This window comes from Haliotis cracherodii, unplaced genomic scaffold, assembly GCF_022045235.1.
Source record: "Haliotis cracherodii isolate W230 unplaced genomic scaffold, xgHalCrac1.p SCAF_14, whole genome shotgun sequence".
Classification (NCBI taxonomy): domain Eukaryota; kingdom Metazoa; phylum Mollusca; class Gastropoda; order Lepetellida; family Haliotidae; genus Haliotis; species Haliotis cracherodii.
In genome coordinates this window covers 20,515,956-20,804,313 of record NW_027266269.1, presented here as the reverse complement: position 1 = coordinate 20,804,313, position 288,358 = coordinate 20,515,956, and the positions used below count along the sequence as shown (strand labels likewise).

At 39.7% G+C, this 288,358-nt stretch overlaps 8 protein-coding genes and 2 pseudogenes across 9 annotated transcripts in view; 1 reads left to right on the top strand and 9 right to left on the bottom strand.

The window, feature by feature from the left end:
• Positions 1-33,172: 33,172 nt before the first annotated feature.
• LOC139460278 (uncharacterized) lies at positions 33,173-35,997 on the bottom strand (annotated as a pseudogene).
• An 18,658-nt stretch (positions 35,998-54,655) lies between these two features.
• Positions 54,656-78,215, bottom strand: LOC139461075 (uncharacterized). 2 transcript variants are annotated; one of them, XM_071242589.1, is made up of 2 exons: positions 78,058-78,215; positions 54,656-57,930 (listed from the first exon to the last, which is right to left on the bottom strand). In XM_071242589.1, exons 1-2 carry the CDS (start codon positions 78,071-78,073, stop codon positions 56,513-56,515), a joined length of 1,434 nt encoding a protein of 477 aa, XP_071098690.1. In that variant the 5' UTR covers positions 78,074-78,215; the 3' UTR covers positions 54,656-56,512. The 2 variants fall into 2 exon arrangements, with proteins under 2 accessions (XP_071098690.1, XP_071098689.1); XM_071242588.1 differs by lacking the exon at positions 78,058-78,215 and adding an exon at positions 59,115-59,309.
• A 25,907-nt stretch (positions 78,216-104,122) lies between these two features.
• On the top strand, positions 104,123-105,411 carry LOC139460277 (circumsporozoite protein-like). Its single transcript, XM_071241780.1, has 2 exons — positions 104,123-104,808; positions 105,288-105,411. The coding sequence occupies exons 1-2, from the start codon at positions 104,123-104,125 to the stop codon at positions 105,409-105,411; spliced, it is 810 nt and encodes a 269-aa protein (XP_071097881.1).
• A 12,477-nt stretch (positions 105,412-117,888) lies between these two features.
• LOC139460276 (receptor-type tyrosine-protein phosphatase U-like) lies at positions 117,889-122,439 on the bottom strand. The gene is made up of 9 exons (XM_071241779.1): positions 122,404-122,439; positions 122,099-122,245; positions 121,458-121,557; positions 120,788-120,861; positions 120,494-120,616; positions 119,817-119,939; positions 118,723-118,859; positions 118,462-118,597; positions 117,889-117,960 (listed from the first exon to the last, which is right to left on the bottom strand). The coding sequence occupies exons 1-9, from the start codon at positions 122,437-122,439 to the stop codon at positions 117,889-117,891; spliced, it is 948 nt and encodes a 315-aa protein (XP_071097880.1).
• Positions 122,440-124,998: 2,559 nt separating this feature from the next.
• Positions 124,999-128,016, bottom strand: LOC139460274 (uncharacterized). Its single transcript, XM_071241778.1, has 6 exons — positions 127,898-128,016; positions 127,528-127,651; positions 127,015-127,073; positions 126,465-126,661; positions 125,684-125,771; positions 124,999-125,051 (listed from the first exon to the last, which is right to left on the bottom strand). Exons 3-6 carry the CDS (start codon positions 127,061-127,063, stop codon positions 124,999-125,001), a joined length of 387 nt encoding a protein of 128 aa, XP_071097879.1. The 5' UTR covers positions 127,064-127,073; positions 127,528-127,651; positions 127,898-128,016.
• A 4,768-nt stretch (positions 128,017-132,784) lies between these two features.
• Positions 132,785-157,607, bottom strand: LOC139460273 (uncharacterized). The gene is made up of 6 exons (XM_071241777.1): positions 157,573-157,607; positions 136,030-136,106; positions 135,376-135,474; positions 134,272-134,490; positions 133,499-133,663; positions 132,785-132,960 (listed from the first exon to the last, which is right to left on the bottom strand). Exons 2-6 carry the CDS (start codon positions 136,079-136,081, stop codon positions 132,785-132,787), a joined length of 711 nt encoding a protein of 236 aa, XP_071097878.1. The 5' UTR covers positions 136,082-136,106; positions 157,573-157,607.
• A 2,675-nt stretch (positions 157,608-160,282) lies between these two features.
• On the bottom strand, positions 160,283-185,929 carry LOC139460272 (uncharacterized; the record flags this gene model as incomplete). Its single annotated transcript, XM_071241776.1, has 12 exons — positions 160,283-160,660; positions 160,803-160,881; positions 161,411-161,575; positions 161,719-161,856; positions 162,872-163,006; positions 166,402-166,536; positions 166,771-166,908; positions 167,431-167,595; positions 168,041-168,259; positions 169,171-169,269; positions 174,086-174,162; positions 185,781-185,929. Coding segments are annotated over 12 exons (1,662 nt in total), but the record flags the coding sequence as incomplete, so codon positions are not given.
• Positions 185,930-189,024: 3,095 nt separating this feature from the next.
• On the bottom strand, positions 189,025-220,104 carry LOC139460271 (laminin subunit alpha-5-like). The gene is made up of 13 exons (XM_071241775.1): positions 220,070-220,104; positions 204,869-204,945; positions 204,514-204,612; positions 203,689-203,910; positions 202,559-202,738; positions 202,040-202,177; positions 201,554-201,691; positions 200,959-201,093; positions 198,883-199,017; positions 192,534-192,671; positions 192,226-192,390; positions 191,610-191,688; positions 189,025-191,450 (listed from the first exon to the last, which is right to left on the bottom strand). The coding sequence occupies exons 1-13, from the start codon at positions 220,102-220,104 to the stop codon at positions 191,288-191,290; spliced, it is 1,704 nt and encodes a 567-aa protein (XP_071097876.1). The 3' UTR covers positions 189,025-191,287.
• A 4,029-nt stretch (positions 220,105-224,133) lies between these two features.
• On the bottom strand, positions 224,134-279,656 carry LOC139460270 (uncharacterized; annotated as a pseudogene).
• Positions 279,657-287,288: 7,632 nt separating this feature from the next.
• The window catches only part of LOC139461071 (receptor-type tyrosine-protein phosphatase alpha-like), a 20,177-nt gene continuing 19,107 nt past the window's right edge, over positions 287,289-288,358 (bottom strand). Inside the window, exons 29-31 of the mRNA XM_071242587.1 lie at positions 288,179-288,315; positions 287,929-288,064; positions 287,289-287,416 (exon numbers count right to left, since the gene is read on the bottom strand). Coding sequence (XP_071098688.1) covers positions 287,345-287,416; positions 287,929-288,064; positions 288,179-288,315 — 345 coding nt within the window. The 3' untranslated portion in view covers positions 287,289-287,344. The remainder of the gene's footprint in view (positions 287,417-287,928; positions 288,065-288,178; positions 288,316-288,358) is intronic.

Below are 288,358 nucleotides of genomic sequence, written 5' to 3'. Positions count from 1 at the left end.
TCATGTTCGCCAGTACGAAAAGATGTCTAGAGTCAGCGAGTGAGTATGGTTTTACACCGCTTAAAAAATAATTGCTAGAGTGTACAGTGGGGTTTCCGTGGTTAGCTATTACTCAACAATATGAATGTCTGATTGGATTCGGCGCGAAAGAACCATACACATACGTGGATTGTTGCTCATAATATCAATCACTGGGTTATCTTGTCCAAACGCGATTATTTTAGGCCGTCGTCATACTACTGGGATATTGCTGATGGGGCTTTATAAACAAATAAACAAACAAATAAACCAGACTTACCAGAGCCTTATGTGTATTGTTCATGCACAGTCATTGTGACCATCTGATCCATATTCTGAAACGTTTGCACCGGAACCCGGACAGTCTCCATGATACTGACCGGTGGGTTGATTTGAATAAATTCAACAATGGCGTTCAGTATTCCAGATATGATAATTACCCCAATGCGCCAGCGTCATGCGTCGTCTAAAATAACTGAGGACGATGGTCATAACGCGAAATAACGCGAGAGTACTCCAGACAACGAGATTTGGCTGCGTTAAAAAATCCCATTCGTCACCACTCGCCCCTTTCCGTAACCTGCACCGCTGTACGGCTTGTCCCGGAATAACACGAGTTGGTCACGAATACAAAAATCCGCGCACGAAACAAAGAGAGGAGAGCCGGAAACCATGACGTAACTCTTTTGTAATGTCGTAAATGTGGTAAACTTTGGTAACTTTGTTGTGCTGGGAGTATTTTTGCTCCATGGTGCGTATTTTGACGTATGCCTCGAGATGTGCGTCTTTGATGATTTAATCCCACCAACAGACACCATCACGACATGTGAAAAATACGACTTGTATCCGAACTCTATTTCCCTTTTCATGTAGGTTCTGGTTTAAGGTCACGTCAAATTATCGACTCTACCTGCCAGGATCTCCTCTTTGAAAGTTCTTTTTAAAAAGTGTGATGTCAGTTTTTGGAAAAGGTCAGAGCTGGATTGTGTCAAACACGTGTGTATGGGTGCGTGCATGTTGGAGTGAGTTCCTGTGGGACGTTAAACAAGGGACACTAATGCATGATGGGATTGGCACGTGGTTTGTTACCAGCTCTTCATTCGTGTCAAACTATATTGGTCTAGTGGTAGAGCGTCCGCCGGGGGAGCGGAAGGTCCGTGGTTCGATCTCCGACCACATCATCAAAAACCAGGGGCGGTCGGGTAGCCTGGTGGTTTAAGCGTTCGCTCGTCACGCAGAAGACCCGGGTTCGATTCCCGACATGGGTACAATGTGTGAAGCCCATTTCTGGTGTCCCCCCGCCGTGATATTGCTGGAATGTTGCTAAAAGCGGCGTAAAAGCATACTCACTCACTCACTCATCAAAAGCCGTTAAAAGATGGTACTTGTTGTTACCCTGCCTGGCGTTCGGCAGTAACGGGCTAAGACAAGGACTGGTACATGGTCGGCTCGGAGTCAATAGACAGCGTCTGTATGGGGTATCCATGTTAAACTGCGGCGTGGTATCTCACTTGACTAGCACTATAATACCGGCATTAGTCCGGACTAGTTCGCGAGCACGTCGCGATAAAACGTTAAACCCTGTTTCAAATTCCCTCTTTACTAATGACAAAGCGGTTCCACTGTTATACGGGACGCAAATAAACATGGAGACATGTGTTCACCTATTCATAACAAACTGCTCTGATAATGTTAATTTTGTCGAGAGCAACTTTTACATCACAAACAATCTTCACGTTTTCCTTTATTTGTTTTCTTTCGATGCTGGGGGCCAATGAGTGCTGTGTTTAGCGTCGTTCAGTCGAAGCCACGACCAATTGGCCAAAGCCTTAGTCCGAACTAGTACGCACGCACGTCGCGTTAAACCCTCAAATTTCAAATTACTTCTTCACTAATGAAGAGGGCACAGGAGGCCAAGTCGTCTAAGGCGCCGCGATTCGCTGTGCAGAGTTGCGTCCCCTGGACACGCCAGAAACCTATGATTGTGGGTTCGAATCCCGGTTGGCCCCGATTATGTTTCTAGGTTTGTCAGCACCATACCCGTGCTCGTGGGTTTCACCGAAGTGGTAAACGTCTGAGACCTGCATCACTTCGAGCTTTCCTCCCACATTAAGCTGACACGCCATGATATAACTGGAATACTGTTAAAAGCGGCGTTAAACCCAACTCACTCACTCACTCTTTACTAATGACAAACCAGTTGGGCTGGCACTGTAACATTGGCATCAGTCCGGATTAGTACAATCACACACACACGCACACGCGCACGCGCACAGAGGTGCATGCACGTCGCTATATGAGTGCAAAAATTTTGAACGCAACGTTAAACCCCATTTCACCTCACCTCGAGTCAAACTGACGCATTACCAACTGGACTAAGTCATTGTCTCTCCAATTGTGTTATATTTCAAGCCAATGTACCGCATTCTTGGTCTAGTGGATAGAGCGTCTGTCCGGAGAGCGGTGGTTTGATCCCTGGCCGCGTCATACTAATAGACGTTAGAAGACGTTATCCTGACTGGCGCTCTGCGGTAGGGGATAAAACAAGGACTGTTCCGCTCATTATTGTGTATGTGTTAGGCGTGTCCATGTTAAGCTGCACTACTGCTGTCTGGACAAGCAACAACACACATGATGGCACGTCTCTAGATATGTGAACTCATCTTCAACGGGACGTTAAACACCCACTACACTGTGTCTGAATGGGGTATCCATGTTAAACTGTGGCATGGTATCCCAGTGTACTGATGCACCATAAAAGACATTCGACACGCACACGCACACGCACACGCGCAGACGCGCGCGAAATGAGCTTCCAATGTTTCCATGTTTGGAAACTGAACTGAACCCGGTCCATTGTCGTGACGAGCAAACACGTTAATCATGAGACTACCCCACCACAGCTCCGGAACACCCGTGAAGATCCGGGTTAGTATAAGTCTTTAGCAACCCATGCATAAGCGTAAGAGGCGACTAAGGGGATCGGGTGATCAGGCTTGCTGACTTGGTTGATGCATGTCATTGTTTCCCAATTGCGTGTATTGATGCTCATGATCTCAATCACTGGATTGTCTGGTCAAGACTCTATTATTTACAGACCGCCGTCATATAGTTGGAATATTGCTGAGTGCGGCGTTAAACAACAAACAAATAAACAAACATCACCGGAAGTCCGGGGAGATGCATCTTCCCGAAGCAAGGGAGTTAACTGTCTTTAAAAGTCCAGTTTCCACCCCTGCCGATCTAGGCTGGAATTCCTGGGCTCGATGGTAGCGCCATCAGTGGCTATTACGAGTCATGTCCCTTCTAAGCCTCTCTTATGGTCCAATCAGGTTCCACCTCTCGTATCACTTGCATTTGTATCATACAAAATTGCGGGACCCAGTCAAGACGGTCTGATCGATAATCAAGTTCTATTGTGTGATAAAACGGGTCTTACATCACGAAGTGCATCAACTTGCGTGTGCACCTTGATTAAAAACATGAAAAGATTTGGAAAATATTTGTTGACAACGAGTTGGTGATGTACATGTTTTGCAAATCCTGCAATCGACGGAAATCTGCACGACAGTTTACTGACCGGATTTCGATTTCGTTGCTCGATTTTGATTGGACTATGCATAGACTCGTTAGTCCAGCCAAAATGTAACTCCATGATACCAGCCTAGTTCGGCAAGGGTGGAAACTGGACTTTTATAGTCAGTTAACTCTCTTGCCTCGGGTGTCCGGGGAGAAGAGGTTCCCAGACTCTCATGCTTGCTTGACGTACGCGACCGGTTCTCAGGGTCTGTGGTCTGGAGGTATGCGTTCCATCATGCCCCGAACGGAAAGAATCAATGCTTTCAGTAACTGTTTTTCCCAATCCTAACTTGATTATCTACACGCCAATGTGTAAAGCTCACAATTGTTGGATGGGGCGTTAACAACGCTCACACACGCATGGCGCTATTAAGCTGAACGTCAATCCATTCATTGATGTGTATTTTTCAGTACTATGCTAGTTTTTAAACAAGGAAGCAAACAACTGTTCCTTCTTTTGCAATTGAATTTTGTTTCGAACGGTAACATAGGTGCAAATAATCCCCAATAAAGAAACACAGATGCTGCTGCTACTGCTGAATGTCACTGGTTTATAAGATGATGGACATTTAATAAATGACGCGTGTTTACAAGAAAACACTGTAATTTATTTGTGATCGCATCATATCAAGGTTTACCGAGATGTCCAATGAGTGAGTGAGTGAAATTTGTTTAACGCACAGTCAGCAGTATTCCAGCTATATCGCGGTGACAGTGGGAGTTTCGGTCGTGGGAGTTGCGACCGTCTGAGTGTGACGACTGTAGTAAGTCTATGTTAAAGTATGGGAGTTGCGATCATCTTAGCACTACGACTGTAGTAAGTCTATGTTAAAGTATGGGAGTTGCGATCGTCTGAGTGCGACGACTGTAGTAAGTCTATGTTAAAGTATGGGAGTTGCGATCGTCTGAGTGCAACGACTATCGTAAGCCTATGTAAAGTATGGGAGTTGCGATCGTCTGAGTGCGACGACTGTCGTAAGTCAATGTTAAAGTATGTGAGTTACGATCGTCTTAGCGCTACGACTGTAGTTAGTCTATGTTAAAGTATGTGAGTTACGATCGTCTTAGCGCTACGACTGTCGTAAGTCAATGTTAAAGTATGGGAGTTACGATCGTCTGAGTGCGACGACTGTCGTATGTCTATGTTAAAGTATGTGAGTTACGATCGTCTTAGCGCTACGACTGTCGTAAGTCAATGTTAAAGTATGGGAGTTACGATCGTCTGAGTGCAACGACTGTAGTTAGTCTATGTTAAAGTATGTGAGTTACGATCGTCTGAGTGCAACGACTATCGTAAGTCTATGTTAAAGTATGGGAGTTACGATCGTCTTAGCGCTACAAACGGTTTGTGGATTGGGGCCAAGGGCTAGTTGTGTGAGAAGTAACAGTTTCTAAAAATTGGAATTTGTAACTACACTTACGACTGAAATTTAGACACGCCTAGAAATCTAGTCCGCCTTATATCGGAAACAGTCGAATGTTGGCGAACATTGCAAAATAGATATACTTTTTATTTGTAGGAAAATCGTACAGAAAAAAACAATAGTTTTACCTTCAGGATAGCTGCTGCCGTCTGGTTTTTGCGTTACCATCTGACCAGGGATGTAAGGAAACTAGTTACAACATGGAGTCCCTGTAGTGCTGACCGAGATGACCTGTACGACCGAGGCGTGCCGAATGTCAAGCCGAGACTCTCATACTGTGAGTACATGTAGGTACACCTCACCACACAATCAATACTAACTCATCGATCTGCCAAGAAAAAAGTTCCAACATGGATTCTTCGGAGTGCTGACCGAGATAACCTGTAGGACCGAGGCGTGCCGAATGTCTAGCCGAGATTCTGCGAGTACATGTACGCACACCTTACCACATGATCAAGAATAACTCATTGATCTGCCACAAAAATCAATCAAGTATAATCAGGACAGTTTACCCCCCAAAACTGACTGCACAACACCATGATAATAATCTCATGTTTTGACTCGAGAGAACCGACGGCTCGGTAGAACGTAACGCCCATGCATTGCGAGTGTAGGTAGTCATTACGCATGCGTAAAACATGACTCACTTGACTAATAAGCTAACACAAGCGTTGTTACCAAGGGACAAGAGCAAACAGAAACGGCTCTATCTATTACATAACTTGGCACCTACAGAGATCACAGCAATCCTCGAAATTTGAAGGGTGGTTCGTAGCATACACGAGAACACAGGGAGGGTCATATTTGAGACGCATCTTGCAAGCTCTCCTCTGGAATTTAACAAAACGTAAGTTGGGCACGTTCTTGTGGGTAGGGAGTAGGGGATGAGAGAGAGCACGTTCTTGTGGGTGGGGAGTTGGGGTTGAACGAGGGAGGCGGGGAAATATCGACGTATCTTGGTCGTAAGACGGATATAATCTGTGTCTTCGTGGGGATGTTTTATTTGGGTTTAAATTCCTCAACGCGCACCTGCTCTGTGTCTGAAATAGTTAATGGACGCTTAAAAAGTTTTTGAAACTTTCCAGACTCCCTTAAGAAATCTCTTTTGACACAAGCAGATTTGATTTTCAACCAGGGCAGGCACTCTGAAAACTTCGTGACTTGATTTGTAACAATCAAAATGTCGCAGGCTACTATTATATACATATTATCAGCATGATGTGATTTGGCATATGGATTTCTGGACTTAATTTCAAACTAACAGTTATGTCTTTTGGGCGTCACGCTAAACAGAACATAACCTCATAGCATTATTATTTTGGAATCTTGCAAGTCGTTCCAATTGTTTAATGTTTTCATTATTTGCAAAGAGTCACATAAGAACGGGGCGTCATATGAACACATATTATCGTCATTTATCATCCAAAACTGGCTCCCACAGGAGATATCGCTTGGATTAGATCAAGCGATATCTAAACTGTAGATATCGCTGCAATGAAATTACATCACAATGCTTTGCAGACCATTGTAACGTAACTGGTGACCATGACGTCACAATCAAATGACATCACAAATGGCTCTGCTACTGAGGCAGTACTTTTTACACTGAAGACACTGCTAATTACTGTCTACAAACTGAAAAAGTTGGAAGAATGATGTTGGATGATAAATAAAATCTCACCCTCGTGTTTTTTGATATAAAATATGTCAACACTCGTTGATAAAAGTGGAAAAGTCCTCGGCAAGCCTCGGGATTTTTTCCACTTTTATCAACTCGTGTTGATATATTTGATATCAAAAGACACTCGGGTGAGATTCTCTATATGTCCATGACCTCATCCGATGTTCATGACGTCACAAACGCCTATGTGACGTCGTCCAAAAATAGGGCAGTGGATTTGAAATACCCCACTCAGACACAGTATACTGACCCCAAGCGGACTAGTTCTTGTTTTATTCCCTTCATGCTGAGCGAATAAAACAAGAACTGGTCAGCTTGGGGTCAGTATACTGTGTCTGAGGGTTTTTATTCCCTTCATGCTGAGCGCGACTATGCCTGTCGTTAGAGGCGACTTACGGGATCGGATGGTCAGGCTCGCTGACTTGGTTGATGCATGTCTTCCCAACTGCGTGGATCGATGCTCATGATATCAATCACTTGAATTTCTGGTCCAGACACGATTTATTTACAGACCGCCGTCATATAGCTGGAATATTGCTGAGTGTGGCGTAAAACAACAAACCAACCAAGGCAGGGTAACAACAAGTACCATATTTTAACGTCCTTTGGTATGACGCGCACTGGATCGAACCCCTAGCTTCTGATCTCCGGGCAGGCGCCCTATCCACAGGACAACAGAGGCGGTCTACAACGCGATAAAACAAGACAGGGTCGCAAAGAAGGTCTGCGAAGGATGGCGGACAACTCTATCACGCTGATGAGAGGGAATATTTATCTTGAAATTGCCACGATGACTTATCCCCTGCTGTGGCGCTTGGCGATATCATCTTGTTGATAGTCGCCGAACACGGCTAGGGCGATACAAGGGCACCCGGATGCTGGGAGTTGAAAGAGAAAATATGGCCAAATCATCCAGCTCTGGGAGTGAAAACAATACTCGGACGAACATAATGAAATACCACAGCATTAAATATTCCGTTTTCAACACGGCTGAATTAACTTGTCCACAATCTTTGCTCGTTTTTAAATCTGATCCGTAGAGCGATGCCTCGTGTTGCAGAGAGTTTCATATTCATGGATTTCGTTTCGTGTGCTCCCGTGGATGTAACGTGTCAAAAGTTACGGTACGTTCGATGTGACCCAAACTGAACAAACATCTCGCTCTGCAGCTAAAACGTGGCGAGGGACCATCTCATAAGCTGCACTGTCAATATAACGATGATCAATGAGGACAGAAGTGAAATTGTAGTTTTTCTCGAGCAACAGTATTCCGAAATTGCCGTCCTTTTGTAATTACATCACAATCCATTTTCGAGCCGCTTATCAAGCCTGGCGTGATTGATGTTGGTCCTAAACTCCACGTTATTTCCAGGAATCAGTCTCAGAGGTTAGGGTGTGTTTAACATGGATCCAACCCTGTTCCGCCTATCTAACGGAGTAGGATAAAAAGTCGGAATGGGTATGGATCAATTGAAACGAAATTTCTTGAATGAGGCTGTTGAGTTCGATTTCAGCTATACTGGAACTGGAAATCGCAGATTCCTTGGTTTTATAAACGATGTTGACCTGTCTGTTAAATTACTGGAGTGGCGCACTGGCAAGGAAGTTAGGACAATTCCCAAATGCTATCAGGAAAGTTTTTCTTGTCCGTAAATATAGAACGGTTTTCCTTCAACTGCATCTGTTTCGCGAAACGCACGTGGAGCGCACAACGTTCGAGAGTTATAGCTGTTTGCAATTTTAATCTCACTGACTGCATAAAACATCGCCTGCACCGCCTGGTTAAACATAGGGCTGCGAGTGAGTGGGGTTTTATGTCGCTTTTAACAATAGGCTAGCATCGTAAATATTGAAAGTGGGACGCACGGCACCAAGAATTGGCTTCTCCGTTGAACCTGTGTGGGGAATCGAATCCAGGTCTTCGGCTTGGCAAGTTAACGCTTTCACCCCCAGACTGCATCACCGCCCCTTTTTCTCCATGCTTACCCATGTCCGTGGTTTCAACACTACGGTAAATGTCTAACACCTGCATTAATATAGGCTTTTCTTCTGGCACACTGTGATAAAACAGGAGTGTTATTATTGTTTGTTTGTTTGTTTAACGCTGCACTCAGCATTCCAGCTATATGACGGCGGGGGGGGGGGGGGGGGGGGGGGGGGGTGTGTGGGGTGTAAATCCAGCGTACTCGGAAATCGTTGGTATGGAAAGATCCTCCTGGCGAGTCCGACGATTCCGTGTTGGTCTTTTGTGGACTTGGCACGGGTCGATGTCCCATATGGGTTATTTGTGCAAGTCTTCTTTGCCTCATTTCCCCTACCTTAATAACCCAGTCACTCAGTCCTCTGTTGGGGATTCAGTAGACAGAACCCAGTCTATACGAATGACCTCGGCTGATCTCAGTCGATGGTATTAACCTCCTTATCGTCACATCATTTGACCTCTTATGTTACACAGTGTTAGGGCCAAATTGAAAGCTAATGACCTACAATCTGTATATTGATTGTTCCATGGATACTAGTTGCATCATGGACCCATACAGATCCGGCTTAGAATAGGTCTTCAGCAACCCATGCTTGTTTCCAGTAAAGATCCGGCTTGGAATAGGTCTTCAGCAACCCATGCTTGTTTACAGTAAAGATCCGGGTTAGAATTGGTCTTCAGCAACCCATGCTTGTTTCCGGTAAAGATCCGGCTTGGAATAGATCTTCAGCAACCCTTAGCTTGTTTCCAGTAAAGATAAGGGTTAGAATTGGTCTTTAGCAACCCATGCTTGTTTCTAGTAAAGATCCGGGTTGGAATAGGTCTTCAGCAACCCTTAGCTTGTTTCCAGTTAAGATCAGGGTTGGAATAGGTATTGAGCAACCCATGCTTGTTTCCAGTAAAGATCAGGCTTGGAATAGGTCTTAAGCAACCCTTAGCTTGTTTCCAGTAAAGATCCGGGTTAGAATTGGTCTTTAGCAACCCATGCTTGTTTCCAGTAAATATCCGGCTTGGAATAGGTCTTCAGCAACCCATGCTTGTTTCCAGTAAAGATCCGGGTTGGAATAGGACTTCAGCAACCCATGCTTGTTTCCAGTAAAGATCCGGCTTGGATTAGGTCTTCAGCAACCCATGCTTGTTTCCAGTAAATATCCTGGTTGGAATAGGTCTTCAGCAACCCTTGCTTGTTTCCAGTAAAGATCCTGGTTGGAATAGGTCTTCAGCAACCCATGCTTGTTTCCAGTAAAGATCCTGGTTAGAATAGGTCTTCAGCAACCCATGCTTGTTTCCAGCAAAGATCCGGGTTAGAATTGGTCTTCAGCAACCCATGCTTGTTTCCAGTAAAGATCCGGCTTGGAATAGGTCTTCAGCAACCCATGCTTGTTTCCAGTAAAGATCCGGGTTAGAATTGGTCTTCAGCAACCCATGCTTGTTTCCAGTAAATATCCGGCTTGGAATAGGTCTTCAGCAACCCATGCTTTTTTCCAGTAAAGATTCGGGTTAGAATAGGTCTTCAGCAACCCATGCTTGTTTCCAGTAAATATCCTGGTTGGAATAGGTCTTCAGCAACCCATGCTTGTTTCCAGTAAAGATCCTGGTTGGAATAGGTCTTCAGCAATCCAAAGGGGCGACTAACGGGTTCGGGTGATCAGGCTTGCTGACTTGGTCGGCGCATTTCATCGTATCCCAATTATGTAGACCGATGCCCATGATGTCAATCACTTGATTGTCTGGTCCAGACTCGGTTAGACCGACGTCATATAGCTGGAATATTGCCGAGGGCAGCGTCAACAATAAAAGGCACAAAACAAAGCTAAAAGTGGCGTAAAACCATTTTTACTAACTCACTCACTCGCGGGCTTCACCAAAGCGGTAAACGTCTGAAACCTGCATCACTTCGGGCTTTCCCCCCAACATCAAGCTGACACGTCGTGATATAACTGGAATGATGTTCAAAACGTTGTTCACTCACTCACACACACCAACCTTTTAGGAGGTTTTAACCATGGTGATCTACAATGTATTTGTAAATGAAACAGTTGAACACCATTTCATGAAAGAAATATCAAAATAACAGGCCCATTGGACTGTTGGCGACAAGAAAGTAAAAACGCCGACACCACGCTGTAAAACCAGAGCTTAAAAAGAATCTTTTTCAAAGTCCAATATTAAGATATACTCCCACATACGCATATTGCATAACGTTTCACGCCACACTTCACTTCATGATTTATAACTTTTAAAATGTCAAGTACTTTTTTAATCTCCTCGTCAAATTTTAGTGATTCGCACCGCCTCACGTCGTCAAGGCGATAGGCTAGATTAGAGTATAACTCTCAACCCGGGTTGTCTCGACATTGGAATAAAGTAGCTTATTCATCCCGGATATCTGTGTGGCACACGGAGCTCCAAACAACAGATATAGACAGTGATAAAACAGGGCTGAGTGGAAAAGATTTGTCAAGTTTATGGCTTTCAACAACAGTGCAAAGATGTAAACAACGGCTTGTTTGGATTTTTTGTGGGATTATGACACTGTAGACGTTTAGCGGAACACGAAAATGCTCTTGTGGAAGTTTTGAAGGCTTTCCAGTGATATACGGTTAGAGCTGGATTAAACGCCGAACAAACTGCCGGGCAAATAAAAGTTTACACTTGAAAATTCGATCTGACCAAAAAATTCAAAACGTTACTATAATCATGGCGGCCCATAGCGGCTAATTACCCTGGAGCCGTGACTTATCTATGTCTGGATTACCGAATTGCAATTTCTTTGAGATGCTAATACCCATTGAATTGTACATTTACTGTCTGCCATCCTGAACGAGCTGTGCAACCATGGCACTGATTAATTAATGTTACTTATATTATGACATTTGTAGCCTACATCGATTATTCCCTTGGCCGTTTCGGTTACCACGTCCATGTCCAGAGCAACGTCATTGTCTTTTCGTCTGTCGACCCGTGAAGATCCGGGGTAGAATAGATCTTCAGCAACCCATGCTTGCCGTAAAAGGCGACTATGCTTGAGGTCCGGCTCGCTGACTTGCTTGATGCATGTCATCGTATCCCAATTGCATGGATCGATGCACATGATGTCAATCACTGGATTGTCTGGTCCGGACTCGATTACTTATAAACCGCCGTCATTTACCTGGATCTTTCCTCACTGTGGCGTTAAACAACCAACCAGAAAACAAACAAACAACCTCTTCGTCTGTACATTGTTGTCCATTGATATATATGTGTTTACATCTATACTGTTTCGTGAGCCTGGTATTCTGAGTGCTGGCGTACGGTCGATCTTCGAGCAGGATGTGCCGCTCGTAGGTAGCGCCCTGAGGTTGAGCTGGAGCTACGCTCACCATTCGTGACCAACTCGTGTTATTCCGGGACAAGCCGAATAGCGACTCGTGCCCCTCTCGTGGCAATTTTTGCGACCGGGTTCCGTCTTAGCGCAAACGGGCATACCTATAACCATTGTCAATTCGTTGCTAATGGTTCACATATATTTCACCATATATTATATATATTTCAGATGCAATTTAAAGCGCATCGGGACGTGCGGAATTATACAGTATGATTGAACACAGTTAACAGTGTCTTGGGTATATTTTTAGATGCAAGGCATGTAAAATCAAAAATTATTTCTGAAGGATTCTTTGACGAAGTACTTGAAATCATACGCGCATTCTGAATGTTTTGTCGTATTTTCGCACATAACATTCATCGATAGGGGGACGAGTCTTCTTGCAGGTTACGGAAAGGGGCGAGTGGTGACGAATGCTGCGCTCACCTCATGTATGTCTGGGCTGGAGAGTCCGCTCACCGTTGCGTTTGTGTTGTCAGAGCAGGTATTCCGCTCACTGTGTATTTGTTGTTTATTTATTGTTTGTCTTATGTGTTGTGCATTAAACGTTCTGGGACAGTGATGCTGATGTTTTCCTCAAGAGCTAATCCACCCCAACCCCCTCCCCCCGTCAATGTGCGCTTTGGCACTATCAGTGAGTGAGTGAGTTGGGTTTAACGCCGCTTTTATCAGTATTCCAGTCATATCGCGGCGTGTCAGCTTAATGTGGGAGGAAAGCCCGACGTGATGCAGGCCTCAGACGTTTACCACTTCGGTGAAACCCACGAGCACGGGTATGGTGCTGACAAACCTAGAAACATAACTGGGGCGAATCGGGATTCGAACCCGCAATCATAGGTTTCTGGCGTGCCCAAGGGGCGCAACTCTGCACAGCGATTCGCGACGCCTTAGACGACTGGGCCACCCGTGCCCCCTTGGCACTATCAAATACATCGAATAACCATTTCTTATTTGTTTCAACTTTATCCAACAACATCAAGCATTAGCGTACCTTATTTTGCCCGGTACTTTAGTAGTTCAGTTACATGGCGGCATCACCTCTCGTGGTGGTGTAACTACAGGCACAATTAATAATGTCAGTTTCGGATTTGATTTGCGTTGATATCAATCTCATTAAAATCAGACCTTAGTTTTCGCTAGCGCGAAAGGTCGGTCTGACGTGACCCGAAATGGGATGTCCTCAGATCTTAGTTTAGCGGTAGCGAGAACTAATATCTGATTTTAATAAGATTGCGTTGATATAGGCGAGATATCGGCAGTGCGTTGCAGAAACCAGATGATTGAAAATAGCCTGGGGGATGTTATTCCCAATGTCAACCTAAGATTGGTCCAACTGAGCTAGCGTTCCCGGCTGGGTCTGGTCCTGGTCCTGTCGTAGGTGTCGTTTCATCTCGTCTCAGGCATGTTCTTAGGGGGAGAGGTCTGGAGATACAGAAGGCAATGGCAGTTCAGCAATGTTATCCTGCCCCAAGAAGCCGTTACAACACGTGCAACATGTGGGTGGGCATAATCCTGCTGTAACGTGACGTTACTGTTCCTGCATTTCCACAAAGGATAGACCATGATCTCGAACGACGTCGTCCTGGTAGCGTACGCCATTCAAATTGCTATTAACAATGATGCGTCGTGTTCTCCCATGAGTTGTGATGCCACCCCATGCCATTACATTCCGCCCCCAAACTGTCGACGCTGAGAAGCGCAAGCGTCGCTACCCCTGGACGCCTGCAGACCATTGTGCGACCATCAGAGCTGTCCAGGTGAAACCTGGACTCATCTGTTAACAGTATACTGTCCCAGTCTCGTCTTCTGAACATGACCACGCCAAGCTCGACGTATCTACAATGCGTTTAAGCAAAATTGGGAGTATCGCTGGACGTCGGGATCGGTTGTTGTGCTCCCTCTACCGGTTGTATACGGTTCCGCATATACTTGGTCTCAACCCAGGACTTGTCTGACCTGTTATTGTGAAAGTATCGATTCTATAGATGCACCAACCGAATACGGTTGTCTTTTTGACATGACGTCACACCTGGACGGCGGTCCGTTTCAAGTCATAAGTGATGCCCTGCTATAGATAACGTTTCCAAAGAGATAATATCGTGTTTCGGTGAACATTAAAATGTCTGGCAACTTTATTTGCGCCATTCCGGTTTGCAGCATACCCACGGGGCGTAGACGTTGGCCTACAGCAAGCCGTGACATTGCGTTATCGTTGTTTACGGTTAAACAAAAGTGTTATTATGAGCACGTTATAGCCAAACAAGAATTGTGTGCCTTTCACATTAAAACACGACCCGTGAAGATTCCGGGGTAGAAAAGGTCTTCAGCAACCCATGCTTGCCGTAAAAGGCGACTATGCTTGTTGTAACAGGCGACTAACGGGATCGGGTGGTCAGGCTCGCTGACTTGGTTGATGCATGTCATCGATCCCAATTGCGTGGATCGATGCTCATGATATTAATCACTGGATTGTCTGGCCCACACTCGATTATTTACAGACCGCCGTCATATAGCTGGACTAGTGCTGAGTGCGGCGTTAAACAAGAAACCAACCACCCAACTCAGACAAACACGCACACATCCAATTGTGCGCCGTACACTAACAGGCACGGGAAACTGATTAAACCCGACCTTAAAGTCGAGGAAATGTATGTATTGAAAGATGCACTATTTAGTTTCAGAATAAATTTATTTTTATTTAACTTTATATGAATCACAGTTGCTTTTTTGCGATGGTATATGACCCGCCTCGAACCAAAAGTGACTTTACATTAAGGAGAATGACGACTCCAGACGGCAAAATAAAAGTGTTATCAAAGTCCAATGTACACATGTACTTCCAGATAAGCATATTGCATACCGCGTCACGCCACACTTCACTTCTTCATTACAACTTTTAAAAATTCAACAACTTTTTCAATCCTCTTCGTGAAAATTGAGTGATTCGCACCGCTGTGTAGGGTCAAGGGCGATAAGCTAGATTACAGTGTAACTCTACGTCAGGGTCGTCTTGAGATTGGAATGAACCAGCACTTTCATCCAAGATATCCAAGGTTACACTGAACTCCCTGCAGCGGATACTCGAACAAAGCTTGCATGCTGTCGAGTTGTTGATTTGCTCACATTCTCTACGACTGATTCATATGAATGTGACGATATATTAATTACTTTCTCATATAACTCAGACCCGTGATGATCCGGGGTAGAATAGGTCTTCAGCAACCCATGCTTGCCGCAAAAGGTGACTATGCTTGTCGCAAGGGGCGACTAACGGGATCGGGTAGTCAGGCTCGCTGACTTGGTTGATGCATGTCATCGATCCCAATTGCGTGGATCGATGCTCATGATGTCAATCACTGGATTGTCTGGTCCAGACTCGATGATTATACAGACCCCCGTCATATAGCTGGAATATTGCTGAGTGCGGCGTTAAACAACAAAGAAAGAAAGAAAGAAGATCCGGAGTAGAATAGGTCTTCAGCAACCCATGCTTGCCGTAAAAGGTGACTATGCTTGTCGTAAAAGGCGACTGACGGGATCGGGTAGTCAGGCTTGCTGACTTGGTTGATGCATGTCATCGATCCCAATTGCGTGGATCGATGCTCATGATGTCAATCACTGGATTTTCTGGTCCAGACTCGATGATTATACAGACCCCCGTCATATAGCTGGAATATTGCTGAGTGCGGCGTAAGCAACAAAGAAAGAAAGAAAGAAGATCCGGAGTAGAATAGGTCTTCAGCAACCCATGCTTGCCGTAAAGGTGACTATGCTTGTCGTAAAAGGCGACTAACGGGATCGGGTGGTCATGCTCGCTGACTTGGTTGATTCATGTCATCGTATCCCGACTCAACTGTTCATCTGCCCCGGGCTCGAATAAAGTCTGCAGACAGTCGAGTTATTGATCTGGTCACATTTTCGACCATTGGATGATTGTGACGATGTATATATTTAATTGTAACACAAAATATAACGTACTGTGTCCTGAGATTGTTTTTTCAACTTGACTGAAAAACAATGACCTCCAAGGTTTGTTTCGGGAAACAGTTTGCAGACTGTCGAGTTTTTGAAGAGGTGTCCCAATTCAGTCGCTAATAGAAGCCACACTTTCTCGCTTGTATAAAGAGCATGCTGTAAGGGCACGCTGCGTCGCTATTTACTGTTACGAATGCGTGCAAACAAACACCCCATCGCTAACCAGGTACCGAAACGATCTGAACCACTCCTCGCGGTTCACGGAAAGGGCCGAGCGGTGACGACTCACAACGGGAAGGCGATATACTTGAATACTCCCAAACACACCGACATTTCATGTACGCTGTTGTGAGCGCCTTGTAAAGGGTTTACAGGTAATTGTCCAACATGTGTGAGCCACGCTTTATGAACTCGTTTCGCTTCGCTTCGTGAATTTGAAAAATATAATTGATCTACTTCACACAGTTGAGATGACAATGCATAATATGAAGGCGGGACTTTCAATAAACATATATATAAACGTACATGCAATTTGTTCGGATACAACGTTTTAAGGACCATTTGAATTCAACAGTTTGTGAACACAAGACAGTAATTGAGGTTTATTTTGAGCTTGAAACGTTTAAGTGGTTCCGCTGTGGGACTGTGATTGTCTGATTTGATGCGCTGTTTACAACCAGGTGTTTAATTATTTCAGAAGGTTATCAGGACAGGCTTCATTCGTGATAGGCGAATATATTTTCGAGGCGTTGCAATATTTTTTACGATTTTCTTTCAAAACCTCTTCTCGATGTTTCACAAGGGAATGTATCAAAACTTAAATTTTGTGATAATCACTTAATTTCACTCAGTCCTATAATTTATATAGTTATTTTTAACTCGTGTTTTATAGCGATCAAAGCAGGTGATTATTTTTTCTATGTATCGGTTAACCCTGCGTTTATTTAGGACAGGCGTCTATTCAAGGCATGCGTTTATTTAAGAGTTTACGGTAAACGACACTCTGAAAACGGCAAACGTCAGGCTTTATCTTGACAAACTCAAAATATCTTTTATTTATTTTAATTTCCTCAGGATACAAATGAGATTAGAATTAAGATTACACAGCTTTGTTTCCTGTTTCCCGTCACGTCCTACTCCTGCCCACGAAGCACGTGTTTTTACCGGAGTTTAGTTCACGATACGACCGGAAAAGTCAAAACGTACAGTCATTCTAGTATGTTTGATTTGTGTTAGGACTTCAGGGTTATAAAAGCAGGACAAGTCTCCATATCGCATTTGCTAAAAAAACCTTCAAACAGAATCAAATCACATATTTGGGGGTTCTTACAGGATTGTAGTGGGTTCTAATCTCATACATATCAACAGTGAGTGAGTGAGTTGGGTTTAACGCTTTTAACAATATTCCAGTTATATCACGGCGTGTCAGCTTAATGTTGGAGGAAAGCCCGAAGTGATGCAGGTCTCACACGTTTACGACGGTGGTGAGACCGACAGGCACGGGTATGGTGCTGACAAACCTAGAAACATAGTTGGGGCCAACCAGGATTCGAACCCACTATCATAATTTCTGGGACGCAACTCTATACCCGCGAATTGCGGCGCCTAAGCCGAATGGGCCACCCGTGTCCGCAGACCCTGTAACACAATACTTTGGCAAGTCTAGATTTGAGTGGGTGCGTGAGTGCGTGAGTGAGTGAGTAAGTCTAGAAATGTCTACCACAGTAGGAATCCGCTGGAGTATTAAGAAAAAACCGTCCGACGGTTTTGAGACGGTCCCATCTGTAACTCGCTGCTTACTGTGTCAGGTTAGGATTGAGCGGTGTTGTCAAACACTGGAGGTTTGTCCACAAAGTGACAGGTCACTCCCGTTCTCACCATCTTTCCAAGGCAAGGAAGTCAACTTAAATACTAAAGTCCAGTTTCCATCCCTTCCGAGCTAGGCTGGAATTTCGTGGCTCAACCGTAGCGCCACCAGTGGCTACTACGAGTTATTTCCCTTTTATTGACTAATCACAAGCTCCTTCCCAGCGCGTGACACCTTCGTTACACTCTCGGTAACATCGCTGCCACAAGTGTGGGCGCGGCCATTACAAGAATCTTGAAATTTGCCCTCTAACCCCATATTAGTAACGCTCATACTTTGGTTATGTTTTTTGAGAATGCCACCATACTCATTTTGGTTTGAAAAGGTTTACGACTGACCATGTTTTCCAGATGAATTTACTTTGTTGTTTTAATAATCAGATTGGTTCGAGATTGCAGAGTAACGGAAAATCAACCAACTTCTCCCTTACATTCTTAATATGTCAATTAAAGATGATAGTTTTAATGAAATAGAAATTCAAATTGACAAAGAAAGTAATTTATCAGCGGTAAGTGTATTCGGTGTCACGACAGTCGTCACTTGTTTGTAAACATAACGGTCATTCGGTTGCGAGTTCAACTCCAAGTATGGTTGGGGGCCATATATCACAGTGGGGAGTTTTGACTGGTGACAGCGATAGTATAGAGAGCTCCGCGAACAGACTATCGCTGTGAGGAGCTTGGACCAATCAGATTCCACCTCTCATATCGCTTTCATTGCTCCAAACAAAATGGCGGCGCACCATCAAGACGATCTAATTGGTATATTGTAATAAAACGGGTCTTACCTTGAGAATAGCATCAAATCATCTAGGCCTTGTGATTAAAAACATTGGAAACAATCTGTCGACGCCCAGTTGACGGTACACATGTTTGCAAATCTTGCAATCGACCGACATTTTGTTTACGAACCGGATGTCGATTTCGTTACCCAATTTGGATTGGACTATGCTTAGACTCGTTAGTCCAGCCAAAATATAACTAAAACTAAAAAACTAAAACTAAACTAAAAAATTCCAATTTCCTTTCGGCAATGGTGGAAACGGAACTTTCATGGTCAGTTAGCTCCCTTGCCTCGGTAAGACGGCTCTCCCAGATCTTCAATAGTGGCGCTAAGATCGCTTTGTGGAGCGGAAACTCAAATACCAGCACTGCAACTACATCTATGCATGATGCTATTGTTGTTCAAATGCTCAAAAGGTTTGGAGGTGAGACTTGAGTATTGCCCCGAGATCGAACATGATTGGTGCCTTCAGTTTGAGTGAGTGAGTGAGTATTGTTTTACGCCGCTTTTAGCAATATTCCAGCAATATCACGGCGGGGGACACCAGAAATGGGCTTCACAAATTGTACCCATGTCGAGAATCGAACCCGGGTCTTCGGCGTGACGAGCGAACGCTTTAACCACTAGGCTACCCGACCGCCTGTCTTGAGTTTGACATCAATGGAGTGGAGTTGAGACAAGAATAAATTCTTTAGAAGAGATTTGAGTGGGATCTGGAGATACGACTTGAGCAGGGTCTGGAGTTGAGAGGTGAGTATAGTATAGTGCTGGCACACTGAGATACCATGCCGCAGTTTAACATGAATACCCCACACAGACACAGTATACTGACTTTGTTTTTTTAATCCCCTTAATGCCGAGCGCCAGAGAGGGTAACAAGTACCATCTTTAACGTCTTTCAGTATGACGCGGCCGGGGATCGAACCACCGACCTTCCGCTCTCCGGGCGGACGCTCTACCACTAGGCCATGAAGGCGGTCCCCGGAAGCGGTCCCCGGAGTTGAGACTTAAGTGTGGTCCGGAATTGAGACTAGAGTGCAGAGGAGTTGAGTATTGAGTTAGGTCTGCAGCTGAGACTTGAGTTGCGACTAGAGTGACGTTTAGAGTTGAGTCTGAAGTTGTATCTTGTTTGTAAATCAAAGTGGGAAGAACATATATATATGTTTCAGTTAAACTGCCAAAACCACTCTCCTCCATTACACCAGCCATGTAGATATACTGTGCCGGTGACTTGGTGTATCATATCCACGCCCGCCCTGACCCAAGACAACGATGAGCTTTAATCAAGAAAATGCTACTGAGAGAATAGATACATATTTATCAGGTGATCCCAAATTTTTACCATATTTGACAAAATATGTTTGTTTAGTTTTCCAAACGCACATAACAATTATTCCTTGATTACAATGCTACATTTAGTTAACGTTACATACTGCAAACATATTTTTAAAGATTGATTGATTGAGTGAGTATGGTTTTACGCCGCTTTTCGAATATTGATAGATTTAAGTTTTTGGCAATATTGATAGATTGAAGTTTTGAGACATTCCCGACTATTTCCACATTTGAATTTCTCCACAGGTGGATGAAAATGTGACTATCTGTGGTTGTTACTCCAAAACGCAGTGTGGGATGCCATGGAGACGATCGTGTTTTTCAGAAATATAATTATGCAAGATCCTTTTGAAGCCTTCCCTCTTTTAATACCCACAGAAATAACCAAGTTCATAAAAATCGTATGTGCACTAGTGCAAATATCACTTCACGCGCACCATTGTATTGTTGACGTCATTCGAAGCCTATTGTGGCGTAAGGTCGGAATGACGTCACACCAGAAACGACGTCACAGCTGAAGATCGTTGACAATCGACAATGGTGGTTTTCTTAGACGGTGGTCGTGATCAGTGCATTTATCTATAGGGGATCTCAGAAGTATTAAGATATGATATAAGGGTAACGCTATTTTTCAGGGCATTATCATTTGCAGAAGCCCGAGGTCTTCCACTAACTGCCCGACGAAGGAGGGCAGTTGAAAAGACCGAGGGCTTCTGCAAATGATAATGCCCTGAAAAATAGTGTTACCGTTATTACAGCTAAAATGGTTGGAATTTGTTATCAAATATAAAGAAACAACAATGTCGATTTTGAAACATTTACTGCAATCAACACGAATGTCACTGACCCACTTTTACAAATATGGAAACGTCATAGAACCAGATGACGTCACTATTGAACGTTACGTCACCTATCCCTATCCTATGACGTCACCTAACAACGGGCGCGATAATGGCCGTCGTCAAGTAATATGAGGGCATTATCAAGTTACAGTGGCCCGCTCATTTCTGATAACATGCGGGCGTTTTTATGATAATTCTATCCATTTTAGCTATAATAGGTAATAAAGACATTATTACACGAACATTTGTGTCATACTGATTTTACGACACGAGTGTTAGAATACACTTAATTACAAAAATACAGTTAATACACTTAGTGGCATAAGCCAAAACTCTCCCTGTCAGCATCCCCCCTCTCACTGAATCTGATACTCTTTAGCCATGATCTTATCAGTTGTTACCCTGCTCCAGTGAAGCAGGTATGGGCAAGCTGGTCCAAGTTTGTTTACTTTAGGGCACTGATGGCATGGGCCAGCTTGACACTCAAGGATTGAAACATAACACTCCAAGACAAAACAGTGAAACTAAAGTGACCAAATGAACTCTTTGAAAAAAAGGAATATGGTATGTCCCGAGCGAGAGCGTTCTTCAAATACAGCAAATAGTGGTTTTCTAGGACAGCAATGGCGATCAGTGCATTTTTCTAAAAGGGAGCTCAAAAGGAGAAGAGTTAGTGAGTATGGTTTTACGCCGCTTTTAGCAATATTACAGCAATATCACGGCGGGGGACACCAGAAATGGGCTTCACACATTGTACCCATGTCTGGAATCGAACCCGGGACTTCGGCGTGACGAGCGAACTCTTCAACCACTAGGCTACCCGACAGCCCCTAAAAGGAGAAGACATAATGGGTAATAAAGAAATGGATAATAAAGAAATGATTTCACTCGCATGTGTGTCATTCTGATCTTACGAAACTCGTGTAAAAATCCAAGTACTACCCTCGCTCTCGCTCTGGAGATACTAGAATTCTGACACGCATTTCGTAAAAAACACGTGTCCGTATTATAACTGTTGTGTATGTATTATGTTATTTGTCCGACCCGCACATTGGAGGAACATCAAATCTTCAGTACATAACAAAATCGCAGTTGGCTCAATCACTGTTTAATGTGGAACTGGCACTGCCTCACACAGCTGCCCAGGTTACAACAACATAATGACGTCACACCTAAAGTGACGTCACTGCACGTGCGCATTGGCGCACTTACAATGTAAACATACCTAACATGCACAACATTTCTCCCCCTTAAAAGAAATTACTTTCTACTTCTCTAACCAATACATTTACAATATTCAGAACACAGTACTATGAGCTATTTTCTAAAGTTATAATTTAACAATGTTACAACTTTCAACCATAAATGATAAACTCATATATATATATATATATAATATCTGCTACACATTGCTGAATACTTTATTCTACATTGTGTTCTCACAGGGTTAGTCTATCGGGAGGTTTTCTCACTCTTTCTGAACGTCTCACGGTTTGTTTTGCCGGTACATTTGCAATTGTCACCTCACTGTCTTCACACTGGCGTTCATCACATTGCTGTGATGCACTAGGTATTCCTATAGGGTCGCCTTTGTTGACCCTGATACTTTCTACAGTCCCTGCACTACAGTCACTTTGAACAATCATGTTCTCGTTACCATGGTTACTAGTTGCATCTCTACACCTCAATTGATCAATATGACGCTTGACAGTTCTATTGCCAATGTCAACATCATAATGTCTTTCACCACATTTTGTCATCACCTTGCCAGCCGTCCATTTGTCTTCTTTGTTGTACTCACGCACCCACACCTTATCATTGTCATTTAGCTGTCTTGTGTCGCCAGGTTGACACAATGAAGAAGACTGTTTTGTAGCAACAACATCAGCATGATTAGGCTTGATTAAGTCAAGTCTACATCTTAGTTCTCTTCCAAGAAAAAGTTTTGCTGGAGTTTCTTGAGTTGTGCAATGGGGACTAGAACGATAGGCTAGCAGAAACCTATCAATCTTCTTCTGTAATGTTGCATCATCCCCTCTAGTTGATTTCATAGCTTGTTTGAAGGATTGAACAGCTCTCTCAGCCAGTCCGTTAGTAGCAGGATGATATGGAGCAGATAAAATGTGTTTTACACCATTACTTCTCAAGAATGTTTCAAACTCATTTGACACAAATTGTGGACCATTATCTGTAACAACTTGCAGTGGTAATCCATATTTCGCGAACAAACCTCTCATCACTTTCACTGTCGCATCAGCAGTAGTTGAATTCATAACAATCACCTCTAACCATTTGGAATGAGAATCTACAACAATCAGGTACATGTGACCCATGAAAGGACCAGCAAAGTCCAAATGAATGCGACACCATGGTTTTGATGGCCATGACCAATGATGAACAGGAGCTTTTGTTGGATCATTTTGAACATTCTGGCATGTAATACACATTCTTGCAGTACTTTCAATATCAGCATCTACTCCAGGCCACCACACATAACTTCTAGCAACTGATTTCATTTTCACCATTCCAAAATGACCACCATGTAACTCATTTAGAACACCGTTTCTGAGTTTAGAAGGAATCACTACTCTCATTCCCCATACAATGCATCCTAATTGAATTGAAAGCTCATATCTTCTTGAGTGAAATGGTTTCATTATTTTGTTCTCACTGTGATCTTTATCCCAACCATTCATCACTGCCATGTACACTTGTGAAAGAACAGGATCTCGCCTTGTCTCATTTCTCACATCACCTGCTGTAATAGGCAGATGTTCAAACTGACTTGCATAGAACAATTCTACATCATCACTCACACATTTCGTAGTATCAGGTAGAGGTAAACGAGACAACACATCAGCATTTGCATTGGCAGAGGAAGATTTGTACAGAATTTTGTAATCATATGCACTGAGAATCAATGCCCATCTCTGTAGACGAGCAGCAACTAATGATGGTACTGACCGTCCCTCACCAAACAGGGCAGTGAGAGGTCGATGATCTGTCACGAGAGTGAAATGCCTACCATACACATACTGATGAAATCTTTTCACACCAAATATAATCGCTAGGGCTTCTCTGTCAATTTGTGAATATCCCTTTTCAGCCTTGTTCAGTGTTCTTGAAGCAAATGCAATCGGTCGTTCAGTACCATCACTCATCACATGAGACAACACAGCACCCACGCCATAGGAGGATGCATCACATGCCAATGTTATTGGCAACAATGGATCATAATGACACAACACATCGGAACTTGCAATTTTTGCTTTAGACATTTTGAAAGATTTCTCACATTCAATTGACCATAGCCATTTCTTGTCTTTCTGCAACAGTTCGTTTAACGGGTGAACGATTGTAGAAAGGTTCTGGATGAATCTGCCATAGTAGTTGACTCCACCAAGAAAGGAACGTAGTTGTGTCACATTTTCAGGTCTTGGAGCACTGATGATAGCTTTCACCTTATCTTCTGAAGTATGAAGTCCTTCTTTGTCAATAACATGACCGAGATACTTGACTGAGTCTACAAAGAATTTACACTTACTTTGTTTTACTCTCAAGCCAAATTGTTGTAATCTTGACAAAACTGCATCTAAGTTCTGTAAGTGTTCTTCATCATTTGAACCGGTCACTAGAATATCATCTTGATGACATAATACTTTCTGCAAACCTTGAAGAATTTGGTCCATTGTAGCTTGAAAAATTGCAGGAGCTGAAGCAATGCCGAAAGCAAGTCTTGTGTACCTGTAGAGTCCTTTTGGAGTATTGATGGTGAGTAGTTTCTGTGAGTCTTCATCCACCTCCATTTGTTGATAAGCATGAGCAAGATCAATCTTTGAGAATTTCTGACCTCCGGCAAGTTGAGCGAACATGTCTTCAATCTTGTTTTGTGGATACTGGTTCACATTTAAAGCTGGGTTTACAGTAGATTTGAAATCGCCACAAATTCTGACAGATTTGTCAGGTTTGACCACTGGAACTATTGGTGTAGCCCACTCAGAATGTTCTACTTTGATAATCACGCCATTTTTCTCCATTCTTGAAATTTCTTCACTCACTCTATCATGAAGTGCATAAGGAACAGGCCTAGCTTTCATGTATTTAGGAGACATGCCATCTTTCACTTCTAAATGGGCTTTGATTCCATTAATTGTACCCAGTCCATCAGAAAATACATCACAGTATTTCACAAACATTTCACTGAGTTGATCTTCATTTGACATTTTGTGACACGTGTTGACATTATTTCCTAATGATTTCCAGTCAATATTTACGTATGGTAACCACGCCCTTCCCAGTAACGGAGGACCTTTTCCCTGCACGACATGTAGTGGTAACTGGTTGACTCTTTCACCGTCACGAACGTCAACATGTATGATACCAAGATTTGTGACAAGCTCACCTGTGTATGTTTTCATTGGGATTGGCGATTCTTGTAAGCTGCATTCTGAAAAGTTCTGTCTGTAAACGCCTTCAGTAATGATAGAACTTCTTGAGCCAGTATCTAACTCCATCTTAAGATCACGTCCATTTACATTCACTGTCACCCATATGACATCTGCAGCACCGTGAATAGCGAGCAAATGATTTAGACAGTCACCTAAATCATCTAGAATGTCATCTTCATATTCATGGGTTGAACAAAGTTCTTCATTGATAGCATTTACACGAAAAGTTTGACGCCTACCGTTTCTGTTTACATTGCTGGAGCTAGCACTTCCTGTTTGACGAAACCCGGATGTTGAACTTTGACCTGACCTTTGACTCCATTTCTTCGCTTTGCATACCTCCTGAATATGGCCTTTCTTTTGACAGAATGAGCAAACTGTATCTTTGAAATTACAAGTATCAGCTAAATGCGAAGGCTTTCCACATCTATAGCAATAACGTTCATACCTTGCATTAGATCTTCTGTTGTTGAAAGAAAACACCTCTGACTGTGATTGTTCCTTCGGTAATCCGTTGCGGCACAATTCTTCTGAATCTTTCGCAGCTAATTCCATTGAATTTGCAATTGAAACTGCACGTTCTAGTGTCAATTCTAATTCTGCAAGCAATTTCCTTTGAACATTTACACTTTTCAGTCCAAGAACTAGTTGATCTCTTAAACGTTCATTCAGTGTAGCGCCGAAGTCACAAAATCTAGCCAGTCCTTTCAAAACAACAACATATTGTGAAACAGTTTCGTTTTCGGTCTGCATTTTCTTGTGAAATCTGTATCTTTCAGCAATAACACTTGGTCTAGGCATAAAATGATCACGTAAAACAGTGAATAATTGTTCCAAAGTACGTGTACGAGGCAAATCAGGAGAAACCAACGATTTGAGAACATTGTAAGTTTTTGCACCAATCATGGAAAGAAACCCGGAAACTCTTCGTTCATTTGGAATGTCATTAGCATCGAAATATAAACTCACTCTTTCAGAATATGACATCCAATCTTCTAAACTTTCATCGAACTGTCCAACATCTCCAATGACGCCTGCCATTATGGAAAAGCACTGACTGTATTCACGTATAGAAAGTTTTATCCTCGTCGCCACTGTTGTGTATGTATTATGTTATTTGTCCGACCCGCACATTGGAGGAACATCAAATCTTCAGTACATAACAAAATCGCAGTTGGCTCAATCACTGTTTAATGTGGAACTGGCACTGCCTCACACAGCTGCCCAGGTTACAACAACATAATGCGCATTGGCGCACTTACAATGTAAACATACCTAACATGCACAACAATAACCATTACCGCAATGCCAGAATGTCTAAAAACACAAACAGAAGTGCTCTGGCACTTTTGAAGCCATCCTTCTTGAATAACCCCGACGAAGCTGTATGCAATAAGAATTGATTAGCATACTTCATAACTTGCGAAGAAGCACATGTCTATAATTATGCATATATACTTTTGAAACAACCACCGAAAATTATTCCCATCTTTGCAACTTGTGAGAAAGCACATGTGTAATCATACGTATTTTCTTTTGAAACGACCCCCACAATCAGAAACACAATGACGTGTATATTCGCGTCCGTAGACTAAGATTTGACAGAGAGGTTATTCACCGTACCGATCTTATAAACAACAGAGGGAACAGCACTCGGCTCCCTTCGTTTGGTCATTCGGAACAACGCGGACATGTTTATTCATCATCACCTCGGGGCAGTTGCCGTGATTCCATCGAGAGTCAGATCATGAATACAGAGTAATATACCCAGCGGAATAGCGTACTGCAGAATTTAACACGACCTTTTAACACCACATCTAACTATTGTAAGCTTGTGTACTCGATTTCAAATCTAAATCTTCATCTGCGATTCAATGAATAATTGGCGTTCGCTACCAAGTTCAGCATTAACCAGATACACGTTCAATGAATAATGCGTATATTTGAATGTCTACGCTCTTAAATGTAGATGAAGAATCTAAAATACATGTAACTACATTGAAGCCTGCATGTCCCATGAACTGGTTCTCGGCGTTCGTTAAACTTGCTTCATTGTGCCGAATGTAGGAGGTTACGGAAATATGCTAGTTGTGAATAATTGGTTTGAATCATTCGTGACCAATTCGTGTTATTCCGGGACAAGCCGAATTTTCTTGCAGGTGACGGAAAGGGGCGAGTGGTGACGAATGGGTTTGAATGGGAACTGGGGTTGCGAGTTCCGAACGTGGTTTAGCTGATGTATGGAGGCAAACGGTCCTCCGAAATAGTGAGTGAGTATGTTTTTACGCCGTTATCAGCAATATTCCGGCAATACAACACCGGGAATGGGCTTCACACATTGTACCCATGTGGGTAATCGAAACCGGGTCTCTGGCGTTACAAGCAAACGCTTTAACCACAAGGCTTCCCCGCCACAAATATTAGTTGTTTTCAGAACTACGAGTGTTACTGGATATTCGGGGTAAAGTAATGGCGAGGTTGGATAAGGGCTATTTGTGGCCTACTGGAAGTTCCAAATGTCCAGGCTCACATGTCTGACAACTAGCCTTTTTCTTTGTTACTGTTGCAAGGTTTGAACTTTTAACATGACAAAGGACATAGGTATGACAAACTGACACACAAACTGACACACAAGTTATATATATATATATATATATATATATATATATATATATATATATATATATATATATATATATATATATATATATTATAGATATTTAGATATTGTATCTAAAGCGTAGGAAATACTAGATGCACAGTAAGGTTGGAGAGCAGGATCCGGCGTTCTGACCAGTATAATACAGTGGACATTCCCCCCACCCCCCACCCCCATCGATGCTCATGATGCAAATCCCTGGATTGTCTGGGCCAGACTCAATTATATTCTTCATCTGTTAATCACACTGTCAACATACTCAGACCTGTTGACGCTTGTTGACATTATGTTCATTTTCGACAACCTATATCCCTGGTGACCCTTCAGTAATGACCCTGAGTATAGACGTAACCAACTTGTTTGTCCTATTCTTGCATCTTCAACTGTTAAACAAGAACATTACACGATCTCATAGTGAAACACCACAGGACATTCCGAGTTCAAAGCGAAACGGGCCCTGTCATCACCCCGCGAATTTACGTCTTTTCTTCACAATCGAATAGCGCCGGGTCAAGCTCCGAACATGGTCACGGTTCACTGGCTGACAGTGCCGGGAGCCGTATCTCTTAACCCGGGTAGTTTCAATGCGAGGGACGACAAAAGGGAGGTAATTCACACCATGACTCATTACACCCCTTTATAAAAAGATCAGGTAGCATAGAATATTGCAGAGAATAAGGAGAGTTACAAAATATGGGACATTGTGTTCCGTAATGTGCCTCAGGCCAGGTTTCATTTCATGGCAGACCTGAGCATTCTTCACACTGAATATTTTAGTCTCGGGTTTGACTTAGTCTCAAAGGCTGTGACTCGGAGGTAGACACATTATCATTTTTTCTCCATTGTAGCGTATAGAAAGACATCAGCTCAAATACAGCGTGAATCTCGTCGCAGATAATATTTCAAGTTCTTGTCTCGGTGTTGAATAAAGGATTGGGTAGACTTATACACCCCCCCGCAATCCGTACATACCGAGGTCCACAGTGTGTTTGTATGTACGTACATGGTGGTGTATGGTTGTATACTCAACTGTGAGGATGTTGGTATATTATATAGTTATATATCATTATTTTAAACATCATCATTATAATCAGCAATAATGTTATCATCATCATCAGCAAAGTCATCATCGTCGTCGTCGACGTCATTATCAATATCATCATCATCGTCATTAATCCCGTCAAGGAATATCTATCTATCTATCTATCGAGTGAGTGAGTGAGTGAGTGAGTGAGTGAGTGAGGATTCGAACCCACTATCATAGTTTCTGGGACGCAACTCTACACCCGCGAATTGCGGCGCCTTAGACGACTGGGCCACCCGTGTCCGCAGACCCTGTAACACAGTACTTTGGCAAGTCTAGATTTGAGTGAGTGAGTGAGTGAGTGAGGTTTTACGCCGCTTTTATTCCCGCAATAATACGGCGGAGGACACCAGAAATGGGCTTCACACATTGTACCCATTTGGGGAATCGAACCCGGGTCTTCGGCGTGACGAGCGAACGCTTTAACCACTAGGCTACCCCACCGCCCCATCTATCTATCTATCTATCTATCTATCGTGTGTGTGTGAACTGGAAAATTCCCATATGTGTATGTTTACTGGATGTCCTCATCTCTGTTTTTATGTGTGTATTGGATGTCCTTGAATGCATATGTATTAGATGTCCTTGTGTGTATTGGATGTGTCGCTTATATGTGTATTAGTTGTCCTCGTTTATGTGTGTATTGAATGGCCTCGAATGTGTGTGCGAATTTAATATCCTCGTTTGTGTGTGTGTATTGAATGTCATCGTTTATGTGTGTATTGAATGTCCTCGATTATGTGTTTGTGTTGAATGTCCTCTAATATGTGTGCGTATTGAATGTCCTTGTTTATGTGTTTGTAATGCATGTCGTTTATGTGTGTGCATTGAATGTCGTTTATGTGCGTGCATTGAATGTCGTTTATGTGTTTGCATTGAATATCGTTTATGCGTGTGTATGGAATGACCTCGATTGGTTATGTGTGTGTATTGAATGTCCTCGTTTATGTGTGTGTATTGAAAGTCCTCGTTTATGTGTGTGTATTGAATGTCCTCGTTAATGTGTGTGTATTGAATGTCCTCGTGTGTGGGCACTGAATATCATCATTTGTGTGTATATTTGTAGCCATCATTTATATTTGTGAATTGGATGTCCCGTTTGGATGTGTGGAATGGATCTTCATTAACTTTGTATGTCTGTTTTTGATACCCTCGTTTGTACGTGTTCATCATTAAAGAGCTAAAACAAGGACTGGTCGGCTCGGAGTGTGTCAGTGGGGTATTCATGTTAAACTGCGGCATCTTATCTCAGTGGGCTAGCACAGTAAATCCACCATTCGTCCGAACCAGTACATGCAGTGCAAGCGCAATAATCGTGAACGAGACGTTAAGCCCCATTTTACCTTACAAGTCTTTTGTCAACATCACAATATGAACATGCTACAGTTCACACCCATGATTTGACATTGAAGGCTTGCACACGTCACCTTCCATATGATGGATACACAATAGAAACATCATTTGTTATGTCATTGAAACAGTTTAGATGGGTTGTTTTGAATTTATTTACGAGTGAGTGAGTGAATTTAGTTTTACGCCGCTTTTAGCAATATTCCAGCAATATCACGGCGGGAGACACCAGAAATGGACTTCACACATTGTACCCATGCGGGGAATCGGGCACGGGCCCCTCGGCGTGACGAGCAAACGCTTTAACCACTAGGCTACCCCACCGCCCCGAAAATATTTACGAAAGGGACACGCGTCTTACATCAGTCACTGGATTGACAGTCCAGACTCGATTATTCACAGACCGCCGTCACAAAGCTTGAACATTGCTGAGTGCGGCGTTAAACAACAAACAAACATGGCTAAGAATGCCTTTCGTTTCCCCGTCCTGTTTTGTTTTCATTGTATACCCTGTTGAGTACATGGGAAAGGCCTGTTTATCCATATATCACAATTAATGACAACCACATCATTGCTGGCAAAAAACAGGCACGTGTCCGTTAAGATAAACATATACACAGAATCTGCATGTATACTCCGTGCGCCTCCTGCTGTTTATGCACGTGTCTTTCATAGGGGAAATCATAATAAATGAAACGCACGGTTTGCACGTGCAGTACATGAAAAACCGTTTACCGACGGACCATCGTTACTTGTCCAAACAGACCTTGAGAATTCCGGGTAAGAGTATAGGTCCCAAACAATCTGTGCTTGTCGTGAGAGTCGGAGTCCATGAACCAAATACTTTTCCCGTTCCGCCCAGCCCTTCTGTGATGCAAAAACTCGAAATGAAGCAAGTCTAGATTTTCCTCAGGTTCTAAATCTCCCATCTCACTGGGGCCCCTTTTCAATTTAAATAGAATTATTTGTTTCTATCAAAATTATATATGTTCGGAGACGAAGCATTAGTCTAAGAATCAGCGGTCAGGTTCGCTGACTTGGTTGTTTGCACGCCATCGTTTCGCAATTGCGTTGATCTATACTCATGATATCTATCACTGGATTGTCTGGTCAAGATTATTTACAGACTGCTGTAATAACACATTACAGCTGGACCACTGCCTAATTCTGTGTAATAGTATTGGGTTAAACAACAAACGATCAATCAATTGTCCAAACGCACTCGCTAAATGCACTTCTCATGAATAACTTTACAGCGTAAGTATAGGCAAATTTACCATGCTTTGTTTCGTGTTTCGTGTTTCGTCCGGTTCCCGACCGCACTCTGGAAAGAGCATCAAAACATGCAATCTACGCAATTTTGCGTTTGATTTAGTTTGTGAAAAATTGTCGGAATACTAGTATCAGATTGGTTTCGTTTGCCATTGGACGCGAAAAAACGATCAACTGCAGATGTCTACTTGAAGATTTTCTGAGATACTGAGATTTCATTAGCTTCCACTGGAATAAAAGACTGAAAAACACCGTTTTTTCTGAAGGTTTTTCCTTGTGTTGATTCTGGGTAAGAATGGGATCCCCAGCAACCTATGCTGGTCAAAAAGAGACCGCTTAATGGTTCGGGTGGTCAGGTGCGATGAGTTGGTTGATCGCGCGTCATCGTACCCCGACTGCGTTTGTCGTTGCTCACAATATCGATCACTTGATTGTCTCGATTATATACAGGCTGCTGTCACACATCTCGAATGATGTTGAATGCGGCGTAAAACAAAAATATATTTAAAGAAACGCACATAAAATCCTCCTGATTGTACTTCGATCAGTGGACAGCCATCCATGGGGTTGTTTGTGTAGGAAACATTTCTCTTCAGAAGCCTTTTACAGGGCCATTTGTTTTTTCTGTTTTTTTTCGATACTATCTTGAAATGTCAAGATACTAAATTGGAATTTCAAGAAACTAAATTGAAATTTCAGGATACTATCTTGAAATTTCAAAATACTAAGTTGGTGGAATACTGCAGTGATCTAGACTTGCCAAACATTATAGACTTCCATGGGCTGTATTTGATATATATTTGTATCAGGGTCTGTAAGACAGACTACATAAAAGGTGACTATGCTTGTCGTAAGAGGCGACTAACGACTAACGGGATCGGGTGGTCAGGCTCGCTGACTTGGTTCATGCATATCATCGTATCCCAATTATAAATTGCATGAATCGATGCTCATGATTTAAATCACTGGATTGTCTGGTCGGGACTCGTTTATTTACAGACCGCCGTCATATAGCTGGAATATTGCTGAGTGTGGCGTTAAACAACAAACAAACAAGTTAATTAAGTCTTTTGTAAGAAATGTAATGTAATTTAAGGACTGTGTGACAGACATGTTGCTGTACATGTTCATCTTCATGCTATTTATTAGTCTCTCTGAACCTGTAATGCTATACCTCCAAATAAAGCAAGTCCAGACATCTGAATCTCAATATCCCATATTACGGGGCCCTTTTTCATTTTTTGCTGTGATTATTCTGTAAAAATTGGAAAGTTTTGAGAGAATAGTCTAGCTCTTCTTTAGCACTTAAGAAATATTGGAATAGCAGAAATGAAGTCATATGACACTACACATTGTTTTCACACAAATATTTATCCACTATTCATACATCATAATATTCATGAATACAACAACTTGTGTATCTGTTATTGTCCTGAAATCTATTTAAATTACTCATTTAATTCATTAAATCCATCTTCATTTTGTCATACATAATACTTCCTCCTCACTGAAAAAATTTAACACCTGCAAAATCAATTGTGACCAATTTGATCTCCTTCAAGGAATGTGGCAATCGTCCAGCTACCGTTGAAATACAAGACAATGGCGCGCATCTTACATTTGATAATGCCAATTTCATGGATGATGAATTCTGGACTTTTGGTTTGCTGCAATCTGGCTTAACCAAGGCTTGGCAGTTCGATTGCTTGTAACCCTTCTTGACAATTTTAGATCTCCTTTCTTCTCCCTTTCAGATTTTCCTAGAGTGTGACACTTTCTGGTTATTCTCCTCATGGTCACGCCTTTGCATTTTGACAGTCTTGTGACAAGAGCTTTTGGTCCTTTCACATTGTCAATGTTTGGTTTATCTGCCTCTGTCATACCAAAAAGATTGTCTTTACAAATGAACTTCTTGACAAGAAATTCTCCAGCACTTTTCGTGACATCATCAAGTATTTCTGATGACAGTGCTGTTTTTGGATTCGTGTAGGCATTGAAAGGAACATCAGACTTTTCCAAAGAAAGTGCACCACAACGCAAAATAACCTCTGTTACAGGTATTATATGATTAATGTCACATTCAGAAAATTTCCACTGAATGTCTTTTTGATCCATGTCCTGACTTTGTTGTTGACGTCTTTTCTGTTCATCGTCATGTGTCTGATTGAAGGAATCAATCAATGCCATTCGACAAGAGGCCGACTCTATACTGGATCCTGCTCGCAAACCTTTGATTGCATCTTTGTGGTCCCTCTCTCACAGGCAAAGTTTACATTACTGTTTCCAATGTGTTGAATATAATGTTTCCTTCATTCTCTGATGAAATGGACCAGCATTGTAATGCTCTGCAAGCAGTCTTGTGCAGAATGGTGCATACGAGCTGGCGCCATTGACAAATGAGAAGACAAGTGATGATTTCACTGCAATTGGGCAATTCGGCGGATATTTGCTGTTGCAGTATCTATATGGTCAGCTGTTACCAATTTGGACCATTCACTTCTGTCCATGTCTCTCATAACCATCAGTAGTTCAATGAGACCAGCATTCTTGTATGCAGTGAAAAGGGTATTCACCTTTGATTTTCTAAGATGCAATAATGGGAACTCTGGCAAAAATTGCTTGTATTTCCCTTTTTCCTGAAGAAGTTTTAATAAATTCATGCCAATTTTGTTATCCGGTCCAAAAAGAATTCTACCACAGCTGTCATCGCTTGAATATATTCCAAGTTTGATCAGGATGTCATCCAAAATGTCACAAAGTTTGTTGATATCGTCATCTCTGCCTGATTAAGGAGGTGGGTGTCTTGTCAAAAGTGCTGCTGGTGTATATTTGTGGAAACCAAACATAGTTGTGATTTCATTTTCATATTCATGATTTGATTCTCTTTGTTTCTTGTCGTCAGAATACATGCTGAGGTCATCAAATGATTTTTTCCAAAGCAGAAGCTTCAAAACTAAAGGCAATGTCCTCAAGATCATCTGGAAAACCACCAGGTGCTTGAATTAAGGTTGCTTCCTGCAAGATCTCTTCCAATGTTTCAGTTCCATCAGATCACTGGTTGCAGGCAACTGAAAGAAAAAAACATATTGTAGTAGATGTACATTTCTAAATTAAAAATAAATAAATTTCATCAATGATTATTTACTCCATTTATAAATAAATGCTAAATATATTACGTTCTCTGGTTGAGAGATGGATTGACACACACCAGCGGATGTTCTGTACTTGAGTGCATGCTGTTTGATGAATGTATTGTAGTAGCATGTATCAGTCAGTGCTCTGGTTATAGAGAACAAATTGTTTATGCTTCTATAGTTCATCAAAAGTTCATCTGTTGTACTCTGTTGCAACACACCGATGTGACGTCGGTTCAGAGTGTTGAGAAGAACGTCATAGCAACTTCTCTCTATCAGGTGATTTAAAACAGCTATCTTTATTGATGAAAACTGCAAACAACACCTGGACATCAAGTGGCACATCAAGGAACCATTCTTCTTTGATATCAAAGTTTGATGATGACAGAGGATTTGGTAGCTTGAAGTCAAAGCATGATGTACACCTGGTAACATCTCCATAGTCTTCAGTACTGCTGTCATTGTCATGAAAAAGATCTTCACTACGAAGGATGTATTCGTTCAATCGTTGAAGCAGTATGTCATCATGAAGTGTAAACCGTGCAATAGTCCCATTCTCAGGCTGGTATTTGTCGAAGGTGTCTGGTTTAAACCATTTGATCAAATGACATTTCAATCCATGTGCGTTATTTAATGTTGAAAGTATCAGCTGTATAATTCCTGATTTCAACTGCAGTTCCGCGTCACTGTCACAAAGTTCCATGTAAACATCAACACAAGTATTGGTGTCCTGGCACTGACATTGTACACATAGGATACAGCTGACAACTCTTAGAAACACATGTTCAACTGCTGACACCAACTGTTCTTCAATTACAGTTGCTTGGTGGTACTTTGTACCTACAAGTTCAATGCCGTCATTTACTGAGAATGACACTTGTCTCAGACGTCTGTGACGTATATAGAGAATCTCACCCGAGTGTCTTTTGATATCAAATATATCAACACGAGTTGATAAAAGTGGAAAAATTCCGAGGCTTGCCGAGGATTTTTGCCACTTTTTTCAACGAGTGTTGATATATTTGATATCAAAAGACACGAGGGTGAGATTTTATTTATCATCCAACATCATTCTTTCAACTTTTTCAACTTTTTCAATTTGTAGACAGTAATTAGCCATGTCTTGATTGTAAAAAGTACTGAAAACAGCTTCAGTAGCAGAGCCATTTGTGATGTCATTTGATTGTGACGTCATGGTAACCAGTGACGTCACAATGGTCTGTAAACCATTGTGATGTAATTTCATTTCAGCTTGATCTCATCCAAGCGATATCTCCTGTTGGAGCCAGTTTTGGATGATAAAGTATTTTGTGCACCCTTCAGTAAATTGTCACTAATGCGTTTAAGAACTTCAAACGATTCCAAGAACTCCCATCGTTTTATAATGCTGTCCTCAAAGTTTACTGTTTCATATCGTACATCTTTCATAAAATGATATTCAAACAGACATATTAATTCCCAATCTTTTTCGGAAAAATGTTGTTGATATTCCTTTTGGAGAAAAATGAGTTCAGATTGATCTAAACTGAACTAAGCTGAATTAGAAAAGTATTTCCTAATGTGAGAGTGTGTAGGTTTTGAATATAGCTCATGAATTGTCCTTGTCTTGTCTTTCCGAAATATGTTTTTATGAACGTTCTCTGCTAAATCTTTACAGCTGTTGAAATCATCTCAGTGACAGAATATATATTTCAAAGCAGAGAAAGTACTTCCATGAGTCACAGATCCATTACTGTTTTTTCTTGTTCTGTTTGGATGTGTACTTATCTGAATCAGGACATTATACTTCTTTATTTCTTTTATTCGATCATTTGATGATTGTTTTGTTTCGCAAATAGGAAAGGAAATCTTCTACCGTTATCCAGTTATTTTTATTTTCATCTGTTATGTAATGAAAGGTTCCTTCCATTCCACATGAACATCTGAAATTGAATAGATTAGAACATATGAAATCCTACGCTATTTGCGTTACCAACATGCACAGAAGATATATATGTTTGCATGTGTCAATATAAGAACATGTTGGTATCTGTTAATTGTGAACCTTAACCTACCAAAATGGTAATCTTAATTATCAAACCGTAGAATCTGTACAAACTCTATCTATTCGATATTCATTTACATAAAGTATCTACACATAAATGTGTCTGCTGTAACTATGATTCAGTATTGTTAACAAGTATCTTTTCAAACGCTAGCCATTCGATATTCATTAACATAAATGTGTCTGCTGTAACTATGATTCAGTATTGTTAACAAGTATCTTTTCAAACGCTAGCCATTCGATATTCATTAACATAAATGTGTCTGCTGTAACTATGATTCAGTATTGTTAACAAGTATCTTTTCAAACGCTAGCCATTCGATAATCATTAACATAAATATGTCTCCTGTAACTATAATTCAGTATTGTTAACAAGTATCTTTTCAAACGCTAGTCATTCGATACTTTAACATAAATGTGTCTGCTGTAACTATGATTCAGTATTGTTAACAAATATGTTTTCAAACGTTAGCCATTCGATATTCATTAGCATAAATGTGTCTGCTGTAACTATGATTCAGTATTGTTAACAAATATGTTTTCAAACGCTAGCCATTCGATAGTCATTAGCATAAATGTGTCTGCTGTAGCTATGATTCAGTATCGTTAACAAATATGTTTTCAAACGCTTGCCATTCGATATTCATTAACATAAAATGCCTACACAAAAATGTGCCTGATGTCACTATTATTCAGTATTGTTAACAAGTATCTTTTCAAACGCTAGCCATTCGATAATCATTAACATAAATATGTCTCCTGTAACTATAATTCAGTATTGTTAACAAGTATCTTTTCAAACGCTAGTCATTCGATACTTTAACATAAATGTGTCTGCTGTAACTATGATTCAGTATTGTTAACAAATATGTTTTCAAACGCTAGCCATTCGATAGTCATTAGCATAAATGTGTCTGCTGTAGCTATGATTCAGTATTGTTAACAAATATGTTTTCAAACGCTTGCCATTCGATATTCATTAACATAAAATGCCTACACAAAAATGTGCCTGATGTCACTATTATTCAGTATTGTTAACAAGTATCTTTACAAACCCTAGCTATTCGATATTCATTCACTTAATATTCTTTACATAAACGCGTATGCTATATCCTTGGTAATCAAAACAATCACTATGACTTAGTGTATAATATTGTAAGAAAGACGTTGACTTACCTTTGTCCGCTGGACAGTTATTTTTCAGTGTTTAAAACTTCATTCGGAGAAAATGCTGTACAAAATACACCGCGAGCACACATACACAGAGATGCAACAAAGAGATCAGTCAGCCTCCGTGGGTGACACATGCAACGCAGTTCAGTTCTGCTCTGTCCAACCCTTCCCAAATAAATTCCATTAACCGCCCCCCCCCCCCCCCCCCCCCCCATCTCTGCCTCCCACTAAACTCCCCCCCCCACTCAAATCCCCATCCCCACTCCAATTCAATTACAACCCAGATGTGGTCATTCTAAAAACAAAGTCACAGAGGTATCAACAAGTGGATAATACAAGCAAAGATAAGGCCTCCCGGTGACAGGTTTATGACCACTAGCAGAGATCTTCAGAACGCTCAAGGCGAGCGGTTCTCGGACCATTGTTCCCTGGACAATGACTATGCATGACGATACACGTGAGCAGAAAGGGAATTCCCTCGACTGTAATATTGACATTCCGTAGTAATAAAAGTTGTCCGCCTCGGTGGGCGTGGCTAAGATTTTAATTTTTTTTTTACATTCATTTGGAAATGAATGCAATAACACGTGACCAGTTCAGTTAATCAGAATGCAGGAATTTCAATAAACACAAGAATAATTTAATTAACAGTTTACTTATACAATTATGTTTCCGTGCACAAATAAAACATTCTCTATTAATTATTTATGAATTATATAAACGTAACCGGGAGTGTAACTCCAAGACACAGCTAGGACCTCGGACTGTCCACTGGGGGATTAGTGAGTGAGTGAATATGGTTTTACGCCGCTTTTAGCAATATTCCAGCAATATCACGACGGGGGACACCAGAAATGGGCTTCACACATTGTACCCATGTCGGGAATCGAACCCGGGTCCTCGGCGTGACGCCCGAACGCTTTAACCACTAGGCTACCCGACCGCCCCATTGGGGGATTAGGATTAAACACAACTCAGATGGGGATCGGGTGGTCAAAGCCGCTGTCTTGGTGTATTGCATGTCATCGTATCCCAGGTGCTCAGATCGATGCTCATGATGTCAATCACTGGATTGTCTGGTCCAGACTCGATTATTTACAGACAGACGTCATATAGTTGGAAAATTGCTCAGTGCGGCGTTAAACAACAAACAACCGACCAAACGTTTGTGCCTGACACACACGCTCGTTTACATCCAAAACAAAATACAATAATGTTATTTTTAAAGATCCACTACTACTACTTACTAACTCATGTAAACAGTTTCAGCATGGGGTATACGTTTACCAAATCAGAAAACACATCGCAATTACCACATACCAAAGCCTTTGGAAATAATCAGCGGTCTATTAGCGGAAGGATTTGGGTGTACTCAGACCACATCAAGTATCTCTACGTGTTGTATTACTACGCAAGTGCTGTCCGATTTAACACGAGCGTACCGGAACAAACCGAGAGGATCCGAGTGCGCAATGTTCTGTATTGACCTCGCACGAGTCTTGACAGAAGCTGTTGTAGCTATTTCCCACGCCACAACACGACGAGTTACCCTGGCGTCAATCTTGACACATGCCACACTTGATTATAGATTACATCAAAGCTATTCACCAACTTGTCCTCGTTAGCCGATATTCATCTCGGAATTTGCATTTCCCATTTTTCGCGAGCTGAACTTAACCTATAAATTGATCTTTTAAGACTTTTAAAATTTGAAAGTTGCTTCAAAATATATTTTTCAACAAGAGAGTGCGTGTATGGTGTCATATTGAAACTTTGGAAATTAGGTTTATGGCATAGTTAAAGAGAACAAAAACACACACCCCTTTCCCCTCCAACCCCACACCGACCCCCATTAAATGAGACCTTTAGTCCGGAAACAACCCTAAACCTGACAGTTTAAGTCTGGAAACAACACTAAACCAGACAGCTTTAGTCTAGAAACAACACTAAAACAGACAGCTTTAGTCTGGAAACAACACCAAACCAGATAGCTTTAGTCTGGAAACAACACTAAATTAGACAGCTTTAGTCTAGACACAACACTAAACCAGACAGCTTAAGTCCCGAGACAACACTAAACCATAGAGCTTTAGTCCGGAAACAATACTAAACCAGACAGCTTTAGTCCGGAAACAATACTAAACCTGACAGCTTTAGTCTAGAAACAACACTAAACCAGACAGCTTTAGTCCCGAGACATCACTAAACCAGAGAGCTTTACTCCGGAAACAACACTAAACCAAACAGCTTTAGTCCGGAAACAACACTAAACCAGACAGCTTTAGTCCGGAAACATCACGAAACCGGGCATTGTTATTTCAGAAACACCTCTAAGCCAGACAAGTGAAACCGAAGTTTAACCTTGATAAAGAAACGTTTTTTGTGTTACATTGAAGGGACCGTAACGTATTCTTTCTGTCTGTTTTTACAGGGTTGCTCTGCGAGTACATGTTTATTGAATGCTGGCCCTACCGTGGTCTGTTTAGCGAATTGGCAGCTGTGCTTTTATCTGTTTATTAAATGGGCGATATGTCAAAATTTGTTTATTGAATGAGTTGCTGTGTTGGTATTTGTATATCAAATGACTGACCTGCTAATATGATGTTGACTTTATATTTAGAAGCACTGGTATCTGATGAAACACATTTATTCAATAAATTATTCTGCTAGCCCTTTTTTTGGTGGGTTCCTCTGCCGGTGTCTGTTTATAAGATGGACTGTTCTGCTTGTATGTGTTTGTTGAATGGCTGATCTACTAAAGTATGTATATTTTGATTGGTTGCTCAGCTGGTGACTGTTTGTCGAAGGGATTTCTCTGCTGATACCTGTTTATTAAATCGGCTGTCCCATTTGACGATAATTTGACATCTCTTTATAATGCCACAGGAAACTTTAAAATAGAAGGTATTTTACGGACGCTTCAATGCCTTAAATAGGCACTGCCACGTCAGTGTCTGGTGTCACATGCATATATCACTCCCATGTATGTATCACGTCAACGTATAAATATATATATATATATATATAACGTCCATGTATGTATCACGTCAACGTATATATCACTCCTATGTATATATCACGTCAACGTATACAAATGCACAAAAATTAAGCGCCACCATATTCATGGGGGGTCGGGTAGCCTGGTGGTTAAAGCGTTCGCTCGTCACGCTGAAGACCCTGGTTTGCTGGAATATTGCTAAAAGCGGCGTAAAATCAAACTCACTCACTCACTCACTCACGTGTGGGAATCAGAAACACGAAATATGATGATGTATGACTGAATTAGGCTTCCATAGTTTCATGAAGCCAAATCTGTCCAGATACCACAAGGATACCTACCCTATAAATAGTGAAATTCAAGTTTCAGACACGTGGTTGCATTTTGCTCCTGTGTGAGATTCCCCTTCCAATAGAGGTTGAAAATCAGCCATGGTGAGGAGATAGTTAACGAACGCTGAAAGATGGCAAGTGATAGGCATGAAAAATGCTGGCATGTCATGCAGGGCCATTGCAAGACAAATGGGTCGTCATCACAGTGTTATCACTCGTTTGATTGTCAAACATGGTCAAACCAATGATGTCAATGACAGGCATAGCTCTGGTAGGCCAAGAAAGACCTCTAACAGAGAGGATAGACGTCTTTTCAGGATAGTCAGACGAAATCCATTTGCCACTTCAACAGATTTAAGACTGCAGTGGATTACCCATCAGAGACTCTCGACGATGACCGTAAGGCGTCGCCTCAGAGCGGCTGGTTAAACGTCCTCAACTGACTGAGAGGCACATGCGGAATCGTCTGATATGGTGTCGTGCCCGTAGTCGATGGAACTTGGCCAACTGGAGAAGGATTCATTGGTCTGACGATTGTCGAATGCTGCTACGAACTGTTGATGGTCGAATACGTGTTTGGACGCAACGTAACACTCGTTTTGCACCAAGGAACATCCAGAAGACCTTAACATGTGGCGGGGGGTCTGTCATGATATGGGGTTGTGTTTCCTTCGCCTGAAAACTTCCGCTGGTGACAATTCGTGGAAACCTGAATGGCCAACAATACCAAGATGCCGTTCTTCGTCCAGTGGTAGTCCCTCCTTTTGACAACCATCCTCTTCAGACAGGACCTGTTTACATGGACGACAATGCTAGACCACACAGATCTCGGGCAGTTTTGGCTTATTTGCGTCAAGAAGCTATTGCAACTCTTCCTTGGCCGGCCTGTAGTCCGGATCTTAATCCGATTGAGTATCTCTGGGACATTCTTGGCCGGAAAATCAGACATGGTGATCCCCCAGTTCAAAATCTCGCTGGACTTGAAGCCGCACTTCATTAAGAATGGATCCGTTTGCCTCAGGGAAGCATTCAACGACTTGTAATGAGTATGAGGCGTAGGGTTGAAGCTGTGGGCAATGTCCGTGGATCATACACACGTCACTGACGTTTCTGTCTTGCAATAGACTCTGCACTACCTAGGGTGTCTATGTGACACCTGATATGGTCTGCTGATATCATTACAGTTTCATGACAAAAAAAGTTTTTCAATGTTTTCTAATCCTTCAATATCTGGTCTTTGGTAAAATTTCTTTCTGCTCATACTCTTTTGGAACACTAGATAAACTTGCTTTGGGACAACTTTTGCATCACATGAGTTTTACATATACGGCTTATAACAATCGTACATCTCGTCATAATAGTCATCATTGAGTGCCAAAAGTAACAGCTCACAAATATGGTAGGTGGCGCTTAACTTTTCTGCATGTATATATATAACGTCCATGTATGTATCACGTCAACGTATATATCACGCCCATGTATATATCTCGTCAACGTATATACCACGTCCATGTATATATCACGTCAACGTATATATAACGTTCATGTATATATCACGTCAATGTATATATAACGTTCATGTATATATCACGTCAACGTATATATCACGTCCATGTACATATCTCGTCAACCTATATATAACGTCCATGTACATATCACGTCAACGTATATATCACGTCCATGTACATATCTCGTCAACGTATATACCACGTCCATGTATATATCACGTCAACGTATATATCACGTCCATGTATATATCACGTCAACCTATGTATAACGTTCATGTATATATCACGTCAACGTATATATCACGTCCATAGAGGTTACATAGTGTTTATTCCTAATACAGGATATTTACCATCCCCAAACACACAAGCGTGATAACCTCTTTATCATATAATGCCATTCTTTAATTCTGTGCTTTGAAATCGCTTTCCCTCTCTCACAAACATTACCGAAACATTGCGAGTTTTCCTTGAATGCGCGCATTAATATTTATTACGTCACAGGGTAAGTGATGTGTCAGTCGGACAATGACAGTAGCCAATATAGTTCCAACTGAAATCTGTTCCTTATATAGTGGCAACATATACGCAAAACAACAGTTGTTTTTAATTGCCTTTCGTGGCAACCTATCGGTCTGCCCGCTAGAATAACTGCCCTTTGTCAAAGGGAAGCTACTCTAGCCCTAGTCTATGAGACGTCACGGCCACGGTCAGACGTTGTTGACAGTCGGTCTGTCCTGTCATAATGTTAAGAAATGTAGTCAGATGTACACACAGCGACAAAACGAAACAAGGTAACAATTCAAACATATTTCGGCAAAATCCAACTATTTTGATTTGAGGAGAAGGTTTCAAGCCGAGGTCTAGTGTAAGGGGAACGCTATTTTTCAGGGCATTATATCAAATTTGCAAGTTGCTTCAAAATATATTTTTCGACAAGAGAGTGTATGATGTCATGTTGAAACTTTGGAAATTAGGTTTATGGCATAGTTAAAGAGAACAAAAACACACACCCCTTTCCTCTCCAACACCACACCGACCCCCATGTCGGGCAGTTAATGAAAGACCTCGGGCTTCTGCAAATGACAATGCCCTGGAAAATAGCGTTACCGTTATTATAGCTAAAATGGATGGAATTTGTTATCAAATAAATAGAAACAACAATATCGGTTTTGAAACATTTACTGCAATCAACACGAATGTCACTGATCCACTTTTACAAATATGGAAACGTCATAGAACAAACCAGATGACGTCACTATTGAACGTGACGTCACCTATCATTATCCTATGACGTCACCTAACAACGGACATGATAATGGCCCGTCGTCAAGCAATATGAGGGCATTATCAAGTTACAGTGGCCCGCTCATTTCTGATAACATGCGGGCGGTTTAATGATAATTCTATCCATTTTAGCTATAATACTCTACAAGCACAGATATGGCTACTGATCCCGCTTGGCTAGGCCTCGTGCCCTCGCAAAATTATTTCGAAATTTATATCTCCAAAACTTATAAAATGCCTTAGCTTCGTCACAGATAGACACTGATTTTCAGTATATTAGACTGTTTTTTGATAATGATAGCAATTATCCCTGTAGTTTATGCAGATTCCCGATGGTTAATTCTGACTTGATCGCCGAATGACGCGGGCGACGCCATGTTTGTTTATAAACAGTGAAAGTAGTCCTACTTGACCTTTGATATTTGCATCTCTATCCGCATATGACCCCAACGGATATCTTTTTTATCCGTTGACTTTATCCTGCCTAGAAACCAACCCATTCTATGATAAATGTAAATATCACGTCAATCTCTATATCACGTGCATGTATATATCACGTCAATCTCTATATCACGTCCATGTATATATTACGTCACCCGTGCACCCTTTCGAGTTGATTTGATTGGTTCAACTGCGTCATATGGCCCTGTGACGCAGGGGTAGCATTATGCAGATGGATGTTACAATGAATGCTCGTTCCACCCGTGACGAACAGGTCTGGTTGTTGATGAAATATAGTGATAGCTAAACAGGCAGATTTTCTTTTCGTGGACCGATTGTCTTTAAATGTAATGTTATGTATGACTGTTTAATAATCTCATACCAACTTTGACTGGAGTAGGTCCAATAGTTTTTCAGATATTGTAGTAAACGTCGGTACCTTAAATTATCTTCCAGACTATTTATACCCATCTTCCCGAGGTAAGAGAGTTAACTGACTTTAAAAGTCCAGTTTCCACCCTTGCCGAACTAGGCTGGAATTCCTGGGCTCGATCGTAGCGCCACCAGTGGCTATTACGAGTTATGACCTTTCCATGCCTCTCCTATTGACCAATCAGATTCAACCTCTCGTATCACTTGCATTTGCTTCAAACAAAACGGTGGCACCCAGTCAAGACGATCTGATAGATAATCAAGATCTATATTGTGATAAAACGAGTCTTACATCGCGAAGTGAATCAAATCACGTGAGCACCTTGATTAAAAGCATGAAAAGATTTAGAAAATATCTGTTGACAACGAGTTAGCGGTGCACATGCTTTGCAAATCCTGCAGTCGACCGAAATCTGCACGACACTTTACGAACCGGATTTCGATTTCGGTGCGCGATTTTGATTGGACTATGCATAGACTCGTTAGTCCAGCCAAAATGTAACTCCATAATACCAGCCTAGTTCGGCAAGGGTGGAAACTTGACTTTTATAGTCAGCTAAATCTCTTGCCTCGGGAAGATGATTTATACCTGCCTATCCAGTGACCAAGACCTAGTGAATAATATCTGAGTGGCATGTAGAATTGATACACTTCAGAGATAGAATTTATGTCTGTCTTCTAAGCGAGGGAATTTATGTCAACTTTTTCAGTATGACTTCAACGTTCCGGGGTATATGCTTACTTCTTTATCAGGTGTAAGAGACCCGTGAAGATCCGGGGTAGAATAGGTCTTCAGCAACCCATGCTTGCCCAAATAGGCGACTATGCTTGTCGTAAGAGGCGACTAACGGGATCGGGTGGACAGACTCGCTGACTTTGTTGATGCATGTCATCGTATCCCAATGGCATGGATCTATGTTCATGGTGTCAATCACTGTCTGGTCCGGACTCGATTATTTACAGTCCGCCGTCATATAGCTGGAATATTGCTGAGTGCGGCGTTAAACAAGAAACAGTCAGTCAGGTGAAAGAGGTGCAGTTGGCATAGATAAATTCCTTCTCTCATTCACCCAGACGTTAGTGTTCCCTGAGAAATAGTCATGATAAACAAATGTCCGGATTAACGAGTCATAAACACCTGGTAATGTCCCTTTGCTTGGTTATATGTTTCAGTCAAATAACTGAACTGTTTAAAGTGACTGAGCGAATCAGTAATTTTACAAATTGTTTGACTCTAGACATATACATGTTCCCCAAGTATATCGCCAGGAATGCGTGGCGTCCGGACAGATGAGTGAGTGAGTGAGTGAGTATGGTTTTACGCCGCTTTTAGCAATATTCCAGCAATATCACGGCGGGGGACACCAGAAATGGGCTTCATACATTGTACCCATGTCGGGAATCGAACCCGGGTCTTCGGCGTGACGAGCCAACGCTTTAACCACTAGGCTACCCGACCGTCCCTCCAGACAGATGAGGTTTTACATCACACTCCAGTGCAGTTCGGAGAAACTGTCTCTGTCTTGTTTATTTGTTGTTTAACACCGCACTCAGCAATACTGTAGCTGTCTGTTAATGATATAGTCTGGACCAGACAATCGAGTGATTGACATCAGGAGCATCGATCTATGCAGTTAGGATACGGTGACATGCGAGCCTGACCACCCGATCCGGTTAGTCACCCACGATAAGCATAGGTTGCTGAAGACAAATTCTAACCCGAATCTTCGCGGTTTTCTCTAGAAGAATCTTGTTTTGCAATAAAACTGTCAGCATGTCAGTGAGGTGTGTTCCTCACTCACTGCCCTGCTTCACACAAGCAGTATCACAGAACTATAAAATGGCTGGATAAGAGGAACTTATTTTTGCATTTCTCTGTGTTCCCTCGGAAAATCAAAATAGCCAGTCACTAACTAACTATTAACACACATATTAACGGTGCATTTTAATTACTTAATTAATTAATGGACATTTTCTGCTTACATTAATGAAACGGATGTCAAATTTTAAACATACACTCAAGATTATACCGTTCTAAATACATATTACACCTACCGCCCTAATACAAAACACACGTTCCAAGATAGAGCACCCTTGCTACAAAATTCTCACGTATCCCTTTTGTACCAAATGCCCTGTGCATATGTGTGGATGTTGTTAACTGTGCATTACCGTGTTTATCTTGTACTTAGTGTTATAATTATGATCATACCGGCGCACCAGACTGCCTGTCCGTCAGTGGAAACACCGCACATGCTCTGGATAGTGTGGGATGGACCATTAGTTATTCAGGGTGGATGGGGTGCTCGTGGGTTTCACCGAACTGGTAAAGGTCAAAGACCTGTATCACTGTTCATCACTTCGGGCTTTTCTCCCACATCAAACTGGCACGATGTGATATAACTGGAATACTGTTCAAAGCGGCGTTAAACCCAACTCACTCACTCACGCAATAAAAGCCGCCGAACATATTTACAGCATTTCTAGACCACCTCCGTGGTCTTGTGGTAGAGCTTCTGCCCGGAGAGCGGAAGGTCCGGGGCCGCTTCATACCAAAAGACGTTAGAAGATGGTACTTATTGTTACCCTGTCTGGCGCTCGGCATTAAGGGGCTAAAACAAGGACTGGTCGGCTCGGAGCCAGTATACTGAGTGGGGTATTCATGTTAAACTGCGGCATGGTATCTCAGTGAGCTAGCACTATAAATCGGCATCAGTCCGGACTAGGACTTAACCTCACCTCCAGCATTCCTAGAGAATAATTAAATTGTTTTCAAAAACCTGTGGGCAAAGTTGTTAGTTTCCTGTATTTCCTCCCGTAAAATCTCCCAGGCCCCTCAGATTATCAGGTGGGCCGTCACTAAGTGAAGCTGGTTCATGTGAAGCTCATGTATAATAAAACACGTGAAAAAGTGCACGAACTGTAGTTCTATATTGAACGCAAACCTGCTAATAAACGAGGCTCGGATATATTCGGCTCTTAATGTTTGAGTTGTGGATTTCAACTTGATTTATCGTTATGAGGAAGTGAGAACGGTTTTACGCCGCTTTTAGCAATATTCCAGCAATAACACGGCGGGCAACACCAAAAATGTGCTTCACACATTGTACCCATGTGGGGAATCAAACCCTGGGCTTCGGCGTGACGAGCGAACTCCTAACCACTAGGCTACCCGACCGCCCGATGTATTCTTATGCTACATCATTGTTGGTATTTCGGGTCACAGTCCTCCGACGTTGTGGGTCGCTGCTCTTACTATCAACCTCTGGTACGTACGTCTGAGAAATACATACAACCTTCAAGCTACCGTCATACAGCCAGTATGTTACTGACCCCTGAAGATCCGGGGTAGAATAGGTCTTCAGCAACCTATGCTTGCCGTTAAAGGGGGCTATGCTTGTCGTAAGAGGTGACTAACGGGATCGGGTGGTCAGGCTCGCTGACTTGGTTGATGCATGTCATCGATCCCAATTGCGTGGATCGATGCTCATGATATTAATCACTGGATTGTCTGGTCCAGACTCGATTATTTACAGACCGCTGTCATATAGCTGGAATATTGCTGCGTGCGGCGTAAAACAACCAACCAACTACAGTCAAGTCTCGTTAATCCGACATCGTTGGTTGCACATGATTGTGTCGGATTAACGAGTATGTCGGATTAACGAAATTAAGTGATTTGTGATCGACCAGATGTGTCGTTTGGTGTTCGGAGGTGCTCAGCTTTACTAATAGGTAAAGTTGCATACCTTACTTGAGCCAGGATCCGCTGTTAATGTGTTGGAATTCCAGATTTGCACGATCTCGATCCTTGGTCTTTCTGCGCTTTATCTACGAATATGCTCGCGGGTTTTATCAAAGTGGTATACTGCTTCGACCGACACCATGTTGGGTGTTTTCACAACAGCACCTTTCAAAGCGGCGTTAAACCGAACTCATTCACTCTCTCATTCTCCACAGTCCCGTGAAGATTCCGGGTTATAACTGGTCTTCCCATGCTTGTCGTAAGAGGCGACTGACGGGATCGGGTGGTTAGATTCACTGACTTGGTTGATGCATGTCATCGTATCCCTATTATGAAGATCGATTTTCATGACGTCAATCACTGGATTGGCTGGTCCAGACTCGATTATTAACAGACCGCCGTCATATAGCTGAAATATTGCTGAGTGCACGGGGCGTGGGGCGTGGGGCTTGGGGCGTGGGGGATACCAAAGGATGAGTACGTCATCACCCGGCCGTTATCACTTTCCTGCATCCGCGGTGTCACCCCCGCCGCGTTATTCTCGTTAAACAAACAAAAATAGTCCGCAGTTATCAGAAATAATATACTATATTTATTTTGCATTGATAAAAACAAGAGTGATATGTGCCGAACACACAGGACGATAACACAGATGTTCAGGTTTAAATTCATGTCTAAAACATTAACACACTTACTAAAAGTACGTTAGCATTTTGAGACGCTCCCTAAACATTTGGCATTCACTGATAATAACAGTGAACTGATCGTCATGAGCACATATACATCTTTTATTCAAAACCATATGTATTTCAGCACAAACATATTTAAATGCACGCTAACATTTGGAGACGCTCCCTAAACATTTGGCATTCACTGATAATAACAGTGAACTGATCGTCATGAGCACATATACATCTTTTATTAAAAACCATACGTGTTTCAGTACAAACATATTTAAATGCACGCTAACATTTTGAGACGCTCCCTAAACATTTGGCATTCACTGATAATAACAGTGAACTGATCGTCAAGAGCACATATACATCTTTTATTCAAAACCATACGTGTTTCAGTACAAACATATTTAAATGCACGCTAACATTTTGAGACGCTCCCTAAACATTTGGCATTCACTGATAATAACAGTGAACTGATCGTCATGAGCACATATACATCTTTTATTCAAAACCATACGTGTTTCAGTACAAACATATTTAAATGCACGCTAACATTTTGAGACGCTCCCTAAACATTTGGCATTCACTGATAATAACAGTGAACTGATCGTCATGAGCACATATACATCTTTTATTCAAAACCATACGTGTTTCAGTACAAACATATTTAAATGCACGCTAACATTTTGAGACGCTCCCTAAACATTTGGCATTCACTGATAATAACAGTGAACTGATCGTCATGAGCACATATACATCTTTTATTCAAAACCATACGTGTTTCAGTACAAACATATTTAAATGCACGCTAACATTTTGAGACGCTCCCTAAACATTTGGCATTCACTGATAATAACAGTGAACTGATCGTCAAGAGCATATATACATCTTTTATTCAAAACCATACGTGTTTCAGTACAAACATATTTAAATGCACGCTAACATTTTGAGACGCTCCCTAAACATTTGGCATTCACTGATAATAACAGTGAACTGATCGTCAAGAGCACATATACATCTTTTATTCAAAACCATATATATTTCAGCACAGACATATTTAAATGCACGCTAACATTTTGAGACGCTCCCCAAACATATGGCACATGCTGACGTGAACTGGTGAAGAAATGTTGAAAGTAATATAACAAAATGAAACTAAAAGCAAATATACATCTGAGAGATGCACTTTATATATACACTTTACATCTTCACAATGGTTAGTGAGTGAGCTGGGTTTAGCGCCGCTTTCAACAATATTTCAGTTATAACACGGCGGGTGACATTGCTGTAGGAATAAAGCCTGAGGTGATACAGGTCTTTGACGTTAACCACTTTGGTGAAACCCACGCGTAAGGGTGTGGTGCTGACAAACCGAGAAATATCTTCAGGGCGAACTGGGATTCGAACCCACAATAATCACGTCTAAGGGACGCAACTCTACACATCAACGATTGCTATAGAACAAACTTCAATCCAGCAGGCACTGGTTACCCCGGGCACTACTTATAACGTCCAGACCTGGACTAAAAAAGGAGCACTGAGTGTCGTTATACAAAGCGATATTAGAGCTTAAGCGATCGTAACTGCCATACTCGGTCGTTAATGACCTGTGAAGATTCCGGGGTAGAATAGGTCTTCAGCAACCCATGCTTGCCGTAAAAGGTGACTATGCTTGTCGTAAAAGGCGACTAACGGGATCGGGTGGTCAGGCTCGCTGACTTGGTTGATGCATGTCATCGATCCCAATTGCGTGGATCGATGCTCGATTATTTACAGACCGCCGTCATATAGCTGAAATATTGCTGAGTGCGGCGTTAAACAACAACAAACAACAAACAACAACTGCCATACCTTAACATAGACTTACAGCAGTCTTAAGACTGAGGTTGTTTTGTGCAACGGCACCAGGGACTCCGTTTAATGTAAAATGACTTCATCCTGACACCCCTCTGAATGATACAGTCCAATCCTCGCATCAGACGCCTTTTTTTAACAAAGCCAGCACATGCATGACTGGGCGGAAATGAGTTTTGGTGGAGCGTTTTAAAAAACACACCAGAACATGTGTTTTTTATGAAAATAAGTTTACGAAAATGTCTATATGTAATCACGACTGTGACCGGCCCGATGCTCGGTGGTTAAATAAAAATACTCCACGCCCAATCCTGCTGTTATTTCTTTACCCATTATTGAAATGTAGCTTTCGCAGCCAATATTTACATACCCCTGAATATATATTTTTCGAATGTTCCTGCATAAATATCCTATGTTGCATACAAATAAACAAGGAAACCACTAAAATATCTTTAGAGGAAAAGAGGTTTATATTTATGTTATTGGGTGATGTGAGGAGAAACTGGGTTTGACGTAGCGTTTAAGATCATTTCACTTATATGCGTGTATGTGTGTGTGTGTGTGTGTGTGTGTGAGAGAGAGAGAGCGAGAGAGAGAGAGAGCGAGAGAGAGAGAGAGAGAGAGAGAGAGAGAGAGAGCGAGAGAGAGAGAGAGGGAGAGCGAGAGAGAGAGAGAGAGAGAGAGAGAGAGAGAGAGAGAGAGAGAGAGAGAGAGAGAGAGAGAGATGAAACCCAAATAAGCATTACATTTCCAATTCACCATGTATCAGAGAACATTTTTTGGGACAGTGTCCATCTAATGCACACGCAAGCTTCCATAATAATCAGGGGTTCAAATTGCATCCGTTGGGGAACCTATCCGGTTTAGTCACATCACAATGGATGCCACGTTTCGCGATTACATTGAGAGAGAGGGAGAGAGAGAGAGAGAGAGAGGGAGGGAAGGAGAGAGAGAGAGAAAGAGAGAGAGAGAGAGAGTGAGAGAGAGAGAGAGAGAGAGAGGGAGAGAGAGAGAGAGAGGCAATTCTAACTCACAACTCATTTTTTTCAGGACATCAAGTATATACAGTTAATGGTTTACTTAAGAGTAAAGTCACGATATGGCTGCAATATTGCCGATGTGACTTTAAATATAACTCACTCACTCACTTAAGTGTAAAACATGAGGACAAATTATTTTTCCAGCGTTTCGAGAACATGTTTAAAACTTTAAAAACAAATCCATCACAGCGACGCAGTTTGAATGTAATATAAATGGGGTAAAACTGAATTTTCCAAACATGTCCTTGAAGTCTAAAATTCCGTGTTGATGTCATTTTTGGGGGAAGGCGTATGTGCATGAATGAAACCATTTCCTATCAGCTGTCGTGTTTCCATGGCAACCGTCACGTTCTATGCAAGAACTCACAATCTTGGCCAATTCGGTGCTATCAAAAAATAACTAATCGGTCTGTGATGACAGATTTACGCTCCAAATGATTAGGACATTGAGTATTTACAGTGGGCAACATCTTAAACATATGATCTTGAATCCCGATTATTTCCAGGGCTCCTATAAGCAATCCCCCATGAGAGAGGTATGGCCAAAGAAGTTGATTAAAGAATAATAATAAAAAATTATTGTAATTTATCGAACGTCATGATATAAGGATCTCTCCTAGTTCAAATACATTACGTTTGCCTCCGCGGTGTAGTGGATAGTTCATCAGCTTGATGAGCGGAAGTTCGGGGTTCGAACCCTGGCCGAGTCATACCAAAATACTTAATGTTCCCCTGCGTAGCGCTCGGCATAGGTGATAAAATAAGGACTGGTCGGCTCGGAGGCAGCGTACTGTGTCTGAGTAGGGTATTCCTGTTAAACTGCGGCATGGTGACTCAGTGGGCTAGCACTATAAAACCGGGATTAGTCGGGGCTAGTTAAAGCAGCCACACGCACGCACGCACACACACGCACACACGCACATACGCACACACACGCACGCACGCACGCGCAACACTGGACGTTAAACCCCATTTGACCTAAAATGCAGGCGTTCAACCTTTTACGACCAATGTTGATATATTTGATATCAAAAGACACGGGGTAGAGATTCTATTCATCGTCCAATTGCATTTTCAATCACTAAGTACGAAAACATGTATTAATTTGATGACCACGTTGACCCTTCTGACCTTCTTGAAATTATGAAGGCGCATCACCTCGCAAAGAAATATCAAATGCGCTTTTAATTTGACACTATTACGGCCTAGATATCTTATGTAGCGGATTTGCTAGAATCCACTACCTGAATATTGCCTTTACATGTGTTTTTTAAAATTCAGAATATAAAATGAACGAACTGACTTTCTTTTGTTGAAATTGTAAATTGGTTAATGGTCAGGAGTTTATGCTGTCGCGAAATACCCTAAAATAGAATGACAAGTGACTTGAACATTTAAACCTTTAGCTAACGCATGTGCCAATCAAAGAATCAGAGGTCAGGCAACACCATCTCCAAGGAGATATTGTTTGAGCTCACACAAGCAATATCTCCTGTGGGGGCAGGTTTTGATTGTATGTGTCATTATACACAGCTACAAAATCACTATGTCAATCATACTATCAATCATGCATCTTTGGATACAGTCAATCAGACCAAGTTGGTATAAATCCCTAAGACGTGAGAAGGGAGTGAGTTTGGTTTAACGCCGGTTTGAACATTATTCCAGTTACATCACGCCGTGTCAGGTTAATGTGGGAGGTGACCCGAAGTGATGCAGGACGTTTGCCATGGTTACGGGTTCAAAATCCATGATCAGCGAATCCTGGCACATTTAATGGACGCAACTCACTCAATGACTGATGCATGGGCCCCCTCGACTGTATTGAACATTCAAAATATTTTAACAGCATAACATGTTCGTTGTTTGTTCTTCGGATTCTTGGACAATTTTATTTCTTCGTTTCAAATGACAACTTTTACTTTTGGATTATTGCTTTTGTAACAGATATAAATATCACATAAACTGCTTAGAGACCACATATTTGATATCACTGATTTACCCCCCTCCCCCCATCCCAAAATCCGAAAAAGAATTGAAATAAAGTTGCCATGAGGCGAGTCCGAAGAACACGTGTCTATACTGGCCTAATATGAAATGTGTTGAACGACATGTCAAAAGATACCACTTCATATATATACAAATCATACAGTCATGTCAGCATAACGATACATTCATGCAAAAGGGTAATAAGGGGGCCGACCATTTGATAATAATAATAATATATCTCGAAAAATCTAAGAAAAATGTCCGCAGATTTAGAAAAAAGCCCCCCCCCCCCCCCACCCCACCCCCCCGAAAAAACAAAAAATAACATCGAAACAAAATCAAAACAAAAACAAAAAACATACTAGTTGTTTAAATTTCCTTTCCGATATAAATTGAAAATTATTAAATGGTCGGTCCCTGCGCATCAACAGTTTTACGTTTTGGTTGTTATGCTTTCCTGTATCAACAAGGATGTCTTGATGAACAACACTTAATGCACTGTTCTTGTCTATCGGAGCAATGTGAGAACATACGCATTTGGACATCAAACATTTGGTTAATGGCTTTGCATGAAGATGACGGAATAAGTATGAAAGGGAAGACCGTATTCTCGGACTGAATACTGAGTTCTGTCTAGTTGAGACAGTTCCTGAGAGTTAGAATGGTGCAGTGTATAGCAGACTTGCGACTTCCATAGTTGAGAGGATCCAATGTTTTTGTTCCACTTCATTTCAGCTTTATCACGCCTGTAAATAGTCACGTCAACAACAGGCAAACCATTGTCAACCTGCTCACGCCATTGAGCTAAATGGTCCATCAATATTGTTACAATGTAAAACGTGTTGCTAAACAACGTCAAAGTCAGGGTAAAACACGTTGTCGTAATGAGCTGGAGTTGTCTCCCCTTTGGACCGCAATCCACTTGGTTGTATTTCCTCAGTTTAACAAACACAACTAGCACACGTCATAAATTTACACTGTCTTGTAATGAAAATCATTTGCTGGAGACCAATCGTACCACCATACATCGTCAATGACGTCACGCTGTGAATTGAATTCCTCATACTCAGAACTGGTCTTTGTATAGCAAAATGTTTCATTATCGTAGTATAACCGTGTATATTCATATCATGATTCCATACCGATTTCCATCCATTACATGGAACAGTGTATCCTTTCAATGTACTGTTGACATCCATTACATCGGAAAGTGTTTGGGCCTTTGCAAGACTATCAGCCAAATTCTGATTTTAAGTCTTAAGTGTAAGTTCTTTGGCCTTTTCCACACTCGGTTTAAAGAAGGATTCGCTCCACTGCCAAGTGTCTAATTCGTCTCTAAGTCTAGACGTTGTATTGTGCCAAAATGAATTTTTGTGTAATTCTGGTATTAATTACGAAAATAATAATCACAAAGGTTGGCATACACGCAAAATGTGTATTCAATGACTCGGATAAAACGTTGTAGGTCTGCAAATTACTCGGGCGTAGTCCCCCATGAACGAAATATGAAGTCACGGTCTTTGGCAAGACGTTCCTTGAAGCAGAATCTGGACAATGACACTGGTATAACGATAACGAAGATATGATAGTTTCAGCCTTGTTCTATTTGTATTTTAACTTGATTGGATTTCCTGTATTGACTGTTCCACTGCTGCCGGTGATAAAGGTTTGACGCGGCATACCACGCGGTGGTCCTTTCTCTATATTGTCCTCCAGGCAGATGGATGAACACACTTTGAGCAATGTTGATAAATGAGGGCCAACATAAACCCCATGAGATCTATTTATGACCAAATCGACAATTGTAGTATCCATGGAATTGTCTGCTCTTTATTGGAAGCGATATATTTATCCCATGTTGCAATGCGGGCCACTAAACACAATGCTTTATCTTTGTTCGTCGATATGGCTGGACAAATGGGAGTTATCTGCCCTTATTTGAAAGCGATATATATCCCATGTTGCACTGCTGGACACTGAACACAATGGTTGATCTTTATGTATCAATATGGCTGGACAAATTGAGTTATCTGCCCTTAATCGGAAGCGATGTATGTTCCACGTTGCACTTCCAGTCACTCAAACTCAAGGGTCCCTATGGCAGGGCAAATGGAGTTATCTGCCCTTATTCGGAAGCAATATATGTCCGATGTTGATTGCCCAGTGAGCACTATAACAGAACCTAACGGGTATTTATGGCAGGGAAAATGGAGTTATCTGCCCGTCATTAAATATGAACAAGTCTTTACTGGTCCCTCTCATATAAGAGGCGAACATGCTGAAGCCGCTCTGGCTGAGGACGAGGACGTCGCATTTACTCAGTATTTGCTGTTCGAGTAACGCAGTCTCGAATCCATCACAAGCATCGCGGTCATCGCGCTGACGATCAATATGGCGGATCTTCCCCTCAACAGTCAAAAGTTTGTTTCCAAACTCTCGTCGCGCCATATCTCGCACCCTCTCGGCGTCCGTCGCTATAAAATATATGGTTTCTTTTTCGTATCCGCGAAGGAATTTCCACAGTTTTCTCACACTTTGTATAGAATTCACATTTGACTGATCTCCAGGAATGGTTGGATTTCGCCCAATACGGACATGCGCACAGACAAGCTTACTATGAGGCGTCTGGTTGATTTGTTCAAATGCTTTGTCAAGTTTAACTTTCATACTGCCGAAAGGTTTAAACAGTAAATTCCAAACATGACCAAATACCTTTGACTTCGACCCTGACCTTGCCCATACCGGAAGTAACTTTTTGTACTTGGGATGCTGGATTATTGGTCTGGTAAAGTCCATATTATCCCTCAAGAATACAACATCTTCCAGATGGTTCTCGTTGAAGTCCCCTTCCACGAGGCTTTTTTTGAGTTCACCATCATCCATTGCGTTTATATGGTCTGAAAACGGGAGCCTTAAGACACTCTCGCTCACTGTCCAGTTAATTTTATTTGGGGCGAAGAAGTTGTCCAATTCACAGGGGGATAACATTCTGATGCCGTACCTCCGCCGTGTCACCAACGCTAAGAGGAACACCCCCATAATCCCCCTTTGTCGATCCCCCAATCCCCCACAAGTCGTTTTGCGATCACACAAGTACACCAGGTACTTCCTCTTATTTGGCAGTGGAAGATCAGGAAGAGGTTCCAGGAAGCTGTCTGTATCGGCTTCCTTCTCCAAACTAAGTTGAGCAATTCGTCTATGAATCTTGGCCTTGATAGGTTGGAGTATCATGTTTTCTTCACTGATTTCTGACTCTTTGGCACTGGTTGTTCCTGCCATTTCGGACAAATTCAGGTTTTTGATCCAACCGAATTCTGAAACAATGGGTTCCTTTGCTGTGGATGGCTGAACGAATGCTTCGGGTGACGTGACCTTGACCTGTGGGTCATACATATATCCCCCTCGTGCCTGCCCAAACATTGTCTTATTGGTCCGCTGAATGATGACATCATATAGATGTTGGGGGCTACTTTGTCCAGGCCAAGTCCTGAAGGTCAAGGACGTCGGTGCTGTAGCCTCGTTCCCAACTGTGTAAATGTAGACTGCAACCAGGATGGCTAGTAGGGTAAAGAGTCCGAACACCGCCTTATAACGAGAGATCCACTCCATGCCTGAAAAAGAGGAAAATATGTTTAAGGATCGATCATTTTAAATTCAGAGTTAATTGTTTTTATTTTCTAACGATAATAATATAAAAAGTAAACATTGCTCGCCGTACTTGCTGAATTACCTGGAACAAAATGTGTTTGTTTGGATCCTATCTGGAAAGAGAATCGTATGACTTGAAGCAGTGAGACGAGGCTCATAAATTAAAGTCGGTAGCTTTATAAAAATCCAATTTGAAATATTCTTTTTGGTTTCCGCTCGCCATTCGTCATAATTTTGAAGTTTTTCATACAAATTTTCATCATGTTTTAAGCAAGAATTGCTTATTGGATGGTGATGTATTTGATACGGGTATCACCGTTCAACTTATGTTTTGGACCTTAAGTTTGCAGCGTATCGGCGACTGTTGTCAGCCTAGTAACGTTTTGTATAGCTGGAATATTGCTGAGTGCAGCATTATACAACAAACAAACAATCACTAACGTTTTGATAACGTTTTTGTAAGTTTTCAAACGTACACTACGCCTAGTTCGCTCTGTGGAACGGGTTCCTGGTCGTGATTTTTGTTTTTGTTTGTTTGCTTGTTTGTAATTTTTTGGTCAAATCCAGTTTTCAAACGTACACTACGCCTAGTTCGCTCTGTGGAACGGGTTCCTGGTCGTGATTTTTGTTTTTGTTTGTTTGCTTGGTTGTTTGTTTGTTTGTTGATTAACGCCGCACTTAGCAATATTCCAGTTATATGACGGCCATCTGTAAATAATCGAGTTTGGACCACACAATCCCGTGATTGATGTTATGAGCACTGATCCACACAATTGGGATGACATGCATCAACCAAGTCAGCGAGCATGCAGGACCAAACAAACAAATAAAAAAAGCAACTTTGTCACTTTGTTAGATAACGTGCTATTTGACAAGAAAAAACAAATATCACATAAAAAGTTAGGGATCATGAATATTTTTGGGGATATTGTTATGAAATTATATGCTCAATCTTCATTACAAAAAAATATACCAAAACATATTCATGATCTCTAACATTTTTTGTTCAGTAAATATTTAGTTTACAAAGAATGGCCGATCCTTTGTATCCAGAGTCGAATATCGATGACCAACTCTTGCTGGAATAAAAGCAACACATGATGCGTAGGTGAGAAATAGTATATTCATAAAGTACATCTGCACTTACCTTTCATTCTAAAGAAAGAGAGACTGAACCAGAACACGGACAACACAATAGCGTGAAGCTGTAGAAGAAACGTCATCTCCTCCACGTGTGACGTCACCGGTCACTAGGCAACAAAGTATTCTTGTTTATGACGTCATGGATTACAATGCCCTTTTATCGGTCACTATACGATATAAGCACTTGGTAAGGATATGAAAAGACATGTACAAAAGCAAGAACATCCGACTGTGCCAGAAAACGTGTAACCTGTTTTGGCGAGAAGCCAACATACAGCCAACGAACACTGCCATCAAATTAGGTCGCCTCTTGATTAAAAAGAAGCGAATATGACAAACCCTCAGGAACGATACAGTTGATATATTTCTCCTTTAGGAAAGATAAGAATCATTGAACATTGCTATCAAGCTCCAAATCTCTCAGCTGCCATGTGCTCTTACGAGTTTAAGCAAGAACCTGCTAATTATCTCAAGAATCCGACTTCAGCACGTTTCAACCATTCAGAGACATAAATCAAGAAGACAACTTTGATATTATCTAACCAGAACAAAACAATATGTGGAAAAAAACCAAATAGAAATATCGTGTTTTAGCGTCAACTAATGTTAATCGTCTGAACAACTTTCTAAACCTCAGTTGACGTATGAGGAAGCTGCAGAGGGGGAGATAGGAGGAGCGCCGTTACAAAGGGGCGTGACCACGGTACAAGAGGAATGGGCGTCAGTACAAGAGTGCGTGGTTGCAGTAGGGAAGGACTGGGCGTCAGTACAGGAGTGCGTGGTTGCAGTAGGGACGGACTGGGCGTCAGTACAGGAGTGCGTGGTTGCAGTAAGGAAGGACTGGGCGTCAGTACAAGAGTGCGTGGTTGCAGTAAGGAAGGACTGGGCGTCAGTACAGGGGTGCGTGGTTGCAGTAAGGAAGGACTTCGCGTCAGCAGCAGGGCTTCGCATCCTGACAGCCTGAGTGAGTGAGTGAGTGAGTGAGTATGGTTTTACTCCGCTTTTAGCAATATTCCAGCAATATCACGGCGGGGGACACAGGAAATAGGCCTCACACATTGTACCCATGTGGGGAATCAAACCTGGGTCTTCGGCGTGACGAGCAAACGCTTTAACTACTAAGGTACACGACCGTTCCGTGACAAGTATAGAATGCCACACACACACAAATAAATTAAAAAATGGCAATTACTAGGGAGAACCTATCCAATTATACAGTATCCTTTTCCACGTCAAACAATATTTTGGCATGTGCTTCAAAGATGGGAACAAGTTTCATGTGTTGGAAACATTTCACCCACGCGCCATGTGTGTCAAAACATGTAGATTTAGCACCTAATCCAGGGAGAGAGCGTCGGTAGCACTATCTCGTGCAATACAGTGAGTGAGTGAGTTAGGTTTGACGCCGGTTTGAACACTATTATGGTTATATCACGGCGTGTCAACGTGATGCGGGTGGACAGCTCGAAGTGATGCAGGTCTCAGACATAACCGTTACGGTAAAACACGCGGGCACAGGTATGGTTCCGACAAACCCACACACATCGACAAACCCACACACATAATCAGGGCGACCGCGGATTCGAACCCACTCTCTTTATGTTGCACCTAAGGGAAGCAACCATGCACAGCAAATTGTGGCAACTGGGCAATGTGATACCGATATTGAGAAGATAGCAATACATTGTACCCATGTAGGGAATCGAGCCCGGGCATTCGGCGTGTAAGCGAACGCTTTAACCACTTGGCTATCCAATCGTACCCTTACGACAATAATTGAAAATTTGAAATTGGGACTGTTCTTCGCCCGAAAACAAGACAATTACGGTGCTTGATTGCTGTGCTGATACAGCAATTGCGAAAACTTGTAATAAAATCGAATCTTAATAACGATAGCAATAATGATTCAATTAATGTCGGTGATGCAATATCAGAACACGTCATCATCAAAGAATATATATAATAAAATATTTTGTTAAACTGCATATGTATACACGTGCCCATACAACGCCATGGAAATGTGAACACAAAGAGGACATATTTTGATAAATCCAATAAAACACATTACACTTTTTGTCAAATGTTATCAACCACGAATATCCACAAGAAACTTAATGTCATTTTTGGGTAAGAACCCCTCAAATTCCAAGGCAAGTTATGTTGCCATAAACACTTAAAAACTCCAAGTAAACAAAATTCCATAGGTTGTTATAAACAAGGAAAATGTAATGCTATATTTTGGTAAAATACTTTTGGTAATACTATAACATGTAAAAAGATCTAAGGAAGCTTGGATATCACATTTTGGCAGAAATTCCAAGAACACTTAAACGACATAGGTTAGTGAACGCACTAAATGGGAACATAATTCCAAATTTTGATATTAACACGTCCAGTTCCAAAGAAATCTTTTCACCATATTATGGCTGAAACAATTCCAAATTCCAAGGACACATAAACACCATGTATTGGAATAAAACGTAAAACTCCACGGAAACATAATTCCATATTTTGGTAAAAAATACAATTCCAAGGAAAGGTAGTTACCATATTTTGGCACAAATACATTATAATCCAAGAACACCTGAACACAATATATTGGAATAATCCGTGTAAAACTACACGGAAACATAATTCCATCTTTTGGTATAAACACATAAAGATACCAGGAATCCAAGAACACACAAATAATAAATACCGATACAACACATAATACTCCACGGAAACATAAATCCATCTTTTGGAATAAACACTTACAATTCCAAGGAAACGTTATTACCATATTTTGGCACAAATTCGTTAAAATACAAGAACACCTAAACACCATATATTGGAATATGACGTAAAACTCCGCGGAAACGCAATTCCATCTTTTGGTATAAACCCGTAAAGATACAAGGAATCCAAGAACACACATATACCATATACTGATATAACACTTAAAACTCCGCGGAAACACAATTCCAACTTTTGGTATAAACCCGTAAAGATAGAAGGAATCCAAGAACACACATATACATATACTGATATAACACTTAAAACTCCGCGGAAACATAATTCCATCTTTTGGTATAAACCCGTAAAGATACAAGGAATCCAAGAACACACCTATACCATATACTGATATAACACTTAAAACTCCGCGGAAACATATATCATATTTTGGTATAAACCCGTAAAGATCCAAGGAAACTTTAAGTACCAGTATTTGGTTATATGACTTTGTACACACTGGTCATCCTTGTGAAAAATGCCTCATCCTTTTGACTTCATCCTGAACAACCATATGGCGTACCACCTGTGGAACAAGTCTGGCAATATTTCAGTTCCTTAACTACCAACATATCAGGAACCATTTTCGTACAAGTGGAACAAGTCTGGCAATATTTCCAGTCCCTTAACTACCAACATATCCGGAACCATTTCAGCCTATATCTCAGGGTGAGCATAGCCAGATAAACTGCCCTCCCCCGCCCCACATTCCTCCCTTAACCCCAAGTACTTACTCTCAGACTGGCACCACAGACAGCCAACTATTCCTTCCAATCAGCACAACAGTGCCAGAAATGTTGAGATTTTTTTTCAGTTGCTGATTTCGGCGTTTCTAATGAACTCGCTCTCCCAGTAAGACTTTTGTTGTTTTAAAGTAAAGATAAACCGTTTTGTTGTGGGAGTAGCAGGGTCGGGTCGACTTTAAACATCTATTTCATCCCTGAGGTATAGCTGACGCTGTTCTTCACTGATAACGCTTAACTATTAACTTATCGGCGAGACCGGTTGGGTTCAGAGGAAGAATATTTTCCGTCAAATTCGTCAACTGAGGAGAATATAAGAGTTACATCTGATTGTAGATCTTTCAGCCTTATTAATATTTATATTTGTAGGATGTAGGATGTAAGTTTAAACTTGCTTATGGAAATACTATGTGATCTACTAAAATATGAAACGTCAATGCCAGAAAATAACCAGTCTCGATTATCCGCCGGAACAGATTCCATTTGGTGTAACAGGCAAAATAGCGGTGCAAAGTATATGAATGGATCAATGAAATCAGTGATGACACCAGGTGTTCTCGAAAAGGGAAAGTATTTCCTGCCCTGCCGGTAGCAACCGACGGGTATTGTGGTGGATAACAGTTTTGGTTACCTCCTCTACTGACGGTTATCCCTTGTCTCACTTGCGTGTCCCGAAACACTGTCTCTAGGAATGCTGGACCTGGTTTGCACCGATACAAATAGTTTGTTGTGGTAGGAGACGAAGGGTGACTAGACAACCCAGTGATTGGTATTATGAACAACGCCCCACGTCCTCGGGGTATGGATGGCAAACAATCGCGGTCCGGATTCAACAACTAACATATCCTTTCATCATCATCGTATGATGTAAAGATTCTTATTCCCCACTTTACTATTAATACGTACTGGTCATACAGTATACATTCTAGTACTAGTATACATTCCATGGGGTGAACAATGAACAAGCAGCTAACCAAGGAAGGATCGAACATGCATCATCATCATCATCATCATCATCATCATCATCATCATCATCATCATCACCACCACCACCACCACCACATCATCATCATCATCATCACCACCACCACCACCACCACATCATCACCATCACCACCACCACCATCATCATCACTGCCACCATCACAACCACCTTCGTGATCATCACCGCCACCACCACAACCACCACCATCATCACCATCACCATCATCGTAGACGAAAATATTCACATTCCTCACAAAACGTTCACTAAATAAATACATGTAGTACTATAAATTTGTACAAACACTTCTACGGGTGAACAACCACATCACATCGGTTAATCCAAGAGGGATCCATCAATCCACACTGAAGACGCCGTCAGTAACATCTCATACAACGTCCTTGATTACGACCATCCACGTTGGAAACATAACATTTAACACAAGATGTGTACTTCCGCAACTTCATCTAACACACGTACATCTCCACGAACCATGGTACGACCCAAGCGCTATCTTATCCGAGGTATTACGAATGCTCCTTACGCGAACAGTTACATGGCTGCAGTACCCCAAGCGGAACAACCGTTCAAGATACAAACATTGCTCTGTAAATTACAACCACATAATAACAAGTGCAAGTAAGCAAACATATTTGCGCCACGCACGCTCTGTGTAAAATGTGTCTAGTTTGCACAATTATCTGACATATTTCAGGAGCGACACATTGAAAAATCCCTGCTTTTCAGCTGCTGGTCTAAGAAAAACACAATTTTACTTGTAACGATCACTGGGTATGTTGACCTATCTGCTCAGTATCAGACTCGTGATCAAGTACATATAACGTAATTAACATTTCATCGCCCGGTAATAAAACACTTAACGATTCCAGATAACGTGAAGTGGATAAGAATGCGTTCAGCATGTTAAACAGCTCTGATAGCATCCCTACCAACAAAACCAGCGAATGGCTACTTCATCGTTGTATTGCGCACAACCTTGCTTTGTCTCCTGATTTTATTTCTCTTTTGGGTGGAGAGTTCCTTTCAAAAGAATGCACATTCGTCACCACTCGCCCCTTTCCGTAACCTGCAAGAAGACTCGTCCCCCTACCGATGAATGTTATGTGCGAAAATACGACAAACCAATCAGAATGCGCGTTTGATTTCAAGTTGTTCATCAAAGAATCCCTCAGAAATATTTTTTGATTTTACATATGTCTTGCATCTAAAATATATACCCAAGACACAGTTAAATGTGTTCAATCATTCTGTATAATTCCGCATGTCCAGATGTGCTTTACATTGCATCTGAAATATATATAATATATGGGGAGATATATGGGAACCATTACACAAGGAGTTAACAATTGTTTTAGGTATACCCGTTTGCGCTCAGACGGAACCCGGTCGCAAAAATGGCCATGTGAGGGGCACGAGTCGCTATTCGGCTTGTCCCGGAATAACACGAGTTGGTCACGAATGAAGTATGCACGGACTTTGTGTTTAAATTTAGATCGGATGATGTCATGCAATGAATAGTTTGCTCTGTGATCGTTAAAGTGTTAAACAAGACAATGAATATTCTATTTTCGCGATGACCTATTGCCATTACTGGTTTTCAGTGACCCATTCATACAATTTTCGCCGCTATTTCGCCTTTTACGCCCGAATGGAATTCGAGTCTCTTTCGGCAGATAACGGAGGCTGATTATTCTCTGCCGTTGACGTTTTATGTGCATGCTTTGGAAAAGAATCTTTTCCAGGATTTCAGAATGTAGTTCTCCTGTATCCCTACGCCTGTAAACAAGGCGTAGTTAGATAATAGTTAGCGGGCTGCACGGCTACTGACGGTTCCCTTTTGAAAAATCTTAATGAGTCATGCTTAACACCACCTTGAACAGTATTTCTATTGTATTTTGAAAGCACAAACTCGAGCATGTCTTAAACGATAATCATTTCGGTGAGACCCACAATATATCCTGTTGTGCAGCATTGTAGTGGTTGCGAATAACGGATTTGAACCTACGCTGAGCGGATCCTGACACGGATGAGGGGCACAACTCTACACAGTTGGACACCACTGACATACATGGTTTACGAGCTCATATAAATGCTGATATCGGACGTAACACGTACAAAGTTCACCTCCTTAAGTCCTTAAAAGCACGAAGATCAGACTATTAAGATAGAAAATATCCTGAGTTTAAGCAGAACCATAGTATACCGTGATAGTTATGTCCTTGATACACCGAGGTCGCCTCCTTGGTCTAGTGGATTGAGCGTCTGTCCGGAGAGCGGAAGGTCGGTAGTTCAATTCAAGGTAATACCAAAAGACGTGAAGATATGATACTTATTGTTACCCTGCTTGGCGCTTGGTATTAAAAGGTTAAAATATTGGTCGGCTCGGAGTCGGGATTCCATGTTAAGCCCTACTGAAAGGTATCTCGCTATAGTGCATTAATCTTGAAAGCGGCGATGAAGCCTCATTTCTCAGGGCACATGTGTATCCAACCTATACTTGCACAAGCTCCTAAGCCAAAAATTATTAGTTTAAATCCAATTTCTAGATTATATAAATAATAAGAACAAGTTGCCCCTATAAGAGATTGGCGTTTTTGTACTATCCGCTTATCTAGACTCGCTTATTATAAGGATAGAATTACTATACACCCATGGACTAGTCATTCACTACAGCCTTGGAGCAAGGCTAGTATCCAACCCATTATCTGCATATACAAATGGCTGACACTTGTCTCGGGCATCGACTGGTCGTGTACCGATGCGGAGGATATTGTAGGGTGATGCTGGCGCATGTTTACATCTTGCTTCAGATGCTGTGTGTATCTTGAAGGAGGTTCATGACGCTTCCTTAAAACATGTAGTTGCAAAACATTCTTCTAAGGTATTGTTTCAACCATGTGTTTATGTCTCGGGAACCACATGAGAGGGTATTGGGCTAGCCTCGTGGTTTCTCGATATACAGAGTTGCGTCACTTAGGTTTTCTGCGATCCTAGGTTAGGATCTATTTTTTAGAATCATGTCGGTGCTCTTGAGTTATATTTTTTTATAGGGTCCTTCGGGTAGCCTAGTGGTTAAAGCGTTCGCTCGTCACGCCGAAGACCCGGGTTCGATTCCCGACATGGGTACAATGTGTGAAGCCCATTTCCGCCGCCGTGATATTGCTGGAATATTGCTTAAGGCGGCGTAAAACCATACTCACTCACTCACTCACTATTTTTTTTATAAAATATATATATAATGCATATTATGCATAATGCACCAAATCCACAAACTAATGCAAGCTTAAAGCGCGACGTTATTACCAGTAGACACGGGAATCTGTATATTTCGAGTCTGAACCAGACAATCCAGTGAGTGACATAATGAACATTGATCTACGCAAATGGGATACGATGACATGCCTCAACCAAGTCAATTGAGCCTGTCCACCCGATCCCGTTAGTCGCCTCTTACGACAAGCATTGTCGCCTCTCACATCAAGCATAGTCGCCTCTCATGACAAGCATAGTCGCCTCTTACGACAAGCATAGTCGCCGCTTATGACAAGCATAGTCGCCTCTTTTGACAAGCATAGTCGCCTCTTATGACAAGCATAGTCGCCTCTCATGACATGGGTTGCTGAATACCAAGCATATATCCAACATACCCCATGTAAGTCTTTAATTAGTTGGCCAGTCCATATTACCGCAGCCTGAAAACGAACAGAGTCTCTCGGCTACGTTTTATAATATTTTATTCAGAAGATTTAACAATTGTTTGTCTGTAAACTATTTTCATTTAAGAGACTAGATGCGAGTCTAGAACTGTATGCTCCATGCATTAACAACATACAAGTGACGTGCACACAGCTCATGTTCGTGGTATGCTGACGTTCCCAGTCGCTGGGATTCATAAACGTTGCTGGTCGGCCCACCTTAACTGTCTGTGTTGAGTGTAGAGACGATAACACTTGGCAGACAGACACTTAGCATGCTATTTTGAGTATGACCCTGTATTATAAAGCACGGGGCAAACTGTAACGGATAAATTGCTTTACAGCGTTTTTGAAATAAATGCTTATATTTATGTTCGTAATGATATTAACTGACTGTGACTTTTCGTTTTGATCAGTGAAAATGTCCTTTTCACGCGTAGTTCTAAAAAAATTAAAACGGCACATTTTGTTTAAATTTGCATTTTCGTAATACGGTCGCTGTATGATTGTTGAACGTTAAATGAATTCATCTAATGGAATGTGTTAATAAACAGTGAAATGGGATGTTCTTTTTATAAATCTTTATTAGCGTCCATAGCAATACAAATACACACCTTGTGATGAGTATCCTAATTTCGTGAGGGAATCAAACACGTGTAAATTTTGCTTTTGATTATGTTAAAGCGGAACACGTTAGGTCCTCCTACCTGTGTTTGGCGTGCCAGAATCCTATAGACAGCATCGGTATAAATCTTATATTCCCCTTATTATGTTTCTCAGTTTGTCAGCACCATGTCCGTGCTCGTGGGTACCAACAAAATGGTAAACGTCTGAGACCTGCTTCCCTCCCACATGCAACCTGAGACAGGAACTAAACTCACCATCCGCCTAAGCTATGCTCCCAATATCACTACAAATACCATAAAATCCAAAGTCTTTTGCAAAAATTATCTCCAATTTCATTCACAAAATGTTCAGGCAAAGAAAATCTGCATCTCCTCTAACAATTCAATCATATCAATATTTGTATTATGTTGTGTATGTCAATGTTTTTAATTAATCATGTTCATGTTTTTGTACCCTGCCCCCCCGTGGGTGTTTATGTACAATACATCTTCTTCTTCTTCAGTCTGACACTAGAACACTGTTCAAAACCGAGCACAACCCATCTAATTCACTCTCTCAAGAATCTGGCCAACATGCCGTATCACATGCGACATATCTGCTTTGGAATTCTTTACGAATGAGAGATCTATACAACATATATACCAGGCTGGATGTTGCAGGCCAGCTGACACTACCCGCAAAATGAATCACATCAGAATATTTGAAAATATTGAAATTTTGCGAATTGACTTTATAAATTGGAACAGTAAAAATAGTGCGATTGTATGTGTTAAATTGTTTCAACCCTCCCCCGACATATTCTTCCAGTACACGGAAAGGGCCCAATGGCGAGAGTACAGGACGGAAACAACGAAGCTATTGGCAGAGCCCCCCCCCCCCCCCCCCCCCCCCCCCTCCCCCCACCTCTCTCTCTCCTCCCCAACACATCCTCTCTCTAAATAATTTTACTACCTACAAATACTACATTTAATTTTTAAAAGGGGGTGGGGGAGGCCCTCTGGGTCCGCCTATGCACACACACTGACATCACACACACACACATGCACAGTAACACACACACGCACACACACACGCACACCAACCATAACACAGAGAATCTAAAATGGTCCTTCCCGTACCCGCAACACGTACACTCACTACCAGCGTTATCCTTGAAGGGTTAATTGTCCCCAGGGGCAATAGAGTTGGTTAATTACCACAACCTGCTAATGCATGTTGACATGACCTGGCAGCTGCGCAACAAACACAGATTCCATGGCGCCCTTGGCACCGCTGCCAACTGTGCAGAACGGCAGCCATAATAAAACACTTTTGGAGGTGAACATGAATGAACTTGTAAGTTGCATGTTTTGGCTGTATATATATACATGTATATTCAATTCATCCTTTTTCTGCTACTGATTTGGGATATACAATGTATTGAATAAAAATATTATGTGTTATATAATAGAGTCATGTATGCCTCGGCAGAATGTGGGTAGGGGAGTTAACTCTGGTCAGGGGATGAGATATCCGGAAACTCGTTTATCCGGACAATATTTGAGAAAACGCAAGTGTATGGATAAGCGAGGTTTGACTGAAGGTGAGGTGAGATGAAATGAGATGGACTTATATAGCGACGTGCATGCGCGCGTGCGTGCGTGTGTGTGTGTGTGTGTGTGTGTGTGTGTGAGTGTGTAGCTGCATGTACTATTCCAGACTGATGACGATTTATAGTGCTAGCCCCTTGAGATACCATGCCACAGTTTAACATGAATACCCAACCCAGACACAGTTACTGACTCCGAGCCGACCAGTCCTTGTTTTAGCCCCTCAAAGCCGAGCGCCAACCAGGGTAACAACAAGTACCATATTTTAACGTCTTTTGGTATGACGCAGCCGCAGATCGAACCGCGAACTTTGCGCTCTCCGGGCGGAGGCTCTACCACTAGACCACGGAGGCGGTCCGTTTTGACTGTAAAGAAACCGTACATAGAAATTCCAGCTACAGCTAAAAAACGAGATATTTTTATATATTAAACTGTGAGCCTGAATTTATGTGGCATGCATTTTCTTCTTTTTTAGAACACTCTGAAGCATAATTTTCTTATCGGAGCGGAATGACATGTTCAGGCGGGGAAATTTGAAGATATATAACATGTTTAGTCTTCACAGTAATTTAGGACCGTCGGGAAATTAGACGCACAAAATTATACCAATGTTGACAACAGTTCAGTGGAAACGTCACGCTCGACATCACATCCGGGTCTCACAGAGACGTTTCTTGGTTCTGCGTCTACGTGCTCTCACATAACTGCCGCGTGCAATACCGTGAAATCACCGCCACTTACAGGTTTGATGGACGATGTTCACTGAAATATATACTGCCGAGCAAAAGAAAGTATACACCCATGTTTCATGGTGGCTACAAATTAACCAAACAAGAAATATTCGATGGTGATGTATTTGATCCAGTTATCATTCCATTAAATTTGCTGTCGTTTGGCGACTGTTTTCAGCCGGGTCATTTTTGATAACGTTTGTAAAAACATTAAACTACTTTTAGAACAAACTTAAAGGGACCACTAAGTTTAGTTGGTTATAACCATAGTTTGTTTTTAGAATATATACAGCATATATACAGCAAACGGCCGGGGCCAAAAAGCCAGTTCGTTATATCCGCCAGTTCGTTATAAGCGTGTTCGTTATAAACGTAGTTTACTGTACTTGGTTAAATCCAGTTACAGTGTATAATCCATTGGACGAGAGGTCGGTCACAAGGCCGCGAAACTGAAGTTCATAAGTGTATGAACGACACATTTATGATTGTGTGTTCTTTAACGCCGCACATAGCAAACCTCCGGCTCGATGATGGCGGTCTATAAATAATCGAGTCTGGACCAGACAAACCGGTGATTGATATCTTGAGCATCGATGAGGGATTTATACGTGGTAGCTGGGACTTATTTTCACAGACGAAAAGCTTTTTGTCCATTTCTCCAAGATATTTATTTTTTATTCAGTTCAGGTTTTTTTTATAATCCATCTGGTCCAGCAAGAATTATTTCTTTTTTTGAAAAATCTGTGGGGAAATGATTTATTTAAATATTTTCGGGAACAAAGGGATTTCGAATTACTTCCCCTTAGATCCCACGCTCCAACTTTTCCCTACATTCCTACTCGTAAACGACAAATCGGAATGATTGAGTTCTCATACCGCATCTGTTCCCCTCAACATGATAAATAGGATTGATAATCAACTTGGTCATTTCAGCTTTTTGAATGACAGTCACAGTCAGACATAATCTTAACCCCCTTTTTGTCTGCAATGGTTGGTTAGGAAAATCTCCCTTACAGAACAGATTTCTCGTGTTCATAGCATGAAATCTACGCGCTGTACCACACAAACACGCAAACCAGATGTCGACACTGCAGAATTGGCACCTGTGCTTTGGATAACAAAAACGCATGCAAGATGGTTTGTTTATTATATTTTCCGGACGCGTCATGGTTAATTAATGTCGTTTTTTTCACAGCGTTATATCTGGTGTATTTTAACAGCAAACCTCGTTACTCGCTTGGACAGCGGATGAGTACGGCGCAACGGTGAGGTGAGATTGGGTGAGGTGGGGTGCGTTGAGGATTTGGTGCGGCGAGGTGGGGTGAGTTGAGATCGGATAGGGGTGAGTTGAGATCGGATAGGGGTGAGTTGAGATCGGATAGGGGTGAGTTGAGGTTGGATTGGGGGTGATGTGAGGTGAGATTGGGTAAAGTGAGGTTGGAGGGGGTTGTGGTAAGGTGAGATTGGGTAAAGTGAGGTTGGAGGGGGTTGAGGCAAGGTGATAGTTTCTCCCCAGTAACATATGCTTGTGCTGTAGGACTAACGTGTATCGGCTGCACATGTTAGGTAACGTGGGCCGTGACTCATGATATCGACCACTGGTTTGTCAGGTCCCGATTCGGTTATTTATAGGACGCCGTGTTACAGCTGCACAATCCTGACTGCGGCGTTAAACAACATTCTTACACTTTCACCATTCCTTGTAAGCACGCTGATCAACTTTCAACCTCCTCAGGGAGTCATTCGAAAAATTACCAAACCAACACTCCTCTCCTCAGGGAGTCCAGCTGTTACTGCTTAACATAACGAGAGAGCAAGTCATGCCTCCACCCACAGCTCACGTCAAATCTCTGTTCTCGATCTCAACAATTAGTATCGAAGAAACACCAAACCATCACAACTCTCCCCGGGGAGTTCAGCTGGACACATTAACACGGCGGAACCTTTAACCGGCGTTCCAAACAAATCACCATACGGCCCAGACCGCATTCCGCTTGAAGCACCTCGTGATGCAACACAGCCCTCAAGAACGAATACCAACACGCTAATCTCTCCCTGGACTTCATGGGGAGAGTGGCTGTGTAGTCCCTCAAGAGCTTAACATGCCGACATAAGTACCCCCTCAGGTATCGGGATATGTAATTAAATACCCAGGTGTGTTAGATACAGGAACAGACACGGGAAGACTGGGGTCTGCATAGCCTTGCTCCAAGGCTGTACTGAAAGATAAGTCCATAGATGTGTAGTAATTCTATCCTCCTAATAGGAAAGTCTAGATGAGTGGACTCTAGTCTCTTATGGGACCACTTGTTCTTATTATTGACATATTCTAGAAATTAGGATTTAAACTTATAATTATTGCCTTAGAGACGTGTGCAAGTCTAGGATCAGCAGTGTACGGCGTGTATCGGAGAAAAGTGCCATGTTGTCTTTCACAGAGGAATTGTTTGTTGTTTAACGTCGCACCCCACACCAAACCAGCCATATGACGGCGGCCTGTAATTAAATTGCCTGGCAAATGAAAGTATACACTTGCAAATTTGAATTTGGCAAAACAAATTACAAACGTTATCGAAACGTCACCAGGTGGGCAAACAGTCTCCGATACACTGTAAACTTAAGGTCCACAACACAACTACGATACCCGTATCAAATGCATCACCATCGAAAAAACATTTTTTGTTCGTTTTCGTTCTAGCCACCATGAATCGTGGGTGTATAATTTCTTTTGCCCGGCAGTTAAATTAAATCTGGCCAGACAATCCAGAGAAGGATCAACTTCCAACGCCGTCATCATTCAGATTAAAATCCACAAAGTCACTAACCTGGGCATACATTGCCTTGGGGTTTAACGTAGGAACAGTTTTCAAGTTTATAACGGTTAACGTATGATGGAGTCCATATCGTCACCGGCCAATTAGCAGTCATGGGAAGTTTGATAAAACCCCAGTTTGTCTACAAACTCGCATTTTATTATGGACATAACTCCATCAGAAATATAGTATCCTCATAAAAGACACATGGTCTCATTTCCACACATGGCACTGGTCACAACGTCTGGAAGTAAACTTGCAATGATCACCAGACCGTGGAATATGCATGTAGTCCTCTTCAGGATAACACTGCTTATATAATACTGTAACCGTATTATTGTGAAGATCATCATCATCATCATCATCATCATCATCATCATCATCATCAATATTATTATTATTACCCACAGGGGCGGTCGGGTAGCCTAGTGATTAAAGCGTTCGCTCGTCACGCCGAAGACCCGGGTTCGATTCCCGATATGGGTACAATGCATGAAGCCCATTTCTGGTGTCCCCCACCGTGATATTGCTGGAATATTGCTAAAAGCGGCGTAAAACCATACTCACTCACCCTCGCTCATTATTATTCCATAAATGTTTAGTATTTACCATTAACCAGATCATGGTACAATGTACTTGGATACTTTTATACATGTTTTAATGTACATACGATGTCTCATAAGCCTGTAAAGGCTGGGTGCAACACCAATGATAATTGATTTTTCTGTTTTTATGCAGTATGTATATGTTATTTGCACGTGACATCTTAATACAATATTCTCTCTCTCTCTCATGTTAAACTGCGACATCATATCTCAGTGGGCGAACACTATAAAACTATATTAGTGCGGACTCGTACATGCAGTCACACAAGCACGTCGCTATTTAAGTAAAATAATCTTGAAACGCGACGTTGAACTCAATTTACCCTCACCAACAGTAGACAAGGTAGTGTACGGTATTTACCTAATTACGACCAACCTGTTAATTACGGTAACTGACCTAGAAAAGCGGACAATTTTTAAAACTATTTTGCAAATTCCCTAACTAAACCACATCAACGGCATTGTAATACGATAACTGCACTTGGATGTTTTCATTATAATATTTATCATATACGTATGCCCATATCTTTCAATCTGCTATATATCATATTCAGACATTTTTATAAATGAACCTTCTTCAGCGACGTAACAGTATCATATATCAAAGGAAATTAAAACAGTTATCAAATAACATACAAACCACGAGCTTGCTGTGTCTAACACGTCGTATTACGCGAAGTAGGGCAAGTGCTAATGACTTCATTTCCAAAACTAATTCAACGCGTGAGAAATTCAACAACCGGAGGACGAGGACCGGGTGAGTGAGTGAGTTGAGTTTAACGCCGCTTTGGACTTTATTTCAGTTATATCACGGAGTGTCGGCCTCATATGTGTGAGGAAACCCCGTAGTGAATCAGGTCTTAGACGTTCTCTATTATGGTGAAAGCCACGAGCAGGGGCATGGAGCCCATTGTGGGGCTAAAACAAGGACTGGTCGGCTCGGAGTCAGTATACTGTGTCTATGTGGGGTATTCATGTTAAACTGCGGCATGGTATCTCAGTGAGCTAGCACTATACATCGGTATGAGTCCGGACTAGTACAAACATCGCACGCACGCACGCACGCACGTCGCTACATAAGTGCAACAATCTTGAAAGCTACGTTAAACCCCATTTCACCACACCTCATCCCAGAATGCAGTTTACGCGATATGCAAACTCCCCTCGTGTGACAAAACAACACGGCAAAAGAAAGTCTCCACCCATATTTGATGGTGAAACAAAATGAAACAAACAGGAAATGACTGATTAGCATTCGCGAGTTAACTTTTATATATAATTTGATATACATTGCCACTCCATGCTATATTTGTTAATTTGTTGAAGAAATGTTTTAGACGTTGCCATGGAACTGACTGGTTTTATCCCCATGAACACATATACTTCACTGGTTTAAAGAATAACTTTGATACAATATTTTAGACCTCATGGACACATTAACACGGGTAGGGAATACTTATTTCGTTCTACGTTATTGGCTCTTTTCCGATTATTTACAGACCGCCGTTATATAGCTGGAGTATTGCTGAATGCGGCGTTAAACAACAAACAAACAGACAAACATAATTTGCCGCGATTTGATATTTCACGTTACGAATAAGCTGTGTTAGCTATTTCTCAACAGTCCTCTTATCGAAAATTTGCAAATCAATTACACGTTTTCTGTGAAATGTTTTTATTTCTCTTGTGAATTGTTATTATACGTTATCGTTTTTGTATGCCGAAATCTGGAATACAATGTAGTAAATTTGGGGGACAGTTATTGGGCATAGGTATTCCCTACTCTCATAAACTATACCATAAGTCATGGATAGTTTACCGATGCGTGTCATCAAGACATCATGGCGTATAACATGTCCACCTCTAGTTGAAGCTCAGCCTGTTTTACCAAAGACAACCATTATGACTACACACCTAGTTCAAAGTATAGCTCACTTTTCCGATGAGTGTCAATTTAACCCATGGACACACAAACTACACAATAGGTAAATGTAGACAGCTCACTTTACCGATGGCAGACAATTTTCCCAATGAGTACACAAACTACAGCACCAGTGAAAAGTATATAGCTCACTTTACCGATGGAAGACATTTTTCCCAATGAACACACAAACTATACCACTAGTTAAATGTATTAAGCTCACTTTACCGATGGCAGACAATTTCCCCAATGAGTACTCACACTATACCACTAGTTAAAAGTATATAGCTCACTTTACCCACGGCAGACTCTTTTCCCAATGAACACACAGACTACACTACTAGTTAAAACTATATCTCACTTTACCGATGGCAGACAATTTTCCCAATGAGTACACACACTATACCACTAGTTAAAAGTATATAGCTCACTTTACCCACGGCAGACACTTTTCCCAATGAACACACAGACTACACTACTAGTTAAAACTATATCTCACTTTACCGATGGCAGACAATTTTCCCAATGACCACACAAACTAAACCACTAGTTAAAAGTACAGCTCACTTTACCGATGACAGACAATTTTCACAATGAACACACAAACACAGCACTAGTTAAAAGCATAGTTCTCTTTGTCAATGACAATCGTATTTCACAAAGTACAGTTCACGTCATCAAAGACAGACAGTTTGACTTCATGAAACAGGTGCCCTTTGATAATTGGCAAGTCCTCATACACAAACTTTACTTAGCTCCAACCCTACGAAAGGAATGATCTCTCACTCGTCCCCACAACCTGATTACACGTTCAAAAACACTTTCTTTCTGCAGCTAGACATTCTTTCGAACAGCTACAGCAACTCACTGCTCAAATTGCCCGGCATGCCTTAGCTTACTTTCGTCTGAGAAAATCAGCGACGCATATCGTTTTCGCATATGCGTTTGGCACATGTCTTGCACAAATATGTAGAGGTAACTATTGAGCGAGCAACACTTGTTTGTATGCAGAGGTTATGTCTAAGAAACCGTTTAGGTGGAGACTGCGTTAGTCACACTAGTAGGCATGGTATGCTTTAATTTCCCGGGAAAATGTGATTATTAGCAGACAATACAACTGAAATAAATGATATTCGTACAAGCAGAAATATTACATATTTTGAAATTCTCGTTACTTTGAGTGAGTGAGTGAGTATGGTTTTACGCCGCTTTTAGCAATATTCCAGCAATATCACGACGGGGGACACCAGAAATGGGCTTCACACATTGTACCCATGTCGGGAATCGAACCCGGGTCTTCGGCGTGACGAGCGAACGCTTTAACCACCAGGCTACCCGACCGCCCCTCGTTACTTTGAAGGTACAAGACAATAACGATAAGTTGAATTATATGACGTATAATATGATTTAAGTATAAACACTAATATAAAAATAACTTAAAATATAAAAGTGGAAAAACTCGAACATTTGTTTGTTTGTTGTTTAACGCCGCACTATTGACGGCGGTTTGTAAATATTCGAGTCTGGACCAGATAATCCAGTGATTGACATCATGAGCATCGAGCCACACAATTGGGATACGATAATTTCTGATCATATAGTAACATATAAAAATGAAATATGATTTAAAAATAATACAATTATGTTGAAAAAAGGCCAAAGTATGACAAATAGATTAAATAAACATATCCATAAAAAGATACGACAAATGTAATAAATGCTTAATTGATGAATAAAATGTGTCTTAAGCTGAACATTCTTTGATGTGTAAACAAATTAACTCTCCTAAAAATACCTAATTACGCCAAGTGTAGACAGTTATATACAACGTAAAGATTACTCGCAACACGCGCGCTCGTAAAGCTCATAAGCGCTCTTGAATGATAAGGTGAAACACCATATACAAATAGAGACAGACTTACGAGAACTGGCTCCCAGAATATATCACCACATCCACATCACCGAGTTTGCTAAAACTTAGATAAAAGTTATCTTAATAACGACATGAAAAACACAGACTCCCTGATCAGATTCCGGAGAGTGGGGGCTTACTATCACACACTGACAAAGCACATTGTAATCCATCGACCTCAAACTACACTGATGACGTGCCTGGTAATCTTCCTTGAAACAATTTGCAGAATTCTCAGGAGCACTCCAAAAGGCGGTGCTTGTATTGTACATCACATGCCTGTCTCAATAGAAATAAATTCAAATTTCGTAATGCCCTCGACACACGACTTTAGACCACCTCGAAGACTATGAGAAAGTGTTAGAACTCTCAAAGCGTGTTGTCTAAAAAAATAGTTCATGTCAAGTCGTGGCACGCATTCTCGTAAACCTTAACTCAAGTATTTTTTCACGCGAAGGCTGACAAAAAGTAGAAACTCACGCTGCTTTTTAGGGGTTGTCGACATGGGGAATATAAACTATTTCCGTGCAACTCACCTCGTTTTAAGAACATATTGTTTCAACCAATAGTTCCTAACGTACATGTAGGTCCTGTTCCAGTGACGCAAGGAGTTCCCAACTCTCGCGATCCTTCCTCCAATTCCACACATCGACATGAAGGTTTATGAAGAGTTGATTACAGACAACAAACGCCATTGACGACAACACAGTAGTACTGGCCCTAGCGAGGGATGCTGCGCGTTATACATGATACATCGCTTGAGACATTGATGAAGAATCCAGAGCATCACCATTAACCCTACCGTTCTGGCGTCGTGTGTACGTGTGTTAGACACAGCGGAGGATGTCGTCGTGTTGGAGATTTGGGGAGCTCGGTGTCTGTTTTCAGGGAATGTTTGGTAATTTGGAACTCGTTTGCCCAAATCTCTCCTTCATTTACACAATAAAGACCTGATAAGTTTGGGAAAAAAAGTTCTAATAATCCTACATGTAATTTAGAACATGCCGTGTGAAACATGTTTCTTCAGAACAGCCAATACTGTTTGGTTTTGTCTTGCAATACTATCTCAACTGCCGGGCAAAAGAAAGTATGTACCCATGTTTGATTGTGGCTAAAACCACAAGAAATAGTTTGCCGATGGGGATTTATTTGAGAGGGTATCAAAGTTGTGTTTTGGACGTTGCTGTGGCTGTTTTCACAGGCTAGTGAAGTATTAATAACTTTTGAAATTTGTTGGCCAAATTTAATTTTAAGTGTATACTTTCTTTTCCCGGCAGTTTAGTTTTTATACCTTTTATTTGTAAACGTTGTCCTGATTATTTACCACTGTTTACTTGTCTGCCGACTGAGAAAGAGTGAGTAAGTATAGTTTTACGCCGCTTATAGCAACATCACGTCGAGGGACACCAGCAATTGACTTCACACATGGTGGGAATCGAACCTGGGTCTTCGGAGTGACGAGCGAACGGTTTAACTACTAGGCTACCCCCTTGCCCTCATTGGCAAAGAAAGTTCAGTGTGAAAATTGCCATGTGAGGAAAAACTAGTTTCTCTAATGCTGTGATAGAGAAGCTCTCGAAGCTGTTTTGTCAAATATTTTCAGCCTGGAGGACCTTTGAATACTGTTTTATTTATCATTCATATCCCTGGACTCTATTATGCCATTACAGTTTGGTGAGCAGAAACTTATTAATGTGACTATATGATTATACATGTATATTTATTATAACAAGAACCATGTTCATAATTACCATAAAAATGTTATTTCCTAAGTGGGTTCAGTTTCGGAAATCCATTTCCGACTTCTTTTCCTGTAGTTATGTACTGGTACTTTTTGCAAAACGGCTTACACATTTCACTTATATACAATTGAGTCAATTGGGTTTATCGCCGTATTGAACTTAATTTCTGTTACATCAAGGCGGATTAACTGAATATATGCGAGAAAAGCCGTAACAGACGCATGCGATAGAATTTACCAGTTTGGTGAAACCCACCATCACGAGTACTGGCAGATCAAGTGTCATAATCGGAGGAACTCTGGCATTTTAACCATTGATTCTGGCAGCAAAGGGCCGCAACTCTGCGGGGACCGTATGCCACTTGGCCGCCCTCGTTCCTATGAGACACGGATATTACAACGGTAAGGGTTAATGTGGAATATGGGTGATAATGAACCACAGCTTGGTGAGTTATGACACGTTACCAAAATGGATTGGCGTAAAAAGACCATTTAGCCAGCCTAGTTTAGATAGAATACACCATTCCCCGTTCAGTGGTTTAAATAAACACAGGTATGTAAGGTCAAGATATTCATAAACCTATCAGTGTCGACATAAAGCGGTAATTTACCTGGGGACTGCTTGACGGAATAGGTTCTCAGCATCCCTTGCCTTTGTCTTTAGAGCCAATTGGTTGGTTTGTTTGTTGTGTAACGCCACACCCAGCAATATTCCAGCTATATGACGGCGGTCTGTACATAATCGAGTCTGAACCAGAAGATCCAGTGATTGACATCATGAGCATCGTTCTACGCAAATGGGATACGATGACGTGCATCAACCAAGTCAGCGAGCCTGACCACCCGATCCCGTTAGTCGCCTCTTACGACAAACATAGTCGCCTTTTACGGCAAGCATGCATGGGTTGCTGAAGAACTATTCTACCCAGGATCTTCACGGGTCTAGAGCCAATTGATGACGATGGGGTAATACCGTGTGTATGTAGGCCTTGCAGTCCAGACACGTCGATGCCAAGTAAAACACTTGCACACAGACTACCATGTAGGGTATGAAATCATTTCTTGCCCACTAAATATGTTTAAGAAAGATTTTCCATTTCTAATGCCGATTTCATTGTAGCGAGCTAGACTTGCCTATTTCATAACGTTAACGAAATTATGGGATTTTTGCTTGAAACTATTTGATCCATTGGTCAGGCTCAATGGCTTGGATGATTGTCATCGTTTGTTTATTTGTTGTTTAACGCCGCACTCAGCAAACGTCCTGATTGCCGTGTACAAGCAATCTTAACGCAAAGGTGATCGTTACTCCCATACCTAAACATAGACTTACGACAGTCGTACTTCAATAGGTGGTTTTGTATAACGACACCCATATGTATATCGGCTGTCTGTAAGTAATCGAGTCTCGATCAGACGATCCAGCGATTGACATCACGAGCATCGCAATTGGGATACGATGACATGCATCAACCAAGTCAGCGAGCCTGACCACCCGATCCGGTTAGTCGCCTCTTACGACACGCATAGTCGCCTCTTACGACAAGCATGGGTTGCTGAAGACCTATTACCCCCAATCGTTATGGGGAGGAATGTCACCGTGACCTGAGTGCATCGGGCATTGCTCTTGCCGTCAATCACTGGTTTGCTTGGCCAGATACGATGATGTACAGGCTGACGTGATAAAGCTGGACTAGTACCCAGTCGTTTATTCTCTATTAAGCCGTAGGGCCATGGCTTATATTCTGTGAACTATCGTGTTGTGCTACAGCATTAGCTTTTGGTTGTATTTTCGTATTATCAACATGGTGAACATCTGCTTGTTAATTTGTTTCCTAACAGCATGCTCAGATCAGTTACGCCCTTGTAAAAGAACTGTAATGGTGGCTCTAAGCGTCAATGTCATTAACATACCACTAATGTTTCGAGAAACACGAGACTTTCAGCACATTTTATGTCAAGGATGGTCCGTGGGATTCCACGTTGACCTGGGAACATGGGTGGCCCAGGCTGAGGTGCAGTAACTCGCTTTGCAGAGTTGCGTCCCCTCGGCGTACCAGAAACCTATGATCATGGGTTCGAATCCATGTTATCTCTGATTATGTTTCTATGTTTCTCAGGACCATGTCCGTGCTCGTGGTTTTCACCTGGATCACTTCGAGCGTTCCCCCAACGCACGATATAACTGAAATACTGTTTAAAGCGGTGAAGTTTCAGTGTTTTTGAATTGCCGAGGACATAATAACCCAAATTCCGTTTAATGTTCTTTATACATGCACGTGGATCGAATGGTCGCAATGGTTTTAAATTCATCCCGTGACCTATTTTCCTTTTTTCGTTTTAATACATTGTGGAGTTAAAGTATCAATATCTTTCGTATATTATTTGTTGATTAATACATATGAAAAAAACCCAATTTGATGTTCTCATATAACCAAATGAAGCGACAAAACCGTTTCCATATCCAATAGAAATCTCTGCATAAAGTATGTCACGCAATGTAACGCGTAAAGATACGGCAAATTTGTCTTTAGCAACCCTTGTCGTTAGAGGCGACAAATGGGATTGAGTGGTCAGGCTCGCTGACTTGGTTGATACATATCATCGTATCTCAATTGCGTAGGTCGATGCTCATGATGTCAATCACTGGATTGTGTGGTAGGGACTCGATTATTTACAGACCGACGTCATTTAGCTGGCTTTGCTGAGTGCGGCGTTAAACAACTAACATACAAATAACCAAACTGGATATCTTTGACAGAACAATGTAAGTAGATTTCTAAGATAGATAACCTGTCCGGTAAAACAATCCCAGTTTTTCTACATCATTGAATATAAACGTTGTTCGGATTTTTGAAGGAAGGGTTATCATTCCTTGACTTAACAAAATATCAAACAACCTTGTTATCGCCACAAGATTAAAACTGTTTTTCTTATGAAACATAAAAATATGCGCAGAAAACGGTTTATTTTTCATAAACAGCTGCTTGAGAAGTTGTTTGTTCAATCAGAACGTAACCACTTGAACGCAGATGCAGCGCAATTCATAATGTGAAAAACTTCAGACGGACATTTAACCAATATCCAGATATATTTTAACATGACTACCATATGGTGCCTGTTTGGGAACCATCTGATATACGCAAAGTGTGTTTTAATGAATGGAACGTGGTATTGGCATTACAAAACGAACACTCAGATTTGTGAAAGCTGGAATTGCCTTCTCAGACAGGAAGCCCGAAACGACACGTCGACCCCGTCTTCGACCTGCTTGACGAGTATTTAACAAGCTTAGGTTACGCATGCGCAGAAGACCGTGTTCCTTAATTACGTACGTTTGATGTGGGTGTTTGATTTGGGTTTTTCCATAATGAGGTCGGGCTTCCGTTTGACTCAGTGACGAAAAAGCAATTTGTTTGTTGTTTAACGCCGCAATCAGCAATATTCCAGCTATATGACGGCGGTCTGTAAATAATCGAGTCTGGACCAGACAGTGATTAATATCATGAGCATCGATCAACACAATTGGGATCGATGACAAGCATCAACCAAGTCAACGAGCCTGACCACCCGATCCCCTCAGTCGCCTCTATGTTTGTTGACATACGCGTTTAATCGATCACAGCGTCTGCCCGGAGAGCCCAAGGCCGTGGTGAGATGTCGCGTCATACAAAAAACCTTAACAGATGGTACTTGTTGTTACCCTGTCTGGTGGTCGGCATTAAGGGGCTAAAACAAGGACTGGTCGGCTCGGAATCAGTATCATGTACCCGAGTGGGGTATCCATGTTAAACTGCGAATTGGTATCTCAGTGGGCTACCACTATGATTCCGGCATTAGTCCGGACGTGCGCGCGCACACGTACACGTCGCTATATAAGTGCAATCATCTTCAAGCTGACGTTAAACCCCATTTGACCTCACCTCACCTAACATAAGACTTTACAAAAGTTGGTAGAGCTAAGTTGGCCTACATGTACCAACACTGCTTTCAGCAACCAACTGGTTTTTTTGTAAATCAATCTGATCTGTCAGTTTCAGAAATGTCACTGAGATCTTCAAGTAACGTAACGCTAGCCCTCTGACGATTAAAAAACTCTACACTGCATTCCTGAAAGTCCTAGCTTGAAACTTCAGAATGGGAGGTTTCCAAACCTCTATCGGAAACCAGGTTAATTTGAAAGGCGAAACTCATTAAACAAAATCACAGCCACTGATGTATTGTTGGGTGCCTGGTCCGACAGTCGGTAGTCGCGGAAGGCTTTGGAATGAATACCCACGAAAACAGGTGACACGAACACATGCGAGTGGGGTGAAAACTATTCATCATTGGAACAGTGATCTTATGGGAGGTCTTACCAAAACAAGCTACACTTTTATTTTAGGTTAATTGATGTTTGTTTAGTGGGGATGGCAATTAGTTGAAGGAAATGAGCAGTGCTGTTTACGAAAACGTACATCGTATCAATTATCGTCCAAAGTCTGCTATATTTCGTTCCCCCTGTAGAGCAACTGCCCGGAGAGCGGAAGTTCTTTGTTTAGATCCCCAGCTGCGTCATACCAAAATAGGGTTAAAAAATGGTACTTGTTGTTACTCTGCCTGGCGTTCGGGATTAAAGACTTGTCGGCTTGGAGTCGGTAACTGTGTCTGGGTGGGGAATTCATTTTAAACTGTGACATGGTATATCACTGGGATCGCACTATAAAACTTGCATACATCTAGACAAGTACAAGCAGCCACTCACACATGCACGTCGCAATATAAGTGCAATAATCTTGACTGCGACGTTAAACCTAATTTCACCTCACCTAAGCTCTAGTTGCATTGAATTTTCGAAAGTTTATTTTTATTTTTATCGGCTGCACCTTGAACCACGGACAAAAAAAACATTCGAGTATCGGAATGGTGCTGTCAGACCATTGATCTAGGTTCGAGAGCACGACTATCAAATCCTGACACGACCAAGGGACGAAACCCTGCACAACGCCTCGTGTCTCACTGTCCTTGGCGAAAGGTAATCTGATTTTGGATTCTGGTCTCATTGAACATTGAAATTGTTTTACCAGGCTTACAACATTGACGACCTCAGTAAAGCTTTCAAAAATTTGTATGGTCTGGCATCAGTGACAAAATAATGTAGGAAGCAATTCCCTATTCCTTGTACCATGTGTTTGTTCAGGTGAATACTTGACATGCCTTTGAGAGAAGGTGAGTATACAACGCTTATTAAAACTCACAGAAGTAGAAATATTGGATTAATTAACACATAGTCCATGAAATCTTTGATTACACGATAAGTTTTCTCCTGTAAAATTAGAACAATAAATTTTCGTGATGCTGATTTCATGATTCAAATAAAACTATTTTCTACAAAATGGCTACGGCACTGAAGCTGGCTAGAGTTGCTTCTATATTAATCTAGATTGGTTATCGTTTTCATTACATATATAGATGAAAAGATGACTATGGACATATTATTAGTATACTACTGAAATTAATATTTTTGGCTTTGACTCCGCGGAGAGTCTGCACGGCGAATATCTTCACAGTCTACACTGCCCATCATTGATTCTCTTTCATCATAGATATGCTGGTTGTGAAAACTGAAAACATCCCCGAGGTGGAGAAACCTTCTGCTGATACTGCCATGCATGGTGCAGTATGTCTCCTGTCAGATTAAACAGAAATAGGACTAGACATGCCCAAAGTGATGAAAAACCGTTTGATAATATTCACTCACTCACCTACAATAATGTGGCCAATATTTACAAGACTCTGGAATCGTCGTCTCATCTTATGATTTTGCATGTAACTTATCTAAACATAACACTTTTCTTTAATGGAATAATTATACCAGTACACAACGAAGCTGAAAAATAACCTGTACTCTATTAAATACAGGTTCTATGTATGGTACAAAATTATCCTGTGCAGCAATAAAAACAATCTGGGATGACATAATCACTACCCGAGGATATATCACAATTCACTTCTGGCTTTAAATATTTCCTCCTTATTAATTAAAGAGTCTAATGTATCTATAGTTATGTCTGCACTATGACTGTATGCATCAGTTCCGCTCGCAAAGACACCATCGCCGTCATTTTCATTCAAACCATGTTCAGTAGTGTCAAATAATTTTTTAAAATGAGCAAACCACTTTTCATTCGTGATTTTTCATTGGTTATTAATGTAAACCTAAACTTTGAGTTGTTTTAAATCTTTAGGCATCATACATGCTAGATACTAATTTATCTTTCATAATTACGGAGTATAGACGTTATTTATCACGTAATATAGTGGTAGATATATATTCCGAGTTTTGATGTACAGTTGTAATGAAACATTACTCTTGCAACGTTTAAAACATTCAAGCAGTTTGTCTCTTTCCATCATGAAATGATATTCCTTGTCCTACTAAAGGACATCACAAGTTCAGTTTTAAAAAGTCTGAATAGCTCATGTCATTGAAGAACAATATTCTGAGAAATAAAGAACTTTTTAAAAATGGTTTTGGTTGATGAAACCGGTTCATGTCAAATAGCTGTATTCCAGGCTCATTTTATTTGTTTGTTCTAGACATTGGAACTGATTTTAATCATTTGCTTGCTTGCTTGGTTTAACGCCGCACACATAATATCATGAGCATCAATCCACACAATTGGGATACGATGACATGGATCAACCAAGTCAGCGAGCCTGACCACCCGATCCCCTTAGTCGCCTTTTACGACAAGCATAGTCGCCTTTTACGGCAAGCATAGTCGCCTTTTACGGCAAGCATAGGTTGCTGAAGACATATTCTACCCCGGAATCTTCATGGGGATAATTATTTGCTTTACAGTTTGTCCAAATCAGAACATTAAGGTTTATTTTTCTAAAAGTGATCCCCTAAATGTTTTGCCAGACCGTGAAGACATAACAAAATGTTTGGGTATGATAAGTCAGATAGGTATTTGCCTTTTTCAAAAAAATGATTGACCCACTTCGACATTTAATTAATGAATGAACAGATTGTGGAAAGATAACTGATTCTCCAATATTATATTATATTTTAGTTTTGGGGTGATAGTTTTGGTGGTGGATCCATAGACCAAGCAATGAAATAAATCTCTTACATATGTTGGCTGCTAGATAAAATTTTAAAAATGGTAATATCTGAAAAAGTAAACGATATAAACATTATCGAGATATTGTAAATATGCTAAACATTGTTGAGGATATTTCAATCATTTGATTTAAAGATTGAAATCATATTACACTGTCATAATTTCAACATTTCCAAACCGAGTATCTTCCCTCAACATGTCATCAAGAGACTTGAACATCTACATGTATGCTGTCGTATATATGACCATTCTTAGATAATTAATAAACAATGTAATATTATTAGTTATAGTGCCTTTAGTTGACGTATACAGTGTCAAAATAGACAAATTGGGGCGAGGTGTCAGATTGGTCAATCTCACTTTGAGGCATAATAATCACATATGCCCAGCATTCAAGATTGTTAATATACTAAATGTATACTTTTATTTTTATTTTTGCAACTTTTTGATAACAATACTTTGGATAGTTTTGTTTTGTCATGAATATTATCAAATAATATAGTTTTATGCATGAAATTTATTTTGATGTCATAAATGACACATCACATATTTTAACCTCTTATGAGCTGATACTTAATGATTATTTTATTCTTTGTTTTGTCTTATTCCATTTGCATAATTAATGAAAGTAGATTATTTTGGTTTTAAAAACGACTTTTTTTTCAATATATATCTGATCAAGATATTTTAATACAATTCAGGATAATCAGTATCCTCCCTCTGGTTATTTATTCCCTGTCATCCTATGATTAGCTCAGGGTGTTCACAAGTTGTTTGGTATCACCTCTAATATTTCTTCTATTTCATGTGATATTTTTATAAAACAAATATTTTCAGTTATATTTTTACCAATTATTTAACATTCTACAGGTTTTTACTTTTCGGTTAAGTTTGAAGGAAAAATAAGGTTCATCAGTACAAACTGAATAGAGTAATTATCCTATCTGGATTTGTATTTTGAAACACGAGTTATGTTACTATTTCATATCAGAAAACGTGTCTTTTGTCTACTGGAAACGATAGTGCATGGTGCAGCAAACACAACTACTCTTGAACTTATCATTGCCATACTCGTATATTGCAAAGGTGCACGGTGCACGGTGCACGGTGCACGGTAGTCCTGCACCATGAACGTGGAATATATTTATTTTATTAAAAAAGCACAAAAATACAAAAGCAAGTCTAGCCAGCTCAAGCTAGCTCTATTCCTGAAATCAGCATAGGGAATTTCTTTTTATTTTAAGAGTCAAGAAGGATATTGTGTAATATAAGATTTCAGAGACTAAATGTTTGTCTAGGTGCACGGAAGTGTTTTATGTTGAACCATACATGTTTATGCAGTTGATTTACCATTCGTAAAGTCCATCACATTGTTTTATCATGGCGCCCTATGTACACTCGCACTTCAATCTTTGTACGCTAATGCGTATTTCGAAAAGCACATTTGGACCCACTTGCGAATTTCAGTGCATCACAAGCACATATTGGTTGAGCCCCCACATTAAATATACAACAATCTTAAGGTTGAAATGGAATTCCCATCACATCATGTTTGCCGATCAACTGATGCAGTCCAAGCCTCGTTTTCGATCCACGATGGCGAAAGTGTGAAAAGGTCAGACTCAGCGTTCTGATTTGTGCTTTACTTTGTTTACGGAATATACTTTTCAAACCGATATAATTGTTGGTTAAACATTACTGTTATGGGAATGGTCGGGGGTTAATGTAACAAAATAGAATGAAGCAACATAATGCTTGGCGTAGTGTTTTCCATTTTGTTTTACTTTCCATCCCATATGTTCCCACAAATAAATAAATAAATAAATAAATAAATAAATAAATAAATAAATATATAAATAAATAAATAAATAACAATGATATAAACACACACTATACATCTTCCGGAAATATGTTGAATGTAATCGGCGCCTCCGTAATCCAAGTAATAAAAATAATAAAATATAAGAACATGTGTTTAAACTGTTATGAGAAATATATGGCAAATGTGACTGACAATACTTACTTGATGATATTTGTAGGCGTTTGTGACGTAAGCGTGGCGTCATTCTCCCGACGTCATCTTGGAGTATCATGCGTCTTCTGTCTCTCTGTCACCATCCTGAGAAAGAAGATAAACAATGAATAAACCTAAAGAAAATAAAAATGAATACTAAGTTATACAGTAAAAAAGTCAAAAGCCAGGATAAGGCAGTGGTTGCCCACCTGTCCAAGACGATGATTTAAATTAATCACTGGACGCGATTTATAATCTTTGGATTGCCGTTACAATATCCGTAACCGTGTCTTGGACCAAAGTGGCAAACCACTACGAATTGCGCCCCTTAGTTCTACCAGGATCCACTTATCGTTGGTTTGTGTCACAGGTTATTAAGATTATCAGAACAATTACCTTGCTCGTGGCTTTAACCAAACCTAAACAGTTAGTGTGTAGTTGCGTCTCTCAGGCGAAGCACAATCCGAATTTCTCTCTCATTATATAATGGCCCTTGGTGTGTTAGTACCAAATACATTGTCGTGGATTTCACCAAAGTAAAATATCCAACACCAGCATCACGAGAAGCTGTCTTCGCACATTAAGCACACGTCGTGATGAAAGAAATGCGTATCAAGGCGGTGTTAACACAAATAACAAATATTCGTAGTGGAGGTATACGTTTAATTGGTACTTGTAGTTACCCTGCACACACACACACACACACTGACACACACACACACACACACACACACACACACACACACACACACACACACACACACACACACACACACACACACACACACACACACACACACACACACACACACACACACACACACACAATCGCATCGCAGTATAAGTGCAATACTCTTGACCGCGACTAAGACCCCATTTAAACTAATTTCACCCCAAGGACGAGGCAATTAACAGATGACAAATTCCTCGACCAAAACAGATGCAAATGTTACCTACCGGCAAATGTTACCCGATCCTATTCGAAGCTCAACTGTGGCAATACAAACAGGCCACGTGTGGAGTGAAAACACTGCGCCGTTTAAACAAGTCGTCTCAACCCGAGACATACCAAACAGAAAAAAGAAACCAAAGTCCCATGGTTGTTGAAGATTCTTTTGTCAAGTCAGATTGTTGGTAAATGGAGTTTATTGGAGGCACAACAACAAAAGAAACACCCAAGACAACAACGTGTAACTCTCTCACGCTCAAGTCCAGCTTTTATTCTTGTTTATCTGAAATAAAACTTCAGCAGAAAATTACACTTGCTATTTTCACGTCATCGGAATAGCAGGGATCTGTTGGAATGCTTCATCGCGAGATCACTCATTGTTTGAACGACGTCGGGCGTGACCAACCTTGACCTACATTTGTAATTTTCTATGGCGTCGGTATTTGGTTACTGTTTATTTTACTTTACGCCGATCATTACAGTAGAGTTTAATTCTGACAATGAATTATGATCTTACTGCATATTAAACAGTTGTATCCATTCGGATCAGAAGTTCAACACAGAGCCGTGACCTTTCGTCATGCCAGATCGGTTGGTCGTGTGTTCGAATCCAAATAATGAACCTTTGCCTGTCAGCCTCACACCCGTACACTTGAGTGTCTGCATGCGTGCGTGCGTGCGTGCGTGCGTGCGTGCGTGCGTGCGTGCGTGCATGAGTGAGTGAGTGAGTGCATGAGTGAGTGAGTGAGTTTAACTGTATTTCAGTTACATAGTTTCAGGTAGGTGTGGAACGAAAGCCTGATGCAGGTCTAAGACCTTTGCATTTTTTGTGAAACCATTCGTTTCTGACTGGCCTAAAGGCAGCAACTAGACACAAAGACCTGCTGCAATATAAACGACTGGGCCACATCAACCCAACATTACTTTGGGGTCCTATGGTACACTGACGTTTAATATTACAGTACACTACTCATTCACAACGAAATATTTCCTTTCTACATTTCGTTAGTGAGTGAGTTGGGTTTAACGCCGCTTTGAACAATATTCTTGTTATTTCACGGCGTGTCAGCTTGATGTGGGAGGAAAGCCCATAGTGAAGCAGGTCTAAGACGTTTACCACTTTGGTGAAACCCACGAATACGTGGTATGGCGCTGACAAATCTAGAAACATAATCGGGGCGAACCGGGATTGGAACCCACGACCACAGGCAACTCTGCCACAGCGAATCGCGGCGCCTTAGACGACTGGGCCACCCGTGACCCCTATATTTCGTAATGTAAAGTCGATACTTGCATCATATTCTTCACAATAAGGTTTGTCCCACATATTTACGGTAAGAAACGAATCGGAAGAAATCTGTCCATACACCTACGTAATATGTGATGCCTCATCTACAACACCTCCGTGCGGAACCGGGTTAGAACTTGTCTTCAGCAACCCATTCTTGTCGTAAGGGGCTACAAACGGGATCGTGTGGTCTGACTCGCTAACTTGGTTGATGCATGTCATTGTATACTAATTGAGCAGATCGATTCTCGCCGTTAATTGTCTTGTCCAGACTCGATTATTTACAGACCGCCGTCATGTATCTGGAATATTGCAGAGTCCGGTGTCAAACAGACAAGCAAACAAACAAGCAAACAAACAAACAAACAATCAAACAAGAGACGGCGTAGGGCAATGGTAGGCCCATTGGTGAGAGTGTTCGGTTATCCAACAAATCTAACTCGCCCCTAAAACAAATCAGAGACCCGTTTGCTCATTCATGTCTTTCCGAAACCAGCGTCCTGGAACACGAGTGGCCACAAAGGTGCTTTTAGTCTGGGAAGGAGCTGCAGGGCTGACGTGTCAAATGAACTCCTCACACAGTCGATATATCAAGTTCAGGCTATCACCTCCTTGAAGATAAGTTCCGTGCAGAACCCGCTTGTGATAACGTCCAAATCATGCCGGTAGGTTGAGTGTCGTTGGCCACGGATCTCAGTACCGTATTAATCCCTTGAGCAGACCTCATGGCGAGTAGACCGCCTCCGTGTACCCTTGCCCCAGGGCTGTACTGAATGACAAGTCCATGGGTGTATAGTAATTCTATCATTATAATAGGCAAGTCTAGAAAAGCGGACAGTACGTACGCCAGTCTCTTATAGGGACAACTTGTTCTTATTATTCATATAATCTAGAGTGAGTGAGTGAGTGTTTTTACGCCGCTTTAAGCAATATTCAAGCAATATCACGACGGGGGACACCAGTAATGGGCTTCAAACATTGTACCCATGTCGGGAATCGAACCCAGGTCTTCGGCGTGACGAGCGAACGCTTTAATCACTAGGCTACCCGACCGCCACAATATAATCTAGAAATTACGATTTAAACTAATAATCTTACAGACTTGTGCAAGTCTAGCCTCCGTTGGGTAGCCTATCGGATCGAGCGTCTGTCTGGAGAGCGGAAGGTCGGTGGTCGAATCAGTAGTACAGGATCCGCTAGTCTGTCTTTTACGCCCAATGTAATTTGTTTCGGCGGATGATCGAGACGGGTGGCGATTTATTATCCTCCGATAAAGGTTTTGCATGGAGCACCTGTGATTCAGAACAAGCATCAGGCGTCCCTGCCAGGATCCGCTTATCATGGGTTCGAATCCAAGATTGTCCCACACATGATCATTGTTGTCTCAGAACATTCACCGTACTTATGGATTCACAAAAAGACCTGCACTCCAAGGTAATCACTTTCGTTCTTCGGCCCATGAAGATCCGGGGTAGAATAGGTCTTCAGCAACCCATGCTTGCCGTAAAAGGCGACTATGCTTGTGGTAAGAGGCGACTAACGGGATCGGGTAGTCAGGCTCGCTGACTTTGTTGATGTTGATCGATCCCAATTGCGTAGGTCGATGCTCATGTTGTCAATCACTGGATTGTCTGGTCCAGACTCGATTATTTACAGACCGCCGTCATATAGCTGGAATATTGCTCAGTGCAAACCAACCAACAAACAAACAAACTTACGTTCTTCATCAGTGGGACCACAACACTTGTATTTCTGATGTAAAATACAACTACCTAGAGGATAACGTAAAGCAATGGCCAGGCGTCATCCTCACTAACCATCAGCTATCATCCGAGGGCTATATCGCAACTCAAACAAAGCATTTTAACTTCAACTTCCCGCCATATCACCCGTGAAGATCCGGGTCAGAATACGTCTTCAGGAACCCATGCTTGCCGTAAAAGGCGACTTTGCTTGTCGTAAGAGGCCACTAATGGGATCGGGTGGTCAGACTCGCTGACTTAACGTATCCCAATTGTGTAGATCGATGCTGGTGATATCAAAACACTGGATTTTCTGGTGCAGAAAATAGACCCCCAAATCCCGCCTACCAGGAGGTTGATTCCCGAATGCCCTCTAAATAGAACCCCGAATCCCGCGTACCAGCCGGTTGAGTCCCGAATACCCTCTAAATAGACCCCCGAATCCCGCGTACCAGGAGGTTGAGTCCCGAATACCCTCTAACAAGACCACCGAATCCCGCGGACCAGGAGGTTGGGTCCCCAATACCCTCTAGCCCTCTGAATCCCGCGTACCAGGAGGTCGGCTCCTGAATACCCTCTAAATAGACCCCCGAACCCCCCGTACCAGGTGGTTGGGTACCGAATACCCTCTAAATAGACCCCCGAATCCTGCGTACCAGGAGGTTGGCTTCCGAATACCCTCTAGCCCTCTGAATCCCGCGTACCAGGAGGTTGGGTACCGAATACCCTCTAAATAGACCCCCGAATCCCGCGTACCAGGAGGTTGGGTCCCGAATACCCTCTAAATTGATCCCCGAATCCCACGTACCAGGGGGTTGGCAGCGTCATAACGTTACCTTTCTTGCATATTCCTTTTCCAGAAACCATATACCGAGAGACGCGTCGAGGGGCTAGTTGGAGACCGATCACTGCATCATCTCGAGGCAAGGGAGTTAGTTAATTGACCATAAAGGTCGTTTTATTACAATATAGTTCCTTATTATCGATCAGATCGTCTTGACTGTGAGCCGCCATTTTGTTTGAAGTAAATGCAAGTGATATGAGACGTGGAGTCTGATTGGTCCATAGGAGGGACATAGAAGGGAACTCGTAATAGCCACTGGTGGCACTTCGATCGAGTCACGAAATTCCAACCTAGTTCGGCAAGGTGGAAACTGGGCTGTAGCAGTCAATTAACGCCCTTGCCTCGGAAAGATTGATCACTGCAGCGGGAGACCAAGCGGAACTTATACGCGAGACGTGTCAATGATAATCTTCTGTTGAGACCTGGCCCTCGGTATATGGTCTCTGCAGATATTTAATAAAACAAACATCCTGCCTCCATTCTCATCCCATCCCCTGCTCTCGCATCCTACACCAATCGCCTCGCCATCTCCAGAAAATAGGAGAAATCAAGGTGTCCTTTAGGTTTATTTAACCTTAAACATCACATTTTAGCGTGGACTGCAGGTTAGTCAACCATTTAAGTAAAAACATCCCAACTCTCTCACTGTTCAATAGTTTGCGGAACAAACCCTGAAACAAATATACCTAATAAATATCGCATGCAAGTCTATGATATCTAGCAAGTCTAGATTACTGCCGTTTCAGACTGAAAGTGAAGAGTCTCTTGGTTCCTTTTCATATATTAAATAAATTAAACAACTTTTTAATATGTAAAATATTTTCCTTTAAGAGACTTTATGTAAGTCTAACTGTTCAATTAATTGTAGAGATGTCGCTGTTTGTGAAGCACCCGAGGCGTTGTTCATGTCAACGATAACAGGCGCTCTCGAAGCTCAGACCAACTTTCCACATCGCAATCGCCTTTCCCTTACAACAATGACAAATTAAGAACGGAAGCGTTAAAATCTTCTTGTTTTTCCAGATGCAGCCTGTTGACGGGTTCTGTTACTCTAGACTTGATGTTAGGAAAAGTTGTGAGGAAAGCAGCACACGAATGTTAGGATAATGAAACATAAATATAGCACAACTAACCACAGGAAGAAAAGCGGAACCGACGCAGCTATGAGCTGATTCTCAGAGATACGACACGAGAACACAAACTGCAGACCCAGCAATAAACGCCAGAAGACGATGTAGCATTAAAGCATGCCTAGTGGGGAGGTGGGGTAGCCTAGTGGCTAATTATAAAGCCTTGCTTCACTACGCCGAAGTTCGGGTTCGAATCCCGACATGGATTCAATGTGTTAAGGTATTATGCGGGGATATTGCGGGAATATTTTTGAAAGAGGCGTAAAATGAGAGTTAGGTTCACAGGGTGATTGAGAGGTTTACAGGTAAAGTGAGTGAGGTTTACTTAGTGTGTAAGTGAGGTTTACAGGGTTAGTGAGTGAGATTTACAGGGTAAGTGAGTGAGGTGTATGAGGTGAGTGAGTGAGGTTTACAGGGTTAATGAGTGAAGTTTATGAGGTGAGTGAGTTAGGTTTATAGGGTTAGTGGGTGAGATTTACAGTTTTAATGAGTGAGGTTTATGAGGTGAGTGAGTGAGGTTGACAGGTTTGGTGAATGAGGTTTACAGGGTTGGTGAGTGAGGTTTACAAGGGTCGTGAGTGAGGTTTACAGGGTTAATGAGCGAGGTTTATAAGGGGTGTGGGTGTGGTTCACAGGGTTAGTGAGTGAGGTTTACATGCCGCGTCAGTGAGGTTCACAGGGTTAGTGAGTGAGGTTTACATGCCGCGTCAGTGAGGTTTACAGGGTTAGTGAGTGAGGTTTACAAGGGTCGTGAGTGAGGTTCACAGGGCTAATGAGCGAGGTTTATATGGGGTGTGCGTGAGGTTCACAGGGTTAGTGAGTGAGGTTTACATAGTTTGTGAGCGAGGTTTTACAGGATGATTCATGTGTACAGGCTTAGTGAGTGAGGTTTACAAGGTGAGTGAGTGGTTTACAAGGTGTGCGAGTGTGTTTACAGGACGGGTGATTGTATAAAGTTTACAGAGTAATTGATAGACTTACACAAGGCTCTAGGGCAATAATTATTAGTGTAAATAATAAGTTCTAGATTACATAAATAATTTGAACAAGTTGTCCCTATAAGAAACTGGTGTCCTTAAACTGTCCACATATCTAGACTTGCCTATTAGGAGGATTGAATTATTACACATCCATGGACTTTTCAGTACAGCCTTAGGGCAAGGCTAGGTAATTGAGTTCACAGGGCGTGTGAGTGAGCGAGTGAGTGAGTGAGGTTTAACGCCGCTTTTAACAGTATTACAGATATATCACGGCGTGTCAGCTTATTATGGGAGGAAAGCCCGAAGTGATGCAGGTCTCAGACGTTTACCACTTCGATGAAACCCACGAGGAAGGTGATCATCGTTTGTCATGGAACCCCTAATGGTAACATAGCGACAGGAAGGTGATCATCGTTTGTCATGGAACCCCTAATGGTAACATAGCGACAGGAAGGTGATCATCGTTTGTCGTGGAACCCCTAATGGTAACATAGCGACAGGAAGGTGATCATCGTTTGTCATGGAACCCCTAATGGTAACATAGCGATACAGGGGTATCATCACATTTATAGCTTCAATACCACAATGTTTATTTGAAGAAATCTGAATTACAGATGTCAGGACTGCGTATAAATACACAGTTTGACAAATTTCCAAAATATATTCATATTTCGCTATTAACGGCGGAATTGCGGAAATCAAATGTCAGGCATCCATATGATTCAAACACCGACCTTTGAATAGGGACATATTGCTCGGTGTGTTGACTCGTGAAAGAAATTGAAACTAGAGCGTTCGAACATTGTAACGTAATGTATCCATACTTCATCTCTATAGTGTAACGAGATGTATCTATACTTAATCTCTACAGTGTAACGTGATGTATCCATACTTCATCTCTACAGTGTAACGTAATGTATGCATACTTCATCTCTACAGTTAAACGTGATGTATCCTTACTTCATCTCTATAGTGTAACGTGATATATCCATACTTCATCTCTACAGTGTAACGTAATGTAAGCATACTTCATCTCTACAGTTAAACGTGATGTATCCATACTTCATCTCTACAGTGTAACGTGATATATCCATACTTCATCTCTATAGTGTAACGTGATGTATCCATACTTCATCGCCACAGTGTAACGTAATGTATGCATACTTCATCTCTACAGTTTAACCTGATGTATTCATACTTCATCTCTATAGTGTAACGTGATATATATCCATACTTCATCTCTTCAGTGTAACGTGATGGATTCATACTTCATCTCTACAGTGTAACGTGATATATCCATACTTCATCTCTACAGTGTAACATGATGTAGCCATACTTCATCTCTACAGTGTAACGTGATGTATTCATACTTCATCTATATAGTGTAACTTGATGTATCCATACTTCATCTCTACAGTGTAACGTGATGCATCCATACTTCATCTCTACAGTGTAACGTGATATATCCATACTTCATCTCTACAGTGTAACGTGATGCATCCATACTTCATCTCTACAGTGTAACGTGATGTATCCATACTTCATGTCTATAGTGTAATGTGATGTAGCCATACTTCATCTCTACAGTGTAACGTAATGTATCCATACTTCATCTCTACAGTGTAACGTGATGTATCCATACTTCATGTCTATAGTGTAACGTGATATATTCATACTTCATCTCTACAGTGTAACGTAATGTACGCATACTTCATCTCTACAGTGAAACGTGATGTATCCATACTTCATCTCTACACTTTAACGTGATATAGCCATACTTCATCTCTACAGTGTAACGAGATGTATCCATACTTCATCTCTACAGTGTAATGTGATGTAGCCATACTTCATCTCTACAGTGTAACGTGATGTATCCATACTTCATCTCTACAGTGTAACGTAATGTACGCATACTTCATCTCTACAGTGTAACGTGATGTATCCATACTTCATCTCTACAGTTTAACGTGATGTATGCATACTTCATCTCCATAGTGTAACGTGATGTATCCATACTTCATGTCTACAGTGTAACGTGATGTATCCATACTTCATGTCTACAGGGGGCGGTCGGGTAGCCTAGTGGTTAAAGCGTTTGCTCGTCACACTGAAGACCCGGATTCGATTCCCGACATGGGTACACTGTGTGAAGCCTATTTCTCTTGTCCCCCACCGTGATATTGCTGGAATATTGCTAAAAGCGCCGTAAAATCAAACTCACTCACTCACTCACTCATGTCTACAGTGTAACGAAATGTATGCATACTTCATCTCTACAGTGTAAAGTGATGTATCCATACTTCATCTCTACAGTGTAACGTAATGTATCCATGCTTCATCTCTACATTGTAACGTGATGGAGCCTTACTTCATCTCTACAGTGTAACGTGATGTATCCATACTTCATCTCTACAGTGTAACGTGATGTATCCATACTTCATCTCTACAGCCTAACATGATGTATCCATACTTCATCTCTACAGTGTAACGTGATGTATCCATACTTCATCTCTAGAGTGTAACGTGATGTATCCATACTTCATCTCTACAGTGTAACGTGATGTATCCATACTTCATCTCTAGAGTGTAATGTGATGTAGCCATACTTCATCTCTACAGTGTAACGTGATGTAGCCATGCTTCATCTCTACAGTGTAACGTGATATATTCATACTTCATCTCTATAGTGTAACGTGATGTAGCCATGCTTCATCGCCACAGTGTAACGTGATGTATCCATACTTCGTCTCTATAGTGTAACGTGATGTATCCATACTTCATGTCTATAGTGTAACGTGATGTATCCATACTTCATCGCCACAGTGTAACGTGATGTATCCATACTTCATCTCTACAGTGTAACGTGATGCAGCCATACTTCATCTCTACAGTGTAATGTGATGTAGCCATACTTCATCTCTACAGTGTAACGTAATGTATCCATACTTCATCTCTACAGTGTAACGTGATGTATCCATACTTCATCGCCACAGTGTAATGTGATGTATCCATACCTCATCTCTACAGTGTAACGTGATGTAGCCATACTTCATCTCTACAGTGTAATGTGATGTAGCCATACTTCATCTCTACAGTTTAACGTAATGTATCCATACTTCATCTCTACAGTGTAACGTGATGTATCCATACTTCATCTCTACAGTGTAACGTGATGTATCCATACTTCATCGCCACAGTGTAACGTGATGTATCCATACTTCATCTCTACAGTGTAACGTGATGTAGCCATACTTCGTCCCTACAGTGTAATGTGAAGTATCCATACTTCATGTCTATAGTGTAACGTGATGTATCCATACTTCATCGCCACAGTGTAACGTGATGTATCCATACTTCATCTCTACAGTGTAACGTGATGTATCCATACTTCATCTCTACAGTGTAATGTGATGTATCCATACTTCATCTCTACAGTGTAACGTGATGTACCCATGCTTCATCTCTACAGTGGAATGTGATGTAGCCATACTTCATCTCTACAGTGTAACGTGATGTATCCATACTTCATCTCTACAGTGTAACGTGATGTATCCATACTTCATCTCTACAGTGTAACGTGATGTATCCATACTTCATCTCCATAGTGTAACGTGATGTATCCATACTTCATCTCTACAGTGTAACGTGATGTATCCATACTTCGTCTCTACAGTTTAACGTGATGTATCCATACTTCATGTCTACAGGGGGCGGTCGGGTAGCCTAGTGGTTAAAGCGTTTGCTCGTCACACCGAAGACCCAGATTCGATTCCCGACATGGGTACACTGTGTGAAGCCTATTTCTCTTGTCCCCCACCGTGATATTGCTGGAATATTGCTAAAAGCGCCGTTAAATCAAACTCACTCACTCACTCACTCATGTCTACAGTGTAACGAAATGTATGCATACTTCATCTGTACAGTGTAACGTGATGGAGCCATACTTCATCTCTACAGTGTAACGTAATGTATCCATGCTTCATCTCTACATTGTAACGTGATGTATCCATACTTCATCTCTACAGTGTAATGTGCTGTATCCATACTTCATCTATACGGTGTAACGTGATGTAGCCGTGCTTCATCTCTATAGTGTAACGTGATATATTCATACTTCATCTCTATAGTGTAACGTTATGTATGCATACTTCATCGCCACAGTGTAACGTGATGTATCCATACTTCATCTCTATAGTGTAACGTGATGTATCCATACTTCATGTCTATAGTGTAACGTGATGTATCCATACTTCATCGCCACAGTGTAACGTGATGTATCCATACTTCATCTCTACAGTGTAACGTGATGTAGCCATACTTCATCTCTACAGTTTAACGTGATGTATCCATACTTCATCTCTACAGTGTAACGTGATGTATCCATACTTCATCTCTACAGTGTAACGTGATGTATCCATACTTCATCTCTACAGTGTAACGTGATGTATCCATGCTTCATCTCTACAGTGTAACGTGATGTAGCCATACTTCATCTCTAGAGTGTAATGTGATGTATCCATACTTCATCTCTACAGTGTAACGTGATGTATCCATACTTCATCTCTACAGTGTAACGAGATGCATCCATACTTCATCTCTACAGTGTAACGTGATGTATCCATACTTCATCTCTTCAGTGTAACGTAATGTATCCATACTTCATCTCTACAGTGTAACGTGATGTATCCATACTTCATCTCTACAGTGTAACGTGATATATCCATACTTCATCTCTATAGTGTAACGTGATGTATCCATACTTCATCGCCACAGTGTAACGTAATGTATGCATACTTCATCTCTACAGTTTAACGTGATGTATTCATACTTCATCTCTATAGTGTAACGTGATGGATTCATACTTCATCTCTACAGTGTAACGTGATGCATCCATACTTCATCTATACAGTGTAACGTAATGTATCCATACTTCATCTCTACAGTGTAATGTGATGTAGCCATACTTCATCTCTACAGTGTAACGAGATGTATCCATACTTCATCTCTACAGTGTAACGTGATGTAGCCTTGCTTCATGTCTACAGTGTAACGAGATGTATCCATACTTCATCTCTTCAGTGTAACGAGATGTATCCATTCTTCATCTCTTCAGTGTAACGAGATGTATCCATACTTCATCTCTATAGTGTAACGAGATGTATCCATACTTCATCTCTACAGTGTAACGAGATGTATCCATACTTCATCTCTACGGTGTAACGAGATGTATCAATACTTCATCTCTACAGTGTAACGTGATGTATCCATACTGCTGCTGCTGCTACTATTGCTACTACTACTACTACTTCTACTACAACTATTTTAAAGCGCAAAATCCATATCACTGAGGGACATGCTGGATACTTCTTCTCAACAGTTTAACATAATGAATCCACACATCTGTACAGTGAACAGTGTTGTGTAGAACGCATTTATCTTATCTGACATCTAACGGGATGTGCCTTTTTTGATGTTAACCAAAACTACACACATATCTATCCCAGTCCTTTAAATACCGTTACACGAACACATGATTTAGTAAGCGTTTAGCCACCCACTTCTCCCCTGAATTCCGAAGACCATGTATTTATTTCACCCTCATTTCTCCAAATGACAAAATTCGAAAACATTGTTTTAAATGTTGAATCGTTGGAATTATTCGTGCGTCCCGCGTACCACACTGAAGAGTCCTGAATCCCCTCTAAATAGACCCCCCGAATCCCGCGTACCGCACTGAAGAGGCCTGAATCTCCTCTAAATAGACCCCCGACTCCTGCGTCCCCGAAGTGGGGCAGGCAGCCGGCGAGGAGACAGTTATGACATATAGAATAATTTTTAAACAGTTCACACAACCAGAGGATGAGCACGCTTGTCTCTGTTATGACATTCTTCCGGCCACTCACACTCTTGTTATACAGGAATGCGGGCAGGTTAGTCAGCGTACTGGCCTGTAGGACTCTCTCGCATCTTTTGTAAAATCAGATCTGTGATGTGTATGTGTCGGGGCTGGGGTTGGGGCTTGGGGTGGGGGATGGGGTTGGGGTTGGGGGATGGGGGCGGGGTTTGGGTAGTTTGGCGTTGTGTGTGTATGTGTGTATGTTTGTTTGTTTGTTTGTGTGTCTGTATGTTTGTGTGTGTGTGTTTGTGTGTGTCCATTGTGTTGTGGTGGTTATGTTGTGTTGTGTTGTGTTGTGTTATGTTGTGTTGTGTTGTTGAGTGGTGTGGCGTTGTATTGTTCTGATATGAAGCTTATAATGGTGTGGCGTTTGAATAGGATTGGCGTGATATCACATATGATATTGTTATGAAATTAATAGGGACAGGATGGTCGTAAACAAAACATGGAATGAAACGCATAATTGTTACAACTTTCACACAAATCACTGAAAACAATAAACAAATAAAACCGCCGTCCAGCTGTATGTTAAAACTACAGCCATGAATTGTAAATATGGACTAGCAACAAAAGCCGCTTTACGTCAGCTTCATGAACCAACATTCACTCAACTGGAACCTGGTGTAAACACACAGATCAACCCTTCCCACGAAGAAAGGAACGACCACAATACAAACATATACTCACACGCACGGCAGCGCAACGTCCTCACGGCCACAGGTTTAAGAACACCCATGATGCCCGTCGATCGCCAGTGTTATCCTTTACAAATCCCATACCATGTTTTTAAAGACTCTCAGACCTGTTGAGGAATACTCCATGATTTCGACACTGTAGCTGTCGTTATTGGGAACATATCCAGCTGTGTTCGTCAAGCAACCTTTGGACTCCACAGACGGTGCCTCATTGCTTTCAGGGTGAAACAGAGATGCGATTATTGCGATTGTAATTAGATGCGACAGTTGCGCCAACGCTCGGTTGCCTCGTTATAACGCGGACATCGTAGAGGGCGTGTTTTGGTTTCGGTGCTGGCTTGACGAAGTTGTTATGTTATATCTGTAAATGACAGTTTGGTGTGTTAAATCGTGATTATCCAGAAATGTGAAGATAAAAGTTTAAAAGAAAATGAAATTTAGTTTTTTTGTATTCTGCGAATAGTTTTCTAAATATCTTTTCTGTGTCTGCTGTGGTTTGATCACCTTGCCGCGTCATACCAAAATATAGTCAAATTTGGTATTTGTTGTTACCCTGCCAGATCCTCGGCACTAAGGGGGGTAAACGCGGATTGGTCGGTTCGGAGTCATAATACTGTGTCTGAGTCGGGTAATTACGGTAAAGTGGTATCTCAGCGAGCTAGCACTATGGTAGACTAAAATCTAGTCTCTGAAATGAACATATCGTACATAAAAACAGTTGTTCAGTTATCTTAATAAAAATATAATAAAAAGGAGCCCAGTGACTCTCTTCATTTTCAGATACTGATACTGGAGTGATCTAGACTTGCCAAACACTATAGACTTGCATGGGCTGTATTTGATATAAATTTTTTATCAGGGTCTGTAAGACAGACTAGCACTATGGAACCGGAATAACATCCGGACTAGTCATATGCTTCCACTCCTTTTTTCATGATTAGGAGAGTGGCTCCTTCTTCTCCAACACAAAGGAAAACAGGAGCAACAACTCAGTGTGTTGTGGCCTCACGAGAAGGTTGTCTGCTAACAAAACCACACACATGGTTGATCTTCTCAAACATATTTGCTCCTTCCCCAGATAACACCAGTCATCAGGCGCCCATTAGCCGGGATTCACTTCATCAGGGAAACAACGTGCCCTCTTCGAAGTCGGACCTCGGGTATATTAACCATAGCGGGCGGTGCTTACTGACCCTCAAGACCGACCACGAGTGTCGTGTTAGGTTAGCTTAGGTTACTCCCCTCTAGCCTACTGACTGTGATCGGTCACATCTCTTCAGGACCGCCTCCGTGGTCTAGTGGTAGAGTGCCGCCCGGACGGAAGGTCCGGGGTTCGATCCCCGGCCGCGTCATACCAATAAACGTTAAAAGATGGTACTTGTTGCTACCCTGTCTTGCGCTCGGCATAAAGGGGCTAAAACAAGAACTGGTCGGCTCGGAGTCAGTATTCTGTGTCTGAGTGGGGTATTCATGTTAAACTGCGGCATGGTATCTCAGTGAGCTAGCACTATAAATCGGCATCAGTCCACACACACACGTGCATTTATTGTGCAATAATCTTGGACGCGACGTTATATTAAATTTCACCTCCCCTCACCTATCTCTTCAGCTTGTCATCACAGTGTCTCCTGGAATGCTGGACCCGTCTAGCATCGGTTTTTGGTATGGGATTCAAATGGGGGTTGAATGGAGATTAAGATAATCAACTTAAAGACTTCTTGCATCGTATTGTTTCCTAAATAATCAAACGGGAACACAATAGTCTGTATCTATGGAGGCATGATCTATATCCATACACCTGATTAGAGAAGTACACATTGGTTTTATAAGTGACAATGTTACATATAGTCTATAGTTAGTATTAAGCATGCGATTAAGAATTCAAATTTTTGGTTTTTAAGTTGTAATTCATTCACATAGTCATCAAACTTGCTTGATGGTAGCAAAAACCCAGAACGGGACCAGCAGTTGACACTATATTAAGGAGTGACGTTCCTGGAGTTGACAGGGCTAATTGATACACAGAAACAAGGGCCCCCCTGCCTCATGATAAAACCAATAACACCAGCTGGCTACAGATGTTGGAAAGTTAGATCGTGGTCAACCTTTAATATAAGATAGGAAGATCACTACATTTTCGGCCGAAATTGAATCGCTAAAACGCGTGCAAGCGATATCGACAGATATATCATCGACGTCACGACAGGGGGCGCATGCAGGCATCACGACGGGAGATCAAGGCACTCCACGACGGGGGCGTCAGGAACATTACGACGGGAGACGCCGGCAACATTACGACAGGATACATCGGCGACATTACGACGGGAGACGCCGACAACATTGCGACGGGAGACATCGGCGACATTATGACGGGAGACGCCGGCAACATTACGACGAGAGACATCGGCGACATTACGACAGGAGACATCAGCGATATTACGACGGGAAACGCCGGCAACATTACGACGGGAGACATCGGCGACATTACGACGGGAGACGCCGACAACATTGCGACGGGAAACGCCGGCAACATTATGACGGGAGACGCCGGCAACATTACGACGGGAGACAACGGCGACATTACGACGGGAGACGCCGACAACATTACGACGGGAGACGCCGGCAACATTACGACGGGAGACAACGGCGACATTACGACGGGAAACGCCGACAACATTACGAGGGGAGACGCCGGCAACATTACGAGGGGAGACGCCGGCAACATTACGACGGGAGATATCGGCGACATTACGACGGGAGACGCCGACAACATTGCGACGGGAGACGCCGGCAACATTTCGACGGAAGACATCGGCGACATTACGACAGGAGACGCCGGCAACATAACGACGGGAGACGCCGGCAACGTTACGACAGCAGACGCCAGCAACATTACATTGTTTGTTTGTTGTTTAACGCCGCAATATTCCAGCTATGTGACGGCTGTCTGTAAATAATCGAGACTGGACCAGACAATCAAGTGATGACATCGGGAGAAACTGACTACATTACGACGGAAAATGCCGGCAACATTACGACAGGAGACGCCGGAAACAGTACGAAGACTGACGCCAAAAGCATCACGACAGTAAGGCCGACAACATTTCGACGGGAGACGCCAAAAGCATCACGACAGTAAGGCCGACAACATTGCGACTGGAAACGCCAACAGCTTCACTAAGGGAGACCCCGACAACGTTACGACGGGAGACGACAACAGCATCACAAGAGACGCCATCAGTATTGCGATGGGAGAGGCCGTCAAAATTACGACAGAACGGAAATCACATTAGAAATACATGAAGAGATAGAGTCACGGCGAGTTACAGCCCACAGACAGTGAGTCTATTATTGATTTACTAGAACAACTTTTTCTAGCCTCTGGAACGATGATGATGATGATGATGATGATGATGATGATGATGATGGTGAAAGTTTTCTGTCCTTTTTACTTGGCGGCTTTCCAACAGAAAGTTCTTTGACTATTGAACTTCTGGACTAAAATAATGCCCCTTGTATGTAAAACTGTTAAAAGGTGGAAAAACCTCTTCAGTAATTTTATATGACAACGATGTGAAACTGCCTGTACATACAATATATCCCCTGTTATATATATTTGTAAAATACCGTAATATATATTATCAATGTATCTTCATAAACCTGGGGGAAATAAGGATGATATATCTATCTATTAGACTAACACTTAGCCAATGAAAACATGTCTTTCCTTCGAAAGAACCTTTCCTCTTCTGCTGTGGAATCAAGCAAACAAGACTTGGTTAGTTTGATCGAGACTTGCCTAGGCTTTGAGTAAAAAGGAAATACCTAAAAAATATAAATTTCACGGTCATAGTGCAGGACTATCTATCTATTATTAAAAACACAGGTGGACATGAAGAGATAGTGTCACGGCGTTGTACAACCCACGGACAGTCAACAGTCATCCGATATCCGTCATAAGTCGGCATCCGTTCGTTAACAGACAATTACAGACAAAGATGTAGAGTTAATTATCCTATTTCTGTCGGCTGAGATCAAAGAAGGACCTCTTCCTAAAGACGCATTACAAACCGCCGCGTGTGATTTACAATCAAGCGTGAAGACTCTAAACGTGAGCATAACATGAGATATTTTGGCAGCTGTAATCTGTTAATGAGGATGCTGATACACATGAGCATACTTCCCAGACTGATTTAATCAACCTTTAAACCAAGTCATAAAGCCTCCCAAATAGTCTGTCTCCCAGGTCCTTGAGAAAAACAAATAAAAAAGGAGTCCAACTCAAGTCTAGAATGATTTGGCCTGTCAAGATTGCCTCAGCTCTGAACTTAAGGATTGTTCTGGGCTACATTTGAATTTTTGCTTTTTGTTGTTTTGTACATATATATTTTAAAATAAGATAACATTTGCTTCATGTTTCAGCTAAGATAAAGATAAGATATTAGATAAGTCTGCATCTGCCATGTAAATCTGTGCAAACATCACAATCAGATATCGTTATCTTCCAAATATTCACAGATGAACGTTGTCAATATATTTAAGACTAAAAGTCTTACACATGGAATGGGTTGTATCGCCTGTATTTCCATTTCTTTCATGTTTTAATGTATATATGTCATGCATACATACACTTTTCTTATCTCCGCGCCATATAAATGTTCCATTTCTTAACCTGGTCCCAAGTGGGCGTCTTTGTACAATCCAAATCTTTGATTCTTCTTGATTCTCGATGGACATTTCTAGTAGATATGAAAAAGTGAAAAGCAAACCTCGCGACCCGCAATTATCAAAACCCAAATAACCCAATAAATTGAGTGGTATATAAAAAGGTAAAAGACATTATCTCCTCACAATGTAACTGATATTTTTCATGACTACTTGAGTGACGTCATTCATAGCTTCAAAGGTAATTGGCAGTTGGTGTTTGCCTCCTCCCTGAGTACCGCGTTATATCGAGGGTGCGCGGTGGTGCCGATCATGACCCGTGTGTTCCCGCATCATCAGGGAATTAACATGGTAAACACAGACAGCGTATGGAATGTATTTCTATCTCTTGCTCTCCCCAGCTGGGACCATATCTTCTCAGCAGGGGAGTGACCCACCCTTGTATCGCAGCTTTCCTACACTAGGTGGCGCTGTTGTGATGAAACCGATACTACTACCGTAATGCATCTGGGAAGTACAGACTTAGATGAATGTCGTTTAATATACAATCACCCGAATTAAACTGACCAATGTTGTTGGAATATATTCCAGTATTTCCTCATCAGTTGTGAGTGAGTGAATTAGTGAATGTAGGTGTGTGTATTCTTTGTTTGTTGTTTAACGTCGCACTCAGCAATATTCCAGCTACATGACGGCGGTCTGTAAATAATCGAGTCTGGACCAGACAATCCAGTGATGAACATCATGGGCATCGATCGCATTGCGGCGTGAGTTGAGCTGAGTTGAGTTGAGTTGAGGTGAGCTGAGTTGAGGTGAGTTGAGGTGAGGTTTACATAGACTAACGTCGCTTTCAAGGCTATTGCACTATCGTCTTACATGCACGTGTTTTCGCCTACTTGTACTGGTCCGGACTTCATCAGTCAATCAATCAATCCATACTTTATGCAGTATGAAGGCCACAGGCCTATATACAATTAACAATTGACAAGTATGGTACAATATTGATTGATTGTTGTTTAACGCCGCACTCAGCAATATTCCAGCTATCGTAGTATGGTACAATATATATGAGTACTAAATACATTTTTATTTCACAAGCATGATAAATAAACAGGCATCATGTATTGTGTTATTACATGCACATTTACGTTAGTGATACAAGTAAATATTTCATTCTAATAGAATCAAAAGCAGCACGTATAATTAAAACAATGTGATTCACCATCCACTCTTTGTCACCTACCTTCATTATAACTCCACCGTAATAGTCTACCTCTAAACTTCACCTTTATTGCACTAATTGTATAAAGATACTTTATATTATCTATAAAGGTTATAAACAGGACAACAATATACACATTAAATTGGACTTGACCCCCAAATTACCAAAATTATCAAATGTTACTAGGCTGAAAAGTCGCCGAAAAACTGCAAGGTTCGAAACACAACTACATACCCGCATAAAGTGCATTACAATCGAATAACCATTTCTTGTTTATTTCAATTTTAGCCAGGGCGTGTATACTTTATTTTGTCCGCCAGTTTATTATGAACTGTTGTTAATAGATATCCAACTTGGATTAAATATATTAATAGCACAATCCTTCAACAGTCCTATTAAGCATGTTTTATCTCCAACTGTTTGTGACAGCCAAGCAATACAAAAACAGTGAGAAAACAGTTGTTATCTAATATGTGAGGTACAATCTTTATACCCTGTATTGTCTCTATATTAACACGTTGCACGTTCTTTTGGGAGGCGCTCTTCGTGGATAGGTAATATTTTACACCTTTACCAAACAAACAAAAAAGTGAATTGATATACTCTGGATATTGGTTATATTTGCCCAAAACAAAAGCAAATCAGTAATATGAGCTTACACAGGAAGGTCAGGTGAAATGGGTTATTGAAGTTATAAAGCCACGTGTGTGTGTGTGCGTGTGTGTGTGTGTGTGTGTGTGTGTGCATTTGTCTGGTTACACTGGTTACACACATTATGCCAGCCCACTGACTTACCATGCCGCAGTTACACTTGAAATACCGACTAAGACAGTATACTTACTCCGAGCCGACTAAAGTACTCACACGGGGGCGGTCGGGTAGCCTAGTGGTTAAAGCGTTCGCTCGTCACGCCGAAGACCCGGGTTCGATTCCGGACATGGGTACAATGTGTGAAGTCCATTTCTGGTGTCCCCTGCGTGATATTGCTGGAATATTGCTAAAAGCGGCGTAAAACCATACTCACTCACTCACTAATTTAGTCCTTGTTTTAGCCCCTCAATGCAAGGCAGGGTAACAACAAATACCATGACGCTACCGTGAATCGAACCATCGACTTTCCGAACCGACAATCTATCCACTAGCCAACGGAGGCTACAAGTGAAGACGGATCCTAGTTAGTTATAAGTGACAAGTACCATATCTTCACGTCTTTTGGAATGGAGCGGCCAGGGATTTGAATCACCGATCTTCCCAGACGAACTGGTAATAAGGTCAAAGCGTTGTAATTACATTTGTGTCGAAGTTGAAGGGACGAGTTAAGTACCACGAGTTATCCGAGGTTCGACACCACCGAAAAGAATAAGCAGGGACCAAGCTTTTACTTCGAGACAAACGCAAGTTTGACACAACAGTGTTTGACTGTATATACTTAGAGAAAGTATGTGTGAAATTGGTTGCTTGCTTGGTTGGTTTGTTGTTTAACCCCGCACTCAACAATATTTCAGCTATATGACGGCGGTCTGTAAATATTCGAGTCTTGACCCGACAATCCAGTGATTAATATCATGAGCATCGATCCACGCAATTGGGATACGGTGACCTGCATCAACCAAGTCAACGAGCCTGACCACCCGATCCTGCAGTTTTTGTAACTTCTTTGCATCATACAATTATGAAAAAACAAATGTGTATTGGGGAAGACTAAACTCAAACCTGCCAGGGTTCGTTTGACTACTGCTCAAAGTGGCGTTGGACCCCACTCCCTCACTCACTCCTCCTCTCGATCAGTTGAAGTTTGTGCGCAGTTGAAACTGATGTTGTTCATCATGCAGATGATTATGCATCATTATTTGATTCCTTGTATACTGAACGTCACTGCGAATACAGCTCATGGCACTGTTGGTTTTAATAATAGTTGCGGGGCACGGGTGCCAGTCGTCTAAGGCGCCGCAATTCGCTGTGAAGAGTTGCGTCCCTTGGGCACACCAGAAACCTATGATCTGGGTTCGAATCTCGGTTCGCCCCGATTATGCTTCTCGGTTTGTCAGCACCATACCCGTGCTCGTGGGTTTCACCGAAGTGGTAAACGTCTAAGACCTGCATCCCTTCGGGCTTTCCTCCCACATTAAGCTGACACGCCGCGATATAACTGGAATAATGTTAAAAGCGGTGTTAAACCCAACTCACTCACTCACTAGTAATAGTTGCGAGTCAGTTACGAAAATGTTATATAAGGGAGATAACTCCATTATCTGCCAGGGAACGGCATTGAGGGAGCGTTCATAAAATGAACGATCATGGCTACACACAATCAAATGTTTTCCTGTAGACTTCTACAATAACGTTATGTACAGGATGGCTTTGTAGCTACAATGAAATCACAATATTTTGCTGCCTTAGCCAGTTCCATTTTCAACTAAGCACACCAACCCCCGTTCCTCAGCAAATGTACTTGAACATATCTGTGGCCACCTTCAGCATAAGTCATCATGTTAAAAGGGACAACACTACATCTGGAAAACATGGTCAGTTTTTATTACTAGAAGGATGTACTCCACTAAAGCGGCTGGCCGGACAACTGATTCTGGTTTCGTGTAGTAGAACCCAATAACACTCGTATTTTAACACTGAATATTGTTTCGAGAGTGATGCTGACGGTACAAATACCATCGTCTTCGTCGTCAAAGGCGCCGCAATTCGCTGCGCAGAGATATGTCTCATTGGCTCGCCAGAAACCTAGGATCGTGGGTTCGAATCCCGGTTCGCCCTGATTATGTTTCTAGGTTTGTCAGCCCCATACCCGTGCCTTTGGGTTTCACCAAAGTGGTAAACGTCTAAGACCTGCATCAGGTCGGACTTTCTTCCCATACTAAGCTGACACGCTGTGATATAACTGGAATACTGTTAAAACGCCACTCTCTCATTACTGGGACACGAGAATAACATAGTGTTATTTAATTATTATGTTAAATTTTGTCTAGGGGGTTCGAAAAAAGCAACCTATGGAGAAGGTTTTGACTGACCCTGACTGTGTTGGTCATTGTTCCTGATTTGAGTTCGTCATGGTGAATGAGTGTGGTTTAATGCCGCTTTTAACAATATTCCAGCAATATAAGGGCGGAGGACTCCAAACATGTGCTTCATATGTCATACATGTAGGTGTGACATTTACACCCTTTTCTATAAATATTCCCTCAGTAACAGGTTTGACTTCAGTAGAAGTTCATAGTTTATTATATTGGTTTGGAATAGTTGTGAGACAGGGTTATGTAAGGGGAGATCACTCCCATCTTACTTCCTGTATAGACCATGTGCTCACAGGACCTAGTGTAGATGGAGTCACTCACACACGGAGCCCTTAAGTTTCAAGGAAATGTCGGAGAAAATAGGAGAAGATTTCGCCATGCCTTGGAGTTGCCGATCCATACGAGAAGACAGTTGAGTATTAATCCTCTTTCTTCCTCACAATTGCTCGAGAAGAAGCAGGAGAAATTTATAAATCCATGGAATGGGAAAATGTAGGGGATGACATGAAAATAAAAAAAAGATTAAGAACTTCTAAAAGTATTGTGTACCGAAGAAGAATGATATTGTTTTTCCACGTGTAACCGGAAAGCGGACAGAACGTTGGCAGCATATCACTGATTCGAGACAAAAATTTGGTTGGTTGTTTTTTTGTTTTACGCCGCACTCAGCAATATATGACGGCGGTCTGTAAATAATCGAGTCTGGACCAGACAATCCAGTGATTAATATCATGAGCATCGATCCACGCAATTGGGATCGATTACGTCAGCGATCCTGACCTCCCGATCCCGTTAGTCGCCTTTTACGATAAGCATAGTCACCATTTACGGCAAGGATGGGTTGCTGAAGACTTATTCTACCCCGGAATCTTCACAGGTCCGATTATTTACAGACCGCCGTCATATAGCTGGGATATTGCTGAGTGTGGCGTTAAACAATAAACCAATTGCAACCAGTAGACAACTGAAATTAACAACCGTACTTACGTTCACATAATTCACAATCCAGGTTTTACTTGGTGTATTCCTCAATGATTCAACATTCCTGTTTTTATCTCCTGGAATGCTCAAATCCCATTTTTAACCCTTGCTGGGAAAACAGCAATGTTCCACATTATTACCAAGGTCAAAACTAGAAACCAAATTCAATAAACATATATTTATAGTCTATCCGAAAAGATGACATAGTGTATAATTGCCTTAAATTAAGGAAATGTAAAATTTAAATTTTATGTAAATTTAATCTCCTCATGTATATTATGTCGGATCGGAAATATCTCAGGCGACAGATATATGCAACAAAATAAATTTTGTTTCAATATCATACTCCGGTCTGAAAAGAATGGATTCTTAGCCTGACAAATCAGCGATTGATATCGTCCCACCACCTCGGTCTGAGTACAATGTCACACCTTCAACCTTCATTTTGTCGCCCCTTAGGCAGCTGTATTAATACAAACATGGAATACTGAGGACCTATTCTGAACCGGAATCGAAACGGGAATGGATATATTAAACAGGCATTGTAACTAATTACGACTTACATCTTCATCGATTCGCTGTATATAGCTATATATGATAACGATCACCATTTTCTATATAACCCGTGAAGATCCGGGGTAGAATAGATCTTCAGCAACCCATACTTGCCGTTAAAGGCGACTATATGCTTGTCGTAAAAGGCGACTATATGCTTGTCGTAAAAGGCGACTAACGGGATCGGGTGGTCAGGCTCGCTGACTTTGTTGATGCATTGCGTGGATCGATGTTCATGATGTCAATCACTGGATTGTCTGGTCCAGACTCGATTATTTTACAGACCGCCGTCATGTAAACCAACCAATCAACTCTCTCTCAATGTCAAAACGTTTCAGAGAGCCAAGTATCATATGAAATGTAGTTGTTACTACGTCTATTGAACATAATATAGTACAACAGCGTTAAATATACATCTGTATAATAGTTCATGGCAACATATGGAGATCGAAAACCGAACGAATATGGTTGCTATCAATTTCATTGTATTTTTTGCCTTGGTGTACATTAGCTACACCTATCTCACCTTAATAAATCAATAAAGGATGACCAACTCACTGACAACGTATTGTAATAGCTTTTGACAATCGACAAGCTTATCACCACATCACCGAGGACCACAAATACCCCGTTATAGCGCGCGACAAGAGACTGTTTTTCATTAGAAGGGACTCGGACATATTTATCGGAAAAAGACGAATTGATTCTTTTGTGGAAATATTAAAAATACAATCGTGACAGCTGTTTCCGTGGCAATAGATGTGAAATAAATCGTTAGAACACTCACCGTCACAGGACCCGTGAAGATCCGGGGTAGAAGAACGTCGTCAGCAACCAATCCTTGCTGTAAAAGGCGACTAACGGGATCGAGAAGTCAGGCTCGCTGACTTGATTGATGCATGTCAGCGAGCCTGACTTCCCGATCCTGGTCCAGACTCGTTTATTTACAGACCGCCGTCACATAGCTGGAATAGTGCGGCGTTAAACAACCAACCAACTCACCGTCACACAATTTGATTACAAGGAGACATAATTTTCTCCACAAATGCCTCCGTATCGGCTGCTGTAGAATAGTGGCCATTTCTACACAACTTGTAGTGACGTCACATGAACACGAATTTTCGGATTATTTACAGTTGACGACTAATGCTATTAATCACTGGATTGTCTGGTCCAGACTCGATTATTTACAGACGGCCGTCCTGTAGCTGGAATATTGCTGAGTGTGGCGTTAAACAACAAACCAACTACAGTTTATGATCATGATCAGCACGTACATCCTTATTCTTCTTGGTGACACGGACAGAAAAAACAGATCATGTCGGCGAAGAAAGGAGACGTCACAACAGATGTTAGAAGCACCCTGTGTTCACAATTCCCAGACATTCACTGTCCCCACTTAGTGAACTCAACATGTGGACATCGCCTCAGTTCATCTCGTTGAAACTTTCCGCATACGCAACACTTGATAGATTCAGAATATGACTAATCGTCGCCTTGGATAAAGAGCTTATCAATCCAAGATGGTCCAGGTTGTTGGGTTGTTTGGTTTGTTGTTTTACGACGTACTCAGCAATAGTCCAGCTATATGACGGCGGTCTGTAAATAATCGAGTCTGGACCAGACTTTTGTTAACTGGTTGATGCAAGTCGTGTTTTGAGAAGAAATATCTAGATCAGTGATTGCTTGTTCACCAGTGTTCTTATGGATAGAATTTCTGGCTTGGATTTCTTGATGGTAACAACAGGTAGATGATCTTCAAAATAATTGTTATCTGATGGCTGTTCAATGATGTCAGGATCTGGAAGGACACGTGTAACTGACGCTTCTGATACTTTTTTTTAACTGATGATTGACAAACGTAGATGGCTTCATTTCCTGAAAGCACTTTGCGGACAGAAAAATCTGGTTTGCCTTACAATCCAAGGAACAGACGCTATATCTGTTAACTGTTCCAGAATTTGACCGCTGCCACTTCCCGCATTCAGAACTGAAAATCTTGGTGGAAGGCCCAAAGCACTTAACATCAATCGGCTGGCGAACATAGCTTGTGATGTGAGACCCGTGGCCGTCATATAGCAGCAGAGTTTTCTTGTCACTTCCGACTTTGGCATACTTCAGAAAAAGCCTGTATTGGACACTCCTGTCTCGATAACAGTTCAACATGTTCCAACTGTCGATACAGCTAAGAGATCATCGCACATGCATGAACCAGGGAAAATGAAAAAAAGTGGAATCTTCAGACACAATGCATTGTCGCATCCCAAAACAGTGACTGTAGAGGATTTCAATTGGAACAACGTCTGTAGATCCACCGATTTGCGATGGATAATGTGCGCGATTAATTCCGTGACACGTGAAGATCAGGGATAGAATAGGTCTTCAGCAACCCATGCTTGCCGTAAAAGGAGACTATTCTTGTCGTAAGAGGCAAGTAACGGGATCAGCTGTTAAGGCTCGCTGACTTAGTTGATGCATGTCATTGATGCCTATTGCATGGATCGAGGTTCATGATATCAATCACTGGATTGTCTGGTCCAGACTCGATTATTTACAGACCGCCGTCACATACCTGGAATATTGCTGAGTGCGGCGTTAAACAACAAACCAACCAACCAGTCCAGATTTGAAGAATTCATTATGCGACGATGTCGTATTGGCCACAACAGATGGTGTGATCCTCCATTTTGTATCCCTTGTGATAAGAGAATCACGGTAAAGCATCTATCTCATTAAAATCAGATCTTAGTTCTCGCTATCGCTAATCAAAGACCTGAGGATATCCCATTAAGTGTCACATCAGAACGACCTTTCATCCAACCAATCAGAGCGTCCCTTCCCAAATCATGAAAGTGACAGTCGGAATGTGTTTTCTAATCATGCAACCACGAAATATTTAACCTGGGGGTATTCCGAACGACAGTTGCGGGTTTTATGATTATATCTATACAATCTAGGCCGTCTATAAGCCATTCAAGAAGATTCTTCTTATCAGTTTTAATTTTCTTTTAAAGAAAATACGTCGAAATATGTTTCGAAGTGTAGTTGCCATTGTGTAGTCGGTCAAAATTCGCTAAAGGTCGTTCTGACGTGACCCGTAATGGGATGTCCAAGATGTTTAGCGGTAGCGACATTTGAAAAATTGGTAGATTAAATTTGCAAACTGAGATTGTTAGTGGCTGTATTCTTGAAGGGGGTTAAAGTACTGTAAAATTATTGTCCCACTGAAAGAGTACGTAAGTTCCACATCATTCAAAGTACATTTGGGTCTACCCCATTTTTGATCGTAGTATATTTGTTCGTTTTAATTGATAACCACAATTGAGTATAATCACCAGCGGAGGAAGTCATGGTGTAAATCCTGCTGGGGAGCCGTGAAGGAAGCAGAAATATTATAAGTCCCCACGGCCCCAGTATGGTGGCCTAACATTGGTTGCTTAATTGCGATCTCTAGCTCGTTTTTATCACGTTTTGTTGTATATATTATTATCGTTTTATCGTCACATACTAGTTTTAAATATGTCTCAGATACGCCGACGTCAACCACAAACCCAGACGTTGCAGCTGTTGGCCGAGTGGGCTACCATTTCCCAGGATGTGATTCGCATACTCGTCTCTTCCATTTGCAGGAGCTGCCAGGCCGCTATCGATTCCAACGTGGAACATAAGCGTTATTGATGGACTTTTCCTATGTCTTAACTTATTTCCGATAAGTGAGATGACTACAATCCCCAAGTGTTCTCTCCACGACATTATGGTTCAAATCTGGCTTTTTCTGAAGGGTATGTTGTGGTATCTGGAGTAAGAGATTTACCACAAAACGGACAAGTTTCATGTCATGAAATCCTTTCCTTACATAGCAAGGAACAATAACACAATGACAAATGAAATGATCATTTAATTAAATAGCACAACTAAAAGCTGATACATTGTTCACAATATAAAGATGAACGTGTCTATTTGCTTAAATGCGCATAACTGTATAAAGAGAAAATAACAACTTGTAACGAACACTTTTGCTGTGAAACAATGAAAGAAAAAGGAAGTGTAGTTACGACAGAATAATGTTACTATTGGAAACAACATGCTTTACGAATATATGTTTGATTAATTGTATGTGTGGTTTATGACATGTTACATGTGCTTAGGGTGTACGATAACAACTTTATGAATCTAGCCATGTGTATACACAATATTTGTCAGACATTAGAACAACGACCAGTTACTACTGTCAGCACAAACACTCTGTACGTCCGACGTGGAACTTAATCAATAGATATCTAACTTGTCTGAAAACGAATCAATTGCCATTCAGAATGCAAAATATGCCAATGAATTTGATTATCAATTTTCAGACATATTGGATAAAGACCATCGCATCTTTTCCATTTGTAATTTCGATTCTCAGTTAATGGGATAAATAAAATTGATGTGAGATAACATGACACTGCTCTCTTTTTATGTTGGTGTCTCTTACATACTGTGATACCAGAATTGCATGGGTTAATTTATGTTTGATAACATTGTCAGCCAAGCGCATTCTAGAAACGTTTACGTTTTATGTCTTGTGGGAGAGCATCCACCCGGCGATCGGAAGGTCCGGCCGCTTCATACCAAAAGACATTATAAGATGGTACTTGTTATTACCCTGCCTGGCGCGCGGCATTATGGGCTAATACAAGGACTCGTCGCCTCGGAGTCGGGATACTGTGTCTGCGTGGGGTATCCATGTTAAACTGCAGCATGGTATCTTAGTGGGATAGCACTGATAAAATCGACCTTAGTCTTGACTAGTACAAGCAGCCACATACACACACGTGCATGCACGTCGCTATATAAGTAGAATAATCCCTATATAGCGACGTTAAACTCCATTTAACCTCACCTCACCTGTAATGATTATACCAAAAATTGACATGTGCATTTAGGATGCAGTGTGTTCCTTTATAAAATGCCTGTGATGTGAATTGTTGAATAACATATCTGTGTTGGGCGTGCCAAATAGTTAAACATAAGACCCCGTAGTTGACAACTTGGCTGTGTCATACTTTCTTATATTACATGCAAAAGTTTCTTACATTACATGTATTCAGTTACATTATTCCATTTTGTTTTTCCGTGTTGTTTGACCCAGGCAACATCGGTAACGTGGTTGATTGCGTGTCATAGTGCCCTGATATCTCGGATCATTGCTTGTGTCTATTGTTAATGGTTTGCCTGGTTCAGATTCAGACTTGTACAGGCCCTAGGGATATATCGTGAATATTGCTAAGAGGCGTTAAATTACATTGATCCCCTTCACTGTAATTGAGTGATCAGGAAATACTACACCCATCTGAAATATGTCCGTGTCTGTCTGCAGGTGCATGATGAAGATGTATATTATAACAGTTGCACAGCTGAGAACACATGCATTACTGTAATCATGTCAATAATACAAATATACTGAGATAAAGAACTGACTTAATAGCACCTGAGACATAAAAAGTCTCCCAAGACTAAGATTAAGATCCATGTTGACCCACCCGGGTTACATGTTTGCGTAGACACTGGAAGCCCTGTGGTATTCCTTCACCATGTCATAACAGAACTTGTACTGATCCTAAAACAACAGAATATAACAACTAGAGATAATACATGTTGGCGTCTGCTGATCCAGAAGTGATCGTGAACTGAACATATAACGTATATATATACTTTAATTAATTTAATACGGCGCGTAACACCGACGCTATCCTATCCCTTGCAAATGTTGGGGAATGAAATAAGAGCTCTGAAATTAGCAACGAGCTCATGTTATGCATTTCATACTGATAGATTTGTTCACTGCAGTTTGAATACACAGGCTGTAAATATGACTACAGGCAAGAATAGAGTACTGCATTCTCACACTATAGTTCAAATCAATTTGGTACTGTTTTAATGACGAAATATGTGAAAGGATTTTTCTTAATCATAAGTGTTTTTTTTAACGCAAACTAACATAAGAAGACAATAGGTTTCGTCAGTAAATCAGAATAACTGTGACAACAACGTTCTGTTTCTGTGAGGTCACAATGGGTGTTAGATATAGTACAAGGGTAGAGCAGTATTCAGTACTCACATACGACTGGATGAACTGGGGTCTGATACACTGAAGTTCCCGGATGGTCAGGTAAATGTCCACTTCCTTGTCCAGTCTGAGTTTGCTGATTATGTTGAGGATGCTGCAGAACACTCCACACAGTCGGGCACCGTCGCTGTAACGAGACCAGGGGGATAGGATGGAACAAACAGTATTGTTTTCTTGTCTTGAACTATCCTTACAAATTATGTTGCATATTCATCTTTTGTAAGAACTATTTTGAACAGAAACTCTACTCACGGACAATGCACAAGTGTCTTGTGTTCTTCGGAAGTACCCTTAGTGTCGATCTCATTCACGAACTCCAGCATAGCTTCTGTGCTCCCAGGGATGCGGGATTTCAACTTGTACACTGTGATCAGGCGACTTGAATCGATCTGGAAACCATACACATTACAGTGAAATTGATATTGTTTTAAGTAGCATTCTCGTGGCATCAGTCTTTACGTCTGATCAAAAGTGTGATACAATGCGCACGATGTAAAGTGATAGATTGTAATACATGTATACACCCCTATCCCAGACACCTACTTTAGTACAAACAAACAACTTTAATGGAAATTGGGTAGTCATGCTCTACAAATCTGCAGCTTTGTGTCATTTTTATTGGGTTTGGTGTGTTGATCCAATTTCATTATAATCAGATAGATCTTAGATCTCGCTTCCGCTAAACAAAGATATGAGGACATCTCATTAAGGGTCACGACAGGAAGATCTTTTATCCGACCAATCAGAGCGTCGCCTACCAGATCATGAAAAAGACAGTTGGAATCCGATTTCTGATCATGCATGCTCCAAAGATTTAACACATGGTATTCCAAACGACAATCACAGGTTTTGCTACTGAATCTAGACAATCTAGGTCATCTACTTGCCATTCTAGAATGTTCGTTTGTTGCGTTTTCTAATTTTAAATCGAGAATTTTCAAAACGTAGCCGCCAGTTTGAAACTAAAGCCACAAAGCAAGAGAAAGCTGCCTTTCAGATTGGCTAATATCGTCTCTTGTCAGTCATCCCATTGGTCAGTCAAAATTCGCGAAAGGTTGGTCTGATGTGACCCTTTACTTCAGCAGAAGCAAAAACTAAGATCTGATTGAATGAGATTGGACCAACACACCATGCCCGACATGAGTGACACCAATCACCAAATTCATAGAGCTTGGCTACCCTATCTGATTTAAATGTCTGAGACAGACTCGATTATCTGCAGTACACCGTGACATTGCTAGAATATTGTTGACTACATTCACTCACAGACTTCCTGACACCAAAATAAATATTATGGGCTTTCATATGACACAATATGATTTGTCGACTGGTGAATGAGGTCGCACCTCTTCATTCAGTGTTACTGTTATTTGAACGATGGAAAAGATGTCTCTTGTAGTGTCCTCTGTGCTGTGTGTGACTCGGAAAGGTCCCATCTCCAACACTTGATCCATCATGGGATAAAGTCTCTGAAAGGATAACTATGAGATGAATGCGAAAATAAACGCATTTGAGATTGTTATTAACTCAAATAAGACATATATGAAGTTCCCAATGATCACCTGAAATTTCGTTACCAAAGAAAACCTACACACATATCAAAACTGAAGATGTTATAAGAAACCACACTATTTATTTAATTCATCAATGACAACTTATATTGTGTATGAAGCACGTGTTGATAGCATTACATGCCCCATATTTGAAGTTAGTAAAACTAAATAGTATAGTATAGGCTACGTTTGTTTACTTCAAATAAACATATTCTGAATAAGGGAAAAAAACCAGGGAGCGTTGGATGGTACATTAATCAAAAATGATCTGAAGTGTTCGCAAACTACTGACCGCGCATTTTATTAGGCTTTCTGCAAGGGTGTTGTTAGGCTCTCATGCCATTTGCAGCAGTGTCTGTTGACTACTTCTTCTTCTGCAGTGTAGTGTGACGAGCTGATGCCCATGTTTGATGTCACAACTGAACACTATGTTTACAAAAGCGGAGTAAATCCTTGTGTGCGATACCAACCTTATCGTCTTCGAGACAGACAATGGTGAAACAGTCGTGTTCATACACCAGCCTCCAAAAGTCAACAACAGTCGGTGTCACTGGTGTCTGGGTTGCCATAATACCTTGGGCACGTGTGGCAGACTGGAGTCAAAACAAATCAGACAACTATCATCGTTATCATGCATGGAACAAACAGTGGCAAAGGAATTTAACATTAATATGAATAATGAAACAGATCCCTGCAGATAAACACTATTACCATGTGATATTTCATGACTTCTACTGATGCAAAGAAGACAGCAGTGAACTTACTGGAAGCACTACTGCGTTGATGTAGTCATTATGGCCTGGCACGGGAGTGGAAAGATAGGGTCGTACATTGTTCGCTGAAAGAATAATGCGATTGTTATTTCATAAAGAAGATTAGGTTAGTAATCTTGGGTGTTCCCTAAACTGAACACCGATGTTGGTAGTATATATCAGACTATCTAAACATAGATTACGACGCAAGAACGAACATATATACTCATGTCTCTCTCGTTAAAATGGAGACGTCTTAGTCAGTTTAATCTTGGTCCTCGTGCTTTGAGGATGGAGTTAGTCTTACCTAGAGTGTAATAATGTTATATTCATCTGACGCAGTCACAGTGATTAGGCAGTGTGTATTTTGTGTCAAAAATTGGAATTGCATATCTTTGTTTGTTATTTCTAAACATTAATAATCCTGTATGACGATTGCACGTACAATCTTGTGGATTCAAATTTTGAACAAGGTGCGTGTTATTTAGAAATAATATTAACTAATAGTACGTACAAATATCTTAATGTCAATGTGGGTGGATGGAATGCCCGCTGACCAACACAAGTTCCAATTCGTCCTTATGACAGGACTTTGATCCTTCGAACAGATTGCAGAAGGGACAGAATGTTAACATCGACTCGTTGACTCATACACGTAGACGTATTTTGATACTGACTTCACCTGGTACAATGTCTTGATTCCTGTTTTTGCTTCTGTTCTCCGGTAGTTGAGCTGCAGACACTGCATCATCATCTACGTCCTGCTGCATCGCTTTGAGTGACTGCGGAAACAAGCAATGTAAGGTACGGTGTGTTCATCTTTGATGACTAATTAATATGGGAGAAAACATATATATACAGTATACATGTAATCGAAGACATTTAATATAAACATATATATATAGTGATTTAAGAAGCTGAAGCACCAGGATTAGCTTTAATAGTACTGACATTATTAGACAGCAGGGTATTCATTGCATCGGCTTACCTTGACTACATCACATAGAATCACATAACATCACTGTTGTAACATGATGTTGTTAGTCTCTGTGTACCAAAACATGACATAAATAAATAAAAGTTTAAATCCTTCAGTCATTTCCGTCATCACATTCAAGCTGGTTAGATTATTTACGCAAATGTTGCTGGTCCAGTCAAAACAGTTAGTGAGAGAGTATGTTTTACACCACTTTTACCAAGAGTCCAGCAATATCACAGAACCGTGACGTGTGAGCATTTTATCCACTTTGCAAAGCCACCTTCCAAAAACATAATAACGAAGCATTGTTTTTGTGTAGCTATTTCGTGGCCCATTAGTTGTACCTGATACTGCCTGCTCATCTCCGCCTCTTCATATCTGGTATATGTCAAACCACTTCCAATTGTTTTCTCAAATTCAGCAGAGGTATAAAAAGTGCCCCTGCTCCCAAGAGCTTCAAGGAGAACATCATGAACAAAGCGGTACTGTTCCTGGAAACATGCAAAAAGTGTTTATAAAAAATGTCGTCATTAGAATGTAGTCTCTTTTAATGTGAGTTATGTGGTTATCATATATAACTGAAAAAGTAACATAATTGTCATAATGCTACCAAACAATCATGTTTAGCCTTTTTAAAGTTTGGACTTACCACAGTCTGCACCATGTTCATCCTAGCCTCTCTCATCTTGGACACACACGAGAACACGTTCACTTTGTTCAGAGACTCGGCTTCGTGAAAGAGGTTGTCGAGCGCAATGAACGTCCCCGTACGTCCAACGCCAGCGCTGAAGCCATAAAAAAATACGTTGCCAGCAAGTCAGATATGCAGGTGAGTCATTTGGAGATCAGATAAACAGTAGGTGATATGGAGATAAATTACCAGGGAATTATATATGAAGGTCGAGTACTCGGAGATCGCAAATACGGTGATGATAAGGTATTCACATATTAGAGAAACGTCTTAACCAACCCCTATCCTCCATTTCTCATTACGTTCTTGCAGATACGTTTCCCAAGTTTACATGGCAATAATGCAGTAATACGATATTATTATAGTACAGGAAACTGAGGCACAGTATATTGTAGAAAAAAATGAAAATGCCTACACACATCCCATCTTATATTAAGCATGGTTTGATATGAATCCTGCAGTTTTGCTGTCAAAATAAGGGAAAATCTTTAAAATGAGGATTACATGATATAGGTAAAAAGAATATGTAAAAGTGAAAGGATCAGTGTATCCGACTGTATATCACTGGGTATGCTGTATATGCTGAGTATACATATGAAGGTACGATAAAGGGTCTTTAGACATCCTCTGGAAACGAGTATCACTGTGCAGGTCTTCAAACGGTGCCACTTGAATGGGTAGAGGTATTTTGTTTCTATTTGAAAGCGAAATCGTATTTTGGAAATGTCACAGGCAACATACCTGCAGTGAACTACAACAGGTCCGGTAATGTCCTCCTCTGATGACGTCAGACTCCTGTACTGCTTCCAGAAGCCGACCAGAGCCGGCGCTGAAGGAACATCGTGGTCAGGCCAGGACGTGAAGTGAAGCTGTGTCACTGTCCTCTTGACAGAGGGCTAGAAATAGCATCTCAAATGAAACAGATCTACAGGTCTCATATGGGATGGGGGCGGTCGGGTAGCCTAGTGGTTAAAGCGTTCGCTCGTCATGCCGAAGGCCCGGGTTCGATTCCCGACATGGGTACAATGTGTGAAGCCCATTACTGGTGTACCTCGGCGTGATATTGCTGGAGTATTGCTAAAAGCGGCATAAAACCATACTCACTCATTCACTCACTCATATGGAACAGAGGAAGTGTCAATTCTGATAACAACATATTGCACAACTCCGATTTCCTTAAATTAACTATTTTGAAGTACAAATAATGGTAATGATGAAAGCGACAAATCCCTTTTTAATAGCCACAAGAAATATCCTAGATGGTTAACAGTGACTGTCTCATAACCGTTTCATTCTACCGGGTACCCATTCACAGATAGGTAAACAGAGGAATATTTCGAACAAAGTAACATGCCCCAGGAGATGTGCAACCTATGTACAACATGTGCTTCAGTATCGCGCAGGACCAAAAGACCTACATTCGTAGAATGGTGAACACTGTATCTTCTGATGGTAAAGTCCGCCCTGACTGTGGCCAACAGTGGCTTGATGACAATGCGACCACACATCTTCTGTTCGTTCTCGTCAGGCCAGTATTGTTCACACTTTTTCTGTAAAAAGTGGATGGTTATGTGCATCCTTGACTTAGACTAACTGCAAAATGTAATGTTTTAACACTTAATATGTAGGTAATATAATTAATATCTGAAAAGGTCAATAATGCACCTCTGATTCTAATTTTAGACGGCTCCCAAAAACCTATCAGTTATATCAAGGTTGCTCGAGGGAAGGCAAATACATAAAGACGTTTGTTACCAAAGATTATTACAAGATGATTGTGTTCAAGTAAACTCTTTACTCTTTAGTTCAGCTTACCCTGTTTAGTTCCATGACTCTAGTTAGCATGATGATGATCGATACGTTTTCCTGCCACAGCATCCTCCAGAAATCGTTCACAGTTACAGGGTTTGGTCCTGGAATATAATAACCATGACATGACCATTTTTGAAATAGTGTGTGTGCATGATTATTGAAGAGAGGTATGACTCTGGCATTGGTAGTGTGAATTCCGAGTCAGAAGAGGCCGACGGGTGGAGTTTCGGGTTGGCGTAATAAGTGATTAACGGGATCGGGTAGGGATCCCAATTGTGCGGATCGGTGCTCATGATATCAATCATTGGATTATCTGATCCAGATTCGATCATTTAAAGACCGCTGTCATATAGCTGGAATATTGTTGAGTGTGGCGTTTAACAACAAACAAATAAACAAACAAATATAGGAGGTCATCCAAAATCATGTTTGTAAATAGAACCGTTCACAGATGCACTTTGTAGGATTGCAATGAAGGAAATGATACAGTAATAGTGGTCTATAAATGTTTAATAATAACGTTCAAGACATATACCTTGTGCAGCAATGAACACACTGGATTCGGAGAAGCCCTGAAACAAACACACGTATTGTACAGTGACAGATGACAAACACATTATACAAAATTACTTTTCGCTCACTCTTTTATTTGCAAGGGGCAGTTTTGAATGATATACATACAGGATTAGCTAACCCTTTGATTAAGTGTGGCTTACAGTTATGTAGCTGGCGTGGATATAGTCAGTCCCATGTGGCATCACCATCTGGCATCAGAACAACGCGACTGTCGTCATCTGTTCAAAAGAGAAATAAGGATATGTTTTCATTTCAGAGGAAACACTTAATGGAGATACTATTTAGAATTCACACCATTAAGGAAATTGAATTATAAATTTATATTATAGAGCAAAGATAACACGTTCAAAACAATGCTTCCTTACCCCTGCATGAGACAAATATGAATATTAGTCAGTGTATATCTTCTTCCAATCATTTATATATCACATCAAACGTATTATCTGATATCCTGAAACTTTCATTTACACATGACTGTGACATTCATCTATGTAGTTGGTCATATATAGTGAAAATATAAAAAAATACTGATCTGGAAAAGGAATGTTCTGCAATCATTATTAACAGGACTACAATGTTCAGCATGCCAAGGCGATAATTTGATAATTGTATGATTCAGATTTCAGCGTGAAAGTGGCATGTGATGTGTGAACAATTCATATGGAACCAGACTTAATGTATGAAATGGAGCCAGCCATTATTATTTCAAATGGGGTTCAAATCCTATTTAAGTTTTGTTTTTATTAACCAGCAAACACAATTACACGTCATTAGAAAACAATACCACAAAACGTACATGTACGCCAATAATAGGCTGTTATATATACACTATTATTTTTCTAAAACTCACATGGAAATAGTTCCAAGAAACGGTTCCTCTTTTTATTTTCAGGTTTTCTCCCTTCGACATGAGCTCCGTTTGTTCCGTAACGTAGTAGCTGAAAATATAAAACGCCAATGCCGAAACAGATTCCATTTGGAATACATGGCAAAATAGCTGTGGAACCTTTGTGAATGGACAACTGAAAATCAGCGATAACACCAGGTGTTCGCGAAAAGGGTAGGCATGTCCAGCCCTACCGGTAGCACCAGCCATTCTCACAAAAGTAAGTATTTATTAGCTGACGCCGCAGAGCAGTACTCTTGCTGTAAACAAACCATACAATCGAGTGATCGATGGACCAGAAAATCCAGTGACACGGCAGTGCATTTACTGATTTTGTTTCTAGTAAACTAGTAAAAACAATTTATTAATTTTAAATTACGTCTTTGTACAAGCGAAGGGATTATGCTGCGTAATTACAAGTAAATAACCCCGTTTAAGAACTAGATCGTTTTGCAAGTGTATTCATATTGATTGTATATGGACTGCGTCACAAAGAAAGCATGGAGGTAACCCATAGGGGCACGATTTAGACTGGCCAAACAGTTAGGGATACACATACTTTTGTTTCCTCTGTTGCATGAAGTCAACATGGAAACAAACGAAGCACCAATATTATAGATACCCACATGCCCGAATAACGCCATGATAACGCAACGCTTTTGCGAAACGAATGAAAATGTGCTTTTAAAGAGGTATGTCTTAATTTTAGATTACTTTTGTATTTATCAATTTAACCACGCCCTACCTTGTACTCGTGTTCGAATCCCACGCCCGTCACTCTGTCCCTGACGTACTGCTTGAGTCTGTCAAGGGACACAGGAGCTGGGACGACGTTGTAGTATGGCTCCGAGTTCTCGTACACGTTGTCTGCAGGAGGCTTTGGTTTCTTAGCAGGCTTCTCAGGTGGCGCAGGTTTACCTGCAGCAGGAGCGTCCTTCTCACCTTAAACAAGAGCAATCAGATATTATTGCAACATCTTGTTCTTTTGTTTCAGGTAAATGCCCTTAAAAAGATATGCTACTAAATAGGGTGTCTGATGTATTGACTATGTACGTGTACTTATATCCTAGGTGTCATGGTTGTATTGAAAATGTGTACATGTCAACACACGCGACACGACGTTGTCACTCTTAAATCGTAATTATTTCTATCACATTCCTGATATAGACAGAGATAAAGCATAGCATGCTCATCAGTGCGAGCAAATTGTGGTTCCTCATTTGCTATAAAAAAGGGACAAATTCTAAAACGAGAATAATAGTTCATCACCGTAGTACTAACATGATAGGACACACCTTTTACTTTACCGAGAGAAATTGTATTTTCTTCTTGTTGAGACTTCATATTACGTCTTCTGGAACATAAACCATCCTCTGTTTTAATGTATATGTACATGGTAGTACAATTAATGGTAGTTTCCGTAGAACTAATACTCATTGCATACACGTCTTTAGAAGTGTGGTACAATTTCGCAATGCCAAACAACTTTTATAATGTTTATCACTGTCATAGTGTGTTCCGTTGTGTATATTCAAGTAAAACCTTCCATATATGCTTCAGTGGTTGTGTGACTGAATATTGCTTGACGTTAAAGTGAGCAATATTCCGGCTATACGTCACGATCTGTTAAACACTGAGTCTGGCAAGCGCGTGACTGAAGTCAAGATGTTCGGATTCATGCCTATCCAAATTGTATGGTGCCTTAGGTACTTGGGACCTACTCTGTCGTGGATTAAACCAATAGGTAAGAGACTCATCTTTCATGAATATAAGATGTCATAAAACGATATTATAAGTATGACACATACCTCTTGATGACGACCAACAGGACTACGAGGATCACTGCCACTAGTATAGCTACTGCCGCTCCACTCACTGCCCCAACGGTAGAACTGGATATGGAATCGTCGCCCTTTTGAGAGCTTGTAGACACTATAATATCAAAAAGTCAAAAACAAGTTCCATGCTTTGGTTCATGAGTGAGTTATTAAGGTGTTACGTGCGATTAAGTTTCATTTCAGGGTAGACTATGAAAGATATTGGCACTAATCAAAGATGTATTGATATTCCAAAACAATTTCTAACGGTCGCAAATAAATAATATCAAATGTCTTTAATAACGTCTAGAATAAAGGAGAGGGGAAATTGTTAAATACCTAAAGCTGTTGATCTACTCACGCTTGCAGGAATCACCCTTGTAACCTTTTTCGCACCCAAGTATGCATGAGCCATTGGAGGGCTGACACGTCCCATTAAGACAATTGCCACAGGGATATTGGCAGTTTTCTCCATAGGTGTTGTTGACACACTCTATATCCATGAAAATGTGAAGGCTGATTTTGTATGAAACTGTTAGGGAATTAGTCTTACGTCATACTATCATTCAGTATTCCTGTTCGTTTACTGGCTGACGCTGGTACAATTATGTATGTATAAATTGCTTATTGATTGTGCAAGGTATTCTTAAAAATATTTGAAGTCAATCCTCATACATGACCTGCAAGATTTGGTCGTAACCCTTCTTAGAGAGAGCTTTACATTTCGAATTCACCATGTGTAACGGAGCAATTTTGGAAGATCCCCCCCCCCCCCATTCCACACACACACACACACACACACACACACACCCTCTCCTTAATTGGCCATGGCTTATCTTGTTGACATAATGGAGCTTCATAGCCAGGCTGACATCCTTTAGTGCACTCTCCATCTTGTGAGTTGCAATTGCCTCCCTTGCATTGACCACAAGCAGTACAGTTGGAACCATAATAGCCATCAGCACATTCTGAAAGCAGATGCTGAGACAGGCTTAATGACGCACATTCTGACAGCAGAAGCGTGAGAGGCTTAATGACGCAAATTCTGAAAGTAGATGTAGTGAGAGGCTTAATGACGCACATTCTGAAAGAAGATGTTGTGAGAGGCCAAATGACGCACATTCTGAAAGAAGATGTTGTGAGAGGCCAAATGACGAACATTCTGAAAGAAGATGTTGTGAGTGGTTTAATGACTCGCATTCTGAAAGTAGATGTTGTGAGAGGCTTAATGACGCACATTCTGAAAGAACATATTGTAAGAGGTTAATGGCGCACATTCTGAAAGTAGATGTAGTTACAGGTTTAAAGACGCACATTCTGAAAGTAGTTGTTGTGAGAGGCTTAATGACGCACATTCTGAAAGCAGATGTTGTGAGATCTTTAATGCCGCCCATTCTGAAAGAACATATTGTGAGAGGCTTAATGACGCACATTCTGAAAGTAGATGTTGTGAGAGGCTTAATGACGCACATTCTGAAAGTAGATGTTGTGAGAGGCTTAAAGACACACATTCTGAAGCAGATGTTGTGAGAGGCTTAATGACGCACATTCTAAAGGCGGGATATTGTGAGGGCCTTAATGACACACTTTCTGAAAGTAGAGGTTGTGAGAGGCTTAATGACGCACATTCTGAAAGCAGATATTGACAAAGGCTTAATGACCTACATTCCGAAAGCTGATGTTGTGAGAGGCTTAATGACGCACATTCTAAAGGCGGGATATTGTGAGGGCCTTAATGACACACTTTCTGAAACCAGATGTTCTGAGAGAATTAATGATGCAGATCACGATAATGAAACATTCAATGTCAGTCAGCAGGCAGTTATTTTTAATTCAAATAATATACAATTTTGTGTGGAATTAATTCCATATCTACTAAAGTGTGATTAAGATTATCTGCATGACTATTGGTATTAAGCAGGATCTCAGGTATTTGGTCTATTACAATCGGCATTGAGCAATATCCCTGAGAACCCACTGATTTTCACTGGTCCATTCGTATAACTTTCACAGCTATTTTGCCATTGACGCTAAATGGAATCTGTTTCGGCGGACAATAAAGAATGGTTATTCTTTTCCACTGACGCTTTAGATTTGTTTGTTACACTATCGTGGCTTTTTTGTGAAACGTATCTGGTCTTTGACAGTCGTTAACACAATAGAAACGTATATATGGTGTGGCTAGAAAGCATGATTTTGCACTTAATAAATTGTGTCATTACTCAAATATAAGTGACAATACTTTTGCCATAATAATGAGAAATCGCTGTAATAATGAGAAATCGCTGTCCATTATTTCATAGCATGTGCACATGAAGCTCTACATATAACGTTTCATACCATCCGCTAAAATCACCATCAAGGAAGGCTTCAGGATGAAGTTCAGTGCTGCTGTGTAGGATAGATTGATGGATGATCGAATTTTTCTTTATTTAAGCTCCAAACATGTATTCTTATTTTCCATTTTAGTGTCCGTACAACATGATAAGAAACATAATTTGAATTTGTTTAGTTTCTTCAAAGTTTCGTTGTTGCCTAATCGAAGTTGACGTGAGTGAAGTGTCGTAAAATATCAAACAACGCTTGCTCAAGATGGTTTTGTTCCAAAATAATAATTATAAAGATATGTAACTTTCAAGTTATAATAATAGACTTAATTAGGCTTTATTTGCATTTTTCAGCCTTTTTACCACTCTACCACACCACTAAATCATGATTATCAAGCCACCAACAGAATAAAAGTGATTGCGGTTATAGCTGGCTGTGCCTTTTTGTTTATGGAACAACTGGTCACAGTACAACTACTTTTTAACATATTCACTCCAGATGAAATAAACTATGTTACCTGTGTTGCACAGTGGAGGTTCATATCCAGGTTGACACCCATTACCGCATGTCCCATACTGATCACTACAAGCAGCGTTGTTCAGACAGTTGCCACATCTTGTACACGGGTTTCCATAATAACCAGGAACACAAGCTGTATCAGGATACGACTTTTTCAGTAAAACATCATCTCAACAATGTTTCTAAATATACTGTAATGAGCCGGTAAGGCAATTATGGTGTACATACATTTCTTTGATTTAAGATCAAACCTAGATTCTATACAAACCGATATACAACATATTGAGAGACACATTGCATGAATTACGTATTGACTGGCGCTCAAACTATACGGATTGTATACAATTGTGCAGTGAACATATTTGTGGTGTACACATATGGAAAATTACGTGTCTTTTACGTGTCTTTTACGTGTCTTTTATCACAGTGTAGCTGTGACATTGGTGTCTGTAATCAAAATGTGAGTTGTATATCCCTTGACACAGTGGCCTCTGATATCCAGTTTGACACCCAGCACCAAATCTCCCATATGCCATGTTACAAGAAACGTTGTTCCGACATTGGCCACATTGTGATGTACACTTGGACCAATATAAACCAGGCACACATGCTCTACGGAGATAGGAGAAAGTTAACATGCGGTTAATGTTAGAAATAGGTATGTTCATCCTACTGGTTATAAATGCAGGGAATGGTAAACTCACACACATCGATTAGGGTCATTTACATAAATCGCAATCTAGACTTATCATATGTTAAGACTATGGTAGCTTTTAAACATTCAGGTAATGTTATAACTATGAAAAAAACCCATGACATACACACAATATGTTGGGACATTTACAGAACTTCAATTTCAGAACAACCACATATCATGTAAAGAGAGAAAGAGTATGAAACCCAGCATGACATTTCCAATCCACCATGCGTCAAAGAACATTTTTGGATAGTGTCAACCTCTTGCACACACATGCATCCATAATAATCAGGGGAACAGATTAAATCCGAATGGGACCTAGCCAGTTTAGTCACATCACCTTGGGTCCCACGAGGGGTAACTTTGGGATATCCAGACTGTATGTTTATTGTTTAAATTCATGTCACACTGTCTATACCTTCCACGTTTTGTACGTGATTACTATTCGCCCAAAAAACTAACTCGAGGAAACCTACTCTCTCTACTTACGAAAATATATGTAATTCCGCTCAAAGGACATCACTTCCATTCTTGTGATAAAGAAGGTTTGTCAAAAGACATGACCACGCAGTGCAATTATAAATTAGAAACTAGAAAGGAAAGTTTATGTTTATATGATCTTCCAATGACACCATTTCACGTTTGGGTGTATGCAATGCGACTCTCTATCTCGTTTAGCAGCGACCAAATAAACTTACACATATGTAATAGTTGATGAAATGACATTGTTTTAGAGATCATCTCGATCGTGTTTTACATGAGACCAAACAATAAAGATTGATATCTATAAAAAATAAACACTGACGGATCTTCTAACATTATAGTAAGTATGACGCTAGCCTAAACACCACAGCTTATACCCATAACCTAACAGAAGACACCTGGCATTTCAAAAGCAGTTAATAGAAGCGATAACATTCATTTCCACAATCATTACAAATTTCAGCTAAAAGCAGAGTCCATTGTATTATACCGACTATATATAACATAACGTCTCACTTTTACACACAGAGGGACTGTAACCCTGTTGACATCCTTGTGTGCAGGTTCCATCATCCTTCTTACAGTCCGACGATCCACTACACTGACCACAAGTGGAGGAACAGTTGACCCCATAATGATGTTGGCCACAATCTGTACGGATGGATAGATATAAATACGTCTAAATCAGATCAGAGAACATACCTACTTTTATGTTACAATTCATAATCGCTGCCTTTAAGAAGGAAAACGTGTATTGATGACTACATTTGCATAAGCCATTAAATACGAAATTTATGTTTTTAACGATAACCTAGTGTAGAATTCACTATGGTGGCATCAGTTGGCACTGCTTGTGAATGGATTTCTTTTCATCAGACTGTTACAGACAAACAATTGGTACAAATAGACTTTTGTCAAACCTTGCTGGCATCCTGGATCTTGTTTCCCAGCAGCACACCCACTACTACAGTGGCCAGTCTCCTTGTTACACGCTTCAGAGGCAGATAGGCACTGACACTGCTTGTTACAGTCAGAGCCAAACCAACCATCGTTGCATTCTACAATACATACTAAACATATAAGGACATTAAATAATTAATTTCTTAATTTCTTCTTAAGTTCCTAACACCAACAAAACTTTCTGAGTGTATAAACACATATTTGCTCAATACAAATTAATTTAGAATTACGTTGATATAAGTCTTTAAGTGAGAAAATCTACTAGGTGGATGATTTCCTAATTTCACATTCTGTCATATCTAGCTGACACCCAGGCCCTTGTTTCCCGACAGCACATCCATTGCTACAGATGCCAGTCTCCTTGTCACATATTTCAGTTCTATCCTGACACTGACACTGCTTGTCACAGGCATCTCCAAACCATCCATCGCTGCATTCTTCAAGTATACATACTATGAGATGCAAATCAGAGAATACCTAATGAATCTGATCCAATAAATGTTTGTCATTTGGGACCCATGTAGAACAAGTATATCCTGATTATTTACTCCAACTAATACACTTTATACATCAGTGCTGTTTGGGCTGCATGTACACAGACGCTTGGGCCGTGGACTTTTGGACCAATAGTTGAAAGTGAAAAGAGCCCTTTGGGCAAACTGTTCACTACAGACGCCCATATGCTTGTCCTGGAAGCCGCGTATCTGGCTGTGCTTTGAAACAGATGGGGGTGTTGTGACATAACTTTATCGGGATAAATGGAACGGTTCCTTCGCCTCGCCTTTTGTCCTTTTATATCCGGATACAATATTGTCTTAAAACCTCTATCTATTACTTAGAATATTAACATTTAAAGACAGTTCTTATTATTATTATCTTATGTTCTTGTTTTTATTCTGATGTGATTATTCAATGCTATAAAATAATAATATGTATGGTTAATAAGTAAAATGACATGTCACCATGATAACTCACGGAAGATCTGCACTTCACATAATGTCAGTATATTTCCACTTATGTTTACAAATGAACCACTCAAAGCTTTGCCACAGTCTATATTTACAACAGTCTGATGTCCAGACAATGTGTAACACAGCTGGTCACCCACTTTCACCTGAAGGCCCACGTTGCGTTCAGTCACTGTGAACAACAAACATTATGTGATGATACAAGATGTGTATAGGTATAATGTGTAACCCCGATTGGGTCCTGGCGGTATGTGTAGTGACATTAATGAATGTTGGAATTTATACTTTTGATGTTGATAATTGTAAATGTTATGAATTTCGAACTATGGTGTCTGAAAAAGTTGAATTTAGAAAAACAAACTCAATTTGTAGAGCAATGTGAGTAATATTGTGATGTGATATATTTTCAAGACATCCCTTGGGTAACATATGAATTGACTTTATATCAAATGTATGTATATAGTTTGTGGCATCAGGCTGTATTGCTTGATGCATGTCATCACATCCGAGTTGCGAAGATCGATGCTCATGATGTCAATTAATGGAATTGTCTGGTCGACACAAGACTATTTAAAGACTGTCGCCATATATCTGGAGTATTGCTTAGTAGGGCGTTTAACAACAAGCAATGAAATCTCTTAAGAAAGCGACCAATTGTGTAATATTCGGGGATGGGGGCTTAGGATCCTGCCACGCCTAAAGGACCAAACGAACGGTACACGGATGCCTCCCTTTCATGGAAGGGATATATACTATAGTAAGTAGTCAAATGTCACTCACCGCTATCACGAAGATAAATTCTCATCCGTCTAATCTCCAAAGTGGTAGTGAAATTTACACCCCACTCTGCTCCACTGGACGTCGTGTCGTCTGTGTGCGTACAACTTTCATCCTCAAACCTTTGGTCAGTATTGCCATCGACAGCCTTGTCTGGAGAAGCGTAATCATATCCTTGCAATATGCTGCTCTGCCATGTCGGCTTTCCAAGTGCTATGTTGCCTTTAACGGAATATATAAAATAACAAAACACAGTCGACCTCAGCACTATCAATCTAGCAAAACTGACCCTTAGAATGCCGAACACATTAAACGATTCAACTGAGTTTAGTTTATTAAAAAGTATAGCTCAAAATGAAAACGAAGACAATGTACTGTTTAACATCGTCTGACTAAATAAGAACTAAGCATACAAATACCTATGCGTGACTGGTTTGTTACTGTACTGTCAGTTTCACAACGTGCATTTTCTGCAAACTGATACTTCGACATTTGTTGATTTCTCGTGTTTAAACCAGTTCTAGGACATCTAACTTTGACTGGCAAGATGTTGACCACCCGACCTACATATATCTAATTACAATGTTTGAACATTCACAAGTAATTAGGTGCAGGTAGTTGTGTGTTATTTGGATATTCAACAATATGAGGTGCCTATAAATTACTAGTTTGTTGCATGCACAAATTGTATACTTACATGTACAGTACATTTTTTGGATTGTTTTGTTTGTTTGTTGTTAAACGCCGCACACAGCAAAACTGAAGCTGTATGACGACGGTCTGCAAATAATCGGATCTGGACCAGACAATCAAGTGATTGACATCAAGAGAATCGATCCACGCTTTTTGGATACGATGATATGTCAACCACAAAATCAATGAGCCTGACCACCTAATGCCGTAAGTCGCCTCTTACGACAAGCATAGTCGTGTATACATGTACATAAATATTATCTCATATTTTTATTTGAGTAATATATATTTCCAAAATATCCCATAACAAAATAATTGCATATGTTAAGTTGTTGTAATAAAGTCACATTTTTCATAACTGGATGGCTGCATACAGCTTTCCCAATCATAACATATATATGGTACTTTACTCACGCTTTTGGCAGTAACTCCCAAACCAGCCTGTTTGGCACGATGTTCCTGTGCAAGGTGAACCACGGAAATTCGTGCATTCATTCTGACAGTGACAATCCTCTGTAGCAACAAATAGAATGACTGCAATTATCTAATATCTGAGCATATCTCTTGTTTAACTTTTCCCTAAAATCTCCTTTTTGTACACCTGTGTTATAGTTATACAGCAACATACACTCCTTACCTGGACACGGTATCATAATTTCGTGAATTCTTTAACAACACAATGCATGTTTTCTTTACCATCAAGTTACGTCAATTTCATGTATGTAACTTAACATTAATATAAGACTGTATTCACTATGTCTTAGGACCGGAATTCCATTGAAAAGTACACACTGTAAAGATGGGTCCTAAGAGAGAATGTTTGAGTGAGGGACGTTTGAGTGAACAGTGTTACTTCGTGACGGAGTATAATCGGGTACAAAGCAGGCAAACTAATGCCTGACAGCATGACAGTGACCCAAGCCACCTGGCCACCAGCCAAGTCCCGTAGCTTCCACGATGCCCCTTTGTTGGCTCGTGCGACAAGTATAAGGAACTTTAGACCAAGCCTGATTGGGAATCCCCACAGTGCCCATGCCTTAGAAGTTTGGTAATAAGATAGGGACCTACCTTGTGAGGAGTCCGGCAATGAGACAAGCAGTAGAACAAATGCCAGAAACATCGTCCATGTGTTTGTCCGATGAATTCTGAAAACAAATTCAGCCAAATTTGGCCAAACAAAACCACTTTACACGTAAACAGCAGGTTGATCTACATTTAACTGTTGGTGCAACTTTGAGATTGCAGGTTAACATAAAAAATGAATTGGCCAAATCCTACGTTGTAAGATTGTAAGCCTGTAGTTTATTACTATTACTATAGGGCATTACTATTGTTAACGTCAGTTTGCTGCAATGCATCTATCCATGCATGGATGCATTTTATGCTCAGACTAACTTGAGCTGTCACATAAATAAATTCTTTTCTCAAATGTCCCCTGTAGACAAATATCTACAAAGTCATTTTACTTTTTTATACTTTTCTTTTGTATAGTTGCCTACATCAGCGACTGCTTCCACTGGATGGTGAAGGTTGTTTCTCTGTTCCATCATGATGTGAAACAGACAAGAGTTGATAAGAGAAAATACCGAAGATACCGATGTCAAGGTAAGCTTTTTACATACACATCCCGTTTAGGTTTTTCAGTTCATCGATCAATATACACTCCTTCCTCTTGGTTTATAAAATTATTGAAGCAACCTGTATGTGCATTTACGTTTGTGAGCTAATGATGCTTGAACATTTTGCACAAGTGAATATTTTTGTCCACTTTGTGAAAGAAATCAACGCAGTTTTTGGTCCAATCAATCTTCCTAAAGTATCAGCTCTCTGTGCCTTATGGTTTATGAGAAAACGATGATTAAATAAGTTCAACTTTTAATCTCATTGCGGCCCCCTACAAAATATCACTGTTTCAGATTCCTAAACATTGTATACATAATTGTAATGTTGTCAAGGATGGTAAAACAGGTTTGAGAAAATGTAGGGGCAAGGTCTATACAAACCTGTGTCAGAAGGAACTAAAATGTACATATTGTATACTGGTAAACGTTTATCTTACTTCATTGTCAGGGTATCGACGGTTCTCATAAACACCAATTCTTGTTGAATAAATACGCTACGCTGGCTGGAAACAACTGTACTCACCTTTGTGTCTTGTCAAAACTAACACGTGCTGTTCACTTACAGACACCTCAGTCCACTGTTTAACTGTTATACTTAGTTAACGTTATATATGTTATTGAAACACTATCTAACATTATGTACCATCATTTGATAAAAAATATATTTTAAATCTTACACGGATTAAGACTAAAGTACACTTTCCCATATGCTGAATATATTTTCATCAATAAAGGTGATTAAAGGGAGTTTGCGGTACACATATAAAACTCTCTGAAGTGGCTCATTCGCTTAGCCTCCAGAATATCTTAAACCACCCTAAAAACATTTGACGTTTAACTTCAAACACTCATCCCCCATGAATATGAACCATGAACTATGTGACATCCAACAAATCAGCTAACCTCGCTGCTCACACCTATTTCGCAGTAATATTTCATATTATTAATAGTTCAAGGGTCATTTTACAAGGATATTGCAGAATTCGGAATGTCGGTGTTTGACATTGAATAAAACATTTCAGTCGCGTGTCTACGTGTATGATTCTGTAAATAAACCCGCTCGCCTGTCACCAGCGAAAGGCGTTGTCAGTGAGTGGAGTATGTTGTCATCGTGAATGTTTTATGTTCGTTTGAACATAGTGAATTAGAACATAAAATGGGATACGTTGACATGCAAGTCACTGAGCAAGACCAACTGAGTCGCTTCTTATGAAAAGTAGGGGTTGCTGAAGACCACTCTAACCCGGAACTTCACAGGGCTAGTATGTACACAGTAACCATGCCAAACAACATTTGCTTCACAAGACATGTTACCTCAAAATAATATGAATGTTTAATTTGTTCTTGTCCATAGCTGTCTGAGATATTACTGTGCGGCGCTATAGTTTCTCTCACAAACAAACGCATACACATAATGTATAAGCTGGTTTCAGAGGAAAACTGACATAAATATCATGAGACTTACCCCTAGCTTGCTACGATCAGACCTGGGAGGACCGCTCTTGTAACAAGGAAGAATATTGAATGACTACATCAGTGTGGAAAAAGGTAACAATGCATGTTCTAGCGCATATAGTCACTGTATGGTGTAAATACTGCTACTGTGTTGTAAACTTTCACATACACAGAAATAGTTTATTCAGGTGTCACACGATACATTGACATTGATATATAATGTCAAAGTAATGCCCATCCATAAGGTTTTTGAGACACAATAAAACAATAAATTCATGTGTGTATAAACGATAAGAAGGATGCTGTTCGAATCATGTACCAAACATAATTATACATGATAATATTAACAAAATGTTCATGAATTTAACATTGTTTACGTTTATACATCTTATGAAGTGTGCTTGTTTATATGACTTGTACATTTTTGTGGGCAAATTCTATCTAGAAGAGGGGTTGGTGGTTTGTTAAAACGTCCAGCTTCTGTGGCAAGATGTAAAGATCTGCATCAAAACAAAGCTAAAAGTCGACGGTGGTCCCTATATTTTACATTAAGAACATAGGATTCAACAACATATTTCGCCTCAATTTGCCTGTTGGTTCTAAACTTATCAATAGAAACTCTGGTAATACTTTGTAGCTTGTGTGAAGGCCAGAGCTTCTGTTATAAACTGAATTACACATAATCATCATAAGAGTAGTTTTGTTTAGTAGCTTCAATGATGTATACCTCATACAGCCGATAGAGAGAAATACATCACAAAAATAATTACACCCAAAACAAGAAGGAAACAACACTTATACAATAACTCTAGTTATAAACTCTTCTTTGAAATGTGTGTTTTCATGGACAATACATCAAGTCATCTTCGCGAGTAAGCTAAGTAACAGCCGGTGTATAAAGTTTGAACTAATTTCCGTAGATTTAAACATTTTTTTGTTTTTCTTTCATTCAGTGTCCCATTCTTTACATGTTCATCGTCACATCTTGAATTAAACATTTTCTTCCAACAGTTAGACACTCATGTAAAGTGGCATGGTTCTTCATAACACAAGGGACGGCCGAGTAGCCTAGTGGTTTAAGCGTTTGTTCGTCAAGCTGAAGACCCGGGTTCGGGTTCGATTCCTCACATGGGTACAATGAATGAAGCCTATTTCTATTGTCCCCCACCGTGAAACGGCTGGAAACAACATAAAACCACACACACGCACTTATACACAATGAAAAGCATGTATGTACGAGAAATGTATGTCATTGATATGTGACCATGTGAATGCAACAGCTATATTTGTTTTTGCAGATAAAATGAGTTAATTTAAAATGTTCTTCCCTCCCATCTTTAGTTTCCTGGATCTTCATAACACTAACATATGTATGTTTAAAGCTGTCAGTTCCAGTTGATGACGGAAACACCGTGCGATAAGCTTCTGTTCTGGGTGGTAGGTAAATTGACATGTTTATGTGTGTTTAATACTCACGTCGATAACGCTTATTCTACTTCCTCATCAACGTTTTTACTTCCAAAATATACGACTTAAAAACTAACCTTTGTAAAACAACTAATTCCGTTTTTAAAACTCATTCTTTCCATTACCATTTGAAACGCAACGTGAAAGCCGACCTCACTAACATCTATGTGTTCATTTGGATGCTGTAATGTATAGTTAAACAATGTTGTAATTGTATTGCATTGTTTCTGTTAAGATTCAGTAGAAGTTCAGAACATTGTACTTCAACAAAAAGTAGTTGTCAGGAATGTAAGCAGTGGAGTGGAAGTTACTTTATTTAGATGCTTTTCAGGGTCAAGAGTCGTCTGGAATTTTCTAGAACAGCTATATGCTAATTCAGCATGGTATGAGACTATAGACACCGTCAGTGTGCCAGAAACCAATGATCGTGGGTTCCAATCCCAGATTCGCCCTGATTATGTCAACACAATACCCTCGCTCGTGTGCAAAAGTGGTAATCTCTAAAACCTACATCAATTCGGTTTCCTCACCTATTAAGATGGCATGCCATGATAAACTTAAATCTGTTCAATGCGGCAAAAAATAAACTCATTCACCCTAAGGTTACAAAAACCTGCCGAGGTACGTCCCTCAGGCGTTCAGGGATCCAAAGATCGTGGTTTCGAATGAAAGGAGCAAATCCGAGGAAAATGTAATACTAGCATTTTAGCAAGGAAGAGATATATACAATGTTATCTGACTTTGTCCTATTCATATTTGGAATGATAAGCCTAAAATGCATTTGAATGAACTATGCATGTAGTAATGTGCAACTGAAGTAGGAAGGTGGATACTTGAAATCCTGTCACAATGTTATCAACAGGTCCACACGTATTGTGCAAATGATGTGAGAGGGGCTTCAACTGGAAAGCTATATCTGGCTATACAAAAAAAAAACGCTATTCAGGACAGCAGTGACAGCTAAACTAGCTGTCACCATTCACGCAGCTAACACGACATGCAAATTGAACCAGGCACCTACACTACAGTAGCAAAGCGTACATTTAGTTTCCTTCTGTCATGGCAAACTTTTTAACATTACACCGTACACCACAAGAACAAACACTCATGCGGTGCAACAATATTTTATTTTTTTAAATTTCAGGTTTCTTCAACATATATTTTCTATGAAGGTTTCAAAAAGCGTCATATGACTTTAATTGATGCTTCATCAGGGTAACAGCATTTAGGCCTTGTGTCATTGTCATGGAACTGTGCTCCAGAGTCACTTTGACTGGGCAAGGAATTTTTTAATTTCCCCAAAGTATAAGGTATTGACCTACGGAGTATCTTGATGCACACTCATTAAAAATGTACTTGATCAAAAGAGTAACTTGACTCCCAATAGTAAATAGGTATTTGACCTAAACCAGACAATCGCCGGAAAATTGGTTATCCACGGAGTACAAGAAAAACGAAGTACGAAAAACCCTAGCTAGTCAGTTCAGCTCAATAAAACCAGAATAAGTCAGCACAAGATAAAAATTGCCCCGTAATCACATACGAACAAAACCTATCATATATTCGTTTGTTGATAAAATGAGGTAACAATTAAAAATGTTGTTCCCGCTCATGTAAAGTTGCCTCGATCTTTAAAGCACTAAACGTATGTATGTTTTAAGTTGATGTTCCAGTTAATGACAGAAGCATCATGCGATAAGCTTCTGTTCTGGGTAGTAGTTCAAATTATATGTTTAAGTGTGTTTAATACTCATGCAGATAACGCTTATCTCACTTCCTTGTCAACCTTTCGACTTTCCTCGCAAATAATACAAAATTTTACTTTGTCAAACAACTACCAACTTAATCCGTTTTTAAAACTTATCAGTCCATAAATCATTTGAGACGCAACGTGAGAGCCGACCTCACTAACATACACTGTATACGTGTTCATTTGGATACTAGTATATGGCAGTGTGATGTATATTTGAACAATGTTGTAATTGTATTGCATTGTTTCTGTTAAGATTCATTAGAAGTTCAGAAGATTGTATTTGAACAATAAGTTGTTGTCAGGAATGTAAGTAGTGGAGTGGAAGTTACTGTATTAAGATGCTTTTAGGGGTCAAGTGTCATCTGTAGTCTTCTAGAACAGTTATAGATTAATCAAGCATGGTATGGAACTTTCTGGAAGGTATTTAGACTATATTAGACAATAGACGTCGTCAAAAGGGCCGCAAACCAATGTGCCAGAAACCATTGTTCGTGGGTTCGAATCCAAGATTCGCCCTGGTTGTGTCAACACAATACCCCTGCTCGCGTGCCTTGAAAGTATGTAAAGGTTCAATACTCTTTACAGCGGCTATAAAACATATTCACCTACCCTATGGTTACAGAACCATGCTGAGTTTCGTCCCTTAGACGTGCGTGGATCCTAAGAGCCTGATTTCGAATATAAGGTGCAAATCCGAGAAAACGTCAGCATTTGAGCAATGATGAGATATACAAAAACAATGCTATCTGACTTTGTCAATGAGACATGCACAGTGAAACGCGCACCTACACTACAGTAGCAAAGTGTACATTCCTTCTATCATCATAATTATTTTAACATTTACCCTGCACACTCAAGGAACAAACACTCAAGCAGTGTAACAATATATTAAACTTGAGGTCTCTTCAATATACTTTTTCTATGACGATTTCAAAGAGCGTCATACGACTTTAATTGTTGTTAGATCAGGGTTACATCATTTAAAGAATTGTGTCATACACTTGACTAACCTTTGCATGTGAAATAAATAACTTGAAAAACTTACATAGCCGAGGGATATTCCTTTCTATGGATAGATAACAACGCATGAAGCACCCTAATGCTAGGATACTGTTAAGTGTTTTTGACTTGGGCAAAGCACCTCTTGATATCATGTGTCATAAAAAACTGGATGGTGTGGGAGCACGAACATAAATAAGGGAGATCACAGTTACCCCTTGCGTGTTGTGGACGTGGTTTTGAGACCAGGAAGTAATTTAAGTGTTGTATAAAACTGTACGCCTCTTAAGCATACGGTAATTGTAAACCTGTTTTCCAGTATGGTATCAGTTTAGAAATAGAACATTGTTAAAATATGAAATGTAGAAACACATGAATAACTATCTGATTTACGTACGTATAGAAACTTTCCTGTTGCCTTGTCACAAGTATTGCACGCACCACGGTGACTCAACACAATGCAATAAAAGGGAGTAGTCTTGAAGGAATTACATATTTTGTTACATTGTATGGCTTGAAAGATGAAATCTCAAATATTTAATTAACAACGCCAGACTACCTGACCAAAGCTTGTGTTAAATAAAATCACTTCTGATCAGAGTATTGTTGTATTTTACTATGTTTTATTCCTTCAACAGGATAATGGGTATTTTTCACAATTGGGTAAACATTTCACGTATGCCGGTTATGAGATGCCTATTACATCGCGCATTTTTCAAATTGAGTGTTTCATACATCCCTGAATCCCTCATACATTTTAGAATCAAACGACAAATGATCTTCGTCACCAATACAAACTATCTAGATGAAATCAAGCGTAAGAAATAAGCCGTACATTTGGAAACAAATTCTGTGCTTAGAAACCTGTACTTGTTTGAAATGTAAACAAAGCAAAATTCAGATTTTCCACTGTTTGTCAATCTCTGCTATTTTGATAGATCCACTTGTCTAATTGTTAAATATATTGGCTCACGTGTTTGAGAACATTAATGGGTAGAGCACGAATTATGGAATTAAAAAAAATTCATTACAATGATGAGGTAAATTCAACAGAAATGGTGAAATCTTCCGTCCTGTGTGACGCCATGACTGACGCAAAATCCCGCTTAACGACGACAGTAGTTATCTGCGTTCCCGACTAATTCTCTTGGTCACATTGGAAAACATATAAACAAATAACAGCACGCGGAATGTCAGATTTTGTTTGATTACTTACATGACACATTTCTGTATATATACGATCCCTCGGTCAACGATATCATCATTTGAAAATCCCACACAGTGTACACGTACAATGAGGAAGTGCTTAACATTTTTTCAAAGATTCTTTTCTTAATAACATGGCATGATATTTTAATAGAGATGGATTTCCTGTTGAGATTAAAGAGATAAACTTGTATATGTTTGGAAGTACATAGTGTTTTTGTTCAATATATTTTATATTTACAACAAGCAAAAAGTGAAATTCATCCTCGACGACATTTGGTGAACATTGTCTAGAAAATCTTAAATATTTCGTTATTTTTTTGTGCTTGGCATCGTCAACCACGTCTGTCTTATTTTCGATATAAACATAGCATGATTCTCTAAGAAACATTGGTTGTCCCAAGTATAACCACACAAACATGTATTCTGTAAACATTTCACATTGTATGCATAATTGTGAACTCCGTTTCTTTCATATAATAACATCATTTTATGGCATGTTTGGTAATCTATTTCTGGCATTCATAATTTTAGCCAATATGTTATCATGTTTCTATAGTGACCCATTACAAGTACTATGTTTAAAAGCAAGTAGTCTTTTACAAGTGTATAAGTGTACAGTTTCAATTTCTTTAGCCTCTGCAAAGCCCAATATTTCCGAACAATAAGTACGAATGGGATACATATTTGTGTAAAAAATGTTGAAGAAAGATTAAAAAGCACAGTTGCTAATATGTTTAGACGTTTGGAAAATTCCCAATAATATCTTTTTAGCTTGGGTGGCTGCATATCACACATGTTGGTTTCATGATAATTTACTTGAAAGTATCAACTATTTATAAGAGGTTTCGTTTGCAGTAAATGTCACACACATCCTTGGCGTACATCATGATTAACAAATGATTTAACTTCCTCATAAAGACTACATAACAATTTGTCCATTTTATTTGTGACATCATGTAAATTAAAAAGATGCCACCAGTTGTCTCAACAGACTGAATCGCATGCTTTAGAAAAGTCTACACATGTAGCGTACAATTTTTCACGTTCACCATGAATATTCATATCTATAAGAGACTGGAGAATAAACATTATCAGTGGTTTGTTTGTTGTTTTACGCCGCACTCAGCAATATTCCAGCTATATGACGGCGGTCTGTAAATAATCGAGTCTGGACCAGACAATCCAGTGATTGACATCATGTGCATCGATCCACGCAATTGGGACAAACGAAATGCATCAGCCAAGTCAGCGAGCCTGACCACCCGATCCCGTTAGTCGCCTTTAACGACAAGCATAGTCGCCTTTTACCGCAAGCATGGGTTGGTGAAGACCTATTCTACCCCGGAATCTTCACAGGTCTTATTATCAGTGGTAGAGTGACCTTGTCAAAATCATGTTTGCTCTTCGATCTTATCAAGGGTATCTGATTACAATACAAAGCGTTTGTTAATAATGCTAATAAATATCGTATGGAATATACTGGTGAGTTGAATCCCCTATGATTTGTAACCTCTGTCTCTAAGCCTTTCTTGTGAATTGGCACTATAGTGCTAAGTGTCCAATCTTTTGGAAATAACAGGTACCTAACATTGTATTAAATAATATTATTAAATATGGCAGGATGTTTTCAAGAGATTTAAAGAGTTCTGTTTATTAGTCCATCAATTCCAGGACTTTTCAAGTTTCTCAGATTTTAGATAGCGGATTTAATTTCTTCTTTTGAGATAGCGGAATATAATATTACTGTTGCAAAATTGGTTTCATCATTATAAAAACAGTCCAAATGCTAGTTGTCTGTTGAATCTTCACCGTTAATAAGATTTTTGAAATCATAAACCTCTCATGAATTTCTGTGTGAGTTTTGATATCCTTTTTGCAGTTATGATTCAAGGTCGTCCAAAATTGTGTTGATGAAGTGATATTTTCTTCTTGTTTTTTTTCTGTTTTCTAGCTTTATGCTTATTTCGTATCAGTATACCTAGCATGTGCATCATTATCCTTTATTTTCCTGAAATAGTTTTAAAGAGTGCATCTTTCCTTCGTTATTAACTCACATACCCAGTCAAACCACAGTTACATTCCCTGCATGTACACTAGCTTCTGTAAACAACGATACACTTGCATCACTATTTGTCAAAACAGAATCAATAGCTTTATGTAAGAGGCATGTGAAAGTGTCAGATAACAGACGTTCTTGGAAAATCTCTGGTTTGTTGTTATCCCGCTTAAACATTGAATGACTACGATGGGCTTTAACAAATGATGATTTTCCTAATGAATGAAGCACTCGTAAAAACAATGCAATTAGCAGATACTGTGATTCGCGTCTAGACTTCACATAAAAAAATTCACACAAGTAAAATATATCTATGGTGCTCATGATGTAATCAATAACACTTGCCCCAGCATTGCCAATAAATGTAAAGTCACCTTACCCGGAATCACGTCGGTATCGGTCATTCATAATGTGTACATTTAAAACAGAACATAAATTAATAAAATATTTTCCAAAATTATGAAGAACTGTACCATTTGAATATCTACACAGATTACACCTGTCTAAGAGAAACTCCCAGTATGAAGTATCCTGGTCATGGAGATATTCAAGTATATCAGAAGAATGTCAAGCAGTTATCCGGAAATAGCAATATACCATTCTTAGAATCAACATTTCTGCTGTACCATGTAGATACCAGTACAAACAGTACTTGTCAAGATGTACACCACTTTCTGTGAACCATGAATTTTTAACTCAATCTATAAGATCCTTTTTCATATTCCACCTGAAAGTCTTACAAAATGTGCGATCGTGTCTTCCTTTTTTAAATGTAAGTATATTCGCAGTACGTACCATCAAAATTGAGTTTCGGGGTCCATGTTTCTGTCAAACCAATTATGTCAAGTGATTTTCAAAACTCACACTAAGGTTTACGCTCAAAATCAGATAACTTTGAAAGGAGTCCTGAAATATTCCAAACGACGAGTTTCCCAGCATTACTATTACTAGTAGGTTCAGTCGGCGCTCACTCTTTATCCGGTTCTGTCTTTATCCGGACCCTGGTCACACCCCTATCTCTTCTGTATCGGTCTCCAACCCCTGCCGTGCTACCTCTTTCACGTACATGAGCAGACAGTTTACCGCCTTTTTGGAAATAATCTTTGCTTGAGTCTTTCTCTTTGCATGGGGTTAACTGGAAGACATATCAAGCGGTGCAAAAAAGGTTTCTTTGCTTGGTATAAATATACAGTACAGCCATGACACATGCAAAGTACACATTTCAAGTGACACGCCGCAACTATACTACAGTAGAAAAGTGTGTTCAGTAAATATGTAATTGCAATCCCGTCATCAAAAATGTTTTAACATTCCACACATACACCATAGAGACAAACACAGCAGCTGTGAAACAATATTTTATTTCAATATTTTTCAATATGCTCTTTCTACGAATATTTCAAACCAGGGTTACAACACTTAAGGCGTTAATACTTTTTTGGAATAGACATGCGAAGGTTCACTATTGACTAGCCTTTGCATTGGTACTACCCTGATGGCCTGGTATCATCGCTACTCGATAGTGACTCATAAACACATGCATGCTTATGACATAGTCGGCATCGTCCAATGGACATTGGTTTAATCATACATTTCTTACGAATAAAAAAAGGGTTTTGTCGCTTTTGATTCCTGCCTTGTATCAGTCTCGAAATGAGACATTGTGTTACGTGTCGATTCCCAAATTAAAACCATATGTTAACCCAGAAATCTGTAAGTGAAAGAAATTAGTGTGATACAAACAAACAACCAACAAATGTTATACAGTCAATAATTTTGTTGCAAAATTACCTAGATTTCCAAATAACTACTGCTGAGTACCTACAATGGCAGTACACAATAGAGTGGTAGTACACTATTTAATGGAAATACATAATATGATATCAGTGGTCAGTATCAAATACAGTCGTGACAACAAAAGTCAGTGATAATTATAAACTACACAGATAACTTTGATTTCAGCATAGTTATTTATTCACGTACTCGATACGTGTTATTGTCACAAGAAGTTCACTCACCATTGTGACTCAGCACGAATATAACAAAGGGGAATTGTCCAGAAGGAAATGCAGATTTGGAGACATTATATATGAAAATTAAATACAAATATGTAAATAAAATACCATCTTGTGTTGGACAAACGTGTTTTTATGAGAACCTGATAATAAAATAACCATTTTGTGTTGTACACATTAAAAAAACACGGGTGTGAGTATCATGCTCGCAACCAACACGCAAATACAAACTGTGCATCTTACATGACGATGCACATGTACCTGCAAATTGTGAACCACAACCTTAAAGTCGAGGAGATGTCTTCTGGACTTGAATATTGTAAATGCGGCGTAAAAACATACTCACTCACTGGCATGTTAAAACGTCAATGTCAGAGAATAAGAGGTCATCATTATCCGACGAAACAGATTCCATTTGGCCAGGTAGGTTTACAATAAGTACCAACTTTTAACTCTTAACGTGGCGGTCAGCATGGCATGGAACTTTCTTGAAGGTATTTAGACCATATTAGACTACAAACGCCGTCAGTGTGCCAGAAACCAATGATGGTGGGTGCGAATCCCAGATTCGCCCTGGTTCTGTCAACACCATACTCTTGCTCATGTGCTTCAACAAAGTGGTAGCCTCTAAAACCTACATCAACTCGGCTTCCTCACCCATCAAGCTGGCATGCCAAGCTGTAACTGAAATACTGTTCATAGTGGTGACAAAACCAACTTTCTCACCCTAAGGTTATAAAAACCTGCTGAGTTGCGTCCCTTTGACATGCGTTGATCCCAAGTTCGTAGTTTCGAATGCAAGGTACAAATCTGAGCCAATATCATATCAGCATTTGAACAAGGAAGAGCTATACACAAACGATGTTATCTGACTTTGTCCAATTCAAATTTAGAATGATAAAAACGAAAGCCTAAAAGGCATCAGATTACAATCTTTTCAAATAGACTATACACGCGTCAAAGTGCAACTTGAACAGGAAGGCGCATGCTTGAAACGAATGAAAGAGGGAGTTCAACTGGAAAGCTATTTCAAACCACTCAAACAAACGCTCTTCGGGACAGTAAGTAAACATAACGAACAGCGAACACAAAATGCACAGTGAAACGCGGCAGCTACACTGCAGTAGAAAAGTGTACAGTGAGGATATAGAGTTCCCTCCGACATTATAAACATGTTAACATTTCGCCTGTAAAACATTCAAGCGATGAAACAATGTTTTAAACTTCAGTTTTTTTCAACATACTGTATTCTACGAAGTTTTCAAAGAGAGTCATAGGGCATTTGCTTAAATGTTGTTTGCTGGGGGTTCAGAATTCAATGCCTTGTATGGTATGTTCCTTCATGTGTCCAAGCGAACATTTTACTAACCTTTCTATGTGGAAATGAATACCTTGAATAAGTTATTTCATAAATCATACTCATGTACAAATACACAGCCAAGGGATATTTCTTTGTATGGATAGATCACAACGCATAAAACACCCCCTTGCTAGGATACTGTTTAAAGAAAGTGTTATGAACTTGGGCAAGCGTCTCTGGATATGATGTATCGTAAAAAACGGATTGTGAGGGGAAACATCAAACATAAATATGAGAGATCAGGCTAACACTCTGCGTTTTGTGGAGGTGTTTTTTTAGCCTTGCCCTTGAGACCAGGAAGTAATCTGAGTGTTGCATAAAACTGTACGCCTCTTAAGTATACGACTCTCGATAATGTTAAACCTGTTTTCCAGGATAGTGTCAGTTTAGAAAAAGAACATTGTTAAAATATGAAATGTAGCAACACATTAATAACTCTCTGATTGACGTATTGTTATTTGTGTATTTTCCTGTTGCCATGTTACAGGTATTGCACGCACAATTTACTCAACACAATGCAATAAAAGGGAGTTATCAAGAAGGAATTACATAGTTTGATATATTGTATGGTTTGAAAGTTGAAATCTCAAATATTCAATTAGCAGCACCAGTTGACCCGACCAAAGCTTGTGTTAACGTAGCATAACGTGGTTTCTTTCAAAATTGGGTAATCAATATAAATATATCCGTTACATAAACGGCATCGGAATGTGCGACTGTGATGTTGTGCTGCGATACTTTGCAGTCCTTATCTGATTGAGGATGTGATTTGCAGAAACTACCTCGATGATAGCGACGAGTAACACTATGGTTTGAAGTTGCATTTTCAAACATGATTTTTTATCATGTTTAAATGTTCTCATATTGTATGCATTTTAACCACATTACATCAGTTTTATGACTACTGCTGCACATCTGACCACAAGTGGACTAATTCACGATGTGAGATACAGTTTTGATCCAACAGAAATATTTGATATCAAGTAATTATTTTTATAACAGTGGTTGTAAAAAAATCGCAAAATAACTTGATCAAACTAGTTAACACCAATTCACTAAGTGAGAGACAACTGTGTAAATACAACACTCAGGTATTTGTGATTTCAAGTTAGTTTGAGCCGAAGATTATTTTTCGTAACAGTGGATGAGAAAATTGGCTACTAAAGTAACTGAATCAGACTAATCAAACAATCAACAACTAGTTCGGGCAACTCATGAGTGTTTTTTGATGATCGATTACGTCACTTGACATCAGACAGGTATTGTAAACCAGACACTCATATTTCAGTCATTTCCTGAAAGTCATTTCATACATTCATAGTGTAACATGTATCAGTGCAATTACTATAGAGTGGGTTTCAATGTTGACATATACGTGGCATTGATTAAGTAAATTCAACAGATATCGTGAAAGCTTCCATTTTGTCTGACCCCATAAATCACGCTTAGTAGTTATCACGACGACAGTAGTTATCTGCATTTCACGACTAATTCTCTAGGTTACATTGGAAAAACATAAAACAAATAACAGCACTCAGATTGTCAGATTGTTTCTGATTACTTACATAACACATTTATGTATATGTACGATCCCGCCGTCAACGATATCCTCCTCTGAAAATTTGATCCATTTCTAGGGGTGGTCGGGTAGCCTAGTGGTTAAAGCGTTCGCTTATCACGCCCAAGACCCAGGTTCCATTCCCGACATGGGTACATTGTGTGAAGCCCAATTCTGGTGTCCCCCGCCGTGATATTACTGGAATATTGCTAAAGGCGGCGTAAAACCATACTCACTCACTCACTGATCCATTTCTAAATAACATGGCATGATATATAAATAGAGATAGATTTCACAATGTTTTTGTTCAATATATCTTTCATTTACAAGATACAACCTCAACCATTAACATGCATCTAAATTGTGCTGAGGATATTCTGCATTTTCTTATATTTACATCAGTTAAATAATTTCCTGCAATTGCATTTTAAAATATCTATTATATTCACATTTAGTAGAAATATCTAGAATGGATTTCCATGTTTGAAAGTACACTGAAGAAACACTGGCTGTCCAAAATATAACCATACCCACATTTATACGGTAGACATTTATATTCCCAATTATATCTTTTTAGCTTGGATGCCTGCTTAACACCTGTGTTGGTTCCATGATCATTTACTTGAAAGTATCACACCAAGAGATTTGTAAAAGGTATCAGTTTTGAAGTAAATGTCCCCGAAAGTACCACTTTTCATTATTTGGTAGTGTATTTCCTTTGCTAAATACACCATTTTTGTCCTATCCAAATTAACATTAGGTTTCCACGTATCGCAGAACAATTCAAACTTATTTACCAAGGTTTGTACCTTTTACAGTACTTGAGAACATAATTCTTTCATCTGCAAATAGTAATATGAATATTTTTTTTAATTACAGGTTGTAATTGTATACCATCATCATAATTTCTTTTGGTTGGAGCTGCAAGCTCATTAATGAAAATAACTAACAAAAAGGGGCTCAATACACATCCTTCGTGTACACCATGATAAACACATGATTTGACTTCCTCATGAAAACTACATAACAATTTGCCCATTTCATTACTGACATCATGTTAATTAAATAGATACCCTTAGTTGCCCCTACACACTAATCGAACGCTTTAGAAAAGTCTACAAATATAGCGTAAGTTTTTCATTATAAGAGCCTGGAGACAAAAAAAAAATCATCAGTGGTAGTCAAAATCCTTATCAAGGGTGTCCGTCTACACTACCAATAATGCTAATAAATATCTCACTGAATATACTGGCGGGGTACATTGAATGCCCATAGCCTCTGTCACTGAGCCTTTGTTGTGAATTGGAATTATAGTACCAAGTGTCTAATCTTTTGGAAGTGAGAGGTAGCCATCATTGTATTAAATAATATTTCCAAACACGGCTGGATGTTATCAAGAGAGTATTGAAATAATTGCGTTATTAGTCCATCATTTCCGGGAGTTTTCAACGTTCTCAGATTTTGAATTGCGGATTTTATTTCTTCTTTAGAGATAAGGCAATCTAATATTTCACTCATGAATTTCTATGTCACTTTTGATTGCCTTCTTTGTTGCTTATATTTTTCAAGGTCCTCCAAAATTGCTTTGATGAACTGATATTTTATTTTAGTTATTTTCTGTTTCTATCCATGAAATTTTGTTCCTTTTTTCTGCAAATAGCTTTATACTTGTTTTTTCGAATCAGTATATATTTAGCAAGTGCATCTTTATCCTTTATTTTCCTGAAATGGTTTAAAAGAGTGCATCTTTCCTTTTTTACATAATTCACATTCCCTGTCAAACCACAGTTCCATTTTATCAAATATCAAAATATCAAAATTTTCACACAAGTAAATTATATCTATGGTGCTCATGATGTAATCAATAATACTTGCCCCAGCATTGCCAACAAATGTCAAGTCACCTTTCCCGGAATCACGTCACATGTGTACATTTAAAACAGAACATAAATCAATAAAATATTTTCCAAAATTATGAAGAACTGTAGCAATTAAATAAAATATGTCTAAGAGAAACTCCCAAGTATATCATCCTCCACATTATCTGGCTCTTTACCAGTCCGTGCATTGAAGTCACACCCAAATGTGCACAAAACATCATTGAGAATGTCAAGCAGTTATCCGGAAATAGCAATATACCATTCTTGGAATCAACTGAGTGAATATATACACAGTGGTATAACAAACAGTACTTGTCAAGTAACACATATACACCGCTTTCTGTGATCCGCGAATTTTTAACTCAATCTATAAGAACCTTTTTCAAATTCCACCTGAAAGTCTTACAATATTTGCGATCGTGTCTTCCTTTTTTTAATGTTAGTATTTTCGCAGAACGTATCATCAAAATTCAGTGTCGGGGTCAACGTTTCTGTAAAACCAATAATGGTCAAGTGATTTTCGAAACTCACACTTAGGTTTACACTCACAATACGATAACTTTGAAAGGAGTCCTGATATATTCCAAACGACGAGTTTCGCAGCATTACTATTACTAGTAGGTTCAGTCGGCGCTCACTCTTTATCCGGACCCTGGCCACACGCTACCTCTTCTGTATCGGTCTCCAAACCATGCCTGTGCTACCTCTATTACGTACATGAGCAGACAGTTTACCGTCTTTTTTGGAAATAATGTTTGCTTGAGTTTTTCTCTTTGCACTGTTTTATTTCTTGAGTGAGTGAGTGAGTGAGTGAGTGAGTTGGATTTAACGCCGCCTTTTTAACACGGCGTGTATGATTCTGACAAACCTTGAAACAAAATCTGTGCGATACTCTACAGAGCGAACTAATGGGTTACCCATGCCCCCACAACGTGACCACAGGTGTTGTGTGCACTAATCTGTTGACCACCATGAACAAATCGACACATTCTAGCCAGACGCCTATGGTGATTGGCATGTAGAAACTGGAGGAATAGCTGAAGATTTCGTGTAATGTTTTCAGGTTCACTCTTGACTTACTGGCATGGAACCGTCCTGACTGTGAAATCGTAAACGTTGGTTTGTGAACATATAACGAAATCTTCCTCTAGCAAGACTCCATTCATGATGGCGGCTCCCAGCGAGTGCTAGCGTTCGATGTCGTCAGGGTAACTTGTGATTGGGCAGTGATGTTCTATGTGATGGTATAAGTGCGGTATGTTTGCTGGGGAATTGACCGTCTGACGTTAGTCTGATTTAAATTGCTGCTGTGTCCGCACGTACATGTCTGTTATCGAATATAACAGAATAACAACATAGTTGTTTCACCACTTGGCATGATTCTGACCTAACATAACGAACGTCTTGCGAACGTCAACGCAAGGCAGCATGACTAATTTATGGATGGGTATTGATACGAGATGGGACCACTATGACTTTCAGAACTCCATTGTATATCATATCATGCAAGAGTCACTGGACAATACTACCGGAACTACATACAGCCACCAATAGTTGTGCCGTTTTTGCGCCACAATGGTCGACGTTTTATCGTTCAAGGCGTGCACACGTATCGTAACTGACTACAGCAGCACAACATCACCATGAGTTCGGACCTTTCCCCCAAAGATCACGTCTGGTCCTTCCTTTTCTTTTTCCTCTATTACCCTCATTCTATACCCCTTTGTAGTTCTGTCATCATCTCCTTATTCCTTACTGTTTTGGAAGTGTAAAGCATCCCATGCTCTGAAGATATTGTTCCTCGTAAGGTGATTATGACATAAATCTGCATTAGGTTAAAAAGGAGTGGACCAGGTACAACCCTTCCATAATGCCCCCAAAGTCGTACCACAACTACCCATTTGATGTTTAACAACAAAAAGGCTGATCTTTTCAAAAATATGAACCAGAACCATTGACATCCAACGTATCTTTTAACCTCACCGCCAGAAACCTATGATTGTGCGATCGAATCCCGGTTCGCCCCAATTATGTTTCTAGGTTTGTCAGCAACATACGGGTCCGTGCTCGTGGGTTTCACCGAAGTGGTAAACGTCTGAGGCCTGCATCACTACGGTCTAACCTCCCACATTAAGCTGAGACGTCGTGATATAACTGGAATAATGTTAAAAGCGGCGGTAAACACAACTCACTCACTATTCATGTGTTACGCGTCACATTAGGCTGTATATAAACAAAACCTAGACATTTAATGTAAAAGTAACGCCAAGCTATAAGGTTTATCAGACACAATAAAGCGTTTGTTCGTCAAGCTGAAGACCCGGGTTCGATTTCTAACATGGTGTCCCCCACCATGAAATAGCCACACTCACTATTACACAATGCAAAGCATATGTGTATGCGAAATGTATGCAATTGATATAGACATTCTTGTGGTCACGTGAATGCAATAACTGATCTTATAAATATATATTTGTGTTTTTGATAAAACGAGTTAACAATCATGAAAAAACTGCTTTGATCTTCATAACACTACACATATGTATGTTTTGACCTGTTAATTCCAGTTGATGAGGGGGCACGGGTGGCCCAGCCGTCTAAGGTGCCGCAATTCGCTGTGCAGAGTTGCGTCCCTTGGGCACGTCAGAAACCTAGGATTGTGGGTTCGAATCCCGGTTCGCCTCGATTATGTTTCTAGGTTTGTCAGCACCATACCCGTGCTCGTGGGTTTCACCGAAGTGGTAAGCGTCTGAGACCTGCATCACTTCGGGCTTTCCTCCCACATTAGGCTGACACGCCACGATATAACTGGAATACTGTTAAAAGCGGCGTTAAACCAAACTCACATACTCACTCACTCACTCACTCCAGTTGATGACGGAAGCACTATGCAATAAGCTTCTGTTCTGGGTGGTAGGTAAATTGACATGTTTATGTATGTTTAATACTCACGTAGATAGCGCTTATCTTACTTCCTCGTCAACCTTTTGACTTCCCTTCCTAAACATACGACGTTAAAACTTACCTTTGTCAAACAACTACCAACTACTTCCGTTTTTAAAATTCATTCTGTCCGTAACCATTTGAAATGCAACGTGAGAGCCGACCTCACTAATATATATATACATGTATGCGTTGATGATAAAAAACAAAGTAGATGGCAAATAAAACCGATCGCCCAAACGCATCATGGCAACGGCCATGGTAACCCGATGCAGGTTAGTTCCGTGCAAATTGAAATGCACATGCGTTCCCCAATTTCTTGCCTTATAAAAATCCACCCAGGTCGGATAACATTCATTCGTTATTGAATTGCTACCAAATGCCAGGATTGACAAAAAATCAACCACACCAAGCCCTTGAACGATTGCAAGCTGGTCAAACCGCCTGGCAAGTAGCCAATGCATTTCAAGTCAACGTAAGGACCATATTCAGGCCCCAGCAACGTTACCAGACCAACAACACTACAGATGACCGACCAAGTAGTGGAAGAACAAGGGTCACCACCCCACGTCAGGATCGTCGGACTGAGCGACAGTGTCTTCAAGATCGCTTTGCTAGTGCTGTGGAAACTGCTCGACAGACCATGGGGACACACCAGCAAACACATTAGCGCGAACACCGTGCGTCGACGATTGACGAGCAGACACCTCCACTGTCACAGGCCCCACCGAGGACCCATTCTGACACCACGTCATCGCCGGGACTGTCTTCAGTGGGCAAACACAGCACCGGCATTGGCGCCACCATCAGTGGAGAAGAGTCCTCCTGTCCGACGAGAGCCGTTACTGTATCTCAACAGTAGATGTCACAGAGAGAGAGAGAGAGAGAGAGAGAGAGAGAGAGAGAGAGAGAGAGAGAGAGAGAGAGAGAGAGAGAGTCTGGCGACGCCGTGGGGAACCTTATTCGGATGCTTGTGTTGTTGAGAGAGACTCGTGGGATGGTCCGAGCATCATGGTGTGGGGTGGAATTGGTCTTTCGCAGAGGGTCGGCCCTGTGGTGTTCCAGAACATCGGTCCAGGGAGAGGTAATGGTGCCACAACAGCTCGGTACATTAATCAAGTCTTAAGACCACACGCCGTACCTCATTTGGCACGTCGCTGCAACCACGAGCTTTAGCATGATAACGCCCGTGCCCACACTGCGAGAGCAACAAGAGACTTCCTCCAGCAGAATGGCATCAGAACCATGCAGTGGCCTGCCCTCAGTCCCAATATATATCCCATTGAAAACTGTAGGACGAGATTCAAAGACGGCTGAATGACGTCCGACCAAGGTCGACAACTGCAGCTGAACTGCGTCAGGCGTTCCTCAGCGTGTGGGCTCAAGTGCCTATGGCCTTCATCAACCCCCTCATCCATTCCATGTATCGACGTTGCATGGCAGTCATCAGTGCACAAGGCGGAGACATGAGATACTGACTTGTGATGTCATTTTTCTCAGAGACTAGTGTTGTGTTTCACTTTAAGAACACTTCAACCTTGATGATCAGTTTTGTCAAGTTTCATGTTTTTAATATGTCTTGAAGTATGTTTACAGTGATTGGATAAATAAGGTTTCTCATATATCTATACATTGTAACGTTTCTTTTGCGGTTCAGTATACTTAAACTATGTCATCTGACTTTGTCCAATACAAATTTAGAATGATAAAAACGCGAACTTGAAAGGCATTAGAATGAATCTATTTGAATAGATTTTACACCTGTCAATGTGCAACTTGAATAGGAAGGCACATACTTGAAACGAATCGAAGAGGCAGTGCGACTGGAAAGCTTTTTCAATCTACACATACAAACGCTATTCGGGACAGCCTTTACACATCGAGTAGTTATCACCATTCACGCAGCAAACGAGAAATGCACAGTGAAACGCGGCAGCTACACTGCGTACAGTGAGGATATAATTTTCCTTCTATCATCCTAAACAATTTGACATTCCACCCCGTACACTAAAGGACAAAAGCGGTGAAACAATAAATTAAACTTCAGCTGCAGTTTTCTGCAATTTGACATTAATTATTGTTTGCTATGGGCTACAGCATTGAGACATTGTGTCAAACGTTCCCGCGATAGGGATATTCATTTTTGTGTACAAATCACAACGCACAAGGCATCCTGCCTGGATACCGTTTAAAGAAAGTGTATTAACTTGGGCAAAGCGCCTCTGGATATAATGTGTCATAAAAACCTGGAATAAAGGGGGAAAACCAACATTAATAAGAGAGATTAGACTTACATTTTGCGTGTTGTGGATGTGTTTGGGTGCCTCGCCCTGAGACCAGGAAGTAATGAGAGTGTTGTATAAAACTGAACGCCTCTGACGCTCTCGATAATGTTAAACCTGTTTTCCAGGATGGTATCAGTTTAGAAATAGAACATTGTTGAAATATGAAATGTAGCAACACATGAATAACTCTCTGTTTGAGTATATTTATTAGTTTATTTTCCTGATGCCTTGTCACAAGTACTACACGCACAATTTACTCAAGACAATGCAATAAAAGGTTTTGGTTTGTTTTTATTGGTTGTTTAACGCCGCATTATATTCCAGCGATAAGACGGCGGTCTGAATATAATCGAGTCTGGATAGGACAATTCAGTGCACGTGACTGACATCATGAGCAATAAAAGGGAGTTACCTAGAAAGAAATACATATTTTGATATATTGTATGGTTTGAAAGATGAAATCTCAAATATTTTATTAACAACACTAGTCTACCCGACAGAAACTCGTGTTAAGTAAAATCGTTCCTGACAAAAATAGTGGTATGTTTTCCGATGTTTTTTCCTTCAGTAGCATAAAGTGATTTCTTTCACAATTGGGAAAGAAATATTAATATATCAAGGATCCGTTACAGTGATGCTGTGTTGTGATACTTTGCAGGCCTAATCAAATTGAGGATGTGACTTATAGAAACAACGTCGATAGTAGCGATCGGTGGTACTTGAACAAACATGCACTGCACAGTGCGATTACGGGTTGAAGTGGCATTTTTTTAAAGTATACAGGAAGTCTTGACATTAAGTTTGCATTTAACCACATTCCGTCAGTTGTATGACTACTGGTGTCGCATCTGTCTGAGCCTTGTCCAAAACAAATAGACGACTGAGTGACTAATTCACGAAGTGGGATACAACTGTGTTAATACTGTGATTCCAAGGGATTATTTTTAAACAGTGGATGTGAAAAATTGCCAATGTAACTGGATCGGACTAAATAACAATCAACAACTAGTTGGAGTAATTCACGAGTGTTGTTTGATATGGAGTATTTCACGAGTGTTGTTTGATGATCGATTACGTGGCATGGCTGAATTGAAAGTCACTGAAAGTCATTTCATACATTCATGATATTTACAAAGTCATATTGTAAGAGGTGAGGTGATGTGAAATGGGGTTTAACGTCGGGTCCAAGATTAATGCACTTATATAGCGACGTTATATTGTAAGACGTATCAGTGCAGTTACTATGGTGTGAGTTTCAATGATGAAATAGATATCGGAGATGAAAGAATTTCAATTCAAATTTGCTTCAAAATTTGTTTCGCCTTGATTAATTGTTTGATGAAACTGAAGAAACGAAAGGAGCATCGCAAAAATGAGAACCCTTATTTTGATCTTAAAGTTACGACATACTTGTGACGTACTTCAAAAATCAATAGGACATTATGGTATGGTTCCGATGTTTCAACTGCAGTCTTAAATGGCTGTAAAATGCATACAAACATATTTTCCTTCCTTACTTCGTCATTTTTCCCTAACGTCTGAGAGCACAACAAATGGGGGTAATATGATCAAGTAAGGGGTTTATACGGGAAGGTGCTAAGTTGAAAATGTATTTTCAGTGTTGGTGCTCTCGGGGTTGGCTATATTAATCATGTTTATATATTTATGACCCAAAAGAATAGTAGCTGACATTTTTTTCATTCTTATTATAAATACCAAAGAACATTCTTATCTTTTGGGTAATGTGTGCGCTGCAAGTAACGTTATACATAAATAAATATGATTAACATAAATCTTAAAAGGACCCACTGTACTACATGGTTGTTGGTATATCAAATTGGTTAAGAAATAAATTTTAAGGTGCTTAACTAACGATTATGCAGTTAATGCTGGAGGAAAGCCTCACTCACAGAGGAGCAGACTCATAATTGTCAAAAGTGTTAATAGCGAGCGTGATTATAGACAGGTGATGGAGAAAACATATATAATTAGGCAGAACGATTGCAATAAAATTGATAAATACTAAAAAAAATAATCACCAAGCTGAAGCATTTAGTAATAAATAAACGATTGAACACTGGGCCCACACAGACGAATATATACAAATTAGCAACACTTTAAGAAAATGGCCAATTCTAAAATACAGCTGACCCAATCAAAATATGCAAAGGGTATTACAAATCGGCACAGTTATAAGTTGCCCACAACGCCAACGGAAATTTGCTCAAACCGGTTATTACATAACCAGCTTCTGTGTGCCAAGCTGAACAGCGACTCTTGTCGTTGAACTGACGCGGTTAAGTTTGGCATTTGCTCCCAGAGGCATCAGAAAATTAACTTTTAATACTCAGGAAGCGACAAAGCGCGGTCATCCGAGTTTGAAACCTCAGCTCGGGTAATCTTTCACCACAAGCGGCTCAAAAGTTATTTTTTAACACACGTCAATCTGATACAATGGATTAGCATTTAAGCTAAAGTAAGTAACATGACCATAAAGGTAAGGTGTAGCGTTTGCACATTGGAAAGATGTTGAAGATACAATAAAGGTCAAAGTGTTTTTATGGTTACTGTCTTATAGTTAACTAAAAACTAGATGGAAATTAGCATTTAATGTACAGAAACAATTATAAATGCAATATCCACACACACAAACCGATGACACAGAATGTCACTGTAGGTAAAAGATGACACATTCTTCATTGCTTGTTCAGTTGTTCCAGTTATGTACATGATTGTCTTAAAAAGGCAACAGTCATGTACAGAAGCAAATATCAAAACAAGGGGGCGGTCTCTCAATCTGAACAGTAATGTTGCCGTAGTGATGTTAACAACCAAGACTGTCCTTTGAAACTGTAATTTGGAAATGTTGCAGAGTTAAAGGCGAAGTGTGTCTGATGTCAAACCAAGGTATCTAAATACACACATGTATCTTTGTCAATTTTTATTCGCATCTTGGTCACCATCCCTCTGAATGGACTCATTTGCATACACGCTCCTCTCGGCAATGACGTCATAAACAGACGATTCCCCTCGGACCTGAAGAGTTGAGTACTGTTGCATTTGTTCAGCTTTGAGTATCTTCATGCTGCGTCTATTTCTGAAAATAAGGATGAAGTCACTTAAAGTTTATCTTTAATATGTTCGATCATCAGGTATTAAAACAGTTTAAATTGGTTATATACACATGTAGACGTATATACTTCATATTAACCAGCGTTGTGTTGGATTCCATGTATTACCTGTAGATAGTTGCAGTTGTTATTACTGCATACACACACGAAATGGCCAGAAAGCAAATGACAACAATGAGGCGGACATCTGAAATTTGCAAAAAAACATGATGTTTGAAAATATGACGCAATATGTGTATAATTGACGCAAGTATACCTAGTAAGCTGATGGAATGAGGCCGTTTATGACTCAAGGAAAGTTAAATGAAACCTGTTCAGTGCATGACCTGTGTGCGAACCCTTCCACTGCTTGCAGTTAAAGCAATGTGAAGATAAGACAACCACCAGACATAAACCTGCTCAGTATGGAGGAAAGAGAAACAGAAAAGGTTCTGACAAATCAGTGATCAAGACGAATCTAAGACCCCCGCACAAGACACGCACACGCGCACGCACACACTTAGTACGGCCGATGGTGAAACCAAGAAACACAGGAAAGGCACTGTCAAATCTGTAATCGTAATCAAGACAAATCCAGGACCCCCACAAACACACACGCACACACATACGCGCGCACGCCTTCACGGATTCACCGACGCATGCACACACAAAGACGCGCACACAAAACTGTCAGGATCTACACATAACTGAAACTAATGTACTAACTATATTGTTACCATCACATCCTTGACCCTGATGTGCTGCTGATGCTCCTGCTGCTGCTGTTGTCGTTGATTGATGCTCGGTTCTACAATCACCTGTGACTTTGTCACATACCTCAGACTGGTTCAGGCAGCTGCAGACACCAGAACAGTTGATTCCGTAGGTGTAGTCAGCACATTCTGAAAACATGCATACTGTGGATGTACACGTGGTATTAGATATAGGTATGTTATATATTTATACCTTATACCAGTTCATTGGAGAAGTAATAAACAAGGGTATTCACCCTTTATCAAACTACAAACAAGTAACTTCTTATCACCTTGTATGCACAGTGGTCCCATATATCCTGGTTGGCAATTGCATTCGCAGCGTCCAGTCTGTGCATTACATGAGCCGTTGATCTGGCAGTGACCGCAGGTATGAAGACAGTTTTCTCCATACCTTCCGGGGATACATGCTATTTATTAAATTAAATATAAACTGCCGGGCAAAGAAAGTATACACCCGTGGTTGATGTTGACTAAAATGAAACAAAGGAACGGGTATTCGATGCTGATGTATTTGATATGGGTGTCATAGCTACCTTACATTTGCACTGTTTCCGCGACTGTAACAGCCTAGTAACGTCTTGATAACGTTTGTAATTTCGGGTCAAATACAGTTTTCACGTGCATACATCTTTTCTCGGCAGTTTATTATCACAAAGCTTATAATTGTGCATCGTGTACTGATTTGCTTCAGACTATTCTTACTCAATATCTAGTGAAATGTTTATGGAATGTGGGCTTATTTGTATTGGTCCATGAAGTAACATATTTGTTTCTCAATCGCCCTCTCTTCTTTATGCAGTATAAATCCCAATATGCACTGCATAACTAATGATCTATCAATTAAAAAAATATTTATATTTACTCCTTTGTAAAGCAGCTGGTTTTGATAGAGAGGACTCAGAGTTTTCTTTCGTGCTAATTATCGCTTTCAGTCAAGGTCGTTAATTATTGTAAGTTTCCATTCAATTCTCGTATTTGCACATGTTTACATATGTTGTCACGTCCTATAATGAAACACCATAATGAAAGATAAGTTAAGATGTATTCTTAGACGTTTCATTAGAAGATATTCCATGCATAAAATCAATTAAGTACGATATATCGCGATACCAATACTATAATATCCTACATATACTAGTCATTTAGGTACTCCACAAAGTATAGATTGCGTGGATATATGTTATAACACACTATCATCGCACCGCGGGCGTTGATATCCGGCCTGACACCCAGTGGAACATGTCCCGCCTTCCCTGGAGCACACTCCCTGCAGGGCGACCCGTAGGAACCAGCCGGACATGCTGTGTATCAATAAGTACAATTGGAACTGACATTGTGATGTCAATGAATGTATTTATTTCCATATATGATCTAATGACTGCTTGTTAATATATTGACTCCAGATGAAATAAGATATGCTACCTGTATTACAAAGTGGTGGTTCATATCCAGGTTTACAGCCAGTCAAACATGTCCCATTTAGCACAGAACAAGCGGAATCGTCCTTGCAGTGTCCACATCCTTGGCAGGTAGGTCCATAGAAGTGAACTGCACACACTGAATGGAAGGCAATTATGTTAAAAGCTTGCCTTGAAAGGATAAAACTACCGCATCACAGGACATGTTCATTTTTTAAACCACTTAAATGACAAAATACAAGATATTTTCTTAACAAAATACGTATCATAAGATCGTGTTTGTGCAATATAAAATTGGATTATAACTTGAATGTCAGATTAAAATCGTTCATGGTCACACGTATAAAAGGTGGAAAAGAAGTTTGCACTGATTCACGAATGGAGATGTACAGATCTATGTGCAGTCACTCTCTTGGAACTCAGATTGAGGGTATAAGTTCAACTGTAAAACGTCACGAGTCATAATCGCGTCTTCTCGCAGTCGCTTGGCTGATGTAGATTTTAATTCCCTTTTTGAACGATTCTGAAAGCTACTTGGACTATTTAGACACTTCATCGGACAACCCAAACAGCTCGTAAGTTAATGCTTAAATATTTATTTACAATAGTATGCATAGCCAGTGCCATTATTTGAGATGTAACTAAGTTCACATTCTTTGTAAGGGTAGACAAATCTTTTGCATAAGGGGCACTAGATATTCAGTTTGACACCCAGTATAACATCTCCAATTAGTGGTGTAAGAAACATCTTGTACACGGGTTTCCATAATAACCAGAAGCAAGGATGTTCCTGATCAACTGTTATGAGCTGTTAAGACAATTATGTTGTAAATAAATTTCTCTAATTAAAGATAAAACCTAAATTCGATATAAACATCTAGAAATAAATTGTGATTACGTGGCATTTGATTGGTTAACAGATCATTTTTTGGTCCTATATGTTCCCATAAACCTCAAACAATATAGGCCACGCCCATGTGTTCGGCATCCCCAGTGTCTCGCCAGTGAGATGCACAGCCTCCAGTCCAATAAACTCAAAGAATAAAAACTTCAATTGGTGTTTTTACCTACTTTTTTTTATATCACGCGCATTATGATTCGATCGCTTAAAATACAATTTACACACAAGTATTAAATGTATTTTCATAACTAAACATATTTGCCCACTTAATAGGACGTCGCCTGCTACAGCTTAGTCATGGCCGATGGCGATTTTGATTTAAGAAACAATGAGACTGATGTTGTGAGGCGGTGAAGTTAGCGGTGGCCACATCAACATGAAACAAATTATGCCTGAAAAACTATGCCTGAAATTAAGGCAATTCTATGCTTAAGCCCACCCAAAGAAAATTTCTCAAATACCTGAATATTTCCCCCAATCAAGCTGCCGAGTACCACAAAAATTAGCTTAAAAATGTGAAATCGCCAATAAACAGTCATTTGCAACTGCGGGGCATCGGCAGAGACATGGATCTTGTTAGAGACAAACAGTTCAGACCAGCCAATGACCTTCTCGATGGGAATCTAAAATTCAGTGCTGACCTATGGATCCTAAAGCTGTAATTCCACCGGCAGATTTACAACATATTTTCTCATACCTTCATTTAACCACAAATGCAGTTACCCGTTACCCAGTACGGTACGAACTGGGAAGCCACTTCATCACGAAGGGCATAGATTTTCAAGAACGGTTACAACTCACGAGACAAAACAGAAAAAATGTCAGGGTGGTCTACAAAGTGAAAACGCGACATCCGATAAACGGATGTACGCTTCCGGCAACGATAATGCTTGCACCTTTCAGTCCTTGCACCCTTTTGTCTTCAAAATCCTTCTGTCGAATCACTGTTTAACCACTTTTGAAAAGGGGCAAGACCAACACCAAATCTTGAAAACACTTTGTACACTGACAAACAATTTAACCCATACAATGTTCGAGATTCATGAATAAAAGCTCGCGCAATGCAAATTGTTCAAAAAGTATAATGCACATTGTCTCCGAGCCAGAAGCATTCAATCAAAGAATGATGCTGGCTTTGAGCTAAGGCATATCATGTTCGTGAGTGGACACTAAAGTAAGAGGTCTTTGAGAAATTATAATCGCCATTGCTCGACGACACAGAAATCACCGATCAGCCATGCTCTGACCTCTGTGGTTTTTCACCTCGGTTCAGCCTCCGCCTCACGCTAACCATCAGTTGACCAGGCCTTGGTTCTTTTTTGGAATAAACCTTGTCAATTGAACACCTTTGTATCTACAAGGGTGATGTCATCAGGCTCTTTCTCACATTCATGCTTTAACAAATGTGTTTTCAACTTTGCATCTGATACTGATACTTTGCATAGATACTGGGTGATTTTCTAATCATTGTGCGGAATGATTCAATTGGGTTTTGACTGTTATCAAAATGTAAGCCATAGCTACATAAACAGTATGGGTTCTAATACCCAAGTAAACACCAAGCATCATCTCTCCCAACTGCCGTGTTAGAAAAACACCGTTGTTTCAACAGCTTGTACACATGGACCCATAATAACCAGAGTCACGCGCTGTAACGGAGTGAAGATAATATGTACATGTTCAAAACAACTGTTTGTAATGTGCAGTGAATATATTTCTGAGTTATGTATATGGGTAATGTCATTTATCATAGTGCAGATCTGTGTCATTGGCTTTTTTGTTATCGAAATGAAAGAGTTATCTTACCTTGACACAGTGGCATTTGATATCCAGTTTGACACCCAGCATCACATCTCCCATCTGCCGTGTTACAAGGCGCGTTGTTTTGACAATGGCCACATCTTGATGTGCATGTGGACCCATAATAACCAGACTGACATGCTGTAACAGGATGGAGATGGAGAAACAAAGTATTTTATTTGGGTAAATGTTTAAAAGAAGTATTTTGGGGGGTGAACGCAGTGAACACATTTGTGATTTATGCTTATAGGTAATGTCTTTTATTATAGTGCAGGTCTGTGTCAAAGTGCACGTATTGTTCAAACATGCATCCATAATAATCAGAGGTCCAATTCGTATACGCAGAGGAACCTATCGTTAATGTTAGACAACACGTGTGTTATTTTGACCTGTCAGATAGTGATTCATAAACACATGTACATGATACAGTCGAAATTGCTCAATCAACTCTGTTTTTAACAGCGATTTCCTGTGGTTATTGATAGGGTCTTGCTGATTATATTTATTGTGTGTTCATAATTCTTCGCTTTAGCACATTCTTGATATGTAGAATGATAATCGAATTGATGTATGAGAAGCGGTATATTTGTCTAGTCAAAATGATAAATTGTTTGCTTAATGTTCGCTTAAATGGTTGTGCCTAAAACACAAACCAATTTGATGGAGAAGCCTTATTAAGAAGATAACTTCAGGGAAAACAAGACATTTCTAACACAGTTACAAAAAAATTAATAAAAGTGACAAAATTCTTTCCATAATCATATGAAACTTAAGCCTAAAGCAGTTTCCTTTGTGTAATTCCAACTATATACATGTACAACTGAATGTCTCACTTCTACACAAAGGGGGACTGTAACCCTGCTGACATCCTTGTGTGCAGGTTCCATCATCCTTCTTACAGTCCGATGACCCGCTACACTGACCACACGTAGAGGAACACTGGATACCATAAAGATGTGGGCCACAATCTGTGGAAGATATTGTCACGTATTGTCTTTTCAGAAGGAAAACTTGATAACTAAGTTCATATGAAACATGAAGTACGAAATGATCTTTTTGAACTATTACTTGGTTTATGACTTCGTGTAAAATTCACTATTAAAGGATCAGTTGGAACTGCTTGTGAATTGCTGTCTTTTCATCAGATTGTTACAGTTAAACAATACTATTAGTATTGCGTATAAACACCACACTTTTCTAACCTTGCTGACAGCCCAGTCCTTGTTTCCCGGCAGCACATCCATTTCTACAGTTGCCAGTCTCCTTGTCACATACTTCAGTTGTATCCTGACACTGACACTGCTTCTCACAGTCATCTCCAAACCATCCATCGCTGCATTCTACAATCCACATAATATGAGATGTAAATCAGAGCACAACTAAAGGACCAGATCCAATAAATGTTTGTCATTTTGGTCACATGTAGTACAATAATATCCCGATTATATACTCCAACTGATACACTTTAGAGGTCAGTGCTGCTCCGGCTGCATGTACACAGTCGCCAAGGCCAATGCCTCGTTGGTCAGTAGTTAAAAGTGAAAAGATCCCTTTGAGCGAACTGTTCACTACAGACGCTATGCTTTTCATGATAGCCGCTTATTTGGCTGTGCTTTAAGACAGATGGAGGAGTTGTGACATTACTTTATTGGGGTAAAATGAAACGGTTTCTTCGGGTTGGTCTCGAAACTGTCCCTTTATACCCCGATACAATACTGTCATTAAACATCTATCGATTACTTATAATGTTTCATTTTTATTATCGTATGTTCGTGGTTATATTCCGATGTAATTATTCAATGCTATAAAATGATAATATGTATTGTTAGTAAGTAATATGACATGTCACCATGATAACTCACGGAAGATCTGCACCTCACATAATGTCAGTATATTTCCACTTATTGATACAGATGAACCACTCAAAGCTTCGTCACATGTAATATTTACAACCGTCTGTTGTCCGGACAATGTGTAACACAGCTGGTCACCCACTTTCACCTGAAGGCCCACGTTGCGTTCAGTCACTGTGAACAACAATCATTAGGTGATGATACAAGATGTGTCTAGGTATAATGTGTAACCCCAATTGGGTCCTGGCGGTATGTGTAGCGGCATTAATGCATGTTGGAATTTATACTTTTCATGCTGATAATTGTAAATGTTATGAAATTCGAACTATGGTGTCTGAAAATGTTGAATTTAGAAAACCAAACACAATTTGCAGAGCAATGAGAGTAATAGTGTGATGTGATATATTTACTATTTACAGACTGTCGTCATATAGTTGGAATATTGCTGAGTAGGGCGTTCAACAACAAACAATGAAATCTCTTAAGAAAGCGACCAATTGTGTAATATACGGGGATAGGGGCTTAGGATCCTGCCACGCCTGAAGGACCCAACGAACGGTACACGCATGCCTCCCTTTTCATGAAAGGGATAAATACTAAGTAGTCATATGTCACTCACAGCTATCACGAAGATATATTCTCATCCGTCTAATCTCCAATTGGGTAGTGAAGTTAACACGCCACTCTGCTCCACTAGACAGCCTTTCGGATGTGTGCGTACAACTTTCACCCTCAAACCTTTGGTTAGTATTGCCATCGACTGCCTTGTCTGGTGAAGCATAATCATATCCTTGCAATGTGCTGCTCTGCGATGTCGGCTTTCCACGTGCTATGTTGCCTTTAACGAAATATATAAAATATTAAAACACAGTAGCACTATCAATCTAGCAAAACCCGCACTTAGAATGCCGGACACATAAGCAATTCAACTGAGTTTAGTTTATTAAAAAGTATAGCTCAAAATAAAAACGAAGACAATGTACTGATTAACATCGTCTGACCAAATAAGAACTAAGCATACAAATACCTACGCGTGACAGTTTTATTACTGTACTGTCAGTTTCACAACCTAGACAATCTCATTGTGGACATTTCGTGCATTTTCTCCAAACTGATACTTCGACATTTGTTGATTTCTCCTCTTTAAACCAGTTCTAGGACATCTAACCTTTGACTGGCAAGATGTTGATCACCCGACCGATATATATCTAATTACAATGTATAAATATTCACAAGTAATTAGGTACAGGTAGTTGTGTGTTATTTGGATATTCAACTATATGAGTTGCCTTTAAACTACTATTTTGTTGCATACATAATTTGTATACTTACATGTACAGTACATGTTTTGGTTTCTTTAGTTTGTTTGTTGTTTAACGCTAGAAACAGCAAAATTCAAGCTGTATGACGACGGTCTGCAAATAATCGAGTCTTGGCCAGACAATCCAGTGATTGACATCATGAGAATCGATCCACGCATTTTGGATACGATGACATGCATCAACAAAATCAACGAGTCTGACCACCCGATCCCGTTAGTCGCCTCTTACGACAAGCAGAGTCGTGTATACATGTACACATGTACATAAATATTATCTCATATCATAATTTGAGTAATTTATATTTCCAAAATATTCCATAACAAAATAATTGCATATGTTAAGTTGTAGTAATATAGTCACAATTTTCATAACTGGATGGCTGCATACAGCTTTCCCAATCAAAACATTTATATGGTACTTTACTCACGCTTTTGGCAGTAACTCCCAAACCAGCTTGTTTGGCACGATGTTCCTGGGCAGGGTAAACCAGGGAAATTTGTGCAATCATTCAGACAGTGACAATCTTCTGTAGAAACAAATAGAATGACTGCAAGTATCTAATATCTAAGCATGTCTCTTGTTTAACTTTTCCCTAAAATCTCCATTTTGTACACCTGTGATATAGTTATACAGCAACATACACTCCTCACCTGGAGATGGTATCATAATTTCATAAATTCTTTAACAACACAATGCATGTTTTCTTTATCATCACGTTACGTCAATTTCTTGTATGTTACTTCACATTAATATAAGACTGTATTCACTATGTCTTAGGAATTCCATTGAAAATGACTGACAGCATGACAATGACCCAAGCCACCTGGCCACCAGCCAGGTCCCGTAGCTTCCACGATGCCCCTTTGTCGGCTCGTGCGACAAGTATAAAGAACTGTGCACTGGACAAAATATCCGACTCCTTAACAACCAATCTATATTCGCGGCCGAACTTATGGGCATGGCCTCAGCCCTGCATAACCAACAATCTAAAAACAACAATAATTTCATAATTCTCACCGACTCCCTTTGTGGACTACAAGCTACAAATACCAAAAACGACCTAAATTAATAAACCAAATACTTTAAAGTTCCAACGACCTAACAAAAGCAGGCAAACAAAAAACCTTCTTGTGGATCCCCGCCCACGTAGGAATTCACGGCAACGAAAGCGCCGATAAAGCAGCTAAATTATCTCTCAAAATACCAGAAATAAGCCTAAACCTACCCATCTCAAAATCAGAAATTAATAGTGTGAACAAACAAAAAATAACCAAAAAATGGCATAATCAATATCAAAAATCAAATAGCCAAATAAAAAAGTGCTCAGAAAACCACTAGCCAAACCTAAAATCCTACACCCCTCTAAAAAAATTGACAGATTAATTACAAAACTCCAAACAGGACGCTAGAACCTAAATAAACACCTAAAAAAACTTAAAAGACACACGACAGGCAACTGCCCCCACTGCAAACAACCCTAAACCACAAAACACGCGCTCATCCACCCACTGCAAACAACCCGAAACCACAGAACACGCACTCATCCACCCACTACCAGACACACAGAACCACACTACAAACCACCCTCAATCTGAATAAAGTTCCTATTCTAGATGAAATACTAAACCCTCAAAATAAACTAAAAAACTTCAAGGCCCTAGACGTATTCCTAATCAAAACAGACCTAATTAAGCGCATCTAAAAACTAATTAATCTACCAATCCAAAATCCAATAAACATACTAACACCAACCTCACCCGGCTCCCTTAGTTCCCTCCTCCACCCACCTCGGCATTTATTCCAAATTTAAGAATTCCAAAAATTCAATATAAGCCCCCTCTTGGGTTGCACACACCACTTTCACCCTTTTCTGTATACACTAAATGGTCCGGCCAGGCCCATGAGCGAAATACGCTACAGTCGGAAATCTTCTATATCAGTCAGTCAGTCAGACAAAATATCATCCATTCCAAACAATCCATATGTACATAATAGTACTAGGTATAAATGAAGTTTGATAAGTGTTCGTTCAAGAATATGAACTTCGAATTATCTTGGAATTATGTGCAACACATAGGGCTGGAAAAATTATAATTGGTCTGGAACTATCTGACGGTAATTCAAAACAGGGAACAAGATTTCGTCAAATGAATCATTATGTCAGGAATACAACGATTTAAATGCTGACAAAATAAATAAACATATCTGGAACAGATTAGACTGTTCATGCGGACAATTATATGCTACGTCTATTGCCAATGAAGTTTATCACCCCATGTTATAGCATTTGTTTCATATAAAAGATGGAGGCCAAATAAATGGGACAATTAGTTGTTAGGAATTAGCTTTACCCCCGTGACATATTACGCAACTTAAGGTGAATATGTTTATCAAATAATCAATTACAGTAATTAACCTAGTGTCCTTATTTATACACAATTTAATTACGTATTGGGGTACAATATATAATACACATATACACGGAACTTATTTCTTATTTTGTCAATTTAATCATAACCCAAATTAAACAAATCGAACATGTGAAAATAAAAGTAGTGACTAACTTTATGATCAAGGGTATAAATACTCAATTGTATCTATTAATCCTAATAGTATAACAATACATCCTGTGTATTTACTGAGCATATTTATAAACATCCGGATCTACGACCGCAGACATATAATCAATTAAAGGAAAGTATATTAGATTAAATTAAAATGTGCTATCACTAAAACAAAATTGTCCGTTATCCAAGTTAGCCTAAATCTGCGAGAAATAAAGTTCTGTTCTGTTCTGAAGAGGCCGTCATGATTAGTTCGCGCCAGTCTAGACTGTCCAATCAACGTGAATATACAAACCGTGATGTTACTTGACCAGTTGATAACCTGTCAAACTCAAAGTGCCCCTGGTCCTCCACCCACCATGTGTAATAATTTTGCGCACTTGATTGTTTTATTTGCAGTTATATCACTGTTAGGCTGAGTGATGAGAGAATACATTTTGTTGTTTTTGTTAACGATCGTTTCCATTCTCAACGTGGTAACATTATAAGTGACTAACTTTTTTATCATGATGAAATGAAACATATTAAAATAATCAGAGGGACTGACGATCGCATTATTCGCATAAATGTCATGCTCGCATTAATTTCATGATTTACTGAAGATAAATTTGAACATTTCTGAGCAACGATCATGTTTGTGTAAGGGAAGTAATCTTGTCTCCGCTTGCAATTGGATTCAATCGGGCGAGCAGTTCCGAGATCGCAGCTTGACTGTTCGGTACGGCCGAAAGGCGGCATCCATGTTGTTCACGCTACGCTGATCACGGGGCCTCATTTATCTGTATTCTGCTTATGAGCCGGGATGCGCATGAAACACGGGTGTCAAAACGAATATATTTACCAATTATATGTACGGTCAATTAGCCAGTTCAAGAGACAATACCCTGGTTCTACCACCTTTAGATGTAATTATGTCGCATGCCCCTGGTTCACGGTTCGTCTGAACTCCCGTCATAAAACCACGATGTTTATTTACCTGGAGCCTCAGACAGCGCCGACTTCCTGTATACAAGTACGTACATGGCAATACATGGTTTGACAGTTGTTTGACGGAATCAGTCAATAATTATTGATACAGTGATGTAATTAAAATTTGTCACTAATCACAACTCCTATTTTGATTTTTCTATTGTTCAGCTGTAATTTCGATCAGTTTTATATGTTTAAAAAATCTTCTCTTATATTTATAAACCAAACCTAAAACCATTATGTAAGAACAATTGTGTTTTTAAACCGTAAGTTTTCTATTAAAACAACCATGCAAGTAAGATTTCAGCCGTAATTTTACATTAGTCACTCCACAGATTACACATCTTATATGCTGCAAACGCAGCGCATGTAATGCTACTACGTCACAGCTGCCTCGGTAATTAAGGGCTGGAATGTTTTTGTGAAGGCAGTTAGAGCAGACGAATCCCCCCCCCCCCCCCCCCCCCCCCCCTCGCTGTATATAGACGGTCGCTAACCATATATATGTATATTTCGTGTTTTTGGCTTGATTTGATTGTCCTTTGGTGAAAACAAATGTTCAATTGTGAAAGCAAACCCTTTCCCCTGAACGTTTAAAGACAGGAGACTTTGTTTTTGTCTGAAATATTTAACGTTGAAGTCGTTTATATATTCGGAAATCCATATTATGGTAAATATTTATGAAATGCATTTCCTGTTTTGTATATATATTTATATTATTATGTTAATATGGACAATGGTAAAAATCATTATCACAGTTTAAGTGCTATTCACAAATGTATGTAAATTTGCTTCGTGATGAATGAAGCATGGCAATAAATGTATGCATCTGATTCTTCATTTGGTCTGTATTCTTTGATGAAAATGAGTTTCGTTAATGATGATCACTCTCACAGATTATTTGATAAGAGCATGAGAATTTAACTGGAGAATAGTTATGACTGTATATATATATATATATATATATATATATATATATGTGGTGAAACTGATACCTCATTGATTTGATAATCGGGACTTGGAAATCATAGTCTGTCATTAAATTGATTTTAAAATATATGGTTTTGACTGTAGTACGTCCTGACATGATACTATTATGTTGTAAACAACTGATCGTATCTTATGTTAAGTAAAACAATTATTGATAACTTCCTGAATTCCAATTGTTCAATGAACAGAAGTATTCAAAGCTCTGGCGGAAGACAACAATAAATTAGATGTTAACAAAGATTGTCCATTTTATGATCTTAGGCACATTTCGGCGCACTTACATGTGAGCCTCTAGACGACTGTCTGTTTTATAATTAAATGGCAGCTGCCATCCAGACGAATACTTAATCTTGAGACCTATTATTGTCTTGTCGAGTCAAGTGCAGGTCTCTCTCTCTCACCTTAGGGAGAATGCGACTGTAAAAGCGCCTCGCTAGACAGACAAGTAGTGAATGTTTGAGATAAGTTTATTATTTATTATATATAGTTTAAACTCAATAGATAATTCTTTTATTGTTGAAATTACTAATGAAACATATTTTAAATTGTTCCTTCTAAACATACTTCCTAACAATTCCAAAACATTTCAAAACATTCCAAACCATTCCAAGTCATTCCAAACATTTCCAATTTTGGATTTTCTGTAAAGATCGACCCTTCCAAGCTTTGGAAAGGTTGGAATGAGCGATCTTTCCAAAGCAATCCAACGTCCATTCCAAATTGGAATGGACGCTCCTTGGTCTTGTGGTAGACCTACCATGAATGGGAATCCCCACAGCGCCCATGCCTTAGAAGTTTCGTAATAAGATAGGGACCTACCTTGTGAGGAGACCGACAATGAGACAAGCAGTAGAACAAATGCCAGAAACATCGTCCATGTGCTTGTCTGATGAAATCTGAAAACAAATTCATCCACATTTAGCCAACCAGAACCACTTAACACGTACACAGCAGGTTGATCTACATGTAACTGTTGGTGTAACTTTGAGATTGCTGGTTAACTTAAATAAATGAATTGTAGTTTGAAGACTAGTTTGTAACTGTTACTGTAGGGCATCATGCTATTGTTCACGTCCGTTTGCTGCCATGCATCGACCCATGCATGGATGCGTTTTGTGCTGAGACTATCTCGAGCTGTGTCATGAATTAAATTCTTTTCTCAGATGCCCCCAGTAGAGGAATATCTTCCAAACCATTATACTTTTTTATGCTTTTCTTTTGTATAATTGCCTACATCGGCGACTGCTTCCACTGGATAGTGAAGGGTGTTTCTCTGTTCCATCATGATGTAAAACAGACAAGCGATGGGTGCTTTAGAGTTGAGTAAAGAAGATACCGATGTCAAGGTGAGCTTTTTACATACATATCCCGTTTAGGTTTTTCAGTTCATTGATTAATAAACACTCCTTCCTCTTAGTTTATTAATTTTTTGTAGCAACCTTAAGAGCATTTTACGTTTGTGATGCCTGGACAGTTTGCAAAACTGAATATTTTTGTCCAATTTGTAAGAAATTCAACGCAGTTTATTGTCCAATCCGTCTTCCAAAAGTATCAGCTCTCCGGGCCTTACGGTTTCTTAGAAAACGATGATTAAATGAGTTGAACATTTAACCTCATTGTGGTTCCCTACAAAACATCAGTGTTTAAGATTGCTAAACCATGTGCTCAAAAAATATAACACATTGTGTTTTGTTTCTGATATATACATAATTGTAATGTTGTCAAGGATGTTAAAACAGGCTTTAGAAAATGTAGGGGCAAGGTCTATACAAACCTGTGTCAGAGGGAACTAAAATGTACATATTGTTTACTGGAAAACGTTTATCTTACTTCATTGTCAGCGTATCGACGGTTCTCATAAACACCCGTTCTTGTTGAATAAATACGCTACGCTGGCTGGAAACAACTGTACTCTATCCTTTGTTCCTTTGTGTCATGTAAAAACTAACACGTGCTGTCTGCTTACAGACACCTCAAGTCCACTGTTTAACTGTTATACTTAGTTAACGTTTTATATGTTATTGAATCACTATTTAACATTATGTACCTACCATTTCATTAAAATAATATTCACAATCTTACACGGACTAAGACTAAACTACACTATCCCATATGCTGAATAATAAAGGTAATTAAAAGGAGTTTGCGGTTTTCATAAAAAATCTACTGAATAGGCCCATTCGCTTAGCCTCGAGAATATCTTGAACCTCGTAACATAGTAAAAACATTTGACGTTTAACTTCAAACACTCATTCCCCATGAATATGAACCATGAACAATGTGACATCCAACAAATCAGTTAACCTCGCTGTCAACACCTATTCAGATGGCATGACATTTCCATGTTCAGGAATTAATAGTTAAGTAAGTTATACTGATATAAAAAGTTGCATTAGCGGATTTTCCAAACTAGATTTTTAAACTGACATGTTTTGTATGCTCCACTACATAGCACATGCCAATTATACTTCCCTGACCTACCGGTTGCACCTATTACACACAAATGCAAAGGTTAGTCAATAGTTCACATATAAAAAGCCATTGACCCAGGTTCGTTTCCACACGTGATATCGCTATGATCATGTGTCACAGTTGGTCCACACTGTGAGGCGGCATTGGCGCCCATGACGCCCATGATATATATATATATAATTGAGGTTGAAGTCAGGATTTTGAGGCGGCATTAGCGCTGTTTAGGATATCAACAATAAGAATACCAAAGAAAAGTCTACATAGAAGGTGACATATACCGAAAGATTGAATGACACTGTCCAGTTCTTTGGGGAGTTTTGAGGACTATTTTAGAAAAATCCCTTCATAATATAAATCTTTTTATGATATTTTTTGTTTGTTTTTCAAACGCAGCACAGCACTATTCAAGCAATGTGACGGCGGTCCATAAATAATCGAGTCATGACCAGACAAATCAGTGATTGACCTCACGAGAATCGTTCTGCGAAATGTAATTACTATGGGGTAAATACGGTAACGAATGTAATTTGAAGATGAAGGTTGTACACGTGAAAGTGGCGGTGTCACGTGCTTATAGTGCAGCGGAGAGGGCGGGGTGTATGAGACACCACTCGAGGCCGTCGCGTCACACTGGCGAGCTGTCTTATTCTTTCTTAAATATATATATAAAGATAATCATTATTTTGGTGTAATGCTCGTCTGTGTTGTACCGCCTGTGATTGCAGTGTTGCCGAATGGCAGGTAAAACCGTTTTGAAAGTTGCCGCAGTGCATTGAGTGCTGTTTAGCACGAAGAAGGGTATTGCTTTCTTTCAGTGAGTGATCCCACAGAGGTGATTCAGGAGTTGGGACATGAATTTGGATACACAGAAGATACACGTCCAGATAAGTGATCTTTATTTTTACAAAAAGTAGATTTCGCAGTAATTTTTCATATTAATATACTAGTATTTTAATAGTTCAAGCGTGATATTACAAGGATATTGCAGACATATTTCGTAAGGATTTAATGTGACAAAAATATTAAAACGTACGTTTTTGTTACAGAAAGAATACCATAGAGAATACGGATCGTCGGTGTTTGACACGGAATATGGCATTACAGTCGCGTGTCTACATGTATGATTCTATAAATAAACCCGCTAGCCTGTCACCAGCGGTAGGCGTTGCCCATGAGTGGAGTATGTTATCACCATAAATGTTTTATGTTCGTTTGAACACAGTGAATTAGAACATAAATTGGGATACGGTGACATGCAAGTCACTGAGCAAGACCACCCGATCCCGTTTGTCGCTTCTTACGAAAAGGAGGGATTGCTGAAGACCACTCTAACCCGGAACTTCACATGGCTAGGATGTACACAATAACCATGCTAAGCAACATTTGCTTCACAAGACATGTAACGTCAAAATAATATGAATGTATAATTTGTTCTCGTCCCTAGATGTCTGAGACATTGCCTGTACGGCGTTACAGTATCTCTCACAAACAAAGGCATACAAATAATGTATAAGCTGGTTTCAGAGGGAAAACTGATATAGATATGATCAGACATACCACCAGCCTGCTACGATCAGACCTGGGAGGTCCGAACTTTGAACAAGGAAGAATATTGAATGACTACATCAGTGTGGAAAAAGGTAACAATGCATGTTTTAGCGCATATAGTTACTGTATGGTGTAAATATTGCTACTGTGTTGTAAAGTTTAACACACACAGAAATAGTTTATTCAGGTATCACACGTTACATTGACTGTGTATATACAAAAACTGGACATAAAATGTAAAATTAACGCCCAGTCATAAGGTTTATGAGACACAATAAAACAATAAATCCATGTGTGTATAAAACATAAGAAGAATGCTGTTCGCATCATGTGCGAAACATAATTATACATGATAATATTAACAAAATGTTCATGAATTAAATCATTGTTTACGTTTATACATGTTATGAGGTGTGCTTGCTTATATGACATGTACATTTTTGTGGGGTTGGTGGTTTGTTAAAACGTCCAGCTTCTTTGGCAAGTTGTAAAGATCTGCATCAAAACAAAGTTAAAAGTCGACGGTGGTCGCTATATTTTACATTAAGAACATAGGATTCAACAACATTTTCCGCCTCAAATTGCTTGTAGGTTCTAAGCTCATCAACAGAAACTCTGGTAATACCTTGTAGCTTGTGTGAAAGCCAGAGCTTCTGTTATATACTGAGTTACATACAATTATCATAAGAGTAGTTGTGTTTAGTAGCTTCAATGATGTATACCTCATATAACCGATGGAGAGTAATATATCCCATAAATAATTACATCCAAAACAAGAATGAAACAACACTTCTACAATAACTCCAGTTATAAACTCTTCTTTGTTATCATGGACAATGCATCACGTCATCTTCGCGAGTTAGCAGCCGGTGTATAGAGTTTGAACTAATTTCAGTAGATTTAAACATTTTTTTGTTTTTCTTTCATTCAATGTCCGGACGGTCGAGCCCAAGGAACGGTCGAGTAGCCAAGTGGTTAAAGCGTTTGTTCGTCAAGCCTAAGACCCGGGTTCGGGTTCGATTCCTCACATGGGTACAATGAATGAAGCCCATTTCTAGTGTCCCCCACCGTGAAACGGCTGGAAACGACATAAAACCACGCTCACGCAATTATACACAATGAAAAGCATGTTTGTATGAGAAATGTGTGTCATTGATATAATCATTCTTGTGACCATGTAAATACAACAGCTGATCTTACAAACATATATTTGTTTTTGTAGATAAAATGAGTTCATTTAAAATATTCTTCCCCCCCATCTTACGTTTCCTGGATCTTCATAACACTAACATATGTATATTTAAAGCTGTAAGTTCCAGTTGATGACGGAAACACCGTACGATAAGCTTCTGTTCTGGGTGGTAGGTAAATTTACGTGTTGATGTGTGTTTAATACTCACGTCGATAACGCTTATCTTACTTCCACGTCAAGGTTTTTACTTTCAAAATATATGACGTAAAAACTTACCTTGTCAAACAACTAATTCCGTTTTTAAAACTCATTCTTTCCATAACCATTTGAAACGCAAAGTGAAAGAGCCGACCTCACTCACATCTATGTGTTCATTTGGATACTGTAATGTTGTTATTGTATTGCATTGTTTCTGTTAAGATTCAGTAGAAGTTCAGAACATTGTCCTTCAACAATAAGTAGTTGTCAGGAATGTAAGCAGTAGTGTGGAAGTTACTATATTAAGATGCTTTCAGGGTCAAGAGTCGTCTGAAAATCGTTGAGAACAGCCATAGACTAATCCAGCATGGTACAGAACTTTCTAGAAGGTATTTAGACTATAATAGACTATAATAGACTATAATAGACTATAGACACCGTCAGTGTGCCAGAAAACAAAGATGGTTGGTTCCAATCTCAGATTCGCTCTGAAAACCTACATCAATTCGGTTTCCTCACCCATCAATCTGGCATGTTATGATAAACTTAAAAACCGTTCAATGCAGCGAAAAACAAACTCACTCACCCTAAGATTACAAAAACCTGCCGAGGTACACCCCTTAGGCGTGCGTGGATCCCATGATCGTGGTTTCGAATGCAAGGAGCAAATCCGAGAAAAATGTAATTCTAGCATTTTAGCAAGGAAGAGATATACACAATGTTATCTGACTTTGTCCTATTCATATTTAGAATGATAAGCCTAAAATGCACTTGAACGAACTATGCATGTAGTAATGTGGAGCTGAAGTAGGAAGGTGGTTACTTGAAATCCTGTCACGATATTATCAACTGGTCCACACGTATTATACCGATGATGTGAGAGGGGCTTCAACTGGCAAGCTAAATCCGGCTGTACACATAAACGGACACCTAAAATAGCTGTCACCATTCACGCAGCTAGGACGACATGCAAATTGAACGTGACACCTACACTACAGTAGCAAAGCGTACATTTAGTTTTCTTCTGTCATGGCAACATTTTAACATTTACACAATACACCACAAGAACAAACACTCATGCGGTGCAACAATATTTTATTTATTTTTTATTTCAGGTTTCTTCAACATATATTTTCTATGAAGGTTTCAAAAAGCGTCATAGGACTTTAATTGTTGCTTCATCAGGGTAACAGCATTCAAGGCCTTGTGTCATTGTCATGAAGCTTGGCTCAAGCGTCACTTTGACTGAGCAAGGCATTTTTTAATTTCCCCAAAATATGAGGGATTGACCTACGGAGTATCTTGACGCACACTCATTAAAAATGTACTTGATCAAAAGAGTATTTGACTCCCAATAGTAAATAGGTTTTTGACCTAAACCAGACAATCGTCAGAAAGCTGGTTATCCACCGAGTACCAGAAAAACGAAGTATGAAAAACCCTAGCTAGTCAGTTCAGCTCAATAAAACCAGAATAAATCAGCACAAGATAAAAATTGCCAAAACCTATCATATATTTGTTTGTTGATAAAATGAGTTAACAATTAAAAATAATGTTCCCGCTCATGTAAAGTTGCCTCGATCTTTAAAGAACTAAACGTATGTATGTTTTAAGTTGATGACAGAAGCACCATGCGATAAGCTTCTGTTCTGGGTGGTAGTTCAAATTACATGTTTGTGTGTGTTTAATACTCATGCAGATAACACTTATCTCACTTCCTTGTCAACTTTTCGACTTTCCTCGCAAATAATACAAAAAAACTTTACTTTGTCAAACAACTACCAACGTAATCCGTTTTTAAAACTTATCAGTCCATAAATCGTTTGAGGCGCAACGTGAGAACCGACCTCACTAACATACACTGTAAACATGTTCATTTGGATACTGGTATATGGCAGCGTGATGTATATTTGAACAATGTTGTAATTGTATTGCATTGTTTCTGTTAAGATTCAGTAGAAGTTCAGAAGATTGTATTTGAATGGAATGGAGTGGAAGTTACTATATTAAGATGATTTTAGAGGTCAAGTGTCATCTGTAATCTTCTATAACAGTGATAGATTAATCAAGAATGGTATTGAACTTTCTGGAAGGTATTTAGACTATATTAGACTATAGACGTCGTCAAATGGCCGCAAACCAATGTGCCAGAAACCATTGTTCGTGGATTCGAATCGAAGATTCGTCCTGTTTGTGTCAACACAATACCCCTGCTCCCGTGCCTTGAAAGTAGGTAAGAGTGAGTTCAATACTCATCACAGCGGCAATAAAACACATTAACTCACCCTAAGGTTCCAAAACATGCTGAGTTTCGTCCCTTAGACGTGCGTGGATCCAAAGAGCCTGATTTCGAATTCAAGGTGCAAATCCGAGAAAACGTCATATCAGCATTTCAGCAATGAAGAGATAAACAAAAACGATGTATTCTGACTTTGTCCAATTCAAATTTAAAATGATAAAAACGTAAGCCTAAAAGGCATCAGAAAGCAGTATAGTTGAATAGACTATACACGTGTCAATGCGCAACTTGAATAGGAAGGCAAATACTTGAAAGGATGGAGGAGGGAGTTCAACTGCAATGTTGTGTCGAGTTACACAAACGCTATTCAGGACAGCCATGACACATAAACTGGCTGTCACCAGTCACGAACACGACATGCACAGTGAAACGCGTAATTCCACTTCAGTAGCAAAGTGTAAATTAAGGATATAAATTTCCCTCTATCATCATAAACATTTTAACAAGCAGTGTAACACTATATTAATCTTGAGGTCTCTTCAATATACTTTTTCTATGACGATTTCAAAGAGCGTCATACGACTTTAATTGTTGTTTGATCATTTAAAGAATTGGGTCATACGTTCCCGCGTTTGTCAAAATGAACACTTGACTAACCTTTGCATGTGAAATAAATAATTTGAAAAATTGCGCGTTATTTCATTGCTCTGCTCTTGGACAAATACATAGCCGAGGGATATTCCTTTCTATGGATAGATCACAACGCATAAAGCACCCTAATGCTAGGATACTGTTAAGTGTTATTGACTTGGGCAAAGCACCTCTTGTTATAATGTGTCATAAAAAGCTGGATGGTGGGGGAGCACGAACATCAATACGAGAGGTCAGACTTACCTTTTGCATGTTGTCGACGTGTTAGACCAGGAAGTAATGAGAGTGTTGTATAAAATCGTATGCCTCTTGAGCATACAACTGTCAATAATGTTAAACCTGTTTCCCAGTATGGTATCAGTTTATATATATAACATTGTTTAAATATCAAATGTAGAAACACATGAATAAGTATCTGATTGACGTACTATAGTTATTTGTTAACTTTCCTGTTGCCTTGATACATGTATTGTACGCACCACGGTGACAACACAACACAATGCAATACATAGAGGTTATCACGCGAGTGTGTTTGGGGATGGTAAATATCCTGCATTAGGAATAAACATTGTATTTAGCGAGCCTTGGCAGTGGACAGTAAAAATATAGAGTTCCCTCCGCCATTATAAACATGTTAACATTTCCCCTGTAAACATTCAAGCGATGAAACAATGTTTTAAACTTGAGTTTTCTTCAACATACTTTATTCTACGAAGTTTTCAAAGAGCGTCATAGGGCTTTTGCTGAAATGTTGTTTGCTAGGGGTTCAGAATTCAATGCCTTGTATGATACGTTCCTTCATGTGTTCAAGCAAACCTTTTTACAAACCTTTGCATGTGGAAATGAATACCTTGAATAAGTTATTTCATAACTCATACTCATGTACAAATACACAGCCGAGGGATATTCCTTTGTATGGATAGATCACAACGCATAAAACATCCCCTTGCTAGGATACTGTTTAAAGAAAGTGTTATGAACTTGGGCAAGCGTCTCTGGATATGATGTATCGTAAGAAAATGGATTGTGGGGGGAAACATAAAATATAACGAAGAGATATCAGGCAAACACTTTGCGTTTTGTGGAGGTGTTTTTTTAGCCTTGTCCTTGAGAACAGGAAGTAATCTGAGTGTTGCATAAAATGTATGCCTCTGAATTATACGACTCTCGATAATGTTAAACCTGTTTTCCAGGATGGTGTCAGTTTAGAAAAAGAACATTGTTAAAATATGAAATGTAGCACGACATTAATAACTCTCTGATTGACGTATTGTTATTTGTGTATTTCCTGTTGCCATGTCACAGGTATTGCACGCACAATTTACTCAAAAACAATGCAATAAAAGGGAGTTATCAAGAAGGAATTACATAGTTTGATATATTGTATGGTTTGAAAGTTGAAATCTCAAATATTCAATTAGCAACACCAGTTGACCGGACCAAAGCTTGTGTTAACGTAGCATAACGTGGTTTTTTTCAAAATTGGGTAATCAATATAAATATATCCGTTACATAAACGGCATCGGAATGTGCGACTGTGATGTTGTGCTGCGATACTTTGCAGTCCTTATCTGATTGAGGATGTGATTTGCAGAAACTACCTCGATGATAGCGACGAGTAACACTCTGGGTTGAAGTCGCATTTTCAAACATGATTTTTTATCATGTTTAAATGTTCTCATTTTGTATGCATTTTAACCACATTACATCAGTTTTATGATTACTGCTGCATATCTGACCACAAATGGACTAATTCACGAAGTGAGATACATGTACAGTTTTGATCTAACAGAAATATGTGATTTCAAGTGATTATTTTTATAACCGTGGTTGTAAAAAATTCGCAAAGTAACTTGATCAAACTAGTTAACACTAATTCCTTAAGTGAGAGACAACTGTGTAAATACAACACTCAGGTATTTGTGATTTCAAGTTAGTTTGAGCCGAACAGTGGATGAGAAAATTGGCTACTAAAGTAACTGAACCAGACTAATCAAACAATCAACAACTAGTTAGGTATCAGACAGGTACTGTAAACCAGACACTCATATTTCAGTCATTTCCTGAAAGTCATTTCATACATTCATAGTGTAACATGTATCAGTGCAATTACTATGGTGTGGGTTTCAATGATGACATATACGTGGCATTGATTAAGTAAATTCAACAGATATCGTGAAAGCTTCCGTTTTGTCTGACCCCATAAATGAAGCAAAATCACGCTTAGCGACGACAGTAGTTATCTGCATTTCACGACTAATTCTCTAGGTTACATTGGAAAAACATAAAACAAATAACAGCACGCAGATTGTCAGATTGTTTCTGATTACTTACATAACATATTTATGTATATGTAGGATCCCGCCGTCAACGATACCCTCCTCTGAAAATTTGATCCATTTCTAGGGGCGGTCGGGTAGCCTAGTGGTTAAAGCATTCGCTTATCACGCCGAAGACCCGGGTTCCATTCCCGACATGGGTACATTGTGTGAAGCCCATTTCTGGTGTCCCCCGCCGTGATATTACTGGAATATTGCTAAAGGCGGCGTAAAACCATACTCACTCACTCACTGATCCATTTCTAAATAACATGGCATGATATATAAATAGAGATAGATTTCACAGTGTTTTTGTTCAATATATCTTTCATTTACAAGATACAACCTCAACCATGAACATGCATCTAAATTGTGCTGAGGATATTCTGCATTTTCTTATATTTACATCAGTTAAATAATTTCCTGCAATTGCATTTTAAAATATCTATGATATTCACATTTACTAGAAATATCTAGAATGGATTTCCATGTTTGAAAGTACACTGAAGAAACACTGGCTGTCCCAAATATAACCATCAGTGGTAGTCAAAGTCCTTATCAAGGGTGTCCGTCTACACTACTAATAATGCTAATAAATATCTCACTGAATATACTGGTACATTGAATGCCCTATAGCCTCTGTCACTGAGCCTTTGTTGTGAATTGGAATTATAGTTCCAAGTGTCCAATCTTTTTGAAGTGAGAGGTAGGAACTACATACAGCCACCAATAGTTGTGCCGTTTGTGCGCCACAATGGTCGACGTTTTATCTTTCAAGGCGATGACGGTCGTGCACACGTATCGTAACTGACTAAAGCAGCACATCACCATGGGTGCGGACCTTTCCCCCAAAGATCACGTCTGTTCCTTCCTTTTCTTTTTCATCTATTACCCTCATTCTACCCCTTTGTAGTTCTGTCATCTACTTATCCCTTACTGTTTTGGGAGTGTAAAGCATCCCATGCTCTGACGATATTGTTCCTCGTAAGGTGATTATGACATAAATTTGCATTAGTTAAAAAGAAGTGGACCAGTCACAAGCCTTCAAAAATGCCCCCAAAGTCGTACCACAACTACCCATTTGATGTTTAACACTAAAACACTGACCCCTCCAAAAATATGAACCAGAACCATTTGACATCCAACGTATCTTTTGACCTCGCACGTATCGATTCATGGTGATATGACAACTCCAATTACGGATATCTATGATAGGAAGGTCATTGTGAGTTGCTTGAGCAGATTTTCGTGGAGGCTCAACTTAATAACGTATGCGTATTATGGTATCGTTAATTCAAATTTATTTAAAAGTGTTTGCATTATCTTAGCCTGTCATCTGATTTTCAAAAACTCAAGGTGAGAGAGTGAGTGAGTGAGTGAGTATGGTTTTACGACGCTTTTAGCAATATTCCAGGAATATCACGGCGGGGACACCAGAAATGGGCTTCACACATTGTATCAATGTCGGGAATGGAACCCGGGTCTTTGGCGTGACGAGCGAACCTTTTTTGTAACCACTAGGCTACCCGACCGCCCCTCAAGGTGAAAGAAGAGAAGAGAAGAGACAGTTGTTATGTGCCAAGGCATCGACCTCACATTAAACGCTATTACGTCACAATCACAATGCAGCAAGTTTTGATAAATGGTGTGTTTGATTTGATGTGTTTTTTTCACTCAGGGTTTTATTTAACCTGTACACTCGTTTCATTAAACATGGTCACGGCAACATTACAATCATCTCAACCCTAAAGACAATGACACACGAGTTGTGTGTAAGCGGGCGTTGTCCTGCGATATCGTTGGTCACCTGTAGGCATTAAATGAATAAACAAACACATAAAGCTTAATTTTAAGCTGGCATGAGAAGGATATTGTCAGAGATATGATCAGACTTACTTGTTGCTTGCTGTTGTCAGAGCTGGGAGGCCCGCGCTTGTAACAAGAAAGTGAATTGAGCGATATCTTATCTCTCTGATACATGTATATAGAAACTGGTTTGCCAGACTAAACATCAGTGTTGAAACAGGAGCAGGTAGCAACGCAATTCATTTAACTGGTGGTGCAACTTTGAGATTGCTGTTTAACATAAATAAATGTATTGACCAAATCCTATGTTGTAAGACTGGAAGACTATAGTTTATTAGTATTACTGCGGGGCATTACTATTGTTCACGTCATCGACCCATGCATTGGTGCATTTTATGCTCAGACTAACTTGAGCTGTCAGATGGATTAAATTATTTTTTCAAATGTCCCCTGTAGAGGAATATCTACCAAGTCATTTAACTTTTTTTTATACTTTTCTTTTGTATAAATGCCTACATCAGCGACTGCTTCCACTGGATGGTGAAGGTTGTTTCTCTGTTTCATCATGAAGTGAAACAGACAAGCGATGAGTGCTTTAGAGTTGAGTAGAGTAGATACCGATGTCAAGGTAAGCTTTTTACATACACACCCCATTTAGGTTTTACAGTTCATCGATTAATAAACACTCCTTCCTCTTGGTTTATTAAATTGTTGAAGCAACCTTTAAGAGCATTTACGTTTGTGAGCTCATGATGCTTGAACATTTTGCACAACTGAATATTTGTTGTCCAATTTGTGAAACAAATCAACGCACTTTTTTGTCCAATCTATTTTCCTAAAGTATCAGCTCTCTGTGCCTTATGGTTTCTGAGAAAACGATGATTAAATAAGTTCAACTTTTAATCTCATTGCGACCCCATTGCGTCTTAAATTGCCTGTAAGTTCTAAGCTTATCAATAGAAACACCAGTAATACCTTGTTGCTTGTGTAACTGAGTTACATTTAATCATCATAAGAGTAGTTTACTTTAGTAGCTTCAATGATGTATCCCTCATATAGCCGATGTAGAGAAATTGATCTCATAAAACATTGCTTCCAAAGCACGAATGAAACAGCACTTCTACTTCAATTCAGAAATACACAATAACTCCAGTTATATATTCCTCTTTGAAATGTGTTTTTACATCGACAATGTATCACGTCATCTTCGCAAGTAAGCAAAGTAACAGGCGGTGTATAAATTTTGAATTAATTTCAGTAGATTTAAACATTTTGTTAAGTTTTTGTCTTTCTTAGATTTTAGTGTTTATCTACACATCTTGAATTAAACATTTGCTTCCAACAGTTAGACACTCATGTAAAGTGGCATAGTTCTTCATAACACAAGGGGAGGTGGAGTAGCCTAGTGGTTAAAGCGTTTGTTCGTCAAGCTGAAGACCTGGGTTCGATTCCTAACATGGCGTCCCCCACCATGAAATAACCACTCTCACTAATACACAATGCAAAGCATATGTGTATGCGAAATGTATGTTATTGAAATAATCATTCTTGTGGTCACGTGAATGCAATAACTGATCTTATAAATATATATTTGTTTGTTGATAAGCTCGTGTGCTTCAACAAAGCGTCGACCTCTAAAATCTCCATAACTTCGGCCTCCTCACTCATCAAACTGGTATGCCAAGATATAACTGAAATACTGTTCACAGCGGCGATAAAACCAACTAACTCGTTCTAAGGTTACAAAAACCTGCTGAGTTGCGTCCCTTTGAGGTGCGTGGACCCCAAGTTCGCAGTTTCGAATGCAAGGTGCAAATCCGAGGAAATGTCGTATCAGTATTTGAGGAAGGATGAGATATATACTGAACCGCAAAAGAAACATCACCCCAAGTAACATTGCATAAAAAATTGTCATTTAAATATCTGGGTAATTTTTGTTTCTAAAATTTAACATTACCTTGATTTGATGATAAAAAACAAAGCAGATGACAATAAAACCGATCGCCCAAACGCATCACGGCAACGGCCATGGTAACTCGGTGCAGGTGAGTTCTGTGCAAATTGAAATGCTCATGCGTTCCCCGATTTCTTGCCCTATAATAATCCACCCAGGTCGGATAACATTCAATCGTTATTGAATTGCTACCACATGCCAAGATTGACAAGAAATCAACCACACCAAGCCCTTGGACGATTGCAAGCTGGACAAACCGCCTGGCAAGTAGCCAATGCATTTCAAGTCCACCTTAGGACCATATTCAGGCCCCAGCAACGGTACCAGACCAACAACACTACATCAACCGCCCCATCCATTCCATGTATCGACGTTGCACATGGCGGACACACTGAGAGACTAGTGTTGTGTTTCACTTTAAGAACATTTCAACCTTGATGATCAGTTTTGCCAAGTTTCATGTTTTTTAATATGTCTCGAAGTATGTTTACATAAGGTTTCTCATATATCTATACATGGTGACGTTTCTTGTGTGGTTCAGTATACTTAGACCATGTCATCTGGCTTTGTCCAATACAAATTTAGAATGACAAAAACGTGAACCTGAAAGGCATTAGAATAAATCTATTTGAAAAGACTTTACACCTGTCAATGTGCAACTTGAATAGGAAACGAATGGAAGAGGTAGTACGACTGGAAAGCTTTTTCAATCTACACAAACAAATTCTATTCAGGACAGCCTTTACACAAAGCTGTCACCATTCACGCAGCGAACACGAAATGCACAGTGAAACGCGGCAGTTACACTGCGGACAGTTTTTCCTTCTATCATCGTAAACAATTTGACATTCCACAGCATACATTATAGGACAACACTCAAGCGGTGAAAAATTAAATTAAACTTCAACTGCAGGTTTCTGCAATATGACATTAATTGTTGTTTGATAAGGGTTACATCATTGCGACATCGTGTCATACGTTCCCGCGATAGGGGTATTCCTTTTTGTGTACAAATCACAACGCACGAGGCACCCTGCTTGGATACTGTTTAAAGAAAGTGTATTAACTTGGGCAATGCACCTCTGGATATAATGTGTTAAAGGGGTGGAAAACTTACATAAATAACAGAGATTACACTTACCCATTGCGTGTTGTGGATGTGTTTGGGTGCCTCGCCCTGAGACCAGGAAGTAATCTGAGTGTTGTGTAAAATTGTATGCCTCTTAAGCATACGACTGTCGATACTGTTATACCTATTTTCCAGGATGGTATCAGTTTAGAAATAGAACATTGTTGAAATATGAAATGTAGCAACACATGAATAACTCTCTGTTTGAGTATAGTTATTAGTTTATTTTTCCACAAGTACTACACGCACAATTGACTCAACACAATGCAATAAAAGGTTTTGGTTTGTTTTGGTTTGCTGTTTAACGCCGCACTATATTCAAGCAATATGACGGCGGTCTGAATATAATCGAGTCTGGACCAGACAATCCAGTGCACGTGACTGACATCATGAGGAATAAAAGGGAGTTGTTACCTAGAAAGAAATACATATTTTGATATATTGTATGGTTTGAAAGATAAAATCTCAAATATTTTATTAACAACACCAGTGTACCAGACAGAAACTCGTGTTAAGTAAAATCTCTCCTGACAAAAGTAGTGGTATGTTTTACAATGTTTAATTCCTTCAGTAGCATAAAGTGGTTTCTTTCACAATTGGGAAAGGAATATTGATATATCAAGGATCCGTTACAGTGATGCTGTGTTGTGATACTTTGCAGGCCTAATCAAATTGAGGATGTGACTTATAGAAACTACGTCGATAATAGCGATGGGTGGTACTTGAACAAACATGCACTGCACAGTGCGATTACGGGTTGAAGTCGCATTTTTTAAAGTATGCAGGAATTTTCATACATTCATGATATTTACAAAGTCATATTGAAAGACGTATCAGCGTATTTACCGTGGTGTGAGTTTCAATGATGAAATAGATATATGAGATGAAAGAATTTCAATTCAAATTTCCTTCAAAATTTGTTTCGCTCCATTAATTGTTTGATGAAACTAAAGAAAAGAAAGCAGCATCGCAAAAATGAGAACCCTTTTTATGATCTTAAAGTTACGACATACTTGGTACGTACTTCAAAAATCAATAGGACATTATGGTATGGTTCCCATGTTTCAACCGCAGTCGTAAATGGCTGTAAAATGTGTTTCATACAAACATATTTTCCTTCGTTTGAGGGATGAATTATTTTCTCCTAACGACTGAAAGCACAAGAAATGGGGGTAATATGGTCTAGTAAGGGGTATATAAGGAAAGGTGCTAAGTTAAAACAGTATTTTCAGTTACGGCGCACCCTGGGTTAGCTATATTAACCATGTTTATATATTTATGACCCCAAAAAGAAGAGTAGCTGACATTTTTTTCATTCTTATTATTAATACCAAAGAACATTCTTATCTATTGGGTAATGTGTGCGCTGCAAGTAACGTTATACATAAATAAATATGATTAACATTAATATTAAAAGGACCCACTGTACTACACAGTTGTTGGTATATCAAATTGGTTAAGAAATAAACTTTAAGGTGCTTAACTAACGATTATGCAGTTAATGCTGGAGGAAAGCCTCACCGACAGAGGAGCAGACTCATAATTGTCAAAAGTTTTAATAGCGAGCGTGATTATAGACAGGTGATGGAGAAAACATATATAATTAAGCAGAACGATTGCAATAAAATTGATAAATACTAAAAAAAATAATATCACCAAGCTGAAGCATTTAGTAATAAATAAACAATTGGACACTGGACCCACACAGACGAATATATACAAATTAGCAACACTTTAAGAAACTGGCCAATTCTAAAATACAGCTGACCTAATCAAAAAATGCAGAGGGTATTACAAATCGACACAGGTATAAGTTGCCCACAACTCCAGTCTAAATATATCAACGTAAATTTGCTCAAACCGGTTATTACATAATCAGCTTCTGTGTGCCAAGTTGAACAGCGACTCTTGTCATTGAACTGACGCGGTTAAGTTTGGCATTTTCTGCCAGAGGCATCAGAAAATTAACTTTTAATACTCAGGAAGCGACAAAGCGCGGACATCCGAGTTTGAAACCTCAACTCGGGTAGTCTTTCACCACAAGCGGCTCAAAAGTTATTTTTTAACACACGTCAATCTGATACAATGGATTAGCATTGAAGCTACTGTAAGTAACATGACCATAAAGGTAAGGTGTAGCGTTTGCACATTGGAAAGATGTTGAAGAAACAATATATAGGCCAAAGTGTTTTTTAGGTTACTGTCTTTTTGGTAACTAAAAACTAGATGGAAATTAGCATTTAATGTACAGAAACAATTATAAATGCAAGGTCCCCCACACACAAACCGATGACACAGAATGTCACTGTAGGTAAAAGATGACACATTCTTCATTGCTTGTTCAGTTGTTCCAGTTATGTGCATGAGTGTCTTAGAAAGGCAACACTCATGTTGATTTAGTGATGATTGCAATCAAGCCTTCCTTTGAAACTGTAATTTGGAAATGTTGCAGAGTTAAAAACAAAGTGTGTCTGATCTCAAGCCAAGGTATCTAAATAAACACATGTATCTTTGTCAATTTTTATTCGGATCTTGGTCACCATGCCTCTGTATGGACTCATTTGCATACACGCTCCTCTCGGCAATGACGTCATAAACAGACGATTCCCCTCGGACCTGAAGAGTTGAGTACTGTTGCATTTGTTCAGCTTTGAGTATCTTCATGCTTCGTCTAATTCTGAAAATTAGGATAAAGTAGCTTAAGAACAGCAGCATCGGAAACATTAACTTAAAGTTTGTTAACTTAAAGGTGTTTAAACATTTTGATTTGGTTATGTACACATGTAGACGTATATACTTCATTTTTACCCGCGTTGTGTTGGATTCCATGTATTACCTGTAGATAGTTGCAGTTGTTATTACTGCATAGACACACGAAATGGCCAGAAGGCAACTGACAACAATGAGGCGGATATCTGAAATATTCAAGTAACTTGATGTTTGAAAAGGAATACATACCACCGTTATTTTGTGTATTAGTGACGCATGTATACTTTAGTAAGCTGATGGAATGAGGCCATTTATGACTCAAGGAAAGTTAAATGAAACCTGCTCAGTGCATGACCTGTGTGCGAATCCTTCCACTGCTTGCCATTATAGCAATGTGAAGATAAGACAGCCACCAGACATAAACCTGCTCAGTATGGAGGATAGTGAAACACAGAAAAGGTTCTGACAAATCAGTGATCAAGACGAATCCAGGACCCCCGCACAGGCACACACGCACACACATACTTAGTACGGACGATAGTGAAACCAAGAAGCACAGGAAAGGTACTGACAAATCTGTAACCGTAATCAAGACGAATCCAGGGCCACCACAAACACACACGCACACACATACGCGCGCATGCCCTCACGCATTCACCGACGCATGAAACATACACAGACGCGCACACAAAACTGTCAGGATCTACACATAACTGAAACTGTTGTACTGACTATATTGTTACCATCATATCCTTGACCCTGATGTGCTGCTGATGCTCCTGCTGCTGCTGTTGTCGTTGATTGATGCCCCGTTCTACAATCACCTGTGATTTTGTCACATACCTCAGACTGGTTCAGGCAGCTGCAGACACTGGAACAGTTGATTCCGTAGGTGTAGTCAGCACATTCTGAAAACATGCATACTGTGGATGTACACGTGGTATTAGATACAGGTACGTTATATATTTATACCTTATACCAGGTCATTGGAGAAGTAATAAACAAGGGTATTCACCCTTTATCAAACTACAAACAAGTAACTTCTTCTCACCTTGTATGCACAGTGGTCCCATATATCCTGGTTGGCAATTGCGTTCGCAGCGTCCAGTCTGTGCATTACATGAGCCGTTGATCTGGCAGTGACCGCAAGTATGAAGACAGTTTTCTCCATACCTTCCTGGGATACATGCTATTGAAACAATTTATTAAATTAATTATAAACTGCTGGGCAAAGAAAGTATACACTCGTGTTTGATGTTGGCTAAAATGAAACAAAGGAATGGGTATTCGATGCTGATGTATTTGATATGGGTGTCATATCTACCTTATATTTTGCACAGTTTCCGCGACTGTAACAGCCTAGTAAAGTTTTGATAACGTTTGTAATTTCCAGTCAAATTAAGTTTTCTCGTGCATACATCTTTTCTCGGCAGTTTATTATCATAAAGCTTATAGTTGTGTGTCATGTACTGATTTGCTTCAGAATATTCTTACTCAATATCTAATGAAATGTTTATGGAATGTGGGCTTATTTGCATTGGTCGATGAAGTAACATATTTGTTTCTCAATCGCCCTCTCTTCTTTATGCAGTATAAATCCCAATGTGCACTGCATTACTAATGATCTATCAATTAAAAAACATTCACATTTACTCCTTTGTAAAGCAGATGGTTTTGATAGAGAGGATGTACACGACTCAGAGTTTTCTTTCTAGAAGAGGCAGTCCTCAAATAGTTCATTTGTGCATTGTGGAATATTTCCCATACAACAATGTTAAACATAAATACGTTTGTTACGTTTGCAATGGTTTTATGAACAACGACAGAAACACAATGTCTTTTAAGATATTTCGAGGCGACTTAATGCATCGCAAGGTCAGGTTCGCTGGCTTGGTTGATAGTGTTTAAGCGTGGATCGTTACTCATAACATCAGTGACTGGACTGTCTGTTTCAAACTCGATTATCTACACGCTGCAACAGGGACCTCGTGTCATTACTCAATCTAACCGTACCCATCCTAAGCTATGTAGTTATGTAAATTTGTCAATTGATTTGGGATAATGTTTACATATTACGGTAGATATCAACTGTACATAAAGACCTTCTGCAACCAGCTCGTGACTACCAGCTGTTTCAAATGCGCCTAAAGATGTGATTGGCGATATGCCGATTGTGGCAGTAATTTTCAAATTTACAGATGGTCAGTTATTGTGACAGGCTTCATGGCGCATATTCTGACAGCAGATATTATGAGTGGCTTCATGGCGCACATTCTGAAAGTAGATGTTGTGAGAGGCTTAATGACCCACATTCTGAAAGTAGATGTTGTGAGAGGCTTAATGACGCACATTCTGAAAGCAGATGTTGTAAGAGGCTTAATGATCCACATTCTGAAAGCAGATATTGTGAGAGGCTTAATGACGCACATTCTGAAAGTAGATGTTGTAAGAGGCTTAATGACGCATATTCTGAAAGTAGATGCTGTGAGAGGCTTAATGACGCACATTCTGAACGTAGATTTTGTAAGAGGCTTAATGAAGCATATTCTGAAAGTAGATGCTGTGAGAGGCTTAATGACGCACATTCTGAAAGCAAATGTTGTGAGAGGCTTAATGACGCACATTCTGAAAGTAGATGTTGTGAGAGGCTTAATGAGGCACATTCTGAAAGTAGATGTTGTGAGAGATTTAATGACGCACATTCTGAAAGCAGATGCTGTAAGAGGCTTAATGACGCACATTCTGAAAGCAGATGTTGTAAGAGGCTTAATGACGCACACTCTGAAAGCTGGTATTGTGAGAGGCTTAATGACGCACATTCTGAAAGTAGATGTTGTAAGAGGCTTAATGACGCATTTTCTAAAAAAAGATGCTGTGAGAGGCTTAATGACGCACATTCTGAAAGTAGATATTGTGAGAGGCTTAATGACGCACATTCTGAAAGCAGATGTTGTAAGAGGCCAAATGACGCACATTCTGAAAGTAGATTTTGTGAGAGGCTTAATGGCGCACATTCTGAAAGCAGATATTCGAAGAGGTTTAATGGCGCACATTCTGAAAGCAGATATTGTGAGAGGCTTAAAGACCCACATTCTGAAACTAGATGTTGTGAGAGGCTTAATGGCGCACATTCTGAAAGTCGATATTGTGAGAGGCTTAATGACGCACATTCTGAAAGCAGATGTTGTAAGAGGCTTCCTGACACACATTCTGAAAGCAGATGTTGTGATAAGCTTAATGACGCACATTCTGAAAGCAGGTGTTGTAAGAGGTTTTATGGCGCATATTTTGAAAGCAGATGTTGTGAGAGGCCTAATGGCGCACATTCTGAAAGTACATATTGTAAGAGGCTTAATGACGCACATTCTGAAAGCAGATATTGTGAGAGGTATAATGACGCACATTCTGAAAGTAAATTTGTGAGAGGCTTAATGGCGCACATTCTGAAACCAGATATTCGAAGAGGTTTAATGACGCACATTCTGAAAGTAGATGTTGTGATAGGTTTAATGACGCACATTCTGAAAGCAGATGTTGTGAGAGGCTTAATGACCCACATTCTGAAAGTAGATGTTGTGAGAGGCCTAATGATACACATTCTGAAAGTAGATATTGTAAGAGGTTTAATTGTGCACATTCTGAAAGCAGATATTGTGAGAGGTTTAATGACGCACATTCTGAAAGCAGATGTTGTGAGAGGCGTAATGACCCACATTCTGAAAGTAGATGTTGTGAGAGGCCTAATGATACACATTCTGAAAGTAGATATTGTAAGCGGTTTAATGGCGCACATTCTGAAAGCAGATATTGTGAGAGGTGTAATGACGCACACTCTGAAAGCAGATGTTGTGAGAGGCATAATGACCCACATTCTGAAAGTAGATGTTGTGAGAGGCCTAATGGCGCACATTCTGAAAGTAGATATTGTGAGAGGCTTAATGACGCACATTCTGAAAGTAGATGTTGTGAGAGATTTAATGACGCACATTCTGAAAGCAGATGCTGTAAGAGGCTTAATGACGCACATTCTGAAAGCAGATGTTGTAAGAGGCTTAATGACGCACACTCTGAAAGCTGGTATTGTGAGAGGCTTAATGACGCACATTCTGAAAGCAGATGTTGTAAGAGGCTTAATGACGCATTTTCTAAAAAAAGATGCTGTGAGAGGCTTAATGACGCACATTCTGAAAGTAGATATTGTGAGAGGCTTAATGACGCACATTCTGAAAGCAGATGTTGTAAGAGGCCAAATGACGCACATTCTGAAAGTAGATTTTGTGAGAGGCTTAATGGCGCACATTCTGAAAGCAGATATTCGAAGAGGTTTAATGGCGCACATTCTGAAAGCAGATATTGTGAGAGGCTTAAAGACCCACATTCTGAAACTAGATGTTGTGAGAGGCTTAATGGCGCACATTCTGAAAGTCGATATTGTGAGAGGCTTAATGACGCACATTCTGAAAGCAGATGTTGTAAGAGGCTTCCTGACACACATTCTGAAAGCAGATGTTGTGATAAGCTTAATGACGCACATTCTGAAAGCAGGTGTTGTAAGAGGTTTTATGGCGCATATTTTGAAAGCAGATGTTGTGAGAGGCCTAATGGCGCACATTCTGAAAGTACATATTGTAAGAGGCTTAATGACGCACATTCTGAAAGCAGATATTGTGAGAGGTATAATGACGCACATTCTGAAAGTAAATTTGTGAGAGGCTTAATGGCGCACATTCTGAAACCAGATATTCGAAGAGGTTTAATGACGCACATTCTGAAAGTAGATGTTGTGATAGGTTTAATGACGCACATTCTGAAAGCAGATGTTGTGAGAGGCTTAATGACCCACATTCTGAAAGTAGATGTTGTGAGAGGCCTAATGATACACATTCTGAAAGTAGATATTGTAAGAGGTTTAATTGTGCACATTCTGAAAGCAGATATTGTGAGAGGTTTAATGACGCACATTCTGAAAGCAGATGTTGTGAGAGGCGTAATGACCCACATTCTGAAAGTAGATGTTGTGAGAGGCCTAATGATACACATTCTGAAAGTAGATATTGTAAGCGGTTTAATGGCGCACATTCTGAAAGCAGATATTGTGAGAGGTGTAATGACGCACACTCTGAAAGCAGATGTTGTGAGAGGCATAATGACCCACATTCTGAAAGTAGATGTTGTGAGAGGCCTAATGGCGCACATTCTGAAAGTAGATATTGTGAGAGGCTTAATGACGCACATTCTGAAAGCAGATACTCGAAGAGGTTTAATGGCGCACATTCTGAAACCAGATATTCGAAGAGGTTTAATGACGCACATTCTGAAAGTAGATTTTGTGAGAGGCTTAATGACGAACATTCTGGAAGCAGATTCTCGAAGAGGTTTAATGACGCACATTCTGAAAGTAGATGTTGTGATAGGTTTAATGAGGCACATTCTGAAAGCAGATGTTGTGAGAGGCTTAAAGTCCCACATTCTGAAAGTAGATGTTGTGAGAGGCCTAATGACACACATTCTGAAAGTAGATATTGTAAGAGGTTTAATTGTGCACATTCTGAAAGCAGATGTTGTGAGAGGCTAAATGACCCCCATTCTGAAAGTAGATGTTGTGAGAGGCCTAATGACACACATTCTGAAAGTAAATATTGTAAGAGGCTTAATGGCGCACATTCTGAAAGCAGATGTTGTGAGAGGTGTAACGACGCACATTCTGAAAGCAGATGTTGTGAGAGGCTTTATGACCCACATTCTGAAAGTAGATGTTGTGAGAGGCCTAATGGCGCACATTCTGAAAATATATATTGTGAGAGGCTTAATGGCGCACATTCTGAAAGTAGATGTCGTGAGTGGCTTAATGATGCACATTCTGAAAGCAGATGTTGTAAGAGGTTTAATGGCGCGCATTGGGTTAACATTAAGCTCAATTGTCATTAAGATAACCAACATGAATATTGGGCAGGATCTCTGGTCTTTAGTCTATGACTATAGGCATTGAGCAATATCCCTGCGAACACCTGGTATCATCACTTAGTTTCACTGGTCCATTCGTATATTTTTCACAGCTTTTTTGCCATTGACGCCAAATGGAATCTGTTTCGGCGGACAATAATGACTGGTTATTCTCTTCGTTAGACGCTTTAGATTTGATTGTTACACTATCGTGGCTTTTTAGTGAAACGTATCTGGTCTTTGTTAGTTGTCTATATGGTAACGTATATATGGTGCTCCTTAAAAGTATGATTTTGCACTAAACGAATTGTGTCATTACCCAAACACAAGTGAGAAAACTCTTGCCATAATCATGAGAAATCGCTGTCCATTGTACGATTCCCACTATTTCATAGCATGTGCTTATGAAGCTCTATATAAAGCGTTTCATGCCCCATCGGTGGGCCATCCGGTAAAATCACCATCAAACAAGGCTTCAGGATGAAGGTCAGTGCTGCTGAGTAGGAAAGATTGATGGATGATCGAGTTATCTTTATTTAAGCTCCAAACATGTCATTCTTATTATCCATTTTAGTGTCTGTACAACATGAAAAAAACCGTAATTTACACATTTGTCATTTATTTGAGATAATGTTGCTATATTATTACCTTTACACAAAGGGCCTTTGAAACCATTACTGCACCCTTCAAGGCAGCTTCCATTCACATGGTGACAAGTTGTTGATGCACGACACTGGCCACAACTTGACGAACAGTTCACTCCATACAATGTGTCTGGACACTCTTTTAAAATGGAATAGAATAACCATATAAAATGCAGAAAGGAGAATAATTATTACTGTGTAGGAGGGATCTTCCCTTATTATGTTTTACGTTTATCACAAACCTACAGCAAACCATAATGCTGTGTATCAATTAGTACAAATTGGAACTGACATTGTGATGCCAATATAATATATCTATTTCCATGTATGACCTAATCACTACTTTTTTCTATATTGACTCCAGATGAAATAAGATATGTTACCTGTGTTAATGAAAGATAAGTTGTATTCTGAGACGTTTCATTAGATGATATCACAGTCATACATTCGATTACGTGCGAAAGATCGCACTGCAGACACTACAATAACCAACATATGCAAATAATTTTAAGTCCTCCACAAAGTCGGGATAGAATGTGTCTATGTTGTTACATACTCTCATGGCACAGCGGGCGTTGATATCCAGCCTCACACCCAGTAGAACATGTCCCATCTTGCCTGGAGCAGTTGGTGTTGTCCTGACAGTGTCCACACTGCCTGCAGGGCGACCCGTAGGAACCAGCCGGACATGCTGTGTATCAATAAGTACAACTGGAACTGACATTGTGATGCCAACATATTGTATTTATTCCAATTTGTGATTTAATCACTACTTTAAAATATATTGGATCAAGATAAACTAAAATATATTACCTGTGATACACAGTGGAGGTTCATATCCAGGTTTACAGCCAGTCAAACATGTCCCATTTAGCACAGAACATGGGGAATCGTCCTTACAGTGTCCACATCCTTGGCAGGGCGGTCCATAGAAGTGAACTGCACACACTGAATGGACAAAGATTATCTTAAAGCCTTGCCTTGAAAGGATGAAATTACCACATCGCATGATGTGTTTATTTTTTATACAGCTTAAATGACAAAATGCAACAAAATACGTATCATAAGACAATGTATGTGCAATTTGAAATTGGAATATAAGTTGAATGTCAGATTAAAATCTTTCATGGAGAGATTTTGTTACAAGTCACATGTATAAAAGGTGGAATGAAGTATGAACTGATTCACATATAGAGATGTACAGATCAATGTGCAGTCTCGCTCTTGGAACTGAAAGGTTAAAACTTCAACTGTACAATTTCACTTGAAAGCTACTTGGACATTTTATACGTCTTTGTCAGTAAAAACATCATCTCAAAAGTGTTCCAAAAGACACTGTTATGAGCTGTTAAGACAATTGGGGTGAACATGCATTTCTCTAATATAAAATGAAGCCTAGATACGTTTTGAAGAGATATACAACATATTGAGATACACATTCCATAACGCGTGCATTGTCTCACTGTCTAGCACCTAATTGTAAGTACTAAATAATATTGTGTAGATTCTCAGCTTAACTATATGAATTGGTCTTGACTGAGAAAGAGTTGGAAGATTTAAAAGTGCCCCAGGAGAGTTCACGTGCACATATATCTTATTTATACATTTTGTGGAATTTTCTTATCATATGGCGGACTGGTTCAATTAGGTGTTGCCTCAGTGGATTCTGATATCCAGGTTGACACCCATCACCACATCTCCAATCTGCCGTGTTAGAAATAGCGTTGATGTACACGTGGACCCATTATAACAAGGCACACATGCTGTATGATGACAGGAGTAAGGTAACATTCGGTTAGAAATACGTACGTTCATCCTACTAGTTATAAATGAAAGTATTTTCGCTAAACTAGCTTCGATTTCACATTTTCTCAACAATGAAAAAAACAAATGACATACATACACTGACTTACATATGAATTGAGACCAATCATAATGTTTAGACTAAGGTAACAATAAAATATCTAGGTAATGTTATAACTGAGATATAAATATATGGCATACGCACAATATATTGTAAAATTTACAGAACTACAATTTCAGAACAATCATATCTAACGAGAGACACTGTGAAACCCAGCATTTACATTTCTAATTCACCATATGTCCAGAAATATTTTCGGGACCCTTGTACACACATGCACCCTTAACAATCAGGAGTAGAAATTGTATCCAAAGTTTATAAACATCACTCTCGATCCCGGTGTTTAAACCTGCTACGTTTCGCACATGATTTCATTTCGACAAAGAAGATTACTTTGGGGAAAACTATTTTCACTACTTATACGTAATTCCGTTCAAATGACATCACTTCCATTCCAGTTATAAGACAAATAGTGAAAACACAAAGCTACGCAGTGCGATTTAGAATTTGAAAATAGGAAGGAAAGTTTATCCTTTTATGATCTTCCATTTAAATGACACCATTACCCATTGAGTTCTATGCAATTCGACTTTAAACAGAATGTCAAATATTTCTCTATAGCGTTTAGCAGCTACCAAATACATTTACACATGCATAATGGCTGTTGAAATGAAATGTTGAAATGTCATAGCCTCAGAGATCATCACCATAAAGTTTTACAGGAGCCCTAAATGTAGATTGATATTTATTAAAATACAACACTGACCTTCTAAATTTATGGTTAGTATGACACTAGCTGGGTGTTACACATCTTATTTAAGCCCACAGCGTGACAGAAGACACCGGGCATTTCAAGCGTTTCTTAATAGAGGCGACAACATTCATTTCCACAATCATAACGTCTCGTCACGATATGGCTGAAATATTGCCGATGTGACGTTAAACTTTAACTCCACAATCATAACAAATTTCATCTAAAAGCAGAGTCCATTGCATCATACAGACTATATAAAATAACATTTTACTTTTACACAAAGGGGGACTGTAACCCTGTTGACATCCTTGTGTGCAGGTTCCATCATCCTTCTCACAGTCCGACGTCCCGCTACACTGACCACAAGTGGAGGAACAATTGACCCCATAATGATGTTGGCCACAATCTGTATGGATAGGGATATATCAACACTTCTTGATGTTATATTATGTGTTTTAAAAGGAAATGATACCAAATTACATCAAAAGTACCAAATTATCTTTTGAACAATGACTTAGTTTATGACTTCACGTAAAATATTCCTTACGTAAATGTCTTATCATCACTTATCATCACCGCTACACTGACCACACGTGAAGGAACAGTTGACCCAATAAAGATGTTGGCCACACTCTGTACGGATAGGTAGATAAACACGTCTTGACTTTATACTCTCTGTTTTAAGAAGGAAAACTTGAATTTATGACTATAGTTACATAAGCCATTAAATGCGAAATTAATGTGTTTAACGACTACCTAGTGTAGAGTTCTCCATTATGGCATCAGTTGCCACTGCTTGTGAATGGATTTCTTTTCATCAGACTGTTACAGATAAACAATTGGTAATAAATCGATTTTTTTCAAACCTTGCCGGCATCCTGGACCTTGTTTCCCAGCAGCACATCCACTACTACAGTGGCCAGTCTCCTTGTTACACGCTTCAGAGGCAGTTAGACACTGGCACTGCTTGTTACAGTAAGATCCAAACCAACCATCGTTGCATTCTACAATACACAAGACACATACAAGGACATTATATTTTCTCAGCTGTGTATAACTATAGTCATTTGAAAAATCACAATCACGAAACGTTTTACTGTACAGACAATGTGTGTTCATTACAAATCAATTTAGAATTACGTTAATTCTAAACTTTAAGTGAGAAAATCTACCAGATGGACGATTTCCCAATTTCACATTCTGTCACACCACTACTACAGTGGCCAGTCAATAAAAAAACTTCTGACTATACAGACAATATATCCTCAATACAAATTAATTTAGAATTATGTTGATACTAATCTTGAAAATCTACCAGATGGACGATTTCCTAATTTCACATTCTGTCATACCTTGCTGACACCCAGGTCCATGTTTTCCGGCAGCACATCCACCCCTACAGTTGCCAGTCTCCTTGTCACATACTTCAGTTGTATTCTGACACTGACACTGCTTGTCACAGTCATCTCCAAACCATCCATTGCTGCATTCTACAAGTACACATACTATGAGATGCAAATCAGAGAACATCTAATGAATCTGATCCAATAGGCGTTTGTCATTTGGGACCCATGTAGAACAAGTATATCCTGATTATTTACTCCAACTAATACACTATATACGTCAGTGCTGTTTGGGCTGCATGTACACAGACACTTGGGCCGTGGACTTTTGGACCAATAGTTAAAAGCCAAAGGAGGGAACTGTTAATTAAACCTCTATCTGTTACTGATAATGTTATTATTTAAAGACAGCGCTCGTTATCATATCCTGTGTTCGTGTTTATATTCCGATTTTTTTTTTATTTAATGCTTTAAAATGATAATATGTATTGCAAATAAGGAAAATAACATGTCAGCATGACTACTCACGGAATATCTGCACCTCACATAATGTCAGGTAGGGTCCATTGACACTTATTTTTACAGATGAACCATTCAAAGCTTCGCCACAGTCTATATTTAAAACAGTCTGTTGTCTGTTGTCTGCGGACAATGTGTAACACAGTTGGTCACTAACGTTCACCTGAAGGCCCATGTTGCGGTCAGTATCTGTGAACAACAAACATTATGTGATGATACAAGATGTGTATAGGTATAATGTGTAGCCCCGATAAGGCCCTGTGGTACATGTATATGTTGTGATATAAATTACTCATGTTGGTATTTATCCTTCTTGTGTTGATAATTGTATAAGAATACGAATTCACCACATATCATATGTATGTACATAGTCTGTGTGGTCAGACTGCGTTCACCTACTTAACTTCTCTTACAAAACCCGGGTTAGATCCGGGTTAATATAGGTCTTCAGCAACCAATGCCTGTAGTAAAAGGCAAATAACAGGGTCGAGGGTCAGAATTGCTGACTTGCTTTATGCATGTCATTGCAATTAAATTGTGCAGATCGATGATGTGACTACACACGTTATGTGAACAACAAACATTATGTGATAATACAAGATGTGTATAGGTATAATGTGTAACCCTCATTAGGTCCTGGTGGTATTGTAGCGGCATACATGCATGCTGGAATTTATCCTTTTGATGTTGATAATTGTAAATATTATGAATTTGGAACTATGGCGTCTGAACAAGCACAATTTGTAGAACAATGTGAGTAATAGTGTGATGTGATATATGTTCAAGACATTCCTTGGGTTACATAAGAAATGACTTTATATCACATGTATGACTTGCTTGATGCATGTCGTCGCATCCGAATTGCGGAGTTCGATGCTCATGATGTCAATCAATGGATTGTTTGGTCGACACTAGACTATTTACAGACTGGCGTCATATAAATTGAATATTGCTTAGTGGGCGTTCAACAACAAACCATGAAATCTCTTAAGAAAGCAACCAATTGTGTAATATTCGGGGATGGGGCTTAGGATCCTTCCACGGCTAAAGAACACAACGAGCGGGTACTCCTATTGGTACACGCATGTCCCCCTCCCCGTGAACAGGATGTATATTATTTAAACATATGTCAGACTCACTTTGTCTACGGAGATATATTCTCATCCGTCTGATCTCCAATGTTGTATTAATGTCAACACGCCACCATGCTCCTGTGGACGTCGTGTCGCCTGTGTGCGTACAACTTCCATGCTGCAACGTTTGGTCAGTACTGCCATCGACAGCTTTGTCAGATGGAAAGGGACCGCCATATCCTTGCAATTCGCTGCTCTGCGATGTCGACTTTCCACGTGCTATGTTGCCTTTAACGAAATAGATCAAATATTAAAACACAGTCGTACTCGGCAGCATTATCAATCTAACAAAGTCCGCACTTAAAATGCCGAACACATTGAACAATCCAACTTAGAAACCTGTATTGAAGAAGTATTGAAAGGTATAGCTGAAAATCAAAACGAAGACAAAACGTACTTTTTTAACATCGTCCAAGTAAATAATCTCATTGTTGACATTTCTTTCCTTCTTTGCAAAAGGCTGCTTTAACATTTGCTGATGTTCTCGGTTTTAAACCAGTTGTAGGACATGTTTGGAATTTGCATGTGACCTTTGCTCGGTAAATTGTTGGCCACCCTGTCTGATTACAAATTGTGTAAATTAGGTACAGGTGATTGGGTGCTATTTGGGTGATTCGTCGGCTGACTGATTCTTAGATTCGATCCATATCCTGAATATGTGGTGCCTATAAATAACTATTTTGTTACATCCATAATTTGTATACATGTATATCAATAATAAGTCATATTATTCCACAGTATTTCATGATACAACAATGGTACATTTTATTCTTACTAGATATCTGCTTACAGTTCTCTGAATGAAACTATTTATATTGTACTTTTACTCACGCTTTTGGCAGTAACTCCCAAACCAGTCTGGTTGGCACGTTGTTCCTGGGCAAGGAGAACCAGGAAAATCCGTGCATCCATTCTGACAGTGACAATCTTCTGTAGAAACAAACAGAATGACTGCGAGTATCTAATATCTGAGTATGCCTCTTGTTTAACGTTTCCCCACAATCACCTAATTGTACACCTGTGATATAGTTAGAACAACACAAACACTCCTCACCTAGGCACACTATGATGTCTTGATAATTACGTCTTTTACTTTAGGATTGACTGTGTATTGTTTTCGGTTAATTGAGGTATGAATCGAAAAATTGATGTTCAAACTGTATGAATCCGCGTAGTAAGGACCTACCTTGTGAGGAGTCCGGCAATGAGACAAGAAGTATAACATACACCAGAAACATCGTCCATGTGCTTGTCCGATGAAATCTAAAAACAAATTCAGGCAAATTTAGCCAACCAGAACCACTTAACACGTAAACAGCCGGTTGATCTACGTGTAACAGTTGGTGCAACTTTGAGATTGCTGGTTAACATAAAATGAATCCAACAAATCAGCTAACCTCGCTGCTCAAACCTATTCAGATGACATGTCATTTCCATTTTCGGGAATTACAAATTATATCAGTTATAATGATATAAATATCTGCACAAAGGTACTGGTAGATGCAGTTTTTACATGCATAGCACCATACACTGAAGTGAAATACAATGTATACCGAAATTATCGTCATGTCAGTGAGCCTGACCACCCGGTCCCGTTAGTCGCCTCTTGTGACAAACATGGGTTGCTGAAAACCAACACTAACCCAGATCTCCACGAGGCTGTTTAGGATATAAACAATAAGCATACCAAACAAAAGCTTACATAGAAGGAGACATATACCGATAAATTAATTGTGCATTGTTACTGATGTATACATAATTGTTATGTTGTCAAGGATGTTAAAACAGGTTTCAGAAAACGTAGGGGCAATGTCTATACAAACCTGTGTCAGGGGGAACTAAAATGAACTTTTTGTGTACCAGAAAACGTATATCATACTTCCTTGTGAGAGTATCGACAGTTCTCACAAACACTCATGCTTGTTGAATAAATACGCTACGCTATCCTCTGACCTTTGTTCCTTTGTGTCATGTCATAACTAACACATCACGGCGGAGGACACCAAAAATGGGCTTCACACATTGTACCCATGTCGGGAATCGAACCCGGGTCTTCGGCGTGACGGGCGAACGCTTTAACCACTATGACCAGACAAATCAGTGATTGACCTTCGTTCTACGAAATTTGGACACGATGGCATGCGAGTCACTGAGCAAACCCAACCGATCCCGTTAGTCGCCTCTCACGAAAATGTATGGTCAATAGGTAATGTATGAAGCCCATTTCTAGTGTCCCTCTCTGTGAAATAGCTAAAAGCGACATAAAACCACACTCACTCACGATACAACCTGCATGTATGAGAAATGTATGTTATTGATATAATCATTCTTGTGATCATGCGGTTGCAACAGCAGATCTTACTATCATATATTTGTTTGTCGATAAATTGAGCTAACAATTAAAAATGTTGTTCCCGCTCATGTAAAGTTGCCTCGATCTTTATACCACTAAACATATGTATGTTTTAAGTTGATGTTCCAGTTAATGACACAAGCATCATGCGATAAGCTTCTGTTCTTGGTGGTAGTTCAAATTACATGTTTATGTGTGTTTAATACTCATGCAGATAACACTTATCTCACTTCCTTGTCAACTTTTCGACTTTCCTCGCAAATAATACAAAAAACTTTACTTTGTCAAACAACTACCAGCTTAATCCGTTTTTAAAACTTATCAGTCCATAAATCATTTGAGGCGCAACATGAGAGCCGACCTCAGTAACATACACTGTATATGTGTTCATTTGGATACCGGTATATGGCAGTGTGATGTATATTTGAACAATGTTGTAATTGTATTGGATTGTTTCTGTTAAGATTCAGTAGAAGTGCAGAAGATTGTATTTGAACAATAAGTAGTTGTCAGTAATGTAAGTAGTGGAGTGGAAGTTACTATATTAAGATGCTTTTAGGGGTCAAGTGTCATCTGTAATCTTCTAGAACAGTTAAAGATTGATCAAGCATGGCATGGAACTTTCTGGAAGGTATTTAGATTATATTTAGACGCCGTCACAAGGGCCGCAAACCAATGTGCCAGAAACCATTGTTCGTGAGTTCGAATCCAAGATTCGTCCTGGTTGTGTCAACACAATACCCCTGCTCGTGTGCCTTGAAAGTATGTAAGAGTGAGTTCAATACTCGTCACTGCGGCAATAAAACACATTCACTCACCCTAAGGTTCCCAAAACAGTTTCGTCCCTTAGACGTACGTGGAGCCTGATTTCGAATACAATGTGCAAATCCGAGAAAACGTCATATCAGCATTTGAGCAATGAAGAGATATACAAAAACGATGTTGTCTGACTTTGTCCAATTCAAATTTAGAATGATAAAAACGTAAGCCTAAAAGCCACCAGAAAGCAGTATCATTGAATAGACTATACACGTGTCAATGCGCAACTTGAATAGGAAGGCAAATACTTGAAAGGAGGGAGTTCAAATGGAATGCTATGCCGTGTTACACCAACGCTATTCAGGACAGCCGTGACACATAAAACGGCTGTCACCAGTCACGCCGCGAACACAACATGCACAGTGAAACGCGGACCTACACTACAGTAGCAAAGTGTACATTAAGGATATATGTTTCCTTCTATCATCATAAACATTTTAACATTTACCCTGTACACTCAAGGAACAAACTCTCAAGCGGTGTAACAACATATTAAACTTGAGGTCTCTTCAATATACTTCATACGACTTTAATTGTTGTTTGGTCAGGGTTACATCATTTAAAGAATTGTGTCATACATTCCCGCGTTTGTCAAAATGAACACTTTACTAACCTTTGTATGGGAAATAAATAACTTAACAAACTCCGTGTTATTTTTTTGGTCATACTCTTGGACAAATACATAGCCGAGGGATATTCCTTTCTATGGATAGATCAAAACGCATAAAGCACCCTAATGCTAGGATACTGTTAAGTGTTATTGACATGGGCAAAGCACCTCTTGATATAATGTGTCATAAAAAGCTGGATGGTGTGGGAGCACAAACATAAATAAGAGAGATCAGACTTACCTTTTGCGTGTTGTGGACGTGTTTGGGTGCCTCGCCCTGAGACCAGGAAGTAATGAGATTGTTGTATAAAATTGTATGACTCTTGAGCATACGACTGTCAATAATGTCAAACCTGTTTTCCAGTATGGTATCAGTTTAGAAATAGAACACTGTTAAAATATCAAATGTAGAAACACATGAATAACTATTTGATTGACGTACGTATAGTTATTTGTTTATTTTCCTGTTGCCATGTCACAAGTATTGCACGCACAAAGGTGACTCAACACAATGAAATGAAAGGGAGATATCAAGAAGGAAATACATATTTTGATATATTGTATGGTTTGAAAGATGAAATCTCCAATATTTTGTTAACAACGCCAGTCCACCTGACCAAAGCTTGTGTTAAGTAAAATCCGTTCTGATAAGAGTAGCGTTATATTTTACTATGTTTTACTAATTCAATAGCATAACATGATTTTTCAAAATTAGGCAAACACTATAAATAAATCCGGAATGTATGACTGTGATGTTGTGTTGCGATACTCTGCAGTCCTAATCTAATTGAGGATATGACTTGCAGGAACTACCTCGATAACAGCTGTGATATGAGTCGCACTTAAACAACTCTGGTTTGATATGACATTCTCAAGCAAGGATGAATTTTCAACATGTTTAAATGTTCTCATATTGTGTGCATTTTAACCACATTACATCAATTTTATGAGTACTGCTGCACATCCTTCTGGGCCTTGACGACAAATGAACGGCTGAGTGACTAATTCACGAAGTATGATACAACAGAGTTAATACAACACTCGGGGATTTGTACTTTCAAGTTACTTTGATCCGAATATTATTTTTGTAACAGTGGATGAGAAAATTGGCCAAAGTAATTGCATCAGACTAATTAACAATCAACAACTAATTGGAGTTATTCGCGAGTGTTGTTTGATGATCGATTATGTTACTTGGCCGATTTGTATCAGACAAGTAATGTAAGCAGACACTCATATTTCAGTCATTTCCTGAGAGTGAGGTGAGGTGAGGTGAAATGGGGTTTAACATCGCGTCCAAGACTATTGCACTTACGTGTTTGTGTGTTTGTGTGGCTGTTTGTACTAGTCCAGGCTGATGCCGATTTATAGTGCTAGCACACTGAGATACCATGCCGCAGTCTAACATGAATACCCTACTCAGACACAGTATACTGACTTCGAGCCGACCAGTCCTTATTTTAGCCCCTTAATGCCGAGCGCCAGACAGGGTAACAACAAGTACCATCTTTTAACGTCTTTTGGTATGATGCGGTCGGGGATCGAACCCCAGACCTTCCGCTCTCCGGGTGGACGCTCTACCACTAGACCACGGAGGCGGTCTCAGAGTAACTCAGAGTCATTTCATACATCTATGATATTTACAAAGACATAGTGCAATACGTATCAATGCAATTACTATGGTGTGGGTTTCAATGATGATATAGACATTGGAGGTCAAAGAATTTCAATCAAAACATGCTTCAAAAACTGATTCGCCGTTTTGACTTTTAGATAAAACTGAATGTAGGAACAAAATGAGGACCTTTTTTAAGATCTCACAGTTACGGCATACTTGTGACGTATTGGAAAATTGATAACTGCAGGCGTTAATGGCTGTAAATATTTGTTTCATATAAAACACTCAGAATAAATTAAAATGAAAGCAAAGCACCAGTTCGTCTCAACCACAAAATAGTTCACACTGTTTACTTAGATTTTAAACATATTCGTAGCCATTAACTTTCTGGAATAGCGCTGACGCAAAGGACTAATTGCAAAAGTACGTCAACCATTATCTTGGCAACTGATTTCTTACAATTATTTAACATTAAACACAGTATCACCATACGGAGGTCCGTGTCCAAATAAGTATATGTTCTTCATTTTTATGGGTAAGAACAGACGAGCTAACGTTTCACAACAATAACATAACGTGTGTCAAACATGCTTGCTGCATGCATGACCCAAGGTCACCCCACACCTCTGGGAGTCTTGTACAACTCGGTATCCAGCGAGAGCATTGATCTTATCTAGTTTGCATTATCATCATCGCCTTGATAATCCACAGATATACAGAAACCTTTTCGTTTAGAGTCACATTATTAAGGAGTGGTAAGCGGTACGTCGGGTGATGTCAACGTCGGATGACCGTTATATTATGTATTAATGCGCCACTGTGATCATGAGAATGGACAAAATGCATTGATTTGATGCTAAAAAGGTGCAATTTTAGGGTGTGTAAGAGACAGATTACTGCACTCGTGCCCGTCAGATACCATTTATCTTACAACGAGGTTTTTTTCAAAACCTCTAACGAGCGAAAGCACACTCGTGTAGTAATCTCAATATACCAACCCGTTTTTTCAAAGTGTATCTAAATCGCTTTTGCTCTTTAGATACGTTTTAAACAACACGTAAGATAAATGGTATCTGACAGACACTCGTGTAGTAATCTCTATACACCAACAGTATCGGTATAGGCGAGAAATCGTGTGTAACCTTTTCAATTCTGTTTATTCATGTATAACTGTGTGGCCACAGACCCATAGTGCAGAACGCATGACAATGTTGAACTGTTTAAGATTTTTACAAGGATTCCAAGGATAGAGATATATTTCATAGTGTTTTTGTTCAATATATTTTTCATTTACAACATACAATTAAACCATTAACATGCATCTAAATGTGCTTAAGATATCTGCATTTTCTTATATTTACATCCGTTAAATATTTTTCTGTATCTGTATTTGTATTTGGATTTACTAGAATATCTAGAACAGATCTCCATGTTTGAAAGTACATGTAAAAATTACTGTCTTAATTTTGATATAAACATAGAATGATGCTCAAAGTAACACTGTTTGTCCCAAATATAGCCATACCCACATGTTATAAAGTAGACATTTATATTCCAAATTTTATCATTTTAGCTTGGATGGCTGCATTACACCTATGTTGGTTCCATGATAATTAACTTGAAAGTATCGCACCAAGAGATGTATCAGAGGTTTCAGTTTGAAGTAAATGTCCCCGAAAGTATCACTTTTCATTATTTGACAGTGTATTTCCTTTCCTAAATACACCATTTTTGTCCTATCCAAAATAACATTAGGTTTCCACGTATCGCAGTGCAATTAAAGCTTTTTTATATCAAGGTTTGTACATTTTACATTCCTTGAGAACATAATTCTTTCATCTCCTAATAGTAAAATGAATACTGTTACAATTTCAGGATGTAATTGTATACTATCATCATAATTTATTTTGGTTGGAGCTGCAAGCTCAATGAAAATACCTAACAAAAAATGTCTTAATATACCTTGGCATACACCATAATTAACAAATGATTTGACTTCCTCAGAGAAACTAAATATCAATTTTCCCATTTCATTACTGACACCATGTAAATTATATAGATACCACCAGTTGCCCCTACACACTGAATCGAATGCTTTAGAAAAGCCGACGGATATAGCGTGCAATTTTCATGTTAACAATGAATATGCCTATCTACGAGTGCCTGAATAAGAACCATATAATGAGTGGGAGTCAAAATCCTGTTTGCTCTTCGATCTTATTATGGGTGTTCGACCACAGTACCAGTAATGCTAATAAATATCTTACTGAATATACTGGTACGTTCAATACCCTATAGCCCCTGCCACTGAGCTTTTGTTGTGATTTGGAATTATGGTTCCAAGTGCCCAATCTTTGGGGTGAAACATGTATCCATCATTGTGTTAAATACTATTTCCAAATACGGCAGGATGTTATCAAGAGAGTGTTTTAAGAATTCCGTTATTAGTCAATCAGTTCCGGGAGTTTTCAAGTTTCTCAGATGTTAAATAGCGGATTTAATTTCTTCTTTTCAGCTTGTGGAATAAATATTTCTGTTGCAAAATTTGAGGCCAAATGCAAGTTGTCTGTACAATCATCACCGTTAAGATCACCGTTCTGCAAATAGTTTTATACTTGTTGTTCAAAACAGTTTTCTTAGCAGGTGCATCTTTATCCTTTATTTTCCTGGTTTAAAAGAGTGCATCTTTTTGTCTAGAATAACCCACATTCCCAGTCAAACTACAGTTACATTCCCTGCAACAACGATACACTTTCATCAATGTTTGTAAAAACAGAATCAATAGCTTTATGTAAGAGGCATGAGAAAGTGTCACATAACAGACGTTCTTTGAAAATCTCTGATTTGTTTTTATCCCACTTCAACATTGAATGACTACGGTGGGCTTTATCAAATGATGGTTTTCCACATGAATGAAACACTCGTAAAGACAATGTCATAAGCAGACACTGTGATTCGTGTCGTGACGTAATATCCAAATTTTCACATAAGTAAAATATGTTTATGGTGCTCATAATGTAATTATTAACATTTGCCCCAGCATTGCCAACAAATTAAAGTCAACTTTCCCGGAATTACTACCACAGTGGTCACTCCTAATGCGTACATTTAAAACAGAACATATATTAATAAAATATTTTCCAAAATTATTAAGAACTGTATCATTTGAATATATACACAGTTAAATCTGTCTGAGAGAAACTCCCAGTATGAAGTATCCTGGTCATGGAGATATTCAAGTACATCATCCTCCACATTATCTGGCTCTTTACCAGTCCTTGCATTATAGTCACACCGAAATGTGCACAAAACATCACCTGGAATGTCAAGCAGTTATCCGGAAATAGCAATATACCATTCTCAGATTCAACATTACTGCTGTACCATCCTTCTAAGTGAATATATACACAGTTATTTAACACGATTCGCAAAACGGTACTTGTCAAAAGATAGATATACACCACTTTATGTGATCCATGAATTTTTCATTCATCATTAAGAACCTTTTTGATGAGAACACATATTCCACATGAATGTCTTCCAAAACTTGCGATCTGATGTTAGTATTTCCGCAGAACGTATCATCAAAGTTCAGTTTCGGGGTCCACGTTTTTGACAGATCTAATGTCAAGTGATTTTCAAAACTCACACTAAGGTTTACACTCACAATCAGATAACTTTGAGAGCAGTTCAGATATATTCCAAAACACAAGTTCACAGTATTAATGATATTACTAGTAGGTTCAGACGGCTCCATATCCGGACCCTGGCCACACCCGTATCTCTTCTGTATCGGCCTCCTCCCACTACCTGTGTTACCTCTGTCGGCCCGACGTTGATTGCTTCCGTCATGTGACTCGGGTCCAGTCACCTCTGTATTAACTCGTAAGCATACGAATCACGTACGGTGGAAATAATGGTTTCTTGGCGCTTTCTCTTCGCACTGTTTTATTTCTTGAGTGAGTCAGTTGGATTTAACGCCGCCTTTTAAACAGTGCGTGTCAGCGTGTAAGCCCGAAGTGATGCAGGTCTCAGACGTATTCCACTTTCGTGAAACCCCCGAGGATGGGTATGATGCTGACAAACGTTGAAACATGATCGGGGCGATGGATGCAACTCTGCAGAACGAATTACGGCGCCTTAAACCAATGAATGGGTTACCCATCCCCCCAACAACGTTACCACAGAAATCGTGTGCACTAATCTGTATGTTCGGTGACCACGTGTTGACCACCATAGACAGATCGACATATTCTAGGCAGGCGCCAATGGTGATAAGAAACTGGAGGAATAGCTGAAGATTTCGTGTAATGTTTTCAGGTTCACTCTAGACTGACTGGCATGGAACCGTCCTGATTGTTAAATTCTTTGGTTTGTAAACATATAACGAAATCTCCCTCGAGCGAGACTCCATTCAAGATGGCGGCTCCCAGCAGGTGCTTGCGTTCGATGTCTTAGGGTAACTTGTGAGTGGGCAGTGATGTACTTTGTGATGGTAAAAGTGGCATAAGTGCGGTATGTTTGCTGGGGAATTGACCGTTAGACGTTAGTCTGATTCAAAATGCTAATGTATGCGCACGTACATGTGTGTTATCGAAGATAACCGAATAAACAACATAATTGTTTCACCCCCTTGGCTTGATTCTGAATTAACATAACGAACGTCTTGCGAACGTCAACGCAAGGCAGCATGTACGAGTTTTATATCATGCAAGAGTCACTGGACAATACTACCGGAACTACATACAGACACCAATAGTTGTGCCGTTTGTGCGCCACAATAGTCGACGTTTTATCTTTCAAGGCGATGACGGTCGTGCACACGTATCGTAACTGACTACAGCAGCACAACATCACCATGAGTGCGGACCTTTCCCCCAAAGATCACGTCTGGTCCTTCCTTTTCTTTGTCATCTATTACCCTCATTCTATACCCATCTGTAGTTCTGTCATCATCTACTTATCCCTTACTGATTTCGGAGTGTAAGCGTCCCATGCTCTGAAGATATTGTTCCTCATAAGGTGATTATGACATGAATTTGTATTAGCTTAAAAAAGTGGACCAGTCACAATCCGTCCAGAATGCCCCCAAAGTCGTACCACAACTACCAATTTGATGTTTAACACAAAAATATGAATCAGAACCAATTGACGTCCAACGTATCGTTTAGCCTCGCACGCATCGATTCATGGTGATATGACAACTCCAATTACGGATATCTATGATAGGAAAGTCATTGTGAGCTGCTTTAGCGGATTTCTTGAAGGCTCAACTAAATAACGTATGCTTATTATGGTATTGTTAATTCAAATTTATTTAAAAATGTTTGCATTATATATCTTTGCCTGTCATCTGACTTTCAGTAACTCAAGGTGAAAAAAGAGAAGAGAAAAGCCAGTTGTTATGTGCCAAAGCATCGACGTCACATTAAACGCTATTACATTACATGAGCACAACTGACGGGACAATCACAATGATAAATGGTATGTTTGAGAGTGATGTGTTTTTTTCACTCAGAGTTTTATTTTACTTTATTTTAGCGTGGTTAAAACGCTGGTCTGGGTTTTATCCCCTCATTGGCCATGTCTGTATACCCAGTTCAGATTTGGATGGAGTATTTTAAAAAAACTAAATACTAAAAATACTAAAATACTAAAATAGCAGTGTGAACCCTCATGTTTAACACACATGTATTAAATGAGGTGAGAACTTTCAGCTGGTCGCGGCAACATTACAATCATCTCAACCCTAAAGACAACAATGACACACGAGTTGTCCTACAATATCGGTGGTCACTTTTAGGCATTAAATAAATAAACAAGCACATACAGAATAATAATAAGCTGGCCTGAGAAGGATATTGTCAGAGATATGATCAGACTTACCCGTTGCTTGCTGTTGTCAGAGCTGCGAGGCCCGCGCTTGTAACAAGGAAGTGAATTGAACAATTTCTGATCTCTCTGATCCATGTATATTGAAACTGGTTTGCCAGATTAAACATCAGTGTTGAAACAGGAGCAGGTAGCAATTCATTTCACCAGTGGTGCAACTTTTAGATTGCTGGTTAACATAAATAAATGAATTGACCAACTAATACGTTGTAAGTTTGTAGGACTGTAGTTTATTACTGTTACTGTAGGGCATTACTATTGTTCACGTCAGTTTGCTGCAATGCATCGACTCATGCATGGATGCATTTTATGCTCAGACCAACTTGAGCTGTCACATGAATTAAATTCTTTTCTCAAATGTCCCCTGTAGAGGAATATCTACCAAGTCATTTTACTTTTTTATACTTTTCTTTTGTATAATTGCCCACATCAGCGACTGCTTCCACTGCATGGTGAAGGTTGTTTCTCTGTTTCATCATGATGTGAAACAGACAAGCGATGAACGCTTTTGATATGAGTAGAGAAGATACCGCTATGAAGGTAAGCTTTTTACATACACATCCCGTTTAGGTTTTTTAGTTCATCGATTAATAAACACTCCTTCCTCTTGGTTTATCAAATTATTGAAGCAACCATTGAGAGCATTTACGTTTGTGAGCTTAAGATGCTTGAACATTTTGCACAACTGAATATTTGTTGTCCAATTTGTGAAACAAATCAATGCATTTTTTTGTCTAATCTATCTTCCTAAAGTATCAGCTTTCTGGGATGTTATGCTGTCAAGGATGTTAAAACAGGTGTAAGAAAATGTCGGGGAAGGTCTATACAAACCTGTGTCAGAAGGAACTTAAATGTACATATTGTATACTGGAAAACGTTCATCTTACTTCATTGTCGTAACGACGGTTCCATTAAACATCCATTCTTGTTGAATAAATACGCTACGCTGGCTGGAAACCAGTGTACTCTATCCTTTGTTCCTTTGTGCCATGTCAAAACTAACACGTGCTATCTGCTGACAGACACCTCAGTCCACTGTTCAACTGTGATACTTAGTTAACGTTATATATGTTATTGAATCACTATTTAACATCATGTATCTAACATTTCATAAACACATATATTCAAAATCTTATACGGATTAAGACTAAAGTACACTATCCCATATGCTGAAGATATTTTCATCAATAAAGGTGATTACAAGGAGTTTGCGGTATGCTTAAAAAAATCTCCGAAGTGGCTCATTCGCTTGGCCTCCAGAATATCTTAAACGTCGTACCACCCTAAACACATTTGACTTTTAACTTCAAACACTCATCCCCTATGAATATGAACCTTGAACTATGTGACATCCAACAAACCAGATAACCTCGCTGATCACACCTATTCAGATGGCATGACATTTCCATTTTCAGGAATTAATAGTTATATAAGTTAAAGTGATATAAAAGTTGCATTAGCGGATTTTACAAACTAGATTTCGAAACTGACATGTTTTTGTGTGCTCCACTACATAGCAAATGCCAATTATACTTCCCTGACCGATGTACCTGTCACACACACATGGAAAGGCAAGTCAATAGTTCACCTGAAAATGGCATTGACCAAGGTTTCCCCACGTGATATCGCTATGACCATGTGTCACCGTTGGTCTACATTGTGAGGTGGCATTGGCGAACATTGGCACTGTTTAGGATATAAATAATAAGAATACCAAAAAAAGCTAACATAGAAGGTGACGTATCCCGAAAGATTAAGTGACGTCTTCGCTGACACTGTCCAGATCCTTGGGGGGTATTTTAGACTAATTCCCTTCACAATATAAATCTTTCTTTTTTTGTTTGTTATTCAAACGCAGCACAGCACTCTATTCAAGCTATATGACGGCGGTCCATAAATAATCGAATCATGACCAGTCAAATCAGTGATTGGCCTCACGAGCATGTATGCTATTAATATGGGGTAAATACGGTAACGGATGTAATTTGAAGATGAAGGTTGTACACGTGAAAGTGGTGGTGTCACGTGGTTATGGTGGAGCGGAGAGGGCAAGGTGAATGAGACACAACTCAGAGCCTTCGCGTCTTTACTGGCAAGCTGTCTTTGTCTCTCTTAAATATATACATATAAAGATAATCAGTATTTTGGTATTTTGGTGTAATACTCGTTGACCGCCTGTTATTGTATTGGTGCCGAATGGTAGGTAAAACCGTTTGGAAAATTGACGTAGGACATTGAGTGCTGTTTAGCACGGCGAAGGGTGTTGCTTTCCTTCAGTGAGTGATCCCACAGAGAGATGATTTAGGAGTTGGGGCATGGATTTGGATACACAGAAGATACACGTCCAGATAAGTTATCTTTATATTTACGAAAACAACATTTCGCGGTAATATTTCATATCATTAATAGTTCGAGCGTCATCTTACAAGGGTATTGCAGCCTTATTTCGTAAGGATTTAATGTGACAAAATTATTAAAACGTACGTTTTTGTTACAGTAAGAATACCGTAGAGAATTCGGAATGTCGTAGTTTGACATGGAATATAACAATACAGTCGCGTGTCTACATGTATGATTCTGTAAATACACCAGCTCGCCTGTCACCAGCGGTAGGCGTTGCCCATGAGTGGAGCATGTTGTCATCGTAAATGTTTTATGCTCAACAAAGTGGTAACCTCTAAAACCTACATAAATTCGGTTTCCTCACCCATCAATCTGGCATGCCATGATGTTACTTAAATATTGTTTAATGTGTCGAAAAACAAACTCACTCACCCTAAGGTTACAAAAACCTGCCGAGTAGCGTCCCTGAGGCGTGCAGGGATCCCGAGATCCTGGTTTCAACTGCAAGGGGGTTATCCGAGGAAAATGTAATACCAGCATTTGAGCAGGGAAGCGATATACACAAACAGTGTTATCTTACTTTGTCCTATTCATATTTAGAATGATAAGCCAAAAATGCATTCGAATAGACTATGCATGTGATAATTGAAATAGGAAGGCAGGAAAGTTGAAAGCCTGTTACGATTTTATCAACGGGTACACATGTATTGTTCAAATGGTGTAAGAGGTGTTTCAACTGAAAGCTATTCAAGCTATACAAATAAATGCTATTCAGGACAGCAGTGACACCTAAAATAGCTGTCACCATTAACGCAGCTTACGCGACATGAAAATTGAAACCCGGCACCTACACTACAGTAGCAAAGTGTACACTCAGTTTCCTTCTGTCATGGTCACATTTTAACATTTACCCCGTACACCACAGTAACACACACTCAAGAGGTGCAACAATATTTTATTATTTTTAATTCCAGGTTTCTTAACATATATTTTCTAAGAAGGTTTCAAAAATCGTCGTATGACTTTACAGTCCGTTTGACTCCAAATGAGAACGATGAATTGCAAAATAACTCGAAATCCAGAAAAGTGTATGAAACATCAATACGGTACTTGACCATGAATACCCTGTACCCAACAAAATCTGAATTTTGTTTATTTTAAGACCCATGACGGATGAAGTTCTTTAAGAAACTATCATGTAATTTTGTATAGAAATGTGTACATGACACGTAGGAGGACAAAACTCTTTCCATATCCCTTAGAATCTCGGCAAAAGAACAGTCATTTGTACGTTAAAGCACTCAGGAGAAATGAAAATGAAAGCACGACACCATTTCGTCACATCCGCAATATAGTTCACACTGTGAACTTAACCTTGCAACATGTAGCCATCAAAGTCTTGAATACTGCTAACGTGAAACACTGGGATATAAACACCTAATATGTACCCATATACGTTCTTCTGTCCTATTGAGAGACAACCTGACCCATCAAAGAACATAACGATTATGTCATTTTTAGTTGCTGCAGAAATGGACCAATCATCTAGAATCTTGACATTATTAAACTTTACACTTTAACGAGCATACGGTCTGGTATTTAAGAGGAGTATATAATCAGTTTCCCTGAGACTTTCCACTTAACGTTCCCACCACAACATCTCCATGCGGAAACGACCCGTGAAGATCCGGCGTAGAATAGGTCTTCAGCAACTCATGCTTGCCGTAAAACTCAACTATGCTTGTCGCAGACGGCGATTAACGGAATTTGGTGGTCAGGCTCGCTGACTTGGTTGATGCATGTCATCTAAATTCTTTACAATTGAAAGATTCTCATATTTCTCTTTCACCCAAACAAGAGAAGCCGACTTACTTTCATTCTTAATATTAACTAAGACCATTCTAATCTATGGGGCAATGCGTGCACTGGAAGAAACATCATACATACATCAAATAAATATGATTAATATGAATCTTGAAAGGACCGACTGTACTACGTAGTTGATGTGAACATCGAATTAGTAAAGAAACAAACATAATGGTGCTTAACAAACGATTACGCGCCCTTCACTAGACCAAAGCCTCACCCACAGAGGAGCCGCCTCGTAATTGTCAAAAGTTTTAACAGCGATTATACACACATGATGTTGAAAACATATATAAAAAGACAGATCGGTTGCATTAAAATTCATAAATACTAACAAATAACAACCAAGATAAAGCATTAAGCAATCAGTAAAAAATTGACAATTGGACCATCACAGCGTGAGATACCTCTAACAGGCGAATAAAGACAAATTAGCAACACTACTACTGACAGAAACTTGTCAGTTCTAATATACAGCTGAACCATACTCAGAGGGTATTAAAAATCTACATAGGTATAAATTGCCATGACACCTGTCTTAATATATCAACGGACATTGGCTAAAACCACTTATTACATAACCAGCTTCTGTGTGTCAAGCTGGACAGCGACTTCGGTGTTTGAACTTCCGCCGGAGCAATGACGCGGTCAAGTTCGGGATTTTCTTCAGAGGCATCAGTGCCTTTTAACAGGGTTACCCAGCCATGTTTGAATAATTTCTAACACCATGGCTGCTACTGCAAAGGCAGCACTCAACAAATCTGTTACACCCCTTCTGATACATTACAATGATTAAAAGCCTGTTATTAGACAATACATCAGAGAGCTAATTCAAAGGAATTGGGACACTATAGAAGTATAAATAAATTACATAAATAACACCTACTTGAGGGCATAATGCGACGATGACGTTTTGGCCATACTAGCTATAGATACACACATGAATATATATTGCAAGTTGAGGATCCTTCATTCTGTCTCCCTTGTGATGAGAGAATCAGTCAAGTCATCAAAGGTATAATTAGTTGATCGGATGTATAAGATGAAAGGGGGCGGTCGGGTAGCCCAGTGGTTAAAGCGTTCGCTCGTCACGCCGAAGACCCGACATGAGTACAATGTGTGAAGCCCATTTCTGGTGTCTCCGCCGTGATATTGCTGGAATATTGCTAAAAACGGCGTAAAACAATACTCATTCACACACTTTAAGATGAATGTAAATTAACTTGATTTCCATCTTTGGTGTTTGTTGTTTAACTCCAGCTTTATGACGGCGGCATGTATGTAATGGAGGGATCAGATTTGTAGGTTGAGTGGTTCTTTTGCCACGTCACTGTCATGACGCAGACGCATCTGTTTCATCGCCAACTCAAAAGACAAAGCTTGTGCAATCAGGCATCTTTCTAAAAACAGGTGCTCAATGAATCGAAACTGGTCCATCTTTTCAGTCTTTGTTCATATAATATGTGTAGGCCACACCAGATCCCCCATAATGTGACACTGTATCAACTGGAATATAGATACGGAATTCCCAAACCTCTCTCATTTCCTTTCCTTACATAAAAGAAACAATAACGCAATGACAAATGAAATTTATTTCAATAGCCTAACTGAAAGCTAATACGCCACAAAATACACATGAATGTGTATGTTTGCTTAAATGAGCATAATTGTTTGTTCATGTTCACTAGGTGTGATGTGAGCTTGTTACATGCAACAATGACAAATGAAAGGTCCTTTATTTAAATAGCACAACTGAAAGCCTATATATTGTTCACAATATATAGATGAACGTGTCTGTTTGCTTAAATGAGGATATTTGTATAACAAGATAATTACTATTTGGAATGAACACTTTTGCTGTGAAGCAATGAAAGAAAGCTTTAACGTAGTTGCAACAGAATAATCTTTTTATTGAAAACAACATGCTTACGAATATATGTTTGATCCATTGCATGTGTGGTTTATGCCATGTTACATGTCCATAAGGTGAACGATAACTATATGAATGTGGTGACGCGTATGCATCGTTTTTGTGATAGACATTACAACAACGAGCAGTTCCTACTGTCGACGCGGAACAAAATCAAGACGCGGAACTAAATCAAGATATATCTGAATGGTTTGAAAACAATCAATCGCCATTCAGAATGAAAAATATGCCAATGACTTTGATCTTTAAGTTTCAGACATATTAGAAACAGATCATCGAATATTTTCCATTTGTAATTTCGATTCTCAGTTAATGGGACAAATCAGATCTATGTGAGATAGCATGACACTGCTCTCTGTTAATATTGGTGCCTCTAACATAATGTGATACCAGAATCGCATGGGTTAATTAAGTGTCGTGACATTGTCAGCTATAAGCATTCTAGAAACGTTCACGTTTTATGTTTTTTAACAACAGCCCAGGATATTTCAATCGCATAGATTTGCTCTACAATATAACCTCTGCCAAAATAATGAACTTACACACTATGACACCCGAATTGCATGGGTTAATCTATGTGTGATAACATTGTCAGCCATGTGCATTCTAACAACGTTCACGTTTTATGTATTTTAACAACAACCCAGGAAGTTTAAACCACATAGACTTGCTCAACAATATAACCCCAATATGGCAGGATAAAGCCAACCGATAAAAGGTTAGGTGAGGTGAAATGGGGTTTAACGTCGCGTCCAAGATTATTGCACTTATATAGCGACGTGCATGTATGTGTGTGTGTTTGTGTGGCTGCTTGTACTAGTCCGGACTGATGCCGATTTATAGTGCTAGCTCACTGAGATACCATGCCGCAGTTTAACATGAATACCCCACTCATACACAGTATACTGACTCCGAGCCGACCAGTCCTTGTTTTAGCCCCTTAATGCCGAGCGCCAGACAGGGTAACAACAAGTACCATCTTTTAACGTCTTTTGGTATGACGCAGTCGGGGATCGAACCCCAGACCTTTCGCTCTCCGGGCGGACGCTCTACCACTAGACCACAGAGGCGGGCCAACCGATAAAAGAACGATATCCGTTAGGGTCATATGCGGATAAGGATGCAAATAGCAAAGGTAAAGTAGGGACTACCTTCAGTGTTTATAAACATACATGGCGTTGCCCTTGCCAATCGGTGATCGAATCAGAATTAACCATCGGGAATCTGGATAAACTACAGGGATAATTGCTATCATTGTCAAAAGAACAGTCTGATATACTGAAAATCAGTGTCTAACTGTGGCATAGCTTAGGCATTTTATAAGTTTGGGCAACTTTGGAGATATAAATTTCGAAACAACTTTGCGAGGGCCCTAGGCCTGGCCAAGCGGGATCAGTAGCCATATCTGTGCTTGTAGACTTCTGTGGCTTGAAACCTTTTCCACAAATTAAAATAGTTGGATTTGGCCGAAATATGTTTGAATTGTTACCTTGTTTCGTTTTGTCGCTGTGTGTACATCTGACTGCACTTCTTAACGTTATGCGCGACATGGGTAGAATGTTTGAAGCCCATTTCTGGTGTCCCCCACCGTGATATTGCTGGAATATTGCTTAAAGCGGCGTCAAACCATACTCACTCACTCACTTATGACAGGACAGGCCGACTGTCAACAACGTCTGAACGTGATCGTGACGTCTTATAGACTAGGGATAGTGTAGCTTCCCTTTGACAAAGGGCAGTTACTCCAGCGGACAAACCGAAGAAATGCCGCGAAAGGCAAGTAAAAACAATTGATGTTTTGCGTACATGTTGCTTCGCCACTGTATAAGAAACAGATTTCAGTCGGAAATATATTGGCTACTGTCATTGTCCGACTGACACATAATTTTCCCTGTGACGTAATAAATATTAATGCCCGCATTCTAGGAACACTCGCAAAGTTTCGGTAATGTTTGTGGGAGATGGAAAGCTATTTTCAAGCACAGAATTAAACAATTACATTTTATGATAAAGAGATTATCACGCTTGTGTGTTTTGGGATGGTAACTAACGTGTATTAGGAATAAACACTATGCCTCTCTAAATACAATGTTTATTCCTAATGCAGGATATTTGTCATCCCCAGACATACTCGCGTGATAACCTCTATATATACTTATCGATGGCCTCTGTGGTCCGGTGGTAGAGAGTGGAGGGTCCGGGGTTCGATCCCTGGCCGCTTCGTACCCAAAAGACATTAACAGATGGTACTTATTGTTACCCTGCCTGCGCTCGGCATTAGGGGATAAAACAAGGACTGATTGGCTTGTATATTGTGACTGGGTGGGGTATTTATATGCAACTATGGATTGGTATTTAAGGTGGCTAGCAGTAATAAAATCGGCCTTAGTCCGGACTAGTACAAGCAGTCACATACACATGCACCCCATTTCAAGTAACCTGTAATACCTATCCGAACCGAAACTGACATGTGCGTTTAGGATGCAGTGTGTTCCATTATAAAATGTCTGTGATGTGACTTTTTGAATGACATATATGTGTATGACGTTTCTGTATGATTTATTTTGTCCCTGCCATATAGCTTTACATGACACCCCGTGGTTTACAACGAGGCTGTGTCTTATTTCATTCAAAAGTTACAATATTCTATTTTATTACCCGTCATGTATTGACCAATGCAACATCGGCAAAGTTGATTGTATGTCATATTGCCCTTCTCTCTTGGATCATTGCTTGTGACTATTGTCATGGATTTTCCTGGTTCAGATTTTGTCATATACAGGGTCTAATAATATATCTTGAATATTGCTATGCGGCGTAAAAATAACATTAATTCACTTCACTGTAATTGGGTTATCAGGAGGTACTTCACCCATCGGAAATATGCCCTTGTCTGTCTGAAGGTGCATGGTGAATATATATATTTTAACAGTTGCACAGCTGAGAACACACGGAGTACTGTAATTATGTCAATAAAACAAATATAACGTGATAAGAAACTGACTTAATAGCCTCCCACCGATATGGTTAAGATCCATGTCGACCCACCCGTGTTACAGGTTGGCGTAGACACTGGAAGCCCTGTGGTATTCTTTCACCATGTCGTAACAGAACTTGTACTGATCCTAAAACAACAGAATATAACAACTAGAGATAATACATGTTGGCGTCTGCTCATCCAGAAGTGATGGGGAACTGAGCAGATAACGTATATATGAACCTTAATTATTTTAAAACGGTACGCAACACTGACGCTATTCTATTCAACGTCTTTCTATCCGAAATATGGCAATTTTTATGGAATGAAATAATAGCTCTGAAATAAAGTAATGTTAGCAGCGAGCTGATGTCATGCGGTTCATGTACATACTTAAAGATTTATTCACCGCAGCTTAAATACACAGGCTGTGATTATGACTACAGGCAAAAATAGGGTACTGCAGTCTCACACTGTAGTTCAAATCAATTTGGTCCTGTGGTTTAATGACGAAATATGTAAAAGGATTTTTTTTAATAATAAGTTTTTCAATGCAACATAAAATAACAAGATAATAGGTTTCGTCAGCAAATCAGTATATAACTATGACCTCTGCATACTGTTTCTGTGAGGTCACAATGAGCATTGGATGTGGTGCTGTGGTGAAGAAGTATTTAGTACTCACATACGACTGGATAAACTGGGGTCTGATACACTGAAGTTCCCGGATGGTCAGGTAGATGTCCACTTCTTTGTCCAGTCTGAGTCTGCTGATGATGTTGAGGACGCTGCAGAACACCCCACACAGTCGGGCACCGTCACTGTAACGAGACCAGGGGCATAGGATTGAACAAAGAGTGTCGTTTTTTTGTCTTGAACTAACCTTACAAATGCTGTGGTCTATTCATGTTCTTTAGAACAGAATCTGTACTCACGGACAATACACAAGCGTCTTGTGGTCTTCGGAAGTACCCTTAGTGTCGATCTCATTCACGAACTCCAGCATAGCTTCCGTGCTCCCAGGGATGCGGGATTTCATCTTGTACACTGTGATCAGGCGACTTGAATCGATCTGGAAACCATACACATTACAGGGAACTTGATATTGATGTAAGTAGCATTCTTCAGTCTTTACGTCTGATCAAAAGTTTGATATAATGTGCACGATGTAAAGTGATAGATTGTAGTACATGAATACTCCAAATCCTAACAAAGAACCTTAATGGAGATTGGGTAGCAATGCTCTATGAACTGACAGATTGGTGTCACTCCTATTGGGCGTGGTGTGATCCAATCTCATTATAACCAGATCTTCATTATCGCTTCCGCTAAACAAGGATCTGTTGACATCTCATTAAGGGTCACGTCAGAAAGACCTTTTATCTGACAAATCAGAGCGTCGCCGACAAGATCATGTAAAAGACTGTTGGACTGCGATTTCTGATCATGCACGCTCCATAGATTCAACACTGGGTATTCAAAACGACAGTTACGGGTTTTACTACTGAATCCAGACAATCTAGGTCATCTACTAGCCATTCCAGAATGTTCGTTTGTTCCGTTTTCAAATTTTTAATCGAGAATTTGTCAAAACAAGTTTCAAAGCATAGCCGCCAGTTTGAAACTAAAGCCGCAAAGCATGAGAAAGCTCCCTTTCAGATTGGCTAATGTCGTCTCTTGTAAGTCATTCCATTGGTCAGTCAAAATTCGCGAAAGGTTGGTCTGATGTGACCCGTTACTTCCGCAGAAGTGAAAACTAAGATCTGATTGAATGAGACTGGACCAACACACCAAGCAGCAAATTCTGATTTAAGTGAGATTGTGCGTCGGTCACGTTTTCAGTCAGGGGTTTGTCTAAGACAGACTCGATTATCTACACCCTGACATAGCTAGAATGTTGTTAACTACATTCACTCACAGACTTCCTGATACATAAATGATATGAACTGATATGATGCAATCATGTCATCTTAAATATTATGTGCTTTCATATGGCACAATATGATTTGTCGACTGGTGAATGAGGTCTCACCTCTTCATTCAGTGTTACTGTTATCTGAACGATGGTAAATATGTCTCTTGTAGTGTCCTCTGTGCTGTGTGTGACTCGGATAGGTCCCATCTCCAACACTTGATCCTTCATGGGGTACAGTCTCTGAAAGGTTAACTATGAGATGAATACGAAAATATACACATCTGAGATTACCATTAATTCAAATAAGACATATATGTAGTTCACAATGATCACCTGCAATCTCGTCACCACTGAAAACCACATATCTAAACAGAAGATGCTATAAGAAACCACAGTATTTATTTAATTCATTAATCACAACTAAAATTGTGTATGAAGCACGTGTTGATAGCATTACAAGTCCCATATTTGAATTTTGAAAGAACTGCAAAATAGTATAGGCTACGTTTGTTTACTTCAAATAAACATATTCTGAATAAGGGACAAAAACAGGGAGCGTTGGATGGTACATTAATCAAAAATGATCTGAAGTGTTCGCAAATTATTGACCGCGCATTTTATTAGGCTTTCTGCAAGGGTGTTGTTAGGCTCTCATGCCATTTGCAGCAGTGTCTGTTGACAACTTCTTCTGCAGTGTAGTGTGACGAGCTGATGCCCATGTTTGATGTCACAACTGAACACTATGTTTACAAAAGCAGAGTAAATCCTTGTGTGCGATACCAACCTTATCGTCTTCGAGACAGACAATGGTGAAACAGTCGTGATCGTACACCAGTCTCCAAAAGTCAACAACAGTCGGTGTCACTGGTGTCTGGGTTGCTATTATACCTTGGGCACGTGTGGTAGTCTGGAGTCAAAACAAATCAAACAATGATCATCGTTATCATGCATGAAACAAACAGTGGCAAATGATTTCTACATTAATATGAATACTGAAACAGATCCCTGCAGATAAACACTATTACCATGTGATATTTCATGATTTCTACTGATGCAAAGAAGACAGCAGTCAACTTACTGGAAGCACTACTGCGTTGATGTAATCATTATGGCCTGGCACGGGAGTGGAAAGATAGGGTCGAACATTGTTCGCTGAAAGAATAAGGACATTTGTTATTTCATAAAGAAGATAAGGTAAGTAATCTTGGGGGTTCCCTAAACTAAACACTGATAGTGTGGTAGTATATATCAGACTATCTAAACAAAGATTACGACGCAAGAACGAACATAAATACTCATGGCTCTCTCGTTAATATGGAGACGTCTTAGTCAGTTTAATCTTGCTCCTTGTCTTTGTGAGTTAGTCTAACCTAAAATGGAATAATGTTATATTCATCTGACGCAGTCACAAAGATTAGGCAGTGTGTATTTTGTGTCAGAAATTGGAATTGCATATCTTTGTTTGTTATTTCTAAACATTTTAAATCTAGTATGACGATTGCACGTACAATCTTGTGGATTCAAATTTTGAACAACGTGCGTGTTATTTACAAATAATATCGACTATTAATACCTAATGTCGGTGGATGGAATGCCCGCTCACCGACACAAGTTCCAATTCGTCCTTATGACAAAATGTTAACATTGACTCATTGACTCATAAAATGTCAACACGTAGAAGTATTTTTATCTTGACTTCACCTGGTACAATGTCCTGATTCCTGTTTTTGCTTCTGTTCTCTGGGAGTTGAGCTGCAGACACTGCATCATCATCTACGTCCTGCTGCATCGCTTTGAGTGACTGCGGAAACAAGCAATGTACGGTGTGGAGTGTTCATTAAAGCTCACACATCTTTGTCACAAATTGATATGAGAGAAAAACATATATAGACAGTATACGTGTGATCCACGTGTAATTATGTTGCTAGTCTCTGTGTAGATGTGAAGTGTGATATATAACCATGTCTGACATAAGTGTTTGGTACTAGCATCTGTACCGAAACGTCACATAAATAAATGAAAGCTTAAATCCTCCAGTCATTTCCGTCATCACATTCAAGCTGTTTAGATTATGTACGCAAATGTTACTGGTCGGGTGAACACAAATTAGTGAGAGAGTATGTTTTACACCACTTTTAGCAATAATACAGCAATATCACAGATCCGCGACAAGTGAACACCTTCCAACAACACAATAACGAAGCATTGTTTTTGTGTAGATATTTCGTGGCCCATTAGGTGTACCTGAAACTGCCTGCTGATCTCCGCCTCCTCATGTCTGGTATATGTCAAACCACTTCCAATTGTTTTCTCAAATTCAGCAGAGGTATAAAAAGTCCCCTTGCTAGCAAGAGCTTCAAGAAGAACATCATGAACAAAGCGGTACTGCTCCTGGAAACATGCAAAAAGTGTATATAACAAATGTCGTCATTAGAATGTAGTCACTTGTGGTTATCATATATGACTTAAAAGTAACATAATTGTCATAATGCTACCAAACAATAATGTTTAGCCTCTTAACGGGTTGGACTTACCACAGTCTGCACCATGTTCATCCTAGCCTCTCTCATCTTGGACACACACGAGAACACGTTTACTTTGTTCAGAGACTCGGCTTCGTCAAAGAGGTTGTCGAGCGCAATGAACGTCCCCGTACGTCCAACGCCAGCGCTGAAAACATAAAAAATACGTTGCCAGCAAGTCAGATATGCAGGTGAGTCATTTGGAGATCAGATACACAGTAGATCAAAAAGAGAAACAACAGCACGTAATAAATTACCAGGGAATTATATGTGAAGGTGGAGTACTCGGAGATCAGTGATGATAAGGGATCACATATTAGAGAAACGTCTTAACCTACCCGTATCCTCCATTTCTCAGATACATTTCCCAAGTTTACTTGGCAATAATGCAGTTATACGATATCATTATAGTACAGTAAATTAAGGCACAGTATGTTGTAGAAAAAGATGAAAATGCCTACACACATCCCATCTTATATTAAGCATGGTTTGGTTTGCTGTCAAAAAATGTTTAAATCTTTAAAATGAGGATTACATGATATAGGTAAAAAGAATATGTAAAAGTGAAAGGATCAGTGTATCCGACTGTATATCACTGGGTATGCTGGATACATATGAATGTATAAAGGGTCTTTAGACATCCTCTGGACACGGGTATCACTGTGGAGGACTTCAAACGGTGCCACTTGAATGGCTAGAGGTATTTTGTTTCTATTTGAAAGTGCAATCATATCTTGGAAAAGTCACAGGCAACATACCTGCAGTGAACTACAACAGGTCCGGTATTGTCCTCCTCTGATGATGTCAGACTCCTGTACTACTTCCAGAAGCCGACCAGAGCCGGCGCAGAAGGAACATCGTGGTCAGGCCAGGACGTGAAGTGAAGCTGTGTCACTGTCCTTTTGTCAGAGGGCTAGAAATAACATATTAAATGAAACAGATCTACATGTCTCATATGAAATGGAGGAAGTGTCAATTCCGATAACAACATATTGCACAACTCCGACTTCCAATTTTCAGTACATATAACAAAAATGATAAAAGTGACAAACCCCTTTCAATAGCAAGAAATATCTGCTAAAAGCAGAGTACGATTCCGACTATATAGTAATTATTATAAACTACCACTTACATTGCGCTATATTTCAACACACGCATGCTCAAAGCGTTACACTATTATCACTCTGATCACAGGATTTTATTCACAGTTCCCTACGACCAAATCTGCCTGTGGATACACCATATGTGCAACATGTGCTCCAGTATCGTGCAGGACCAAAGGACCTACTTTCGTAGAATGGTGAACACTGTATTTTCTGATGGTAAAGTCCGCCCTGACTGTATCCAAAAGTGGTTTGATAACAATGCGACCACACATCTTCTGTTCCTTCCCGGCAGGCCAGTATTGTTCGCACTTTTTCTGAAAAGAAAGGGGGATATGGTTATGTGCATTGTTAACACCTTGACTGCAGAATTTCATGCTATAATATTAAAACATGAACATATGAAAAAATCACTTATGCGCCTCCGATTCTAAATTTAAAGTGGCTCTCAACAAGTATGCCAAGGTACCTCGAGGGAAGGGGGAAGGCAAAGGGCCCAAAACGCTTGTTTCCATCATAGATTATTACAAAAAGAATGTGTTCAAGTACGCTCTTTACTTCCTCTTACCCTGTTTAGTTCCATGACTCTAGTTAGCATGATGATTATCGATACGTTTTCCTGCCAAACCATCCTCCAGAAATCGTTCACAGTGACAGGGTTTGGTCCTGGAATATAATTACCACGACCATGAGATTACTTCAACCTTTAGATTTGAAAATGGTGTGTGTCCATGAGTAATAAAGAAAGGAATGACTCTGGAATTCCGAGTAAGAGGAGGCCTAAGCGTGAAGATCCGCCGGGCTGGAACAGGTCTCCAGGAACCCATGCTTGTCGTGAGAGGCGACTAACGGCATCGGGTAGTGAGTCTCACTGACTTGGCTGATGCATGTCATCATTTCCCATTTGTGTGGATCGATGCTCATGATGTCAATCACTGGATTGTCTGTTCCACACTCGATCAGCCGTCATATAGCTGGAATAGTGTTGGGTGTGGCTTTAGCAACAAACAAATAAACAGAGGAGGTCATCCAAAATCATGTATGTAAATAAAACTGTTGACAGATCCACTTTGTAGGCTTGCAATGAAGGAAATGATATAGCAATAGTGTTGTATATGTGTTATAGAGGAACCAATAATCTATCTACCAAACATATAATAACGTTCAAGACATATACCTTGTGCAGCAATGAACACACTGGATTCGGAGAAGCCCTGAAACAAACACACGTATTGAACAGTTACAGATGACAAACACATTATACAAAATTACTTTTCCCTCACTCTTTTATTTGCAAGGGGCAGATTTGAATAATATACATACAGGATTAGCTAACCATTTGATTAAGTGTGGCTTACAGTTATGTAGCTGGCGTGGATATAGTCCCATGTGGCATCACCATCTGGCATCAGAACAACGCGACTATCGTCATCTGTTCAAAAGAGAAATTAGGATATGTTTTCATATGACCAAACCTACACACACGATGATATCTACTCAATAAACATGTTTTTAATAGAGACGCTATTTAGAATACTAGTGTCACATCATCAAGGAAATTGAATAATAAATTCATTTTGTATAGCAAAATCAGCATGTTCAAAATGAACATTCCTGTTCGCTGCATGAGGCAAATATGAATATGAGGCCAGTCAATATGTTTATTCTACCAATCATATATAAATCACCCCGAACGTATGAGCTGAAATCCTGAAACTTTGATTTACGTATGACTGTGACATTTACCTATGTAGCAGGACATATATATGATATCTTCTTTAGAATAGTGTAAAAGTAAATATACCTGGAAGTGCAACTATGACAAATACGGATCTGATGATCGTTTTCTTTTCAGATTTGAGGGTGTAAGTGAGCATGTGATGTATGAAATAGAGCAAGTTTTCAAACGAGGTTAAAATCCTATTTAGTTATTGATTTTATTAACCAGTAGATTGCAGCACACACGATTCATTGTAAAACAATACCCCCAAAACGTACATGTACGCCAATAATGGGCTCTTTCATGTACATTATTATTTCACTAAAACTTACATGGAAATAGTTCCAAGAAACGGTTCCTCTTTTTGTTTTCAGGTTTTCTACCTTCGACATGAGCTCCGTGTATTCCGTAACGGAGTAGCTGAAAATATAAAACATCAATGCTATAACTACTCTTGATTCTCCTCCGAAACAGATTCCATTTGGCGTAAAGGGCAAAATAACTGTGGAAACTATGCGAATGGATCACTGATAATCAGTAATGATACCAGGTGTTCGCAGTTTTTACGTCTCGAAAGAATTCATCCTTCTATACCTTACTGATAATATGTATATTCATGTTGACAATGCCATATACAAAACATGAAGGTAACCTTTAAGGTAAGATTTCGATTGGCAAAATAGTTAGGGATTTACATACTTTCCTCTGTTATAACGAAAGAATAACGCCATTATAACACCACTCCTTTGCGAAACGAATGAACATGTGCCTTTAAAGAGGCATGTCTTTACTTTAGCTTACAGTTGTATTTATCAATTTAACCACGCCCTACCTTGTACTCGTGTTCGAATCCCACGCCCGTCACTCTGTCCCTGACGTACTGCTTGAGCCTGTCCAGGGACACAGGAGCTGGGACGACGTTGTAGTATGGCTCCGAGTTCTCGTACACGTTGTCTGCAGGAGGTTTTGGTTTCTTCGCAGGCTTTTCAGGTAGCGCAGGTTTACCTGCAGCAGGAGCGTCCTTCTCACCTTAAACAAGAGCAATAAGATATTAATGCAACATCTTGCTCATTTCAGGTAAATGCCCTTAAAAAGATATACTAAATAGGGTGTCTGATGTATTGACTATGTACGTATACTTATACCCTATGTGTCATGATTGTATTGAAACACACGCGACACGACGTTGTCACTCTTAAATCGTAATTATTTCTATCACATTCGGTGTTAGGTACTCCTGATATAGACAGAGATAAAGCATAGCATGATCATCAGTGCGAGCAAATTGTGGTTCCTGATTTGCGAAAAAAAAAGGGAAAATTCTAAAACGAGAATAATAGTTCATAACCGTAGTACTAACATGTTAGGACACACCTTTTACTTTACCTAGAGAAATTGTATTTTCCTCTTGTTGAGACTTCATATTACGTCTTCTGGAACATAAACCATCCCCTGTTTTAATGTGTATGTACATGTTGGTACAATTAATGGTAGAACTAATACTCATTGCATAAACGTCTTTTAGAAGTGTGGTACAATGTGCAATGCCAAACAACTTTCATAATGTTTATTTTGTCATAGTGTGTTCCGTTGTGTATATTCAAGTAAAACCTTCCATATATGCTTCAGTGGTTGTGTGACTGAATATTGCTTGACATCAAAGTAAGCAATATTCCGGCTATACGTCACGATCTGTAAAACATTGAGTCTGGCAAGCGGGTGACTGAAGGCAAGATGTTCGGATTCATGCCTATCCACATTGTATGCTGCCTTAGGTACTTGGGACCTACTCTGTTGTGGAATCAACCGCAAGGTAAGAGACTCATCTCTCATGAATATAAGATGTTACAAAACGATATTATAAGTATGACACATACCTCTTGATGACGACCAACCGGACTACAAGGATCACTGCCACTAGTATAGCTACTGCCGCCCCACTTATTGCCCAAACTGTAGAACTGGCCATGGAACCGTCGCCCCTTTGAGAGCTTGTAGACACTATAATATTAAAAAGTCAAAAACAGTTTCATGCTTTGGTTCATGAGTGAGTTATTAAGGTGTTACGTGCGGTTAAGTTTAATATATCTATTTCATTTCGGGGTAGACTATGAAAGATATTGGCAAAGGTCAAAGATGTATTGATATTCCAAAACAATTTCGGTCACAAATAAATAATATCAAATGTCTTTATTAACGTCTAGCATAAAGAAGTGGAAAATTGTTAAATACCTAAAGCTGTTGATCTACTCACGTTTGCAGGAATCGCCCTTGTAGCCTTCCTCGCAACCAAGTATGCATGAGCCATTGGAGGGCTGACACGTCCCATTAAGACAATTGCCACAGGGATATTGGCAGTTGTCTCCATAGGTGTTGTTGACACACTCTATATCCATGACAATGTGAAGGCTAATTTCTTTATGAAACTGTTAGGGAATCAGTTTTTCATCATACCATCATTCGGTATTCCTGTTTGTTTACTGGCTGACACTGGTACAATTATGTATGTATAAATGGCTTATTGATTGTGCAAGGTATTCTTAAAATATTTGAAGTCAATCCTCATACATTACCTGCCAGATTTGGTCGTAACCCTTCTTAGAGGGTGTACATGTGTAACGGAGCATTTTTGGAAGATGCCACCATCCCCCCCCCCCCCCCCCCCCAAAACCTGAAAGCAGATGTGAGAGACTAAATGACGCACTGAAAGCAGGTGTTGTGAGAGGTTTAATAGGCTTAATGACTCACATTCTGAAAGCAGATGTTGTGAGAGGCATAATGACGCACATTCTGAAAGTGTATGATGTGAGAGTCGTAATGACGCACATTCTGAAAGAAGATGTGAGAGGAGGCTAAATGACGCACATTCTGAAACTATAGTCTTGTGAAAGCAGATGTGAGAGGCTAAATGACGCACATTCTGAAAATAGATGTTGTGAGAGGCTTAATGACGCACATTCTGAATGCAGATGTTGTGAGAGGCGTAATGACGCACATTCTGAAAGTAGATGTAATGAGAGGTTTAATGACGCACATTCTGAAAGTAGATGTTGTGAGAGGTTTAATGACGCACATTCTGAAAGCAGGTGTAGTAACAGGCTCAATGACGCACATTCTGAAAGTAGATGTTGCGACATGTTTAATGACCTGTGTAGGTGTAGTAACAGGCTCAATGACGTACATTTTAAAAGTAGTTGTTTTGAGAGGCTAAATGACGCACATTCTGAAAGTAGTTGTTGTGAGAGGCTTAATGACTTACATTCTGCAAGCAGATGTTGTGAGAGGCGTAATGACGCACATTCTGAAAGTAGGTGTTCTGAGAGACTTAATGACGCACATTCTGAAAGCAGATATTGTGAGAGGCTTAATGACGCATATTCTGAAAGCAGATGTTGTGAGAGGCGTAATGACGCACATTCTGAAAGCAGATGTTGTGAGAGGTTTAATGACGCACATTCTGAAAGCAGGTGTAGTAACAGGCTCAATGACGCACATTCTGAAAGTAGATGTTGCGACATGTTTAATGACCTGTGTAGGTGTAGTAACAGGTGTAGTAACAAGCTCAATTGCGGACATTCTAAAAGTAGTTGTTGTGAGAGGCGTAATGACGCACATTCTGAAAGTAGTTGTTGTGAGAGGCGTAATGACGCACATTCTGAAAGCAGATGTTGTGAGAGGCGTAATGACGCACATTCTGAAAGAAGATGTGAGAGGCTTAATGGCGCACATTCTGAAAGCAGATGTTGTGAGAGGCGTAATGACGCACATTCTGAAAGTAGATGTAATGAGAGGTTTAATGACGCACATTCTGAAAGTAGATATTGTGAGAAGCGTAATGACGGACATTCTGAAAGCAGATGTTGTGAGAGGTTAAATGACGCATATTCTGAAAGCAGGTGTAGTAACAGCCTCAATGACGCACATTCTGAAAGTAGTTGTTGTGAGAGGCTTAATGACGCACATTCTGAAAGCAGATGTTGTGAGAGGCGTAATGACGCACATTCTGAAAGCAGGTGTTGTGAGAGGTTAAATGACGCGCATTCTGAAAGTAGATGTTGTGATAGGCTTAATGACTCACATTCTGAAAGCAGATGTTGTGAGAGGCGTAATGACGCACATTCCCCCCCAAAACCTGAAAGCAGATGTGAGAGACTAAATGACGCACTGAAAGCAGGTGTTGTGAGAGGTTTAATAGGCTTAATGACTCACATTCTGAAAGCAGATGTTGTGAGAGGCATAATGACGCACATTCTGAAAGTGTATGATGTGAGAGTCGTAATGACGCACATTCTGAAAGAAGATGTGAGAGGAGGCTAAATGACGCACATTCTGAAACTATAGTCTTGTGAAAGCAGATGTGAGAGGCTAAATGACGCACATTCTGAAAATAGATGTTGTGAGAGGCTTAATGACGCACATTCTGAATGCAGATGTTGTGAGAGGCGTAATGACGCACATTCTGAAAGTAGATGTAATGAGAGGTTTAATGACGCACATTCTGAAAGTAGATGTTGTGAGAGGTTTAATGACGCACATTCTGAAAGCAGGTGTAGTAACAGGCTCAATGACGCACATTCTGAAAGTAGATGTTGCGACATGTTTAATGACCTGTGTAGGTGTAGTAACAGGCTCAATGACGTACATTTTAAAAGTAGTTGTTTTGAGAGGCTAAATGACGCACATTCTGAAAGTAGTTGTTGTGAGAGGCTTAATGACTTACATTCTGCAAGCAGATGTTGTGAGAGGCGTAATGACGCACATTCTGAAAGTAGGTGTTCTGAGAGACTTAATGACGCACATTCTGAAAGCAGATATTGTGAGAGGCTTAATGACGCATATTCTGAAAGCAGATGTTGTGAGAGGCGTAATGACGCACATTCTGAAAGCAGATGTTGTGAGAGGTTTAATGACGCACATTCTGAAAGCAGGTGTAGTAACAGGCTCAATGACGCACATTCTGAAAGTAGATGTTGCGACATGTTTAATGACCTGTGTAGGTGTAGTAACAGGTGTAGTAACAAGCTCAATTGCGGACATTCTAAAAGTAGTTGTTGTGAGAGGCGTAATGACGCACATTCTGAAAGTAGTTGTTGTGAGAGGCGTAATGACGCACATTCTGAAAGCAGATGTTGTGAGAGGCGTAATGACGCACATTCTGAAAGAAGATGTGAGAGGCTTAATGGCGCACATTCTGAAAGCAGATGTTGTGAGAGGCGTAATGACGCACATTCTGAAAGTAGATGTAATGAGAGGTTTAATGACGCACATTCTGAAAGTAGATATTGTGAGAAGCGTAATGACGGACATTCTGAAAGCAGATGTTGTGAGAGGTTAAATGACGCATATTCTGAAAGCAGGTGTAGTAACAGCCTCAATGACGCACATTCTGAAAGTAGTTGTTGTGAGAGGCTTAATGACGCACATTCTGAAAGCAGATGTTGTGAGAGGCGTAATGACGCACATTCTGAAAGCAGGTGTTGTGAGAGGTTAAATGACGCGCATTCTGAAAGTAGATGTTGTGATAGGCTTAATGACTCACATTCTGAAAGCAGATGTTGTGAGAGGCGTAATGACGCACATTCTGAAAGTAGTTGTTGTGAGAGGCGTAATGACGCACATTCTGAAAGTAGATGTTGTGAGAGGCGTAATGACACACATTCTGAAAAAAGCTGTTGTGAGAGGTTAAATGACGTGCATTCTGAAAGTAGATGTTGTGATAGGGTTAATGACTCATATTCTGAAAGCAGATGCTGTGAGAGGCTTAAAGACGCACATTCTGAAAGTAGATGTTGTGAGAGGCATAATGACGCACATTCTGAAAGTATATGATGTGAGAGGCGTAATGACGCACATTCTGAAAGATGTGAGAGGCTTAATGACACACATTCTGAAAGTAGATGTTGTGAGAGGCATAATGACGCACATTCTGAAAGTATATGACGTGAGAGGCGTAATGACGCACATTCTGAAAGCAGATGTTGTGAGAGGCTTAATGACGTACATTCTCAAATCAGATGTTGTGAGACGTTTAAAGACGCACATTCTGAAAGCAGATGTTGTGAGACGTTTAATGACGCACATTCTGAAAGCAGATGTTGTGACAGGTTTAATGATGAACATCCTGAAAGTAGATGTTGTGGGAGGCTTAATGACGCACATTCTAAAGCCAGGATATTGTGAGAGGCTTAATGACACACTTTCTGAAACCAGATGTTCTGAGAGATTTAATGACGCAGGTCACAATATGAAACATTCAATGTCAGTCAGCAGGCAGTTATTTTTAATTCAAATGACATAAAATTTTGTGTGGAATTAATTCCATATCAACTTAAGTGTGATTAAGATAATCTGCATGAGTATTGGTATTAAGCAGGATCTCAGGTATTTCTATCATGGTTTTTTTGTGAAACGTATCTGGTCTTTGACAGTTGTTACCACAATAGAAACGTATATATGGTGCTGCTAGAAAGTATGATTTTGCACTTAAGGAATTGTGTCATTACTCAAATATAGGTGACAATACTTCTGCCATAACCGTGAGAAATCGGTGTCCATTGTACGATTCCCACTATTTCATAGCATGTGCTTATGAAGCTCTCTATAAAGCGTTTCATGCCCCATCGGTGGGCCATCCGGTAAAATCACCATCAAGCAAGGCTTCAGGATGAAGTTCAGTGCTGCTGAGTAGGATATATTGATGGATGATCGAGTTTTCTTTATTTAAGCTCCAAACATGTCATTCTTATTTTCCATTTTAGTGTCTGTACAACATGAAAAGAAACGTAATTTACACATGTCATTTATTTGAGATAATGTTGCTATATTATTACCTTTACACAAAGGTTCTTTGTAACCTTTGCTGCACCCTTCAAGGCAGCTTCCATTCACATGGTGACAAGTTGTTGATGTACGACACTGGCCACAACTTGACGAACAGTTCACTCCATAAAATGTGTCTGGACACTCTTTTAAAATGGAATAGAATAACCATATAAAATGCAGAAAGGGGAATAATTATTACTATGTAGGAGTGATCTTCCCTTATCATGTTTAACGTGTATCACAAACCTACATCAAACCATAATGCTGTGTATCAGTAGGTACAAATTGGAACTGACATTGTGATGCCAATATAATATATTTATTTACATGTATGACCTAATCACTACTTTTAAATATATTGACTCCAGATGAAATTAGATTTGCTACCTGTGTTAATGAAAGATAAGTTGTATTCTGAGACGTTTCATTAGATGATATCACAGGCATGCATTCGATTAAGTGCGAAAAATCGCACTGCAGACACTACAATAACCAACACATGCAAGTAAGTTCAAGTTCTCCACAAAGTCGGGATAGAATGTGTCTATGTTATTACATACTCTCATGGCACAGCGGTCGTTGATATCCAGCCTCACACCCAGGAGAACATGTCCCATCTTGCCTGGAGCAGTTGGTGTTGTCCTGACAGTGTCCACACTGCCTACAGGGCGACCCGTAGAAACCAGCCGGACATGCTGTGTGTAGAGTACAAATTGGAACTGACAGTGTGATGCCACTGTAATGTATCTATTTTCATGTGTTATGTAATCACTACTTTTTTCATATATTCATTTCAGATGAAATAAAATATGTTACCTGTGTTGCACAGTGGAGGTTCGTATCCAGGTTTACAGCCAGTCAAACATGTCCCATTAAGCACTGAACATGGGGAATCGTCCTTACATTGTCCACAACCTTGGCAGGTAGGTCCGTAGAAGTGAACTTCACACACTGAATAGAAGACGATTATGTTTAAAGGCTGCATGAAAGGATGAAACTACCCATCGCGATGTTATAATCACATCTTCTTCTCTGAGTTGCTTGGCTGATGTAGATTGTAATTGCCTGTTTGAAACATTGTGAAAGCTACTTGGACGATTAAGACACTCCATAGGTCTATAAACAATCAAAACAGCTGGTAAACGTATGCTTAAATCTTTTGATACAATAGAATGCATTGTCATTAACATTCATTGAAGATGTAACTGGTACCATTTAACATTCGTTGTAATGACATTATAAGGTTAGACATACATTTGCATAATGAACTCTGATGTCCAGTTTGACACCCATTACCACATGTCACATACTGACTACAAGCAGCTTTGTTCAGACAGTTGCCTCATGTACACGGGTTTCCATAATAACCAGAAACACAAGCTGTATCAGGATACGACTTTGTCAGTAAAACATCATCTCAACAATGTTTCTAAAATACACTGCAATGAGCCGGTAAGGCAATTATGCCGTGCATACATTTCTTTAATTTAAAATCAAATCAAGATTCGATATAAACCGATATACAACATATTGAGAGACACATTGCATGGATCATGCATTGTCTCACTATCTGGTACTCCATATTTCCTTCTTGATGCTCAGCTAAACTATACGGATTGGTCTGGATTGAGAAAGAGTGAGAAGATTTTCAAATGGATCAAAGGTGTTCACGTGCATGTATATCCTACTTGTATATAATGTGTAATTTTCTAATCATAGCGCGGACTAGTTCAGTTACGTTGTGAATGTAATCTAAATGTAAGATACAGCTACCTTGACACAGTGGATACTGATATCCAGTTTGACAGCCAGAATCACATCTCCCATTTGTCAGGTTACAAGCAGCAGTGTTCTGACAGCGGCCACAACGTGTACACGTGGACCCATAGTACCAAGGAGCACAAGCTGTAACAGAATGAAGAAAATACATGTTCAGTACATGTTCAAAACCACTGTTTTAATTGTGCAGTGAACATATTTGTGATGTACGCATGTGGATAATTACGTGTCTTTTAGCACAGTGCAGCTGTGTCATTGGTGTTTGTAATCAAAATGTGAGTTGTATATCCTTTGACACAGTGGCCTCTGATATACAGTTTGACACCAAAAACCACATCCCCATATACCGTGTTACAAGAAGCTTTGTTCCGACATTGGCCACATTGTGATGTACACTTGGACCAATACAAACCAGGCACATATGACGTATGGAGATAGGAGTAAGGTATTATTCGGTTACTTTTGGAAATAGGTATGTTCATCCTACTGGTTATAAATGCAGGGAATGGTAAACACACACACACACACACACACACACACACACACACACACCATAAGGGCCATTTACATAAATCGCAATCTAGACTTATCATATGTTAAGACCATGGTAGCTCTTAAACATTCAGGTAATGTTATAACTATGAAATAAACATATAATATACACACAATGTGTTGGGACATTTAGAGAACTTCAATTTCAGAACAACCACATGTCATGTAAAGAGAGAAAGGGTATGAAACTCAGCATGACAATCCACCATGCGTCAAGGAAAATCTTTGGATTGTGTCAACCTCATGTACACACATGCATCCATAATAATCAGGGGAACCGATTGAATCCGAAGGGGAACCTATCCAGCTTAGTCACATCACCTTGGGTCCCACGAGGGGTAACTTTGGGATATCCAGACTGTATCTTTACTATTTATACCTTCCACGTTTCGCACGTGATTATTTTTCTTTCAGTTTTAAATTAGAATTGAGTGAGTGAGTGGGTTGGGTTTAACGCCGCTAACAGTAACAGTATTCCAGTTATATCAAGGCGTGTCAGCTTAATGTGGGAGGAAAGCCCGAAGTGATGCAGGTCTCAGACGTTTACCACTTCAGTGAAACCCACGAGCACGAGTATGGTGCTGACAAACCTATAAACATGATTGGGGCGAACCGGGATTCGAACCCACAATCAGAGGTTTCATGCGTGCCCAAGGGACGCAACTCTGCACAGCGAATCGTGGCGCCTTAGACGACTGGGCCACCCGTGCCCCCTTGAAATTAGAAATTAGAAAGGAAAGTTTATGTTTATGTTGATGACACCATTTCACGTTGGGGTGTATGCAATGCGACTCTGAAACAGAATGTCCCGTATCTCTGTATCTCGTTTGGCAGCTACCAAATAAACGTATATGTGCGTAATAGTTGTTGAAATGAAATGACATTGTTTTGGAGATCATCTCCACATTGTTTTACATGAGACCAAACAAAAAAGCTTGATATCTATAAAAATACAACACTGACGGATCTTCTAACATTATAGTAAGAATGATGCTAGGTAGGTGTTACACACAACACCAAACACCACCGCTTATACCCACAACCTAACAGGAGACACCAGGCATTTCAAACGCAGTTGATAGAAGCGAAAACATTCATTTTCACAATCATTACAAATTTCAGCTAAAAGCAGAATTCATTGTATTTTTCCGTATAAAATAACGTCTCACTTTTACACAAAGGGGGATTGTAACCCTGCTGACATCCTTGTGTGCAGGTTCCATCATCCTTCTTACAGTCGGACCACCCGCTACACTGACCACAAGTGGAGGAACAGTTGACCCCATAATGTTGTTGGCCACAATCTGCACGGATAGGTAGATATCAACACGATCAGATCAGAGAACATACCTTCTTTTATGTTACAATTAATAATCGCTGCTTTTAAAAAGGAAAACCTGTATTGATGACTACATTTACATAATCCATTAAATACGAAATAAATGCTTTCAAAGATTACCTATATGGCATCAGTTGACACTGCTTGTGAATGGATATTTTTTCACCAGACTGTAACAGATAAATAATGGGTACAAATAGACGTTTGTCAAACCTTGCTGGCATCCTGGACCTTGTTTCCCAGCAGCACACCCACTACTACAGTGGCCAGTCTCCTTGTTACACGCTTCAGAGGCAGTTAGACATTGGCACGGCTTGTTACAGTCAGATCCAAACAAACCATTGTTGCATTCTACAATACACAAGACACATACAATGACATTAAATAATTATATTCTGAAGTGTGTGTTCCTTAAGCCATTTGAAAAATCACATCAACAAAGCTTTCTGAGTGTACAGACAATATTTTAGAATCACGTTGATACTCAACTTGAATATCTACCAGATGGACGATTTCCTAATTTCACATTTTGTCATACCTTGCTGACACCCAGGTCCATGTTTTCCGGCAGCACATCCACGCTTGCAGTTGCCAGTCTCCTTGTCACATACTTCAGCTGTATCCTGACACTGACACTGCTTGTCACAGTCGTCTCCAAACCATCCATCACTGCATTCTACAAGTACACATACTATGAGATACAAATCAGAGAAAACCTAATGAATCTGATCCAATAGGCGTTTGTAATTTGGGACCCATGTAGAACACGGGGGGAGTTGTGACACAACTTTATCGGGATAAATGGAACGGTTTCTTCGCCTCATTCTTTGTTCTCGCAACTGTCCTTTTATACCCCGATACAATACTGTCATTAAACCTCTATCCGTTACTTATAATATTATTATTTAAAGACAGCTCTCGTTATCATATCCTATGTTCGTGTTTATATTCCGATGTTTTTAGTTAATGCTATAAAATAATAATATGTATTGCAAATAAGGAAAATAACATGTCAGCATGACTACTCACGGAATATCTGCACCTCACATAATGTCAGGTAGGGTCCATTGACACTTATTTTTACAGATGAACCATTCAAAGCTTCGCCACAGGTAATATTTAAAACAGTCTCTTGTCCATTGTCTTCAGACAATGTGTAACACAGGTGGTCACCAACCTCCACCTTAAGGCCAGAGTTGCGGTCAGGATCTGTGAACAACAAACATTATGTGATGATACAAGATATGTATAGGTATAATGTGTAGCCCCGATAAGGCCCTGTGGTACATGTATATGTTGTGATATAAATTACACATGTTGGTATTTATCCTTCTTGTGTTGATAATTGTATACGAATACGAATTCACCACATATCATATGTATGTACATAGTCTGTGTGGTCAGACTGCGTTCACCTACTTAACTTCTCTTACAAAACCCGGGTTAGATCTGGGTTAAAATAGGTCTTCAGCAACCAATGCCTGTAGTAAAAGGCAAATAACAGGATCGAGGGTCAGAATTGCTGACTTGCTTTATGCATGTCATTGCAATCGAATTGTGCAGATCGATGATGTGACTACACACGTTATGTGAACAACAAACATTATGTGATAATACAAGATGTGTATAGGTATAATGTGTAACCCTGATTAGGTCCTGGTGGTATTGTAGCGGCATACATGCATGTTGGAATTTATCCTTTTGATGTTGATAATTGTAAATATTATGAATTTGGCGTCTGAACAAGCACAATTTGTAGAACAATGCGAGTAATAGTCTGATGTAATATATGTTGAAGACATTCCTTGGGTTACATAAGAAATGACGTTATATCATATATATGACTTACTTGATGCATGTCGTCGCATCCGAATTGTGGAGTTCGATGCTCATGATGTCAATCAATGTATTTACAGACTGACGTCATATAAATTGAATATTGCTTAGTGGGCGTTCAACAACAAACCATGAAATCTCTTAAGAGAGCAACTAATTGTGTAATATTCGGGGATGGGGCTTAGGATCCTGCCATGGCTAAAGAACGCAACGAGCGGGTACTCCTGTTGGTACACGCATGTCCTCTCTTGAACAGGATGTATATTATTTAAACATGTGTCAAACTCACTTGCATTACGGAGATATATTCTCATCCGTCTAATCTCCAATGTGGTATTAATGTCAACACGCCACCATTCTCCTCTGGACGTCGTGTTGCCCGTGTGCGTACAACTTCCATGCTCCAACCTTTGGTCAGTATTGCCATCAACAGCTCTGTCAGATGGAAAGGGATCACCAAATCCTTGCAATTCGCTACTCTGCCGTGTCGAATTTACACGTGCTATGTTGCCTTTAACGAAATAGATCAAATATTAAAACACAGTCGTTCTCGGCAGCATAATCAATCTAGCAAAGTCCGCACTTAAAATGCCGAACACATTGAACAATCCAACTTAGAAACCTGTATTTTCAAAAGAAGTATTGAAAGGTATAGCTCAAAATCGTACTTTTTTAACATCGTCCAAGTAAAGAATCTCATTGTTGACTTTTTTTTCCTTCTTGGCAAAATGCTACTTCAACATTTGCTGATGTTCTCGTTTTTAAACCAGTTCTAGGACATGTTTGGAATTTGCATGTGACCTTTGCTCGGTAAATTGTTGTGTAATATTCATAAATTCATATCTTGAATATGTGGTGCCTATAAATTACTTTTTTGTTACATCCATAATGTGTATACATGTATATCAATAATAAGTCATATTATGCCACAGTATTTCATGATACAACAATGGCACCTTTTATGCTTACTATATATCTGCTTACAGTTCTCTGAATGAAACTATTTATGTTGTACTTTTACTCACGCTTTTGGCAGTAACTCCCAAACCAGTCTGGTTGGCACGTTGTTCCTGGGCAAGGAGAACCAGGGAAATTCGTGCATCCATTCTGACAGTGACAATCTTCTGTAGAAACAAATAGAATGACTACGAGTATCTAATATCTAAGCATGCCTCTTGTTTAACGTTTCCCCACAATCACCTAATTGTACATCTGTGATATAGTTAGAACAACAACATACACTCCTCACCTAGGCACACTATGATGCCTTGATAATTATGTCTTTTACTTTAGGATTGACTGTGTATTGTTTTCGGATGATTGAGGTATGAATCAAAACACCGATGTTCAAACTGTATGAATCCGGTAGTAAGGACCTACCTTGTGAGGAGTCCGGCAATGAGACAAGAAGTAGAACATACACCAGAAACATCGTCCATGTGCTTGTCCGATGAAATCTGAAAACAAATTCAGCCACATTTAGCCAACCAGAACCACTTCACACGTAAACAGCCGGTTGATCTACATGTAACAGTTGGTGCAACTTTGAGACTGCTGGTTAACATAAAATGAATCCAACAAATCAGCTAACCTCGCTGCTCAAACCTATTCAGATGACATGTCATTTCCATTTTCGGGAATTACAAATTATATAAGTTATAATGATATAAATATATCCACAAAGGTACTGGTAGATGCAGTTTTGACATTCATAGGAGGACACATTGAAGGTGACATATACCGAAATTATCGTCATGTCAGTGACCCTGACCACCCGGTCCCGTTAGTCGCCCCTTTTGACAAGCATGGGCTGCTGAAAACCAACACTAACCCAGATCTTCACGAGGCTGTTTATGATCTAAACAATGAATATATCAAACAAAAGCTTACATAGAAGGAGACATTAATTGAGCTTTGTTACTGATGTGTGACCCGTGAGGATGCTTGCACTAAAAGGCGACTATGCTTGTCGTAAAGGGCGACTAACGGGATCGGGTGGTCAGGGTCGCTGACTTGGTTGATGCAGGTCATCGATCCCAATTAATCACTTGATTGTCTGAGCCAAACTCGTTTATTTACAGACCGCCGACATATAGCTGGAATATTGCTGAGTGTGGCGTAAAACAACAAACCAAATCCAAACCAAATGTTACTGAAGGATACGTAATTGTTATGTTGTCAAGGATGTTAAAACAGGTTTCAGAAAATGTAGGGGCAATGTCTATGCAAAACTGTGTCAGAGGGAACTAAAATGAACTTTTGGTGTACAAAAAACATTTATCATACTTCCTTGTAAGCGTATCGACGGTTCTCACAAACACACATTCTTGTTGAATAAATACGCTACGCTGGCTGGACACAACTATCCTCTGACCTTTGTTCCTTTGTGTCATAACTAACACATCCAGTTCGCTAACAGACACCTCAGTCCACTGTTCAACTATTACACTTAGTTTACGTTATGAATGTTATTGATTCACTATTTAACACTATTTTCCTACCGTTTCATGAAAATATATTTAAAATCTTACACAGCTTAAAAGAATATTACACTATCCCATGCTCTGAGTGAGATGAGTGAGTGAGGTTGTATGCCGCTTTTAGCAATATTCAAGCAATATCACGGCGGGGGACACACAAAATGGGCTCACACATTGTACCCATGTCGGGAATAGAACCCGGCCGGTCTTCGGCGGGACGAGCGAACGCTTTAACCACTATGCTACTCGACTGCCCACCTATGATCGAGTCATGACCAGACAAATCAGTGATTGACCATCGTTCTACGAAAATGGGACACGATGGCATGCGAGTCACTGAGCAAACCCAGCCAATCCCGTTAGTTGCCTCTCACGAAAATTTATCGTCAACAGGCAATGTATGAAGCCATTTCTTGTGTCCCTCACTTTGAAATAGCTAAAAGCGACATAAAACAACACTCACTCACGTACTCACTCATTCACGATACAACCTGTATGTATGAGAAATGTATGTCATTGATATAATCATTCTTGTGACCATGCAATTGCAACAGCGGATCTTACTATCATATATTTGTTTGTTGATAAAATGAGTTAACAATTAAAAATGTTGTTCCCGCTCATGTAAAGTTGCCTCTTTATAGCAATAAACATATGTATGTTTTAAGTTGATGTTCCAGTTAATGACAGAAGCATATTACATGTTTATGTGTGTTTAATATTCATGCAGATAACGCTTAGCTCACTTCCTACCAACTACCAACTTATCAGTCCATAAATCATTTGAGACGCAACGTGAGAGCCGATCTCAATAGTATACACAGTATACGTGTTCATTTGGATACTGGTATATGGCAGTGTGATGTATATTTGCACAATGTTGTAATTGTATTGCATAGTTTCTGTTAAGATTCAGTAGAAGTGCAGAAGATTGTATTTGAACGATAAGTAGTTGTCAGGAATGTAAGTAGTGGAGTGGAAGTTACTATACTAAGATGCTTTTAGGGGTGTCATCTGTAATCTTCTAGAACAGTTATAGATAATCAAGCATGGTATGGAACTTTCTGGAAGGTATTTAGATTATATTAGACTATAGACGCCGTCACAAGGGCCGCAAACCAATGTGCTAGAAACCATTGTTCGTGGGTTCGAATCCAATACCCCTGCTCGCATGCCTCAACAAAGTGGTAACCTCTAAAACCTACATCAATACGGTTTGATAGTTGAATAGACTATACATGTGTCAATGCGCAACTGGAATAGGAAGGCAAATACTTGAAAGGAGGGAGTTCAACTGGAATGCTATGTCGAGTTACACAAACGCTATTCAGGACAACCGTGGCACATAAAATGGCTGTCACTAGTCACGAACTCGACATGCACAGTGAAACGCGCACACACACTACAGTAGCAATGTGTACATTAAGGATATAAGTTTACTTCTACCATCGTTGTAACATTTACCCCCTACACTCAAGGTACAAACTCCCAAGTGGTGTAACACCATATTAAACTTGAATACACTTTTTTCTATGACAATTTGAAAGAGCGTCATACGACTTTAATTGTTGTTTGATCATTTAAAGAATTGTGTCATACGTTCCCGCGTTTGTCAAAATGAACACTTGACTAACCTTTGCATGGGAAATAAATATCTTGAAAAACCGTGCGTTATTTCATTGCTCATACTCTTGGACAAATACATAGCCGAGGGATATTCCTTTTTGTGGATTATGGCTGAAATATTGCCGACGTGACTTTAATTAAACTCACTCACTCACTCACTCCTTTCTGTGGATAGATTACAACGCATAAAGCACCCTAATGCTGGGATATTGACTTGGGCAAAGCACCTCTTGATATCATGTGTCATAAAAAGCTGGATGGTGGGGGAGCACGAACATAAATAAGGGAGATCAGACTTACCCTTTGCATGTTGTGGACGAGTTTGGATGCCTCGCCCTGAGACCAGGAAGTAATGAGAGTGTTGCATAAAACTGTCCGCCCCTTAAGCATACGACTCTCGACAAGGTTAAACCTGTTTTCCAGGATTGTATCAGTTTAGAAATAGAACATTGTTAAAACATGAAATGTAGAAACATGAATAACTCCCTGAATGACGTATAGTTATTTGTTTATTTTGATGTTGCCTTGTTACAAGTATTTCACGCACCATGGTGACTAAATACAATGAAATAAAAGTGCGGTTTCAAGAAGGAAATACATATTTTGATACATTGTATGGTTTAAAGATGAAATCTCAAATATTCCATTGACAACACCAGTCTACCTGACCAAAGTGTGTGTTAAGTAAAATCAGTTCTGATAAGAGTAGTGTTATATTTTACTATTTTTTATTCCTTCAATAGCATAACGGGGTTTCTTCCAAAATTGGGTAAACATTTTTAGAATAACCCGCGAGATCCTTTTTTACGTAATCAGTCGTACCGAGTGGGTTATTCTATTTATTACCCATAATTATATTAAAGACGTTTCAAGGGAAAAAAACTGTCGTCGATCAGCTGTTTTGTATCAATCCGCGTGTGAAAAAACACTGTCCATTCACTCCAATCGCGTTACTCAATTAACGTGTTGTTACCCGTGAAAAATAAAGCTCTGTAAAAAAACTATAAAGATCACATTATTGCAGTTATATTTCTGTCCGATTTACACAGCGTGCGCTATCTAGCATTGATAAAGACGACAGGTTTCCAAAAATGCTCATCAAATTTTTTAATCAAGGCTTGTTTTGCCAAGGTCTCGTCACTGACAGACAGCCGCCGTCGTGCATTGGCAGAGACATGCATTTCACATTGAGAAGAGGAAACACGGAAAACCTGTCAAATTTTTCATTTGTCATTTGAAAATAATGCCCAAAACTATAACAGCAACAAAGACAGAATGTACAGAAGTCTTGTTTGTTAGAGAAAAGTGACGAAAAGAAGGTAAACTTTGAAAAGTACGATTGCTGTCAGTGTCGGAATGAATGGCCCGACTTGACCCAGATATGAGACAGTCGAAACCAGGAATGACAAGAGAACCGACGTTACATCCGGACAAGTTAAATGAACATCGTGTGTGATTTGAGACAAGTGTGACTGATGGGAAACATGTGCATGTGGGATTTTAGGAGGACTTGTCAAACGTGCTGTTGGAGTGGACAGAGTCAGGTGACGGGAGTTGATATTTTGATGTGATTCATAAAGGTCGAATACCTGTTTATAGACTAACACGGTATCTGGTGCTAAGCTGTCCGCATTCACAGAGTTCGTTTAGGTTAGTTCAATATCGAACACAGGATCAGCTCGCTGGGGTAAGTTTTCCTTGCACTTATAATTATTTTTGTTTTGATTTTCAAAATATTTCCGAGTCCTGTAAAGTGCATCGATTTCGCAACCACATGTGGGTAATCGTGTCGCTAAGGTAACACTCTATGCTACACTTGATCTCCTTCAAAGTAGACATTTCGAATTCTTAATCGTCTGATGTGCATGCCGAAATGATAAATGTGCAAAGAATATTGTTTAGTTGTACCTTTCCTGTGTCATTAACCCTCATGGTGCCCGGACGTCAGTCAGCCTGCATACCGCTCAGCGCCGTACTGTGCTGACGTCGCGGTTATAAAAACGTATACATTGTATACAAAAGTGTCATTTCTTATTTCTTACAACGTTTCAAAATTCTACGAAATAGTGTATCTTTAGAATGTCTTTCGGAAAGTCTGATTGGTTGTTGCAAAATGAATTTGTTTTTATTCTCATGCCATCGTTGAAAGTGTGTGTAGTCCTATTTTCGTGTTTTTCTTACCTTAATAGATTTGCGAACTACATTCATGTCAGCTTGTCAAGGTTAGTCTTTTTCATTGTGTTTTCATTTTCATTGGCAGTTATCGATGTCAACATCGTTCAAAAAGGCAAACCTGTCCGGTTTTTGGATTCGGTTGGTCGAAAAATTCATCGAACAGCAAGTCCTCTAACACAGACGCAAACGCGGACTTGGTGGTAATGATCTTGTCGCTCTAGAAACAGTTTCTGGCAACATCACAATCTGAATGTTGAAACTTTAATCTGGCCATATGTAGTTTTGACAACAAAGACATTAAATGTGTTCAGAGGTCTTCATGTCAGTCAAATCTCCGTCCGCTTTAAGGAGGTTATATACTTTGACAGGTGTCAAATGGCCAGCAATGTTTGTTTACAAACGCAGACGTACAATGTAGTTTTGGTTTTTACTGTAAAACGAAAATCATGTGAAATAATGTTGTTTATATGAAACTATGTTTATTGTCTTAAAAATAAACCTCGAGTCAGTGAGATTGTAGTACGTAAAACATATGGAGGGAAAGGCGTGGATTTGTGAATGAATGGGACGAGAAAAAAATAGTTCCGTTGTCCAATGAAAATTGATCTTTGTTCAACTGACCAATCAGCTTCGAGAATCACTGTTCAAATATGAAAAAGTTATTACACTGCATATTTTAGCCCATATAGGTTATCATATAATAATATAAATATACCTGTTGAATAAACAGCATCGGAATGTGAGACTGTGATGTTGTGTTCCGATACTTTGCGTCCTAATCTAAATAAGGATGTGACTTGCAGAAATATAGAGAATAATTTTTCATGTTCACCATGAATCTACCTATCTATAATAATAAAATATAATAATAAATATATAATCAGTGGTACAGTAACCTTGTCAGAATCATGTTTGCTCTTCGATCTAATCAAGGGTATCCGACTACATTTTCACACAAGTAAAATATATTTATGGTGCTCATATTTGATAGCACTTGACCTAGCATTGCCAACAAATGTCAAGTCAAGTTTCCCGGAATCACGTCCACAACGGCCATTCATATTGTGTACATTCAAAACAGAACATAAATTAATAAAATGTTTTCCAAAATTATTAAGCACTGTACCATTTGAATATCTACACAGATTAAATCGTCTAAGAGAAAGTCCCAATTTGAAGTATTCTGGTCATGGAGATATTCAAGTAAATCATCCTCCACATTATGTGGCTCCTTACCAGTCCTTGCATAAAGGTCCCACCCAAATGTCCACAAAACGTCATCAACATCACCTAGAATGTCAGGCAGTTGTCCGGAATAGCAATATACCTTTCGTAGATTCAACATTACTGTCGTACCATGTAGATCCTTCTGGTTGAATATACACACAGCAGTATAACACGAGTCCAAACAGTACTTGTCAAGTGATAGATATTCACCACTTTCTGTTATCCATGAATTTTTAACTCAATCTATAAGAACCATTTCGATGAGAACACATATTCCACCTGATTCTCTTCCAAAATTTGCGATCTTTTTCTGCCTTTGTTATAATGTTAGTATCTTCGCAGAACGTATCATCAAAATTCAGTTTCGGGGTCCATGTTTCTGTCAAACCAATTATGTCAAGTTATTTTCGAAAATCCAGGTTTACACTCACAATCAGATAACTTTGAGAGCAGTCCTGGTATATTCAAAACGACGAGTTTCACAGCATTAATGATATGACTAGTAGGTTCAGATGGTGCTCGCTCTTTATCCGGACCCTGTGACAGTCCCGAGTCAAGTAACCTCTGTATTAACACGTGAAACGTACATATGACGTTGAGGAAGAGACAGTTTATCGTCTTTGTGGAAATAATGTTTGCTTATGTCTATCTCTTTGCACTGTTTTATTTCAGCTTGTTAGCCCGAAGTGATGCATGTCTCAGACATATACCACTCTCATTAAACCCACTAACACGGGTATGATGCTGACAAACATGAGCGAATTGCGGCGCCTTGAACTGCACTGTTCGGCGACCACGTGTAGACCACCATGAACAAATCGACACATTCTACCCAGACGCCAATGGTGATTAGAGAGTAGAAACTGGGGGAATAGCCGCAGGTTTCGTGTAATATTTTCAGGTTCACTCTTGACTTACTGGCATGGAACCGTCCTGACTGTTAAATGTTAAAAGTTGGTTTATAAACATATAGCGAGTGCTCGTAAGTTATAAGACTTATGACTGGTAAGTCATGTTCTATGTGATGGTATATGAGGCGTCATTGAGGTAAGTTGTAGGGGAACGTTAGTCTGATTTTGAGTGCTGCTGTGTGCGCACGTACGTGTCTGTTATCGAATATCACCGAACAGAGTTGTGTCATCACTGGTCAAGATTCCGACCTAACATAACGAACGTCTTGACAACGTCAACGTAAGGCAATGTGACACATGTATGGGTGGATCTGTAATTATATGGGGCTGGATCACTATATATGGCTGCCAGAACGCCATTGCATACGGTCCATGGAAGGGTATCTGGGCAATACTATAGGGACTGTGTACTACCACATCACTGTGGTTCTGACCTTTACCTGATAGATCACGTCTTGTCCTTCCTTTTCTTTTTCATCCATTACTATCACCCGATACCATTTTGTACTACTGTAATCATCTGTTACTTTTGATTCTACCATGAATATGGAATTTACTCGATTCTGATTGGTCAATCAGAGGCTATTAAATCACAATAAACCCCCTCTGATTGAAACAGCTGGTTTGACGGCCGCATCACCGCGGAAGCTAATATTCATAGAATAGTACTATTTTCAGTCATTGTCGGTAGGCATTTAAAAATAATTATATCTACAATTACAGGTTACGAAATGGACAGATGCAGTTACTACAATATTCAAAGGGCGTGTGGCAATACATTTCGTGCAGGAAAACACGACAGAAATCAACAAAGGGAACGTATTTACGTTTTGGAGACAACAGCTTTTGCGTCTTTTGCGTCACAATGAGCGATATAGAGCGAAAGCCTTGCAAAGCTTGCTTTGTTTTCTTTAGGGATGCCCACTGCATGTTAGCTTACCAAGTTACCGTGCTTATATGCTTTCAATGCCTGTCATATGTTCGAGTGAAGTATTATGGTGTAAACAAACTGCTTGAGTATATTCAGCACCATGTTTTGTTCGGTGATTCCGTAATTCAGATCGATAACCCACTCAAAACACTGAACTCAACCCATGCTGCTTCACTCAGTATATTTGCTAACACCAAAGAGTTCGCGTATTATTAGAATGGAGTCATAGTAGAATGGAGATAAACAAACTGTTTTTTCAGCACGTCTGACCAAATAAAGGTGATTATGACATGCATTTACCTTACATGAAAAATACCAAGTGGACCAGAATGCCCCAAAAGTCGTACCACAACTTCCTATTTTACCTCATTCCTCCATAAATATGAACCCGAACCATTTGACAACCAACGTATCTTTCAACCTCGCTCACACCTGTTCATGGTGATATTTATAATAGGAAAGTCATTATGAGTTGCTTTAGTGGATGTTCCAAACTGGAATCTGAACATGAAACACTTCTGTAGGCTCCACTAAATAACGTATGCTATTTATATTATCGTCAAATTTACAAAGATTTATTTCGAAGAAAAATGTTTGCATGATATCTATCTGAGCCTGCCAAAGTGTGAAGGGACAGTTGTTATGTGACAAGGCATTGACGTCACATTAAACGCATTTACGTCACATGAGCTCAACTGAGGAGACAATCACAATGCAAGATTTGAAAACAAGTGATGATAGATGGTCTGTTTGATGTGTTTTTTTTACTCGGGGGTTGATATTACTTGTACACCAGTTACATTAAAAAGGAGCGGGTGGAAAGACTAGGGTGGTTAAAACGCTGACCCGAGTTCGATCCCCACATGACCCATGTCTGGTATAACCCGTCGTGATATATAATGGAGTATTGCTGAAAGTGGCCTAAAATCAACCTGCACTGATAGTATGCTGAATACTACATTGTGATGATCTCATTCCTGAGTTGTGTGTAAGTGGGCGTTGTGCTTCCACATAACTATACAGGCTACGGTGACACGGTGATTACTTATCATCATTAAATAAATATACAAACACATACAGTTTGATAATAAGCTGGTTTGTGAAGGATATTGTCAGAGATATTAGCAGACTTACTTGTTGCTTGCTGTGGCCAGAGCTGGGAGGTCCGCGCTTGTAACAAGGAAGTGAATTTAACGATGTTTAATCTCTCTTATAGCCAGGTTTACCATCAGTGTTGAACCAATAGCAGGAAGCAATGCATAAATTTCAGCGTTCATAATCACTGTGTGACCGAAATAAGGCTCATGCGTCATAGATGTTTAACTTGCTCACATATACATAAAATAACATCAATATTGAATGGGATTAGGTAACACTGCATACAATTCTAGATAGATTCATAACCACATGTAGACATGCATTATGACAATATAACATGGTGTTAAGTCAAAGACATTTCAAGCTGTCCTACATAGGAGATACTAAGTCCTACGTGGAAGATACTTGGACCAAAACAAATTTCACCGTGGCCCTATAAAAACACGTTTGTTCAACAAAAGCTTTGGTTTGATAGGCTGGTGTTATATCGAAATATTTGTATTTATCTTTCATATCAATTCCCCTTTTAGTTTGATAGGCTGGTGTTATATCTAAATATTTGTATTTATCTTTCATATCAATTCCCCTTTTTTACATTCGTAAACGCATCTTCCCGAGGCAAGAGAGTTATCTGACTGTAAAAGTCCAGATTCCACCCTTACCGAACTAGGCTGGAATTCCTGGGCTTGATCGTAGCGCCAGCAGTGGCTTTTTCGTGTTATGTCCCTTCTCTGCCTCTCCAATGGACCGATCAGATTCCATCTCTCGTATCACTTGCATTTGCTTCAAACAAAATGGCGGCGCCCAGTCAAGACGATCTGATCGATAATCAAGATCTATATTGTGATAAAACGGGTCTTCCATCGAGAAGTGCACCAAATCGCGTGAGCACCTTGATTAAGAACATGAAAAGATTGACAACGACTTGGCGGTGCACATGCTTTGCAAATCCTGTAATCGATCGAATTCTGCATGACAGTTTACGAACCGGATTTCGATTTCATTGCGCGATTTTGATTGGACTATGCATAGACTCGTTAGTCCAGCCAAAATCTAACTCCATAATACCAGCCTAGTTCGGCAAGGGTGGAAACTGGACTTTCATTGTCAGTTAACTCACTTGCCTCGGGAAGATATGTAAACGCAGCGTAAAACCCTGCTCACTCACTCGCATGTTAAAACGTCAACGCCAGAGAATAACTAGTTTTGATTATCTGACGAAACAGATTCCATTTGGCGTCAAAGGCAAATTAGCGGTGAAAATTTTATGAATGGAACATTAAAAGTCAGTTATGACACAAGGTGTCCATACATGCATTTAAACTATATTAGACTCTTGACGCCGTCAAAAGGACCGCAAATCAATGTGCCGGAAACCAATGATAATGGGTTCGAATTCCAGATTCGCCCGGGTTGTGTCACCACAATACTTGTGCTCGTGTGCTTCAACAAAGTTTTGACCTCTAAATCCTACACCAATTCGGCTTCCTCGCCCATCAAGCTGGCATGCCAATGTTCACAGCAGCGATAAAACCAACTCACTAGTCCTAAGGTTGAGTTGCGTCCCTATGACGTGCAGTGGATTCCAAAATTCGTAGTTTCGAACGCAAGGTGCAAATCCGAGGAAATGTCTTGAAAGTATGTAAGAGGGAATGCAACTGGAAAGCTATATCAGTCTACAGAAACAAACGCTATTCAGGACAGCCTTTATACATAAAATAGCTGTCACCATTCACACTGTGAACACGAAATGCACAGTGAAACGTGGCAGCTACACTGCAGTAGAAAAGCGTACAGTAAGGATATAGTTTCCCTTCTATCATCGCAGACATTTTAAGAACACCCCAGTCTACCCCGCCAAAGCTTGCCTAAAGTAAAATCAGTTCTGATAAGAGTAGTGTTATATATTTCTATGTTTTTTTCCTTCAACAGCATAATGGGGTTTCTTTCACAATGGGAAAAATATTAATATATGAAGGATACGTTACTGTGGGCTACCTATAGTCTGTTGCATGTCTGCAAGCATATGTTTCATAAAATTGCATATATTTCATATTGATAGATTACGTATTGCATTTCAAATTCACTTTACAGCAGAAATATTCAGTTCGCTTGAACGACAACACCTTTGTTGTCTCCTGGGTAGTTGTGGACGTCACGATAGGTGGTGATGTTGTTGATTGTCGCCGGACAGTCCTTCCTGCAGCAACGCCAATGTTTGGAGGTGTTTCTTCTGTTCTTAATTAGGAATCTGTGTCCGTTGAAAACTAAGTTCTGTCCACCTTGGGAGTTAGCAACAAATCGGATATTAACTTGAGCATTAGCCATTTTGTTATGGCAGTATGACTTGCAAATGCCATTTCCAAGATTGGCATCAATCACTCATATATAATTTTAATCATCCCTATGCATTTAATCATGTACATGAGAAAACTGTTCACCTATTATCATCAAATAATGTACATGAGAAAACTGTTCACCCATTATTGCGCAGTCAAAGCCCTTCCAGAATGCCACCAAGTCGTACCACAACTACCCATTTGATGTTTAACAGTAAAACACTCATCCCTTCAAGAATATGAACCAGGACCATTTGACACCCAACGTATCTTTTAACCTCGCACACATAGTGATATGACAACTCCATTTACGGATATCTATAATTGGAAAGTCATTATGAGTTGCTTTAGCGGATTTTCTTGTGGGCTCAACCAAACAACGTATGCTTATTATGGTATCGTTTATTCAAATTTATAAAGATTTATTTTCGAAGAAACATGTTTGCATTACATAAGCCTGCCAGCGGACTTTCAGTAACTCAAAGTGTGAAGAGACAGTTGTTATGTGACAAGGCATTTACGTCAGATTAAACACTATTACGTTCCATGAGCACAACTGACGGAACAATCACAAAGCAAGATCTGAAGACAAGTGATGATAAATGGTGTGTTTTAGTTTAATGTATTTTTTTCACTCAGGAGTTTATGTTACTTGAACATCAGTTTCATTAAGCATAGAATGGCTGGTTAAACGAGGGTGAGTAAAACGCTGACCTGGGTTCGATCCCCCCATGGGCCATGTCTGCTATACCCCGCCCTGATATGGCTGGAGTATTGCTAAAATAGCAACATGAACCTTCACATTCAACACACATTAAACGAGGTCATGCCTTTCAGTTGGTCATGGCAACATTGCGATGATCTCAATCCTGAAGATAAGAATGAGACACGAATTGTGTGTAAGCTACCATATCACTATACAGTCTACTGTGGTCACCTTTCGGGATTATGTAAGGAAACACATAAAGCTTAATAATCAGCTGGACCGAGAAGGATATTGTTAGATATATGATTAGACTTACCTGTGGCTTGCTGTGGTCAGAGCAGGGAGTCCCGCGCTTGTAACAAGGAAGTAAATTGAATGTCCTGTAATCTCTCTGATATATTGAAACTGGTTGCCAGGTTAACCATCAGTGTTGAAACAGGAGCAGGTAGCAATGCAAGAAGTCCAGCGTTCATAATCACTGTGACCGAAATAAGGCTCATGCATCGTAATCTCTATGATAGCCAGGTACATACTCACTGTGTGAGTGGCATAATTACGTTGCGTTGTCTATGTTTATTTCGCTCACATCCACATAAACTAACATCAATATTGAAATGGAAAAGGTAACACTGCATGCATTATAGCTTGATTCATATCCACATGTACAAGTGCATTATGCCAAAAGAACTAACTGAAAAGACATATAAAGCTAAACAAATAAACGTTTAACTTTTTTCAGTGGCATTTAGAAGTTGGAGTGATGAAGTAAGACGAGTTCTATGGATGAACAACTTCTTTATTACAATTAGTGCGACGTTTCGGTGTAGATCCTAACACCTTTATCAAGCCCTATGGATGAACAACTTCTTTATTACGGTAATTATCAAGGTAAAGGTGTTAGGATCTACACTGAAACGTCGCACTAATTGTAATAAAGAAGTTGTTCATCCATAGAACTCGTCTTACTTCAAATAAACATTTGTTTGCTCAAAATAACTGTACAGGACAGTCATGACACATGCAATGAACAGACATGCACAACTACAGTGACACGCCGCACCTATACTGTAGTAGACAAGTGTGTCCAGTAAATGTATATAATTGCCATCCCATCATCAAAAATATTTCAACATTCCACCCATACATAGGAACAAACACAACAGCAGTGAAACGATATTTTCAGTTTTCTTTAATATGCTCTTTCTACAAAGCGCATCATACGACTCTTGCTTGAAAGTTGTTTGATCAGTGCTACAACATTCAAGGCGTTAGTAACTCTTTTTTTGGTAGACATGCAAAGGTTCACTATTGACTAGCCTTGTTTACAACGGGTGTCATCTGTGGGGCAGAAAACGCTCACCTTTTCGTGAACACCTGTTATCATCACTACTCGATAGTGACTCATAAACACGTGCTTATGACGTAGTTGGAATCGTCCAGTGGACTTCGGTTTAATCATATATTTATTATTTTTGCCGTTTTTGATTCCTAGCTTATATCTGTCTCGAAACGTAACATCGTGTTACGTGTCGATTCCCAAAGTGAAACGATATGTTAACCCAGAAGTCTGTACGTAAAAGAATTTAGTGTAAAACCAAAAAAACAACCAACAAAGGGTAAACAATAAACTTGGTTACAAATCAATACAAATTACTGCACAGCAATTACAATGACAGTATTCAAACGAGTGGTAGTACAATATTCAATGGCAAAATATTAATATGATAGCAGTGGTCAGTATTAAATTAGCAAATTAGCAAACGTCAGTGATAATAATATATATTCACGCAGCAGCAACAATGGCCAAGTTCCCGTGAAAGTGCCCTGGCAGGGAAACCAGGTTGATAGGTGATCTTTACACGAAAGCTGGTCTTGGTGTAATATAATGTGCGGAAATGTGTGATGAGATGAGACAGGCACGCGTCAACTCCACTTATAGAGTCCAACTAGCTTCCAGAACTTTCCACACATAATATTCCACATGTTTCTGTAAGGCTTGACATACATCAATGCTATTCCGGAAGTTAACACATGACACTAACATCTATATATAGTAACTTCCTCATCACTTCTAACATTAAATAGTGCTACATTCCTGACAACTAATCATTGTCCAAGTACATTGCAATGAGCGTCTACCGAATCTCAACAAAAACAATGTAATACAGTTACAATCATTGTTTAACAATAAAATACACTGATATAACAAGTGTTACAGTATCAAATATTGAAAGAAACACATAAATAACTCTGACTGGAGCATATTCAGGTACTCAATATGTATTATTACTGTCACAATAACTTCACCATGGTGACTCAGCACGAATGTAATAAAGGGGAAATGTCCAGAAGTAAATACAGATTTGGTGACATTATATGATATGAAAGTTAAATTCCAAATATATACCATTAAACAAACGTGTTTTTTATGAGTAAAACAACCAGTGCGTTTTGTACACATAAAAAAACACACGTGTGTGAGTATTATGCTCATAACAAACACACGCACATCAGATTGTGTGCTTACATGAAGATGTACATGTACGTGCAAATTGTGAATCACGACCTTAAAGTCGAGGAGATGTCTTCTCGGATATATATTGAAAGATGCATTATTCAATTTCAGAATAAATTTAGTTTTATTTAAGAATTACTTTTCCCCGTCAGCATAGTATATAGCAAATGCTTTCATTTCATTCAAATAGCAATAGTTCAATTTAAGAATGACTGTTGGTATATATGAATCGAAAAACCGATGTGCAAACTTGAATCCGCGTAGGTCAGCTTGGAAAATGAATATGCATGAATTTCGCTAAATATACTGTGCATGACGATACATGTGAGCAGAAAGGGAATTCCCTCGACTGTGATATTGGGATTCACTGACTTTCTGAAGTGATAAAAGTGGGCGTGGCTTAATTTTTTACATTCATTGGGAAATGAATGTAATAACACGTGACCAATTCAGCTAATAAGAATGCAGGAATTTCAGTGAACACAACGGACATTTAATTAGATCGTTAATGGTGTGAACAAAACCTGGTATTTCAATAACTCTTTATATACCGCATACAAAGAAACTGGCCGCTCGCAGTATCGCACCATGTGCGTTTATACATAAGGTATACAGAGTTACGTCCCTTGGATCATTTAAGCGGGACACACACATCGAATCAGCCAGAGAATCCGGTATCAATATAATGAACTTAATCACTGCAATTAAAAATACAAGACCCCTCGATCTGAAGCTCGTCACGCAAACCAATGACACAGAATGTCACTGTTTGTTTGAATAAAAGATCACACATTCTTCATTGCTTGTACAGTTATTCCAGTTATGTGCATGAATGTCTTAAAAAGGCAACAATGACTGTCCTTTGAAACTCTAATTTGGAAATTTTGCAGAGTTTAAGGTGAAGTACGTCTGACCTTAAAACAAGGTGTCTAAATACAGTGTTTATATGAACGCATGTATCTTTGTCAATCTTCATTCGGATCTTGGTTCTGTATGGACACATTTGCATACACGTTCCTCTCGGCAATGACGTCATAAACAGATGATTCCCCACGGACCTGCAGAGTTGAGTACTGTTGCATTTGTTCAGCTTTGAGTATCTTCATACTGCGACTAATTCTGAAATTTAGGATAAAGTAGCTTATGAACAGCAGCATCGGAAACAGTAACTTAAAGTTTACTTTTTAAATATGTTCCTTCAATAGGTGTTGAAACAGTTAAGTTGGTGATATACACATGTACGTTGTATTGAATTCCATGTATTACCTGTAGTTATTTGCAGTTGTTATTACTGCATACACACACGAAATGGCCAGAAGGCAACTGACAACAATAAGGCGGATATCTGAAATTTTCAAGCAACATGATGTAAGAAATGGAGTAAGGTAATGGAATGAGGCTGTTTATAAACCAAAGAAAATGAAACCTACTCAGTGCATGACCTATGTGCGAACCCTTCCACTGCTTTCTATTGAAGCAAAATGCAGATGAGACAGCCACCAGGCGTAAACCTGCTTAGTGTGGACGGTAGTGAAACAGCAAAGGTACTGACAAATCATGATCAAGGACCCCCTTCCACGAATCTAAGACACGCACGCGCACACGCACACGCACACGCACACGCACCCCTCCCCCCCCCCCCCCCCCCCCACACACACACACACACGCACAACCTTAGCGGTCAGGATCTACATATAACTGAAACTAATCTACTAGCTATATAGTTACCCTCATGTCCTTGATCCTGCTGTGCTTCTGATACTTCTACTGCTGCTGTTGTCGTCGATTGATGCCCCGTTCTACATTCACCTGTGACTTTATCACACACCTCACACTGGTTCAGGCAGCTGCAGACACCGGAACAGTTGTTACCGTATGTGTAGTCAGCACATTCTGAAAACATGCATACTGTGGATGTATTCATGGCATTAAATATATTTAAGCTATATATATATGACCCTTATATCAGTGCATAGGTGAAGTAACAAGCAAGTACCAAACTACAAACAAGTAACTTCTTATCACCTTGTGTGCACAGTGGTCCCATATATCCTGGTTGGCAATTGCTTTCACAGCGTCCAGTCTGTGCATTACATGAACCGTTGATCTGGCAGTGACCGCAAGTATGAAGACAGTCTTCTCCATATCTCCCAGCGATACATGCTACTGAAACAATTGATGTAATTAAATATAAACTGCCGGACAAAGAAAGTATACACCCGTGTTTGATGTTGGCTGAAATGAAAAAACGGAATGGGTATTCGATGGTGATGTATTTAATACGGGTATCATTGTCACCTTAAATGTATACTTTTTCGGCAGTTTGTTATCACGAAGCTTATAAGTGTGTATCATGTTCTGATTTGCTACAGTATATTCTTATCCAATATTTAATGGAATGTTAATATATTGTGGGATTATTTGTGTTGGTCTATGAAGTAACATATTTGTTAATGTTTAATGGTTAATGTTAGAAATAGGTATGTTCATCCTACTGGTTATACATACAGGGAAGGTATAAATTGAGCATGTTCTATATACTAGCTACGATTTCACATTACCTCAACAATGAAATAAACAAATGACATACACACTGATTTGGGTCATTTACAGTAATATGAGTGAGTGAGTGAGTATGGTTTTACGCCGCTTTTAGCAATATTCCAGCAATATCACGGCGGGGGACACCAGAAATGGGCTTCACACATTGTACCCATGTCGGGAATCGAACCCGGGTCTTCGGCGTGACGAGCGAACGCTTCAACCACTAGGCTACCCGACCGCCCCTACAGTAATATGAAATCAGACCAATCAGTACGTTAAGACTAAGGTAACAATAAAACATTTAGGTAATGCTATAACAAAGAAAACAGTATATGGTATACGCACAATGTATTGTGACGTTTACAGAACTACAATTTCAGAACAATCATTTGTAAAGAGAGGGAGTGTGTGTGAAACCCAGCATTACATGTCTAATTCACTATATGTCAAGAAACATTTTCTCACATGATTACATATTCGACAAAAGAGATAATTTGAGGGAAAACTATTCTCACTACTTTCGAAAATATACGTAATTCCATTCACATGACATCACTTCCGTTCTAGTGATAAAAAAGTCAGGTTTGTGAAAAGACATCGACACACAATGCGATTTGAAATTAGAAAATAGAAAGGAAAGTTTATGCTTATATGATCTTCCTTTTTAATGTCATCATTTCCCGTCGGGTCGTATGCAATTCGATTTTAAATAGAATGTCCCAAATTTCTCTACAACGGTCAGCAGCTACCAAATACATTTACACATGCGTAATAGTTGTTGGCATGAAATGTCATTGCCTTAGAGATCATCACAATAGTGTTTTACATGAGCCCTAACAATAGAGATGGATATTTATTAAAATACAAAACTGACGGATCTTCTAAAATGATAGTTAGTATGACACTAGCCATGTGTTATACCAAACCACAGCTTAATTATACCCACGACGTGACAGATGACACCTGGCATTCCAAACGAAGTTAATAAAAGCGACAAAATTCATTTCAAGAATCATAAGAATTTTCAGCTAAAAGCAGAGTCCATTGTGTTATACCGACTATATATAAAATAACGTCTCACTTCTACACAAAGTGGGACTGTAACCCTGTTGACATCCCTGTGTGCAGGTTCCATCATCCTTCTTACAGTCCGAAGACCCACGGCACTGACCACACGTGAAGGAACACTGGGCCCCATAATGATGTTTGCCACAATATGTATGATCAGGGAGAAGTTTTATTCTGTGCCTTAGAAGGAAATCTTGAATTGCTAACTACACTCACATGAAACTTTGAATACGAAATTATCTTTTTGAACGATTACTTAGTTTATGCATTCACGTAAATTTCACTGTTATAGCATCAGTTGGCACTGCTTGCGAATGGCTGATAATGTGGCCATAATGATATTGGCAACAATATGTATCGATAGGGAGATATAAACACTTCTTGATGTTGTATTCTGTGTTTTAGAAGGAAATTCTGAATTGATAATAATTACGTGCACATGAAACGTTAAGTGCGAAATGATCTGTTTAACTATTAATTAGTTTATGACTTCACGTAAAATTCACCATTTAAGCATCACAAATGATGGTGAATGGCTGTCTTTTCATCAGATTGTTGCAGTTAAACAATTTCATTGGTATTGCACATAAACACCACACGTTTCATACATTGCTGACACCCCGGTCCTTGTTTCGCGGCTGTACAACCACTCCCCTTGTCACATACTTCAGTTGCAGTTAGACATTGACACTGCTTGTTACAGTCAGAGCCAAACCAACCGTCGCTACATTCTACAATACACATAACGTGAGGTTCAAATCAGAGCACTGCTTAAGAACCAGATCCAATAAATGTTTGTCATTTGGGCCACCTGTAGTACAATTATATCCCGCGCATATACTGTTTATGCAATTTAAAATTGGATTATAATTTGAATATCAGATTCAAACCTTTGATGGTGGGATTGTTGTGTAAGAATTCCCATCAAATAATGTATAAAAGGTGGAATGAAGTATGCACTGAGTCACGAATGGAGGTATGAAAGATGCATAGATCAATATGCATTCACTCTCGGGGAACTGAGATTGAGTGTATAACTTCAACTGAAAAACTTCACTGGTATAATCGCGTCGTCTCGGAATTTCTTGGCCGAAGTAGATTTTACTTGCCTTTTTGAAACATTGTGAAAGCTACTAGGACTATTAAGACACTTCATAAGAAAACACCAATCCAAACAGATGGTAAGATAATGCTTAAATCTTTTGATACAATAGTATGCATTGCCAATGTAATTTATTGAAGGTGTAACCAGTTCTTTTTAACCTTCTTTGTAATTGCATTATAAGGGTAGACATACCTTTGCATAATGGAATCTGATATCCAGGTTGACACCCATTATCACATGTCCCATACGGCTCACTACAAGCAGCGTTGTTCCGACAGTTGCCACATCTTGTACACGGGGTTCCATAATAACCAGAAGCACAAGCTGTAACAGGATACGACTTTTTCAGCAAAACAGCATCTTAACAATATTCCTAAATACACTGTCATGAGCTGTTAAGAAAATTATGGCGAACATACATTTCTCAAATATAAGATCAAACCTAGATTCGTTATAAACAGATATTCAACAGATTGAGAGACACATTGCATGAAACGTGTATTGTCTCACTGTCTGGCAACCAACTGTAAGGACTACACGATATCTTCTAGATCATCAGCTAAACTATACAGATCGGTCTGGATTGAGAAAGAGTGAGAAGATTTTCAGAATGACCAAAGGTGTTCCCTAGTCTATATATCTTGGATGCCGGAAACAAAAACTGTATGTTGCATTTGTGGACTTCAAAAAAAACGTTTGATAGTGTTAATCGCTGTAAACTTTGGGATTGTTTGAGAAAAACGGGCGCTTGAGAATAAAAGGCATCAGTTGCCACTGCTTGTGAATGGATTTCCTTTCATCAGACTGTTACAGATAAACACTTGGTACAAACAATCTTTTGTCAAACCTTGCTGGCATCCTGGACCTTGTTTCCCAGCAGCACACCCACTACTACAGTGGCCAGTCTCCTTGTTACACGCTTCAGAGGCAGTTAGACACTGGCACTGTTTGTTACAGTCAGATCCAAACCAACCATTGTTGCATTCTACAATACACAAGACACATACAAAGAAATTATATGTTCTTAGCTGTGTATCACTATAGCCATTTGTAAAATTACAATCACAAAACGTTTTACTGTACAAACAATGTGTGTTCAATACAACTTAATTTAGAATTACGTTGATACTAAACTTTAAGTGAGAAAATCTACCAGATGGACGATTTCCTAATTTCACATTCTGTCATACCTTGCTAACACCCAGGTCCATGTTTTCCGGCAGCACATCCACTCCTACAGTTACCAGTCTCCTTGTCACATACTTCAGTTGTATTCTGACACTGACACTGCTTTTCACAGTCAGAACCAAACCATCCATCGCTGCATTCTACAAGTACACATACTATGAGATGCAAATCAGAAAACAGAGAATCTGATCCAATAGGCGCTTGTCATTTGGGGCCCATGTAGAATAAATATATCCTGATTATTTACTCCAACTAATACACTTTATACGTCAGTGCTGTTTGGGCTGCATGTGCACAGACGCTTTGGACGTGGACATTTGGACCAATAGTTGAAAGTGAAAAGAGCGAACTGTTCACTACAGACGCTCATATGCTAGTCATGGAAGCCACGTATTTGGTTGTGCTTTGAGACGGGGGAGTTGTGACATAACTTTATCGGGATAAATGGAACGGTTTCGTCGCCTCGTTTTTTGGTCTTGCAACTGTCTTTTTATACCCCGATACAATACTGTCATTAAACATAGTATCTATTACTTATAATGTTATCATTTAAAGACAGCCTGCATTATCATTATCCTATGTTCGTGTTTATATTCCGATGTGTTTATTCAATGCTATAAACAAGAATATGTATTGTTAATTAGTAATATGACATGTCACCATGATAACTCACGGAAGATCTGCACCTCACATAATGTCAGGAAAGTTCCAGTGATACGTATTGATACAGATGAACCACTCAAAGCTTCGCCACATGTAATATCTAGAACAGTCTGATTTCCGGACAATGTGTAGCACAGTCGGTCATCAACCTTCACCTGAAGGCCAGAGTTGCGTTGAAGAACTGTGAACAACAATCATTTCGTGATGAGTGAGTGAGGTTGGTTTAACGCCGCTTTAAACATTATTTCAGTTATATCACAGCATGCCAGCTTTATGTGGGGGAGATGCAGGTCTCAGATGTTGATCATTTCGGTGAAACCCACGAGCACGGGTATGGTGCTGACAAACCTAGAAACATAATCGGGCAAACCGGGATTCGAACCCAAAATCATAGGTTTATGGCGTGCCAAAGGGACGCTACTCGCGTCGCCTTAGACGACTGCGCCACCCGTGTTCCCCATTATGTGATGATACAACATGTGTATGGGTATAATGTGTAGGCCCGATAAGGCCCTGTGGTACATGTATATGTTGTGATATAAATTCATGTTGGAATTTATCCTTCTTGTGTTGATAATTGTATAAGAATACGAATTCACTTCATATCATACGTATGTACATAGTCTGTGTGGTCAGACTGGGTTCACCTACTTAACTTCTCTTAGGAAACCCGTGTTAGATCCGGGTTAAAATAGGTCTTCAGCAACCCATGCCTGTCGTAAAAGGCAACTAACAGGATCGAGGGTCAGAAATGCTGACTTGCTTTATGAATGTCATTGCATCAATCAATGGATTGCACTGTGACTACATACGTTCTGTGAACAACATACATTATGTGATGATACAAGATGTGTACAGGTATAATGAGTAACCCCAATTAGGTACTGGTGGTATTGTAGCGGCATACATGCATGTTTGAATTTATCCTTTTGATGTTGATAATTGTAAATGTTATGAATTTCGGACTAAGGCGTCTGCACAAGTTGAATTTAGAGTAATAGTGTGATGTGATTTATTTTCAAGACATTCCTCGGGTTACATAAGAAATTACGATGTTCATGATGTCAATCAATGGATTGTTTGGTCGACACTAGACTATTTACAGACTGACGTCATATAGCTTGAATATTGATTACTGGGAATTCAACAACAAACCATGAAATCTCCTAAGAAAACAACCAATTGTGTAATATTCGGGGATGGAGGCTTAGGATCCTGCCACGCCTAACGGACACAACGAGTGGGTACTCCTATTGGTACACGCCTGTCACCCTCCTCGTAAACAGGATGTATATTATTTAAACATATGTGATGATACAACAGACTCACTGTCACTACGGAGATATATTCTCATCCGTTTAATCTCCAGTGTGGTATCAATGTCAACACGCCACCATGCTCCTGTGGACGTCGTGTCGCCTGTGTGCGTACAACTTCCATCCTCAAACGTTTGGTCTGGATTGCCATCGACTGCTTTATCAGATGGAAAGGGACCACCATATCCTTGCAATTCGCTACTCTGCCGTGTCGACTTTCCACGTGCTATGTTGCCTTTAACGAAATTGATCAAATATTAAAACATAGTTGTTATCAATCTAGCAAAGTCCGCACTTAAAATGCGGAACACATTGAACAATTCAACTTAGAAACATTTATTTTCAAAAGAGGCATTAAAATGCATAGCTCAAAATCAAAACGAAGACACAACGTATTTTTTTACATCGTCCAAGTAAATAATCTCATTGTTGATATTCATTTCCTTCTTTGCAAAAGGCTACTTCAACATTTTTCGTTTTTCGACCAGTTCTAGGACATGTTTGGAATTTGCATGTGGCCTTTGCTCGGTAAATTGTTGGCCACCCGACCTGTATATATATATGATTACAAATTATGTAAATTGGTACTGGTCATTGCGTGCTATTTGGGTGAATCGTCTGACTGAATATTAAATTCGACCCATATCCTGAATATGAGGTGCCTATAAATTACTGATTTGTTACATCCATAATTTGTATACATGTATATCAATAATAACATATTATATAATAACATATTATTCCACAGTATTTCAAGATACAACAATTGCACATTTTATGCTTACGAGATGTCTGCTTACAGCTCTCTGAATGAAAATATTTATATTGTACTTTTACTCACGCATTTGGCAGTAACTCCCAAACCAGTCTGGTTGGCACACAGCTCCTGGGCAAGGAGAACCAGGGAAATTCGTGCACCCATTCTGACAGTGACAATCTTCTGTAGAAACAAATAGAATGACTACGAGTATCTAATATCTGAGCATGTTTCTTGTTTAACGTTTCCCTACAATCACCTAATTGTACACCTGTGATGTTGTTATAAAAACAACATACACTCCTCACCTAGGCACAATATGATACCTTGATAATTATGTCTTTTACTTAAGGATTGACTGTGTATTGTTTTAGGTTAATTGAGGTATGAATCGAAAAACCGATGTTCAAACTGTATGAATCCGCGTAGTAAGGACCTACCTTGTGAGGAGTCCGGCAATGAGACAAGAAGTAGAACATATACCAGAAACATCGTCCATGTGCTTGTCCGAAGAAATCTGAAAACAAATTCAGCCAAATTTAGCCAAATATAGCCACTTAACATGTAAACAGCCGGTTAATCTACATTTAACTGCTGGTGCAACTTTACGATTTCTGGTTTACATCAAAGGAATCCAACAAATCAGCTAACCTCGCTGCTCAAACCTATTCAGATGACATGGCATTTCCATTTTCGGGAATTAATAATTATATAAGTTCGAATGGTATAAATATCTGCACAAAGGTACTGGTAGATGCAGTTTTTACATGCATAGGACGACACATTGAAGGTGACATATACCGACATTATCGTCATTTCAGTGAGCCTGACCACCGTGAGTCGCCTCTTGTTCTGTTTAGGATACGCATACCAAACAAAAGTTTACATAGTAGGAAACATTTACCGATAAATTGTGCTTTGTTACTGATGTATATATAACTGTTGTCTAGGATGTTAAAACAGGTTTATATAGATTCTATACCAACTTGTGTCAGAGGAAACTAAAATGTACTTTTTGTGTACCAGAAAACGTATATCTTACTTTCTTGTGAGCGCATCGACGGTTCTCACAAACACACATGTTGAATAAATAACCTACGCTGGCTGGACACAACTTTACTCTGTCTTTTGTTCCTTTGTGTCAAAACTAACATATGCTGTTTGCTAACAGACACAACAGTCCACTGTTCAACTGTTATACTTAGTTTACATTATAAATGTTATTGATTCACTACCGTCACATAAACAAATATATTCAAAATCTTACACGGCTTAAGACTATATTACACTATCCCATGCTCTGAGTGAAGAAGGTTGTACGCCGCTTTTAGCAATATTCCAGCAATATAATAGCAATATAAAAACATCTGAAGTGGCCCATTCGCTAACCCTCCAGAATATCCCAAAATACGCACCACACTATAACATTGGACCTGTAACATCAAACACTCATCCCTCATGAATATAAACTATGGACCATGAACCATGTGACATCCAAAAAATCAGCTACCCTCGCTGCTCACACCTTTTCAGATGGCATGGCATTTCTATTTTCGGGAATTAATAATTATATGACTTATAATATTGCATATATGCAAAAAGGTACTTGTAGATGTAGTTCTTACATGCATACCACAACACTGAAGGTGGCATATATCGAAATTATCTAAAGTGACGTCATGTCATTGAGCCTGACCATCCGGTCCCGTTAGTCGCCTCTTATGACAAGCATAGGTTGCTGAAAAACAGTACTAACCCAGACCTTCACGGGGCTGTTTGGGATATAAAGAATAAGCATACCAAACAAAAGTTTATATAGAAGGTGACATATATCGAAAGATTAAATGACGTCCCCGCTGACACTGTCCAGATCTTTGGGGAGTTTTGAGGGCTATTTTAGAACAATTTCCCTTCATAATATAAATCTTTTTATGATTTTGTTGTTGTTGTTTGTCAAACCCAGCACTCAGGACAATTCCGGCTTTATGACGGCAGTATTTTAAATAATCGATTCATCACCAGACAATCAGTGATTGACGATCCTTCTACGAAATTGGGACACGATGACATGCAAGTCACTGAGAAAGTCCACCCGATCCCGTTTGTCGCCTCTTACGAAAATGTATGGTCAATAGACAATGTATGAAGCCCATTTCTAGTGTCCCTCACTGTGAAATAGCTAAAAGCGACATAAAACCACACTCACTCACGTACTCACTGATTCACGATACAACCTGTTTGTATGACAAATGTATGTCATTGGTATAATCGTTCTTGTGATATAACAATTCTTGTGACCATGCAATTGCCACAGCGGATCTTACTATCATATATTTGTTTGCTGATAAAATGAGTTAAGAATTAAAAATGTTTTTCCCGCTAATGTAAAGTTGCCTCGATCTTTATGGCACTATGTTTTAAGTTAATGTTCCGTTTAATGACAAAGCACCATACGATAAGCTTCTGTTCTGGGTGGTAGTTCAAATGACATTGTGTGTTTCATACTCATGCAGATAACGCTAATCTTACTTCCTTGTCAACTTTTCGACTTCCCTCGCAAATAATACAAAAAACTTTACTTTGTCAAACAACTACCAACTTAATCCATTTTTAAACGCAATTTGAGACGCAACGTGAGAACCGACCTCAATAACATACACTGTATAGTTTTCATTTATATACTGGGGCGATCGGGTAGCCTTGTGGTTTAGGCGTTCACTCGTCACGCCGAAAACCCGGGTTCGATTCCCGACATGGGTACAATTTTTGAAGCCCATTTCTGGTGTCCCCCGCCGTGATGATGCTGGAATATTGCTAAAAGCGGCATAAAACCATACTCACTCACTCACTCATTGTGATACTGGTATTTGACAGTGTTATGTATATTTAAACATTGTTGTAATTGTTTTGCATTGTTTCTGTAAAGACTCACTAGAAGTTCAGAAGATTGTATTTGAACAATAAGTAGTTGTCAGCAATGTAAGTAGTGGAGTGCAAGTTTCTATGTTAAGATGCTTTTAGGGGTCAAGTGACATCTGTAATCTCAGCTATAGCTTAATCAAGCATGGTATGGGACTTTCTGGAAGGTATTTAGACTATATTAGACTATAGACGCCGTCAAAAGGGCCGCAAATCAATGTGCCAGAAGCCAACGATCGTGGGTTCGAATCCCAGATTCGTCCTGGTTGTGTCAACACAATACCCCTGCACTTGTGCCTTGAAAATATGTAAGAAGTTCAATACTCTTTGCAGCAGCAATAAAACAAACTTATTCGCCCTATAATTACAAGAACCTGCTGAGTTTCGTCCCTTGGACGTGCGTGGATCCCAGGGGCCTGATTTCGAATACAAAGTGCAAATCCGGGAAAGTGTCAAATCAGCATTGGAGCAATGAAGAGGTATATAAAAAACGATGTTATCTGACTTTAATGTGTCCAATTCAAATTAAGAATGATAAAAACGTAAGCCTGAAAGGCATCAGAAAACTGTATAGTTGAATAGACTATACACGTGTCAATGCGCAACTTGAATAGGAAGGCACATACCTGAAATGATGTAAGAGGGAGTTCAACTGGAATGTTGTGTCGAGTTACACAAACAAACGATATTCAGGACTGACGTGACACATAACATAGCTGTCACCATTCACACAGCAAACACGACATGCGCACTGAAACGCGCACATACACTACACAAGCAAAGAGTACATTAAGGATATAAGTTTCCTTCTACCATCGTAAACATTTTAGCATTAACCCCGTACACTCAGGGAACAGACTCTCAAGCAGTGTAACAATGTATTAAACATGAGGTTTCGTCAACATACTTTTTCTATCACGATTTCAAAGAGCGTCATACGGCTTTAATATTTTGTTTTATCAGGGTTACAGCATTTAAAGAAATGTGTAAACCTGTAAACCAGACACTCATATTTCAGTAATTTCCTGAAAGTCATAACATACATTCATCATATTGAAAAAGTCATGGTGTAACATGTATCAGTGCAATTACTACGGTCTGGGTTTCAATGATGAAATATAAACCAAAAGAAACTTTACCAACTGAAAATATAAATTTCAGACAAAGTATATTTTTTTTCCGATGAAGTCTATCTAAAACACATAACCTAAATACAACAATAGTGTATGCAGAAAATGTTATTCGTCTGTTACATGTTTGGAAGATAACACGCGGAAAAGTGAAAAACACGTGCACCACGGACAACTGCAAATGCACATGAGGGTAAGGGATATGGAATCAAATGACAAATGTGTGTGTCACCAATACAAACCATCTTGATGAAATCAAGCAAAATAAATTAGTTGTACATGTGAAAACGAATTCGGTGCTCAGAAACCTGTACTTGTTTGAAATGTAAACAAAGTAAAATTCAGATTTGACTCTATGTAGCATTCTCTCCTATTTTGAGAGATCCATTCGTCTAATTGTTGAATATATTGGCTCACGTGTTATTGTCAAGGATATTAATTGGTGGAGTATCGTAGCACCAAATATGGAATTAAAAATATATGCATTACAACGATTAGGTAAATTCAACGGAAATCGTGACATTTTCCGTCCTGTGTAACGCCATGACTAACGCAAAATCACGCTTGACGACCACGGTAGCTATTTCCCTTGGTTACCTCTGGTTATGTCTTGTATAACCTTTTCAATTCAGTTTACTCATATATAACTGTAAAGACACAGGCCCATAGTGCAGAACGGATGACAATGAGGAAGTGGTTAACATTTTTCAAGGATTCATGATATATAAATAGAGATAGTTTAAGTGTTGTCTTTTTTTCCCATATGACATTAAAGAGATAAACATGTATTTGTTTGGAAGTACATAGTGTTTTTGTTCAATATATTTTTTAAGCAAAAGTGAAATTCATCGTCCACAACATTTTAGGAACATTGTCTGCAAAATCTTAAATATTTTGTTATTTTTCGTGCCTGCCAACTTCAACCATTTACCTGTGTGAGCTGCATCTAAAATAAATTGTGCCAAATATTTTGTGCATTTTCACATTTTTATATCGATTAAATAAGTGTCTGCATTTGCATTGTAAAATATCTATAATATTCACATTTGCTAGAAACATCTACACCATATCTCCAGGTTTGAAAGTACATGTCTGTCTTATTTTCGATAAGAGTATGCGAAAAGAGTATGCGACCATATTCACCATAAACCATTACAAGTACTATGTTTAAAACGAAGTAGTCTTTAACAAGTGTACAGATTCAATGTCTTAAGCCTCTGCAAAACCCCATACAATAATTGTGTGTCAAAAATGTTGAAGAAAGATTTAAAAAGCACAGTCGCTAAAATGTTTAAACGTTTGCAAAATTCCCAATAATGCTTTATCAGCTTGGGTGGCTGCATTACACACATGTTGGTTCCATGATAACTCATCACTCCAATCAATTTATAAGAGGTTTCAGTTTGAAGTAAATGTCTACGAAAGTACCACTCTTCATAATTTGACAGCCTATTTCCTTTGCTAAGTGCACATATTTCTGTTCTATCCAAATTAACATGGAGTTTCCACATATCGCAGTACAATTCAAGCTTATTTATAAAGGTTGGTACCTTTCACAGTACTTGAGAACATAATTCTTTCATCTGCAAATAGTAACATGAATATTTGTTTCATTTCAGGATGTAATTGTATACCATCATCATAATTTCTGTTTCTGTTGTAAGCTCATTAATGTAAATACAGAACAAAAAAAGCTGAATACACAGCCTTGGCGTACACCATGATAAACACATTTAACATCAGTTTCCTCTGCAGACTGACTGAATCGAATGCTTTAGAAAAGTCTACAAATATAGCGCATATTTTTCACGTTAACATTGAATATGCCTATCTATAACAGCCTGGAGAAGAAACATATTATCAGTGGTAGTCAAAATCATGTTTGCTCTTCGAGCTTGTCAAGGGTGTCCGACCACAATACCAATAATGCTAATACATATGTTACTGAATGTACTGGTACTTTGAATGCCCTACAAACCTCTGTCAGTGAACCTTTGTTGTGAACTGGAATCATAGTACCAAGTGTCCAATCTTTTGGATGTAAGAGGTAGCCATCTTTGTATTAAATAATATTTACAAATATGGCTGGATGTTATCAAGAGAGTTTTTGAAGAATTATGTTATTAGTCAATTCCAGGACTTTTCAAGTTTCTCAGAATTTGAATAGCGGATTTAATTTCTTCTTCTGAGATAGGGGAATCTAATATTTCTGTTGCAAAATTAGTTTCATCACTATCAAAAGATTCCAAATGATGGTTGTCTGTGAAATCATCATGGTTATGAAGATTTTTGAAATCATTAAACCACTAATGAATTTCTATGTCACTTTTCAATAGCTTTATGTAAGAGGCGTGAGAAAGTGTCAGATAACAGACGCTTTATCAATTGAAGGTTTTCCACATGAATTAAGAATTCGTAAAGACAACGTGATAGGCAAACACTGTGATTCGTGGAATCTATGGAATATATAATAATATGAAAATTGTCACACAAGTCAAATATGTCTATGGTGCTCATAATGTAATCAATAACACTTGCCCCAGCAATTACCAACAAATGTTAAGTCGCAATTCCCGGAATCACGTCCACGGTGGCCATTCATAATGTGAACATAAATTAATAAAATATTTTCCCAAAATTATTAAGAACTGCAGCATAAAATCTGTCTAAGAGAAAGTCCCAGTATGAGGTATCCTGGTCATGGAGATATTCAAGTGTATCACCCTCCACATTATCTGTGTGTGTGAGTGTGTTAAAATTTAACATCACATTGGCATTATCTCAGCCATATAGCGACGAGACCAAGTTAATATATTTACATTTAGTCATTAATGCACAATTTTTGTTTAAAAACAAGTTGAAAAACATATTTGAGCATACTATATTTAGAAACAATTCATGAAACATATTTGAGCATAACAATATTATGTATACGGTTTTTTAAAACACGGGCTATAGGCCACCAGTAACCAAAGCTAGGCCACCTCGCTGGGGATCGTGGGGACTTACAGTACCTCTGCTTCCTGCATGATACCCCAGCAGGATTTACGTCATCACTCTAGCCACTGGTGGTTGTGCACAATGCCAGCCAATATTAAAAAATACTCATCAATGAGTTGGCTTAAAAACACTGGTTGATGATAGTTACATTGATTATGATAGGATTATGTGTCACACAGAGGGGCAATATTTTTACGGTACTTTAACCTCCTGGACAGAGCCTTCAATAATGTATGTAAATAGTATCACATCGAAGTTAAAAACGAGCATTTAATTATTCACATACATATTTAAAAATTATTATACAGACCAATTTCTTTAATATAATTTATGATGAGATTATCTGGCTTCTTACCAGTCCTTGCATTAAAGTCACATCAAATGTGCACGAAACGTAAGCCAACATCACCTAGAATGCCAAGCAGTTATACGGATATTGCAATATACCATTTTCAGGTTCAACATTACTGTCGCACCACTTTCTGTGATCCATGAATTTTAAACTCAATCTATAAGAACCTGTTTTATGAGAACACATATTCAACCTGAAGGTCTTCCAAAATTTGCAATCTTGTCTGCCTTTTTTTAATGTTAGTATCTTCGCAGAATGTATCATCAAAATTCAGTTTCGTGGTCCATGTTTCTGTCAAACCAATTATGTCAAATTATTTTCGAAACTCAAGGTTTACACTCACAACCAGATAACTTTGAGAGCAGTCCTGATATATTCAAAGCGACGAGTTTTATAGCATTAATTATATTACTAGTGGGTTTAGACGGCGCTCACTCTTTATTCGGACCCTGGTCACGCCCCTATCTCATCTGCATTGGCCTCCTACGCGTACGCCTGCCTGTGTTACCTCTGTCGACTCCTTTCAAGTAACCTCTGTATTAACACGTGAAACGTACATATCACGTAGAGTAGGAGACAGTTTACCGTCTTTGTGGAAATAATGTTTGCTTGGGTCCGTCTCTTTGCACTGTTTTATTGCTTGAGTGAGTGAGTGAGTGAGTTTGATTTAACGTCGCCTTTTTAACACGGCGTGTCAGCGTGTTTGCCCAAAGTCATGCAGGTTTCAGACATATGCCACTTTCGTTAAACCGACGGGTATGATGTTGACAAGCCAGAGCGAATTGTGGCGCCTTGAACTAATGGGTTGCCCATGCCACGACAACGTGACCACAAAAATCGTCTGCACTAATCTGTATGTTCGGCGACCACGTGTAGACCACCATGAACAAATCAACACATTCTACCCGGACGCCAATGTTGATTAGATCGTAGAAACTGGAAGAATTAGCCGAAGGTTTCGTGTAATATTTTCAGGTTCACTCTTGACTTACTGGCATGGAACCGTCCTGACTGTTCAATGTTAAAAGTTGGTTTATAAACATATTAAGAGAGATCTCCATCGAGCGAGACTCCATTCAAGATGGTGGCTCCCAGCGTGTGCTCGGAAGTAATAAGACTTGTGACTGGTAAGTCATGTTCTATGTGATAGTAAATGTGGCGTCATTGAGGTAGATCGTTGGGCGAATGACCGCCAGACGTAAGTCCGATTCCAAATGCTGCTGTGTGCGCACGTACATGTCTGTTATCGAATATAACCGAATAAACAACATAGTTGATTCCGACCTAACATAACGAACCTCTTGAGAACGTCAACGTAAGGCAATGTGACACATGTATGGCTGGATCTGTAATTATATCAGGCTAGATCACTATGGCAGCCACAACGCCACTGCATATGGGTATCTGGTCAATACCACCAGGACTGTGTACTACCACATCACTGTGACGTCACATTAAACGTCCAATCATAAAAGAAATATTTCAACATTCCACCCATACACCATAGGAACAAACACAGCAGCTGTGAAACGATATTTCCAACTTTTATTTTCTTCAATAAACTCTTTCTACGAATATTTCAAAGCACGTCATACGACTTTCGTTCAAAAGTTTTTTGATCAGGGTTACAGCACTTAAAGGGGCACTGATCTAAAGCAATTCCCCGGGACCCGGGTGATACGCAACGCAACTGAGCGTTACAAGAGACTGGGCTGCCGTCCGTAAGGACAGCTAAATAAACTTGGAGGCAATATTTGTTTTACTCATTTTTGAACACTGATTGGTTTTCTGTGATCTATAAAGATTTCAACAAAGGGCGCATGTTAATTAATTTCTTCAGCCTAAACAAACCAACAAAAAGAACGGCGGAGCTCATCGGATGTCGTCATTTGGAAATACCCCAGATGGTTATAGTTTAATAATGGCAACAACCAGTCCCTGGGAATTGCTTTAGATCAGTGCCCCTTTAAGGCGACATCCATCCATGCTATTCCGGCAGTTTACACATCACAATGACATAAACATATAATAACTTCCTGACCACAGCTTACATTGAATATAACTACATTCCTGACAAATTATCATTGTCCAATTGCAATGGATAGAGCTTCCACCTAATCTTAACAAAAACAAGGTAATACCGTCAATCATTGTTTCACAATAAAATACACTGCCAAACAATAATTGGTGAAATGTTTAACCACACAGCTAACTTTGACTGGAGCATAGTTATTTATTCACGCACACGATACGTGTTAATGTCATAAGAAGTTCACTCACCATGGTGACTCAGCACGAATGTAACACAGGGGAGTTGTCCAGAAGGAAATACAGATTTGGAGACATTACATATGAAAGTTAAATACAAATATGTAAATAAAACACCATCTTGTGTTGAACAAACGTGTTTTGAAGAGCACCTGATAATATAATAACCATTTTGTGTTGTCCACATTAAAAAAACACGGGTGTGTGTATCATGCCGCAACCAACACACATACATCAAATTAAGCATCTTACATGAAGATGTACGTGTACCTGAAAATTGTGAATCACTACCTTAAAATCGAGGAGATTTCTTCTGGGCTTGAATATTGTAAATGCGGCGTAAAACGTACTCACTCACTAGCATGTTAAAACGTCAACGCCAGAGAATAAGAGGTCATGATTATATTATCCAGCTAAACAGATTCCATTTGGCCAGACAGTTTTACCACAAGTACCATCTTTTAACGTCTTTTGGTATGACGCGGCCGGGGATCGAACCCCGGACCTTCCACTCTACGGGCGGATGCTCTACCACTAGACCACGGTGGCGGACAGCATGGCATGGAACTTTATAGAAGGTGTTTAGACCATATCAGACTATAAACGCCGTCAGTGTGCCATAAACCAATGATCATGGGTGCGAATCCCAGATTCGCCCTGGTTGTGTCAACACAATACCTCTGCCCGTGTGCTTCAACAAGGTGGTAACCTCTTAGACCTACACGAATTCGGCTTCCTCACCCATCAAGCTGGCATGCCAAGCTGTAACTGAAATACTGTTCATAGTGGTGACAAAACCAACTTTCTCACCCTAAGGTTATATAAACCTGCTGAGTTGCGTCCCTTTGACGTGCGTGGATCCCAAGTTCGTAGTTCGCAAATCCGAGCCAATATCATATCAGCATTTTCCTAAGGAAGAGATATACACAAACTATGTTATCTGGCTTTGTCCAATTTTAATTTAAAATTATAAAAACGTAAGCCTAAAAGGCATCAGAATACGATCTATTTGAATAGACTATACACGTGTTAATGTGCAACTTGAATAGGAAGGCACACACTTGAAAGGTACGGAAAGCTATATCAAACTACACAAACAAACGCTTTTAAGTACAGCATTTACACATAAAATAGCCGTCATCATTCACACTGCGAACACGAAATGCACAGTGAACGCGGCAGCGACACTGCAGTAGAAAAGCATATAGTAAGAATATAATTTTCCTTCTATCATCGGAAACATTTTAACATTTCCCCTGTACACTAAAGGAACAAACACTCCAGCGGTGAAACAATAAATTAAACTTCAGCATTATGACATTAGTTGTTGTTTGATAAGGCTTACATCATTGAGACATTGAGACATACGTTCCCGCGATAGGGATATTCCTTTTTGTGTACAAATCACAACGCACATGGCATCCTGCTTGGGTATTGTTTAAAGAAAGTGTTATTAACTTGGGCAAAGCGCCTCTGGATATAATGAGTCGTAAAAACCTGGAAAAAAGGGGAAAACTAACATAAATAAAATAGATCAGACTTACCCTCTTCGTGCTGTGGACGTGTTTTTGACCAGGAAGTAATCTGAGTGTTGATTAAAACTGTACGCCTCTAAAGCATACATAGTACGACTCTCGACAAAGATAAATCTGTTTTCCATGATGGTATCAGTTTAGAAATAGAACATTGTCAAAGTGTCAAATGTAGCAGTACATGATTATTCTCTGTTTCACGTATAGTTATGTGTTCATTTTCCTCCAAGTGCGCACGCGCACACAACGGTGACTCAACACAGCCCAATGAGAGGTTTTGGTTAGTTTTGGTTTGTTGTTTAACGCCGCAATCAGCAATATTCCATCTGTATGACGGCGGTCTGTAAATAATCAGACTGACTGACATCATCCACAATAAAAGGGAGTTATCCAGAAAGAAATACATATTTTGATATGTTGTATGGTTTGCAAGATAAAATCTCAAATGTTTTATTAACACCAGTCGACCTGACCAAAACTTGTGTTTAGTAAAATCAGTTCTGATGAGAGTAGTGGTATGTTTGACTATGTTTTATTCCTTCAATAGCATATCGTGTCTTCAGCAACCCATGCTTGTCGTAAAAGGCGTTTATGCTTGTTGTAAAAGGCGACTATGCTTGTCGAAAAAAGCGACTAACGGGGTTGGGTGGTCATGCTCGCTGACTTGGTTGACGTATGTCATCGATCTACATTGCGAGGATCGATGCTTATGGTATCAATCACTCGAGTGTCTGGCCCAGTCTCGATTATTTACAGACCACCGTCATAAAGCTGGAATATTGCTGAGTGCGGCGTTAAACAACAAACCAATCAACCAGCAGCATAACATGGTTTCACAATTTGGAAACAAATATTAATGTATCAAGGATCTGTTACTGGGATGTTGTGTTGTGATACTTTGCAGTCCTAATCTATTTGAGTATGTGACTTGCAGAAACTACGTCGATAATAGCAATGGGTCAACGCTTGAATAAACATGCACTGCACAGTGCGACTCTGTGTTGAAGTCGCATTTTTAAGCATGCAGGACGTTTTAACATGTTACAATGTTCTCATTCAGTATGCTTTTAACCACATTCCGCGTCAGTTATATGACTACTTCTACCGCATCTATCTGAGCCTTGTCCACCACAAATGGCCGACTGAGTGACTAATTCACGAAGTTATATCACGGTGTGTCAGCTTAATGTGGGAGGAAAGCCCGAAGTGATGCAGGTTTCAGACGTTTCCCACTTTGCCAGATTTCTGGCGTGCCCAAGGGACGCAACTCTACACAGCGAATCGCGGCGCCTTAGACGACAGGAATCGGTGATTTCAAATGATTATTTCTATAACAGTGGATGTAAAAATAGACCAAGGTAACCTGATCAGACTAATTAACAATCAACAACTTGTTGGAGTAATTCACGAGGGTTGTTTGATGATCGATTACGTTACATGGCTGAATTGTAAACCAGACAGGTAATGTAAACGAGACACTCATATTTCAGCCATTTCCTATTGGTCATTTCTTACGAAGTCATCGTGTAACATGCATCAGGTTCATCTGTGGGTTTCAATGGTGAAATAGATATCGGAGATGAAAGAATTTCATTTCAAATATGCTGCAAAAATGTTTTGCCGTATTAAGGTTTTGATGGAACTGAAGTAACTGAAATGAATGGAGCATCGGAAAAATGAGAACCCTTTTTGTGATCTTAAAGTAACGACATACTTGTGAGGTGAAATGGGGTTTAACGTCGCGTCCAAGATTATTGTACTTATAGAGCGTGTGTGTGTTTGTGTGACTGCTTCTACTAGTCAGGACTGATGCCGATATATAGTGCTACATGTGTGTAGCTCACTGAGATACCATGCCGCAGTTTAACATGAATACCCCACTCAGACACAGTATACTCAATCCGAGCCGACCAGTCCTTGTTTTAGCCCCTTAATGCCGAGCGCCAGACAGGGTAACAACAAGTACAATCTTTTAACGTCTTTTGGTATGACGCGGCCAGGGATCGAATCCCGGACCTTCCGCTCTCCGGGCGGACGCTCTACCACTAGACCACGGAGGCGGCCGTATTATATTTAGCAATTTGGTACTTGACATACATTGTTGGTTTGAAAAGGAACTACCGCCTCGCACGTCTGGCCACAATAACTGGGACAGTAAGCTCCATCTGAATGCGACAGATGATCTCACTGACATATTTTTGTTTGTCTCGATATAATGACTTGACAAGTAAAAATGTTGTTCCTGCTAAGTTCCTTCGTGTTAAGTGGCATAGATATTCATATTGATGTTCTGTGTGGCAATTGAATTGATATCTGTAAGTGTGTTTAATGCTCGTGTAAATAACATTTACCCTACTTCCTTGTCAACACTTTTGCAACTTTCCTCACACACCAACGACGTAAAAAACGCCTTTGTTAAACAAGTGCCATTTCATTAGACTTTTAACTACTTCTATTATTAACACTCATCTATCAATAATAGCTAGAAAAATCCTGAGAATAACAAGATTTTAATTAATTTTTATTAATAATATTTGCATTTGTTTCCAGTCTCAAGTATCCTACGAAACGGCGTAAAAGGCAAAATAGCGATGAAATAATTATATATGAAAAATCAATACATTTCAGTGATGCCGTTCGTTGAAAACGTCGTCAAATCATGAACAATTGGAAATGCTTCAATTTTGCGGCATCATCAGTGCAATTTACACCTCACTATTTGGAACAGGGCGTCTGCAATACTTGCTTTGAACTAGTATCTGTATTAACTTTGCATTTCCGATTCACAGTCAGGTAACTTGAGTGGTCAAGTTTTCTATTAATAGCAGAAACATTATATGCATAACGCCTGAGATAGACAAACGCGGCAAACTTATCAAACAATGAAAACGGTTGTCAACGCTTTAGGTTTGTTTCGGGAACCAATTACTGAGCGCGTGATTTCAGCACTTTGATTCCGACACTTAAATACATTCTACGAATATTATTCTCCCTAAAACTGACTAACTGTATCTAGGAAAAGTAATTTTAGCAACAAAATTATACATTTTCTTGAACACCTGATGTCATTATTTCATAGTGATTCATAAATACATACTCTTGATAAAGTCGGAATCGATTCTGCTTTTGTCAGAGATTTCTTATCAACATATCGTTTTTATCAGTTTTTACAAGATCAGTAAATGCACTGTCGTGTCAGTGGATTTCTGGTTCATCGGATTTGTTTACAGGCCGCCATCGCATGGCCTTAGTACTGAAGTACGGCGTCAGGCGACACACACTTACTTTTGTATGCAAATACAGTATCTGACAAATGATATTATTCACTGGATTGTCTGGGGCAGATTCGATTATTTACAGACAGTCGTCATATAGCTTGAATATTGCTGAGTGCGGCGTTAAACAACAAACCAACTACAGTTTAGGATCATGACCATCACGAACATCCTTATTCTTCTTGGTGTCTGCAAGGCAGATCGTGACACGGACAGAAAAACAGATCATGTCGGCGAAGAGAGAAGACGTCACAACAGTATGTCAGATGCGCCCATTGTTCACAATTCCCAGACATGCACTGTCCCCAGTTAGTGAACTCAACATGTGGACATCGCCTCAGTTCATCTGGCTGAAACTTTCCACACACGCAACACTTGACGTCAACATCGTTGATTCAGAATCTGATTGATCGTCGCTTGAGATATAGAGCTTATCCAGGTGGTCCAGGTGGTTGGGATGACACAACAGTGGGACGTGTAGCTGATTTCTTTATACTGTCCTGCTTATCCTCGTCTCTGTGGACTTGCCAGTCGTCTTATCTGTAACTTTAGTTATCTTGGCTTTGCAGTTGATGCTGATGCCTTCCTTCCTAATTTTGTTGACTTGTTGATGCAAGTCGTGTTTTGAGATGAAATATCTGGTTCAGTGATTGCTTGTTCACCAACGATCTTATGGATAGAACTTCTTGGCTTCAATTTCTTGATGATAACAACAGGTAGATGATCTTCAAAAATTTTTTAATCTGATGGCTGTCAGGATCTGGAAAGACACGTGTAACTGACGTTTCTGATGCTTTTTTCACCTGATGATTGACAAACGTAGATGGCTTTATTTTCTGTAAGCACTTTGCCTACAGAGAAATCTCGTTTGCCTTACAATCCAAGGAACAGACGCTATATCTGTTTACTGTTCCAGAATTCGACCGCTGCTACTTCCCTCATTCAGCACTGAAAATCTTGGTGGAAGGCCCAAAGCACTCAACATCAATCGGCTGGCGAACATAGCTTGTGATGTGAGACCCGTGGCCGTCATATAGCAGGAGAGTTTTCTTGTCACTTCCGACTTTGGCATACTTCACAAAACGGCCTGTTAAATATCGTTGAAATATTTCTGTATTGGACCATCCTGTCTCGCTAACAGTTCCACATGTTCCAACTGTCGATCCAGCTAAGAGATCATCGCACATGCATGAACCAGGGAAAATGAAAAAAGTGGAATCTTCAGACCCATGCCGCATGCTAAAACAGTGACTCTAGAGGGTTTCAATTTGAACCACGTCTGTAGATCCACCGATTTGCGGTGGATAATGTGCGAGATTAATTCCGTGACCCGTGAAGATCCGGGGTAGAATGGGACTTCAGCAACCCATGCTTGCCCTAAAAGGCGACTATTCTTGTCGTAAGAGGCAACTAACGGATCGGCTGTTCAGGCTCGCTGACTTGGTTGATGCATGTCATTGATCACAATTGCGAGGATCGAGGTTCATGATATCAATCACTGGATTGCCTGGTCCAGACTCGATTATTTACCTGGAATATTGCTGAGTGCGGCGTTAAACAACAAACCAACCAACCAGTCCAGATTTGAAGAGATCATTATGCGACGATGTCGTATTGGCCACAACAGATGATGTGATCCTCCATTTTGTATCCTTTGTGATGAGAGAATCACGGTAAAGCATCAATCTCAATAAAATCAGATCTTAGTTCTCGCTATCACTAAATAAAGATCTGAGGATATCCCAATATGTGTTACGTCAGAACGACCTTTCATCCAACCAATCAGAGCGTCCCTTACCAGATCATGCAAGTGACAGTCGGAATGTGTTTTCTAATCATGCAACTACGAAATATTTAACACGGGGGTATTCCGAACGACAGTTACGGGAATTATGATTATAGCCATACAATCTAGGCCATCTATAAGCCATTCCAGAATATTCTTCTTATCAGTTAATTTTTTTAAAGAATATACGTCAAAATATGTTTCGATGCGTAGTCACCATTTTGAAACTAGTGTCGTAAAGCTCGAGAAAGCTGTCTTCTGATTGGCTAATGTCGATTTCTTGTCGGTCATTTCATTGGTCGGTCCAAATTCGCGAAAGGTCGTTCTGACGTGACCCGTAATGGGATGTCCTCCGATCTTTGTTTAGCGGTAGCGAAAACTAAGATCTGATTTTAATGAGATTTGGTAAAGCAACATGTTCTGTATTGAGTTTGCCATCACTAGGGATAAATATTTCAAATCATCAACTATCAAGGATCTTTTAATTGTATAACTTCTCATTTAATTAGGTTTTTTTAAAAGGAAATTGAGTTGTTTTAAAAAACTTTGATTAATATGTTTTGAAATTGTCTATATGTCATTTTAAAAATTGGTAGATTAAATTTGCATACTGAGATTGTTAGTGGCTGTATTCTTGAAGGGGGTTAAAGTACTGTAAAATTATTGTCCCCCTGAAAGAGTAAGTAAGTTCCACATCATTCAAAGTACATTTGGGTCTACCCCATTTTCAATCATAGTATATTTGTTCGTTTTAATTGATAAGCAGAATTAACTATAATCACCAGCAGAGGAAGTCATGGTGTAAATCCTGCTGGGGAGCCGTGAAGGAAGCAGAAATTTTATAAGTCCCCACGGTTCCCAGTATGGTGGCCAAACATTGGTATAACTTGTTTTTATCATGTTTTGTTATGTATATTAATATCGTTTTATCGTCACATACTAGTTTTAAATATGTCTCAGATACGCCGACGTCAACCACAACCCCAGACGTTGCAGCTGTTGGCCGAGTGGGCTACCATTTCCCAGGATGTGATTCGCATACTCGTCTCTTCCATTTGCAGGAGCTGCCAGGCGGCTATCGATTCCAACGTGGGACATAAGTGTTATTGATGGGTGTCCTCTCCACAACATTATGGCTTGTACGGTTCCTCGAATAAATGTATTTTCCTACCTCGCACAAATCTGGCTTTTTCTGAAGGGTGTATTTATATGTAGCTATATCTTTCTCTTCATATCATGTATCTCTCTAAATTTGATCTATCTATCTATCTATCTATCTATCTATCTATCTGTCTGTCTGTCTGTCTGTCTGTATGTCTGTCTGTCTGTCTGTCTGTCTGTCTGTCTGTCTGTCTGTCTGTCTGTCTGTCTGTCTGTCTGTCTGTCTGTCTGTCTGTCTGTCTGTCTATCTATCTATCTATCTATCTATCTATAACATGTTGCAGTATCTGGGGTAAGAGATTTACAACAAAACGGACAAGTTTCATGTCATGAAATCCTTTCCTTACATAGCAAGGAACAATAACACAATGACAAATGAAATGGTCGTTTATTTAAATAGTACAACTAAAAGCTGATACATTGTTCACAATATAAAGATGAACGTGTCTGTTTGCATAAATGAGCATAACTGTATGACAAGAAAATAACTACTTGGAATGAACACTTTTGCTGTGAAACAATGAAAGAAAATGGAAGTGTAGTTATGACAGAATAATGTTACTATTGAAAACAACATGCTTTACGAATATATGTTTGATCAATTGTATGTGTGGTTTATGACATGTTACATGTGCATAAGGTGTACGATAACAACTTTATGAATCTGGTCATGTGTATACAACATATTTGTCATAGACATTAGAACAACGACCAGTTACTCCTTTCGCCACAAAAACTCTGAACGTCCGACGTGGAACTTGATCAATAGATATCTAAATGGTCTGAAAACGAATCAATCACCATTCAGAATGCAAAATATCGACCTTAGTCTTGACTAGTACAAACAGCCACATATACACACGTGCATGCACGTCGCTATGTAAGTACAATAATACTTATATAGCAACGTTAAACTCAATTTAACCTCACCTCACCTGTAATAATTATACCAAAAAAGGATATGTGCATTTAGGATGCAGTGTGTTCCTTTACAAAATGCCTGTGATGTGAATTGTTGAATGACATATCTGTGTTGGGCGTTTCTGTATGATTTTGTCTGTGCCAAATAGTTCAACATAACACCCCTTAGTTGACAACTTGGCTGTGTCATACTTTCTCATATTACATGCAAAAGTTTCTTGAAGTGCATGCAATAGTTACACTATTCCATTTTGTTTGCCCGTGTTGTTTGACCCATACGACATCGATAACGTTGTTGTTTGCGTGTCATAGTGCCCTGATATCTCGGATCATTGCTTGTGTCTATTGTTAATGGTTTGTGTGGTTCAGATTCAATCATGTACAGGGCCTAGTGATATATCATGAATATTGCTAAGCGGCCTTAAATAACATTGATCCCCTTCACCGTAATTGAGTGATCAGGAAATACTACACCCATCTGAAATACATCCGTGTCTGTCTGCAGATGCATGATGAAAATGTATATTTTAACAGTTGCACAGCTGAGAACACATGCATTACTGTAATCATGTCAATAATATAAATATACTGAGATAAAGAACTGACTAAATAGCACCTGAGACATAAAAAGTCTCCCAACAATAAGGTTAAGATCCATGTCGACCCATCCGTGTTACATGTTTGCGTAGATACTGGAAGCTCTGTGGTATTCCTTCACCATGTCGTAACAGAACTTGTACTGATCCTAAAACAACAGAATATAACAACGAGAGATAATACATGTTGGCGTCTGCGGATCAACGAGTGATGGTGAACTGAACAGATAACGTATATATGTACTTTAATTAATTTAATAGGGCGCTCAACACCGACGCTATCCTATCCTATGCCAATTTTGGGGAATGAAATAAGAGCTCTGAAATATAATAATGCTATAATTAGCAACGAGCTCATGTTATGCGTTTCATATGCATACTTATAGATTTGTTCACTGCAGTTTGAATATACGGGCTGTAAATATGACTACAGGCAAGAATAGGGTACTGCAGTCACACCCTGTAGTTCAAATCAAATTGATCCTGTGTTTCACTGACGAAATATATGAAAGGATTTTTCGTAATCATACGTGTTTTTAACGCAAAACAACAATAGTTTTCATAAGTAAATCAGTATAACAGCGACAACAACGTTCTGTTTCTGGGAGGTCACAATGGGTGTTGGATATAGCACAACGGTGAAGCAGTATTAAGCACTCACATACGACTGGATGAACTGGGGTCTGATACACTGAAGTTCCCGGATGGTCAGGTAGATATCCACTTCTTTGTCCAGTCTGAGTCTGCTGATGATGTTGAGGACGCTGCAGAACACTCCACTGAGTCGGGCACCGTCACTGTAGCGAGACCAAGGGGATAGGATGGAACAAAGATTGTCGTTATTTTGTCTTGAACTATCCTTACAAATGCTGTGGTATATTCATGTTCTTTAGAACAGAATCTGTACTCACGGACAATGCACAAGTATCTTGTGTTCTTCGGAAGTACCCTTAGTGTCGATCTCATTCACGAACTCCAGCATAGCTTCCGTGCTCCCAGGGATGCGGGATTTCAACTTGTACACTGTGATCAGGCGACTTGAATTGATCTGGAAACCATACACATTACAGTGAACTTGATATTGTTGTAAG

What these genes read in the sequence shown, in the direction of transcription:
- LOC139460276 (XM_071241779.1), bottom strand. Translation starts at nt 122,439, where the DNA reads ATGAGAGAGGCTAGGATGAACATGGTGCAGACTGTG. An exon ending in GAATCAAGACATTGTACCAG is followed by an intron (nt 120,862 to 121,457) that starts GTGAAGTCAGTA and finishes TTATTCTTTCAG; the next exon opens with CGAACAATGTACGACCCTAT. An exon ending in CCCAGTTCATCCAGTCGTAT is followed by an intron (nt 117,961 to 118,461) that starts GTGAGTACTGAA and finishes CTGTTGTTTTAG; the next exon opens with GATCAGTACAAGTTCTGTTA.
- LOC139460277 (XM_071241780.1), top strand. Translation starts at nt 104,123, where the DNA reads ATGCAGGCATCACGACGGGAGATCAAGGCACTCCACGACGGGGGCGTC. An exon ending in GACGCCAGCAACATTACATT is followed by an intron (nt 104,809 to 105,287) that starts GTTTGTTTGTTG and finishes AACTTTTTCTAG; the next exon opens with CCTCTGGAACGATGATGATG.
- LOC139460274 (XM_071241778.1), bottom strand. Translation starts at nt 127,063, where the DNA reads ATGAAGTCTCAACAAGAAGAAAATACAATTTCTCTCGGTAAAGTAAAA. An exon ending in TTCTCTCGGTAAAGTAAAAG is followed by an intron (nt 126,662 to 127,014) that starts GTGTGTCCTATC and finishes CTCTTGTTTAAG; the next exon opens with GTGAGAAGGACGCTCCTGCT. An exon ending in GATTCGAACACGAGTACAAG is followed by an intron (nt 125,772 to 126,464) that starts GTAGGGCGTGGT and finishes TTATATTTTCAG; the next exon opens with CTACTACGTTACGGAACAAA.
- LOC139460271 (XM_071241775.1), bottom strand. Translation starts at nt 220,104, where the DNA reads ATGGCCAAAACGTCATCGTCGCATTATGCCCTCAA. An exon ending in AGGTCCAGGATGCCGGCAAG is followed by an intron (nt 201,094 to 201,553) that starts GTTTGAAAAAAA and finishes CTATCCATACAG; the next exon opens with ATTGTGGCCAACATCATTAT. An exon ending in GGGACCACTGTGCATACAAG is followed by an intron (nt 192,391 to 192,533) that starts GTGAGAAGAAGT and finishes GCATGTTTTCAG; the next exon opens with AATGTGCTGACTACACCTAC.
- LOC139460273 (XM_071241777.1), bottom strand. Translation starts at nt 136,081, where the DNA reads ATGTTTCTGGCATTTGTTCTACTGCTTGTCTCATTGCCGGACTCCTCA. An exon ending in TGGGAGTTACTGCCAAAAGC is followed by an intron (nt 134,491 to 135,375) that starts GTGAGTAAAGTA and finishes ATTCCGTTAAAG; the next exon opens with GCAACATAGCACTTGGAAAG. An exon ending in AATTTATCTTCGTGATAGCG is followed by an intron (nt 133,664 to 134,271) that starts GTGAGTGACATT and finishes TGTTGTTCACAG; the next exon opens with TGACTGAACGCAACGTGGGC.
- LOC139461075 (XM_071242588.1), bottom strand. Translation starts at nt 59,190, where the DNA reads ATGACGTTTCTTCTACAGCTTCACGCTATTGTGTTGTCCGTGTTCTGG. An exon ending in CTCTTTCTTTAGAATGAAAG is followed by an intron (nt 57,931 to 59,114) that starts GTAAGTGCAGAT and finishes CCTCTTTTTCAG; the next exon opens with GCATGGAGTGGATCTCTCGT.